The following is a 283,287-nucleotide window of genomic DNA, read 5'->3' as shown; positions in this document are numbered from 1 at the left end:
CTAGATACATGTTCAATAATTATCAAGATGTTATGGCTATTTGTAGAGAATATGGTCATCCAGATTTATTCATAACATTTACCTGCAATGTAAAGTGGCCAGAAATTATAAGAGAATTTGAAACAAAACCAGGTTACAAGCCTGAGGACAGACCTGATATAATTTCTAGAGTTTTTAAAATGAAACTCGATGATATGCTTGATTTTATCAAATCTGGAAAGCCTTTTGGAGAAGTTGATGCAAGTAAGTTCTAAAAAAACTCTCTTTATTTCTTATTTTACATTTTTTGTTCTTTGTTTTTTTTTTTTTTTCTTCATGCAACTAACCTCCTGTTTTTTGTGGTTGTTTTGTTTCATTTTTCTATTGATTGTTTTTCCAAATAGATGTTTGTACAATTGAATTTCAAAAAAGGGGTTTACCTCATTCTCATATGCTAATATGGTTGAAATCAAAATTTAAGTGCTACTCTGCAACAGATATAGATTCAATAATTTCAGCTGAGTTACCCGACAAATCTGCTAATCCTCGGCTTTATGAAATTGTCAATCAATTTATGATTAATGGTCCATGTGGTTATAGTAATAAAAATTCTTCTTGCATGCGAGAAAATAAATGTTCCAAAAGTTTTCCCAAGCCGTATAAAAATGAAACAGTTTTTGAACCAAGTGATTTTCCTATTTATAGGCGTCGTAATGATGAGACCAAATTTGTTATAAAAAATGGAATAAAAGTTGACAATAGTTTTGTTGTTCCTTATAATTTTGAATTACTTTTGAGATATAATGCTCATATAAATGTTGAACTTTGTTGTCAATCAACACTTATAAAATATTTGTTTAAATATATAAACAAAGGTCCAGATAGAGCACGCTTGATTCTTCAACAATATCCAAATCATGAGATATTAACATATTTAAATTGTAGATATATATCCCCTTATGAAGCTGTTTGGAGATTGTTTCAATATTCTATACATCATAGAGAACCTTCTGTTGAACGATTACCAGTCCATTTACCGTTGGAACAAAATATTGTTTTTAGTGCTGATCAATCATTGCAATCAATTGTTAATCAAAATGCTTCTGACCATACAATGTTGACAAGTTGGTTTGAAATTAACAAAATTTATAGTGATGCACGTTCTTTAACTTATGCTCAAATTCCCTCAAAATTCTTATATGATACACGCAGAAAAATTTGGAAGCCGAGAAAACGTGGAAGTTCAATAGGCAGAATAACATATGTACATCCTGCATCAGGTGAGTTATATTATTTAAGAATGCTTTTGAATTTGAAAAAAGGTGCATTAAGTTTTGATGATTTAAAAACTGTTAATGGCGTTGTCCATACTTCACATCAAGATGCATGTCAATCATTAGGATTGCTAGGTGATGATAAAGAATGGATTGAGGCTTTATCAAATGCTGTAAATATAGTGTCATCTACTCAATTAAGACAATTATTTGTTACAATTATTTTATTTTGTGATGTTGCAAATCCTCAAATTCTTTTTGATAATTATTGGTGTGACGACCCGTCCCGAAATAACATTTTCATATGTGTGAAGTGTGTTTAATTACCCTAAATCTTTATTAAAGTTGGATGGAAGAGACGTTTTCGGCCGTTTATGATGATTAAGAATGATTAAGTTTCACTGTGCACACACGGATTGCACAGGAAACCTTACCTTTTCTTTTTTTTCTTTTCCGTGATTTCCTCTCATTTGTCCCTCACTCTCTCTTTTTCCCTCAGCTCCCTCAAACTCACTCAACTCTCATCTCTCCCGTCAAGCTCAAGCTCTCATTCTCTTTCTCTCTCAAAAACCCACGGCCAAAACAACAAGTTCATCAAAACTTCACAGATCGACGAAACAAAAATCACCATCTTCTTCGTTTCGATGATACGAGTCCAACCATACCAATTTCAGGTAAGAACTATAACGTTTTCACGTCGAAAATACGAACTCCGGTTTGGGTACTATTCATCAACTTTTTATTGGTTGATTTTTAGGACTTTTCAAGCTTATAGGAAGCTTCTTGAGGTCCTAAGGAGCCTCGGAGTACTTCGTTGGAGAAGTTTGGACGTCGGGATCATCGTGGTCAAAGTTGGCCGGAGCTTTCGAGGTTTTTTCCGGTGAATCCACGACGAGTTAGGGGTCAAGGCAGGTATGGATGTGTTCGTCTCGTCAATACCTTCATTTTGATATATAGTACGTCGAAAATGGTTAAGAAATGAAGAAGTTATGACACTTTGAAGTTTACTCAGAAATTCCGGCAAAACACCCACCGCCGGCGAAACCAGTCCGGCGACGCGAGGAAGAAGACGCGCGCGTGGGCAGCGCGTGAACAGGGCGCGTGGGGGCGCGTGAGAGCTCCAAATTGAGTTCTGAAAATTGTCACGCGTTCGTGACGTCGTGTAGATCACCGTGGTATATTCATACACCCAAATTGAGCAACGTATGAGAAAGTTATGGACGAATGTTTGATGTATGTGCGTTAAATAACGTCAAGTTGGTTACTGTTTGTATAGGTGAAAATTATACAGAAGAAGAATGTAACCAATCTAGGGGAGGGACCTACGAGACGTCGATGTGATCAGTGAGTGGGCAGTTATTTTTCAGTATATATATACGTATACTTGACGTATTTCCCAGAAAACGTATTTTAAAAGAAATACGATTTAAGTAACTTATCATATATGCATCATATTTTAATATGTGCATTACCATAATTATGCATACTGTTGCATGGTGCTGAGGAGGCCCAGGTAAGCTACATTTGATATACGTATGAAATACCTTTGAAATACATTTGATATACGTACGAAATACTATTGAAATACATTTGATATACGTATGAAATACATTTGATATACGTATGAAATACCTTTGATATACGTATGAAATACCTTTGAAATACATTTGATATACGTATGAAATACCTTTGATATACGTATGAAATACCTTTGAAATACATTTGATATACGTACGAAATACATTTGATATACGTATGAAATACGTTTGGAATACGATTGAAATACTATGGAAATACAAATGAAATATGATTGAGATATGATTGGAATATGATTGAGATATGATTGAAATATGATGAATTATACGATTGTGATATGATTGAAATATGATTGAGATATAATTGAGATGCGATTGTGACATGATCGAGATATGTTTGTGATATGATTGAGATATAATTGAGATACGATTGAGATATTATGCTGATAACGATCATGAGATATGATTGAGATATGAAGAATGATATGATAGAGATGTGATTGAAAGCTCATTTACTTGCACACGTATATTAGTGCTCCCGCCTAGAGATAGAGGCACAGCCTTCACGTGGATGTTCACCTCCCGCACCGCATGCTCGCCTTGGATCCAAGTTAGGTGCACAGCCTGTCGTATACACCACTTATGTGGGTACGACTTGTAGGTGACCTGCGATTTATCGCACAGCTTCGCGTGATTGTAGCACTAGAGCATATTATGTTATATACAGTGATGAGTTGCAGACCACGCGAGGTGGTACTGAATGTGTGCAAGATATACATGATGTGATGAGATGATTATGAGCTATATATACAGCCGAGGGCTGAGTTGATTGTGATGAAATGATTATGAGCTATATATGCAGCCGAGGGCTGAGTTGATTATGATGAGTTGATTATGAGCTATATATGCAGTCGATGACTGAGTTGATTATGATGAGTTAATTATGAGTTATATATGCAGCCGAGGGCTGAGTTGATTAGAATGAAAGAGTATGAGCTATGTTTATAGCCGAATGTTGAATTGATTATATGTTATTCCATCATATTCACATAGAGATGATGAGCATTCTGTTATGATACTTGGCATGACATACATTCATATTGTCTAGCATAATTTGAGATATATTACGTATATGAGTATATACTTTATTTCTGGGAAACTATACTTGTTTTACGGCGAGGGGTTAGTATATTCAAAGAGAAAAGAAGGTTTTGAATAAGTTTGTTTTGCTGACCCACTCAACTTTGTTTTGCGCCCCTCCAGGTTTAAGATATCAGAGCTTGGTGGCTACGAGGAATCCAACGGTGTTCTGACAGAATGGACAAAAATTAGGACTCACCTTTGGGTGTTTCATCTTAGAAATTGTATTTTTAAAGCTTCCGTACTGTGTAAATGGTTACGTCACTCTCACGTGACGGCCAGCATGCCCTCCTTCGGGATGGGGTGTGTCAGTTGGTATCAGAGCTCTAGGTTGCAGTCCTGTATATCTTGAGAAACTCCTAGTGAATTCTGTCAGAACTACACCGCCTCGTAGCAAACCACGTAGTTAGAGGAATTTAGTCTCCCTGATTTAGCTGTTAGGGGAAACTATTATTTTGGTGATTCAGTATATTATCAAAAAGGGACATTTTAAGATGGGTTATGAGTTGAATGTGAATCACCTTATGAAATGATGAACCTGAGGGAGCAAAGTGATGGATTAACCAATTGGAAAAGATGTTTTAGATTATGCAAGTCAAAGGAATCTTCCTTTTGACAGAAGGGTTGAGACGACTACCTGGTTTGAGTTATGAACTTGTATCCTGGTGGAAACAGGAGTATAATTCGTTGTCACCAAAGGAAACAGCCGATTGAGAATTGTTTAAGGACTTGTTTAAAGAAAAGAATTATTCCTTCGGCATCTTATGATGGTAGAAAGCAAGAGTTTGCAAATGTGAGACAAGGAAAGCTGACGATCAATGAGTATTATAGAAAGTTCTCAGACTTGCCTCGTCCCATTCGAATATTGCTGCTATTTTGATTGAAGTGTTATATTGTTTTAGGCTGGGTGGCATAAGGCAGTGGTATTTTGGGTGACCACTATCCATTGTAATTCTTACCAGGAGTATACAAGATGTTGTTGAGCCTTGAGGACTCTGAGAACATGTTCAGCGAGAGTAAAGAAGAATGATAAAAGAATGGGAATCAAAAGAGGACGATAAAGTTAATGATTCGTCATATCAAGAATATAGAAAGATTTAGAGCTTCAAGAGAAGTGAAGCTAGAGCTAATTCTTCCAACTGAGGTTTTAATGCCATTGGTCAAAGTCAAAGTGATAGATTTACTGGAAATTCCAGATTCAGAGTCAAGGTGACTCGAGTAAGGGAAATGTACCTTGTGTAGCAGGTACAAGACTAAACACTTTGGAAAGTGTGGAATCAGTGAATGTGGTTGTATAGACAGAAGGGATATAGAGTTATGAATTGTCCCTAGAATTAGTTATTACCCGACAGTTTCCTTGATACCACCAATATCAGTCCAGCAGGTGTTTGGATCATTAGTTTGGGTTATATGAACTGTGGGTGCCAAGATGTTTGATAAGTTGAATGTTCAGCCGAACAGACCACAAAAGGTGGATCCGGCTGACACATGAGGAATTGATGAGTAAGTCGTACAGGTTACTATAGGTAACTCCGGCTAATATGCTAGCATAACTAGTTGAGCTAGAGAATCAGCCGTACAAGTCATTTTAGTTGACTCTGGCTGATGTATTTCGTATTATGAATGATGTTGCCAAAGAAAGTGATGATGGAGCATGATTGAGGTGTTTATATGTAATTATCCCTGTGTGGAGTAAGATGGAAATGTAACACCTTCAGGAATTGTTGCTTACTTATCGAGACAACAGTGATTTATCTATATTGTGGGCTGCAGACCGTAATATTTATAACTTATTGGTTGGATCTGTTAAGCAAGTAAACAAGTAGGTTACCTACATGAGTTGGTGTTATTCAAGGTGTTCAATAAAGGTGAAAGTTAAAGTTATACCAGTGAATTTTATTTTGTGGGATATTGAGGAACTGAAAGTGATTTTAGGCACAGTTTAATGGCGTTAAATCATGACAAGATGGATTACTACGGGAACTTAGTTACTTTCCATCGATTTGATTGATCAGAGATTACTTTGGTGGGCAGGCAAAGTGGATTGAGTTAGGTCGTTAACATTGCTGTGAGAGCAAAGAGATTGTTATCAGAAGGTTACAAGGGTACTCATCTTATGCGGTACTACATAATGTTGCTCCTACTAATATGAAAAATGAAAAAGGGATTGGACACTTTTTCAATGTTTTCCCTGAAAGTTTACCTGGATTGCCTTCAGGCAGAAATGTGAAGATCAATATCGATTTGTTTCCAGGTATAAAATTTTATGTTAAAGATTAGTTCATGATGAGTTAAGAGAATTGGAAATTTAGTTAAAAGAATTGGTTGATAAAAGTTTCATTCAACCTAATACAACACTTTTGAGGAGCCCAGTTCGTTGGTGAAAAAGAAAATGGACTTTAAAGACTATCCATTGATTATAGACCATGGAATCGGGTAACGATTGAGAACCGTTATCCATGATGGTGTACTGATGTTTAATGAATCAGCTCAGAGGTATTTGTGTAATTTCAAAGATCGACTTGAAGTCTGTCCATTACCAATTGAAGATTTTGAGCGACGTTGATCCTAAGATTGTTTTCTGGACTTGTTATAGTCTTTATAAATTTTGGTGATGCTATGCGGATACTCATGCTGTTTCTTAAGTTGATGAATGAAGTATTCCAGGAATGCCTTGATAAATTGTTATCATTTTCATGGACGATATTCTGGTACATTCTGAGCCAGAGAAGAGCATGTAAACATATTAAGTCGGTGAAGTAAAGATTGTTAGAACGTTGGTTGTATGCTAAGTTTAGCAAATGCTAAAGTTAAATGAATCAAGTGGCATTCTAAGATTTGCTATATCTGCTGAAGGTATTCAAGTGAATCCTTAAAAGGCAGCAGGAATTGAGAAATTGGAATAACCACGAGCCGTAATTGAGATTCGGAATTTCTTAGCTTACCAGACTATCTCGGATGGTTGTGAAAGATTTTTCAGTCATTGCTTTGTCATTGACGAGATTGTTGAGAAAAGAGGTTATGTATGAGTGGGAAGGAAATTGTGAGCAAGGGATTCAACAACTGAAGTATTTCCTCACTCATGCACGTAATTTAGTATTCCCAGAGAATAGTGGTAATCATAAATTTTTAGTGATGTTTCTTGAATGGTATTGGATGCATGTTGATGCAAATGTTAGGGTGATTACATACGTTTCACGACAAAAGGAACCTCATGAAATGAATTACCCTACTGGTGATTTGGAAGTCATGATTACCATTCTTGCTGTGAAGTTATGAAGACATTATATTTGGTAAGAATGCAAGATTTTTACGAATCCAAAAAGTCTCCAATATCCATTACTTGGAAGGATTTTGATATAAGGTAGCGAAGGTGGATTGAATTGTTTAATGAACACAATTGTACGACCAGGGTGATCGTAGAATTGTTCTAGCTGATGCACTTGGTGAAAAGACGGTGGTAAGAGTTGATGTCTGGCACGCTTGCCAAGATTTTCTTCTTGTGGATTGGAAATCAACTGAAGTAAAGTTGAGAATGGAAGATTGAGAAGAAGTTGTAATTGCTAATTTTCAAGTTAAGTCTTTTTAGTAAGGTCGTACTCAAGACTCAAATGGTTAACGAAGAAAATTAAGAATTAACCAAGGCAAAGAAAGAAGGGAAAAAGAAAGATTGCTGAGTTCGAGAATAGGATGGTTATGATTGAACTTGAAGTGATAGTTGATCAATGTACCTAGTTAGTACATTTACTCCAGTGTTGAGTAACAACCACAGTGCAACAGTACTTATATGTTTTATGGAGAAGAGATTTGGGTTACGGAACTGCTGAGTTTCTTAAGTATGTTAGTTGCGCAGTTTCCGATGTAACGCCATAAGGACCATGAAATGTGTCGATTTTTGCTGATTTGTGAAAGAAATGCTTCTGGATAGAGAAGATTCGATCACGAAAGAGTTTTGGTAGGCCCTGAAACTATGGATGAGTCTTCTCAAAGTATTCAGGTGATTAAGTTTAACCTGAGAGTAGCCAGGAATGGCAAAAGAGATTAATAGTTGAACATGTCACTAATCGAATGTTTAACGTAGATGATCTTATAATTTTGAAGTTTTCACTTTAGAAAAGTATGATTCGGCTGGGAAAGGAAAGCAAATTAAGTCCTAAGTACATCGGACTTTATGTGATCATCGAAGAGTAAGTGAAGTTGCTTGAATTACTTCCAGAGTTATTGTAAGAGCATGATGTGTTTCATGATTCAACATTTTTAGAAATTTCATCACGAAAAGAAATAGTGAGATTTGGAAAGGAGACAAAATAAGTCTTAAACACATCAGACCGTTTTTGACCACTAAAGGAATCGATGAAGTTGCATACAAGTGGTGATGTCTTCAAAATTGGCTAAGGTGCATAATGTATTATTTTTCGATGCATTGTCACTAGGTGGTAGATTCGTCACATGGAGTTCTGGTGCAACTATTGAGAATTAATCTAGATTTGACGTATAACGAGGAACCGTTGGCGATCTTAGATTGGAAAGAAAAGGTTCTGAGGAACAAGACGGTGAACTTAATGAAAGTTTTGTGGAGAAATCAGTCAGTCGAGGAATTACATGGGAGACAGAAGATTGGATAAGGGATTTGTATCCTAGATTGTTCTTCGATCACTAGGGGTTATATTTGGTTGTTTTGAATTTTGGGACGAAATTCTATTAAGGTGGAAGAGGCTACTTGGGAAACAGAGGATCGGATGAGAGAGATGTATCCGAGATTGTTTTATGACTATTAGTGTTGTATTTTGATTATGTAAATTTCGGGGACGAAATTTCTATAAGGAGGGTAGGTTGTGACGACCCGTCCCGAAATAACATTTTCATATGTGTGAAGTGTGTTTAATTACCCTAAATCTTTATTAAAGTTGGATGGAAGAGACGTTTTCGGCCGTTTATGATGATTAAGAATGATTAAGTTTCACTGTGCACACACGAATTGCACAGGAAACCTTACCTTTTCTTTTTTTTCTTTTCCGTGATTTCCTCTCATTTGTCCCTCACTCTCTCTTTTTCCCTCAGCTCCCTCAAACTCACTCAACTCTCATCTCTCCCGTCAAGCTCAAGCTCTCATTCTCTTTCTCTCTCAAAAACCCACGGCCAAAACAACAAGTTCATCAAAACTTCACAGATCGACGAAACAAAAATCACCATCTTCTTCGTTTCGATGATACGAGTCCAACCATACCAATTTCAGGTAAGAACTATAACGTTTTCACGTCGAAAATACGAACTCCGGTTTGGGTACTATTCATCAACTTTTTATTGGTTGATTTTTAGGACTTTTCAAGCTTATAGGAAGCTTCTTCAGGTCCTAAGGAGCCTCGGAGTACTTCGTTGGAGAAGTTTGGACGTCGGGATCATCGTGGTCAAAGTTGGCCGGAGCTTTCGAGGTTTTTTCCGGCGAATCCACGGCGAGTTAGGGGTCAAGGCAGGTATGGATGTGTTCGTCTCGTCAATACCTTCATTTTTGATATATAGTACGTCGAAAATGGTTAAGAAATGAAGAAGTTATGACACTTTGAAGTTTACCCAGAAATTCCGGCAAAACACCCACCGCCGGCGAAACCAGTCCGGTGACGCGAGGAAGAAGACGCGCGCGTGGGCAGCGCGTGAACAGGGCGCGTGGGGGCGCGTGAGAGCTCCAAATTGAGTTCTGAAAATTGTCACGCGTTCGTGACGTCGTGTAGATCACCGTGGTATATTCATACACCCAAATTGAGCAACGTATGAGAAAGTTATGGACGAATGTTTGATGTATGTGCGTTAAATAACGTCAAGTTGGTTACTGTTTGTATAGGTGAAAATTATACAGAAGAAGAATGTAACCAATCTAGGGGAGGGACCTACGAGACGTCGATGTGATCAGTGAGTGGGCAGTTATTTTTCAGTATATATATACGTATACTTGACGTATTTCCCAGAAAACGTATTTTAAAAGAAATACGATTTAAGTAACTTATCATATATGCATCATATTTTAATATGTGCATTACCATAATTATGCATACTGTTGCATGGTGCTGAGGAGGCCCAGGTAAGCTACATTTGATATACGTATGAAATACCTTTGAAATACATTTGATATACGTACGAAATACTATTGAAATACATTTGATATACGTATGAAATACATTTGATATACGTATGAAATACCTTTGATATACGTATGAAATACCTTTGAAATACATTTGATATACGTATGAAATACCTTTGATATACGTATGAAATACCTTTGAAATACATTTGATATACGTACGAAATACATTTGATATACGTATGAAATACGTTTGGAATACGATTGAAATACTATGGAAATACAAATGAAATATGATTGAGATATGATTGGAATATGATTGAGATATGATTGAAATATGATGAATTATACGATTGTGATATGATTGAAATATGATTGAGATATAATTGAGATACGATTGTGACATGATCGAGATATGTTTGTGATATGATTGAGATATAATTGAGATACGATTGAGATATTATGCTGATAACGATCATGAGATATGATTGAGATATGAAGAATGATATGATAGAGATGTGATTGAAAGCTCATTTACTTGCACACGTATATTAGTGCTCCCGCCTAGAGATAGAGGCACAGCCTTCACGTGGATGTTCACCTCCCGCACCGCATGCTCGCCTTGGATCCAAGTTAGGTGCACAGCCTGTCGTATACACCACTTATGTGGGTACGACTTGTAGGTGACCTGCGATTTATCGCACAGCTTCGCGTGATTGTAGCACTAGAGCATATTATGTTATATACAGTGATGAGTTGCAGACCACGCGAGGTGGTACTGAATGTGTGCAAGATATACATGATGTGATGAGATGATTATGAGCTATATATGCAGCCGAGGGCTGAGTTGATTGTGATGAAATGATTATGAGCTATATATGCAGCCGAGGGCTGAGTTGATTATGATGAGTTGATTATGAGCTATATATGCAGTCGATGACTGAGTTGATTATGATGAGTTAATTATGAGTTATATATGCAGCCGAGGGCTGAGTTGATTAGAATGAAAGAGTATGAGCTATGTTTATAGCCGAATGTTGAATTGATTATATGTTATTCCATCATATTCACATAGAGATGATGAGCATTCTGTTATGATACTTGGCATGACATACATTCATATTGTCTAGCATAATTTGAGATATATTACGTATATGAGTATATACTTTATTTCTGGGAAACTATACTTGTTTTACGGCGAGGGGTTAGTATATTCAAAGAGAAAAGAAGGTTTTGAATAAGTTTGTTTTGCTGACCCACTCAACTTTGTTTTGCGCCCCTCCAGGTTTAAGATATCAGAGCTTGGTGGCTACGAGGAATCCAACGGTGTTCTGACAGAATGGACAAAAATTAGGACTCACCTTTGGGTGTTTCATCTTAGAAATTGTATTTTTAAAGCTTCCGTACTGTGTAAATGATTACGTCACTCTCACGTGACGGCCAGCATGCCCTCCTTCGGGATGGGGTGTGTCAATTGGCATAATATGTATGATGACATTTTGTACAACTTAAGAAAAGCTTTTGCAATTCCTGATATGATTGTGCCAGAAAACGAATTAAAAAATTGTGTACTATTTGAACTAGAATTGCTCTTTAATAATGCATCAACTTCTTTAGAAAAACATTATCTACCAATGCCTGATGCAAATAGAATGGTAGAAATCAAAAATAGACTTTTAAGAGAAGAGTTAAATTATGATTGTGAAGAATTGTCCAAAAAACACACATTTTTAAAATCACAACTCAATCAAGATCAAAAATACATTTATGATTGTGTCATAGAAACTGTGAATGCAAAAAAACAAGGTCTATTCTTTGTCTATGGTCATGGAGGCACTGGAATTTTTTTTTATGGGATACTATCATAAGTAAGCTCAGATCTGAAAGAAAAATTGTTTTAGCAGTTGCATCATCAGGAATAGCATCATTATTATTACCAAATGGTAGAACTGCTCATTCTAGATTTAAAATACCTTTAGTTATTACTGAATCTTCCATTTGTGCAATTAAAAAGAAAACACATCTTGCTACATTAATTGAGAAAACTGATTTAATCATATGGGATGAAGCACCTATGAATCACAAACACTGTTTTGAAGCGTTGGATAAATCACTTTCTGATCTTTTGTCACATTTACATAGTTCAGAACATACTCTTCCATTTGGTGGTGAAACTCTTTTATTAGGTGGTGATTTTCGACAAATCTTACCAGTTATACCTGGAGGAACTAAAGAAGACATAATAAATGCTTCTTTAAATAGTTCTTATTTATGGTCCCATTTTAAAAATTTTCGATTAAAAGAAAATATGAGATTATCCAAAAGTGGAATTAGCATTGAAGAAAAACAAAAAATCAGTGATTTTGCAGATTGGATTTTACAAATAGGCGATGGAAAAATTAATGACATAAATGATGAAAATAATCTGAATGACAAAGACACATCTTTGGTTAAAATAGCTGAAGATTTAATAATTCATTCTTCTGGAAATCCTATTTCTTCCATTTTTTTCACAACATATCCCAATTTTGAAACTTCTTTTAGCAATTTTGATTACTTAAGAGAGCGTGCTATTATAACACCTCGAAATACAATTGTTACAGATATAAACAATTATATAATTGAATTGTTACCTGGAGAACAACATGTCTACCTAAGCTATGATTCATTGTGTTCTTCCAATGGAAACATTGAAAAATTAGAAGCATCATATCCTGTTGAGTTTTTGAATAAATTAGAATTCAATGGTTTACCCACGCATAACTTGACTTTAAAAATAGGAATGCCAATCATGTTATTACGAAATTTGAACCAATCTTTGGGTTTATGTAATGGAACACGATTAGTTATTACCCAGTTGCTTGATAGAATTATCCAAGCCAAAATACTTACTGGAAACAATACTGGTTACAAGGTTTTCATACCAAGGATTACTCTTACAGCAACAGAGAGCAAGTGGCCTTTTGTTTTTAAAAGACGTCAATTTCCAATTAGACCATGTTTTGCAATGACCATTAACAAAAGTCAAGGACAATCTTTGAAACAAGTTGGTTTATATCTTCCTGAACCGGTGTTTACCCATGGTCAACTATATGTTGCATTATCTAGAGTGACATCAAGAGAAGGCCTCAAAATTTTGATAGGTGATGGAGAAAATAATGTTACCAATTATACTGCAAATATAGTATTTAAAGATGTTCTCCAAAATTTACAATCAAATAGTTGATTTAATCATATATATATATATATACACACACACACATACAATGCAACTACAGCAATTAAAAAACAATGTTTACATTCAATCTTCAAATCATTATTAACTATTATATTTATCTATCTTTTACATGTACATGACAAATGATGTAAACAGATGAATTATTATATGTGCATCAACATTAAGCCTAGCTTTGTTTTAGTATGAATAGTTTTTCTACTTCACCCTTATCATAAATTCTTTTGTTTTATCACAATTTTATAACATGTTAGAATATTTCATGATAGATTGGATTCAAAAATATATACATGTGATTTTTCACGTAACTGTTTCTTTACATAATTACCAATTGAAGGTAATTTGAGATCATGTGACATTTCCATGCCGGAACCAAAGATCAGCATCACTCTGAGCTGCGTTTCATGAAACAAATTTATCTCCTGCCAATTTTGTGTATCCACATTTTATTCATGATGGTTCGTCCTTGGTTCCAACCCAATTTGGTGCCATAAAATTTGCATTTTACAATCTGTTCATGCTTTGAACCTCTTTCAAATTTTCAATTCTGTGTAAATCTTGCAGGTCACGACAGGATACCTATCTGGTCAATGTGGGGATGTCTAGGCTTAGATAGAGACGTGGACTTATGGAAGAGGTGAAGTAGCTTAGCTTTATCTCATTAGCTCTTATCTGTTCTGTTAATGTTAAGATTAATAGTAAAAAGTTATATTGTTTTCATAGTCAAAGATACATATATTATATAAACATACGATATATCATTAATTTCTGGATATAAACAATGCTACTTTGAAGAACCATTTAAAGTATTTTGTTACTTAAACTTAAATGTGATACATCCATTTAACATTTTTTTTATACAATGCTAATATTCAAGTATAATTTACATCATATATCTTTTGAAGTACATGAAACTACGAAGAAAAAACCCTAATTTATTTGATTATGGCAGTTTTGTTTTATATCAAAATATTGCAGCATATATTTTTGTATCAGTTTTGAGTATATTTTCGCTTCCATATTTGCTCTGTACATCTGTGGTATAAAGTGTTCAATATGTATTTGGTTTCTATATTGTTATCTGATCTATAAGTAAACCAACAATGCATTCCCCTGTCAACTTACACCACAATTTAACACCTATGAAAATTAAGCATTTCCATAATTAAACTTCTAAGATATCCTCATCCATTTCCCAAGTTGATATCCCACATTATATAACTTCTTTTTTCTTTCCAAATTTCAACAGCTTATTTGAATCCATTAGAAATCAAGGTTAATATTCTTAAAAGTACTGACGCTTCACCCATACTAATTATAAACAACAGCCTAGGTACTTTCCTTTCATTTTGATAAAAATGTCTCCAGTAATTTTTACCATCTATATTATAATCTATTAAACATGCATATACACGTGCTATTTTTGTTCAAACACATATTAACAATGATCTCTCTTTTTTTTTTTCTTTTTTTTTTTTGGTAAATTAAGTTATCAGTCTATTCGAGATGTTCATCACCCAGTCAACTACACGGTTTGTTGCTTGGTTTGTTCCTCATACAAAAACATTTCTACAGCAATCAAAGGTATGTTAAAAAAACTATAATTTATTCCCTTTTCCATAAATGCACTTTACTCAAATTTAAATTTTACTAACATTTCTCTTCAGGGAACTAATTGTTACCAATGTATATCCACAGTCTCCACTTTTCATCTAGCTTTAGTACATAATTAATTACTTGCCTGCCCATTAATGGATATAGTTGAACATCCAAAACTATTATCAAACATGTAACCAAAAATGTGTTCGCTCCATAACCCGTGGTTAAACAAAAAAACACCTCACCAATAAAAAAAATTGTTTAATCTACCTACACACCATTCTTATTATTGGTTAGATAGATTAAACAATTCTCCAATACATACTGTGTCCCTTTATTTAATCAACGGATAACCATAAAATATATATGTCCTTAAAACATCTAGATTCATGCTTCAGGATGTCCATCTTAAATTTCTCAATGAATAAGCAAGCAATTTATCATGTATTTGTAACACATGAAAAGTAGATACTGTTTGTTTATATATTGGTAACAATTAGTTCCTCTGAAGAGAAAAGATGGACATGATGATTATGCTGAAAAAAAAAAAAAAAACAAAGTCAAAACGATTCACCAAATTATATCTTTCTATGCCACAAACATACAAAATAAAGCATAACTGATCCATCTTCAACATCCTCTGTTCCTATTTTCACAATAGGAAAAGGACATAATTTACCCTAATTTTCCATTGGTTATTTCTAATGTTCTTTCGCTTTCGCATTTTTACCTCATTTCCCAGCTTAACCAACATCTTTACCTATTTTTCCATAGGTAATTCGTATTTTTCATTATTTTGCATTCTCACCTAATAAGCTTTTCTCACAACTTACTGTATACAGCTTTTTTTTCCATTCTTTGCACTCTATCAATTCATGTAATTTAATTAAGATAACATATGTTTACACCTCCTCCTACCACTTTTCAAATGTCTTACAACAATTTTACATCATTGTTCATATTCTACGTCACTTCCTTCCAAAAAATTACAAGGTATGCTGCTCATTTACTTTAACATCTCCACGTTTGTTCATTTCATTCAAATATTGTTCAATAACAGGTTTATAATAACATCTTCTATTGATCTTTTGTTTCTTGCCTGATTACACTTTTTTTTTTTTTTTTTTTGCCGAGAGGGAGAAGGAAAGTTGCAGAGACAGATGGAACAAGCAGAGAGTAGTGAGGGATGAAAGAAAGTGACAGTGTTGGGAGATGGGGGAGTTTGAGTTGGGTAGAGAAAAGTGAGGGTTAAGTGAATTAGGCGTGGGAAGGAGGAGGACATGAATTAATAAGTTTTCTTATGGGGAAAACAAACCCTTGCTTTCTCTTCGTGTTCTCCTCCCACAATTTGTGCCTTTACTTCTTTATTCGATTCACAATAAAAACCCAAAAACTTGAGGTACGAAAATTTCAAATTATTTTTTTCTCTTTTTAATTTATTTTCAGTGTTAATTTGTGAGCGAGACAAACCGTCGTTTTCGAGACAAAGAAAGTTAGGGTTCATAATAGCAAAAACCGTGGTGGAACCCAGCTGTTGAGAGGCAACCATAAGATAGAATCCACCGGATAGGGCAGTGCAAACCAATCAGGTACACATTTGTCTCCAGTTCTGCAAAGCTCTGTACATAGAGTTCACAATACATGCATAGTTTTTCATTGTTCTAAAAATTTTAAGTTCCTATAAATCTTTTCCTACATTTATGAATTCTAAATAAATGCAAATCATAAACATAATAACAGTGGATAAAATTATTGGCTTATATGCACTGCTCAAATATGGCAGCCTTTCAGCTGCCACCCAAGGGTTTTTTAAAGAATGATGTAATTAAAGCAATTACATGCTCTATTAAGTATGTTTTATAGTTGTGATAGTTGTAAGAGAATGAAATATTTATGCAGATAATTGGTAGTTTAAATATATAAAAATGGAGAATAATTACAAATGGAACACCAGGATATTTAACATTGTTTTGTTTTGCATGTTTTCTCATGTTAGCACAGCTTTTGTTTATGCATTTTATTCAAGTGCTATTTTTTTATTAGTGTTAATTTCGGGTTCTACATCTAAAAATTTAGTTTTTTTGTTGTCGTTGTACATCTAACAATTAATTATTCGTTTGGAATTTGGTTGTTTGTTAATTTCATTACTACCTATTCTCTCAACTTCATCTAAACTGTTCTCCATGTATAAGATTTGTGTTCGTGCAAGTGAATTCAGACAGATTTCAAGCTGGGGTGTAGAGATTTGATTCAAATTGGTGGATTTGGGTAACAAACTAAGAAACCCTGATATTTTCTTTTGGTTGTAAGATTTGAAATGGACATGCATCTGCTTTTCTTTGTGAGATATAAGAAATTGACAATTTTTTTGTTTATTGTTCTAGGGTGGGAGAGGTATTGATAGATATAAGAGAATTAGTAATTTTAATCAATTTGATAAATTAAGAATAGTGAGTTAGCGATCTACACAAAAAATTTGTTAATAAATTGGTTAATAGGTTTTCATTTCCATTTTATTATTAGCTCTAATGCTTTTGTTTGACTTATGTGTATGATACAATAGATATGTTCTGTGTATATGAGCTTGCTGGAAGTATAGCTAGCAAACATCTTTCCTTTTATTATTTGGGCAAACATTTATCTCCTACACTATTAAGTTTCTTTAATGCTTGCTGTGGATTTTACAGGTTTTTTTTTTAAGTTTGGCACTAAATTGCTTTTCTTTTTTTGCAGCTGGAATCTTTTGGTAAATACTTAAACCTTTTAATCAAAGCCTATGTATGGCAATTGGTTTTGTAAGTAGCATCAAATAATTAATTGCTTTTTTCTTGGTAAGTGCCTAAATGTTTACGCTTTCAGTTTAACAGAAAATCATAAATTGAGACAAAGTTGGAACCTAAATTACCAAATAAATCAATATTACCTATGTTTGCCCAGCTGCTATTTCAAAGCTGGAGGAGGCATTGTTGATTAATCCTAGGAAATATGATGTTCTGTGGTGCTGGGAAATGCTTAAATTGCTTGCGCATTATGCACTCCGGGCCAAAATGAGGCAAAGGTTCCAAAAGGTGTTGTACTGCTTCCTGAAGGCTTTCAATGAGGTACTTCCACTTACAAATTTGTTATTTTTGGAATTTGTAATCCCGCAGCAACGCGCGGGCATTACTAGCTAGTTTCTATACTAAAACCCAAACGCCAGTGTACTGTTCACAGACAGTGGAGTGGCGAAAGTGCCCTCCGTTTGGTTTTCCAACAAGCTTTTTTCTCTTTGTTGCACAGTTAAATGACGGCATTGCCCTTCTAGGCCACGCGTGACTCCAATTCATTTGCCCAGCCCACGTGTTGATCATCGTAGGCTGTTGCGTTTCCCCTATATTCTTCCCACTTTTACTTTTGCTTCCCATATTAGTCTCTGCTTTTCTATTACTTTTAGACCTCACTTTCTTTCCCTTTCAAACCCTTGCTTCCGTTGGTCGCGAACTTGTCGCTCTCAAATCCCGCTTTTTGTCGTTCTCGGCTCTTGGTTTGCTCAGAAAGCACCGAATCAGTTTAAGGTTGTTCAACTTTTCAGTTTTCTTTGGTTCAAAACTGCGGGTTTGATTTTGTTACATATAAAAATATCAAAAGTTAAATCTTTGTTTGTGTGAATTTTTTAACCCAGATCGTGTTATGGGTTTTGTTCATTGGCCTTTTTGAGATTTATGATTTGGTTTTTTTGGTTGATACGTTTGTTTTGCAGGTTTCGTTTATACAGAGACAAGGACAACTTGGCCACTGCACCATTTGTCGGCACTTGAGGGTAAGATTTAGCTGGTGAGGTGGTGGATTGCAAAGCTGTAATGAGATCTTAGCTTTATTTTTAATCAACGAATTTGGAAGCATCTTTATATGTTTAGTTTGCTATCTTCTGTTTCGGTTGGATTTTAGGCACTGGCAATTATGAGTTGTTTTGGGTATGGTTTCCTGCTTCTGCTGCTTCCTGATTCTGTCTCTGTTTGTTATTTGGTTTGCTAGAATTTGTGGTTTTGTCCGTAAATTTTGAAAAAAATTTGGGCTAAGCAGAGGAACCAATTCAGGTCTCAGTCATGCTCCCTTCAATCGTAGTTTTATACAATACAAAAGCATTATAATTTAGAAAAATGTTAGTCGTTGTTTGTTAGCAAACTCTATGAGTTGGACTGCTTCCTAAACAGATAGTGAACCATCTTAATTTTTCATTAAAATCACAAGCTTCGGTATCTGAGTCTGCCATATTAGTATCATTCATTAGTTTTTAATCCCATTAATTGTATTTTGAACATGTTTATTTTTCATACAACAATAGTTATAAACATGTGAATTCTTTTACATCTTAAAAAATAAGAAACTGATCAGGTTTCTGATTTTCCAAGCCTGGTTTATTCTGCATCAGGTACACTTCTGGGCATCATTACGGGTGTCAATTTCTTTACAACTCATGGATAAGTAGTTTCGCGATATCAGTTGATGGACTCGGTAAGTGAATTCAATTGTAGTTTTCTTAGCTGAGTTGATATCTTATCCACTGCACTGTCCACCTTCTTTTCTTTTGAGAAGATTTGTTTTCTATTGAATTAATAATAAAAATAACTGGAGAAGGAAATTGAGAAAGAAAAAAAAAAACAGCTTTTCTTGGATATGTTTGTGGAGATTTTCTTTAGTATTTACTCCTTTTGGTATGTTGTGATTACACGCAAATACAGATTATATGTCAATATTGTGGGGTTATAACACATCGGTTTTGGAAAGCATCATTTTGCGTTGTGAATTCTGAATTCTGAGTTTAATTTGCCTTTTATGTTTTGAATTTGAATTTGTAGTCTGATTATGATGTCAATGCAGATTGTCTACTATCAATCAGACACTAGACTATGCCTTCAATCAATTGAGAAAAGTCAGTTCATTTGCAGACTGCCTGGTTATGAGTTTACTTTTAACTATCTGGTAATTTGCAACCAAGTTTTCTTTTTCAACTTATGCTCGGTTTACTATTCTTCTGCAGCTTATTTTTTCACAGATTCAGTCTTCAGTAGATGGCTGAGGAATTTCCACATGCAGCACTGTATCAAATTATCATTGATCATAGGGTATGGCATTGTTAGATCATCTTCTGTTCACTTTGATCAAATTTTTATCGACTTTTTTTTTTGTTTTTTATTTTTATAATTATGATTTATTTCTTATTTTGCCTCAAGTTTGGTTGACTTAAGCTTTGTTTATTATCTCTGCAGTACGAAGAATGCCTTATTAGTGTAATGAGAGAGTCCAATATCAACTGGACGGTAAGTGATCCATTCTTTTTGTTTTTTGTTTTTAATGCAATGTCCATACATAGTGTAATTTTTACCATATGTTTGACCTTTGTTTTTAAATTAAAATCCACCAATTTGGTTGTGGTTTGTTCCATGATAATTGTATAAAGATGATCATGACATTACATAGTTTGGGAATTAGACTAAGCAATTTGATCAATCTGAGTAAATATATTTTAGCTTTTCTTATGTTTTGACTGTTAAGATAGAAAATTAATGGATCATTTACATAGAACTCACAAATTATGAGTGTGTTATTGCATATGCCCATATTGCTCCTAAATACTAATCAATCAGTATAATTTGTTTTTGGAAAACTAAGTTTAATCCTGGATGGGAGGTAGGTAGGGATTAATTTTGAGAATCGTTACCCTATGAGGAGGATATTCACAGTTAATGGTGAAAGTTATTTTATTTTTTAAATTATCTCATGAATAAAACTGTTGAGGGAGATGATAGTTTTCATAAAAATAGCATCAGAAGGGAAAATGGATATTGAAATTTTTGGGTGGTTATATTTATTTGTCAAAGTAATGATTTTGGTTTCATGGTCAAGGTTTTATGAGTATGACCATGATGGATCAAAAGCTAGGGATCTTGAATTGGCAATTGGAATTAAAGTCTTAATACATGGTAATTTTTTTTTTTATTTTTTTTTATATTTCTGCTGCAAAGTTTTTGATTCTCATTTTTTTTATACACAAAATTCCATTTGAAAAGAGTAGGTTGGTTAAATACAAGTTTTCCATACGAATTAGAGGACTTATGTAGTGCTGATGTGGGTATTTTGATCTTCCGTTATAGGAGTGAAGAAACCGGCTGGATTAATCATCATCTTATTTTGATCAAATTTTGCAGTATAGATGATATAAGAATCACAATTGCATATGGGAACTGAATCATCATGACATTGGAATTCAAGTTTCTGTTTCTATCAATGCAGGCTATTGCTAATCACCAAATTAATTATGTTTGTTGAAATTTTTGGAATAATATTTTTCTAAAGCCTGATTACTTAAACCTCGCTGCAAAACAGTTGCACATGAAATCATTCACTTTACATGCACAATTACACTCAACTCAGCCAATTACTTTAACAATCTTGCTGATTTTGACCATGCTATTTTACGGATCTGCCAATTGACTTTCTTCTTTACACTTCATCGTGGTTATCTCATACCGATTGTCTAACACTTGAATCTTTTGTTTGCAGAAAATTTTTGGGCATTTTGCACAAGTAATTGGAGCTGCTGCAAAATTTTAACACTAACATGGATGGAGTGTATAGAAATTTAACGGAGAGTGAGTAAATTGGCTAATTAAAATAATTTAAGTGACAGTGATCATAAAGTTCAGTAGCAAATTGACAGAATAGTCTTTTGAATTGATTAACCATCTACTTAGAGATGCATTAACAAACATCTGCACGCACATGCATTTAGGTTGAAGCAAACTATGTTATCACATGATTGAAATCATCTATTTACATCGATAAACTTTTAATTAGCACATGATTGATATGGGTATATAGACCCAACATCTTTAGCTATATGTTATAGTTTGACATAAAAATTGAATGTATCCGTTTTAAATCTTTCAACCATGTTATTTAACTGATACCATAAACTGCCATATTTTTTAAACTCTGTGGAAAGGAATTTACATGCAACATGATCAAAATGACTCTATAAACAGCTTATAAAATATCTTTTCAAATACATAAGCAAAAAGAGGGTTGGTTCTCACCACGTCTTTACCATTGTCCCATTTTTTAGCTATTATAAAGTCTATGAATTGCTAATGGGTTTACCTTTTTCATGGAATTTTCAGAATTTTGGGTCGTTGGAGGAAGAATTTGGCTGCTTGACATTTTGAGGTATATACTTTTGTTTTGATTTCTTCAGTTAGATAGTTAATTTACACCAATGCTTTTGTTTCTATTTGGGTTTTTGAAAGTTTAGGGATGTTGCTGAATCATGATAATATTTATCCAAATAGAGGTTAAGTCAATTTGATAATATCATGAGAATTGATGGTTATGAAACGTTAATATAATAAATTGATGCTTTGGTTGGTCTAGAATGGTGGTTCACCCAAGACACTCATGATAATACGTGGAAATCCTATTGCATAAAGATAGAAAATCATATGAACATTCAGATAGTTGCTTTACAGGCAATATGATTGCCCTTCATTTTCAAGTTTTTTGAAGTTAAAAAAAAAAAAAAAAAAAAAAACTACATTGACCAAGAAGAAGAATTTATATGACTATAATTGTTTGAAACCGATAAGTACGTAATTTATATTCTTATTTGAGCAATGGAGTTCTCAACTAAGTGATTCTTGACAGGGTCTTAGAAATATGATCAGTTTGTCAAGAGTTTCATAGAGAGCTCTTTTGTTTCTCTTTGCAACCACTGCAAGAGTGCAATTAAAATTTAATCAAAATACCTTCACATTCATAATCCCAAAAGTGACTTCATAAGATGAAATTAATTGACCTAATTATGTGCGAACCTCCAATTAAATGAATGAAATATTCAATGTGGATCAAAACCAAAACCGAAACCAAAACCAAAATGAAACAAACAACAGCAACTGCCGAAGTTTTTAAAAGTGTAATTTGGATTTATAAATAGATTTTCTGTTCAAATTTTGTTATTGTGATTTTGGAGAAACTCTTTCTTTAATCTACTTATGTTGTGGGATTTCAAAGTTGAAAACCATTTGCTTTCAATCTTTTGGAACAAATTAGCTTTGGTAGGTAACAGAACAGATAAATTTCTGGAGGATATAAAAATGTTTGCTTTGCTGAGATTGTTCTGTTTAAATTAATCAATTTTATAGTGCACTTTGAAACCTAAGTCATCGATCTGTTAGTTTCAATTTGAACACTTTTGGAAACTTAGAGATACATTTATTAGTTCAATTAGTTAATTCCTACTAAGATTCTTGCAAAACGCTTTTGTTATGCTGTAGTTAAAACACTTTTTAGGGTTGTAAATAGATTTTCACATGATGTAAATAAGATTGTTTTAATGATTTGGAGAATATGGAGAAAAGTCATTCCAAACTTAAAATTTAATGGTAGTTATTGGTGTAAATTATGTTACTCATTAATTTTTCTGTCATTTTTTGGAGTGCCTAAATTTTGACTGTTGTTTAGCTTGGATAAAGCTCAAGGCTTATAACTAAGTTTGCTATTTATTTTGTTTGATGCATTTCCAGTCTTTGTAGCTGACACAACGACATCACCTCCAAAGTTGCAGACAAGGATTGCAAGGTTTTTTCTATCCTTTGGTATTCATTGATTGAGTTTGTTTGCAGTTGCAAATGCTGTCTTAGTTAAGACTTAAGGAGAACATCATATTTACAAAATATACTCGAATGTGTTGTTCGTTGTTTCTGATGTTAATCGTTTTTTTTTTATCAAATTTAAAAACTCTGGTTTGGATTTTTAGGATTATTTTAGCATTTTGGCCTAATGGGCTTGGTTGCATCTAATTGCAAACCCTTCATTTTCTCATGATTTAGTAATTCACCAAGTAATTATGTTTATACATACTCTATTTTTTTTTTTTTTTTTTTGCCAACATGTGTTCATATAGCTGAAAATAAAAAATCAGCTGATTATATTAGATTAAACTTTGGTAGTCGTTCAAACATAATTATTCCTGCAATTTGTAATCCCGCAGCAACGCACGGGCATTATTATCTAGTTTACAATTATTTTTGGACCATATGATTGTCGTGAAATGTTTTATCAGCTCCATTAAAGGAAGCAAGTCACTTCTGTCTTCTCTATTTTGCAACCACTATTGTGAGACGATTTTCTTGTGCCCCAACTATAGGAGGAAATTAGTTGGTCAGCTCTGCAACCATAGATTGGTCAATTTGCTCGGTTGTTGTTGCGAAGGTGATGAGAGGTTGCTTGTGGCAGAATATATACCCAATGACACACTTGCAAAACTTCTTTTTCATTGTAAGGCTTACTCCTTATACGTATACGAGGTTTTTGGTTACTGTCTATCTTTACTCATATTTTAATTGTTGGATATAAGATCCATTTGGTCTTAAAATTGCCTCTGCTTAATAGTTTCACTTTGTCTCACTGATCATTTAACTTTGGCTTTTCTTTTGGAAAGGACATACTAGGATATTGGGCATCACATTTATTTTCAAACTTCCAAAATATAAATTACTTTCGTCTGGTATAATTTATCACTTCTTTTCCCTGAATTCCATCGTCACCTAATATTGCTCAAGAGGTGTTGGTGTGGGGATCTGCATTGAGACAATGGTTGCAGGGTTTTTACTGCATCCCCCCCCCTTTTGGGTGTTAGAAACATTTGCTGATAATCATTTTTGTTTATAGCACAGGTTCACGTTTGACAACTACGTGGTCTTATTTCAGTTATAGCATCTTCTCGAATTTTGCTAATTATCTTGTCAGTTGCATGGATGTTTCCGCTAATGAGTACTGTGCTAGTGTTATGTGGAATATAACTTTATTACCTTCTTGAATCTTCAACGAATGTGCAGCCTATGAAATGGGTAATTCGATTAAGGGCTGTGTTACATCTTGCACAGGCTCTAGAATACTGCACAAGTAAAGGGCGTGCACTTTATCAAGAACTTAATGCTTACAGAATTTTGTTCCATCTTTTTGGTATCCTTTTTCTAAGTACTTTCTTATTGTATTTGTTTATTTTATATATTATAATTTGCAGGTTGGCAAGCCTAGAATATACACCTTTGGCCTGATGAAAAATAGTAGGGATGGGGGAAGAGTTATGGTACAAATCTGGCATTTACTTCTCCTGTACATCATGGGGAAAAAAACGGCGGTTGAATTTATGATTTACTTGACGTCATACACTGCACATCCCTTGTATTGCAGGGAGAGTAACACCAGAAAGTGTAATACACAGCTTTGGGAGACTATTGATTGATCTTCTCATCATAAAGCATATTCCTCCTGGCCATGTAAGTGATTGTTCGAGTGGTGAGCAGGGGAAAAAGAAAAACCATTTGTGTGAAAAGATAAATGGGGAAACTCTTATAAGGATCTAACAATTATTTGTGAGGTAAGACGATGAGTCCTAAAACTGATTGAGTTGTAGCATTTGAAGTATTTGGACCTTTGGGATATTAGTTTCATTGGGAGCAAAATTCCATATGTGATTGCTTCTCTTAAGTTTAAGATATCTTAATCTCTCTTATGCTTCTTTTGGTGGTCAACTTCCAGGTCAAGTTGGAAAACTTAACACTGTTGTATATTATGATCTTACAGGTAATGACATTACGAATGCTGAAAATCACAATTCATGGCTTCCTCGTATTTCTTATTTAACATATTTGGACTTGAGTTGGAGCAATCTCATTAATGGTTATGAATGGCTGGAAGCAAATAATAAACTCCAGATCTTAGGAACTTGGCATTGGCTGAATGCAGTCTTCCTTCTCTGATTACCATAAATTCTTCTAAATCTCTTGTTCGTGTTGTCCTCTCTGACAACTAATTAACTGGCTTAATTCCCAATGTCATTGGAAACATGAGCTCTCTTGCTTATCTAGATCTCTCTTTTATTTAACTAACCAATTTGAAGAGGGATTTTAGAAAGTCGTTTCTGGCGACTCTCCAGATTAAGACTTCTGTTTTTCTCCTCCAACTCACTAGCCTTAAGCTTTGGTTCTAATTGGATTCCTCCTTTCTAATTGCTTTACATAAATTTGAGGAGATTTTGACACCCTTTTGGAAAATACATGTGAATTTGTTCTCTCCAGGGGTTGAAAGATGGTTTTCGTTTTTTTTAGCCTGATCCAAATAACGTGAATTATGAGTACAAGACAGGCTTCTAAAACATAAACGGATCAAACATTCAATACGGATTTGTGTTGATTGTTGCTACAGTCTTTGCAGATATTATCAATGTTTTGGAGAGATGAGTCATCGTCATATTACTAACCACTTGCAGAAAAGTAGCTGGTCCACTCACACATGTTCCATGCCTGACCATTTGAGTCAAGACAACCCAATGATGTTGATAATTGATCGAGAAAAAACCACTACTAACTGGTACCTCTGGTGTGAACTCTGTGTTTGCCTTGCCTACAAATGATCCTCCTTTCCCATTGCTTTATTATCTCGGCTGATTCAATTCACACGTTCATTTTTATCACTCACACGCTCCTCTTAATTTTCAGTAATTGGATCGAATAAATTAAAGAAGAACATAAGACATAAATTAACAAGAGATGTGGAAGATGTAAATTTGGTTGGGTGAATAGCAACATCCTTTTATCTTCTCACATACTTCTTTTTATTTTTATTTGTCTAATTGAATAAATAAAATAGAGATCAATGACAAAATTAAATAGGTGTGCTTGAAGCTTAGTTTTTTGTAGATTTGGATGCTCTTTAACTCGATTGTTGTGTGTTGAAATCCCGGGCCACTTGTGTGGTGGGAAGTCAAGTCACACGTAAGAATAATACATGTGTCGCTTTTACCTATTTCTTCCACACGTCTGGACTTGTGGAGTGTTCTAATTGCATTCCTCCTTTCCAGTTGGATTCCACCTCCTTTCCAGTTGGATTCCATGTATTTCTTCCACTTGTGGAGTTGTAATGATATTGACTGATTGAAACCCATTTCACCCGACTTTCTTTTTCATTACCCAACTTTCTTTTTCATACCTTGGCATTGGAGAAGCTAGAAGGTGCAGTAATACGTCAAAGTCAAGTGAACAAGTGGCCACTCGAGTTGTTTGTAAGAGGCAACTTTATATGTGTGTATATGTACACTTGTAGTGTTGCAATCTTCTTCCAAATTTCCAATAACATAGCCTAAATACTTTTTCTTCTTCATTGTTGTTGAGATGCGGGGCGAGGGCGAGGGCGAGGGAATTAGGTGCTTCAAACTATTTCATGCTTCAATATTTGCTGTGCTAATTTTGTTACAATGTTGCAACCATTCCCTATCCCTTGATTTCAATAATATTTCTTCTGGAGTAGTTGGCCACTGGGATATTGCTAAGGTGCCCAAGGTGATCCAGTGCATACAGAGAGAAAAGGAAGCACTCCTTGCTTTCAAACGAGACGTCGTGGATTATGACAGTATCCTCTCTTCCTGGGGAAGCGAAGCCCAAAAACAAGAGTGTTGCATATGGGAAGGAGTCTACTGCGACAAATATACCAGCCACGTTGTCAAACTTGATTTACTTGGATCTTCTCTTGGTGGTCGATTATCAAGTCAGGTTGGAAACCTTACCCACTTGCAATATCTCGATCTCAGCTTCAATGACTTTGCTAGTGTTGAAAATCTTAATTCATGGCTCCCTCGCCTTTCATCGTTAACCTATTTGGGTCTCAGTTCGAGCAATCTCAGTAATTCTTATGACTGGCTGGAAGCAATTAATATGCTCCCTAAACTTACAAACTTGTCATTGGCTGGATGTGGTCTTCCTTCTCCTCTTATTCATTCCAGTACTCTTTTTAACATAAATTCTTCAAAATCTCTTGCTCATGTTGACCTCATTTCCAACCAACTTACTTCTTCAATATTTTTATGGTTGTCAAACTACAATGCCAGCCTTGTTCATCTTGACCTCACTGACAACCAATTAGTTGGTTCAATTCCCCATGTTTTAGGAAACATGAGCTCTCTTGTTCATCTTGGCCTCTCTTACAACCAATTAGTTGGTTCAATTCCCCATGTTTTAGGAAACTTGAGCTCTCTTGCCATTCTTGATCTCTCTGGCAACCAAATTGAAGGAGGGATTCCGCAATCTTTTTCCAAGTTATGTAATCTGCAAGAATTGGACCTTTTTAACAACACTCTGAGTGGACAGCTTTCCTGGTTGCTTCAAATATCAATGTCTGCATGCCCTGATCAGAACTCATTAGAGACTTTGCACCTTGGAATGAATGCTCTAGAAGGGGTGGTTTCAGAAAGCCATTTCTCCAATCTCTCCAGATTAACAATTTTGGATTTGTCCTCCAACTCACTAGCTTTAAGCTTCAATTCTAATTGGGTTCCTCCCTTCCAATTGAAATTCATACTTTTGGGCTCTTGCAAGATGGGTCCACATTTTCCTAAATGGCTTCAAACTCAGAAAAATTATCGGATTCTTGATATTTCTAATACAGGAATTTCTGATATCCTTCCAAGTTGGCTATGGGAAATGATGTCTCATTATCCAGAGTATATACTTATAGATCTCTCCAACAACCAAATTAGAGGAATAATACCCAATTCAAGATTTGAATTTCCCTCATATTCCTTTACTAGAGTGAATTTGAGTAAGAATCAATTGGAAGGTCCAATCCCTTCATTCCTTTCCAAAGCGACATTGCTCGATCTCTCCAACAATAAGCTTTCAGGGTTAATTTCTTTCTTGTGCCCAGACAAAGTTAGTAATTTAACCTATCTTGATCTCTCAAGCAACAATTTACATGTACAAATTCCTAATTGCTGGACAAATTTTGCAAATCTAGCCATTCTTGATTTGAGTAACAATGCTCTTTTTGGGAAAATTCCTACCACAATAGGCTCTTTATTTTCAATTCAAACATTGAAGCTGAATAAGAATAGATTTGTGGGAGAATTGCCTTCATCTTTGAAGAATTGTACAAGCCTCGTAGTCTTTGATGTTGGAGAAAATAATTTATCAGGGTTAATACCTGAATGGTTAGGGGTTGAACTTCCAAAGTTGGCTATCCTTATCTTCCGTTCTAATCACTTTTATGGAAACATTCCCCTGCAGTTATGTAATCTAAAACAGATTCAAATTCTAGATCTCTCGATAAACCATATCTCTGGAAGTATACCCAAATGCTTCAACAATTTGACTAAATTGACAGAAATAGGAAAGGCAAATCTAACCGTCCATCATGAGTATGGCGGTACCCTCACTATGTTTTTCGGGAACAGGGTTTATGAAGATAAAGCATCCTTGATATGGAAAGGCGTAATGTCCGAATACAAAAGTACTCTGGGGCTTGTAAAGAGTATTCATCTATCGAGCAATCAGTTAACTGGGGAGATTCCTAATGAAATTGCTGATCTTGTTGGGTTAGTTTCTTTAAACCTATCGAGAAACAATTTAACAGGTCAAATAACTCCAGAGATCGGGAAGTTGCAGTCATTAGATTCGCTTGATTTGTCAAACAATCAAATACATGGTACAATTCCAACAAGTCTCTTTCAAATATCTGGCCTTGGTAAGTTGGACCTGTCAAACAACAACTAGTTTGGAAGAATTCCAATGGGGACTCGGCTCCAAAACTATGAACCCTCTGCTTTTGCTGGGAATCCTCTACTTTGTGGAATTCCACTTCAACAATTGTGCTCTCCCAAGGAAACAAGTCCAGAGGAGCCACCCGTGTTCAAGGATCAAGTTGAAGACAATGATGGGTTTATAACACCGGGATTTTTTGTGAGCTTGGCGCTTGGGTTTGTTGTTGGATTTTGGGGAGTTTGTGGGAGTTTAATGTTCATCAGGTCATGGAGATACACATACTTCAAGTTCTTGAACTGTGTATACGATTGGCTTTATGTGAGGGTGGCATTGATTAGGCGACGAAGAATTGTTTATGGGTAAATTGTAAGTACTCTTCCACATAACTATAGTGTGATGATATGGCATCATTGCTATCATGATTAATATGAATTTGGTCTGTCTAATTGTCTTTGAATTTGTAACTAATATATGCTGTGGTTTTTCTCAATATTTTCAGCTCGTGCATCTACCGTTCGTAAGCCATGCTCCCCTTCAGCCGGAGAAGGAGATAGAAGAGTGCAATCAGAAGTTATGATTTGGTGAAAGTGTTGTGCTTGATTTAGGGGCGTGTTTGTTTTTGCAATGATGTTAATCAGATTATCTTTGAGGGGTTAATTAGGTCCTTTTAATCCCCTTTTACTTATTGTTATCATTTTATTATTAAATTTTCTTGAGAAACTTGCAGAAACTTATTAATCAAGCAACAAAGAGAAAAGCAGACATATAGTTCAATCAAGATTTGATACATTAACCCTAAGAACATCCCAGCACCGGTCTTTCAATATCTTCGTTAAAAACCAAATCTTGACAAGATTAGATTCGGCCAGTGACCATCTAGTTTTTCTATATGTATAGCTGCGTTGTAATATCCGATCCTTTTTTTTTTTAGTTGCTTGCATTTATTATATAAAATCCTGCATCTTCAGTCGTTCATCAGTTATTTTGCTAGTTTGAAACCATGTTCGTTAGCGTCAAATTAAGACCAAGAAACACAATAACTTAGGGCAAATAAATCAAAAGAAGAACCACAACCAAACTAATAATCATGTACGTACAACAAAACAACTGTATTTATGCTTGTCTGGCCTCTCAAAATATAACCATTAGTTATATACACTCGTTATCATAGCCTATTAACCAAACATACAATAATTCCACTAGACAGCATATTTCATAAATTGACTTTGTGATGCACCAAGGTATTGAAATCCTAGTGGAGAGCCCATCTAAGCTAATAAAAATAAGGAACTTTAACGAAAAACTCTTCGTACTGTTCACTTTGACGGAAAAATCACATTTTTACCCTAAAAAGTCAATCTTGGTACTATTCACTTTACTTTTTATTTTGTCCGTATCGTTAAAACTCAAAGTTTTCAAGTCATTTTCATTAGTTTTCATTGTATATCAAAACCACAATTTTCAAAAGTAATGCAATGAACCTGGGATGAAAGTTAGTCCCTTTGAAAGCAAGACAGTCAATGCACGCTTCAGTAGGTGGAATGTTATGGTCAAAAAGATAAATATTATTTGAACAAGTGGTTGGTGCAAAATCGTGGGGCTTGAGTTTGGGGCTACATCTAGCATTTCTAATTCGTGCAATATTCTAATCTAATCTAAACGATGGGGAGGGGGATTCGAACTTTGGGGGCATGTTCAAGGGGAGCATACTGATTTAGCCAACTTGGCTACACCCAGGTATGTTGGGGCAACAAATGGCTTGAACTAGGGACATTTGTCAGATTTTGTATGAGACTGACTGTGTCTAGTTGCTTTTCTTACGAACAGGGTGATTCAATGGACACTCGAGAATTGTCTTAGGGCACCCAAGAATGGTTTATGAACAACTAAGAATTTGTCTTCATAGTCGGGGGTCCACAGAATCACCCTTGTGCAAAAGCATATGTTTAGAGAGAGGAATATCCAAATTTTGGGGCTCATTGTTGATTGCTAATAGACTCTTCTGCAACTGGAGCTGCAATGGAAAGAAACATGGCAGCAGATGGCTCACCTTGGTCTAGGTTTGCACCTGAGCCTGCATGCATGCTTGACACCCCGCAACTGTTTTGAGTTGATGTCCTTGCAGATGACTTGTCTGATGTCAAGATAATAGTATCGTATATCCAGCGAAGATACTTCTCAGACAGCCCGTCTTTCTGGAACAAAATAACTGACATAAATTTCATTGAGAAGGGGAATGCAATGAAAGGCATGCACCATCTGTCTTTTTTCCAATTTCTTCCAAAGCAATTCATTGAAAATATCACATGCTAAACCGATCACAATGTTACAATATGTCCACTGATCGCAATGTTATAACTCGAAAGGACTCCTTTGTTATTCCATAGTCTGAACTGTTTCTTTGCTGCCATTAGCTCGAAATGACTCCTTTGTTATTCCGTAGTAGACTGGTTCTTCGCCTACAAAGGTAATGAAATTCCAGCCGAAAGCAGACCCACCAACAATATATGTCCCTTGAGTCTGACCATCTTCAGCCCGCTGCTTTTCGCTGGATACACCTGTTGGAAACTTATTTTCTGATGGCTTTGCAAAAGCCCTTGTATCTTGGGGCTTTTCACGTGGCACATTCTTACTTCTTGTTGCCAAAACTGTTTCTGCCGTCATCTGTTTGCATAGTTCCATTAGAAGTTTAACATCTGAAATTTGCAACATAAGCGATAATTAGCACATCTCATGATCACTAAGCAACATCTCAAGCAATTGGCCCCATCATACAAAGCCTTGAACTCTAAAGTGTCCAAAGGAATCCAAAAACTGGAGAATAGGCAGATATGGTGCTCAAGAAACTCAGAACAAAACCATGCGTCAATATAAGAAGATGAGTGAGACAGATATCTCCTCGTAAAGAAAGGAAAAGGTCAACTGAACGCCACTAACAGTATTCTAGGATTAGGCTGCCACCAATAAAACTATCAGAGACTCAGTTTCAAGGGTGAAACTCGATATAATCATTTACACAAAGATTAATAAACCAAGCACATGAATGAAAGTCAGATGTCATCATAACCACCACATTAATAAACTGCTTATTTTAAGATTAACAAATCAGCTCAGCTTTAGCATACAACTCAAGGGATAACTATTTGTCTGTGAAAAGATGAAAACAAAATCTAAATGAGCTTACATTCTTGAATTTCTTCAGATGACTTGCACGTTCGAAAGTCAGGGGTCCTGAGAACCTTCAAGATGACAAAAAAATAAGTTACTCCATGCATACTTCATACAATGTAGCAAACAAACAAAGCAGTTCAAAACAGCAGGATTTAGAGAAATTGATTGAGAGTGATTACATTGACAACCTTGATAGATGAAATCTGCAAACCAAGTGATTACATTGACATACAGATTACATAACGATATAGCATGCATTCAACACATTACACTAGGTCTGCAGCCTCAGATAATCAAACACTATCCGAAATGTAGCACGTAAACACTAATTTTGACAGCTTCACTTGATACAAATTAGAAACACCTCAATTCACTTGAAAGCATAAATCATTTGCCTTCATTCTTCACCTTATCCCAAAAATGATTACTAATAGTTCAAATATTACAATTCTGCACCGAAAATATTAAACAACTCAATCATTAGATGCATGACCAACAGCCATTTCCATCAAAAACGTTATTTACACAATTTTTAAATGCATAGCTACTAAGGGCACCTAAAATGTAAGTACAAGGCAGCAGAGTTACAAAGATTATACATTTATTTAATATTTTAAGAAAAGTGAAATCTTTAGAAATGTTAAAGACATGCCAATTATGAATCCAAACAAACCCAAAATCCACAATTCAATACAAAGAAAACCCTCTGATATTAAAATTAAAAAAAAAATTAAAAAAAAAAAAAACAATAAAAGGAAAACCCAGATCACAAAAATCTTCAAAATTTAGAAGAAATTCACATCAAAATGAAAATTTTGGGAAATGGGTTTTCAACTGTACCTCGAGAAAATGAGGGCGGACCTCTTTGAGGACGGCGCGAATCTTGTAGAGGGTGGATGAGTTGGAGAAATGGGCATCGTTTTCAAGAGGTCTCTTCTTGGACTTGGGAGGGAGAGAAGACGGAGGAGGCTGTGGAGGGAGGACTTCGGCGGAGCTCGGATGGATTGGGAGGATTTCGGTGGCTGTGGACTCGGCTAGCTTTGGATCTTCTTCCATTAGTGCTGTTTGTCCGCGGAGTTCAGAGTACTATTGGGTTTTAAGTCGCATACAAAAGCGAGTGACAGACGCTGGTGGTGTGTTTGGAAGTGTTTGGCTGTCAGTGTAAGCTTATGCGCTTAAAGCAGGACTACATACAACCATTACATACATTACATTAGCATTGTGATTTTTGTACTTGTAACGTAAAGATATATGTAAATTTGTATCTACTTAGCGTTATACTAATTAGCACACCCCCTATACTCGTGCCATGTAAGTTTTTTTTAGGGAAAATTAGAATGCCTTACATTTTTTCTATAGTTGTTAAATTAAACATTCATCTCTTTTAAAGATTTGATTAAGATGTTTTGATCAATTGTCACCTCAATAATTTTTTATTTATTTAATTTCCATGTCATTAATTTAAATGCATTTATATAGAGGCATAAGGTAGTGTAGCAACTAATTACCTATAATAAGAATTTAATTTCGAATCCCCTTCTACACATTAAATGATATTTTTTAATAAAATAAAATAAAAAATTAATTAACTAATTCCTCATTTCCTTATTATCAATATTTAAAAAAGAAATTCTCTTTCTATTAAAAAGTCTCAATAAAAGGTCTTCAATACATATTTTTTTCATGTATAGATATATAAAAAATATACTTAAAACTTATGGTACATTTGAGAACAAAAGTATCGACTTTTGATACGTTTAGATTTCAAATGTACTGAAAAACCAAATGTACCAAAATTTCAAATGTTCCATAAAACCAAATGAAACAGTGAGCAAGTTCCAAGGTTTAGTTAGTAGTTTGGTTCCGCAGAAAGTGGGTTCAGTTGCTTCATCGAGTTCGAGGAGGCTATACATAACCAATGAAATACAGTCACAGATGGTTAAGTTATTATCCCCATATATTGATTTATCAATATCGAGGCTAAATCCATCAACTTCTGTTTCTGTGGTGGCGCCTAAAGAAATCCAGCTACAATCCAATTATGAGGCCCCACAGTTTGCTCAGTCGATTTATCCATTTCTTTTGGATCTACATAATATCTTTTCTGATCTCCCAGCAATGGGAAAGGCTTTAGCTTATGCGCAAAAGATGTTTTACGATGTGAACGGAGGTGAAGCTGTAGATACCAGTGTTATGTCTGAAGTCTATGCCTTTCGGATTGCAGTCGAGGGGCTGAGAATTTCTCTGAACAATGCTGGTCGGCTTCCCTTTAATAAAATAAGGGATTCGAATTTAAATAAGGTTGAGTTTTCTGATCTTCCAGTTGAGGACAAGTCACATGCTCTGCTGGTAGAGGCTCTTCGTGGCCAAACAAAGAAGTTCAAGACCATAGTGGCAGTAGTGGATGCTAGTGGCTTAGCAGGTCTTAGAAAACACTGGAACACTCCTGTCCCTTTAGAGGTCAAGGATATGGTCGGAGAGCTTGTTAATAATTGCAAAGGTGAGGGGGAAATGTCAAATGACACTGACAGGAAACGACTACTAACTGATAAACCATTGGTGGCAGTAGGGGCCGGGGCAACAGCAGTTTTAGGAGCATCTTCACTCTCTAAGGCCGCGACACTCAAAGTTCCTGCTTCAACCTTGATGAAAGTGGTGACGTTTAAAGTCCCAGCTTCACTCAAACTCTTTCTAAGTCAAACCCATAAGACATTGGGATTTGCTCTTAGTAAAACTCTTGGCCCCTCAAAAGTGGTGGCTCCAGGTGTCAAATCAACAACTATACTGAAAGCAACTGCTTCTGCTGAGAAGATCCGAGCCGCTGCCCATAGTGTTATAGCTGCTGCGGAGAAGACTAGCTTTTCAGCCATGAGAACAGCATTCTATCAAATAATGAGGAAACGGCATATCCAGAAAATTGGTGTCCTACCGTGGGCTACATTTGGATGTAGTATTGCAACTTGTGCCGGTCTGGTTGCATATGGAGATGGGATTGAATGTGCTGCTGAATCACTACCTGCAGCTCCATCAATTGCCAGTTTGGGTCGTGGGATTCAAAGTTTACACCTCGCATCTCAGGAAGTGGCACGGAGAGATGCCACAAGCTTACAAAATTCTATTGAGTCCCTCATGTACAGGTTGAAGAAAGTCAGAACTCAGTAGTAAGAATGCAATTCTTATCTGATTTGTATACTAGTCGTTGCCGTTTACAACAATCTTTATAGAAAACCGAAAGAAACTGTCTAGAGCAGGGGTTATTTGTATCATCATTTGTGTTTTTCCTTGTTTTGTATTGGGAATCTGTTTCTAGAAGTAGATTGCCTATACACAAATTTTACAGGAATTTTTTTGTGTTTTATGTTAAGTATTGAGAGTTCTTTGAGTGGAGTTAGCTAAAAAAAAGAATGACAATGAATACATTTATATGCAAACAATGATTTGTCTCTATCTAGATTTGAGTAATGTCTTACTATAACAGTATAAACATTTCACACATGGAAACTCCATATGCTTCTACAATATATCGCGCTCTTCTCTCCAATACAGGCACAAGATGAATTTAGCCATATGTTGCGTGAGGCAACTCCGGTAACCAATGGGCTTGCAAGCAACTTACATACGTAGAGTGTGCTTGCTTGTTTGTTTGTATTTTTAAGATCGTTTTAATGACTAGGATTCTGATTAAGTTTTGACAATTTCTTTTCAAACTTGCTGTCTTACCCTCACACAGTTTCCATTCCATTCTTCTCCCACCCTCACTTGTCATGGTTGTCAATGCTCACAAACCTAGCACTCACTTCTCTCTCACATGCATTCGTACTTAGCTTTGATGGCAACTTGTATGTATTGTCCTATATAACATATATTAACAAGTGTAAAAAAATTCTGAACATTTAATTTGGGGAAAAACAGTAGTAAGAGCTGGTCTTTGTGTCCCAAACTAAAAGTGGAATAACCTTAGAGGGAGTTTGAAAATGCGTCCAATCCGTCAAAGAATTAGTGGCTTTCACTCTGATGTTGATTGGGATCTCAGAGAGACCGAAATGGATCCTAATGACATTGACCGAAATTTCTCAATCAAGGTGAGCTTTACTCTGCCTTTGGCTTTATTATTCATTGTTTTGTGCCTGTTTCTGTTTGTTTCAGTGTTTTTAGCTCTGTTATCGTTTCTGTATAAATACATTTCTCAATTCTTATATAGTGTCTGGTCGTTGTTAGGGAAGCAGGTGCAGTTCATGTACAAACAAAGGTGAAGGCTGTGTACATGTTGGGATACTATCCCCAAAAAAGGTAGGTAAGGGATTTTTCGTTTTGCGTAGAACAAATCCATACAATGTAGTTCTTTTCTGTTTATGATTTAATTTGAGTATAAATGGTGCTTAACGAATACACTGTTGATATAGTTAGGTAAAATCACATTCATCATATACTTAGCTTGGGTCTGAACAAACTTTATTTTATTATTATTATTTTATAGTAAGGTCAAATCGAGATTAAATACTAAATTGTACCCCGGTGCACCTTATTAGTCGTAAAGTTAGCAAATGATTGAAAGTCTCGCCTTGTGTTGGCCGTTGGCCCCATTCCCATTCAATCCACACAACAAAATTCAATTCAAATCCCACCAATAAACTCCAACACCGTTGGCGGTGGGATTTAGAAAAATTGTGGAAAAATCTTCACAAGTAAATTAATACAAGAATGATTACTTAATTTAATATCCTTGACTCGTGGTATGTTTTTTTTATAGATTGATCAATTTACTCAGTTGTTGCGAAGGTGATGAGTGGTTGCTTGTGGCAGAATATATGCCCAATGAAACACTTGTAAAACATCTTTTTCATTGCAAGGCTTACTCCTTATACGTATACGAGGTTTTTGGTTACTATCTATCTTGTATTCATATTTTAATTGTTGGATATCGGATCCACTTGGTCTTATAATTGCCTCTGCTTAATAGTTTTACTTTGTCTCACAGATCATTTAACTTTGGGTTCTCATTCAGAAAGGACATATTAGGATATTAGGCATCACATTTATCTTAGAACTTCCAAGATATAAATGTCTCTCTTCTCAAGGTTCAGTACATCATCTGGCATTTACTTCTCCTGAATATTTTGAGGCCTGGTAAGTACATCATGGAAAAAAAAGTGGCGTGTTCGAATTTATGATTTACTTGACAAACATCCTTTAAGTATGCAGTTCAGCAAATATTATACACCGCATATCCCATGTATTGCAGGGAGAGTAACACCAGAAAGTGTAATACACAGCCTTGGGCGTGTTCGAATCTGTACTCATATTTTAATTGTTGGATATAAGATCCATTTGGTCTTAAAATGGCCTCTGCTTAATAGTTTCACTTTGTCTCACTGGTCATTTAACTTTGGCTTTTCTTTTGGAAAGGACATACTAGGATATTGGGCATCACATTTATTTTCGAACTTCCAAAATATAAATTACTCTCGTCTGGTATAATTTATCACTTCTTTTCCCTGAATTCCATCGTCACCTAATATTGCTTAAGAGGTGTTGGTGTGGGGATCTACATTGAGACAATGGTTGCAGGGTTTTTACTGCATCCCCCCTTTTGGGTGTTAGAAACATTTGCTGATAATCATTTTTGTTTATAGCACAGGTTCACGTTTGACAACTACGTGGTCTTATTTCAGTTATAGCATCTTCTCGAATTTTGCTAATTATCTTGTCAGTTGCATGGATGTTTCCGCTAATGAGTACTGTGCTAGTGTTATGTGGAATATAACTTTATTACCTTCTTGAATCTTCAAGGAATGTGCAGCCTATGAAATGGGTAATTCGATTAAGGGTTGTGTTACATCTTGCACAGGCTCTAGAATACTGCACAAGTAAAGGGCGTGCACTTTATCAAGACCTTAATGCTTACAGAATTTTGTTCCATCTTTTTGGTATCCTTTTTCTAAGTATATCCAGCGAAGATACTTCTCAGACAGCCCGTCTTTCTGGAACAAAATAACTGACATAAATTTCATTGAGAAGGGGAATGCAATGAAAGGCATGCACCATCTGTCTTTTTTCCAATTTCTTCCAAAGCAATTCATTGAAAATATCACATGCTAAACCGATCACAATGTTACAATATGTCCACTGATCGCAATGTTATAACTCGGAATGACTCCTTTGTTATTCCATAGTCTGAACTGTTTCTTTGCTACCATTAGCTCGAAATGACTCCTTTGTTATTCCGTAGTAGACTGGTTCTTCGCCTACAAAGGTAATGAAATTCCAGCCGAAAGCAGACCCACCAACAATATATGTCCCTTGAGTCTGACCATCTTCAGCCCGCTGCTTTTCGCTGGATACACCTGTTGGAAACTTATTTTCTGATGGCTTTGCAAAAGCCCTTGTATCTTGGGGCTTTTCACCTGGCACATTCTTACTTCTTGTTGCCGAAACTGTTTCTGCCGTCATCTGTTTGCATAGTTCCATTAGAAGTTTAACATCTGAAATTTGCAACATAAGCGATAATTAGCATATCTCATGATCACTAAGCAACATCTCAAGCAATTGGCCCCATCATACAAAGCCTTGAACTCTAAAGTGTCCAAAGGAATCCAAAAACTGGAGAATAGGCAGATATGGTGCTCAAGAAACTCAGAACAAAACCATGTGTCGATATAAGAAGATGAGTGAGACAGATATCTCCTCGTAAAGAAAGGAAAAGGTCAACTGAACGCCACTAACAGTATTCTAGGATTAGGCTGCCACCAATAAAACTATCAGAGACTCAGTTTCAAGGGTGAAACTCGATATAATCATTTGAAAGCATAAATCATAAATCAGCTTCACTTGATACAAATTAGAAACACCTCAATTCACTTGAAAGCATAAATCATTTGCCTTCATTCTTCACCTTATCCCAAAAATGATTACTAATAGTTCAAATATTACAATTCTGCACCGAAAATATTAAACAACTCAATCATTAGATTCATGACCAACAGCCATTTCCATCAAAAACGTTATTTACACAATTTTTAAATGCATAGCTACTAAGGGCACCTAAAATGTAAGTACAAGGCAGCAGAGTTACAAAGATTATACATTTATTTAATATTTTAAGAAAAGTGAAATCTTTAGAAATGTTAAAGACATGCCAATTATGAATCCAAACAAACCCAAAATCCACAATTCAATACAAAGAAAACCCTCTGATATTAAAATTTAAAAAAAAAATTAAAAAAAAAAAAGAACAATAAAAGGAAAACCCAGATCACAAAAATCTTCAAAATTTACAAGAAATTCACATCAAAATGAAAATTTTGGGAAATGGGTTTTCAACTGTACCTCGAGAAAATGAGGGCGGACCTCTTTGAGGACGGCGCGAATCTTGTAGAGGGTGGATGAGTTGGAGAAATGGGCATCGTTTTCAAGAGGTCTCTTCTTGGACTTGGGAGGAAGAGAAGACGGAGGAGGCTGGGGAGGGAGGACTTCGGCGGAGCTCGGAGTGATTGGGAGGATTTCGGTGGCTGTGGACTCGGCTAGCTTTGGATCTTCTTCCATTAGTGCTGTTTGTCCGCGGAGTTCAGAGTACTATTGGGTTTTAAGTTGCATACAAGCGCGAGTGACAAAGGCTTGTGGTGTGTTTGGAAGTGTTTGTATAAAGGCACAAGATAGCTTAGCAACTAATTACCTATAATATAGGAATTTAATTTCGAATCCCCTTCTACGCATTAAATGATATTTTTTAATAAAAGAAAATAAAAAATTAATTAACTAATTCATTTTATTACAAATTATCACGGGTAGGGACTAGGGGTGGGCAAATAGGTAGAGGACCAGCGGGTTGGGGCGGGTAATCATGGTTTCGAAGGGTACGGGGCGAGTCTAATTTTTTTTAATAGAAACGGGGCGGGGCATGTCTGAATCTTTAGACTCATAGGGCTTGGGACCGGTCCATTTCTATAATGCAATGGATGGGCACTGTTGGGGAATATAAACCCACCTATTTGAATGAATGGATGGGCCCATTCCTATAATAATAATACAATGAAATTGGGCCCGTGTCTACAACAATAATACAAAATGAAATTAAACGAAAGAAATTTAATTGGCAACTTCTTCTAGGCCCTCTTTCTCTCTCATTTTGAAACCTTCCCAGGCTTCTAGAGCCTTCTCCTTTCTTTGATTCCAAACCGAAACCCACCAAGTTCATACGTCTCTCTCATTACTCTCTCATTACTGTCTATCTTTACTCATATTTTAATTGTTGGATATAAGATCCATTTGGTCTTAAAATTGCCTCTGCTTAATAGTTTCACTTTGTCTCATTGATCATTTAACCTTGGCTTTTCTTTTGGAAAGGACATACTAGGATATTAGGCATCATATTTATTTTCGAACTTCCAAAATATAAATTACTCTCGTCTGGTGTAATTTATCACTTCTTTTCCCTGAATTCCATCGTCACCTAATATTGCTTAAGAGGTGTTGGTGTGGGGATCTACATTGAGACAATGGTTGCAGGGTTTTTACTGCATCCCCCCTTTTGGGTGTTAGAAACATTTGCTGATAATCATTTTTGTTTATAGCACAGGTTCACGTTTGACAACTACGCGGTCTTATTTCAGTTATAGCATCTTCTCGAATTTTGCTAATTATCTTGTCAGTTGCATGGATGTTTCCGCTAATGAGTACTATGCTAGTGTTATGTGGAATATAACTTTATTACCTTCTTGAATCTTCAAGGAATGTGCAGCCTATGAAATGGGTAATTCGATTAAGGGTTGTGTTACATCTTGCACAGGCTCTAGAATACTGCACAAGTAAAGGGCGTGCACTTTATCAAGACCTTAATGCTTACAGAATTTTGTTCCATCTTTTTGGTATCCTTTTTCTAAGTACTTTCTGATTGTATTTGTTTATTTTATATATTATAATTTGCAGGTTGGCAAGCCTTGAATATACACCTTTGGCCTGATGAAAAATAGTAGGGATGGGGGAAGAGTTATGGTACAAATCTGGCATTTACTTCTCTTGAATATTTTGAGGACTGGCAAGTACATCATGGGAAAAAAAAACGGCGGTTGAATTTATGATTTACTTGACAAACATCCTTTAAGTATGCAGATCAGCAAACGTCATACACTGCACATCCCTTGTATTGCAGGGAGAGTAACACCAGAAAGTGTAATACACAGCTTTGGGAGACTTGATTGATCTTCTCATCAGAAAGCATATTCCTCCTAGCCATGTAAGTGACTGTTCGAGTGGTGAGCAGGGGAAAAAGAAAAACCATTTGTGGGAAAAGATAAATGGGGAAACTCTTATAAGGATCTAACAATTATTTGTGAGGTAAGACGATGAGTCATTAAACTGATTGAATTGTAGCATTTGAAGTATTTGGACCTTTGGGATATTAACTTCATTGGGAGCAAAATTCCATATTTCATTGCTTCTCTTAAGTTTAAGATATCTTAATCTCTCTTATGCTTCTTTTGGTGGTCAACTTCCAAGTCAAGTTGGAAAACTTAACACTGTTGTATATTATGATCTTACAGGTAATGACATTACGAATGCTGAAAATCACAATTCATGGCTTCCTCGTATTTCTTATTTAACATACTTGAGTTGGAGCAATCTCATTAATGCTTATGAATGGCTGGAAGCAACTAATAAACTCCAGATCTTAGGAACTTGGCATTGGCTGAATGTAGTCTTCCTTCTCTGATTACCATAAATTCTTCTAAATCTCTTGTTCGTGTTGTCCTCTCTGACAACTAATTAACTGGCTTAATTCCCAATGTCATTGGAAACATGAGCTCTCTCACTTATCTAGATCTCTCTTTTATTTAACTAACCAATTTGAAGAGGGATTTCAGAAAGTCATTTCTGGCGACTCTCCAGATTAAGACGTCTGTTTTTCTACTCCAACTCACTAGCCTTAAGCTTTGGTTCTAATTGGATTCCTCCTTTCTAATTGCTTTACATAAATTTGAGGAGATTTTGACACCCTTTTGGAAAATACATGTGAATTTGTTCTCTCCAGGGTTCAAAGATGGTTTTCGTGTTTGTTAGCCTGATCCAAATAACGTGAATTACGAGTACAAAACAGGCTTCTAAAACATAAACGGGTCAAACACTCAATGCGGATTTGTGTTGATTGTTGCTGCAGTCTTTGTAGATATTATCAATGTTTTGGAGAGATGAGTCATTGTCATATTACTAACCACTTGCAGAAAAGTAGCTGGTCCACTCACACATATTCCATGCTTGACTATTTGAGTCAAGACAACCCAGTGATGTTGATAATTGATCGAGAAAAAGCCACTACTGACTGGTACCTCTGGTGTGAACTCTGTGTTTGCCTTGCCTAGAATTGATCCTCCTTTCCCATTGCTTTATTATCTCGGGTGATTCAATTCACACGTTCATTTTATCACTCACACGCTCCTCTTAATTTTCAGTAATTGGATCGAATAAATTAAAGAAAAACATAAGACATAAATTAACAAGAGGTGTGGAAGATGTAAATTTGGTCGGGTGAATAGCAACATCCTTTTATCTTCTCACACACTTTTTTTTTTTTATTCGTCTGATTGAATAAATAAAATAGAGATCAATGACAAAATTAAATATGTGTGCTTGAAGCTTAGTTTTTTGTAGACTTGGATGCTCTTTAACACGATTGTTGTGTGTTGAAATCCCGGGCCACTTGTGTGGTGGGAAGTCAAGTCACACGTAAGAATAATACATGTGTCGCTTTTACCTATTTCTTCCACACGTTTGGACTTGTGGAGTGTTCTGATTGCATTCCTCCTTTCCAGTTGGATTCCATGTATTTCTTCCACTTGTGGAGTTGTAATGATATTGACTGATTGAAACCCATTTCACCCGACTTTCTTTTTTATTACCCAACTTTCTTTTTCATACCTTGGCATTGGAGAAGCTAGAAGGTGCAGTAATACGTCAAAGTCAAGTGAACAAGTGGCCACTCGAGTTGTTTGTAAGAGGCAACTTTATATGTGTGTATATGTACACTTGTAGTGTTGCAATCTTCTTCCAAATTTCCAATAACATAGCCTAAATACTTTATCTTCTTCGTTGTTGTTGAGATGCGGGGCGAGGGCGAGAGAATTATGTGCTTCAAACTATTTCATGCTTCAATATTTGCTGTGCTAATTTTGTTACAATGTTGCAACCATTCCCTATCCCTTGATTTCAATAATATTTCTTCTGGAGTAGTTGGCCACTGGGATATTGCTAAGGTGCCCAAGGTGATCAGGTGCATACAGAGAGAAAAGGAAGCACTCCTTGCTTTCAAACGAGACGTCGTGGATAGCAAAAATCGCCTCTCTTCGTGGGGAAGCGAAGCCCAAAAACAAGATTGTTGTGCATCATGGGAAGGAGTCTACTGCGACAAATATACCGGCCACATTGTCAAACTTGATTTATTTGTAGGATTTTCTCTTGGTGGTAGATTATCAAGTCAGGTTGGAAACCTTACCCACTTGCAATATCTCGATCTCAGCGGTAATGAGTTTGCTAGTGTTGAAAATCTTAATTCATGGCTCCCTCGCCTTTCATCGTTAACCTATTTGGGTCTCAGTTTGAACAATCTCAGTAATTCTTATGACTGGCTGGAAGCAATTAATATGCTCCCTAAACTTACAAACTTGTCATTGATTGGCTGTGGTCTTCCTGCTCCTCTTATTCATTCCAGTACTCTTTTTAACATAAATTCTTCAAAATCTCTTGCTCATGTTGACCTCTTTTCCAACCAACTTACTTCTTCAATATTTTTATGGTTGTCAAACTACAATGCCAGCCTTGTTCATCTTGACCTCTCTTTCAACCAATTAGTTGGTTCAATTCCCCATGTTTTAGGAAACATGAGCTCTCTTGTTGTTCTACATCTCTTTGAGAATCAATTAGTTGGTTCAATTCCCTATGTTTTAGGAAACTTGAGCTCTCTTGCCATTCTTGATCTCTCTGGCAACCAAATTGAAGGAGGGATTCCGCAATCTTTTTCCAAGTTATGTAATCTGCAAACATTGGACCTTTCTTACAACACTCTGGAAGGGGTGGTTTCAGAAAGCCATTTCTCCAATCTCTCCAAATTAACATTCTTGCGTTTGTCCTCCAACTCACTAGCTTTAAGCTTCAATTCTAATTGGGTTCCTCCCTTCCAATTGGAACTCATACATTTGGGCTCTTGCAAGATGGGTCCACATTTTCCTAAATGGCTTCAAACTCAGAAAAATTATCGGTCTCTTGATATTTCTAATACAGGAATTTCTGATATCCTTCCAAGTTGGCTATGGGAAATGATGTCTCATTATCCAGAAAAAACAGATATCCTTCCAATTTGGCTATGGGAAATGATGTCTCATTATCCAGAAAAAACAGCGTCTGTATATATAAATCTCTCCAACAACCAAATTAGAGGAATAATACCCAATTCAAGATTTGAATTTCCCTCATCTTCCTTTACTGAAGTGAATTTGAGTAAGAATCAATTGGAAGGTCCAATCCCTTCATTCCTTTCCAAAGCGTCATTGCTCGATCTCTCCAACAATAAGCTTTCAGGGTTAATTTCTTTCTTGTGCCCAGACAAGGTTAGTAATTTAACCTATCTTGATCTCTCAAGCAACAATTTACACGTACAAATTCCTAATTGCTGGACAAATTTTGCAAATCTAGCCTTTCTTGATTTGAGTAACAATGCTCTTTTTGGGAAAATTCCTACCACAATGGGCTCTTTATTTTCAATTCATACATTGAAGCTGAATAAGAATAGATGTGTGGGAGAATTGCCTTCATCCTTGAAGAATTGTACAAGCCTCGTAGTCTTTGATGTTGGAGAAAATAATTTATCAGGGTTAATACCTGAATGGTTAGGGGTTGAACTTCCAAAGTTGGCTATCCTTATCCTCCGTTCTAATCACTTTTATGGAAACATTCCCCTGCAGTTATGTAATCTAAAACAGATTCAAATTCTAGATCTCTCGATAAACCATATCTCTGGAAGTATACCCAAATGCTTCAACAATTTGACTAAATTGACAGAAATAGGAAAGGCAAATCTAACCGTCCATCTTGAGATTGGCAGTACCTACATGGGGTTAACCTTGTACAGCGTTTATGAAGATAAAGCATCCTTGATATGGAAAGGCGTAATGTCCGAATACAAAAGTACTCTGGGGCTTGTAAAGAGTATTCATCTATCGAGCAATCAGTTAACTGGGGAGATTCCTAATGAAATCGCTGATCTTGTTGGGTTAGTTTCTTTAAACCTGTCGAGAAACAATTTAACCGGTCAAATAACTCCAGAGATCGGGAAGTTGCAGTCATTAGATTCGCTTGATTTGTCAAACAACCAAATACATGGTACAATTCCAACAAGTCTCTTTCAAATATCTGGCCTTGGTAAGTTGGACCTGTCAAACAACATCCTGTTTGGAAGAATTCCAATGGGGACTCAGCTCCAAAACTATGAACCCTCTGCTTTTGCTGGGAATCCTCTACTTTGTGGAATTCCACTTCAACAGTTGTGCTCTCCCAAGGAAACAAGTACAGAGGAGCCACCCGTGTTCAGGGATCAAGTTGAAGACAATGATGGGTTTATAACACCGGGATTTTTTGTGAGTTTGGCGCTTGGGTTTGTTGTTGGATTTTGGGGAGTTTGTGGGAGTTTAATGTTCATCAGGTCATGGAGATACACATACTTCAAGTTCTTGAACTGTGTATACGACTGGCTTTATGTGAGGGTGGCGTTGATTAGGCGACGAAGAATTGTTTATGGGTAAATTGTAAGTACTCTTCCACATAACTATAGTGTGATGATATGGCATCATTGCTATCATGATTAATATGAATTTGGTCTGTCTAATTGTCTTTGAATTTGTAACTAATATAAGCTGTGGTTTTTCTCAATATTTTCAGCTCGTGCATCTACCGTTCGCAAGCCATGCTCCCCTTCAGCCGGAGAAGGAGATAGAAGAGTGCAATTAGAAGTTATGATTTGGTGAAAGTGTTGTGATTGATTTAGGGGCGTGTTTGTTTTTGCAATGATGTTATTCAGATTATCTTTGAGGGGTTAATTAGGTCCTTTTAATCCCCTTTTACTTATTGTTATCATTTTATTATTAAATTTTCTTGAGAAACTTGCAGAAACTTATTAATCAAGCAACAAAGAGAAAAGCAGACATATAGTTCAATCAAGATTTGATACATTAACCCTAAGAACATCCCAGCACCGGTCTTTCAATATCTTCGTTAAAAACCAAATCTTGACAAGATTAGATTCGACCAGTGACCATCTAGTTTTTCTATATGTATAGCTGCGTTGTAATATCCGATCCCTTTTTTTTTTGGTTGCTTGCATTTATTATATAAAATCCTGCATCTTCAGTCGTTCATCAGTTATTTTGTTAGTTTGAAACCATGTTCGTTAGCGTCAAATTAAGACCAAGAAACACAATAACTTAGGGCAAATAAATCAAAAGAAGAACCACAACCAAACTAATAATCATGTACGTACAACAAAACAACTGTATTTATGCTTGTCTGGCCTCTCAAAATATAACCATTAGTTATATACACTCGTTATCATAGCCTATTAACCAAACATACAATAATTCCACTAGACAGCATATTTCATAAATTGACTTTGTGATGCACCAAGGTATTGAAATCCTAGTGGAGAGCCCATCTAAGCTAATAAAAATAAGGAACTTTAACGAAAAACTCTTCGTACTGTTCACTTTGACGGAAAAATCACATTTTTACCCTAAAAAGTCAATCTTGGTACTATTTACTTTACCTTTTATTTTGTCCGTATCGTTAAAACTCAAAGTTTTCAAGTCATTTTCATTAGTTTTCATTGTATATCAAAACCACAATTTTCAAAAGTAATGCAATGAACCTGGGATGAAAGTTAGTCCCTTTGAAAGCAAGACAGTCAATGCACGCTTCAGTAGGTGGAATGTTATGGTCAAAAAGATAAATATTATTTGAACAAGTGGTTGGTGCAAAATCGTGGGGCTTGAGTTTGGGGCTACATCTAGCGTTTCTAATTCGTGCAATATTCTAATCTAATCTAAACGATGGGGAGGGGGATTCGAACTTTGGGGGCATGTTCAAGGGGAGCATACTGATTTAGCCAACTTGGCTACACCCAGGTATGTTGGGGCAACAAATGGCTTGAACTAGGGACATTTGTCAGATTTTGTATGAGACTGACTGTGTCTTGTTGCTTTTCTTACGAACAGGGTGATTCAATGGACACTCAAGAATTGTCTTAGGGCACCCAAGAACGGTTTATGAACAACTAAGAATTTGTCTTCATAGTCGGGGGTCCACAGAATCACCCTTGTGCAAAAGCATATGTTTAGAGAGAGGAATATCCAAATTTTGGGGCTCATTGTTGATTGCTAATAGACTCTTCTGCAACTGGAGCTGCAATGGAAAGAAACATGGCAGCAGATGGCTCACCTTGGTCTAGGTTTGCACCTGAGCCTGCATGCATGCTTGACACCCCGCAACTGTTTGGAGTTGATGTCCTTGCAGATGACTTGTCTGATGTCAAGATAATAGTATCGTATATCCAGCGAAGATACTTCTCAGACAGCCCGTCTTTCTGGAACAAAATAACTGACATAAATTTCATTGAGAAGGGGAATGCAATGAAAGGCATGCACCATCTGTCTTTTTTCCAATTTCTTCCAAAGCAATTCATTGAAAATATCACATGCTAAACCGATCACAATTTTACAATATGTCCACTGATCGCAATGTTATAACTCGAAATGACTCCTTTGTTATTCCATAGTCTGAACTGTTTCTTTGCTGCCATTAGCTCGAAATGACTCCTTTGTTATTCCGTAGTAGACTGGTTCTTCGCCTACAAAGGTAATGAAATTCCAGCCGAAAGCAGACCCACCAACAATATATGTCCCTTGAGTCTGACCATCTTCAGCCCGCTGCTTTTCGCTGGATACACCTGTTGGAAACTTATTTTCTGATGGCTTTGCAAAAGCCCTTGTATCTTGGGGCTTTTCACCTGGCACATTCTTACTTCTTGTTGCCGAAACTGTTTCTGCCATCATCTGTTTGCATAGTTCCATTAGAAGTTTAACATCTGAAATTTGCAACATAAGCGATAATTAGCACATCTCATGATCACTAAGCAACATCTCAAGCAATTGGCCCCATCATACAAAGCCTTGAACTCTAAAGTGTCCAAAGGAATCCAAAAACTGGAGCATAGGCAGATATGGTGCTCAAGAAACTCAGAACAAAACCATGCGTCAATATAAGAAGATGAGTGAGACAGATATCTCCTCGTAAAGAAAGGAAAAGGTCAACTGAACGCCACTAACAGTATTCTAGGATTAGGCTGCCACCAATAAAACTATCAGAGACTCAGTTTCAAGGGTGAAACTCGATATAACCATTTACACAAAGATTAATAAACCAAGCACAAGAATGAAAGTCAGATGTCATCATAACCACCACATTAATAAACTGCTTATTTTAAGATTAACAAATCAGCTCAGCTTTAGCATACAACTCAAGGGATAACTATTTGTCTGTGAAAAGATGAAAACAAAATCTAAATGAGCTTACATTCTTGAATTTCTTCAGATGACTTGCACGTTCGAAAGTCAGGGGTCCTGAGAACCTTCAAGATGACAAAAAAATAAGTTACTCCATGCATACTTCATATAATGTAGCAAACAAACGAAGCAGTTCAAAACAGCAGGATTTAGAGAAATTGATTGAGAGTGATTACATTGACAACCTTGATAGATGAAATCTGCAAACCAAGTGATTACATTGACATACAGATTAACGATATAGCATGCATTCAACACATTACACTTGGTCTGCAGCCTCAGATAATCAAACACTATCAGAAATGTAGCACATGAACACTAATTTTGACAGCTTCACTTGATACAAATTAGAAACACCTCAATTCACTTGAAAGCATAAATCACTTGCCTTCATTCTTCACCTTATCCCAAAAATGATTACTAATAGTTCAAATATTACAATTCTGCACCGAAAATATTAAACAACTCAATCATTAGATTCATGACCAACAGCCATTTCCATCAAAAACGTTATTTACACATTTTTTAAATGCATAGCTACTAAGGGCACCTAAAATGTAAGTACAAGGCAGCAGAGTTACAAAGATTATACATTTATTTATATTTTAAGAAAAGTGAAATCTTTAGAAATGTTAAAGACATGCCAATTATGAATCCAAACAAACCCAAAATCCACAATTCAATACAAAGAAAACCCTCTGATATTAAAATTTTAAAAAAAAATTAAAAAAAAAAAAAAACAATAAAAGGAAAACCCAGATCACAAAAATCTTCAAAATTTACAAGAAATTCAAATCAAAATGCAAATTTTGGGACATGGGTTTTCAACTGTACCTCAAGAAAATGAGGGCGGACCTCTTTGAGGACGGCGCGAATCTTGTAGAGGGTGGATGAGTTGGAGAAATGGGCATCGTTTTCAAGAGGTCTCTTCTTGGACTTGGGAGGAAGAGAAGACGGAGGAGGCTGTGGAGGGAGGACTTCGGCGGAGCTCGGAGGAATTGGGAGGATTTCGGTGGCTGTGGACTCGGCTGGCTTTGGATCTTCTTCCATTAGTGCTGTTTGTTCACGGAGTTCAGAGTACTATTGGGTTTTAAGTTGCATACAAGAGCGAGTGACAGACGCTTGTGGTGTGTTTGGAAGTGTTTGGCTGTCAGTGTAAGCTTATGCGCTTAAAGCAGGACATACAACCGTTGCATTACATTAGCATTGTGATTTTTGTACTTGTAACGTAAAGATATATGTAAATTTGTATCTACGTAGCTTTATACTAATTAGCACACCCGCTATACTCGTTTCATGTAAGTTTTTTTTTTGTTTTTTTGTTTTTTGGGAAAATTAGAATACCTTACATCTTTTCTATAGTTGTTAGATTAAACATTCATCCCTTTTAAAAATTTGATTAAGGTACTTTGATCAATTGTCACCTCAATAATTTTTTATTTATTTAATTTCCATGTCATTAATTTAAATGCATTTATATAGAGGTATAAGGTAGCTTAGCAATTAATTACCTATAATATAAGAATTTAATTTCGAATCCCCTTCTACACATTAAATGATATTTTTTAATAAAATAAAATAAAAAATTAATTAACTAATTCCTCATTTCCTTATTATCAATATTTAAAAAAAAAATTCTCTTTCTATTAAAAATGTCTCAATAAAAGGTATTCAATACATATATTTTTTTTTCACATATAGATATATAAAAAATATACTTAAAACTTATGGTACATTTGAGAACAAAAGTATTGACTTTTGGTACGTTTAGATTTCAAATGTACCAAGAAACCAAATGTACCATAAAACAAAATGTACATATTGTTATGTAACTCTTTTGGTACATTTAGATTTCAAATATACAGAGAAACCAAATGTACCATAAAGCCAAATGTGCCCATTATCAGGTAACCATTTTGTTACGTTTAGATTCCAAATAAACAAAATATCCCAAATATATCCCAAATGTGCCCATTATCAGGTAACCCAAACCAGCCTGTTTCAATTAGGTCGAGTTATGTCCGGTTCCAACTTCAGAAATTTCAATACCCGACCCACCTTGCCCTGTTTCATTTTAAAGTAGATTCGGTCCAATCCCTTCAAATTTGAACCCAGCCCGTGCCCACCCTTAGTAGGGACAACAATTGAAATAAGCAAAAAAACAAAAAACAAAAACAGGAAAAAAGGAAAAGAAAAAGAGAGCAGTGAACAGACTGATTCGTGCTTCTCTCTTCTCCATCTTCCCACGTTCTTTCACATTGTACCAAACAACCGCTGCAATTTCCAAGTCTCATTGCTTCTCATAAGTTTAAGATATCTTAATCTCTCTCTTATGCTTGTTTTTGTGGTCAATTACCAAGTCAAGTTGGAAAACTTACACTATTGCATATCTTGATCTTACGGGTAATGACTTTCCCAATGCAGAAAATCTCAATTCATGGCCCCCTCGTATTTCTTGTTAAACATAATTGGACTTGAGTTGGAGCAATCTCATTAATGGTTATCAATGGCTGGAAGCAGAGGCAAATCCAGGAAGAAGTAGAGAGGTTCTTTACTGAATGATTGCGCGACTTCCAACTCATTGAAACCACTTACAAGGCGCTCTGACAAGATGTAACTAGCATGAGCAGACCACCTTTCATAGACAAAATTAAGCAGACGGAGCCCTCGCACAAGTTCAACATGACACATTTCACCCCTTTCAAGGGAGATGGAGACCCAGAGAGGCACCTGAAGCACTATCGCAATGTAATGATCCTTTATAGGAGCAATGATGCGCTCATGTGCAAGATATTCCCCACCACCTTGCAAGGCGAGGCGCAAGATTGGTGTCACACCCTGCCACCATGGTCAGTCTAGAGTTTCAATGAACTTTCTTTGGTCTCCACTAAGGAATATTCATCATACTTGATCAAGAAAAAGTCTGACCACCTGTTCAAAATCAAAGAGAATTCGAAGGAAATGCGTCGCGACTACGTGAAGAGGTTCAAAGCGGAGAAGGCTAAGATAGTCAACCACCTGTTCAACATCAAAAAGAATCCGAAGGAAATGCTTCGCGACTACGTAAAGTGGTTCAAAGCGAAGAAGGCTAAGATAGTCGGATGCAACGACTTGATAGAAAGTGCAGCCTTCTAGAAGGGCTCCCAGCAGACCACCCATTATTTGGAGAATTGATCATGGGAGAAGACTTGACACTGGCAGACTCATTCACTCTAGCAGAGAAGAATGCACTATGGGATGAAGCTTGGCGAGCCATCAAAGCACCCGAGCAGCCTCAGAAGGAGCTGGAAGTAGCCTAGAAGACGGTGGACGGGAAGTAATCCAATGACAAGAACAAGTCAAGGACTAAACGCAGGGACCGTTCTTGACAAAGTGTCCATTCGCGGCTTGACCTGTTATTCGATAGAAAGCAAATACTAATGCCCGATTTAATCATAATGTTTTCTTGATACTTCTATAGTTGAGTGTATTTCTCGGTATTATGTTTATTATTTCTCGGTATTATGTTTATAAAGAAATGAAATTCAGCAAATCATTGTTGTTTAGTTCAATTTTCAGGAGGTTTTGAAGTTTAGTCGACGTGAAGTCAGAGCAATCTAAATTTACTTGATGTTGGTTTTGTTTAGAGGTAGAGATTGAAAAAGGGATATGTGGTCTAATTTGATACCGTGATATTGAGATGGGGGATCAATGCTCCAAACTCATGCCATGTTGCTGGAATTCCCAAATGAAGGCAGCGGTACTCGAAGCTCCTGACATTGGCGGTTTAATATACATGTTTCTTTTGTTCTGGCGTTTTATGTTTTGATGGAGAAACCGATCATATCTGATGCTTGTGGATTGTTTACCTTTAATACGGATAATGAGGAGCAGCAAGGTTGATCGCTTGTCTGCATTTCCTGAATTCACGTTTGAGCAACTTAAAAATGCGACATCTGGTTTTTGTGTGGAGTACATTGTGTCTGAGCAAGGAGAGAAGGCTCCAAATGTCGTTTATAAAGGAAAACCTGAAAATCAGAAGAGAATTGCTGTTAAGCACTTGAATAGGATGGCCCGGCCCGATGATCGCAATTTTTGGTATGCATACTCTCTGTCTTATAAAACTCTAATTCAGATACTTTGGTGATGGAAACTGGTCCACATTTTCTGCAGAACTATTGTTTTTATCTTTATGTTTTACACTAATATAACTTTCTGTTGAGATCTTATGTGGTTTGAAATTTGGGTCATAGGGTGCTTTTGGCTTATAAAATTCATGAAATGCAGAGCTGTATTTCTCTACTAAAATTATTTCTATACTAAATCCCAAACGCCAGTGTACTGTTCACAGACAGTGGAGTGGCGAAAGTGCCCTCCGTTTGGTTTTCCAGCAAGCTTTTTTCTCTTTGTTGCACAGTTAAATGACGGAATTGCCCTTCTAGGCCACGCGTGACTCCCATTCATTTGCCCAGCCCACGTGTTGATCATCGTAGGCTGTTGCGTTTCCCCTATATTCTTCCCACTTTTACTTTTGCTTCCCATATTAGTCTCTGCTTTTCTATCACTTTTAGACCTCACTTTCTTTCCCTTTCAAACCTTGCTTCCGTTGGTCGCGAATTTGTCGCTCTCAAATCCCGCTTTTTGTCGTTCTCGGCTCTTGGTTTGCTCAGAAAGCACCGAATCAGTTTAAGGTTGTTCAACTTTTCAGTTTTCTTTGGTTCAAAACTGCGGGTTTGATTTTGTTACATATAAAAATATCAAAAGTTAAATCTTTGTTTGTGTGAATTTTTTAACCCAGATCGTGTTATGGGTTTTGTTCATTGGCCTTTTTGAGATTTATGATTTGGTTTTTTTGGTTGATACGTTTGTTTATACAGAGACAAGGACAACTTGGCCACTACACCATTTCTCGGCACTTGAGGGTAAGATTTAGCTGGTGAGGTGGTGGATTGCAAAGCTGTAACGAGATCTTAGCTTTATTTTTAATCAACGAATTTGGAAGCATCTTTATATGTTTAGTTTGCTATCTTCTGTTTCGGCTGGATTTTAGGCACTGGAAATTATGAGTTGTTTTGGGTATGGTTTCCTGCCTCTGCTGCTTCCTGATTCTGTCTCTGTTTGTTATTTGGTTTGCTAGAATTTGTGGTTTTGTCTGTAAATTTTGAAAAACATTTGGGCTAAGCAGAGGAACCAATTCAGGTCTCAGTCATGCTCCTTTCAATCGTAGTTTTATACAATACAAAAGCATTATAATTTAGAAAAATGTTAGTCGTTGTTTGTTAGCAAACTCTATGAGTTGGACTGCTTCCTAAACAGATAGTGAACCATCTTAATTTTTCATTAAAATCACAAGCTTCGGTATCTGAGTCTGCCATATTAGTATCATTCATTAGTTTTTAATCCCATTAATTGTATTTTGAACATGTTTATTTTTCATACAACAATAGTTATAAACATGTGAATTCTTTTACATCTTAAAAAATAAGAAACTGATCAGGTTTCTGATTTTCCAAGCCTGGTTTATTCTGCATCAGGTACACTTCTGGGCATCATTACGGGTGTCAATTTCTTTACAACTCATGGATAAGTAGTTTCGCGATATCAGTTGATGGACTCGGTAAGTGAATTCAATTGTAGTTTTCTTAGCTGAGTTGATATCTTATCCACTGCACTGTCCACCTTCTTTTCTTTTGAGAAGATTTGTTTTCTATTGAATTAATAATAAAAATAACTGGAGAAGGAAATTGAGAAAGAAAAAAAAAAACAGCTTTTCTTGGATATGTTTGTGGAGATTTTCTTTAGTATTTACTCCTTTTGGTATGTTGTGATTACACGCAAATACAGATTATATGTCAATATTGTGGGGTTATAACACATCGGTTTTGGAAAGCATCATTTTGCGTTGTGAATTCTGAATTCTGAGTTTAATTTGCCTTTTATGTTTTGAATTTGAATTTGTAGTCTGATTATGATGTCAATGCAGATTGTCTACTATCAATCAGACACTAGACTATGCCTTCAATCAATTGAGAAAAGTCAGTTCATTTGCAGACTGCCTGGTTATGAGTTTACTTTTAACTATCTGGTAATTTGCAACCAAGTTTTCTTTTTCAACTTATGCTCGGTTTACTATTCTTCTGCAGCTTATTTTTTCACAGATTCAGTCTTCAGTAGATGGCTGAGGAATTTCCACATGCAGCACTGTATCAAATTATCATTGATCATAGGGTATGGCATTGTTAGATCATCTTCTGTTCACTTTGATCAAATTTTTATCGACTTTTTTTTTGTTTTTTATTTTTATAATTATGATTTATTTCTTATTTTGCCTCAAGTTTGGTTGACTTAAGCTTTGTTTATTATCTCTGCAGTACGAAGAATGCCTTATTAGTGTAATGAGAGAGTCCAATATCAACTGGACGGTAAGTGATCCATTCTTTTTGTTTTTTGTTTTTAATGCAATGTCCATACATAGTGTAATTTTTACCATATGTTTGACCTTTGTTTTTAAATTAAAATCCACCAATTTGGTTGTGGTTTGTTCCATGATAATTGTATAAAGATGATCATGACATTACATAGTTTGGGAATTAGACTAAGCAATTTGATCAATCTGAGTAAATATATTTTAGCTTTTCTTATGTTTTGACTGTTAAGATAGAAAATTAATGGATCATTTACATAGAACTCACAAATTATGAGTGTGTTATTGCATATGCCCATATTGCTCCTAAATACTAATCAATCAGTATAATTTGTTTTTGGAAAACTAAGTTTAATCCTGGATGGGAGGTAGGTAGGGATTAATTTTGAGAATCGTTACCCTATGAGGATATTCACAGTTAATGGTGAAAGTTATTTTATTTTTTAAATTATCTCATGAATAAAACTGTTGAGGGAGATGATAGTTTTCATAAAAATAGCATCAGAAGGGAAAATGGATATTGAAATTTTTGGGTGGTTATATTTATTTGTCAAAGTAATGATTTTGGTTTCATGGTCAAGGTTTTATGAGTATGACCATGATGGATCAAAAGCTAGGGATCTTGAATTGGCAATTGGAATTAAAGTCTTAATACATGGTAATTTTTTTTTTTTTTTTTTTTTTATATTTCTGCTGCAAAGTTTTTGATTCTCATTTTTTTTATACACAAAATTCCATTTGAAAAGAGTAGGTTGGTTAAATACAAGTTTTCCATACGAATTAGAGGACTTATGTAGTGCTGATGTGGGTATTTTGATCTTCCGTTATAGGAGTGAAGAAACCGGCTGGATTAATCATCATCTTATTTTGATCAAATTTTGCAGTATAGATGATATAAGAATCACAATTGCATATGGGAACTGAATCATCATGACATTGGAATTCAAGTTTCTGTTTCTATCAATGCAGGCTATTGCTAATCACCAAATTAATTATGTTTGTTGAAATTTTTGGAATAATATTTTTCTAAAGCCTGATTACTTAAACCTCGCTGCAAAACAGTTGCACATGAAATCATTCACTTTACATGCACAATTACACTCAACTCAGCCAATTACTTTAACAATCTTGCTGATTTTGACCATGCTATTTTACGGATCTGCCAATTGACTTTCTTCTTTACACTTCATCGTGGTTATCTCATACCGATTGTCTAACACTTGAATCTTTTGTTTGCAGAAAATTTTTGGGCATTTTGCACAAGTAATTGGAGCTGCTGCAAAATTTTAACACTAACATGGATGGAGTGTATAGAAATTTAACGGAGAGTGAGTAAATTGGCTAATTAAAATAATTTAAGTGACAGTGATCATAAAGTTCAGTAGCAAATTGACAGAATAGTCTTTTGAATTGATTAACCATCTACTTAGAGATGCATTAACAAACATCTGCACGCACATGCATTTAGGTTGAAGCAAACTATGTTATCACATGATTGAAATCATCTATTTACATCGATAAACTTTTAATTAGCACATGATTGATATGGGTATATAGACCCAACATCTTTAGCTATATGTTATAGTTTGACATAAAAATTGAATGTATCCGTTTTAAATCTTTCAACCATGTTATTCAACTGATACCATAAACTGCCATATTTTTTAAACTCTGTGGAAAGGAATTTACATGCAACATGATCAAAATGACTCTATAAACAGCTTATAAAATATCTTTTCAAATACATAAGCAAAAAGAGGGTTGGTTCTCACCACGTCTTTACCATTGTCCCATTTTTTAGCTATTATAAAGTCTATGAATTGCTAATGGGTTTACCTTTTTCATGGAATTTTCAGAATTTTGGGTCGTTGGAGGAAGAATTTGGCTGCTTGACATTTTGAGGTATATACTTTTGTTTTGATTTCTTCAGTTAGATAGTTAATTTACACCAATGCTTTTGTTTCTATTTGGGTTTTTGAAAGTTTAGGGATGTTGCTGAATCATGATAATATTTATCCAAATAGAGGTTAAGTCAATTTGATAATATCATGAGAATTGATGGTTATGAAACGTTAATATAATAAATTGATGCTTTGGTTGGTCTAGAATGGTGGTTCACCCAAGACACTCATGATAATACGTGGAAATCCTATTGCATAAAGATAGAAAATCATATGAACATTCAGATAGTTGCTTTACAGGCAATATGATTGCCCTTCATTTTCAAGTTTTTTGAAGTTAAAAAAAAAAAAAAAAAAAAAAAAAAAAAACTACATTGACCAAGAAGAAGAATTTATATGACTATAATTGTTTGAAACCGATAAGTACGTAATTTATATTCTTATTTGAGCAATGGAGTTCTCAACTAAGTGATTCTTGACAGGGTCTTAGAAATATGATCAGTTTGTCAAGAGTTTCATAGAGAGCTCTTTTGTTTCTCTTTGCAACCACTGCAAGAGTGCAATTAAAATTTAATCAAAATACCTTCACATTCATAATCCCAAAAGTGACTTCATAAGATGAAATTAATTGACCTAATTATGTGCGAACCTCCAATTAAATGAATGAAATATTCAATGTGGATCAAAACCAAAACCGAAACCAAAACCAAAATGAAACAAACAACAGCAACTGCCGAAGTTTTTAAAAGTGTAATTTGGATTTATAAATAGATTTTCTGTTCAAATTTTGTTATTGTGATTTTGGAGAAACTCTTTCTTTAATCTACTTATGTTGTGGGATTTCAAAGTTGAAAACCATTTGCTTTCAATCTTTTGGAACAAATTAGCTTTGGTAGGTAACAGAACAGATAAATTTCTGGAGGATATAAAAATGTTTGCTTTGCTGAGATTGTTCTGTTTAAATTAATCAATTTTATAGTGCACTTTGAAACCTAAGTCATCGATCTGTTAGTTTCAATTTGAACACTTTTGGAAACTTAGAGATACATTTATTAGTTCAATTAGTTAATTCCTACTAAGATTCTTGCAAAACGCTTTTGTTATGCTGTAGTTAAAACACTTTTTAGGGTTGTAAATAGATTTTCACATGATGTAAATAAGATTGTTTTAATGATTTGGAGAATATGGAGAAAAGTCATTCCAAACTTAAAATTTAATGGTAGTTATTGGTGTAAATTATGTTACTCATTAATTTTTCTGTCATTTTTTGGAGTGCCTAAATTTTGACTGTTGTTTAGCTTGGATAAAGCTCAAGGCTTATAACTTTGGCCTAAATTGCCTCTGCTTAATAGTTTCACTTTGTCTCACTGATCATTTAACTTTGGCTTTTCTTTTGGAAAGGACATACTAGGATATTGGGCATCACATTTATTTTCGAACTTCCAAAATATAAATTACTTTCGTCTGGTATAATTTATCACTTCTTTTCCCTGAATTCCATCGTCACCTAATATTGCTCAAGAGGTGTTGGTGTGGGGATCTGCATTGAGACAATGGTTGCAGGGTTTTTACTGCATCCCCCCCCCTTTTGGGTGTTAGAAACATTTGCTGATAATCATTTTTGTTTATAGCACAGGTTCACGTTTGACAACTACGTGGTCTTATTTCAGTTATAGCATGTTCTCGAATTTTGCTAATTATCTTGTCAGTTGCATGGATGTTTCCGCTAATGAGTACTGTGCTAGTGTTATGTGGAATATAACTTTATTACCTTCTTGAATCTTCAACGAATGTGCAGCCTATGAAATGGGTAATTCGATTAAGGGCTGTGTTACATCTTGCACAGGCTCTAGAATACTGCACAAGTAAAGGGCGTGCACTTTATCAAGACCTTAATGCTTACAGAATTTTGTTCCATCTTTTTGGTATCCTTTTTCTAAGTACTTTCTTATTGTATTTGTTTATTTTATATATTATAATTTGCAGGTTGGCAAGCCTAGAATATACACCTTTGGCCTGATGAAAAATAGTAGGGATGGGGGAAGAGTTATGGTACAAATCTGGCATTTACTTCTCCTGTACATCATGGGGAAAAAAACGGCGGTTGAATTTATGAATTACTTGACGTCATACACTGCACATCCCTTGTATTGCAGGGAGAGTAACACCAGAAAGTGTAATACACAGCTTTGGGAGACTCTTGATTGATCTTCTCATCATAAAGCATATTCCTCCTGGCCATGTAAGTGATTGTTCGAGTGGTGAGCAGGGGAAAAAGAAAAACCATTTGTGTGAAAAGATAAATGGGGAAACTCTTATAAGGATCTAACAATTATTTGTGAGGTAAGACGATGAGTCCTAAAACTGATTGAGTTGTAGCATTTGAAGTATTTGGACCTTTGGGATATTAGTTTCATTGGGAGCAAAATTCCATATGTGATTGCTTCTCTTAAGTTTAAGATATCTTAATCTCTCTTATGCTTCTTTTGGTGGTCAACTTCCAGGTCAAGTTGGAAAACTTAACACTGTTGTATATTATGATCTTACAGGTAATGACATTACGAATGCTGAAAATCACAATTCATGGCTTCCTCGTATTTCTTATTTAACATATTTGGACTTGAGTTGGAGCAATCTCATTAATGGTTATGAATGGCTGGAAGCAAATAATAAACTCCAGATCTTAGGAACTTGGCATTGGCTGAATGCAGTCTTCCTTCTCTGATTACCATAAATTCTTCTAAATCTCTTGTTCGCGTTGTCCTCTCTGACAACTAATTAACTGGCTTAATTCCCAATGTCATTGGAAACATGAGCTCTCTTGCTTATCTAGATCTCTCTTTTATTTAACTAACCAATTTGAAGAGGGATTTTAGAAAGTCGTTTCTGGCGACTCTCCAGATTAAGACGTCTGTTTTTCTCCTCCAACTCACTAGCCTTAAGCTTTGGTTCTAATTGGATTCCTCCTTTCTAATTGCTTTACATAAATTTGAGGAGATTTTGACACCCTTTTGGAAAATACATGTGAATTTGTTCTCTCCAGGGTTGAAAGATGGTTTTCGTGTTTTTTAGCCTGATCCAAATAACGTGAATTACGAGTACAAAACAGGCTTCTAAAACATAAACGGGTCAAACACTCAATGCGGATTTGTGTTGATTGTTGCTGCAGTCTTTGCAGATATTATCAATGTTTTGGAGAGATGAGTCATGGTCATATTACTAACCACTTGCAGAAAAGTAGCTGGTCCACTCACACATGTTCCATGCTTGACCATTTGAGTCAAGACAACCCAGTGATGTTGATAATTGATCGAGAAAAAGCCACTACTGACTGGTACCTTTGGTGTGAACTCTGTGTTTGCCTTGCCTACAATTGATCCTCCTTTCCCATTGCTTTATTATCTCGGGTGATTCAATTCACACGTTCATTTTTATCACTCACACGCTTCTCTTAATTTTTAGTAATTGGATCGAATAAATTAAATAAGAACATAAGACATAAATTAACAAGAGATGTGGAAGATGTAAATTTGGTTGGGTGAATAGCAACATCCTTTTATCTTCTCACATACTTCTTTTTATTTTTATTTGTCTGATTGAATAAATAAAATAGAGATCAATGACAAAATTAAATAGGTGTGCTTGAAGCTTAGTTTTTTGTAGACTTGGATGCTCTTTAACTCGATTGTTGTGTGTTGAAATCCCGGGCCACTTGTGTGGTGGGAAGTCAAGTCACGCGTAAGAATAATACATGTGTCGCTTTTACCTGTTTCTTTCACACGTCTGGACTTTTGGAGTGTTCTGATTGCATTCCTCCTTTCCAGTTGGATTCCATGTATTTCTTCCACTTGTAGAGTTGTAATGATATTGACTGATTGAAACCCATTTCACCCGACTTTCCTTTTCATTACCTAACTTTCTTTTTCATTACTTTTTCATTACCTAACTTTCTTTTTCATACCTTGGCATTGGAGAAGCTAGAAGGTGCAGTAATACGTCAAAGTCAAGTGAACAAGTGGCCACTCGAGTTGTTTGTAAGAGGCAACTTTATATGTGTACATATGTACACTTGTAGTGTTGCAATCTTCTTCCAAATTTCCAATAACATAGCCTAAATACTTTTTCTTCTTCATTGTTGTTGAGATGCGGGGCGAGGGCGAGGGAATTAGGTGCTTCAAACTATTTCATACTTCAATATTTGCTGTGCTAATTTTGTTACAATGTTGCAACCGTTCCCTATCCCTTGATTTCAATAATATTTCTTCTGGAGTAGTTGGCCACTGGGATATTGCTAAGGTGCCCAAGGTGATCAGGTGCATACAGAGAGAAAAGGAAGCACTCCTTGCTTTGAAACGAGACGTCGTGGATTATGACAGTATCCTCTCTTCCTGGGGAAGCGAAGCCCAAAAACAAGAGTGTTGCATATGGGAACGAGTCTACTGCGACAAATATACCGGCCACGTTGTCAAACTTGATTTACGTGGAGGATTTTCTCTTGGTGGTCGATTATCAAGTCAGGTTGGAAACCTTACCCACTTGCAATATCTCGATCTCAGCCTCAATTACTTTGCTAGTGTTGAAAATCTTAATTCATGGCTCCCTCGCCTTTCATCGTTAACCCATTTGGGTCTCAGTTGGAGTAATCTCAGTAATTCTTATGACTGGCTGGAAGCAATTAATATGCTCCCTAAACTTACAAACTTGTCATTGTCTGAATGTGGTCTTCCTGCTCCTCTAATTCACTCCAGTACTCTTTTTAACATAAATTCTTCAAAATCTCTTGCTCATGTTGACCTCAGTTCCAACCAACTTACTTCTTCAATATTTGTATGGTTGTCAAACTACAATGCCAGCCTTGTTCATCTTGACCTCTCTTTCAACCAATTAGTTGGTTCAATTCCCCATGTTTTAGGAAACATGAGCTCTCTTGTTCATCTTGACCTCTCTGCAAACCAATTAGTTGGTTCAATTCCCCATGTTTTAGGAAACTTGAGCTCTCTTGTTCATCTTGACCTCTTTGCAAACCAATTAGTTGGTTCAATTCCCCATCTTTTAGGAAACTTGAGCTCTCTTGCCATTCTTGATCTCTCTGGCAACCAAATTGAAGGAGGGATTCCGCAATCTTTTTCCAAGTTATGTAATCTGCAAGAATTGGACCTTTCTAACAACACTCTGAGTGGACAGCTTTCCTGGTTGCTTCAAATATTAATGTCTGCATGCCCTGATCAGAACTCATTAGAGACTTTGAACCTTGAAATGAATGCTCTGCAAGGGGTGGTTTCAGAAAGCCATTTCTCCAATCTCTCCAGATTAACATATTTGGGTTTGTCCTCCAACTCACTAGCTTTAAGCTTCAATTCTAGTTGGGTTCCTCCCTTCCAATTGGAAGTCATACATTTGGGCTCTTGCAAGATGGGTCCACATTTTCCTATATGGCTTCAAACTCAGAAAAATTATCGGTTTCTTGATATTTCTAATACAGGAATTTCTGATATCCTTCCAAGTTGGCTATGGGAAATGATGTCTCATTATCCAGAAAAAAGAGAGTATGTATCTATAGATCTCTCCAACAACCAAATTAGAGGAATAATACCCAATTCAAGATTTGAGTTTCCCTCATCTTGCTTTAATCGAGTGAATTTGAGTAAGAATCAATTGGAAGGTCCAATCCCTTCATTCCTTTCCAAAGCGTCATCGCTCGATCTCTCCAACAATAAGCTTTCAGGGTTAATTTCTTTCTTGTGCCCAGACAAGGTTAGTAATTTAGCCTATCTTGATCTCTCAAGCAACAATTTACACGTACAACTTCCTAATTGTTGGACAAATTTTGCAAATCTAGTCATTCTTGATTTGAGTAACAATGCTCTTTTTGGGAAAATTCCTACCACAATAGGCTCTTTATTTTCAATTCAAACATTGAAGCTGAATAAGAATAGATTTGTGGGAGAATTGCCTTCATCTTTGAAGAATTGTACAAGGCTCGTAGTCTTTGATGTTGGACACAATAATTTATCAGGAATGTTACCTGAATGGTTAGGGGTTGGACTTCCAATGTTAGCTATCCTCATCCTCCGTTCTAATCACTTTTATGGAAACATTCCCCTACAGTTATGTAATCTAAAACAAATTCAAATTCTAGATCTCTCGATAAACAATATCTCTGGAAGTATACCCAAATGCTTCAACAATTTGACTAAATTGACTGAAATAGGAAATTCAAATCTAACCATCCATCATAAGTATGGCGGTGACGGTTTGCATTCCTGGGGCGGTATTTATGAAGATGAAGCATCCTTGATATGGAAAGGCGTAATGTCCGAATACAAAAGTACTCTGGGGCTTGTAAAGAGTATTCATCTATCGAGCAATCAGTTAACTGGGGAGATTCCTAATGAAATCGCTGATCTTGTTGGGTTGGTTTCTTTAAACCTATCGAGAAACAATTTAACAGGTCAAATAACTCCAAAGATCGGGAAGCTGCAGTCATTAGATTCGCTTGATTTGTCAAACAACCAAATACATGGTACAATTCCAACAAGTCTCTTTCAAATATCTGGCCTTGGTAAGTTGGACCTGTCAAACAACAACTTGTTTGGAAGAATTCCAATGGGGACTCGGCTCCAAAACTATGAACCCTCTGCTTTTGCTGGGAATCCTCTACTTTGTGGAATTCCACTTCAACAGTTGTGCTCTCCCAAGGAAACAAGTACAGAGGAGCCACCCGTGTTCAGGGATCAAGTTGAAGACAATGATGGGTTTATAACACCGGGATTTTTTGTGAGTTTGGCGCTTGGGTTTGTTGTTGGATTTTGGGGAGTTTGTGGGAGTTTAATGTTCATCAGGTCATAGAGATACACATACTTCAAGTTCTTGAACTGTGTATACGATTGGCTTTATGTGAGGGTGGCGTTGATTAGGCGACGAAGAATTGTTTATGGGTAAATTGTAAGTACTCTTCCACATAACTATAGTGTGATGATATGGCATCGTTGCTATCATGATTAATATGAATTTGGTCTGTCTAATTGTCTTTGAATTTGTAACTAATATATGCTGTGGTTTTTCTCAATATTTTCAGCTCGTGCATCTACCGTTCGCAAGCCATGCTCCCCTTCAGCCGGAGAAGGAGATAGAAGAGTGCAATTAGAAGTTATAATTTGGTGAAAGTGTTGTGCTTGATTTAGGGGCGTGTTCGTTTTTGCAATGATGTTATTCAGATTATCTTTGAGGGGTTAATTAGGTCCCTTTAATCCCCTTTTACTTATTGTTATCATTTTATTATTGAATTTTCTTGAGAAACTTGCAGAAACTTATTAATCAACAAAAAGAAAAGCAGACATATAGTTCAATCAAGATTTGATACATTAACCCTAAGAACATCCCAGCACCGGTCTTTCAATATCTTCGTTAAAAACCAAATCTTGACAAGATTAGATTCGGCCAGTGACCATCTAGTTTTTCTATATGTATAGCTGCGTTGTAATATCCGATCCTTTTTTTTTTTTGGTTGCTTGCATTTATTATATAAAATCCTGCATCTTCAGTCGTTCATCAGTTATTTTGTGAGTTTGAAACCATGTTCGTTAGCGTCAAATTAAGACCAAGAAACACAATAACTTAGGGCAAATAAATCAAAAGAAGAACCACAACCAAACTAATAATCATGTACGTACAACAAAACAACTGTATTTATGCTTCTCTGGCCTCTCAAAATATAACCATTAGTTATATACACTCGTTATCATAGCCTATTAACCAAACATACAATAATTCCACTAGACATCATATTTCATAAATTGACTTTGTGATGCACCAAGGTATTGAAATCCTAGTGGAGAGCCCATCTAAGCTAATAAAAATAAGGAACTTTAACGAAAAACTCTTCGTACTGTTCACTTTGACGGAAAAATCACATTTTTACACTAAAAAGTCAATCTTGTACTATTCACTTTACCTTTTATTTTGTCCGTATCGTTAAAACTCAAAGTTTTCAAGTCATTTTCATTAGTTTTCATTGTATATCAAAACCACAATTTTCAAAAGTAATGCAATGAACCTGGTATGAAAGTTAGTCCCTTTGAAAGCAAGACAGTCAATGCATGCTTCAGTGGGTGGAATGTTATGGTCAAAAAGATAAATATTATTTGAACAAGTGGTTGGTGCAAAATCGTGGGGCTTGAGTTTGGGGCTACATCTAGCGTTTCTAATTCGTGCAATATTCTAATCTAATCTAAACGATGGGGAGGGGGATTCGAACTTTGGGGGCATGTTCAAGGGGAGCATACTGCTTTAGCCAACTTGGCTACACCCAGGTATGTTGGGGCAACAAATGGCTTGAACTAGGGACATTTGTCAGATTTTGTATGAGACTGACTGTGTCTAGTTGCTTTTCTTACGAACAGGGTGATTCAATGGACACTCGAGAATTGTCTTAGGGCACCCTAGAACGGTTTATGAACAACTAAGAATTTGTCTTCATAGTCGGGGGTCCACAGAATCACCCTTGTGCAAAAGCATATGTTTAGAGAGAGGAATATCCAAATTTTGGGGCTCATTGTTGATTGCTAATAGACTCTTCTGCAACTGGAGCTGCAATGGAAAGAAACATGGCAGCAGATGGCTCACCTTGGTCTAGGTTTGCACCTGAGCCTGCATGCATGCTTGACACCCCGCAACTGTTTTAAGTTGATGTCCTTGCAGACTTGTCTGATGTCAAGATAATAGTATCGTATATCCAGCGAAGATACTTCTCAGACAGCCCGTCTTTCTGGAATAAAATAACTGACATAAATTTCATTGAGAAGGGGAATGCAATGAAAGGCATGCACCATCTGTCTTTTTTCCAATTTCTTCCAAAGCAATTCATTGAAAATATCACATGCTAAACCGATCACAATGTTACAATATGTCCACTGATCGCAATGTTATAAATCGAAATGACTCCTTTGTTATTCCATAGTCTGAACTGTTTCTTTGCTGCCATTAGCTCGAAATGACTCCTTTGTTATTCCGTAGTAGACTGGTTCTTCGCCTACAAAGGTAATGAAATTCCAGCCGAAAGCAGACCCACCAACAATATATGTCCCTTGAGTCTGACCATCTTCAGCCCGCTGCTTTTCGCTGGATACACCTGTTGGAAACTTATTTTCTGATGGCTTTGCAAAAGCCCTTGTATCTTGGGGCTTTTCACCTGGCACATTCTTACTTCTTGTTGCCGAAACTGTTTCTGCCGTCATCTGTTTGCATAGTTCCATTAGAAGTTAAACATCTGAAATTTGCAACATAAGCGATAATTAGCACATCTCATGATCACTAAGCAACATCTCAAGCAATTGGCCCCATCATACAAAGCCTTGAACTCTAAAGTGTCCAAAGGAATCCAAAAACTGGAGCATAGGCAGATATGGTGCTCAAGAAACTCAGAACAAAACCATGCGTCAATATAAGAAGATGAGTGAGACAGATATCTCCTCGTAAAGAAAGGAAAAGGTCAACTGAACGCCACTAACAGTATTCTAGGATTAGGCTGCCACCAATAAGACTATCAGAGACTCAGTTTCAAGGGTGAAACTCGATATAATCATTTACACAAAGATTAATAAACCAAGCACATGAATGAAAGTCAGATGTCATCATAACCACCACATTAATAAACTGCTTATTTTAAGATTAACAAATCAGCTCAGCTTTAGCATACAACTCAAGGGATAACTATTTGTCTGTGAAAAGATGAAAACAAAATCTAAATGAGCTTACATTCTTGAATTTCTTCAGATGACTTGCACGTTCGAAAGTCAGGGGTCCTGAGAACCTTCAAGATGACAAAAAATTAAGTTACTCCATGCATACTTCATATAATGTAGCAAACAAACGAAGCAGTTCAAAACAGCAGGATTTAGAGAAATTGATTGAGAGTGATTACATTGACAACCTTGATAGATGAAATCTGCAAACCAAGTGATTACATTGACATACAGATTAACGATATAGCATGCATTCAACACATTACACTTGGTCTGCAGCCTCAGATAATCAAACACTATCCGATATGTAGCACATAAACACTAATTTTGACAGCTTCACTTGATACAAATTAGAAACACCTCAATTCACTTGAAAGCATAAATCATTTGCCTTCATTCTTCACCTTATCCCAAAAATGATTACTAATAGTTCAAATATTACAATTCTGCACCGAAAATATTAAACAACTCAATCATTAGATTCATGACCAACAGCCATTTCCATCAGAAACGTTATTTACACAATTTTTAAATGCATAGCTACTAAGGGCACCTACAATGTAAGTACAAGGCAGCAGAGTTACAAAGATTATACATTTATTTAATATTTTAAGAAAAGTGAAATCTTTAGAAATGTTAAAGACATGCCAATTATGAATCCAAACAAACCCAAAATCCACAATTCAATACAAAGAAAACCCTCTGATATTAAATTTAAAAAAATAAATAAATAAATAAAAAAATAAAAAATAAAAAAACAATAAAAGGAAAACCCAGATCACGAAAATCTTCAAAATTTACAAGAAATTCACATCAAAATGAAAATTTTGGGAAATGGGTTTTCAACTGTACCTCGAGAAAATGAGGGCGGACCTCTTTGAGGACGGCGCGAATCTTGTAGAGGGTGGATGAGTTGGAGAAATGGGCATCGTTTTCAAGAGGTCTCTTCTTGGACTTGGGAGGAAGAGAAGACGGAGGAGGCTGTGGAGGGAGGACTACGGCGGAGCTCGGAGGGATTGGGAGGATTTCGGTGGCTGTGGACTCGGCTGGCTTTGGATCTTCTTCCATTAGTGCTGTTTGTCCGCGGAGTTCAGAGTACTATTGGGTTTTAAGTTGCATACAAGAGCGACAGACGCTTGTGCTGTGTTTGGATGTGTTTGGCTGTCAATGTAAGCTTATGCGCTTAAAGCAGGACTACATACAACCGTTACATTACATTAGCATTGTGATTTTTGTACTTGTAACGTAAAGATATATGTAAATTTGTATCTACGTTGCGTTATATTAATTAGCACATCCGCTACACTCGTGTCATGTAAGTGTTTTTTTTTTTTAGGGAAAATTAGAATGTCTTATATCTTTTCTATAATTGTTAGATTAAACATTCATTCCTTTTAAAGATTTGATTAAGGTGCTTTGATCAATTATCACCTCAATAATTTTTTATTTATTTAATTTCCATGTCATTAATTTAAATGCATTTATATATAGGCATAAGGTAGCTTAGCAACTAATTACCTATAATATAGGAATTTAATTTCGAATCCCCTTCTACACATTAAATGATATTTTTTTAATAAAATAAAATAAAAAATTAATTAACTAATTCCTCATTTCCTTATTATCAGTATTTAAAAAAGAAATTCTCTTTCTATTAAAAATGTCTCAATAAAAGGTCTTCAATACATATTTTTTTCACGTATAGATATATAAAAAATATACTTAAAACTTATGGTACATTTGAGAACAAAAGTATCGACTTTTGGTACGTTTAGATTTCAAATGTACCGAGAAACCAAATGTACCAAAATTTCAAATGTACCATAAAACCAAATGTACCTATTGTTATGTAACTCTTTTGGTACATTTAGATTTCAAATATATAGAGAAACCAAATGTACCAAAATTTCAAATGTACCATAAAACCAAATGTACCTATTGTTATGTAACTCTTTTGGTACATTTAGATTTCAAATATATAGAGAAACCAAATGTACCAAAATTTCAAATGTACCATAAAACCAAATGTGCCCATTGTCAGGTAACTTTTTTGGTACGTTTAGATTCCAAATGTACCAAAAGACCAAATGAACAAAAAATCTCAAATGTACCACAAAACCAAATGTCTTTATCAGATAACCCTTTTTGGTATATTTACATTCCAAATGTACCGAGAAATACAAAAAATTAAATCCACTATAAAACTAAATGTGTTCATATTATAGGTAACTAGACATAGCTATATTGTCACATCACGGCCCGGGGCCCACCACATCCCGGCCCCGCTCTACCACCGTAGCACGATATTGTCCGCTTTAGGTCTTACCATTCCCTCATGGTTTTGTTTTTGGGAACTCATGAGCAACTTCCCAGTGGGTCACCCATCATGGGATTGCTCTAGCCCCCTACTCGCTTAACTTCGGAGTTCCTACGGAACCTGAAGCCAGTGAGCTCCCAAAAAGCCTCGTACTAGGTAAGGATGAGAATATACATTTAAGGATCACTCCCATGGGCGATGTGGAATGTCACAATCCACCCCCTTAGGGGGCCAACATCCTCGTCGACACACTACGGCCAAAGTTAGGCTCTGATACCAAATTGTCACATCCCAGCCCAGGGCCCACCACATCCCGAACCCGCTCCACCACCGTAGCACGATATTGTCCCCTTTAGGCCTTACCATTCCCTCATGGTTTTTTTTTTTGGGAACTCACGAGCAACTTCCCAATGAGTCACCCATCATGGGATTGCTCTAGCCCCCTTCTTGTTTAACTTCGGAGTTCCTATGGAATCCGAAGTCAGTGAGCTCCCAAAAGACCTCATGCTAGGTAGGGATGAGAATATACATTTAAGGATCACTCCCCTGGACGATGTGGGATGTCACATATATAATCAAACAAATCTTTATTATGTGTTGGGTCTTCTAAATAATAAAATCTGACAATTTTTTTTTATAAATATTCTACTATATTCACAAAAAAAAAAGTAAAAATTATAACAAACAATAAAAAAATGCATAGAGATGGATAATAAATACATAAAAATAGGGATAATAGGAAAAGAAAAAAAAACGAAATGTCCAGGAGAAGTCGTGAAAAACTAAAATTCTAAACAAAATTGAACTTATGTGAAAAACTGAAATTAATAACCAAAATTTTAAGAAAATGTTTGATCAAATTTTCAAAATGAGTGTATGTTTAATCTAAAAAATTAAAAAACAAGGTGCCTATATCAAAACCCCCCTTTTTTTTATTTTCAGAAACAATTGTGATAAACAGCAAATCAAATGGTATTTTCTCATATTTTACTAAGACCAACTCCAATGGTTGAAGTTAAAACTTAAATCTTTAGCTTAAAAAATTTAGGTTTTAACTCAAAAATATATTTTTTTTCTCTAATGATTTTGGCTTAATATTTGAGCCCAAATTATTGAAGAATGAATTTAGACTAAATTTTGGTAACTTTTTTTATAAATAAAATTTATGTGTATTATTCTAATTTATTTTTATGAAAATTTTAACATAAAAATATTTTCATTCTGATAAGTAATGAAAAATCATTAAATATGCTTCAATTTTGGATGAATTTTGATTTAAATAATTTTTTTAATTTTTTTAGATGTTGGATTTAATCTTAGATCGCATATTTTATTTTATCGACAAATTTAATTATATTCGACCTCAGCGGTTGGATCTAATGTATTTATAAATTATATTGAATAAAAAAAGTTTGAATTTGTGTTGTTGGATCAACCAACAACCCAATCTTTACAAGCAACGGATTACAAAATAGTCGTTGGAATGGAATAGTATAAGGTGGCATACAAAGCTGTTAGCTTCATGAGAGCCCGCCACTAACTTGGCTTATTTTGTCATGTTTGAGCTAATTTTGCCCAAATTTTAGGTTTTATCACAAACACAAATTTTTGCCCAATTGTTTTGGGAAAAGATTGGGGGTGTTTAAAATCTAAAATTATAAGTTTAACCTAACCATTGGAGTTAGTCTAAATGGTAATTATAAATATTTTTTTCGATGAAAAAAATACTTATATTAAATAAAGTGACCACGATCACAACTAGTTCTCATAAAATAGGTCTTGAAGGCCACAAATGGTAACTGCCTATCCCAAACATGAAGAATATTAAAATGAATAATTGCATCTGCTAGAAAGTTTGCTTCTCTAAAAATGTGGGCTGTGGAGATGAAATCAAAAGAGGTCGTCAAACTTTTGATGTCTTCAACAATAATCTTTAAGCGCCAAGGAGCACTACATGATCCTAATTCCTAATCTAGCGTCAATCACAAATTTTTTTTTATTTTTTATATCTTCAGTTTCCACATTTTCTTCAAAAATCAAATTTCAAGTTATCATTATCTACATTATTTTGGATCCGAGTCACAAATTTAACAATAAATCTTTCACCGGCATTCAAGCCCCAACAAATATGGGTCCAAAATGTTTTGACCATTTATGACAACTCGTAGAATGATATTTCAGTCAAGTAGATGGATTACGCCCTTCCATTTCATTTCCTCCTTTTTCCAGTTCCCTATATTTCTGTCTCCTTTAAGTCATAATCTTAAGAAGAAGAAAAAAAAGAGCTCAATAACAATTCATGATTTTGCAATCAATTTACTTTAGAAGAGCTCAACACCAATTTATACAATTTGGTTGCTAATATGAGCAATTGATAGGTTGATGAAATGTGGAGTTTCCTCAAAATCCAAGCCAACTAGTATCTGGGATGGGAGAGCGGGTAAAGTCTCACACTAAGTTAGCCATAACAATGTGATTCAAATTCGCCATTAGTGAGAATCGAACCTAAGACCTCTCATTTACAAGTGAAAAAGAATATCACTAGACCATAATATTAAGTGGTCCAAGTATATCACTTTTAAACACACTTAACAACCTTTAATCGTGATTGTGCTCTCGTCATTTTGTCCTTATTAAACACATTTTTAAAAATTTGAGAACTAATAACTTGGAATGAAAATACATTAAGGATCAACTGAAGCAACCCAGAAAGGGGGATTTTCTTTAAATCCTTGACTAATATTTTTTAGCACAAAATCTAATATGGTTTGAGGAGGCACTTGATACAATTATTGATTTTTGTAGTAAAACTATGTAATATTTTAGTGAAAGAAAGTCCTTCTTCTTTGATTGAAATTTCCGACAAGATTTTATGCTTTATTTCATAAATATCAGACTTTTGCTATACATATAGAACAATATTTGGCTACTCAAACATGAGTAGGAACACCTATTCAAAATTTCTCAAAATTGTTCATTGTCAATTTATAGAACTTCATGTTTAATAATCAGAACCGTTCATATTATAAATCGTGTAACGACTCGTCCCCAAAAGTTACAATCTTAATAATTTTAATAAGTGAATTTACGAAAATGCCCTTCGAGACAAAGTGTTGACTTTTGTTGACTGCCATGTCGTGTCATGTAAGACTCGTTTTCTTGCCATATTCTTGTGGTATTCGTCGATACGGACACGTGGGCGCAAATGGAACACAATTTGGAGTTATGACGAAGGAGTTATTAATGAATGAAGTCGATGGTAAAATTGTAAATTTATTATTTTCTGGAATACTCCAGATTTTTGGAGTAAAATATGGTGGAGCCACGTGTGTGCCCCAAATTTAAAGAAGAAAACATGGGCGATGGAGATAGGCTATAAAGGAAAGAAAGGAGGGGGATGTGAAGCCAACCGAGATAAGAGAGAGATGGTGAGTGACCAATGGAGAAAGAAGAAAGGAGGGGAAAGGAGAAGGGTGAGAAGCACGGGATCATGGATCCCTTACCAGTTCTGCACGACCCGACCTGCGGAAATTGTGAAACCCGAAGGGTTTCAATGGTTTTCCGGCTAATTTCCAACGATTTACGCTGAGTTATCATCTGGGAACTTCTCACCAACCTTTCCTCTTCGATTTTCCACACAAATTAGATAAGATTTGGTCTTGGTTTCGTGAGAATGGCACCGGAGGCACCGTTGTGTTCTTGGTGGCAATTCGCCAATTTTTGAAGCAAAGTCCTTCGATCTTTACCACCATTAGACTCTCCTTGAATCCCAGAAACAAAGCCCAATCATCCTTGGAGGCGTCAGAGCTTGTTTTGAGTTGAATCAAGAACACCCATTTCAAGGGTTTCTGACAGATCGAGGTGGATTTTAGGTGTTTATTGGCCTTAGACACAGGTATGAAAGTTTCTCTATTCACTGAGATCTTCATTTATGTGAAGTTTGAGAATTTTTAGAAATAGTTGAATTTTCCTGCGAGTCAGGGCGGCGCGTGGGCCGAGACGTCCCCTAACCTTCCTAGGCTAAATTTGAATACCCTGATTCCATTGGTGAAGTTTAATTGATGAATTTCCATCATTTGAACGTAGTTCCATTAAGGTCCGCTGCTTGATTATTATAGCAATTGACAATCCGACTGTTGGATCGTCACCAAACTTTGATATGTTATAATACTTAATATTTGGGGATATTAGAAACTTACGGATCGGGAATCTGACTTACGGATCTTCCCGAATAGGATATGTAAGTTGCATGTTCTATTGATAAGAATTCTAAAACATGATTTGATAATTGTTCTAGGCACCGATCGTTCGTGACGCCTTGATGTTTGTGCTAGAGAGTTGTAGCGCGGACTCCAGGTGAGTAGGCTTTTGGTTTTCTATATATATGTTTTCCATTTTCCCAGAAATGGTTTTAAATGGATTTACATTTTTAAATGCCATGTCAAATGCATTACATTTTAGTGTATGCATTAGTATAGATATGCATATTATTGCATGACGCTGCGGACGCCTAGGTAAGCTTTAGGTAAGTGCATATTGATGTTAGTGATTGCAGTGTGTATGGTTATGTTTAGATGCATTTAGTGCTCATTATCCTGCACCCTGGTGTTAGTGCTCCCCCCGAGGCCAGGGCAAGCCTTCACGTGATCGTTCACCTTCCGTATTGTACGCTCACCTTGGATCCAAGGCAGGTGCCACCTTGTCGTACAGACCACATTAGGTGATTCCGACTCGTAGGTGACTTGCGATACTTCGCACAATCTTCACGTGATCGTAGCACTTGAGCGTATTTATTTACACCCAGCCTGTCGTATAGACCACATTAGGTGGTTTCGACTCATATGCAGGAATTGGTTAATGAGCTATAGGTTCAGCCGTACAGGTCATGTTAGGTGACTTCGGCTGGCATATCATTTTACATTGATTTATTTTACCTGGCTTACTTATTTTATTGCTAAGATACTTGACATGGCATATACTTGGTTTTCACTACTCTCGAGCATGATTTCTATATACATATGTATTATTATTTTTTGAGAAAGTATACGGGTTTTACGGCGAGGGGTTATAACGTTTTCAAAAAGTTTTTATTAAAAACTTTATTTTCAAGCTCACTCACCCTTATTTTGCGCCCCTCCAGGTTTTAGCTGCTGGAAGTTCGTATCGATGAGGATTTGTGGCGAATCTCAATATAGGTGGCTACCTTTGAGGGTATGATCCTTACCCATACTACTGTACTTTATTTATGCTCTGACGTTGCGTGTGAAATGGGCTCATTCCCGCTCATAGCGTACTTTTGTCTTTAGGCACTTTTAGGTTTAAATTTAATCACATTTTCCACATCACCATACTTTATGGCTTCGTTACCTTCCAGGTGTCGCCCAGCACAACTCGATTCGAAGTCCTAGTGGATATTTCGAGTCATGGTGTGTCAAATCGCCCTATAAAGATCGCCTTTACAACAAATCAATTTAAACTAAGATCGTTTAGTCATCAAACTGTTTAAAATCAAATGAACAAAATTGGTTTTACGAACAGTCTATGTATTTGCTACAATAGATTGACTAAACGACCTTAATTTTAATTTATTTTTTGCAGAGATGATCTTTACATTATGATTCATAGTATGAACAATTCTGATGATAAGCACAAAGCTCTATGATTAAACACTAAGAGTTTTGAGTAGGAGTTCCTACTCATTTTTAAGTAGCCAAACATTGTTCATAAGAGTAGGAACTCTTACTCAAAACTCTTCGTATTCGAATCACATAGTTTTGTACTTATGATCAGAATCGTTCATATTATGAATCACTTTGTAAATATCATCTTTGTAAAAATGAATTAAAACTAAGGTCGTTTAGTTCATCTATTATAGCAAATCCATGGACGGTTCATAATGCTCTTATCAATTCCGTTCATCTGTTTTTATACAATTCAATGACTAAACGACCTTAATTTTAATTGATTTTTTTTATAGAGATGATCTTTATGGAGTGATTTATAATATGAACAGTTTCGATCATATACACGAACTTATAGGAATCGACAACGAATACTTTTGAGTATGAATTCCTACTTATCCTTTGAGGAGCCAAATATTGTTCTATATTTGAAATATATAAAGGAAATTAAGAAAAAATTAAAAATAAATAAATAAATAAATAAAAACCCCCATTTTGCTTCCAATTCCTTGTACTTTCTTCCCTTCCGAAAAAAATGAAAAATCCTCACTTTCTCTAAAACCAACTCTCAAAAGCCTCCATCTTTAAACCAATCTTTCCAGAGAATCCGAGAGAAAGCGAAAGCAAAAGGATATGAACTCAAAAACCGAAAGGCTGGTGAGGAGGACGACCATGGTGGCCACTGTCACTGCTGCCTATTTCCTCTTGACTGCTGATTACGGCTCCGAGCCCAACGCTCTCGACCCTGTAAGTTCCTTTTTCTTCCCGCAATTTCATATTCTGTAATCAAACTTTGATATTGTTGCGAAAAGGGTAGGGAGAAAAGGAATAATTAGTCTTTGGGTTGTGATTTAACTTCTCAGATGTGTAATTTTAGTTCACAAATGTGGGGGTCTTTCGATTTCGGGTTCGATTTACAGTTGCTTGTTGTAGAATGAATTGTGGGTTATGGAATTGGACTAATTGGGTTTTTTGTTTTTTTGTTTTTTGGCTCTGCGTCGATTTTGTTCATATCCTTTTAGCAAAATGATAATGTGAGTGAGATTTTGGGTAGTTTTCTGCTTGTATAGTTACCACTCTTTCATTGCAAATTTTTTAGTATTTGATTGCTCAAGATACTAAGAGTGATTTTTCTGTCATTGAGATTCGATCGTTTATGATGAAAATGGTATCGTAAAAAGCTTCAGAAAATGCGACCTAGGAATGGTATTGGTCTGCTATGCCGTGTAGATTATCGAGCACTTCCTTTTTTCTTCCCTGAATGTAGAGAGGAGCGTTTTAATCAGTTAGGAACGACTTGTTTGGCGATTAGAAGAACTATAGGATGCTAAAACGGATAAGCGGTCGATTTTGTGGAGATAGAAACTGGTGGTGTCATGAAAAAGTCACCTCTTCTTATCCAAAGTGAGAGGATATAACGTGAAAGGTTTAAGCACAGAAAGATTGGGGGTTGCAGGGAGATCAAAAAGAGGTTAAAGTTAAAAGTAACAGCCAGAATATCTGATAAAGACCGTCAGTAATGTGTAAGCTTTCGGGGTTGCCAAAACTGTTTTTTATAGGCATACGAACTTTACTATGTCTTGCACATCAATGAAGGCATTTGCGCATGGAACTGTTACCCAACTCTAAAATACCATGCCTGCTAGACTTATGAATTGCTTAAAAACCTTGTTATTCCGTCATTAGTAATTAGTGATTGTCATTGGCTGTATATTTGAGGTCTAATTGCACCAATTTGTGATGGCAGATTAAGAAAGCTATACAGTCTGCAGAAGGTTCTGTGAAAGACTTCATTTTCAGATCAAAGAGTCCACCTCAGGAAAGCAAAATCGAGAAGCTGGGCGCTGCTGATGCAAAGGACCGTCCTTAGTTTAATAGGCAGTTGATTATGTATAGAAAGATCGTCGGTCTGAGAATGATGTTACAGTTCTGTTAAGTTTCTGTGGGGTGATATTTGGACCTTGTGTACCTTTTGCAGAAAGATAGTTCCATGCTTGGTTTTATGTATGATATTCTCCTTGCTGCTGATATAGAACTCAACTCAGTGCGGATATGATTATGATGTTCACTATATTACATGTTATAAGTCATGCGATCCCGGGTTGTAGGACTCAATTGTCCAACATCGGAGAAATAGATTATTGTGGAGTGGTTAAGAGCTCTTAGCACCCTTTCCTTACGAGCTGGTTTTAGGTGCAAATTTTACCCACACTCCTAAGAATTGGTATCAGAGCCAGGTTTCACTGTGCACTTGGCCTCAAACTCCGCAGGAAGGAGCAAAGGGCTACCTTAGGGAAAGTGCCAATAAAGTGGTGCAGCGAGGGCGTTGGGTACGAAGGCGAGTGGAATGTTAGGACTCAATTTGTCGCACCCCGGAACAATATGATATCTTGGAGTGATGGAAGAGTTCTTGGGCACCCTCCCATTACGTGCCGGTTTTCAGTTACAGATTTTAGCTTGTTAAAGAGTTAGTTTGGTATTGCTGCGTTTTTCAAAAGAACAATTATGTTGTGCTGTAATAATAAATATATGTAAAATAAAGTTGTAGAATGTTTGATGAACATTTTTTGTGAAAGAGTTTTTAACCAAAAAAAAAAAAAAAAGGTGTATAAATGTTTGGTAAATTTTTATATAAAATTCATGTGAATATGTCAAGTGACTAAAAAAGATATGATATTTAATAAGATATAATAATTACCAAAGAGAATATTGTAGGAGCAAAGATTGTCATTTTGTAAAATATGCGGAGCTATACTTGTCATTTGAAAATTTCATTAGATGGGCACTGTTCACCATGTCTTGAAAAAAAAAAACAATTTTGTTAGAAGCATGGTAAACCTTGCTTCTGTTTTCCGTACTTTTCTATTGTCATTAATAGTAATTTTTTATATAAGCACTTTTTTTTTTTACTAAACATATTTTTAACTTTTTTAATAAGCTAATATCTGTGGCAATTTGATAGACGGTGCAGATGAGCCTGTCACCCTTCTTGAGTCCCACCAGCATCCCCCCTTCCTAACTAAAGCATCAAATTTTTAGTCCAACTAAAATTTGAAAATGTGTAAAAACCTCCTTCACACATAACCGTTATTTAACTAACTCATCCACTCCCTCCCTCCCTCCCTCCCTCCCTCTCCAACTAAAACTCCCGCACTCTGTGAAACCATAACATGCCCCTTCCTTCTTCCCTCTCCCTCCAAACCCTAGCTCCTCCAAATGCTGACACAATCCAGAAACCCCATCAAACTCTCCCCCAAAATCTTACTCTCTTCCAACTTGTCCACCCCCAACACTTTTCCACATTACAATTTCAAAACCTTCCCTCCAGACCAAAAACCCTCAAGTTCAAGCTCCTCTGCTCACAATCCCCAACCCCAAACCCTTCGCCGCCATCATCTTCCTCTCCGGTCCAAACCCTAATCTCAATACTGCGAATCATACCCGACTGGGCAGACCGCACGCAAGAGCGTGGAATGAGACAGCACAGAACACTTTATGACCATGAGAAATGGATGCATCACAGAAACTCCTACCGCCATCTCCGGCACTTGTTCTCAAGCCTTTCGTCAAGAGTCATCTTGTCTTTGATACCGCCAGTGATTGCTTTTACTTTGGTAGCTGTGGTGATTGCTAGCTATAATACAGCAGTTGCGTTGGATTTGCTTCCGGGAATTTTCCCGTTGTTGAGGTCCTCATCTTTGCCATACCAGCTCACAGCGCCGGCATTGGCGTTGTTGCTGGTGTTCAGGACAGAGGCTTCGTATTCGAGGTTTGAAGAAGGGAGGAAGGCTTGGACTGAGGTGATTGCAGGGGCTAATGATTTCGCAAGGCAGATCATTTCTAGTGTTGAGACTTCGGGTGATGCACAACTCAAGAAGGCACTTTTGCAGTATATTGTGGCCTTCCCTGTTGCACTGAAGGTTTGTGGCTTTCGGGTTTGAAATGTAGTCTTGTTAGAAGTTTTGCATGCCGTATTCTATTCTATTTGGTTGTATTATACTTTTAACAGGTTGTAAATTACTGAGAAAAAGATGAGAGCACACGAAATTGATCATTGAAAAGTAATCCCAAAGTGAATGTGCAATCGGTAAAGAAATGCTCAGTTAACTATAACATGAGCTAGAGCCTTACCTTTTGTTTCGTTGATTTTTCCAAGCTGAAGAAAAACATGATTCTGTTTCTTGTTCATTCTTTGAAGCTGTTCTTTGTTAAGATTGATATTGGTAACGCAATCATTTGATAGAGGTTAACTTTTAAGTGCAGTGTCATGTCATTTATGGCTCAGATATTGGACGAGACCTCCAAAATTTGCTTGAAGTAGATGATCTGCTAGTAGTTTTGAACTCAAAACATCGACCTGGCTGCATTATTCAGTTCATCTCCCGGAGCCTTCAATTGCTAAAGTTGGAGGAATCAAGGAGAATTATGTTGGTAATCCCTTCCCTTCCTTGATTAATAGTAGTCTCAGATTACTATTTTACTTGATATTTTTTTTTTTCCTCATGATCTTTCTGGTGCATAAGTTCAATCAAAATTACTAGTGACATGGTTTCTTGAATAAAATATCAGTAAACAGTTGGCAGGTGTAAATCAGTATTATTTCATTCTTAAACAATCTGCAATCAAAGATCATGTCGACGAAGAAACTTAATCAGTATCTTACCTTATCATTATGCAGCAATCAAAGATCTCTTGTTTCCATGAAGGAATTGGCGTATGTGAACAGCTAATTGGTACTCCCATCCCTCTGTCTTATACGCGCTTGACCTCAAGGTTTCTAGTCCTCTGGCATCTCAGTCTCCCTATTATACTATGGGATGATTGCCACTGGATTGTGGTTCCCGCTACTTTCATCAGTGCAGCTTCACTGTTCTGCATCGAACAAGTGTGTTCCTTTCTGTCCCTGCTATGTTATGTTCCCTTTTTAGTGCTGCATATTTCATATTTCTTCCTTTGATATGATTAGAAAAGTCATTCTTTGTATAAACGGAATGGGACCAATGGTGTCCAACAACGGTTTTGATGAGACTGTAACTGAGGTCCCAAACGGATTTCCTGTGACCTTAGTCTTTTAATCTTGTATTAGACCAACAGAAAGACACATCCGGAATCGCACTTTCACTCTTAAACTATCAATCATTACTTCATATATGTTTCATTCTGGAACACCGGCTTTTACTGCTGTAATACATCTAGTCTTGTACTGTTTCATTCTCCAAAAGGGTTAATGAACTGGATTCTTGAATGCTGATGGCAGAAGATTCGAAAGAATCGTATCTGCTACTGTGATATAAGTTGCCTCTGCCTGATCACTTCTATGGGTATGCTACCCTAAACTTCCGACTGCATTTCCACCTGAAATGAAATATTAATGCCACTCGTGTTCTTTTTCCAAATTCTGCAGGTGGGTGTTCTGATTGAGGAGCCATTTCCAATGCTTGCCCTTGACGACCTTTGCAACTCAGTTCGAAACAATGTACAGGAGGCCCTTGCAAGCGAAAAACTAATCCGCGCACGGCTTGCTGCGAAAGGAAGGATCCAGTCTGAGCAGCAGTTTCAAAATGGGCAGCCTAGGCCTTAAGTCTTAGATGGATCAGAAAGTCAGCTGCAATTATCTTCACAAACGTTATACAGGCACCGAAACATAACTCCGCGAGTCTGCAGACCTACGAGTTTCTTGCACTTTACGCCATCTATACGATGATTGAGCCTCGAGGTTGAAATTTGTAAATATAGAAATTATGAGAACCAAGGAACCTTATTAGTTTTGTCTGTTCCAACACTAGATTCTGTTTCATGTGTGTATATATATCATCATGTCATACTTTGGCTCTTCTTCATTTTTGAAAACATGATACAAAACCGAGTGCAGTGATATTTTAGGATTCATAAGCCGACCACACTTAGTGATATTAGGCTTTGTTGTTGTTGTGGTTGTTGTATGTAGATAGTTGGCCTCCCAATTCCACTGTAAATGATGAAGGAAAGAAATAAGTTCTTTAACCTCGTTGCAAGTTTTGATGGATCACGTCACATGAAGAAATTGACATATAGGTTTTGTTTTATTTTTTTCTCTAAACTTTCAATTTGGTTATGAGCACCTTTAAATTTTCAAGTTGTGTCGACGTCTCTCAACTGCCAGCTTTATCAATTATTTTGTTAGACTGAGTCCATTTTGTCCAATAGAAGCCTATGAATTTCAATTCATCTTAAAACTTTATAATAAACAAAAAAAAAAATAATAGAAATGTCTGAGCCCGGGTTCGAACCGGGGACCTCTAGTGTGTGAGACTAGCGTGATAACCGACTACACCACCCAGACGTATTATTGATTGCCTTCAAACAGATATATATAATGTTTGATACTATTTGAAAGACAGAACACCTGGTTCCAACCAGTATTCACCGAAGCATTCAAAATGGTAGCTGCTAATCTTGTAAACAAGTTTATACAGAAAATACCACTTGCATACACATACACATACACACAAAAAAGAAGGATGAGCTTTCTTGACATGTCTAAGGGCTCGTTTGGATGTACTTTTAAAATAACTGAAAGCGTTTTTAAAGAAAATGTTTTTGGGTTTCAAAAGCACTTTAAGTGCTTTCTACAAGAAGCACTAGTTATGAGCTCCTTCCAGGAAGCACTTTAAGTGCTTTTCCAGGATTTACTAACATTTTAACTAAGGATTTTTTCCAAAAATATTTTCACTAGAAGCTCTTTCAATCATTTTAAAATCATATCCAAACGAGTCCTAAGACTTCCATAGATCCATCTTTAGGAAATGACACAAACACCGCTACACGTACCCATTTTCCTCTTGTTCTTTAACTGATCCTGAATTTCCTCCAGCTTCACAATAATCTCTTCAAACGTCGGCCGACAATCTGGATTCTGGTGCCAGCATTCTTTCAGAAGCCTACATTATACAATTAAAACGCTTAATTTTATAGTTGATTATCCTCACGTAATAGCAGAAGTAATTTTTTTTTTTTTTAAAAGGACGACAATACTGAAGGAGCCCTAAACTTACTAGGTTTAGTTGCTAAATCTTGCTTGCATTGGTGGATTGAGTTTAGTTTTAGATGCAAGTTTGGAAACAAATTCGAGAGCGATGAGTTCTTAAGCGAACAATTTGTACATGCAGACATACTTTTTAACTGCATTTTCTTAGCACCAGAAACTATACAAGTTTATATCTGTAAGGTTTATTCTAATGGTTGTTAAAGAATCTGCTATGGCGAAATATTCAACTAGTCCAAGAACACTCACGTCCTGATTGGCTCGGGGTACAAATAAGAGTAGAGAGGTGGTCGAGAATCCTCGTATGCGCGCTTGTCTGCAATTTTTTCTGGATCCTCTGCCAGATTAGGTGGTCCTCCAAGAAACATCTATAACAAAAAAAAACATAACTACGTATGACATTCTGAAAGGGCAACCTCGATATACCAGAAATAACGTTCATGTTTGTTAGAAAGGCTTACTTGAGACACAAGTTTACAAGCTCACCTCATGGACTATGAGAGCGAATGAGAATATATCAATACTGGTTCCATATGATTCTCGACGATAAACCTCAGGTGCCATATAACGATCTAGCAATTATGATAAGAGCATATCAGAACAAGTACCAAAATATCCAGGGATACTTGATTTTGAGCAAAAAGACTGTCTTACATGAACCTGTTCGTCCAGTCATTTTATAACCGGATACATCATTTTCCTGTGCAATTTTACTTAAGCCAAAATCCGTGACCTTGAGGCGCCCGGCTTCATCTTGTAAAACATTTCTATAGAACAAAGAAGAAGAATTAGCAGAGCAAATTCCGTAGAGCTGTAAGTCGTGTATTTTGACTAAAATGCATTTACAATTTTTTCGAGCTGTACCTTGGTGTCAAATCTCGATGAATTATAGGGCGCGGTTTATGCTGATGAAGATAATTCATGCCTCTGTAATGCAAAGTTACTCATCGTAAGTACGCATTATATGATCAATAGGTTTCCACAATCACTTATATTACACCAACACCGGTGAATCACAGTACAAGATGGAAAATTATATTACAGAAGCACATATCAGTAGTATATAAACGCGTACCTGGCGATATCTAGAGCAAAAGAAACTACAGTTTGTAGATCAAGTCTTCCTTTTCTCTTCAATATATCATGCAAACTTCCCTGGTGCATTCACATTGGTGTAAGAAACATGAACATGAATTTCGAAGGAAAGAAGTAAAAAGATTGAATTACTAACATTGCAAAGATACTCGGTAAGGAAGATCAAGCGGCTAGGGTGCTTCAAAACACCAAGGAATTGCACGATATTAGGGTGGCGCAACTTTTGCCACAAAGCGAGTTCCTTCATAAAGATATTCCTGAATTTAGAAAAGTTAGTTCAACTTTCTTGAATCAAAAAATAAAGATAAAGAGAAACTTACAACTCTCTGAAGCTTTATATCGAATTTATACTCATTATAAGCTTATGGATGACTTATTTTTACTTTAACTGATCTATTTATTTTGGCTTCTACAAGATGAAAACAAACAATCAGATCAAATATATGCATAAATAGAGAAACTCACTTCACTATCGGATTGGAAGCAATGGATGAGCGGATTGTTTTAGCAGCAACTTCTGTACCGCGCCACCTCACTAAATAAATCTCACCATATGATCCCTACATTGCTATGTAATTTAAGTAAATGCAGTATTGCGAACGGGATATAAAACCAAGAATGTGTAGGTCCAGAGGTTAGATATTTCACATATATGTCCCTATTGAACAAAGTTAGAACAGAAAATGCGCTGAAGTCGATTCACATTGATTACTGCCAGAAGAAATTGAATTAACAAAATTTACCTCTCCAATAAGTGCTGCTTCATCCATGTTCACCTCTCTGTGATCAAGTTCATAGCATGGAAGCTGGGAATCAAGCCCTACCTTTAACATATAAACATTTTCCAATAAGTTCGTACATTCAATACGTAAGAATGCCTATATATGAATAATTTCAAAAGAAATGCAGTTTGCAGACTACATGGAAAACAAAAAAGTTGGTCATCTCTTAATCTTGACAAGATAAGTGTATGAATTAGGAAAGTTAATTACTGGATCTATTCCACCCTTAGCCTCCAATATCTTGCAAATCGCCTCGTGACTGAAGCTACGAGCATCTGATAGTGGCTGCAAAAGATCACTCATATCAGCAAATGCCTCAAACCATTGGTATCAATTGGACAACAGAGAGATTCTGTTACAAGGGAAAAACCATAAAAAGATATTTGCAACATCCGCAAAGAGAAAATATAATTTTTCTTTTGATCATATTCTTTGTTCCTTTATTTTGATCATACAGTCTTAACCAAACAAATTATGACAATCTATATATATATATATATATATATATATATATATATATATATAGATGGTGATCCTATGTCTTAGAAAATGCTTCAGTACTTCTTATGAGCCAAATTGAAAAAATTCGCACATCAATGGCGAAAACACAGTTGAACTTACAGTGCGGCCCCAGCGATCTGTGGAGTTCACATCAGCACCTTTCTGAAGAAGCAGAACAACAATCTCAGTGCAGCCTTCACAGGATGCCAAGTGAAGAGCTGTTCTCTTATCATAGTCAGCTAAATCCGGCTCCACCCCTTTCTCTAGCTCGCGCATCACTCCTGCTTTGTCTCCCTTGCTCGAACAATATAGCAGCCGGTATGGACCTTCAAATCCAGCCACCTTTTGAGACTTCTGCATGTTGCAGCAGCAAGAAATGTTTTCAACATTTTTCTTACAATTGTTAGTATTTAAAATCCATGCACCAATAAAAATACTAAAATATGTTCACCAAAAAAAAAGTTCCCAAGTTCCTATCAGAAATCTGTTAAATTTCAGTTGGCTTTCAGATTTTAATCCATCCCTCTATATGTTTTCTTGGAAAATGAACGAGACTAAAACTAAAAACTAAAAACGAAATATTTTAAGAAACAATAAATTGAAAAAAAAACCTGTTAAGAGTGATGTGAAAAGATGAGAATCAGGATTACCTTAGATGATGACAAGCAATCTTCCATGGGATGAAGTTAGAAAACCCTGAAAGCAATTGGAAAATAGAGTGTGATTTTTTTTTTAATTTTCGTTTAAGGAAATTATAGGTTGGATTAGAGATAATGCAGCTGATTAATTAGTTCGTTTGAAATGCATGTCAACACTTATGATGTTTCGGAGTCCTCGAGGTCTGTTAAATGTCTGCTTATGAGGTTTTAGAACGAAAGGGCTGGAGAGCAACCTCGTACTCTTCGCTCAGTTAAAGTTTGGATTTGATTGACTTCTTGTTTGGTTACTGAGAAAGTTGAATAGGAAAACAGTGTACTTTCCTTGGCCGATTTTCCCATGGTTTCTGTCAGAAGACAATTGGATCAGTGAGGTCCAGAGTTGCCAAAATAAAATTGATACAATGTATTTTGTGTATAATATACATTTTCAAGGACGGCAAATACTAAGATGTCTACATTCTCTACAATTGTATCTTCTTCAACGTATTATATACGTTGTCTTTTTGGTTAGACTCAACCGTTGACATTGCCAATATAATTCATACATCAATTAAACCAAATCGATCCAGCCGTTCATTGGACAATGTATATACAACATGTTTACTTTATTTTTTGAATAACGATGTTATTTACACTAGGGGTTAGGGAATGGGTTAAGACTTACAATGGGCTAGCAATAATGTGGTTCAAATTCGTCTTTGGTGAGAATCAAACATAAGACCTCTCACTTACAAGTGAAGAGGAATAGGGGTGGGTTCAAAAAACCAAAAACCGAACCGAAACAAAAAAAAAAAAAAAAAAAAGGAACTGAATCAATATCCTTTGATGCATTTTTAGTTTATGAGGTTGAGAAACCGAATCGAACCGAATTATTATATATTTATTTATTTATTTATATTGTTTTAAGCCCAATTCCCACCACAATTCCAAGCCCAATTCCAACCCAATTATAAGCCCAATTATATACCCTAGCACCGTCCCTTTTTTTTTTTTATTTATTTATTTATTTTTACTCAAAGAGCAACATGCATTCCTTTCTCCTCCTCTCCATCTTTATTTCTATTTTTTTTGTCCATCTTTCTTCTTCTTTTCCTTCTCCCAGACCTCAGCCGCATCTTCTTCTCTCCCTCTTCTTCCTTTTTTTTCTTCCTCTTCTTTCACCATAGACCCCACAACTTCTTTCTTCTCACCCCAATTTCGAATCTCACCCTCCTCCCCAGAATTCCAGAGCTTTATTTGTACACGTCCTGCTTGATCTCCAGCAAATTAACTCTATATGTAGCTCCCGACGCCGCCGCCATAGCCGAGTTCACCAAGCCTGCCATAGCCCGAGTCTACCAAGCGGTGCCTCCCAAATTTATTCAGAGATTTATATGTGGAATTTGAATTTGGATTTCTCAAAATTTCATATGATTTTAGGTCTTGCTAATCGAAATTTATGCATGCATGCATGCTTAGATTTGTGGAAAATTAATGTAGCACCCCAGAAATTTTTATTTCCGAAACTAATTATGGTGATAGGCCAAATTAAACTCTTGTTTATTTACTATCATTAATCACAATTTCTTTAATAAATTCTTAATTCCTCACAAATTTTATAGCTAAATATATTTAACAAAAACATAAGGTTCATCTTTAAACTAAACACCCAATCTCTTTTCTTCTTTCTAATTTTCGATAAGGATTAATCTCAGTTATTTTATGGCTGCATCTAATCTTCTCCTTAGACTACCTACATACCCTACGAAGGAATCAAGCCAATCGTAGTTCACATTTCATTTTCAATCCATGTCCGATTATATTCAAATAGCCAAAATAATCAACATTAGCTTTAATAAACGAAACAAATCAAATGGATACCAAATTCGTATTTAGAATATTAAAATTTGCACAAAATGGCATTATCGGCACCCTAGCCACGCGCTGCCACACATGGCAATTTCAGGCGAATGAAAACCTAATTTTCCGATGAATTCTAAAAATTACCAAATTTTACAGGCAAGTAGAGTTCAAAGAAAGGAACAACTTTCATATTGGGCTGAAGTCCAATTCGGCCAGGAAACACCTCAAATCACCCTTGAACCGCTGAAAGCCCTTGAATTGGGTGTTCTTGATTTGACTCTAAAACAACTCTGACGCCCTAACCAATACATGGGCTTTGTTCCAGGCCTTAAGGAGAGTCCAAGGTTGGTGGTAATTGAAGGATTTAGCTTCAGGATTTGAGGAATCACCACCACGAACTCGTTACACCCACCGTTGGTTTTCACAATTTCAAGCCCAAATTTCATCAAATTTGGGGTGGAATGAGTAGAGGGAAGGTCGTGGGGTATTTCTCAGGTGGTTTCTTGGAGTAATTCTTCGGAATTTAGCCAGGAAAAGCATCAGAAACCCTTGTTTCAGTCAGCTTGGGTCGCCAAAGAAAAACAGGCCAAGGGGAGGGCTGGATTGTCGACCCCTCTCCCTCTCTTCTTTCTCCTCCTTTTCTCCTTTCCCATTGGTCATCTCCTTTTCTCCATTCCCCCTCCCCATTGGGTCGACTTCCTTACCCTATTTCTCATTTTCTTCTTCTCCTATCCGTCCATCTCTCTCCTTCCCCTTCTCATCCCACCATCCTGGCCACACATGTGGCACCATCTGATTGTTCCAGAAATCTGGAGTCTTCTAGATGAGGGCCAAAATTAAAAAAATGTCCCTAACTTTAAACATGAATAACTCTTTCGTTATAACTCTGTTTCATGAACGGGTTTTGCCTACTCGCTCATAGGATTGTCCTCTATCCAAATATATAAACAAATATAATGTAAGGATAAAATACGTCCTTGTATAATTACATTGGGCCAACTAGGGGCATTTTTCGTTATTTTCTACATAATGAAAAATTATACAACATAAATAATAATAAAATCAAGGAACAGGATTCCACATTTTCCCCATTCAAAATTCATAACCCTAATTCAATTTATTTTCAATTTCCTCCACATAACTAATTTATATTTATATTTTAATTTTTCAAGGTATTACAATTAATGTATGGGACTTGTGTTTTGGTTGATTAGATAGAGATACACTTCTTTATGAAAGATTTTCATGATATGAAAATTAGTATTCTAAAACTTGGATGAAATCCACAGTTTGTACCTTTTTGATGATTGAATTTGAAAATTTGTTTGCTAAACGATAGGGTCAGTTTATTGATTTTGTTATGCAATCTATGTATCTAGAAACAAATTGATTTATTCTGGTTGAAATTGTCACATCCCTGCCCGAGGTCCACCACATCCCGGGCCCGCTTCATCACCACAGCACGATATTGTCCACTTTGGGTCCCGACCACGCCTTCATGGTTTTGTTTCTAGGAACTCACACGAGAATTTCCCAGTGGGTCACCCATCATGGGATTGCTCTCGCGCGCTACTCGCTTAACTTCTGAGTTCCGATGGAACCCGAAGCCAGTGAGCTCCCAAAAGGCCTCGTGCTAGGTAGGGATGAGAATATACATATAAGGATCACTCACCTAGGCGATGTGGGATCTAACAATCCATCCCCCTTGGGGGCCCGACGTCCTCGTCGGCACATCACGAACAGGGTTAGACTCTGATACCAAATTGTCACATCCCCGCCCAGGGTCCATTGTATCCTGGGCCCGCTCCACCAAGTAGCACGATATTGTCCGCTTTGGGCCCCGACCACGCCCTTATGGTTTTGTTTCTGGGAACTCACATAAGAACTTCCCAGTGAGTCACCCATCATGGGATTGCTCTCGCGTGCTACTCGCATAACTTCGGAGTTCCAATGAAACCTAAAGCCAGTGAGTTTCCAAAAGGCCTCGTGCTATGTAGGGATGGGAATATACATATAAAGATCACTCCCCTGGGCAATGTGGGATCTAACAGAAATTCAACCTAAAAGAGTTGCAAAAAAAAAAAAAAAAAAAAAAAAAAAAAAAAAAACCAAACCGTAAAAAACTGAACCAAAGTTAAATTGAACCAAAAAAAACTGAAGGAAACCAAATCGAATAGTAATTTCGGTTTGATTTCCGGTTGTGGTAAAAAACCGAACCGAACCCATCCCTAAAGAGGAATACCACTATTGTATTGAAAACTTTCTTATACGCACTCAATGAGACTCTAATATTTAGCGCACTTTATGTATGAACCCACCCCTAAAGAGGAATACCACTTATGTGTTGAAAACTTTCTCATATGCACTCCATGAGACTCTCTAATATTTAATGCTTTCTATGTATGAGTATGAAAAACATTTTTAACGATTATAGGGGGCTAGGGGGCTTCCCTATTTATAGAATTTGAGATACCTTTTTGGAAAACATGCAACCATTCATGAAGAGTCAAAAGTTGCAATTCTTCATTAGGACAGACACATATTTCCACCAAGATGCATCACTTGTAATTTCTATTCAATTAATAAATTTAATATAATAATAATATTATTAAATTTTCCAACATTTTTAGTATTCTCACATTTATAAGAAGGTAACCAAGTCATTGATGCCCTTGCAAATCATGGTTTCTCTTATACTAGTCTGGTTTGGTGGGATTCTCCTAATTTCATATTGTCGTATCATCATTGTGATTATCCAGAGCTTTAGATAGCTTATATTTTGTTGGCCTTGTTATACCTTGTATTGGTTGTTGGAGGGTTAGTTTATTATGGCTACCATTTATGGTTAGAGTTAGGCTTTGTGTCCTCCTTAACTAATTTTATTTTCTTCATTTTTAATAAAGCTACCTTATTGTTTGTCACTTCCCATGATAACAATGCTAGAGTGGGATTGACTTTGAGATTTTACCCAAAAAAAAAGGGTTTGATTTTCATAGATGATAAGTCTGATACCAAATTATTATGACATGTTCACTATAACTTAGCCCAAATATTTTACCCTTAGTGTAAATTAGGGATAATGTTACTTACACACCCATTTTTATTTCCCACGCACACTTGTTAATTTTTTTTTTTTGACATTGATCTTTTTCAATTCATTTGATCTGATATCTGAAAATTAAGAGGCATCTGTGAGAAATAAAAACAGGTGTGCAGAGAGCACTACCGTAAATTAATGGTTGTATTTTTAGAATGCTAAATAACCACTTAAAAAAGGCTTATTAATTGATTTTTTCTCCTTAAACTGTTATTTAGTCCCACTTTACCTTTTAAAACTGGTTATGTCTCATTTTGCTCCATGAGATGGACATTTTCGTCTTCTTTCACCCCATTTTCGTTCATTGCATCAAACATTAAATTAAAAGGGTAGGGTGGACATTTCATTTTTGACACAAGTCTTTACCTCCAACTTGCCTGTTAAAACAATCTAAATTCCATTTTCAATAATTCTGATGTAAGCCCCTGCTTGTCTCTCTTGCTAATTGGTGTGGAGCTGTAACTGTAGCCGTTGGCAAAAAAAAATAAAGGGTTGTGTTTCAAAATCTAAGTCAAGCCAATCAATGAATTCAATGGTTGCAACTACAGTTCCGCATCAATCCGCAAGATAGATAAATGGGGGTTTAAATTAGAGTTATCAAAAATGAAATTGTGATTGTTTAAGCAGACATTTTGGAGGTAAAGAGTTGTGTCAAAAATAAAATGTCTATAGTACCTTTTAAGTTAGCTTATATTTGACGAAATAGACGAAAATAAGGTGAACTGAGACTATATGAGACAAAAATTATAGTTTTACGGGGCAATAAAGTAAGACTAAATAGCAGTCGAGGAGGAAAATCAATTAATAAGCCTTTTAAAATAGAAATGAAAAAAAAATTGTTTGACTTTCCAACGAGAGATTTTTCAGTATGTCACATGGATACTGTCATATGTTATTATATAAAGTAGAGAAACACTTAAAAAATAATGGCTTGAATGTTAAAATGATCTATGTGTTTTAGTCATTGGGTCAATTTAGTCTCTGTGTTTTTAATTTGACCAATTTGGTAATTGCGTTTATCTTTATTAGCCAATTAAGGACGTTTTCATCTAATTTATATAAAACAAAATTTAAAATTATTATAAATGATAATTTATTTGATTTAAAATATTTAAAATGAAATAAAATTAAAAATTAAAAGAAAATTTGTTTTCCTCTCAAGTCTCAATTCTCTGATCTCCTCCTTAACATTACCCCCTATTTTTTCTATGTCACAATCTTAATCATTTTTCAGATTGGAAGTTTTATTTCTTATATATGTTATTTCTCATTGATTTTCATTTTTTAGTTAGGAGAAGGGGTAATTATTTCTCATATGAATTTTCTTATGAATTTTTTAAAAGAGATTGAATGAAAATATTCTTATTTGGCTAACAAAGACAAACACAATGACTAAATTAGTCGAATTGAAAACACAAAGACTAAATTGATTATATGAATATAACACAGAAATAATACAAAATTGATCATACGGGAAGAAGCATTTCAAATTTCGAAAAAGCCCTGACCTTGTGATAATACAAAATTACCCTCCAAAACGAAACCTCAACCTGATTCCACGCTCTCACTCTCACCCCCCTGCAGTAGTGCATTTGGAGGAATGGCGCTGAATTTAAGCGGATCCGATCTGGAAGATGAGGAGCTGGAGCGCCAAGTGCAGGAAATGGCGAAGAAGATTCTCGAGTACAGAGCCATTTTACCAGACCAGCTCAAGAATACCTTCGCCTCCATTCTCGCTGCTCACCGGCCCGCTATTTCGGATAGGTCGGGTCCTGGGACGTCCGGAGCTTCGAGTTTAGGTACGTTTCTTTTAAGTGGTTGCTGGGTTTTTCATATTTTACTGAATTATTTTATAATGATTGCCGTGTGCTCAGATTGATATCGTTTGCAACTTTCTAAGGTTTGTTTGGTAGCTAAGAAAATTCTAGGTTTAAATAGAAAATGAAAAGTTGGGTCTTTTTAGAGATGATTTATTTGGGGTTCTTACAAATTTCAGAATCAAAATTGGGGTTTTTTTTTTTAAATGACATTATAATTTGTAGTGTATTTATTTTCATATTATTTTGTAGTGGAAAGAGCCCCTTTTGGGAGTTTTAAGTTAATTCCCAATTTAGGTGGCTGCAAAGAGATTTGGATGGATTGTTGTGTTTCTGGGACAATAATTATATGGATTGGAGTAATTGCATTGGCGTAGTGTTTGAGGCAATCCATCTTTTTATTTTTATTTTTTATGCTAGTGATCATACTAGCATATCGGCACTCACACACCAGAAATTGCTGATATTGATGTTGTGTGTCCCGGTTGTGGAAATGCTTAGTTGAGGGATAAAATTCCTCTCTCTTGTGTTGTTCTCAGTGACGAATGGAGTAATTGAATGTTGCTATCTATGTTGCATATAAATACTGATGGGTACATGTTATTAAAGGCAAGATTGGTGGCGTGTCTACTACTTGTATAATTTGTTCTTGATAGTGATTATATAGTTTACTTTCACTAAACCATTCTCCATTTTTATATAGATTTAGTTCCAAAAGTCTAGGGTATTCAAATAGAAGGAACTCTTTCATTTGATACAGCATTACATAACACCCAGAACACACAGATTTAGAAAACACAGAATTATACTTGCCAGAAATAAAAATTGAAGAATATAGGCAGCTAGAAGAGATTATAGAAGCTGAAGTAGAATTAACAGAAATTAATTTTGAATTCACCAATTAGTACAGAAAGACTTCATCAGAAAAGTAAGAAAAAGTAAGCTGAGTAGATATTGAGAGAGAGAAGTGGAGTTTACCAGAAGTGGGCGCAGCCATTACCAACTTTGTATTCAGCAGCTTTTGCTGAATGTTTCTTCAAGGGTGTTGCTTTGGGGGACATACTTCCATTCTTGAGCTTTTTGCGGAACAAGCTAAAGAACTAGTACCTCTATTCTTCTAATATTTCATCTTCGTATTGCTCTTCTATCCAATACTCCAGAATTGCATAATTATATGCGTCTGATTTTACAAGACAAACCTAAAGAGATAGAAGTTCATACGAGAGATTTGTTAAAAAGAGTTGAGAATCAAATAAATCAGTTACAAAATAGAATAGATAGTATTGAAGAAACTCAGAACAAATTACAAAAGACTATAATAGATTAGAGTTAGAATGAATAGAGTAAACAATTTTACCATTTATCTATCTTACATAGATTGGTCAGTAGAAATAGTTTATTAGTAATAAAAGAAAGACTCTTAGATCAGCTTTTGCAAATTGAATAAGTTAGAGCAATAATGAGAAGGCCGGAACTTGTAAATAGATTAGTAATTTGCCAATGAAGCACTCAGGTGTAGATGATGTCTCTGGTTATGTAGTTGAACATACAGCTATGTTGATAGAAAAAGTGATCACACGTTGACACAGGTCGCAGTGAACTTTTTTTTTAGAGATGGTAGCAATGTTGAGTCAAAGATTACAGTGGGTGGAAAATGATATGGAAGCGAATAGTTTGTTGTTTCAACTAGGTTTTCTCTCCTTTCACTGTTGGTGCTGCTAGATTAAAGTTTCAAAACAAACATGTCTAAGAAGTTGTTATATTGCCTTGTCCGGGAAGATTGGTGCTTTATGTGAACGTGGTGTAGGATTTCTTGCATCTGTCATCGGAACCTTTCTTCTTGCTTTCCAATATCACCTTGAATTGAGAATTCCTAAATGCTGTTTGTTTTCGGTGCTGTTTTATCCCCCCAAAATAAGAAAGAGTGAAGTAGCATGGAGTTTCGTTTTCTCAAGGACAAATTTCCAGTTCTAATTATGTGTATATTTTTCAGATGCAGGGCAAGTTACTTCTAAGAAGGCGGGATTACTGGCTGATGGAGATCAGACTTTCGAGAAGATGCGACTGCACAAAGATAAAGTTCCCAGCAATGTCGCTGCCTTGCATATTGTTTTGAAGAGGGCGGAAGAATGTTTCTTTAAGATTGACAAATTAGATCCTCAAAACCGAACGTCTCAGAACAAAGGGACTAGTTGACCGAGATTGCAACCCTTTAGTGGCTTCTATATCTGCTGTTGATGATGTAGAATGACACAGATGTTTTGAATTTGGTCATATTTGATTGGTACAATCAAGCAAGACGATGTTTAGCGTGAATGTAATTACCAAAGAAAGCGTGCTTTGAATTCGAAGTTATACCTTAATATGTTGCTAATTTACCAGAAAGCTCATCTTTCAGATATCCTGACCTTTACAGTTGACTGATTAACTGCATAATGCACATACTACGTTTTGAGGTCATGATCAGGGATGCATGCTGGAATCAGGGTTTAAAGGTTATCTGCCCAGCTTAAATACACTGGAATTTCATTGTTCAAATTCAAGAAGACTTCTCTTCTAGGGTTGGGGCTGTTGCCTTCAAGAATGATGAACAGGGTTTTTCGGTACTTGTTATCGAGGAGTAATGTTATTAAGGCACACAAAACTGATCTCATCCTTGATGCTTTTTTAATACATACAACAGTTAGGCATTACCTTTATCAAGGTGTAACCAACGAGGCCCTGTTCATAACTGAATAAAGTAGTGTCACACATAAAATTGAGAGATTAATGTTGTTTTGTTGCCACTCATAGTCGAATAAATTTGTCACACAAAAAATTGAGAGATTAATGTCTTTTAGTTAAGACTTGGGTCTAGTGGTATTTTATTTTACTTATAAATTAGAGGTTTTAGGTTTAGTTCTCGTCAAAGACAAATTCGGACCTAATTATTATGGCTAGTCCATTGTAAGGTTTAGCTCACTTTTTCACCCGTGTGGATAATATCAAATTTAAAAAAAAAAAAAAAAAAAGAAGCCAATTAGGTTATAAAAAATGAGATTAAAAAAAGTTAAAAATAAAGGACAACGCCCACCGTGGGGCTCGAACCCACGACCACAAGGTTAAGAGCCTTGCGCTCTACCAACTGAGCTAGACGGGCAGCTTGACAATTCCGCTTATACAAACATTATGGCTTGTGATATCGAGTTCCAGTACTTGCTAAATTCCCGGTGGTGGAAGCTGTAAAAGCATAGTGTTGACACAAATTCACAGCTTCAAATTTAAGAATTACAATCCAAAAGACCTTAAAAAATAATTGAATTAAATTCATCTTTATGAGACGTCCAAATACATCAAAGCATGTACTTGAATACAAGAATGGTAGTTTCCGAATATGCCTTCGGATACAAGAATTTCAAATCGATAAACATTTGCAGCCAATTACATTGTCATCTGAACTCAGTTCAGGTACTGAATTGACAAGCCCCTTTCTCACATCAGACATCACTCTGCCAATCCCCTTTCCCACAACATAACATTTCTTCCCAATAGCTACGAGCTGACAGGGCGGTCTAGTAAGCCGTGATGGCAGCAACCCGACAGGGATCCACTCCCTCTCCTTCTCCCACATCATCAGCCTGGTTCCTCAACTCTGATCCAACACAGAGGGTTCCGCCTATGACAACTGCTGGACCTCGCCAGCCCGAAACCATGTCATATTCTGCGTACTGCCATGTCCCATTGACGGTTCATAAACAACAGCGTGCACATGAGCAGTTACAGCACCAGTGCCACAACAAGCGTAAACCTTCCCGTCCATCACCACAGAATCCTCAATTTCAGGAACAATGTTTGTCATAAAATATTTCACAAGAAAAATAGCACCTGCATGCACAAATTAAATGAACCAAAGCTCCTTAAGATTTACCATAACAAACAAATGAGCAATCAATATGCTCAGAAAGTTCGAGCAGGTGAAATATATATGAAGTTTGAACCTGAATTCGAGCTTCACCCGTGCAAATACCTAGCAGTGGACAAGGGAGAAGCTTCACCCCAAGCGTTCAGGGAAGCATTATAACTGTAGACCTCATCAGTAGCATCTTCACACCAACCGCAACCACCCAGCAAGTAAACTTTCTTTCCCGGAACTTCAAAACCCATTCCCTTTCTCTTCAGGATGCGAGGCGGAAGCCCATGAACATAGTAAGTTTTCTGTTGCACTTCAGGTAAGATTATGAGATTCTACTGTGGTTGTTGTAATGAACCGGGATGATTTCTTACCTTGGACAACTGCCGCTTTGGATAACTTGTTCAAATCACTTTATCTGGTAAAACATAGTACGTTTTTTGTCGAACTTCTTGCATTTGATAATTCATTGCTATGTACTGATAGAATTCAGATTGTACCTGTATTTTTACCTTGAGATCAGGTAATGGTTGAGAAAGAATTATGGAAGTTCCGGCGAAGCAGAGGATGGAAACGAAAAGAGTCCCTCGTCCACAATCACAGCGAGGAGCACAAGGCAGGGCTTTCAGAACTCTGGAAGATCGAGCGTATGGACTCCTTGTAATACATCATTAAAGGAAAGGAGGGAAAGATGGGATGACTTCGCAGGGCGGCTTTTCGATGTAGATGAGCCCGGTGACATGGTGTTCAAGAAGTAAAACTTTGGCGAGTAGGACATACGGTCTGAAGAATGTCGATCGCAGTTCCATGAACAATCCTTTGGGGAATTTTTTTTTTTTTTTAAGTGCACCGATATATTTTACAATAAGAGGAGTGTGAAGTGCGTCTAAGCATAATACTGAGTGGCTCCTTTTGGGAATTCTTTGATTCTTGTCAAGCATTCTCCGTTGGGTGGCCCGCGGTCAGTAGCTGCTTATGGCGGTAAAAGAACACGTTAAGCAACTGCAATTTGGAGAAAAGTACTTCCGCAAGCAATGTTTTCTAAAAGCTACAAGGATTTTACATTTAAATTACTTTTACATATCAATCATGATCGCTGTTCGATTACAAAATAGTTGAATCTCGTCGTTAGCCACTGTCATATCGACTGGTATAGGTAACTGACTAATACTAATACTAATACCCGCATCTGGAAATTAATGAGCACAACAATTTTTGGGGCTATGAAAATTTTCCTCTTTTTCTCTAAGAAAAGAAGAAAATACACTAACCGAACAAACCTCTCCCTTCAAGAGGATAAATAAAACACTATCTGGCAAGACTTCGTTCTACTTGCTATATACTTGGTGATCAACAACAGCTTCCCCTGCAGTGAAATTGAAAGTTACAACTCATAACCGTCTTCAGAAAATTGACAGCGACAGCTATGTAAACTGGTTCTGATTCTTTTTCATTTTTTCTTTTATGTTCTCCAATATGGAGTAGCTTTTATACGAGCATATATCGTTATTTTACGTTCCCATATTCTAGTACTAGATCAAGAATGCATCAAACAAAATCAAGAATAATGCACTGATCAGATGTAATAAAACTAAAAGTGCCTTACCGTGCATTCTCCTAACGAATCGCTCAAATTCCATGAAGTTTTGTCTTTCCATTAGGAGTGTACTGAGCCTAAGGTAGGTAAAAGATGACAAATGCCTTCCATCTGGATCAGTCAAGGGCTTGGAATTATCCAATATCTTGTTGTAGCTGATACGATCATGACAAGCAAGAGTGTTCTCACTAGAAACTGGTACGCAAACATCCCACGCAGCATTCAGCACCTGAAATGGTAGATTATAGTATTAATTGCCAAAGACTTCCACCGCGAACATGCATATATTGTTCAATTTAGGGTATATCTTTCACAACAAATCCCAGTAGTTCCCAAAACAGACAGATTCTAATCAAGAAAAGTGCTGAAGCTTGGCACTCCATGACTTTTCAGATAAATTTGATGCTTACTTGCCAAAATAAACCCTCAGAATCTCCCAGTGCCTCTTGGAATTCTTCATGCTGGTCTAACACGTGCAATTCAGTACACGCTAATTTTACAGTAGCTTCATGCTTCTTTAGCATCGTCATGATTGGAGCATAACCATCACGATTGCATGAATTATAGATGCCCGCAGTCAATTCAGCTGCATGACTAGCTGTCTTGTACCACCAGTGAAGACCTGATAGCTGCTTAACAATTAAAATATAGCAAACTGACTGATCAATCCATAACTAGCCAAATTACTTCTAAGGTTGCAAAACTTTCAACACTCAACAATATTAGGCATGCATAACAGTCTTCATTCTAGATTAAAACTTGAAACTTAGAATCCAACATGGATAATTTTGTCTTCGGTATTATTTCAATGCTTTGGCCACATTTGCAAGGTAAGTTCCTAATTATTTTTTCTATGCTTTTAATCTTCTTTCAAATATCAGATCTAAACCATTCATCTTTCATTTATGTTCAAAATGATGGAAGCTGACTCACCTTTGCAGCAATGCAGGTTCCGTCGAAAGCTAACCTTGCTAGAGAAAGCACCCGATCACCATGATCAACTAAAACTCGAGAGTACCAGTTAAGGAAGAACCTGCCATAGTAGCCATCATAATCACCGCCTTCGGAAAAGAAACCGGTTTCATTTGGCCGGGAATTATAAGAACCTGCATTATCCGGACCTCTACCCCAGAAGGAGTGTCCCCTTGCTTCTGCTGCCTTCCTTAAACTTTTCAGCAAATACTGATCGTAACACTGCAATTTTTTAAATGCTCAGGCTGAGGAAATAGACAGACCCATTCACTTGTAAACAGATATAACATTATTCAACAAGTTACCTGAAATTCACCGACACCGGGATATCGCCAACCATGCTTTACAGGACAAGATGGGTATCGCAATTCCCCACACGGACCTAGTCCAATTTGAATCATGGAGATATTACCATCTTTGAAGTACTCGTCAAACTCTACACGGAAGCTTCTCATGCAGTCAAAGTATACCTATATCAGCAAAAATTAGCATTTTGACACTGAGTATATAGGACTACCATTCAAAAATGGTAGAATATTATAGAATAACTGCCATCTGTACAGGCCATTAATTGAGATTCTCCACACAAAAAAAAGTTTTTAGATCAATAGGTGTAAATGGTTTGACATACAAAGAATACAGTCACTACCCATTTTTATTGCAAGCAGAAAGACTAAGGTCTCATTCATCATATGTTACTGTAATACCTCAACAGCCGTCCGGCCTCTTAGAACTCGTTCCTTGTCAATTCCCCATGAAAGGCATTCAGGATTACGTCTTCCCTCTCTATCGGTGAAAAATATGTCAGGGTTGCTTCTACCAATTTCAGCCACCCAATGAGGCAGTGGAATACACACATCATCACCAACATTGCCTCCACATTCATGAAATGACATCACAACCTTAACATAGAAGTTGCCCATCAGACCCAAATAAATTTCGGAAGAACTAACAAAAGCAACTATGTCCAAATGATTATAATCTCCAGATTTTTTCAGCAATGGTTAATAGTGAGTGAATTCGGAGCATGAAAGGGAAGTGAGTTACTTGGTTCCCACATTGTAAGACAAAACAAAACTTTGCCAAGCATTACAGGAAAACCATGGAAAGGAATAGGATAAAAATGACCACAAAGATGGCAAAACAATTAACCACTTGTGTTGTTAAAGCTTCTGCAAGTGAAATAGCGTATTCATATAAAACAGACCTGTAGCTTCAGCTTAAGCTCGCGCACCATCTGAAAGAGCCTCCTGTATCCATTCCAGTTATACTCCTGTGGAGCATGTCCTTCTACTATTCCCCACCAGCAATCAACCATAACCCCATCTACATTCACTGATTTCAAAACCCTTAGCTGCTTTAATAGACCATCTGGATCAACCAGCTCACACTTCATATTAATGACACCTAGCTGCCACCAAAATAAAAGACATGATAAAGAGCATATAGATTAGAGACTAAGCTTAAAAACAACCGGTATCTGTCAAGCAAAACTCAAACTCCTTGACATGGCAACCTCTAACGCAGGATACAAAGTAGAAAAAGCAAACCTATTGAAAAGCAGAAAACCAACAATTTAACTTGCATAGTAAAAGAATATTAGGAAAGTTACAGAACTCACTGGTAGCATTATATAAACTGGAATGTTAGCGGTGCTGGAGAAATCACGTTCTTGTAACTTCAGGGGTATGTCAACAATCTACAAAAAAATAATTAATGTGCATTGAAGAATGTGACACTGCCCAACTTAGGAAGCTATAACTTAACTCAAGTATACATTAATAGAAATTAAATGAACTATATGAGAAATAGAATTTCACCACTTATGGAGTCCTAGTAAATTGCAATGCAGTTATAAGCATAAAGAAGACAGTATAATGCAGAGTCATGCCTCCATACATTTGCTAACATAGGCTACTGTTATTTGTGCTATTTAACGCCTGATGATATGTGATAACAAAATTAACCAAGATGGTACAAATAATGACCATATAAGAGAATTCAACAACTGCATACCAAGAGATATATCCAGAAACCCATACCACAGTTGAAGTCTCAACAAATACGTCACACATGATGCCATGACAGAATGCACAAAGCATGATGTTATGGGGTAAAATAATTTTTGATTTTTTATATTTTGGTAGGCATAGAGTCATAGACTGTAGGATTTCTCATTACAGTACCTGTTTGTCACCAATATTATCCATGGAGCCACCTACAAGAGGATGACTCTCTGTTTGACATGCTCCTTCCCCCACAAGGGATGAACTTTGGGACCGAGCACTTGAGGGGAGATCATAAGGTGATAAACTGGGCAAATAAACACCTTTGGTGTTACAAGCATTAAGCTCCCCAGGGCTCTGATAGCTAGAAGTACCTCCTTTAAGGCAAGCAGGAGTATGTGGGGATACCATTTGGGAGGATGATGTCACTGGCGCAGAATTGACACCAGCCAGCCTTGCACCCTGTAAAAGTTCAATAGAAAGATTCCCATTGGGGTTTTTCTGAAATTTGTTAGAAATGAGAATCACAATAAGATGCATTAAATGTCATACACAGGTTCATTAAGGAAGCCAAAACCAAACATGCACTCATGATCTAAGATCAGCCAATGCATGAACCACATGAAGATCAATTTTTTTTCTTTTATAGGAAGACGATCAATTTTTAAACATAATATGCAGTCATGGTCATAAATTAAAAAAAATAAAAAAAAAGGAAGCTAAATTCTTCAAAATAGGGAAAAAGAAAAAAGAAAAAAGCTTCTTGCTTGAGAGAGAAGTACCTGAGATTTTGAAGGAAACGTTGTTCCATCTGGAAGAACAACCCAGCCAGCTTCCCTAGCCAAAGCTGCAATTACATCATTGATATCAGCCCTAACTCTAAGATTATAATTTCCATGCCTCCGCAGCCCTGCTAAGATCCTTGCAGTGATGGCCCTGCGCTGCCGTTCTCTCAACTTAGTTCTCTCCTTCTCTTCTATCGGTCTACACCTCCTAGCTCCTCCCCCTCCTGGAGTCCCCACTTGTTCTTGAAATTGATGGTGCTGTTGAAAACGGTTATTATTATTACTTCTTGTTGGCATTTCCCCATCAACGCCCAACATCATTTGGGTGGCATCAACATGCTTCTCTCCATCTTCATCATCTTCTTCATCGCCATCGTCCTCTTCTTTCACGTCCATCTCCATTTCTTCGTCATCATCTTCTTCACTTGTGATTAACTTCTGAAGATCCGATGCCATAATCTCGTTATTCCGTTTATCCTACACTTTAAACCCCCTGATTATCCTAGATTCTTGATCCTTCTACCATGAATGTGGAAACATCACTGCTTAATTCGCCACATAACCACCTGAAGGATTAGATTTAGCCATAGCTCACGTTAATAAATCAACTATATTTTAAAATTACAGAGGCACAGAACCTACTAAATTGACTTGTTTACACCTATTTGGCTCTAATCAGTTGACTCAAATTTTCTCAGCCGCCAAACAAGGCGCTTATTCTCTATTACTTTCCACACAAGTCACAAACAAGAAAGCTTTTAAATTTTCTCATAAAAAACTTTCTCAGAATCAAAATATGACCAAAAAGCAAAACTTTTCCAAATTGTGAATTGAGTTACCTTCTAAAACTAGCTGGGACGACCGAATTATAGCAAAATTGATTCCACATTGGCCGGAATTCTCCATTTCCTACTCGAATTCGACCTCCTCGTCTTCACTCAGAGCCCCCAATCCAACTTTTCTACCCGATCCATCTTCTCTTCCGCCTTTCAGAAGCCCTAGCTGCTTCACCGGGTTCCGTGCTCGAATTTTCCGGCGACCGGAAATGTATAGTACGGCGTCATCTCACGAGGAGTAGGCCAGGGCTCCGAAGAGGAAGGCGGAGGGGGTCAGAGATGGGCGGGTCGGGTCGGGCGGGAGAGGGTTGGGAAGGGGGAAGCGTGCGAGCATGCGAGGATGGGGGCGCTCAGGGGATTCTCACGCGTGAGAGGTGCGAGCGTGTTTGGGGGATTTTCTGGCACGAACGAGGCGTGCGTGGGTGTAAGCATGCGGAGAACGGGTGCGTTTCACGGTTTGGGCGTGAGGCGTGACACGTGTCGCACGTGCCGAGAGCGTGGGCTGTGGGGACGTCAAGGACACGAGATTTGTGTGTGTCCTGATGTGTGGAAGAGGAATCACGTGAAGTTGCAACTTGCAGGACCGTTGTCAAAGTGAATGGTAATGACTCTGAGCTGTTTACGTGAATGATTGTTATCTGTTGATCATGATATTATTAGATGATTATGATGTTTAAGGATGGATGATGGTTACTTTTGAAAATAATTTAGAAAAGAGAGAAAAATGAATATTTTCAAGTGCTGATAACAATTATGTTTATCAATTGATATGACGTTCTAAAATAGAAGATATAATCACATAATAAGCCGTTGAACATTAAGTTTTAGGATTATTAGCATTTATCCTTCGTTATATGACATTTTAGGATGGATTATTAGTTGTAGATTATGATATGCTAGAATGATTATCATTATGAATCTTTCTTGACTTTTTCTTGTTTTTTTACATTTCGAAGTTTATTTATGTTTCATTTTCTGCAATGTAAATCCGCTTTTCAGCCCAAAAATCTCTTTTATGAATGTTTGTAGTCTTGACTCAATCATGAAGTGATTACACCCAATTTCTACTTTCATTTATATCTTATTTCTGTTTACAAACTTAGGCAAACACATGTTCACATTGGTTTCTAAGTCTTTGTTAATCCATTCTCTTTTTGCTTTCTATCAGTGCCTTATACCTTGCAATTGCTAGTGGAACAAGAAACAAAGAACCTAGGATTCCATTGTAGCCAATAATTTCCATATGTTGCCTATAAGATACAAAATCAGATTGTCATTAATTTTCCCATGATAATTGCTTAAAACCAGCAATAAAAGTATGTTATACTAGCTTTATACAAGTAAACACATTCGATTTCACTCTTGATCAGTATTTTAAAATAGTCGCTTTGAGGCGCGCCTATGTGGCCTTGGAGGTTGGGCAGGTGGCTTGCCGCCTTTGTTTTGTGGGAGTTGGCGAAAAACTCGCCTAGGATTGTCGGGGCACGCCTAGGCAGCTGAGGCATGCCCCAAGGCATGTTGAGGTAGCCGAAAACTTACCTGAAATTTGTTAGGGACCTCAAAGTCGAAGGCTGGTCTCATTGCAGCGACTGCCTTATATTTTTTCTTAAGTTTCAGCAGCGGCACCTTCACGAAGAAGACGGCCACGAAGAAGATAAAATGTTTATTTTTTTTCTTAAGACTTGGCTAAAAAATGACGTCGTTTTGGCTATCTTTTTTTTTTTGTTGCCCAGGACGACGTTGTTTTAATTTAATTTTTTTTTTTTTTTTGGCGAGACAAGTGACATATACTCTGTCTTAAAACATCCAAAAGAGTTACATAATTTAGACTCTCAACATGTTTTAATTAACTGGATAAAACCACAACAACTTTTCAACATGAAATGGAGACAAATTCTTGTAGGTTATATTTGGGTGAAGAACTTTCAAAAATGATTTAGGCATAGTGATGAAGAAATAAATCACAAAAAATTAGATATAAGAGATTAAAATGCAATACATGAGCATTACAAAAGATGCGCGAAAGGAATTTGCAAATTATTACTTGAAAGGATTGTCGTTACGTACATTGGTGTGTATACATATAGAAATATTTACACTAATTCAACAATTGCTTCTACGGTTCTACCATCTGAACCACTACTTTATGCAATGTCATAATTGCTTAATGCCTATTATTATTAAAAGGAATCTGATTCACTACTTTTTCTAAATTTTTGGCTTCTAATGAATGTCTCCCTTCAAGGTCGGTTTTTTTTTTTTTTTTTTTTTTTTTTTTTAAATTGTCAAACTGTAGATTTTGTTATATTAGATATTAGATTAATAATCAACATAATTTGAACCCATATCGTCAAGTAAGGACTCAATATCTTTCTTCCATTGTGGTAAATGGTCATTTGCTCTAAGGTCGTTGTTTGTTCCTATTATGCATCCATTGTTGATTTTTATAAGAAAATAAAACTGATTTTCGCATGTTCTTTTTCTCCTCTTTTAGCTTATATTTATTGTTATTTTTTTACTCTCTTGAATTTATTCAATTTAAATGACCAAAAATAAACACGAGTATATTAAAAAAAAGAAAAGAAAAATAATGTGAAAATCACAATCACTTTCCAGATAGTTGAAATTTCATTTGTAAAACTTTTACAAACCATTCTCATTTTCCTTAGAAATTTAATAAAAGAAGAATAATCATTCAGACAACACAAAATTCCAAAATTTTGGATGGCAACCGATATGAGAGTTTTCATTATTGGGCTGCTTTCCTACGAGTGTTGAGTACCCAACATCCACGTCCACTTCAATGATTCATCTCAGTATTACGCTTTGTTTTGATTTTTTTAGATGAAACGGTAGCAGTTTATTACAATATTAAAACTTGAAACAAATATCAAAGAGAGCATCTAGGATAATATTCAAGTGGTCCTCAATACAAAGAAAGTTTAACCAAAAATAAAAGGCCAACTTGGCCAAACTAGTTGCCATCATAACGGTGGATTTGAGGGCGAGATATGCCCGAGAATAAGCAAAGGAACACATTCAGATTTTGAAATCATCCACACCCAAACATGGAGGATTGAGATGGCACTCCAAACGAAAGAAACTCCTTTTCTAATGAAAAGGTTAATCACTCCGTGAATTGGCTTCTGAGAACTTCTACGCATGAAACCTTGAATATGAACAAGATGATACTCTTCGATAATGAGTAGTGCTGACTCCAAAGAGAAATTGACAACGAACCAACTAGCATCCATACCTGAATTTTGTGTACAACAACATCTACAAAGATACTGATTATAAAAAAGTAGACTCATAAAGAGTCGATAACGACCAATATAAAATTAAAGGACTAACTAAGAGAGATGCAAATAACCTCATGAATGAGGCACCTGTTGACAAAAATATTAAGAAAAAAATAGATATGTAGCAATCCATTAGAGAATGAAGGAGGAAGGGCAGAAAAATGGGGAAAGGGGCTGCTACCGGCCCCAAGCTAAAGCCAGTGTCAGCTACTATGGAGATCTTAGATTTAGGGTTTGGTAAGAGGAAGGAGAGAAGAGATAGCGGCTAGGGTTTCGTTTATCCTTGGTTTTTTTGCTTAGGAAAATACTTAATGTTTTGTTTTGCTTTACTTAAAATTCATATTTTCATCTAATTAAAATTCATGTAGTACTTAATGAAGTGATTGTAATTGTATTGATGAATCAAAAGGAACTTACAAAATTCGGATGTTTTTTTTCACAAGTTTAATGAAGAAAGATTAGATGAAATTAGCTCTTCAGTAATGACCGTGTGCGAAGGTACCTATCTCCCACGTAGGGATGAGGACTATTACACCTAGAAACCCCCCACCCCTCCCTCCTCCACCATTTTTATTAGGAAATATTAGGAATGTAAAAGAAAATATACAAGCGGGTGGACTAAGCCAAAACTTGCCATGACCAAATGATCAACGAAACAGATAATAAGGGCGCAAAATGAAATGTCATGAGAATGGGCTAAGGCAACAAAATCCAGAACCGTAGACCACTAGTGATAAGTATAACTAAATACCCTAAATAAAGCTAAAGAATTAGCAACCTGATTTCTTTCTCAATAAATATATGTATATATAAACCGCATTTGACAAAGTCACCATAGACAGTTCTTCTATTCCATCATAAGGAACCAAGGGACAACATAGAAGCCTTGAAAAGATAATGAATAACCAACATATAATTTGTTTCAATCCATATATGCTTCCATTCTATAACCCAAGCTATATGCACAACCTCAATAAAGGCAAGAATTTCTGCCGCAACTAAACTTATAAAATTCGTATTTGAAGCAAAAGCAGCTAGCACCCCACCCTTGGAAGAGCGAAAGGATCCCCCCAAAACCAGCATGTTCGTTGGCACAAGATCTACCAATACTAACCTTAAGCCTCCCATCCATCGACAACTTCCTAAGGATTGGAATAAAGGATGGAGCCGCAATAGAAAACGGTGAGATACCCCATAAAGGCAAAATAGGCAACATTGAAGATGATGAGTTACAACTTGGGAAAAACAAGGTAAAACAGGTTGAGTCGGGGTTCGGTTTGAAGTTTAAAATCCATTCAGATAATAAGTTTGACACGACACGATCTATTAAGATAACGAATTTGACACAAAAACAACAGGCAAACATGACCCCTTTGCGAGGTCTGATTAAAACTAACAATCATTAAGTAGTTAATCATGAGATTTCTACAATGTTATCCATCATGTTAACTATTAATTGCATTTAAAAACATTATTGATCATACAATACCAATACAATCAATTGTCGCCATCTCCAATTGAAAATTGTTCAAATTACACAAATCATTCGTGCGGTGCGAGTCATGTATCAATGTCACCCGTGGACACGAGTAACATTGACATATAACACGCTTCGCACACTAATGATTTGTGCAATTTAGCCCCCGTCAACGTTTGCAACCACACAAACAACTATCGTAGCTGAGCTGATCTGGAATCACTTGCAAGTGGGGTGTTGTTTGTTTCCTTTCTCGACTCTTTTAGTAACTTCATGCTAAAAACAGGGCTCATGACATAAGTATGCATTTGTGAGATTTCGAATGGAAATATCTTATAAATTACCATCATAGGTAACAAGTTTGTAACCACAGTTTTATCAGTTAATACACCAAACCTGTAGAATGCTATTATATTTTGTTTTACTCCTATAACACAGTATTAAATACCGTCGATTTGCACACACAGACGAATCTGAAGATTTTATTACTCTCTCTCCGAAGCAGCAAGGCCCGCGTCCGTCCCCTGAAACCGGTGTGCTGTCTATTTGAGTTGATCTAAACATCAGGAGTGGCTTCTCCTGCGTTTTCAAGTGTTAGATGTGAGACCAGGGCCTGGTCACCAGCCCAACAGAAAAAACAAGGAAAGAACTACACCATGTGAGACATATCATCGTCTCATAATAGCAAGTGTATGTACAGATCATAGCAGCAGGGATATGATACAGATTCTATATGCGGTAATGTATCCGACAAAAAAAAAAATGCAGTAACAATTGAGAGATGTGTAGGACAAAAGAATATGCTTTAATTTTCTTTCTACATGCTGTACACGGTGACTTGCAGAGTGAAAGTCTTGTTTAAAGAACACAGTATGGGGAATTAGGTACACTATTATATAGAAAGCAAAACTCAACTTCATCGTCTGCATGCTGAAAAAAGAATTTTAACGCAAATCTTCAAATTATTTTTCCTGACATGGCTATTCATGCGGTTTGTCATACACCGCTCACATGGTGTATATGTGAGATACATTGCGAAACTGTATAGCGGTGTTCCCCATGTCTTTGAGTGTAAGAAATTGAGTAAATATGAGTGTAGGGTCAGTTTGAAGCAGCTTTGATGAGAAGAAATGTGTAAATGAAGAGCTTCTACCAAATGACCCTTTGTATAATAAATGTTGATCCTGCGGCTAGAAGAAGTTACATGCTTGCACATACACACACACATATACATGAGTCTAAGAATGTACGTTCGACCCTCTACATTATTTCATTAACTGGATTTCAGCTTCTTGCATAAGCTCAAGTTTTAGAGAGAAGGCTTGAATTTAGAGCTTATCAGAGAACCCTGATTTTGGCTTATGCAGGGTTCTTATTCAAAGGGTGTAACCAAACAACACAACATAATCTGAGAAAAAACACTTCTGAGCGTGCAAGAGGACGTCCCATACAGTGCATTGTATAAATCATTCTTCTCGTTATAAAATGAAATATATGCAAGTCTGTGCATATGTGTGCTCATGCTTGAGTGTGTAGAAATGTAGGAGAAGAGAATCGTGTTGTCTTACAACTCTTACCATGCATTCTCTTGACAAACAGTTCGAACTCCATTAAGTTATGCCTCTCAATGAGAACTGGGCTTAATCTGAGGTAGGTAAATGCTGATAAATGTCTGCCATCTGGATCATTCCTGGGCTTAGTATTTTCTAATATCTTGTTGTAGCCTTCTCTATCAAAGCATGTAAGAGCATTCTCACTAGCGACTGGAATGTCAGCATCCCATGCAGCATTTAGCACCTGCAAGCCAATGTCAACTCCAAAATCATTATAAAAACGAAGAAAATGCTTTACAAATAACATTTTGATTAAGTATTCAACGCAGATTGACATGGAGGATTTATTAACATTTCACATGGTTGCTTGCCCATGTAGTTAGAAATTTTGAAACATTTGTGATGGAGAAAAATGAATTTGAGCAGATAAATTATTCACAAAATAACAACTAACTCAGATACTAAAGGTGTCCCCCTTCCCAAGTAAAAAAAAAAAGGCATATTCACTCCAAATTCAAAATGATGCTTTTCAAATTTCATCCCATCCAGCCACACGCTTTTTCAAATGTTGGTGGTTTGTATTTATTTCTTAATTTACGTACACTTATAATCCAGGAAGTAATTACATGGATTTCTGTGCTTGCTACCTGCCAAACCAATCCCTCGGGGTCTGCCAGTGCTTCCGGAAAGCCCTGATGCTGGTCTGACGTGCGCATTTCAACACATGTGAAATTCAGGGCAGCCTCATGCTTTTTTAACATTTCTGATATTGGCACGTACCCATCACGATTGCAGGAATTGTAAAATCCAGCAGTTAATTCAGCAGGATGGCTGGCAGTCTTGTACCACCAGTGGATACCTGATACCTGCTCATAAGTCATATAAAGAAACTCCACAAAACGAAAACCTGTGAAGAACTAATGTCCAAGAAGCAAGAACTGAAGAAAGCGACTCACCTTTGTAGCAATGTGTGTGCCTTCGAAAGCTAAATTGGCCAGAGCAAGTACACGATCACCATGATCAATCAAAACACGGGAGTACCAATTGAGGAAGAATCTGCCATAGTAGCTATCATAATCACCTCCGTCACGGAAAAACCCTGTCTCATGTGGTTGGGAACTATAAGAACCTGCATTATCTGGTGCTCTGGCCCAAAAGGAGTGGCCCCTTGCTTCTGCAGCCTGTGCCAGATCCTTCATCAAGTATCGGTCATAACACTGCACCGAACCAGGTTGAATCAAAGGATTTTTTCAAAGGTCAGAAAGAAGTAAAAAAATCAAATGAACTACTGGCTTAAGGTCATAACCATAGATGAATAAAGGGCTATTAACTTAACGTTCAGAAATAACTGTCAGTCCCTAGCTATCATGCATGCCGCCACCTTATTAATCGCCCAGTAATGAAAAGAATTATCACCAAGGTACCTGGAATTCACCAATACCAGGATATTTCCAACCATGCTGTTCAGGATAAGAAGGATACCGTAGCTCTCCACACGGACCTAATCCAACGTCAATTTCTGATATTATTCCTTCCTCAAAAAATTCATTAAATTCAACTCTGAAGCTCCTCATGTAGTCGAAGTAAACCTGCATTTGGTTTCATTATAAATAAACAGAATAGAAATTCTCAGCATCAAGCAGTATGTCTGAAGAATTCATAAGCTTTGATTCTTATAGCATACAAATATAGGAGCTGGAAAAGGTTTAACAATAGTTTCCTTCTAAAACATGAGTGGAACATGTAAAAGAAGACAAATATAGGAGGAATGGAGCAATGGCAAACCCTAGAAATAAAAGACCAGCATAACTAAGTAATTCCAGAATACTATACCTCAACAGCAGTACGGCCTCTTAAAACTCGCTCCTTATCAATTCCCCATGTGAGACATTCAGCATTGCGTTTCCCTTCTTTATTTGTAAAATATATATCAGGATTCTTTTGGCCAATTTCTGTCACCCAGTGAGGAAGTGGGATATGTACATCATCCCCGACATTGCCTCCACATTCATGGAATGACATCACGACCTACAGCAATATAGAGTATGACAAAACATATAGTAGAAAATCCATATCCTATTTGAAATGAGATTTTAATGATAGGCAGTCTCACAAACTAATATAACAACAGAAACGTTATCAGTATATTAGCTTTCAGAATCCACTCAAGACTATTATGCCACTTACCTAAGACAATAGTCCCATTTACTAATGACAACTCATTAAAAAAGGATAGCTTAGTACAAATCACCCTGATTGAATTATCTGTATAAATCAAAGCCTTTTCAACTGTTTCAAAATAAGTATCTCGACTGACAGATTTTATTAATAAGCAACTGTCTCTTGTACAGATTGTGTATAAATGACCTATTGTATACTTTCTTTTTTTATCAACTAAAGTATACTTTATTCTCGTGAATTACTGCATTTATCTGAGTGATCCACCACCGACGAAAGTGTCTATTTTGTTTACATCTATAACTCTAAATAAACCATATCTACAATTCTACATCATGTATCAACTAAAGTCAAAGAAGTTTCCAAGCCAAGGGAAGAAATTTTTTAACCATGTAAGGAATATATGTTTAGCGTTTACAGTGATTCATTTAAGTTAACTTCACAAACTCATACGGTATAACCTATTTAAATAACAGATTTATGTCCAAAAGCAACTAAAGTGCATCATGTCAGAGGCAAATATGATACTTCCAGAACCATCTCAGTGTATGAGGAAGCTTAAAAGTATCAGTTCTCTATGACATAACTAAATTCGGAGATTGGTGCAGGTTAACTTAGGTAAGAACTGCACTCTCATAATTTTATTTAAAGAGTGCACAAGATACTGAAGGGAAACAAGAAACAGAATACGAAAAGAAAAGAAATATTACAACACACACCCAAAGCGAAAAAAGAAATTCTAGTATAAGCATATACTACTCACCTGTAGCTTAAGGTTAAGATCACGCACAATCTGAAAAAGTCTCTTGTAGCCATTCCAATTATATTGCTGTGGATTGTGCGCCTCTACTATTCCCCACCAGCAATCAACCATAACACCATCAACACCAACCGACTTCAACACTTGTAGTTGATTTCGCAGAGCTTGTGGCTCAACTAGCTCAACATTCATATTGATCACACCCAACTGACAGTTTCCCCCAATGTGAAACACAGAACAACTACAATTAGCCTTGACTTGTACAAAAAGATAGCTTCAACATGAAGAAAAATAAAAACAAAAACTTGAACAGCAATTTTTGTTCACAAGTCTCATTGTGATTTGAACGGTTCAAACCCAACAAAGATATGTATAATTTCTAAATTGTTAATCTGGCACATTCACACATTGAAACATGATATCACTTAATTGACAATATCAATTAAAAATCTAACAATTTGACAAGACAATGATTAGAAACCAAATACAAACATACCATTTTATGTCGCTAGACAGTCTTTTATAGAGCAATATGTTTAATTAGGATCACATTTTCATATATGATTTCACTTGATCAATTTTATTGATTGAATATTTGCAACTTACAGTTCACAATAGCAAATTTCATCTATACACATAGTAGAAAGGAGTGCTTCAGAAACTCACCGGTAACATCACATACACAGGAACATACGGCGTGCCAGTAAAATCACGCTCCTCAAACTTTTCTGTTGAAGAATCTTCAGCCTATCATCAAAACCAGAAAAAGTTTCCAAATTTCACCTTAATCACTGCATCAACACAATTCTTCCAAACAAAGCACCCCAATTAAATTTGAAAAATGAAAGTTTAAACAGACTAATCATATCCTCACCTGATTGCGACCAGCATTTTCCACAGGATCACCCACCGCAGTCCCCTCAGCACTGTCTCTTGCCATGGCGAAACTCCGAGACCGATCACTCCCCAATACTCTCAAACGACAGGAATTGAGCTCCGGCAAGCCCCGAAACCCCGGAGTGAGCTTAAGGGATGCTACCGCAGTCTGTGTGCAGGACGACAACCAAGCCATTGTCGTCGCCTTGCAACAAGCAATTGGCCTGCGTGGCGCCCTCAGCGTACTGGATACTTGAGGAGCTGAGAATTGTGCCATTTTCGAATTGTGCGGAATCGGCAGCCACCACTGTTACTCTGTAGGGAACTTCTGAAGGGAAGTGGAGTGGCGGTGTAAGGCGATTTTCCTTTTCATTTTCCAGACAGTTTTCCCGGGAACCAAACAGGTGGAGTGGCGGGGAGAGAACCTGTGACGAGGTTTACGGATCCAAGATACGGTTATTTCAGCTCTAACACAAAAAGTTATTTTTCGCGGGTATGAGCGCTGACGGATGGACGGTCACAGACCATCATCCACCGCACACGTCATTAATTGGGCAGCAGCTCTTCACATCTAGACTTAAATTGACGTGCTCACGTGTCATATTAGCACACTAATAAAAAATTAAACGGAATTAAACGGTACAATATTGGTGTTCTCGATCAAATCTCAAGAACAACATTGATTGATTTTGAAAGTGAAAAACCAAAATGATGCATTGGATAAATGAAACGGAATTAAACGTGGGGTACAATATTGATGTTCTCGATCAAATCTCATAAACAACATTGATTGATTTTAAAAGTGATGAACCAAAATGATGCATTGGATCAATATCAAGGAAAACATAGATTGAATTTTAAAGTAAGAGACCATGATGCATTGGATCAATCTCAATACGCTACTTGCAATAAAAATCTCTTTTTTTTTTCTTTTTTTTTTTTCAAAAGCTCTATAAAGTCAACAACTTTCAAAACAAATATGATTGAAAATAAAAAAAACACAATTAATGCTTTTATTTTGATGTCAATGTTGAATAATGACTTTAAGTCATCTATCATTCTCAATAAATAGTGATAACATAAATATTATAAAACAAAAGCATTATTTTACTTGGGAGGTTTTATGTTCAAATCTCCTAATAAGCATTATTTTGTATTTTTTTGGTAGAATATTCTGGTGGTAAAAAACGAAAATACTTTGATGATTTGTGTTAAAGACCTTTTGATGAAGTTGGATTTGAGCACAGATGAAAACTCTCAGCTCCCTAGTTTGTTTTTGGCACCAAATCGTGAAATACATCAAAAGAATTAGCACATCTTAAGAAGTATTCCAGTTGAATCAATGGCTCCGATTTAACAATGAATGAATGATTACCATAAATTGTAACTTTCCTAAGTGAATGATGACATGGAAGCTAAAAGTTCACTGTTTGAGCATGAGAGATAGAATTTGTGCTTGCTTGCAGGGTTTAAGAATAACTATTCTAGGGTTCTTAATACTCTGGTAGTCTTTGCGGTGACTAAGGAAGCTTAAGTGAAGCTTAAGGAAATCCTCAGAACATAAGGAAAGCTTATCCTTCGAGAACTAGGGTTTCTTGCACTTTAGTGCTTGGTGCAATCTTGTCTTAGTTCCCCTCATTTCCCTCGTTATTGTCTCTTTTCATCACACTGATTTCTCCAATTTATAGAGATCCCTTCAAGTTCTAGCTTGGGAATCCATTGGTTTCCTTTCTTACTCCTCCTTTTGCCAAGTCTTTCTTTTCCTTTTATTGGTTGTAGTTATAGGTTCCTTTTTAGTATAACATTGAAGAGAGTTACTAACCTCGGGTGGAGCACACTGCTCATGACGTCTTTTTCGAGCACCAGGTTCCACAGTCTCCACTTTGGAAATGCTTCTCACTGTTTTCTTTCTCATTTTCTTGTATACGCTTAGAAGGGAAAGATTTTTTTCTCTCTATTAATGGGGCACGCGGCTTTAGGTTGAACTTGATCTTGTTTATCATTCAGGCAACTCAGTTTTAAGTTTTGGTTGATTCAATATCCTATCTGGGGCACGCGGCTTTATGTAGCATGATTAACATGATTTGCTAATAGCGTCAATATCATAATATGACTTGGCATGATAAATGTCCATAAATTGCATGGGCTTAGAACGATTATACAAATGTTCAATTTATTAAATTATTGTTTTATTAGCGTGCATGATTTTAAATTCACATACCCCTCGTTTCACACTTTTGTAGAAATTTAAGATTGGCTTGTGGCGCTTTACAATGATTGGCCCTTGAGTTACAATTGTGCCTTGTAGGTGAGATTTTTGGGCCTTAACAACTAGATTGAAGTTCTGGTAGTTGGACAAATTTTTGGGAGAATTCTTGTGAAATCTCATCCCTAGAATTTCATTATTTAATTTACGTATTTCATATCTATACGATTTTATTTAATTATATTTTAGATCATTTTAGAATATTAATTATTTAGTTACAAAGTTTGACTTTCATAATTAACCATTAAAATTCCGCAGGTGAAAGTTTGATTTTCATAATTATTTAGTTACAAAATTTAATTATCAGGGTCACACTTAGTGTTTTTGAATATAGTTGGATTCCTCGAATGCGTAGGCGAAAACCGTTTGCGAAACGGAGTTGAAACAAAGAAATTAGAGGCGTTTAAAATAAGGGTTATTATAAAAGGAAACCCCCACTTTTGGGAGCAAAACGAATCAGAAATAGAGGGAAGGCAGTGAACCAATGGGAAGGGAGAGAAATGAGAGAAAAGAGAGGGGAGAAAAGCATCACCCAAAACCCCTTGACCTGTGCAACCCAACCCGTCTGTGACTTTTCCGTCCATTTTTTCGGCGATCTGAGGCTCACCACCACCTAGAAACTAACCACCATTGTCCCCTCTTCCATTTCCACCCAAACCTCACTTGGTTTAACCCCAATTTCATGAAGAACTAAATTCGTCGGTTCCGAAGGTGCCACGGTGGAGATCCGTTGATTTTGAAAGCTACGCCGATCACCACCACCATCAATCCACTCTTCCTGAGCCGAAGAACAAAACCCAAACAAGTTTGGGGGTGGCAGAGCACCGAAAAGGACAAATCTAGGTTCACCCACTTTAGGGTTTTCAACAGTTTGTGGGAATTTCAGGAAACTTTCCGCAAAAATTAGGCTTCCTCATAGGTATAAAACTTACTCCACTCATCACGATCTTCATTTTGGTATAATTTGAAAAGTTTTGGAGTTAGGTGAATTTTTCGACGAATCAAGGTGACCGACCGCAGAATGCGGCGGCGCATGGCAGTGGAGCGTTGCCCAAGGACCCACTTTATTCTTTTAGACTACATTTGATACTCCAGTTCCATATTTGACACCTGATTTGTAAAATTCTGCCATATAAACCTAGTTTCTTTAAGGTCCGTCACTTGACCATTGCAGCAAACAACGATCCGATTGTTGGATCATCACCAAACTTTAGTATGTTGTTGTACGTAATATTTAAGTATCTTAGCAACTTATGGATCAAAAATCCAATGGACGAATCTTCCTAATTAAATTACTAGGGATTAACTTTGGTCAAAATGATTTGAATCATTCTTTAGTATTAAAATTAGCATTACTAGGGAGCCAGTAGAGCCCAGCGGGCCTATCTTGGTTAGTAAGCTATTGCAAGTGATGTGCACCTCAATTTACAAGCAAGTGGCACCTTATTGCGTTATACATGTTTATTGAACTTCTAGATAATACTAATGAGATGTACAATTACTAGTATAGAAATGCAAGCCTGGAATCTTATTAGAAGTATTATGTAGAACATATATGCTTGTATGACAAGATAGTTAGTCGCCATGAGAAGTTGATAGTGCAAGTGGCTACGTTGTAAATCATAGGGGTTGAGGTAGAGATAAGTTATGTGCTAAACTAACTACACCATGTAACAGTGGAACATGGATGGTCCTGTTTGGTATATCCGCGATAGGGGACCACATATTACAGGGGTGATCATACTTGGTATATCCGCGATGGGTGATCACTGCTTGGACGATTAGACTATGTTTATGGTTCTACTTGGTTTATCCGCAATGAGGGACCATACGCATTCTAAGAGTGATCGTACTTGGTACATCCGAGATAGGGGATCACTACCTAGAGCTATATGATACAGTCATGCTTGGTATATCCACAATGGGGGATTGTACATATGTTAGAGGTGATCATGCTTGGTATATCTGTGATGGGTGATCACTGCATACGTTATTAGACTATGCATATGGTTTTGCTTAGTATATCTGCAATGGAGAACCATACACATTATAGGAGTGATCATGCTTGGTATATCCGCAATGGGTGATCACTTCCTACCTAGGGTTAGGAGGATTAGTTATACTTGGTACATTTCAATAGGCGGTCATATTTTAGTTGGATTTCGTTGAGTAGTTAGGAATTCCCACTCTTGCTTATTTCCATAATGTTAGACCCTAACTTTGAGTGAATGAGAATTACTTATAGTACACATAGTGTTTATAAATTATTTACCATGTTATTATAAATTTTGTGAAATGATATGTGATATTGTTGATTGATTAATGTAGAGTTACTTTATTAAATTTTGTGAAATGATATGTAATCTTGTTGATTGATTAACAAAGTTAAATGTTAATATCGTGCATCTTTGATTCATGGAATTGTTTATTTGAAGTGATTGTTGAATGATGTTGGATATCATTGTTATTATTATGATCAGATTAGTTGATCAATGTGACTAGAGAATAATATTGTGCTTTGTTGGTTCTTTGAAATGTTACATGCTAGGGATTGTGATATTATGTTGAAAACTTAGTTATTTATATGATTGATGAAATGGAAATCTTGAATGTCATGTGGGTTCATTATGAAGCCCTGAATCTAGTAATTCATTCTTGTCAAGTCCCTATAATTGATTGAGGATTGTTATGCCTTTCTGTCAGATTATATTCTGATAAACGTCGAAGTTTAGTGAATGGTGAACTACAAATGGCTTGATCCTTATTTATGGTACGTAGGTAGTCTAACATAAAGGTTAGATGCAGCCATGAAATAAAAGAAACTTACGACGTGGTTGAATTATTGGTTGTGTTTTGGTCTTGTCTTGGAGGCGAGACATGATAGATAAACAAGGATGTGATGATGTCATGTGTCAATCTTAGTCGTATGTTGGGATTGGGGCATGACAATTCTGGTGGCCAAAAAATTTCTAGTGACCTTTTTGAGGGAATTAGCTATATGGGCTTTGAGATTGTAATATCCTTATAATTGTCTTGGCCCACAAAATGTGACTAAATCCAAATAAAATGGGTTGGACCCTAAACTTTTTCTTAAAGTTGGTATTTTCTTTAAAACCTATATCTTACTTGGCATTTAATCCTGATTTACCATATCTATATTACCTATTATGGATGCAAATTTTCGTCTTCTTCTTCTTAGACGAAAATGTACCTGCAAAACAATTAACACATTAGGTCAATGCCAAGAGCCTCACGCACACACGATGAATGGGGAGCTTTGGCCAAAGAACCTCCGATGCCAAAGTTAGAATTTGAGAGAGAAAGTGTTTAGAGAAATTTGGAGAATTTTAGAAGAGAATTGGCCTTAGGTTTTGGAGAAAGTAAGGGGCTATATATAGGGGTGTGGCCGGCCCTATTAGGAGAATTGGGACCAACCATATTTGGTTAATTTGTGGGATTGATTGCAAGATATTATGTAAAATAATATCTTGCAATTAGTTTGGCAATTAATCAATTAATTAGGAAATTAATCAAATTGATTTTAGCAATTAATCCTAATTTGAAAAGGATGATTGAGAGTTACCTTGTGGGTGAGGATTTGATAAGGAGTGATGAGAGGGTTTAAAAGAATACCATTTTGATCACCTTTGACCTCGATTGTGCCGTTATTGTCTGTTGCATGCGCGTGGGAATCCCGGTGTGCCTCGAGGGTAATTTTGTCTTCTTCACCCAAAAGTCCACGTGTTGCCTCTGTGATTTTCTTGATTATTTTTTGCTCCACAAATGCCCCCATACCTGTTGGGCTACTTGTAAGAAAGTGCAACAAGTGTACAGATCTTCAACTTTGATGCAGATTCCCACTTGGACTTGGAATTAGATTCTTCTAGGAAAAGGAAATAAATCGTCTCCAAAACCTATTTAAGCCTACCTCAAGTAGGGGATTAAATTAACTTCGGAGGGTAATTATTTATCCCTACAAGAAAGAGGAAAAGCTAGAGGATATTTGTTCCCCCTCCCCTAGCACTCATCTTTGCTTGCCCGTGCAAAAAACCGTCTTCCATTGATTTCTTTGTCTTTTCCGCGCCGCACCAATGTAAGAAAAACTTAATTTTCTTTGTCTTCTTCTTAGGTGGTGTTGCCACGAGGCAGCCGTTGGGGTGGTATGGCATGTCAGCTGGCATGAGCTAGAAGTCGGCTTGGCATGGGTTGAAGAAATGGTGTGGTAAAGGCCACAACTTGTGCTGCTCAGCTTGACTGAAGCCAAGGGTCGGCTCGGCATAGGCCGAGGAAGTGGCGTGGTGTGGGCTACGATTTGGGCTGCCACATATGGGTTGCTTGCCAAAAATGAGGAAACTGCTTTAGTTTGATTTCTCAGCTGCCATAGATGGAGCAATCCAAGATGAAGCTGCTAAAGATGAAGTTAGCGTAAAGTGGCTGCTACCCCCTGATCATTTGCTACTTAACTGGTCTTCAAGTATTCGATCTTTTGAGTTGTGTGGCTTTCTCGCCCTGAAGAGCTTACTCAAATGGATGTCGGGGAATTAGTTTACCTTCTCGCACTGGAGAGCAAATAGTTTAACCTCTCGCACTGGATAGGGTGTTGGGAAATTGGTTTACCCTTTTGCACTAGAGAGCAATTAGTTTAACCTTTCGTATTGGAGAGCACACCCATATAGGTGTCGGAGAATTGGTTTACCCTCTAACGCTGGAAAGCAATTAGTTTAACCTCTAGCACTGGAGAGTAGACCTATATGAGTGTCAGGGAAGTAGTTTACCCTCTCGCATTGGAGAATAATTAGTTTAACCTTTCGTACTAGAGAACAGACCCATATGGGTGTTGGGAAATTGGTTTACCCTCTCGCATTGGAGAGCAATTAGTTTAACTTCTCGCACTGAAAAGTAGACCTTTATGGGTGTTAGGGAATTGGTTTACCCTCTCACACTGGAGAGTAATTACTTTATCCTCTCGTACTGAAGAGTAGACCCATATAGGTGCCAGGGAATTAGTTTACCCTCTTGCACTGGAGAGCAATTAGTTTACCTTTTCTTACTGGAGAGCTTACCCAAATGGGTGTCGAGGGATTGGTTGACCCTTTTACACTTGAAAGCATGGAAGCGTTGTCGTGAGTGCTGCTGGGGAAAGTTGGACTGCTAGACAACTGAAATAATCCTCATCATGTGAAGTCTTGTTCGACGATCTGCTTGAGACTTCGAACTGTTTGTGGAACCTGTGTAAGGGTTTAAGTGGGAAGCACAGCGAGCTGCTCCCAAACTTTCTTCAAGTATTGCGCCATCCTTAGATGTTTCGTCATGTGCCCTTATGAGGCTTGGTTAGTGATTAGCTAAAAATCTGAATGGATTGCAAGCTTGTTCACCGCTAAGTCTTTCACTAATAGGGGCTGCTAATAAAGCCTTGTCTTCTATTTCGTCGTTAGATGCTTTGAAATTTGGAGTGCCATGGGCTTGGTCGACGTGATCAGGAGCCACATGGCAAGATCGGCAGGGCTGGGAGCTGTGGTACAAGATTGGCACGGTTAGGAGACATGGTGATAGATCAAGGGCTGCCGAGAGCCATGGAGCAAATAGGCATGACTGTCAGCGTAGAGCTGGGGTAGGCTTGGGCCAGGTTGTGCGTAATAGGAGAATTAGACCACTAGGTCTATAATGCTCGGCTACTAGTGATGTACTGCTTCAGTAGTGAATCGTCTAGAGTGTTGAGAACAAAGCCTGCTTTTGATTTTTGGTAGTTGGGCTGGTATGTCCTTTTGGTACTTGTCTGCCCCTGACGCACCGTTAGGCTGAGCTGCTGCGTTTGTTGGAACATAAGTAATCATTGTATCCGACAACCTATGTGGGATAGTTCCACCTGCTTGACCATGTCAATGAAAGGTGACCCGTTTATGTTGGTTATGTCTCGTATGAGCGCCTCGTTAATAGCTTTGTTGCGTTGGAAATCACCCAATCGCTCTTTAGTAGCTTTGTTTCTTTGGAAATCATGCAATCACTCAGATTATGTGACTACTTCTCTCCGTCCTTCATGTTGCCTACTCCGATTTGAGGTAAATGACGCTCATTGTGAGGCTAGCCACGAATGAACACTTTGCCTGAAAGGTTGCTCATGTCGATTATCGGAGTGTGGCCCCAACCATGAATGTATGCTCGTTCGTGGGCCTAGCTGAGAGTGCACGCTCTTCCGAATGCTAAGACGAGAGTATACGCGATCTTGGGGACCCAGTTGGGAGTGTACTCTGCTAGAATGCTCGGTTCATGACTGGTCGAGTGGCTGCTTATTGGGACGCTGTTGGAGAGGTTCATAATATGCCTTTGTCCTACTTCAGGACACCTTGGCTGGGGCACGCTGCATCTCGGTACGCTACAAGAGCTGATTCACTAAGGTTGTTTGCTACGCGAAGGCGCTTGTCAACTCTATGACTTGTCGAGATAAGTGTTGTTTGCCATTTAGGTTGGAAAAGCTTGGACGATATACGTCTCCTTGAGTAGTGGAAGTGTAATAGACTCCGACCGCGAGATTTAAGTTGGGAAATGTCAAATCTACAGAGAAATGGGGTGAAAATACCCCCGATTCAATTGTCGGTCCAGAAATCTAAAGCTGGGACGGTTAAACTGATCTTGGACCAGTTTGGGCTGTTAGAAGGGCCACGGGAATGCGCTGGACCTTGAATTGGACTGCGAAAGTAGGTCGGGTCGCAAGCACGGGTTGGGCCATAGGCGCGGGTTGAACCGTTAGAGCATATAAACGATAGGCCCCATTTGGTGTGGCTTGGGCCGTATGATGAGTGGAGGCGTGCATGGCTTGGGCATGCGCTGTTGGGGCATGGGTTTAGGCTGGCTCGCGCTGGGCCTTGCTCAGCTGCATATTGGGCCGTGCACCAAGTGGATGAGGCTTGGGCGTTCACTGCTAGGGCAGGGGCTTGGGTTGCTTCTAGCACATGGGCTTACTGCTGCAAAGTGGCGTGGGCCTGGGCTTGTGGTTGCCTCTTTGCTCCCTCCTCATTATGGGCTTGCTGCCATGGAGCTGGCCCACTCCCCACTGCCACGATGGTCTCTATGGCTACCATGGTGGTGGTGCTCCGTGGTGGCAAAGTTGATCCTTTTGCCATCGCTTTGAGCCTTGTGGATCATCGTGGTGGGGCTACATCTCGTCCTCCATAATTTGATCCTGATCTTTGAACACAAGAAGTTCAATTCGTCGTGGTTTTCAAATTTCTTCTTGTTGTATTTTTCCTCACCTATATTCAACAAATTAAAAAAAATCTAGGAATAAGAAAGTATGAAAAATTTAGGAACGAACGAGAAACGAGAAACTTTGAATGCGAGAGTCTTCTTCGAGTGTGTGAATCAAACTCTCAATGAAAGCACCAATTGGTAGATGCAAATTTCCGCATTCTTCTTCTTGGACGAAAATGTACCTGCAAAACAATTAACACCTTAGGTCAAGGCTAAGAACCTCAGGCGTCCACGATGAATGAGGGGGGCTTTGGTCGAAGAACCTCTGATGCCAAAGTTAGAATTTGAGAGATAAATTGTTTAGAGAAATTTGGAGAATTTTAGAAGAAAAGAATTGACCTTAGGTTTTGGAGAAAATGATCTCTATATATAGGGGTGTGGCCGGCCCATTTAGGTGAATTAGGACTGGCCACATTTGGTTGATTTGTTGGATTGATTGCAAGATATTATGTAAAATAATATCTTGCAATTAGTTTGGCAATTAATCAATTAATTAGGAAATTAATCAATTGATTTTGGCAATTAATCTTAATTTGAAAAGGATGATTGTGAGTTACCTTGTGGGTGAGGATTTGATGAGGAGTGATGAAAGGGTTTAAAAGAATACCATTTTGATCAGCTTTGACCTCGATTGAGCTATTATCATCCGTTGGATGCACGTGGGAATCCCGGTGTGTCTCGAGGGTAATTTTGTCTTTTTGTCCAAAAGTCCACGTGTCGTCTCTGTGATTTTCTTGATTAATTTTGGCTCCACACCTATTAATAGAACATTTTTTGTCAACCAAGAACGAAGAAAAAATTATACCCTTCCATGCATAATTGAAAGAAAATATCAGGAAAAAAAAATAAAAAATTCATGGGTGTAAAGTAATTTCAAACAAAAATAACTTTGTTGTTATTTTTTTTTCCTAACGCACCTGCCAGGCTACCATCCAAGAATAACTCTAACTTAAAAAAAAAAAATAATAATAATAAAAAAAGAAAAAAAAAAAGAGAATTATCCCTGTAGACATCAAAATTTCAGTAAAATAAATGTTGACCAATGCATTAAAATTACAACCTCCACGCATTTCACCAATATCATTCACTTACTTCACCTACAACCTCCACTCATTTCACCTACAAAATCCACTTCACCTACAACCTCTACTTACTTCACCTACAACCTCCTCCACTCACTTTACCTACATCATCCACTTACTTCACCAAGAAAATTTGTGGTGGTGATTCATTCTTAAAGCCTATAAATAGGCTTCTCCATCAAGGTATTAAATATCCTAAAATTAACCAATTCACAAATACATTTCTTTACTCCCAAAATGGAAGATAATACTCCCCACACATCCAAAATCCTTGAAGCTTTGAAACTCTAAAGCTCTCAAGCATCCAACCCCCAAATTCCTAAGAATCCCGAAGAATGGAGAAAGCACTCTTCGTTCTTCGTCAAATCCTTGAGGCAATCGTTCATCCAAGATCAAGCCCCGAATGCCCTTGAAGATCAATTCATCCAAGATCAAGCCCCGACGGCCCATGGATCAACAAACAAATCTGCACATCTATTCTTCAAGATCAAGCCCAAAAGCCCTTGAAGAAAACCAACTGTTCATTCAAGATCAAGCCCAAAAGCCCTTGAAGATCCGCTCATCCATCAACCTTCAAGATCAAGCCCAAAAACCCTTGAACAAATCCGCACAACCATTCTTCAAGATCAAGCCCCGACGGCCTTTGAAGAAAGTGTTCATCGTTCTTCATCCGTTCATCCTAAGATCAAGCCCCAACACCTCTTTGAATCAATAACACAAACAAATCCACACATCTATTCTTCAAGATCAAGCCCAAAAGCCCTTGAAGATCCACTCATCCATCAACCTTCAAGATCAAGCCCCGAAAACTCTTGAAGAAACTTCCATCAACCTTCAAGATCAAGCCAAACGGCGCTTGAAGAAACTTCCATCAACCTTCAAGATCAAAGCCTCGAAGGCCCTTGAAGAAACTTCCAACTGTTCATCCAAGATCAAGCCTCGACGGCCCTTAGATCAACACATCTACATCTTACGGAGATCGAATCAGAGGACCAAATTTGAGAGAGATCATAACTCAAAAATCATTAATACAAAATATTATTTTTGTACACGTGTTCTTGTTTCAAGAAATTTCCGTGTTTACAAATTTGGCACGCCTAGTGGGACAATCCCCACCTCTCATCTCTGTCTCTGTTCAAGATATTCACGCACACTCCATGCTTTCAAACAAAGAACAAGTCATGACTATCGGCGCTATCTTCATTGAAAAACAGCTGGTTTAGATGAAGGAAACAATTACAAGGCTGATAAAGACTGCGGAGGAGAAAAACTTGCAAACCACCGGACTCATCAACCGTCTGGAGGCGCAGCATGGCGTCAAAGTGAAACCAAGCTCTCTTCCAACTAAGAAGACCGAAGAAGGCTTTAACCCAAACACCTACGAACTCATGTCAAAGGCTGGGCATGACTTTGCTTTCTCTTCAAATCTTGGAAAGAAGGTTTCAAACACCGTCAACGACAAAGATCGTGACCTCACTAAGACTCAAAAGAAGTTGGAGGAGCATGATTACGGAGTTAAGAACAACAAAGCTAGACTTAGCTTCACACCAAATGCACTCGTGAAGATTTCAAGCAAAGTGAAGAACGCTAGCGCTCAACACATCAGCGTGAGCATTGAACAAAATCAAGAGGAGCCTAAACCTCTCATTCGAGTGTCAGTCTTCGATAGGCTGAATTATTCAAAACCTAGAATTTTAGCACTTGATCATATTGGTGGGCAAGACCGAACTTCCGTGTTCAAACAGCTTAACAGGCCAACACCCAAAGCTCTGTTTTTGAAAGGTTGTCAAAACCTAAGAAACAAAGCAACAAGGCTAGCTCTCCTCCGCAACGATCGGCTTTGGAAAAACTTGAAGAAACCAAGAAGCCTTCTAGAAAGAGGAAGGCAACGCGAAAGGAAGAAAAGCTCGACGGTCTAGTAGGAAAAGACGACGTTCGAAGCTCGATTCCTTCAAGGATGAAGCGCCAAGCAACCTTGGAGGTTGACACAAAAGGACCATTGAAGGTAAGGAGGCGCATCATCGTCCACCTGGCAAATCTTCATGTCAACAAACCCAAGAGGATGAAGATGAAATCCCTAAGAAAGACGTCACTTCTGGCTCTTTCGACTCAAAGTCTTCACCTCGACCGTTGGGGGCATGCTCCAAGTCAAGTGAAATTGAAGGATGGACTCATGTCACTCCGAAGAAACTGCACAACAAACATACGTCTTCTCCACAAGTGCACCAATCAGAAAGGGGGCAAAGCAGGTTTCGCCAACCTCCAGAGCAATGTGAAAATGTTGAAGATAAGAAAATTTCAACACAAAGATCGTTCATGCGCGATCTCTTCTTCCTCGAATACTTATTCAATTACTCGGTCAAGGTTCCTTACTATGAAGATTGTGAGGAGTGCCTCTCCAAAATCCTTTTGAAGAAATTGGACAAGCAGCAACCATCTTGTCCACAAGTTTATCACTCGAAAAGGGGGCAAAACAGCTCTTGTCAACCTCCAGAACAATGTGAAAGTGTTGGAGATAATGAAATTTCGACACAAAGATTGTCCATCACCATCACAATGTGTGACCTCTTCCCAGAAGACTTCTTCAATTACTCGGTCAAGGCTCATTCCTATGAAGATTGCGAGGAACGCCTCTCCCAGATCGCTTGACAAATCCACAACAACAACCAAAGCTCCTTGCTTGCATGAGCTGAAACTGCAAATGGCACCAAAAGCTCCTCGTTCGCAAGAGCCTAAAAGGTGACAACAAACGTTCCTTGCCTGCACGAGCTAAAACTGCAAATGACACCAAAAGCTCCTTGCTTGCACGAGTTAAAACTGCAAACGATACCAAAAGCTCTTCGTCCGCACGAGCCTAAAAGACAATAACCAAAAGCTCCTTGCTTGCACGAGCTGAAACTGCAAACAGCACTAAAAGCTCCTCGCTCGCACGAGCCTAAAAGCGACAACAAACACTCCTTGCCTGCACGAGCTGAAACTGCAAACGGCACCAAAAGCTCCTTGCCTGCACGAGCTGAAACTACAAACGGCACCGAAAACTCCTTGTCCGCACGAGCGTAAAAAGCGACAACAAACGCTTATGGCCTGTAAAAGCATAAACTGTGTACAGCAAAATTATCATCAAAACCATCACTCATTTGAACTATGTCATGACTTGATCTCTCCTCAACTGAGGGTACGTAGGCAACTTGAAATTTCAAAACTTCAAGTACAGTCACATCATCAACAAAAACACAAACACTTTGAAGAATAAAGAGCAGATGCAAAATATGAATGCTTTATTCTTTAAGGGAAAGATTTGGTTACAAAGCCTCATTTCAAAAAATAAAAAATAAAAAATGACGCATTGCAACAAGCACCAGGCAAAAGAGCACAGTTACACCCACATCCTGCTCACTCCGTCACTAATTGCAAATTCGCAAGAAGCTGCCACCAATTGTGAACATAGGTAATCCATCAAAACAGTAAGGAAATTCAGGAATGCAGAGAGCACCTATATAAAATAATAATAATAACAAAAAAAAAAAAGGGTAAGTGCCTTCTGGGGAAAATAAAAGCTCATTTATTGACTTTTCTGGAAAATTACAGAAATGTGGATGTACATGTACATGAGTTATAAATAAATAAATAAATAAATAAAAGAATAAAAGAAAAGAGCCTTCATTGATCAGGTGAAGCCTCATCACTCGGCCGAATTCCAGGAAGAAGAGGCGCCAGAGGTTGATTGTTTGAAACCTCAACACTCGGTAAAACTCCAAAGGTCGAAGGCAATAGGTGACTCTGGAGTAAAGCCACAAACATCTGATGGTCACTCTGAATCCGACTTTCGGATTCCTGAAACTGGTCAAGCTTTCTCTTCATGCTTGTTGAGTAACTATTGGCAAGCATGTGCAAGTCTCTATTTTCATGCTTAAGCCCTCTAATCTTTTGCTTAAGACTCGCCACCTCAGCCATAAGTGACTCAACTTGACGAGTTCGAGCAAGAAGGCGTTGACCCATGTTCGATACAGAGCTCGCACACTGAACATTGAAAGCCAAAGAGTCTTGAACAGCTAGTTTATCAGATTGCTTGGAAAGGATCCTGTTACCCTTGGGGGTGAGAAGATTTCTAGCAACCACCGAAGCGGTTATGTCATTCTTCATCACAGAGTCCCCAACTGTAAGAGGACCGTTGGGGGATACGAAGGATGGTTGTCATATGTTGTCTTAAGAATGCATGTCGGCATCTTCCCGAACATTCAAATCAAGACGACGATCAGACAGGCAAGCCATTTGCAGAAATGAGGAAGGAAGAAGAGGTTAGGTAAATCAAAATCTCATAAATACAAAGAGGGTAGCTTCTACAGACAGCAACTCTCAAGCGTGCTTTTGAAGCATAATTGTTGCCTTTATAAAAAAAAGAAAGGGGAACAGGGCTGTTCATTCAAAAATCGAAGAGGCGCTTGCTCAGAAATCAAAGAGGCGTTTGTTTAGAAATCGAAGAGATGCTTGCTCAGAAATCAAAGAGGCATTTGTTCAGAAATCAAAGAAGTATCACCCTCCAAACCTCAAAAGTCGGGCCGCTCATTCAAGGATCGAAGAGTCATCACTCTCTGAATTTCAAAAGCCGAGCTTTTCCATATTTGTCATCACTTTTCACACCTAACCTTAGCTTTGCAGAAATCACGGGTAACTTTGTCAAAGATTTCTGACAAAGTTGAAAACGCGTGAATCTTACTATTCAATTACCCAACGATTGCCGACAAGAGTAAAGGAATAGTGCCATTACTGGCTGTTGGGAAATTCCTATATATGCCTAACTCTTCCTTACCTCCGAGAGCGCACTCCCAGCAGAGCCTCTCGAAATGCTCAGTTTTCTTCCTCTCCAGGAATACCCTTGCAAACAAATGACACTAAAGCAAAAGTATCACATATCATCAGGGTTGAAAGCAAAAGTATCTCATATCATGCTTTTTCCATGTCTTTTCCTTTGCCCTTGCTCTTACCTGCAGGATAAGGGGAAAAAGAGTAATCAGTCGGAACCTGAAATCAAACTTCCGACCTGGAACTGATTGCCTGGAACCTTTGCCTGGTTTCTTACCTTGCATTGCTCTCGAGTACTCATCGTCACTGAGAAGTGGTGTTCTGAAATGCAAAGGTTGCATCCAACTCCTGCAGTAAGAACAAATACGACAAGAGATTGAAGCATAAGGATCAATGATGAGCTGGAACAGATCACTATAGCACGACGCCTTTCCCTGCAGAATGGCATAATCCAGATGGAGGAGTTTAAGTCAAAACCAAGCTCGGCATCGTTGCTCTAATCAAAGAGCTCGAAAAGCTTCAACAACTTTTCGCTGGCACCATCGCCGAAGAGCAAAGCCTTGTTGTGCAACGCTGTCAAATCACCACCACTTCTTCAAAAGCAAGAGTATCTTATATCATGCTTTTTCCCTGTCATTTTCTTTGTCCTTGTTCTTACCTGCAAGATAAAGAGAAAGAGAGCAATCATTCGGAACTTGAAGTCAAACTTCCAGTCAGGAACCGACTGCCTGGAACCCTTCCCTGATTGCTTACCTAGCATCGCTCTGCTGGGGAAATAGACAAGGCAACAGAAGATACCACATCTGCCTGGAGAACAAATAAGGCAAGCGAAAATGATACATTGAAGCATGTAGAGATAAGCATAACAAAACATGTGTCGATTCATCTCTTAACCCTCTTCAATATGAATTGGAAAGATTGAACAAAGAAACAGGCCATCACCTCCACCTCGCGTTTACCTGCTATGTGTCCGAATCGTGAGACCACTCGTGGTCTAATTCCATTCAAGAACAAGCCTCGACGGCCCTTGAAGAAATCACAAGGCTGATTCAAGATTAAGTGTCCACCACCCTTGAATCAAGTTCAGCTTCAGATAAAAGGAGTAAATTCAGACATTTGGTGCAACTCTAGCTAGAAGAAACCCCCCAGCCCAGTTCAAGAATAAGCCTGTGGAAAGTCAACGATTGGAGGAAATAAGAAAATCCTCCAACCTAGTTCAAGATCAAAGCTGTGGAAAGTCAACAAGCGCAACAAAATACGTGCCGATTCATCCATTACAAAAACCAAAGATCATCTACCACATGAAACTCCTTGTGGTCTAATTTCATTCAAGATCAAGCCTTGACGGCCCTTGAAGAAATTTCAAACAAAAGTCAAGATCAAGCCTCGACGGCCCTTGAAGACATTTCCAGCCCAATTCAAGATCAAGCCTCCCTTGGATCAACATCTACATCAAGAGACTTCAAAACGCATCTCCTACAAGTGACAAACGCATGTATACGACGCGCCTTGAAGTGGGGGCATTTGTAGACATCGAAATTTCGGTAAAATAAATGTTAACCAATGCATTAAAATTACAACATCCACTCATTTCACCAATATCATTCACTTACTTCACCTACAACCTCTACTCATTTCACCTGCAACATCCACTTACTTCACCTACAACCTCTACTCACTTCACCTACAACCTCCACTCACTTCACCAAGAAAATTTGTGGCGGTGATTCATTCTCAAAACCTATAAATAGGCTTCTCCATCAACGTATCAAAGATCCTAAAATCAACCAATTCACAAATACATTTCTTTACTCCCAAAATGGAAGAGAATACTCCTCACACATCCAAAATCCTTAAAGCTTTGAAACTATAAAGCTCTAAAGCATCCAACCCCAAAATTCCCAAGAATCCCGAAGAAGGGAGAAAGCACTATTTGCTCTTCATCAAATCCTTAAGGCAATCGTTCATTCAAGATCAAGCCCCGACGGCCCTTGGATTAATAAACAACTGTTCTTCAAGATTAAGCCTCAAAGGCCATTGAAGATCCGTTCAACAACTGTTCATCCAAGATCAAGCCCCGACAGCCCTTGGAATCCCGGTGTGTCTCGAGGGTAATTTTGTCTTTTTGTCCAAAAGTCCACGTGTCGTCTCTGTGATTTTCTTGATTAATTTTGGCTCCACACCTATTAATAGAACATTTTTTGTCAACCAAGAACGAAGAAAAAATTATACCCTTCCATGCATAATTGAAAGAAAATATCAGGAAAAAAAAATAAAAAATTCATGGGTGTAAAGTAATTTCAAACAAAAATAACTTTGTTGTTATTTTTTTTTCCTAACGCACCTGCCAGGCTACCATCCAAGAATAACTCTAACTTAAAAAAAAAAATAATAATAATAATAAAAAAAGAAGAAAAAAAAGAGAATTATCCCTGTAGACATCAAAATTTCAGTAAAATAAATGTTGACCAATGCATTAAAATTACAACCTCCACGCATTTCACCAATATCATTCACTTACTTCACCTACAACCTCCACTCATTTCACCTACAAAATCCACTTCACCTACAACCTCTACTTACTTCACCTACAACCTCCTCCACTCACTTTACCTACATCATCCACTTACTTCACCAAGAAAATTTGTGGTGGTGATTCATTCTTAAAGCTTATAAATAGGCTTCTCCATCAAGGTATTAAATATCCTAAAATTAACCAATTCACAAATACATTTCTTTACTCCCAAAATGGAAGATAATACTCCCCACACATCCAAAATCCTTGAAGCTTTGAAACTCTAAAGCTCTCAAGCATCCAACCCCCAAATTCCTAAGAATCCCGAAGAATGGAGAAAGCACTCTTCGTTCTTCGTCAAATCCTTGAGGCAATCGTTCATCCAAGATCAAGCCCCGAATGCCCTTGAAGATCAATTCATCCAAGATCAAGCCCCGACGGCCCTTGGATCAACAAACAAATCTGCACATCTATTCTTCAAGATCAAGCCCAAAAGCCCTTGAAGAAAACCAACTATTCATTCAAGATCAAGCCCAAAAGCCCTTGAAGATCCGTTCATCCATCAACCTTCAAGATCAAGCCCAAAAGCCCTTGAAAAAAATCCGCACAACCATTCTTCAAGATCAAGCCCCGACAGCCCTTGAAGAAAGTGTTCATCTTTCATCATTCGTTCATCCCAAGATCAAGCCCCAACGGCCCTTTGGATCAACAACACAAACAAATCCACACATCTATTCTTCAAGATCAAGCCCAAAAGCCCTTGAAGATCCGCTCATCCATCAACCTTCAAGATCAAGCCCAACGACCTTTGAAGAAACTTCCATCAACCTTCAAGATCAAAGCCCCGAAGGCCCTTGAAGAAACTTCCAACTGTTCATCCAAGATCAAGCCTCGACGACCCTTGGATCAACAAATCTACATCTTACGGAGATCGAATCAGAGGACCAAATTTGAAAGAGATCGTAACCCAAAAATCATTAATACAAAATATTATTTTTGTACACGTGTTCTTGTTTCAAGAAATTTCCGTGTTTGCAATCCCACTCTCATGTTCCTCTCTCACCTTCCCTCGCTTTCACATTTCTCCCCAACTTCCTTTTTTTCACATGCATTTTTCTTTTTAAATATTTTGTATTTACACACATAGTGTATGAGCTTCATCTAATTTTTAATAAAAAAAATGTATAACTAACTTTAACAAATAAGAAACGAAGTACAATCAAAATGAACAATGACATGATAAAAGTGTAAAACTTGCTACAAGATACTATTAGTGCACAATCGGAATTTTAGAAACAATAAGTTAAGAACATTTTAGAAAAACTTTGATTGGAAATTTGAAGCTCGAAACCATTGCAATTTTTGTAATGACCCGTCCCTAAAAATTATAATTTTTATAATTTTAATAAGTGAATTTACAAAAAATGCCCTTCCAGGCAAAGTGATGACTCTTGTTGACTGCTGTGTCATGTCACATAAGATTTATTTTCTTAGCATATCTTCGTAGGACTCGTCGCTACGGACACGTGGACGCAAACGGAACGCAATTTTGGACTTATTAACGTTTAAAGTTGGGGCCATTTTAGTAAATTGGTTAATATCTAGAAAATTCCATATTTTTGAAGCAAAATCTGGGATGCCACGTGTGTGGCCCAGATTAAAAGGTACAAAGGATGGTCGATGCAGATGGAGTATAAAGGAGAGAAAGGAAGGAGGAACGGGACTAATCAAAAAAGGAGAGATGAGAGGGTGACTAATCAGAGAAGTGGGAAATGAGGGAAATAAGGGAAGGGAGAAGGACCCGCTCATATCTCCTTCATACGAACTCCGTTTTGGGTGATCTTGGTGTCCATGGAAAACCCTTGACGAGCCCTACATCTCTGTAGTGTTAGATTTCCAAATTTCTTACCAAAATTCACAAATCGAAGCCACAAACCCACTGGGGCATCCGGCGGTTTTAACCTTTTTTCGGTGACTCCGACAAGTTTCACCGTCGATGATCACCACCAAAAGACTCCTCTCAACCCCAGGAGCAAGGCCCAAGCTTTGGCGAAGGCATCGGAGTTCGTTTTGGTGGCGAATCAACAACTACCAAATTTTAAAGGTTTCCGGCAGGTTTTCATGAAATTGAGTCTTTTCCCGGCCAAATTGGCCTTAGTCACAGGTATGAAAGGTGCTCCACTCACGGAGATCTTAATTTCTGTGAAGTTTGAGAATTTTTAAAATTAGTTGAATTTTCCGGCGAGTTGGGGCGGTCGATCGCTACCTGTAGCGGTGCGTGGGCCGAGACGTTCCCTGACCTTCCTAGGCTAAATTTGAGTACCCTAATTCCATTGGTGAAGTCCGATTGATGAATTTCCATCATTTGAATGCAATTCCATTAAGGTCCACCGCTTGATTATTGTAACAATCGACAATTCGACTGTTGGATCGTCACCAAATTTTGATATGTTATAATACATAATATTTGAGGATATTAGAAACTTACGGATCGGGAATCCGACATGCGGATCTTCCCAATTAGGACATGTAAGTTATGTGTTATATTGATAAGAATTCTAAGACATGATTTGATAACTATTCTAGGCGCTGATCGTTTGTGACGCCTTGATGTTTGTGCTAGGGAGTTGTAGCGCGAACTCCAGGTGAGTGGGCCTTTGGTTTTCTATATATATATATATATATATATATATATATATATATATATATATGTATGAATGTATACTTTACGTTTTTCCCAGAAATTGTTTTAAATGAAATGTGATTAAAATGCCATGTCATACTTGCGTTGTATTTTAGTATATGCATTGGTGTAGTCATGTATAATGTTGCATGATGCTGCGGAGCCCAGATAAGCTACATGTGAGTGATGTTAGTGGTTGTGATGTATATGGTTATGCCTGGATGCATTTGGTACTCATTATCCTGCACTCCGGTGTTAGTGCTCCGCCCGAGGTCAGGGCCAGCTTTCACGTGATCGTTCACCTCCCGCACCATATGCTCACCTTGGATCCAAGGTAGGTGCCAGCATGTCGTACAGACCACATTAGGTGGTTCTGACTCGTAGGTGACTTATGATACTTCGCACAATCTTCACGTGATCGTAACACTTGAGCGTATTTATTAAACCCAGCCTGTTGTACAGACCACATTTGGTGGTTTCGACTCGTGTGCAGGTTTAGAGCCGTACAGCCTCCCACACCATATGCTCACCTTGGATCCAAGGTAGGTGTCAGCTTGTCATACAGACCACATTAGATGGTTCTAACTCGTAGGTGACTTGCGATACTTCGCACAACCTTCACTTGATCGTAGCACTTGAGCGTATTTATTTACACCCAGCTTGTTGTACAGACCACATTTGGTGGTTCCGACTCGTGTGCAGGTTTAGAGTCGTACAGGTCACGTTAGGTGACTTCAGCTAGCATATCATTTTACATTGATTTATTTCACCTGTCTTACTTATTTCATTGCTGAGATACTTGAAATGGCATATACTTGGTTTTCATTACTCTCGAGCATGATTTCTATATATATATGTATTATTATTTTCTGAAAAATTATACGGGTTTTACGGCGAGGGGTTATAATGTTTTCAAAAGGTTTTTTTTTATTAAAAACTTATTTTCAAGCCCACTCACCCTTGTTTTTCCGCCCCTCCAGGTTTTAGCTGTTGGATGTTCGCACCGACGAGGATTTGTGGCGAATCTCAGTATACGTGGCTACCTCTGAGGGTATGATCCTTACCCACATTACTGTACTTTACTTATGCTCTGACATTGCGTGTGAAACGAGCTCATTCTCGCTTGCAGTGCACTCTGGTCCTTAGGCACTTTTAGGGTTAAATTTATTCACATTTTCCACATCACTATACTTCATGGCTTCGTCACCTTCCAGGTGTTGGTTGGCACAGCTCGAGTTGGAATCCTATGGGACATTCCGGGTCGGGGTGTGTCAATATTCATCTTTTTTTTTTCAAAATTTATTGATTTCAGAATTTTCAAATTTCGAATAAAATTTTTTAGTTAGAATTGAAATATTCAATCCAACTTGCATCCCACACTCTATTATATATTGCAGGAGACCAAATGGCTTATAAGTTTTTTAGGTGATAGTATTTGGATTAATGAGCAAGATCATTTGTCACAATGGGTACATTTTTTCAGTGACCGACGCATTGATCTAGAGATAAATTAAATAGACAAGCATAAAGAGTAATCTCTTAAATGGTTACCACAAGCTGCATTTGCACCAACAGGAGTACCAACGGTACAAATCTGTCACAAAAACAGTAGACATAACATACCTAAACCGAGGCAATGTTATCACTTAGACCGCATCAAATCATCATTGATATGTAAGGCCACATAAATCGCTAGGCAAGACATCACCCTAGTCACAGTACAAACAACAATCCTACAATAAACCTCCACTACTTTGAAAACAAAATCGACCAATGCCCATCTCTAGAGTGAGGATTAGAACACCCTAGCAAACACCATTGCGACCTTACTGCTTTTAGAGAGATCTGCGGCTACCGCTAGCCAAGCAAGTGGAGCCGCCACAAACTAGTCGAGAAAAGAGAACTCCACCTAGAAATCAAGTCATAGAAGGTGCATTATACCTGGTTCAAAAGGGTAAAATGTGTGAATTTCAAATTAGCGTGGGAATTTGAAATTCGATTTGATATTTCTTTCCAACATTTTTTAGAATGAAATTGAAAGAACACATTTTCATTAAATTGCAAGAACTTTTTTTTTTTTTTTTTTAGTAAACGATATTATCTACATTAAATAATAAAATTTGAAGTGTGCTATCATTTTAACAAAAAAAATTAAAATAAAATTTGGGTGTTGATATTCTGACTCAAAAACATTATTGTGCAACCTTTAAAATTTGGGGCTTTAGAAATTCAAATGCATTTGAGGCCCAATAGATATAACAAAAGGTTACTTTTATAGTCCACTCCCAATAACTCAAATTCAATGGGCCTTCTTCATTTGATGGTCAACCCGTAGAAAATAAAAAAAATAAAATAAACATTAAACATACAAACCTATAGAAGCAAAGAAGCGTGGACCTTTGCTCAACACAATATCAAAGTTCCATGTGGTATTGATGCAAAAAATCGACGTCACGGGCTTATTATATGCGCATTGAAGCCATGGATGGTTGGCCGGTGGCATCTTTAATTTTGTAACTCGTCCCACATTAATAATTTTGTCCTCTACCCCTCTTCATCTAACTAGTTAATTAGAACAGTACGCTTTTTTCATTTTCAATCAAGTATGAATTATTATTATTATTATTATTATTATTTTATAATTTAAATTAATCTAGTGTAAATAGTTGATAGCTAAAATTCAAAAGATAATTTAAATTTTCACGAAACTTAAGCTAAATTTGTTAGAAAAGCGCACTACAATAATTAGGTAAGAGAACTTTAAAATGTTGTGATGCAATATTTGAGGGAACTTTCAAGTGATTCTTTGAAATGTGTCATTTTGAGAGTCTTTACTTAGTGATTTTATAGTGCATTTGTAGCGTTTAAGTAGTTGATTTGCAGTGCTTGAATGGTTCGTTAGTATTATTCTTGTTAAGTTCTATTCTTTTTGCTTGAAATATTTATTAAATACCTAAATTAACAACTATGGTACCCGTTAATTTTCACATGGCGTAAAGCACCATAACGACCATTGAACAATTTTTGTTCACATACAATGATACTCTATAACTTACTGGCAATTTAGGTTAAATCACACAATTGGTTTACCTTAAATTGTATCGAGCTTGTCATCAAAATGAGTTGAACTTGAGACCTTATACTTACAAGTTAAGATTGATTTTTGTTTTTGTTTTTAAAGTGTAGTACTAACAACGTTCTAAAAGTTCCCACTTAAGTACCACCGCGATTAATCCTAGGCATAAGTCGAGACTCCCACTTAAACAGAGTTGAACTTAAGACCTTATACTTATAAGTTAAGATTGATTTTTGTTTTTGTTTTTAAAGTATAGTACTATCAACGTTCTAAAAGTTCCCACCTAAGTACCGCCGCGATTAATACTAGGCATAAATCGAGACTCCCACTTAAACAGAAAATATATAAACTAATTTGTAAGATACTTGAACGAACATTCATTATATGTTTGTTCCTCATGTTTTCAATATGACTTGGTATTTTATATTTTGCCATTTATGCATGAGCATGCAATTATTTATTTTAAGTGTGTGTAGACATTTATTTATTAAGTAAATGGATATTTTTACATTAAGGGGAGGGGAGTTCGGCAAAGTCACACAATGGGCAACCTAATTTGGTATCGAATTCACCATCCACGAAATTCGAACCTAAGACCTCTCACTTCCAAGTGTATGTAGACATTTATTTAGATGTTATATAATAAATTTAATTAAAATAAAATAAACTGCTTATGCCCCACCTATATGCCTAGGTGCTAGACCCCTGCATGCTACCCGACTAACACCTAGGGTCTTTTAGAACCTTGAGTATTACAATGTATACATTAATATGGTTGAGCTAGTGCCATTTAATACTATGGTTTAGGGGTATTCCTCTTCACTTGTAAGTAAGAAGTCTTATGTTCGATTCTTGCCAAAGACAATATTGAGCCACATTATTGCTAGCCTATTGTGAGGCGAAACCCACCCCTCTCCCTTAGTGTAACTAATATCGTTTGTTAAAAAAAATAAAAAATAAAAAAAAATGGTTGAGCTAGTGGTTGTCATTCATAACAGGAAAATATTACGGTAAAATATAAAAATTAAAAGATATTGGTTCCTTCCAATCAATAGAAAATATATTGGTACTTTTTATTTTAATAAAATGTAACTAACATTTGCCTACACACTTTGTATGTATGAGCACATTTTTTTAGAAAATGAAAATGAGAGAGGGAGAGGGAGAGAGAGAGAGAGCGAACGTGGGGGAGTGGGATGTTCTTTTTTTTTTTTTTTTTTTTTTTTGGAAGTATTTTAATATCACTTGTTGGTAAGGCTTCAATTAAAAACAGTAAAATTTGGACCTGTAAAATTACATTATTACCCATCATTTTTTTTTGTGTGATAAAAGACTAATTTGTCTTTTCATCCTCTTTTGATTGACAAAGAAGATTTTATTAATTAGTAGAGATAATATTAAATTTACCCTCCAACGGCAACTTTAATATTGCAATAACGAATCGCTCCACATTTTACTCTTTACATCTAATTTATTATTATTTGTTTGTAATTTTTACTTTTATTTAGTTTTGGTTTTTTAAAATTTTTTTATATTTTATTTTAGACTCTTAATTAAGAAGGAATATTTTTAAAATATTGAAAACTTCACCAGTATGCTCCGTTTATATAATATATATAAAAATTATATATGCAAGACCATTTCAAATTTCCTATAGTCCATAATTTAGTAAGCTTTCTTTAGGTACAGGGATGGACTACTTTTGCATGGAAGGAATCTGATTCCCTTGTCTGGAAGCAAATTGCTTACGGAACAACAAAATCTCTGCCAAAATCAAGGTTGGATTTATCCCAACATGTCCCCAACATCCTTTTTCTCTATAAAAACCAAAATTCCAAATATTCGTAGAATAAATAAGCAAATATTTCGAAATTCGCCTACTGTGTTTTATATTTCATTAATTTATTATTTATGTTGATCACAGATCGGTTCAGATTATGAATAATATGTGTCCCTGTTTGTAGTTTGTACCATACTTCACCAACTCTAAAATTATTGAGTACCCGTCAACTTTATATTATCATGACTTACTGAAAAGTTCATGTGGCGGCACACATGCAGTAGACATGAGTTTCTCTCCAACAAGAGACTAATCATGACGCAACACGTGTCAACATCATAATAATATCTCAAAGTTCCATATCGACCGCGGACGAAAACAAGGGACTCTAAGATCATTCTCCCATAATTAAGCTTCTTTTGATCTAAGATTCCTTAATTATTATTAGAACTCACTAATGATGATTAGGCCTAAACCATTGTATCATGTAAACTCTACTCTAGTAATAAGAACTCATCTACCCTCATGGACGTAGCCCAATTTAAGGCGAACCACATACATCGTGTGTTTGTTTTCTTATTCATAATCTCTCTACATATTATCCTCCCTTGGTGACCGAAACAACCCTAACAAAAGTCAATCCTCAACACTTAACACTGTTTTTAACCTTTTTTGGTGCATCAACAAATCCCGATCAGTTGTTAGCACCATATTCAAAATGCAGGACACAGGATCGTTATTAATATTATTATTATTTTGCTAATATAAGTAGCAAGACATAATGCTTCGTTACAAGTCCGTGAAGGGTTTTGATTTTCTTTTTTATTGTTGCTGTTGCCTTATATGTTTTTTTTCCTCTGAACAAGAAACTAAAAAACAAAGGGAACAAAAGTATATAGCAAATAAGAAGAAAAACACCAGAGGATAAAGACGAAGACGAAGAACCCCAAGAAAGGCACCATGCATGCAACTCTCCAAATGAAATGACCACACTTAAGGCAAAATTCCAAAACCACTTTCAGCTCGATCAGGAGTACTGATTGCATTTGAAGCTCATTTTTACCATCTTCCCATAATTTGGTCATAAAACACTCAAAACTTAAAGACAAAGACAGTTGTGGGGTGGGTTTGAAAAACAAGAAGAACTCAATTATATAGTACACTATTATTTGGATTATGTATTTATCATCATGTGATTACTGTCATTAACTACTAATGTTACTTAGAAATTACTGTTAATTAAATATTATTATTTTTTATTATAAGCGATATTATTAATCTAAGCTATACTAAAGGGTATGGGAGATTTTGAATCTAGGATGTAAAGTTGATGAGAAATGTCATATATACCAAGACAATCCATCACTTGCAACAATATTATGTTCTCCTTAACATGGGATGTATATTTTTTGACAAAAGGAAAAACAAGAGAAACGGGTAAAATTTTCATTTAAACTAGTAATTAATAAAAGGTGGAATATCAATATATACATAGAGAGAGAGGTTGAAGTTTCCTGTACATGAATATTAACACAATTTATTTTTAATTCAGTTATAATATAGGTGAGCAACATGTTGATACTTTAGAGTTTAGTACTATTAAGAAATTTGCATGTGTTATAATACATGAGTGAAGTATTGTACCACGTGGCGGTATTATCAGTAGTGGAGTCAAGATTTTCAAATAATGGGGTCATAATTTCGACAAAGAAAAACTTCATTCAACCATTTCGTCGAGCACATGGTGGCCAATTGCTGATTCTTGCAACATTTGCCAAAAGCTTATGCCAGCCACTAGTAGAAAAACAAACTTGTGCGACCATAATTAGCGCAACGAAGAAGATTTCGTCACATAAGTGAAACTTGTGCGACGGAAATACAATTACGTCGTGCAAACATTGGAAGAATTCAAAAAAAAAAAAAAACTTTGTGCCACGATTACTATTGTTCATCGCTCAACAAAAGGCGGGTAAATAAAATTTGGCGCCAAAATTTGCGCAACGAGTTATTTTTCGTGAGTACAAATCCTCTCCAGATCTAAAAAAAGGGAGCCTAAGGATCAAATGATCCAGGCCTTTGAAATTTGATCTAACGGCTACATTATAACTTTAGAGGGCTCCCTCTGTTTGTAGTCGTTGGATTAAATTTCAACGACCTGGATTATTTGATCCTTAGGCTTCAGTTTTTTAGATCCGGAGAGGATCTGTACTCATTTTTCATATTTGTCGCGCAAAGTGTTGTGAATACAGTCAATCACACATCAAACATTCCTATTTATAGCGCGCATTTATAACACACTTTGTGCGACCAAGGATATGTCGCCCAAAGTGTGTCGTGTTTTATATAAACACAGTTTCAGAACCCTATTTTGTAAAGGTTTTATTTCAAAAGATGGCCGATTCGGTTTTAGATTCAAAGAAAAGCTGCGAGGGAGAAGGCTCACGTACATTTGATATGGTTGAAATTATTGTTTTAATAGCCTATTTCGTTTAAAATTTTTGTGGTAGGAAAAAAAATGAAAAAAGTTGTGATTACAATAGAGAGGTATCGATGTAAGTGATTGCCCTCATTTGATGACAAAAGTTCAGCTGAAGCGTCCGCCAAACCAAGGTTCGATATAAGGGGATTGGTGTGGAACCAGTGTTCTACCGAGTTTAGTTCTTGGAAAAAGGTGCCGGTGGACTTGAAGAACTGCATGCTGCAATAGTTATAGGTAAGTTTGTATTAAAGAATGTGTAATTGTTTTTGTTTAAAAATAATACTTGAAGAACTCCAGTATTTTGAGATGTTTGATGATCCGCAGGTCGTTCTCGAGAAAGGTTGCCCGAAAGAGTTCGAGGACTGAGAAGATAGTTGGGTTTGGCTCTGCGGTCATTTTCAGAAGCCGGGCTATGTGGTGCGTTTGACTTCTTTCATTTTACTTTTTAAAATTTTTACTAATGTTTATTACTTTTTTTTTATTTTCTTTAAATATTACAACTAATACGTTTATTTTGTGTATAACAGAAGAAGGCTAAGGCGAACAAGATCAATTGGGAAAAGAAGACTCTTCTCCACCATTCGAGTTCGAGGCCTTTCTCATATAGGATGGAAGCGCGGCGGAAGGTATATATTAAAACTTTCATTTCCAATTTTAAAATGTCGCTAATAATTTTTATTTTTTTTTGTTTCCGTACTAACATTTGTCGTATCTTTTTCTATTTCAGGGGGTTCAAAATTTCCGGAGATCAACGTCTTTACCAACGTTTATGTTTGACCCAGGGATGAGTTGACCGAGTCTCTTCATGTAATTAATTTCTTATGCATTAAAGATTTATACTAATTATTTCAAATTGTTTTCTATTAATATTCCATATTTTATTTCACAAGTGACTATGGTAGAGAAGGGTCAGTCGGTCATTCGGAAGTCCGTCTCCCAACTTCCCCCGGACACGCTGATGGAGTCTATGGATCCCTCTGAGGATGTGGGGTTTCACATCCTTATAGAGACATTGGACCAGACTTTCGGTCGGAGGCCAGGGACATATTGTCGGGGGATGGGAAATGCCAGGTGGTGGGAGAGTGGAGCCTCTTCATCCTTGCAGTCGAAGGGCAAGGTTACAACTTTGACGTAGGAAGTCGCTAGCCTGAGAAGTGAGTTTGCATCGTACAAGACTCAGATGTCATTGATTGTACAAGCCCTCAGTTCCTCCGAGATCCGTCTCCCCGATTTTTCTGCACCATTGATGTCAGAACCCCTCCACCCAGAGCATACACAGCAATTAGACTCATCGACCTTCGACCCCATCCCCAACCCCACCCTATTCGAGCAGCAAGATTACCAAGCACCTCCGAACGACTTGCCCATAGATTATGCCTTATTTTTTTCGTAGTTTTTTTTTCCCACTTTCTTTTTAAACTTTGTATTTGTACTTACATTTTTATTTATATTATAAATAAATTGTTTTTCTATTCATTAAATTTTTTTTTGTCTATTGTATGAAATATAATTTTTTAATAACATTCTATTTATTAATTTTTTTAAAATTAAAAATTACACTAGTGCGACAAAGTTATGTCGTCGTGCAAAAAGACGCGCATCTTACAAGTTTCGTCACATAAACATTTTTGAGATGAACCACAGATGTCCCCAGAAATTTATTGTCACAAAGTAAACTTGTACCCTCTTATATCGCACGACGAAAACCTTTGTCCGTATACCTTTCTTCCAACGAGCAGTAAAGCGTCGCACAATCATTTTGCTGCACGACAAAACTGCACTCATCGTCGCGCAAGGTCTTTCTTCATGACCTTTGCATGACGAATTCTACGTTAGATTTCTACGTCGCCATAGGTTTTGTGCGACCTGGAAATGTTTTGTGCGACGAATACTCCCTCGTTGCGCAAAGTGTTTAATGTAGTAGTGAGCATATGTTGACAACTACTATGATCAGTAGAGGCTTGTCAAGCACAACTGTAGGAAATTGTCGAGTGATGTTGAGACTGCCAAGGCTTGTCAACTAAGGCATTTCATTAAGCACATGGTTCACGTAATAGAGTCATGCACAAGAAGAGAGAAAAAGAATACAGGGACGATAAAGAAAACATAATTAGAAGAAGGAAGTTATGATTTAGTTTGCCAACTATTTATAAGGTCAAATAGGGATTTTGAAGTTGTTGGGGGTCATGGGGAATCAATGACCCCATATTGGCCTCATCATTAGGTACTATGGTCTCACCAAAAGTTACTCCTCAATTTATATCTCATGCACATATATTGTGCTTATAAGTAAAAACAATGTTGTAAGTGTAAAGCTTTAGCTGTTTTTATCTGTATCTTCCAAACAATATATTATAATGTAACGTAAAATAAATTACAAGCAAAGAGATTCGAATTTGAGTATGTCCAGGTTTGCAAAGCTTTAGATTAGGTTTGGAAAATGTCTGTCGTGTTCGTGTAACACCTGTTATCTTAACGGGCATGTTGTGTCACACCCGTTATCTTATCGGGTTAAAGTGACCCGACCCGTTAAGAAAAATATATTTTTTTCCTTAAATTTTGCACACACCACACATTGCCACATAAATATTACTTCAAAACATTAAAACACATTTGTCGTTTAAGTACTACATCTACACTCGAAAATAAAAGCCTAATAAACAAACATCCATACACTACTAGTCTATTACAAAATATTAAATGTGCAAGGATATGCAAAATAAAAGAGTTTTTGTTTTCAAGGTTGTGAAGCCTTTCTCAAAAGAAGCTTGCATGTTATTCCTTTTACAAAATCCTCAATTTTCATCGATCATCATGACATAAGATTTTGTGGTATCCACTAGTGTAAATATTTTAAATTGAAGATCGAATTCGTTCATTGTATTCATATAGGGTCAAGGAGTGTAGCTGTAAAAAAAATCATCAAAATCGGAGTTAAAATAACCATTAAATCGTGATTTGTCGTTGACAACCGTCGAAAAGTTTTGCCCCGTTACATGATCTCTGAATGTTTGTTTTTTGCGATTTTTGGCGTATGCAATCTTAAAGCATATACAAACAAGTTTAACGCTTGGATCGTTGAAATTAGTTTTGTAGAATGCGTATCCCATCAAAACGATAGACTCATTAACAGTTAGAATTTATTTATACTTTCATTAAGTATAACATAAGATTTTGTGGTATCCACTAGTGTAAATATTTAAATTGAAGATCAAATTCGTTCATTGTATTCATATAGGGTCAAGGAGTGTAGCTGTAAAAAATCATCAAAATCAGAGTTAAAATAACTGTTAAATCGTAATTTTTCGTTGATAACCATAAAAAAGTTTTGTCATGTTACTTGATCTCTGAATGTTTTTTTTTTTTTCGATTTTTTGCATATGTGATCTTGAAGCAGATACAAACAAGTTTGACAATTGGATTATTGAAATTAGTTTCGTAGAATGCGTATCCCATCAAAACGATAGATTGACTAACACTTAGAGTTTATTATACTTTCATTAAGTATAACATAAGATTTTGTGGTATCCACTAGTGTGAATATTTTAAATTGAAGATTGAATTCATTCATTGTATTCATATAGGGTCAATGAGTGTAGCTGTAAAAAATAATCAAAATCTGAGTTAAAATAACCGTTAAATCATGATTTTTCGTTGATAACCGTCAAGTTTTGTCTCGTTACTTGATCTCTAAATGTTTGTTTTTTTGCAATTTTTGGCGTATGCGATCTCGAAGTATATACAAACATGTTTGACTGTTGGATCGTTGAAACAAGTTTCATAGAATGCGTATCCCATCACTTAAGAGTTTATTCATACTTTCATTAAGTATAACATAAGATTTTGTGGTATCCACTAGTGTAAATATTTTAAATTGAAGATCGAGTTCATTCATTGTATTCATATAGGGTCAAAGAGTTAAAATAACTGTTAAATCGTGATTTTTCATTGATAACCGTCGAAAATTTTTGTCCCGTTACTTGATCTTTGAATGTTTGTTTTTTGCGATTTTTTGCTAATGCAATCTTGAAGCATATATAAACAAGTTTGACGGATGGATTGTTGAAATTAGTTTCGTAGATTTCGTTTCCCATCAAGTTCAGTGGTATATATATATTTATTAAGTAGATTTAAATTTATTTATTTTGTACGTATTAAGAAATTGAACGGTATGTATATTTAAGCCGATCCAATGGTCACCAATGTTTAATATTTAATTTAATATATATATATATATATATAATTATTATAGTTTTTAGGGGTATAAAATTGTTAAATTAATATATATAATTATTATTTCAGGGTTATAAAATTATTAAATTAATATTTTGCTTATTGTGTATCGTGTTATCTACGTTTATATCCAAATCAACCCGTTATTTTAACAGGTGCTTATCGGGTTACCAGATAACGATCCGATTCGTTATCGTGTCGACCCGAACACCTGTTAATTTCGTGTCAGATTATCGGGTCGTGTCAGGAATTGCCAGACCTACTTTAGATTATAAAAGATTCAACTTACTTTTAATTTTTTTTTCTCTCTGCACTCAAATTTGAATCTCCTTAATTATAATTTTATAGTAATCAAATTTTGAGAAGAACTAGATAGCAACACATCATGCAATTGAATTAAATTTTTTCAAGAGAGAGAAACCCTAATGAAGCAAGACATATCAATTCCCTATGCCATTTCATTGATCATCATAATCTTCACATTGTACCCTTCTGGCAGCAAGAACTTATTACAACCAGAGCAACATTAATTTCAGAGATCTACAGCTTTCCCCTTTGTGGTTGAATTTCGTACCATGCATTGATACCAATCAAAACCTGAAAACCAAAAATGTGCCAACGACAACATTAATCACCAATCTATGTACTACTGGACAGTGAATTAATTATACATGTCCTCTAACTTCAGACTTCAGTATCATATTATATCATATCATACTAGTAGTGGACAATTATATACAAATTCAAGTGACCATTCACTAGTGGGTTTTAAATTGGGATATCTAATATGCCTATAAGTTTGGATTTGGATTGCCTAGCTTTTTTTGAGTTTCTGGTGAGTTTGATGGAACGATGGTGGTGGGCTCAGTCGAGATGGGTAGAAATTAATACAAGGAAAACAAAAAGCCAAGTTCTTTCCCATAGATAATGCATATGGTTTGGTGAGTCTGGTGACCACTAGCAAATATATTAAATATAAAGATGTGGGTTACCTAGTGTAGTATTGGCGGGAGATTCAATTCTTGGGTTAAAATCTAGAATTTTAATCCATAAAATTTAGGTTTTAACTCAGAAATAATTTTCTTTTCTAACCATTCAGAGTTTAATTTTTAGCATTAAATTATTAAAAAATAAATTTAGGATAATTTTTCTTTCTTAAAGTAACTTAAAAAAAAAAATATGTAGACTATCCTAATTTAATTTTATAAACATTTTAACCTAAAAATATTTAGATTCCAATAAATATTGAAAAATCACTAAACTAACACCAAGAAACTTGTAGAACATTATAAAAGAATATGTAACACATAACATAATTTAATTACTTTAACTATTGCTTGTTGGATTTAAATTTGGACCGTCAGATCTTTTTTTTTTACTGTTGGATTTGATCATATTAGATCTTAGCCGTTGGATTCAGTAAATTTATAAATATAAACTAAAAAAATACACATATTTGGTAGGTCTGCCCCACTAACTAGGGGGGAATTTTGGCCTTAATTTTCCCTAGAACTGAGTTTTGGGTTAAAACTCATACTTGCCCCAAGGGTTGGAGTAAGTTGGGGCAAGTTTAGAACCTAAAAAATGAATTTTACTCCAAGGGTTGGAGTAGTTCTAACTACGGCCACGTGATGTTCCTATTATGCTTGTATGGTGGTTGCTCTAGTGGTAAATAGGATATTCATCTTCAACCCATTAGCTCTTGGATTTAAACTCTTTGCACTTCACTTAGTAACTAAGAATAGTAATAATGCTTGTAATAATAATAAAAAAACAATATCTTAAAAATTGAACATATCAACTCTACCCTTACTTATAATACATGAAATAATACACTACATGACTTGTAGTCTCTATATCAATAAATTTTGTCACAGGTGACATATAATGCATTCTTAATGTGATTCTTATATAAAAAAAGGACAAAATTTGTTTGAACCCATATAACCACACTCTACACCCAATTTACATTTTAGATGTAAATTGTCTCTTTTATCCTATTGTATAAAAGAGAAATTAACAACAACAACAACAACAACAACAACAAAACCTAAAATCTATCAATAAACTTACACTCAATAACTTTTTAGTTTCGCTTGACCGCTCCAAGAAATACATTGAATACTTCGTTATATTATTCATCATCTAGCGTTTACAATATATAGGCACACACACCTTTTCTTCTTTCTTTTTTCTTTTTTCTTTTTTTTTTTTGTTTGAAATGGTACGTTATTCATTAAGCAAAGTAGAATACGAACAAACTGAGAATAATGTGCATGATGGGCCTAGATAAAAACCTTGTCAGAGATTTCAACTCAGTCGAAGGGAAAAAGAGTCCCGCACAACAGAGAAACCTATCCTCAAATGAACAATAATGCAACAATTAAAAACAATCCTCAAGTAATACATCCCTAATCACATCAAGAGGCTCCTCAACCCACAAAAATTCTTGGTCACTGCCGACTCCCATACGAGCCAGTCGATGGGTTGCTATGTTACCTTCATGATACATGTGTGTGATATGCACCTTTGTGAATAACTTGAGCAAATGGTGAAGGTCATTTATGATAGGTCCCAATAATGAATAATCACATCATTCCCTTTCATGGCTACCATCACCAAAGATGAAAAGTAATTAAAAAATGATAAGGAACCTAAATCCTACATATTACATATCATAATCTTACCTAAAATAGGAATCCAATGACATTTACTATTAAGACCCAAATCAACACTCCCCCACAAGTTGGTGCATAGATATCATACATGCCCAACTTGATGATTGAGTCTTGGAAAACCTTACTAGATATTTCAGGAGTAAGAATATTAGTCAACTGCTCTCTTGAATTCACAACGGTATAGAAACAATCTTCCTTTCAAGATTTCTTGATATAGTGTCAATCAACCTCTACATGCTTTATTCGATCATGTTGCATCGGATTATCAACTATTTCCCTTGAAGATTTATTGTCGCAATATAACTTCATCGCTTCATTTGGTTCAAAACCAAGACATCTCAAAAAATTATGTAACCAAAGAAGTTCACATATTCCGTGTGCCATACCTCTATACTTAGCTTCCACAAACGACCTTGACACCACTTTCTGCTTTTTACTATGCCACATAACCAAATGACCTCCAACATACGTAAAATACCCAGATGTAGATTGTCTATCAGTAACATTGCTAGCCCAATCTACATATGTAAACTCTTCAACGTTTAGATGTCCATATTTTCCATAAAGTATTCCTTTACCAGGTGCAGACTTCAAAAATGCCAAAATTCGCATTATCGCAGCCATGTGATCTTCACTAGGTGAGTGCATAAACTAACTTACAACACTCACAACATATGTAATATTAGGATGAGTATGAGATACATAAATTAACCTCCCCACAAGCCTTTGATATCTACCCCAGGAACCTGATCTGGGTAAATACCCAATTGATGCTTCTCTACCATAGGAGTATCCACATGTTTACACCTTAACGTACTAGTCTCTTTCAACAAATCTAACACATATTTTCACTACGATAAGAAAATACCATTAGGTGAACGAGTAACCTCAACTTCAATGAAGTACTTTAATTCTCCTAAATCTTTCATCACAAATTCAGATGCAGTATTTACCTGTAACTTCTGAATTTCTTCGGAATCATCCCTGTAATAATCATATCATTCACATAAATGATTAGAGTAGTTAACTTGCCAGGCGTACGCTTAAAAAATAGAGTGTGATCTGAATGGGTCTTTTGATACCTATATTTCTTCACTGCTTGAGTAAACCTATCAAACCAAGCATGAGGCGATTGCTTGAGCCCATAAAGATATTTACGCAATCTGCACACTCTTGTATTACCACTCGCATCATATCTTGGTGGAAAGACCATATACACTTCCTCTTCTAAGTTCCCATGAGGAAAATCATTCTTCACATCAAATTGTTTAAGAGACCAATCCATATTTGCAACTAAGGGAATCAAAACACACACCGTATTCATCTTTTGCTATTGGAGAAAAAGTTTCTTTGTAATCTACACCATACATTTGAGTATACCCCTTGGCCACTAACCTTGCTTTGTACCTATCCACTGATCCATCAGCCTTGTACTTAATTGTAAACACCTAACGACAACCAACAAGTTTATTTCCTTTTGGTAACTGCACTATCTCCCAGGTTTTATTCTTCTGCAATGGTGACATCTCTTCATCCATTGTTTATGTCCACTTATGGTCTTAGATGGCTTCTTCTACCTGAGTTGGAATTTTGATTGATTCCATATAATTTACCAATGCCCTACATTCTGGTGAACAACACTCACATGATACATAATTAGCAATTGGATACTTGATCTTCCCCTTTCAGGTGGTACACCACAATTTTGTCTTGCTGACAATTTATAAGTACTTACACTAATATCAAGATTAGTTGTGTTATCATTTAAAAAACTTACCTCTTGGATATACAGAGGAGATGGAACGTGCACTACAGAATCAGAGATACGGTCGATGTGGGATATTTCAACACGTCCCCTCACGTGGGATACAATTAGCGGTCACACGTGGGAGATCAACACATCGACAACCATGTGGAGCCAAGGGGACTCTCCTTCCATGCAGGGCTAAGGGACCTACCCATCACGTGGCAGTACGGGCCTGCTCTTTACCTTTGATACCATGTAGAATTATCAGAAAGACGGGTCAAGGGCCAACTTTCAACAACACTGATATTGTCCCCAACTTGGTAATTACCACTTGCACAATCCCTTAGGTGTGAGGTTTTATCATAAAAGACCTCGGTATTAGTTGGAGTGAGGTTAAGATATATTAAAGTTTTATTTTCTTAGAGATAGGGTCGATGTGGGATATTTCAACGCGTAGGTGGTGATTGTACTTTTCTAGGTTTGGTCACTAATCCTGCATAAATGAGGGATCTTCTTACATAAAGATTTGCTTACCTGATCAACATACATCTTCTTACAAATATTTTAAATAAAGCAAGATTCCGGTTTAATCAACACTATGTGAAGATTAAGAACTAACTTGTCAGGTGTGGTAAGATTCCAAAGAGGTGGGGAAAGATTATCTGGCATGGTCACATAAGGCAATTTGGGGTTTATCGAGAGTAACGTTGTAGAGGGTGATAGAGACTCCATTAAAAATAGTGTTTTTGGTGTTGGCAACATCATTCTGCCGTCCTCATGTAACTCAAATGATGAATTGGTTATCACCAATTCTTACTAATGTTGATCTCTATTAAATAAGGAAGAATTGAAATGAAAGACGATGTATATAGGTTCAAATATCCCAAAAAAAAAAGGGCCTACATTTTACACCCTTCAAGTTTGAGATGATTTTTAAAATGGACCACGCAGCTTCAATATGTACCTTTTGTTTTTTCAATGTATAACCCTCCTAATAAAAATGATATAGAGTGTACATCTCTCTTTTTTTGTCCTTTTTCTATTTTTTTCTAAGAAAATTACTGATGTGCAATGATTAAGTAATGCAACTAAAGCCACGATACTACGGTCTATTAGTATTATTCCCCATTTGTAAGTGGAAGGTCTTACTTAGATTTGACTCATGTAGATGGTAAGTTCAATACCAATTTCTTATGTATCTGCAAACACGAAATTTCCTGCAATAAATAAGACAAGAATATATGTACAAAATAATATTTGTATGAATGAATTTGTAGGGTTACAATCTTTGTGGGTATCCCTTTACAAGAAAAAGAATTTCCCCTAATTCTCTCCAATATTTGTATTAGTCAAAGGTGGTGAACACTTTATGGGGTTGAGGCTTCTTCAAGGACTGTTGAGTCTTATTTTGAAAGAAACCACACCGCGAGTAGTGTTACGTGGTGGATCGTCTTCGTTTTGGTGGTGGATGAACCGGCATGGGTGTTTATTGTGCTTGTTCATTCTCCACGAGCTTAATGAAGAACACGAGTGTTTGGTGTTTAATTTTGCCAGAGAGTTTTCTAGTTTTCTCCAAAGACTTGGACTTGCTTCGTTTTCTCTGCAATCCATCTCCTGAAAATGAGCCAAGATACAACAAGCTTCTATATAGTTTCTGAAGAGAAACTAAAATGAAGAACTCGCCGATCGAGTAATGAAAATAACGGGTTCTAGCAAAAATCATCCCCTACATGGCAAAGACCAAACCGAAACCCCTCTCACCTGAATGCGAAAGTGAGAGCGGTTTCTTAAACTATGGTTTTAGAGTGTTAATTCATTTTTCTTGCTTGATTAAAATGTATATACCTCTTTCTTACAAGTGCATTGTATTACTGGAACATAACATTTTATCTTTAAAAGTCATGGCATCTTGTCATGGCATCTTAGCTTTAATATTAGCCTACTTTATGCACCGAAAGAAGAAAAATTTTACCACACTTTGGCTGGTTAACAATTTCAGGAGCAGGACCACATGTAACATGTTGTGGCGGCTTTCTTGATTATTGAAGAGCCAAGCATCGGATTGTGATTCTAAATTTTACGAAAAGATTCAATAAAAAAGGTTATTTAATAAAGTTGCGGATTGTGTTTCTAAAGTTGAGAAATGCTAATGGGATTATCTCAAAAGTGAGGGGTTTTATGAACTCTTTACCACCTCATGTTTTTTACACAATATTTTTAGGGATGTGATATCCACACACCTTTGTTTACTTCTCACACACCCTTCTAATTTTTGGCCGTCGGATCGGATGAATTAAAAAAGATCAACGGACAGAAATTAACAAAGGGTGTGTGAAAAGTAAAATGGCGTATGTGGATAGCACACCCCTATTTTTAATATTTGGCACTAGAATTGACGTTAAATATGAAGTGGCAGAGAATCCATAAAGAGTCTTACTTTTAAGACAGTCCCCTTAACATTTCTCTCTAAAGTTTATGAAAGATAGATTGAATACAATTATTAGAATTTGATAATATGATATTATTTACAGTAAATATTACACCTACTCTATAAATTCATTTAAACTAGGAAAAAGGAGATGATTTAACCTTGGACGTGTTGGGTTAATTAAGAAAACCATATTTCAAACAATCTTGTGAGATAGTCCAATTAGAAAATTGGAGTATTAGTTTTCTAACTTTTGCCCAATTAACACTTTGGTTCCCGAATTAAAAATTCGTGAGTATTAATTCTCAAGCTTGTTACGATGTAAAACACTAGTGTTTTTGGGTTACACCGTTAAAAGTTTCACACAAATAAAAGGGTTTTAAATGGAAAATAATTGAAGGAGGTGTAGAAGTTCCTACTGGGCTACACGAGGAAAAGAGCAGGAGGTATAGAAGTCCCTAGTTGAGCAGGTCTGCCCAAATTGGCTTTTCGAATGCATTGGATTTTGAGCTTTAACTTGTAGTAAATGTCTTCTAAGAGATAAAGTCCAACTATCTATAGAATTTATTTAATTCTACCTTAAGTACGGGATTGAATAAACCTATAGAGCAATTTTTTTCCATACAAGAAAGAGAAAAAAATTAGAGCATATTGTTCCCCCACCTCCAATTTTCTTATTTGATTGCCCGGTGAACAGTTGATTGTCATCGTCTTCCCCCACCTCCAATTACACAAAACTACCTCAACTATTGGGCCAATCACAGTTTCATACCCCATCTTTAAAACATTTCAATGTCATACCTCATCTTACAAATTTGTTATAATATCAGACCTCCGTTAGGTTTTCTGTCAATCTCTTTGTTAAATGCTGACGTGGTTTGAGACGGGGCCCATTTTCAATTCCAACTAGATTAAAAAATTAACTAAATATTAAAAAATAAATAAATAAATAAAAAACCTAACCCATACCCAAATCCCCTTCTTTCCTCCTCACCTCTCTCTAACTTTCGTCCACCCACATCTTCTTTCTCACATCCCACCCTTCCTCTACCCCTCATCTCCCACGCCATCAACCGAACCATCAAAACCTTGTGCATATCTCCCCCTCTGTTCCCACCACCATCTCATTTTCCGTCAGCTCGCTGTCGCAGAAGTCACCATGGTCATCAATATCGGGAGCAGGGTCTCGTAGATCCGTTGCAAAAAAGCCCCAACTTCAACTCTGTTTTCAACCCACTCATATCCAAGTCATACTCCCAGACCCCAAACCCAATCGTCTCTGCCTCCTCTCCCAAACCCCAAACTAAAACCCAGCAAAACCCGATGGATTAGTGCTAAGAATTTGAAGTTTAGGGTTAGGGTTTGGATATAATTGGGGTATTTTGTTTGAAATTCGTTACATGGATTAATTTGGTCAGGGTGAGGGTGATGGGTGTGTAGGAGGGGGAGGGGGAAGGGAGGTGGAGATGCAGGAAGAGAAGGCGAGAGTTGTAGAGAGGTGAGGGGGAAGGAAGGGGATCTAGGTGTAGGTTTTTTATTTTTTATTATTTTTTAATATTTAGTTAATTTTTTAATCTAGTTGGAATAAAAAGTGTGCCCCATTTCAAGCCACATCAACATTTAACAGAGAGATTGACAAAAAACCTAACGAAGGTCTAATATTGTAACAAATTCGTAAGATGAGATATGACATTGAAATGTTTTAAAGATGGGGTATGAAACTGTGATTGGCCTAATAGTTGAGGTAGTTTTGTGTAATTTACCCTTTTTTTTTCTCTCAATATATTTTATTTATTATAATAAAAAAATTAAAAAAAAAAAAAACCCTTGAATTAAGTCTTAAAGTTGCACCTATTACTTCTTTAACCTTAAACATGCGTCGAATGTAATGAGTAATCAATCTAATATTATACACCAAATGAAGCCTTAGATTATTGTTCCATGAGTAATGCTAGAAAGATCAAATTTTATAAACCAATCTGGTTGTTGATGATTGAATTATTACTTAAGTATTGATTAACGTGTTTATGCTTTATTGATGACACGTCATAATATAGCTTGCAACTTTGATCTAAAAAATTGATTTACCTAGCATTACTCATTTTTCTATTTCACATAAGAATAATACACATATTAGGAGCATGTTTGAGAATGATTCTAAAATGCCTACGTGACAACTAAAAAATATTTTTGACGCTATTTGACAATAAGTAAGTTTAAAAGCTCTTCTGAGTTTGAAGAAATCCATATAAAATACTTAAATTTTTTTTGAAATAATTTCTAGGGTAAATTACACAAAACTACTTCAATTATGGGTCGTACCACATTCTCATACCTCATCTTTTACACATTGCAATGTCATATCTTGTCTTATGAATTAATTGCAATGTCAGATATCCATTAACTTTTGGGTAAATGTCAAAAAACTACCTCAACTATTGGTCTCACGACACTATCATATCTCATCTTTTAAAATTGACAATGTCATACCTCATCTTTAGAATTTGGTCCAATGTTATACCTTTTGTTAGCTTGGCCGTGTATTTCTCAATTAAATGTTGACATGGCTTGATTCGAGACCCACTTTCTATTAAAAAAATAATAATTTACCCTAAAAAAATAAAAAAAAATAAAAAAACCCCAAACACCCATCTTCCCCAACGACCCCAACCCCTTCCCTGCAACCCAAATCCAAAACCCGGATCCCTTCCCCTTCCTTGCAACCCCAGACTTTTTCCTCACCCACGCCAACATCTCCCCCCCCAGACCTACCTCCTCATTCTCTACCGCCCATCCTTTTGTAGTCATGAAGTTGAAGCCTTTATATTCATCATTGCCTTGATACAACAACAATGTTCTAACAAAAAGAAAATCCAAATCCAGAAGAAAAAAAAAAAAAAAACCAGAAATCCATCATAGTTTTTTAATTTTTGATCATCTAGGTAGTTTTAAAATCGAACCAGAACCATGAAAGAGTCAAAGAAAAGCATGGATCCTCAGCTGTGGCACGTCTACGCCAGCAGCATGGTCTATGTGCCTCTGGTGAACTCCAAAGTCTTTTACTTTCCGCAAGGGCACACCGAGCACGCCCAAGCTAGTGGTGGCGTCGATTTCTTCTCCGCCTCACCGAGGATCCCGTTGCTCGTTCTCTGCAGGGTGGCCGCAATCAAGTTCAAGGGGGACCCGAAAACCGATGAGGTGTTCGCCAAAATTAGGATGAACCCAATTAAGAACAACGAGGCCTTTGCTGCGGACGACAGGGGTACGGAGGCAGATGGGTCGGAAAATCAGGAAAATCCGGCGTCTTTCGCCAAGACGCTGACCCAATATGACACCAACAATGGTGGCGGATTCTCTATCCCAAGGTACTGCGTTGAGACCATTTTTCCAAGGTTGGATTACTTGGTGGACCCACCGGTGTAGACGGCGATTGTGAAGGCTGTTCATAGTGAGGTGTGGAAGTTTAGGCACATATACAGAAGGACGCCAAGGCGACATTTGTTAACAACGGGGTGGAGCACATTTGTGAACCAGAAGAAATTGGTGGCTAGAGACTCGATTGTGTTTCTGAGAGTCAAAAATGGTGATCTTTGTGTTGGGATTCGGAGGGCGTAAAAGGGATTAGATGGCGGTAGAGGAAATGAAATGACTTCTGGATGGAATAACAGCCACATCAGCAGCGGTGGCTCTAGAGGTTATAGGCGGCAGAGAATGAGGAGGTGGGTCTGGGGGGGGGGAAATGTTGCATGGGTGGGGAAGGGGTCGGGGGTTGCAGGGAAGGGGAATGAGAATGGATCTGGGTTTTGGAATTGGCATGGGTGGGGAAGGGGTCGGGGGTTGCAGGGAAGGGGAAGGAGAAGGGATCTGGGTTTTGGAATTGGGTTGCATGTAGGGGAAAGGGTCGGGGAAGATGAGTGTTTGGTGTGTTTTTTTTTTTTTTTTTTTTTTTTTTTTTTTTAAGGATAAATTATTATTTTTTAATAGAAAGTGGACACGAATCAAGCAATGTCAGCATTTAACTGAGAAATTCACGGCTAAGCTAACGGAAGGTATAACATTGGACCAAATTTTAAAGATAAGGTATGACATTGTCAATTTTAAAGATGAGATATGATAGTGTCGTGAGACCAATAGTTGAGGTAGTTTTTTGTAATTTACCCTTAAAATTTCTATTTTTTTTTAAATGCCAACGTGGCAGACAATAAGCCCACTCCTTGCCTAATTGAATTAAAAAATTAATTAAATATTAATAAACTAATAATTTTTTATCTAAACAATAAATGAATAAAAAAAAATATATCCCTCTTCTCTCTCTCCTCACTTCTCTTTTCCTAGAACTAAGAACGTGATTTTCCCTGAAACATCGAGTGGAATTCAACCAGCTCCGAGCCTGGGACCAAGTTAGGTACGCTTGGCTCTTGCAGAATGTGGTAGGCATTGTCGAATTTTTAGTCGAAGGCATCTCTAATGTCTGCAATGGCTCAACGAGATAGAGATGGGGGTCGAGCGGTCGAAGGAGAATCGTACGAAATGGGTGGAGGGGGCAAGGTGTGGTGCCGAAGGACGGGGGCGACCAGGAGGGTGGGGTGGGGGGGGGGGGAAGCGACGACGGAATCGGCCAGTTAAGCCATTGATGGTGAAGTGTGTGTGTGTGGGGGGGTGGGGGGGGATGTTGGTGCGGGTGGGATCTGGGTTTTGGGTTGTGAAGAAATGAGGGAGGTGGAGGGTGTGACGGAATGAGTGGGGGAAAGTCAAGGTGATGGGTCCCACAATTTAATAAAAATAAATAAATGTAGTCATTTAATTAATATTTTAATTTGAATAGGTAAGGATGTTGGGTCATCACTTGCCACTTTATCACTTAACAGTCAAATTTAACATAAAATTTAATGGATGTGTGACATTGCAATGAATTCATAAGACGAGATATGACATTGCAATGTTTAAATAATGAGGTATGAGATTATGGTTCAATCCATAGTTAATGTAGTTTAGTGTAATTTACCCTAATTTCTATTAAAACACTTCAAGTTGATCAATACCTTTTACAAAAGTAATCTCAAACGAAAAGTGGACAATTTCACACTTTCCTTTCTATGCATGGTCCTAATCGGAACCGGATCCCTTCCTGATCATTTCGAACCGAGCCTACTCATCAAATGATTCGAATTATTGAAATTTGATCCAACGGCTACAAACAGGGGGTCCCTATAAAAGTTATAATAATTGTAACCGTTGGATCAAATTTCATTAGTCCACATCATTTGATGAGTGAGCTCAATTCCAAATGATCCGGAGGGGATTCGGCTCCATCCTAATCCTCCTCTTGGCGACGATGCCCATTACCCTCTTGTTCTCAATCATGGTGTTCGTGGCTCAAATTGAGAAAGGTGGGGGAGGGGGTGACGGTGATACTGGAGTTTTTTTTTTTTTTTCGTCAAATCGTTTTTTCATGTTGAAATAGTGTATTTTTGTAAATGTTTAAATGATTTTTGAGTTTTATATAATTGCATACATTTTTAATTAGTCTTTAATTTATAGTGAATATTATAGCATTTTAAAATCTGAACTTAGCAAAAGTGATTTAGATTGTATGACACACCGCGACCGAGATCAGGGCGTGCTGGCCGTCACGCAGAGGTGACGTAACCATGTGCACAGTGCGGAAGCTAATAAAACAATCATGGAAATGGTAATACGAATAAATAAAAACTGGTTTACATGAAATGATAATAGGTGCAAACGTAAGTGTGACACAAGTTCAGAGCATAACGCCTAAAGCAGTCCAAAAGAAATTGACGCAACAACAGTACACCCGAAGGTGGCCCTACGCTGGTGATCGTCTGTCAGAAATGCCGGAAAAGCCCTCTGGGAAACCACCGAACCTGGTAGACAACTAGAACCTGGAGGGGTGCAAAACAAAAGCGTGAGTGGGCAAAAACAAAGCTTTTCGAAAACCATTTAACAAATAAGTTCTAACTCCTCGCCGTAAAACCTGTATACTTCCCAGAAAATAAACATATGTACGTATAGATATATATATATATATATATAAATCATGCTCCAGGATATGCCATGCCAAATCTCACAATGAAATGCAAGTGCTCAGGTAAAAATCATATCAATATCATATAGTCTGGCAGCCGGAGTCACCTAACGTGACCTGTACGGCTGAATCTAGAGCTCAAATCTCAATCTCACTAACTGAACCTGCCCACGAGTCGGAACCATCTAAAATGGTCTGTACGACAGGCCTGGGAGTCATACATATAAACGCAGGTCACCTACGAGTCGGAACCACCTAATGTGGTCTGTACGACAGGACTGTGCACCTAACTTGGATCCAAGCTGAGCGTGTGGTGCGGGAGGTGAACATCACGTGAAGGACTGTGTCCTACTCTGGGCGGGAGCACTAACACCGGGGGTGCAGGTTATGAGCTCTCTAAGCATCTCAATTCGCCACTGAATGTAAACATGAATAACACTTACCTGTGCGTCCGCAGCACCCAATATGCATATGTATATATATACAACTAATAATGCAACCAATGATGCATAAATAACGATAATCTAATGCATGGCATATGGCAAATGACAATTCAAATCAATTTCTGGGAAAATATAAGTATATAGGTATATACGGAAAACCAAAAGCCCACTCACAGATATGTGGAAGGGTCGTAGCCCCCCTGCCTCGAGTGACCACCCTCGTCCTCGGGATAGGTATCACCTATATGCAAAACAACTACAAAAACATTAATTTTAAAGCACATAACCAACCTTTTGAAATAACTTCTCATACAATGCTCAAATGGGGTGTATGAATACACCAACGTGATCTACTCAACCTCAGGAACATCCCCATATTTTTAAAATAATTTTTCACCACCGCACGCACCCTCACACGCCGGCCACGCGCAGGCACGTGCTTGGCACGCTGACGGCGTCAACTGACGCCGTAAGGGAATATTCCGTTATCCCTAACGGTTTCTGTCAACGGCGTCAGGAATATTCCGTCGCACTTGACGGAATATTCCGTCGTCTTCTCCGGCGTCGGAAAATCGGGAAAATTTCAAACTTCGATATCTTCTTCATTTTTCAAGCAAATTTCACAAAATTGGTACCAAAATGAAGCTTACAACGAGAGGAACACAATCATACCACTTTCAAGTGCTAAAAACCACGAAATCTCACCTGGAAAATCAGCCCAACTCCGTCCAACCTCGAAACTCGTGATCCCGACGTCCAAAACCTTCAAACGAACCACCCCGAGCCTCCTAGGGACCTCACCAAGCTCCCTACAAGCTTGAAATTTCCTAAAATGTGAGAAATCACGTGTGCATGAACAGTACCCGAAATCGGGCATCGTGGATTTGACGTGAAAACGAAGATGTTCTTACATGAAAAAGGTATGGTTGGAGTCCTACAAGCCTCACGAGCTCGAATATGTGCTTGGATTCCACGATCTGTGAAGGTTTGATAGGTTTGTGGGTGTGTCCGTACGTTTCAAAGGAAATGGGAAGGAATGGGGACTCGGGACAGTGTGCAGGAAACAGGAGGAAAGGTTGTGGTGTGTGGGAAAATGTGTGTGGCCTACAACATGCCAACCAAACTAAAAAACAACCAATAAACGTAAAGAAATCAAACTGGGGGCAATTTTGTCTTTTCACACGTACGTTGTAATATTTCTAGGACGGGCTGTCACAACCTACCAACCTTAATAGAATTTCGTCCCGAAATTCAAAACAACCAAACAACAACCCCTAGTAATCAAAGAACAACCGAGGATACAAATCCCTCATCCGATCTTCTGTTTCCCACGTAGCTTCCTCGACTGAATGATTCCTCCACAAAACTTTCACTAAGTTCACAGTCTTGTTCCTCAGAACTTTTTCCTTCCAATCTATGATCGTCACCGGTTCCTCGTCATAAGTCAAATCTGGATTAATTTCCAAGGGTTGAGGAGGTATCACGTGAGACGGATCAGCAACATAATGTCGAAGCATAGACACGTGAAAAACGTTATGTACTTTAGCCAACTCCGGAGGCAACTCCAACCTGTAAGCTACCTCACCAACTCGCTCTGTGAGAATGTATGGTCCAATGTACCTGGGACTCAATTTACCCTTCTTTCCAAACCGCACGACACCTCTCCATGGTGAAAGTTTCAGAAATACCCAATCTCCGACCTCATACGCTCTGTCCATAACATGCCGATCCGCTAGACTCTTCTGCCTGTCCTGGGCTGCCTTCAAGTTAGACTTAATTACTTGAACATTTTGAGTAGTCTCCTCAACAATCTCTGGACCTACTAAAACTCTTTCTCCGACCTCTGACCAACACAACGATGTGCAACAAGATCTCCCATACAATACCTCAAATGGCACCATGCCAATACTCGAATGAAAGCTGTTGTTGTAGGCAAATTCCATCAAATCCAACCGTTGGTGCCAAGCATCACCAAACTGTAGCACCGAAGCTCGCAACATATCCTCCAAAGTCTGAATGGTTCTCTCTGACTGTCCGTCCGTCTGAGGATGATACGCCGTACTATAAAGTAGTCTCGTACCCAAAGCTTCTTGAAAAGCCACCCAAAACTTAGATGTAAATCGTGGATCACGATCCAAGACAATACTCACAGGGACACCATGGTACTTCACAATCTTCGAGATAAACAACTCCGCTAATCGGCCCAAAGAATACTTCTCTCTCACTGGAATAAAATGTGCCGACTTAGTAAGCCGATCAACGATCACCTAAATGCCGTCAAAACCATTATGTGTACGCGGAAGCTTGTACAAAAAATCCATAATGATATTTTCCCATTTCCACTCTGGAACGGGAAGCGGCTGCAACAATCCAAACGGCTTCTTCCTTTCCGCTTTAACCTGTTGACAAACAGCACACCTACTTACATACTCAGCTATCTCCCTCTTCATACCCGACCAATAGTAAAATGGTCGAATGATATGATACATTTTAGTAGCTCCTGGATGCATGGCGTAAGCCGAAATATGCGCTTCATCGAGAATTGCTTTCTTTAACTCCAAATTATTAGGCACGAACATTCTACCCTCTTGCATCAACATGCCATCCGAATCACGAACTCTGAGGTCTCTCCTCCTTCCTCGATCTCGAGCTTGAATTAGTTCTTGAGTCTCCCTATCAGATACTTGAGCTTCAAGCACCCGATCAACTAAAATTGGTCTAACTTGAAAATTAGCAAGTAAAGCCACATCTCAATCTTCAGCTTCTAACCTCACTCCCGTAGACCGTAAGTCCGCCTAAAGGGGAATACGACTTGCATACAATGCATTAATACGGCCCTGAGACTTCATGCTAAGTGTATCAGCAACTACATTTGCACGACCAGGGTGATAATCAATTGTGCAGTCGTAATCGCTGAGCAACTCCATCCACCTCCGTTGACGAAGATTAAGTTCCTTCTGAGTAAAAAGATACTGAAGACTCTTATGATCTGTAAAGATCCTACATTTCTCCCCATAAAGGTAGTGTCTCCACAACTTCAATGCAAAGATAATAGCTGCTAACTCCAAATCATGTGTAGGGTAATTCAACTCATGAGGTTTCAACTGTCGTGAAGCATAAGCAATCACCCTACCATGCTGCATTAACACACATCCCAGACCATTCAAGGAAGCATCACTATAAACCTCGAAATCACCACTATCGTCCGGGAGTGCCAAAACAAGTGCATGAGTGAGACAATGCTTCAATTGCTGGAAACTCTGCTCACACTTATCATCCCACTCAAATTTAACGTCTTTCCTTGTCAATCTCGTTAATGGTAAAGCAATCACAGAAAAACCTTAACAAACCGTCAATAATACCCTGCTAAACCAAGGAAACTCCTCACCTCTATGACGGTTCGCGGTTGCTCCCAACTCTCCACAGCTGCGACCTTCTGAGGCTCCACCAAAATACCCTGAGCCGAAATGATGTGTCCCAAAAACGCAACTTGATCCAACCAAAACTGACACTTGCTAAACTTAGCATACAATTGGTGTTCCCTTAACCTTTTCAACACCAAAGTAAGATGTCGAACATGCTCCGCCTTGGACTTCGAATACACTAAAATGTCGTCGATGAAAACAATAACAAACCTATCCAAATATGGCTGGAACACCCAGTTCATTAAATCCATAAATGCAGCTGGTGCGTTCGTCAACCCAAATGGCATAACCAGAAACTCGTAATGACCGTAATGAGTCCTGAACGCCGTCTTAGGAACGTCATCCCTACTAATCTTCAGCTGGTAATATCCAGACCTCAAGTCAATCTTGGAGAATACACAAGCACCTCAAAGCTGATCAAACAAATCATTGATACGTGGCAACGGATAACGGTTTTTAATCGTCACCCGATTCAATTGCCTGTAATCAATACACAACCTCAAAGTTCCGTCTTTCTTTCTCACAAACAATACTGGAGCTTCCCACGGTGAAGTACTAGGCTGAATGAAACCCGTATCCACTAATTCCTGCAACTGAACTTTCAATTCCCTTAACTCAGCAGGAGCCATACGATAAGGAGTCAAGGAAATAGGATTAGTACCTGGAAGCAACTCAATAGTGAACTCCACGTCTCGATCTGGTGGTAAACCAGGTAATTCCTCGAGGTAAACATCGGGAAAGTGTCTGACTACCCTCACATCCTCAACTCTACTAGGAACGGCCTCATCCAACACCACATGAGCTAGGTATCCCTAGCAACCCTTAGACAACAACCTTTTTGCTCGCAAAGCCGAAATAACGCCATGTCTCACCCCACTCTGCTCACCCACAAATGTAACCACAGGTAGTCCAGGACGATGAAACGTAACTATTTTCCCGTAACAATCAATACTGGCACGATAGAAATGCAACCAATCCGTGCCCAAAATCACATCAAAGTCAACAATATCTAACGGGATAAGATCAGCTGGCATAACAACATCCTCAACTATCACTGGACATCCTGGGTACACGCGATCTACAATACATCTCTCCCCTCTAGGCATAGCGAACTCTAAATCATACCCTAGAGGTGTGGGGCGAGGTTGCGTCACTTGAGCAAATGTATGAGAAATCACAGAATGTGTAGCTCCACAATCGATTAATACTTTAGCAAAATAACCAAGGATATTTAACGTACCCATAATCAAATCTGGATTGTTCTGAGCATCCTGCAGAGAAATATTATGAATACGCCCCTAGGTCTGCTGTCGTCCACCGCGACCTCTACTCGTCTGACCACCACGACTCTGAGTACCACGCCCCTGACTGGGCTGACTAGACTGCCTCGACGACCCCGCACTACTCGTAGCAATCTCTCCCGGCTGAAACTGTCCTCCCTGAAACCATTGAGAACCGTCTGCTGAAGCTGGAGGATACGGCATATAGCTGCCAGGATACGGAGGATAACCACCCTGAGAATATGGGTCATGGGGATACTGATACTGTCCCGGGGCATAAGGAACATCATCACCCTGGTAGTGGTAGGCACCACCTCGACCTGTCTGTCCATAACTACCCGGACCCTGAATCTGCTGAATCGGCGCAGGTGGCGGCAAGAAAGTCTGCTGCGGCTTCTGCTACTGACTCTGGGGACAATTTGCAGCCCGATGTCCCATTTGCCCACACGTAAAGCAACCACTGCTGCCACGCATGCACTCACCAAAATGCCGATTATTACATCTGCGGCAAACTGGAGCTCTGCCTCTACCACCCTCACCCTATCTCTAGCCTCGAGCACCACCAGCAAACCTACCTCCTCGTCCCTGGCCAGTGGCACTGAAACCACCGCTAGAAGAACTCGAACTAGTGCCACCCCTCTTGAAGTTCTGAGTCCTACGAGGCCCGAGCGACGCTTGACCTTTACCCTTATCCTCTTTCTTCTGATTACCATCTTTTTCTTCTTCTTCACTCTCGTTCGGCATGTTCTTTGAATCCTCAATCCTCAACAATATCTCGTAAAAATCCTGGTAGGTATCACAGTGGGTAGTGGTCGCCATCGAGCGCCACTTCTTCCTTGTGCCTAAGCGGAAACGATGAAGCATCTCCGCTGGATTACCAGTAACGTCTGGATGGTAGCGAGACAAATCAGTGAACCTGCGGTAGTACTCATTCGCCGTCAACTTCCCCTGTCTCAACTCCGTGAACTCCTGCTTCTTACGATCAATGTACTCAGGAGGCACAAACCTTCTCCTGAACAACTCCTGGAAAACATCCCAATTAGTCCTCTCAGTTGGAGTCAAACGACGAGATTCCTGCTCCCACCAGGCTGCAGACTCCTTACCCAAAAACCATGATGTCGTCTCAACCCACCTCTCGACAGGAAGGTTCCCCTGATTGTGCAACACACGAAAAGTCTTCTCAATGTGCTCTAACCATCACTCTGCACCCTCGTGACCCTCGCTACCTTCGAACTTATCCAATTTCAAATTGTACATAGTTTCCAAAGGAGTCCTCTGGGGAGGGCGGATCGTCGACTGAATAGCGGTAGCAATAGCTTCCCCCAGCTGAGCAATATCGGGGAAACTAGGCTCATCAGAGCGACGTGGTTCCCGACGAGGCATAATTCTGACAGAAGACACCAAAACCATTAGAATACTCACAAAAGCACAGGACTACCAAACCTACGCTCTGATACCAAACTGACACACCCCGACCGAGATCAAGGCGTGCTGGCCGTCACGCAGAGGTGACGTAACCATGTGCACAGTGCGGAAGCAAATAAAACAATCATGGAAATGGTAATACGAATAAATAAAAACTGGTTTACATGAAATGATAATAGGTGCAAACATAAGTGTGACACAAGTTCAGAGCATAACGCCTAAAGCAGTCCAAACGAAAATGACGCAACAACAGTACACCCGAAGGTGGCCCTACGCTGGTGATCGTCTGTCAGAAATGCCGGGAAAGCCCTCTGGGAAACCACCGAACCTGCTAGACAACTAGAACCTGGAGGGGCGCAAAACAAAAGCATGAATGGGCAAAAACAAAGCTTTTCGAAAACCATTTAACAAATAAGTTCTAACCCCTCACCGTAAAACCTGTATACTTCCCAGAAAATAAACATATGTACGTATAGATATATATATATATATATATATATATATATATATCAATCATGCTCCAGGATATGCCATGCCAAATCTCACAATGTAATGCAAGTGCTCAGGTAAAAATCATATCAATATCATATAGTCTGGCAGCCGGAGTCACCTAACGTGACTTGTACGGCTGAATCTAGAGCTCAACTCTCAATCTCACTAACTGAACCTACCCACGAGTCGGAACCACCTAAAGTGGTCTGTACGACAGGCCTGGGTGTAATACATATAAATGCTCTAATGCTACGATCACGTGAAGGCTGTGCTAATAATCGCGGGTCACCTACGAGTCAGAACCACCTAATGTGGTCTGTACAACAGGACTGTGCACCTAACTTGGATCCAAGCTGAGCGTGTGGTGCAGGAGGTGAACATCACGTGAAAGACTGTGCCCTACTCTGGGCGGGAGCACTAACACCGGGGGTGCAGGTTATGAGCTCTCTAAGCATCTCAATTCGCCACTGAATGTAAACATGAATAACACTTACCTGTGCGTCCGCAGCACCCAATATGCATATGTATATATATACAACTAATAATGCAACCAATGATGCAAAAATAACGATAATCTAATGCATGGCATATGGCAAATGACAATTCAAATCAATTTCTGGGAAAATATAAGTATATAGGTATATATACGGAAAACCAAAAGCCCACTCACAGATATGTGGAAGGGTCGTAGCCCCCCTGCCTCGAGTGACCATGCTCGTCCTCGGGATAGGTATCACCTATATGTGAAACAACTACAAAAACGTTAATTTTAAAGCACATAACCAACCTTTTGAAATAACTTTTCATAGAATGCTCAAATGGGGTGTATGAATACACCAACGTGACCTACTCAACCTCAGGAACATCCTCATATTTTTAAAATAATTTTTCACCACCGCATGCGCCCTCACGCGCTGGCCAAGGCACGGCCACACGCGCCGGCCAAGGCAAGGCCACACGCGCCGGCCACGCGCAGGCATGTGCCTGGCGCGCTGACGGCGTCAACTGACGCTATAAGGGAATATTCCGTTATCCCTAACGGTTTCTGTCAACGGCGTCAGGAATATTCCGTCGCACTTGACAAAATATTCCGTCGTCTTCTCCGGTGAGCCTCAGGCGTCGGAAAATCGGGAAAATTTCAAACTTCGATATCTTCTTCGTTTTTCAACCAAATTTCACAAAATTGGTACCGAAATGAAGCTTACAACGAGAGGAACACAATCATACCACTTTCAAGTGCTAAAAACCACGAAATCTCACCTGGAAAATCACCCCAACTCCGGACAACCTCGAAACTCGTGATCCTGACGTCCAAAACCTTCAAACGAACCGCCCCGAGCCTTCTAGGGACCTCACCAAGCTTCCTACAAGCTTGAAATTTCCTAAAACGTGAGAAATCACGTGTGCATGAACAGTACCCGAAATCGGGCATCGTGGATTCGACGTGAAAACGAAGGTGTTCTTACCTGAAAAAGGTATGGTTGGACTCCTACAAGCCTCACAAGCTCGAATATGTGCTTGGATTCCACGATCTGTGAAGGTTTGATAGGTTTGTGGGTGTGTCCGTACATTTCAAAGGAAATGGGAAGGAATTGGGACTCGGGACAGTGTGCAGGAAACAGGAGGAAAGGTTGTGGTGTGTGGGAAAATGTGTGTGGCCTACAACATGCCAACCAAACTCAAAAACAACCAATAAACGTAAAGAAATCGAACTGGGGGCAATTTTGTCTTTTCACACATACGTTGTAATATTTCTGGGACGGGCTGTCACATTGTACACAAGAACTCCGCGACCAAAATGGTCAGATAAAAAACATAGTGATCAAAATAGATTTTGGGTACAAACACAGTGATTAAAATAGTTTTAAACCAAAAGAAATGGTAATTAGCTAAAGTGATCTACTTTTGACATTTTGTTGTTGAAGAATCTAAATCAAATATTCACTACATAACGATTATATATCGATAATTTTTTAACAATACAACGATGATATAATAACAACATGCTAAGAAAAAAAAAAGCATATATGTAACCAAATGTCAAAATGAATCATTCAGCCAAAAGTCCAAAAAAATGAAAATATATATATTTTTGGTAAATTTGAGTTTTGTTAGGTTCGTTAAAGTAGTGTACTTTCTCATATACCAAAATTCAATTATAGAATGTCAACTTGTATAAAGAACAAAGTATATTTTTGTAGCAGACTGGCTCCTTAAGATCAAGGAAGAGTTTCTCCCTAGGATACTTTGTAATCGATTGACGAAAGTTCATGCTTATACTTAGAACAGTTCAAATTATAAATCACTCTGTAAAGATCATCTATACAAATTGATTAAAAATAAGGTCGTTCAGTCATCATTCGTAATGCTTTTAATGTAGTCGTTCATTTGTTTTTATACAACTTGATGACTGAAGGATGTCATATTTTATTGATTTTTTTTTTAATAAAAGATCTTTAAAGTGATTTATAATATAAAAGGTTCTGATCATAAATACGAAATTTTATAAATTTATTACAAAGCATATTGAGGAGGAAAATTTAGTATAGTATTTGGATTGTATAAATAAAATATATTTTCAAAAAATAAAATAAAAATACCTCATTAAGAAGTGACGTTGGGTTTGTAATCAAGTAAATTACTCTTTTTGTTTCACAGAAATAAGAATTACTTAATTGAAAAAAAAACACAAGACGAAGATTCTTGTGCAAAATTCAAGCTTAAAAAGGCAGAACTCCAACACTGTGTACGTCTTTACCACCACCAAACAAAGTCGTACTTCACGGTTTGCTTCTAAAGTATAAGACCAAGATAAACTCCATAGCTCAACTTTGCAGCCTTCTGGTTTTCTGGTCTCCAAAGAACTGTAAAATATGTGCCTGCACTTCACTGAAATCCCTCTCAAAACTCTGATATAAATCATGGGTTTTCTGCAGAAATCACTAATAGCATTCAGCTGAAACCAAGATCCAAGAAAAAACCCAAATTTTCTTTTTTTCTTGGCTGATGAGCTTGGTGGGTTTTTTAATTGTGTAAGTTGAATTATATTTGTGAGGAAAATGGCTCAGAACCATGAGAGGGTGCCGGGGAATCTGAGAAAACAGTTTGCTGTTGCTGTGAGGAGTATTAAGTGGAGCTATGCAATTTTCTGGTCATTATCAACTGCACAACAAGGGTAATATGCTTTTTTCTTTTTCTTTTCAAGTATTTATTTTTATTTTATTTCCTAGGTGATGAACAATTTTCAATTTTGTCTTGCTTTTTTATAATTCTGTGCAAGTAAAATGAAGAAGTTCTGCAGTATAAAAATGGGTGAAATTAAGATGAATCTGACGTTGTTTATGAACTTACGCTCCGGTAAAGCGAGTTATTTGAGCTTAAATCCCTTTGAAAGTGAAAGAAAAAATTAATTTGGAAGGAAAACCGGAAAATTATAATTTGAAAAGTGAAAATGTCCTCTTTTAATTGGAAAGTAGGCTAAAATTTAACAAACTCTGCATCCCTAGATGCAGTTTTTCTTTTTTTGGTTTTCTTCGGTAGGTATCAGTTATTGTTGCTTAGGACAGTTCGTGTTTAGCTTTAAATTATGATCATTTTTTTGTAGGGTGCTGGAATGGGGTGAGGGGTACTACAATGGAGACATCAAAACCCGAAAAACAGTTGAAGGTGTGGAACTTAAAACCGATAAAATGGGTTTACAGAGGAATGTGCAACTCAGAGAGCTGTATAAGTCTCTTCTAGAAGGTGAGCCTGAGACTGAGCGGCAAGCTAAAGCGCCTTCTGGTGTATTGTGCCCGGAAGATCTCACAGATGCCGAGTGGTATTACTTGCTTTGCATGTCCTTCATATTCAATCCTGGCGAAGGGTACTATACTGATCTCTTCAACTGGTGTAAAAAATGTTCCCTTGTTTTATTGCTTAATGTTTCTGTTCGCGTGTATTTATGTGTTTTCCTTTCTTTTGCTTCTAGATTTCATGTCAGCTTATATGTTCCATATTATGATTTTGTAACTTTTTTTCCACTTTGTGTATAGTTTGCCAGGAAGAGCATTGGCAACTGGTCAAACCATTTGGTTGTGCAATGCTCAACATGCGGATAGTAAAGTTTTCTCGCGCTCTTTGCTGGCGAAGGTAGGTTTTTCTTGGTTGTGATTTGTTTAAAGTTACTGCTGATTTCAGCTCCTGTAAATTTTCTAATATTAAAGATGCAGATTGGACTGACTGCTTTTGTTTTCTCTGTTAACTTGTTCTTCTACGGATGGATATCAACGGTTGCTCACAGAGTGCATCTGTTCAGGTATAGTGATTCCTTCGTGGTATTCATCTTCTGGTTCATTCCACATTATGTTTTATTTGTTAGTTTACTTCACAACGCCATCAATGTCATATTTTTCAACGCTTTTGCTTTTCAGACTGTAGTCTGCTTTCCCTACCTGGGGGGTGTTGTTGAGCTAGGTGTGACTGATCTGGTAATTTCTCTTCTTGAGTTAAATTACTTTTGGTTTCCAGTTATTTTAACAGTTTTAATTTGTCTTCGTTTAAATAATTCTTCTCCTTCTGTGATATCTAAAGGTATCGGAGGACCTTAATCTCATTCAACACATCAAGGCTTCCTTACTAGATTTTTCAAAGCCTGATTGCTGTGAGAAATCTTCCTCTGCCCCTCACAAAGCGGACGATGATTCAGAGCAAATAGTTGCCAAGGTTGACCATGACGTAGTTGATACATTGCCTTTAGAGAACCTATATTCCCCTTCGGAAGAAATCAAATTTGATCAGAGGGGAATGAACGGTTTACACGGAATCCATGAAGAGGTCAACATGGACTCTTCTGATGAATGTTCTAATGGTTGTGATCACAATCATCAGACAGAAGACTCCATGATGCTTGAAGGTACCAATGCTGTGGCTTCTCAGGTTCAGAGTTGGCATTTCATGGATGAGGACTTCAGCAGCGGCGTTCAAGATTCCATGAATTCTAGTGACTCCATATCTGAAGCTTTTGTTAATCAAGGAAAGGCTCACTCTTTTGCTGAACGCGAGAATGTGAACCTTATCCATTTAAAGGAACTTCAAAACTTCAATGACACAAAACTAAGTTCTTTGTATCTTGGATCTGTTGATGAACATGTACACTACAAAAGAACTCTTTCTACTCTTCTAGGAAGCTCAATGAGGCTGATTGAAAATCCATGTTTTTGCGACGGAGAGAGCAAATCCAGTTTTGTGAAATGGAAGAAAGAAGTTGTTCGTAGTTGTAGGCCAACAGTACATCAGAAGACATTAAAGAAGATTTTGTTCACAGTTCCTTTAACGTATGGTGTTCGCTCTCGTATGGCAACCGGTAAAGAAAATACGGGAAAAGATTTGCTCCCAAATTTGCAAGGTGACGATATTAACAGGGAACATGATAAAATGAGAGAGAATGAAAAATTGTTGGTCCTCAGGTCGATGGTTCCTTCTATCAGTGAGGTAACTTTAGATGCCTGTGTTGAAAACCATCTTTACATTTATTTTGACTAAAAATTTCATGTTATGTCATGTACTATTTTGTAATAACATACTTTCCGTAATTTGAATTTACTGAATTTTCTTTTTAGGTTGATATCCTTGATGATACGATCAAGTACTTGAAAGAGCTTGAGGCACGAGCAGAAGAGATGGAATCCTGCATGGACACCGTGGAAGCTATTTCTAGAGGGAAATTCCTGAACAGGGTAGAGAAGACATCAGATAACTATGATAAAACAAAGATGAACAATGTGAAAAAGTCTTTAGTAAAGAAGAGAAAGGCCTGTGACATTGACAAAACTGACCCCTATCCCAATATGCTTGTTTCCGGAGAAAGCTTGCCACTAGATGTGAAAGTGTGTGTAAACGAGCAAGAGGTTCTGATAGAGATGAGATGCCTTTACCGGGAATATATCTTGCTTGATATAATGGATGCCATTAACAATCTGTACTTAGATGCACACTCGGTCCAATCATCCATCCTTGACGGTGTTCTCATGTTGAGCCTTAAATCAAAGGTTTGTACTTCTGAGCCTTCTGGTGTAATACAATACGATTGATGGAACTTGTAGTTGCATTCTAACTGGCTCTACAACATATCCGGTGACCTAAAATGCCCGTCCTGAATCATCCACATTATTAGTCAATCCAATGTCAATAAGTCCTCCATTCGATTTGAATTCTTTTGTTGGTTTGCTTTCATATTCAAACTTTCTGATGCTGCTACATTAACTGTTCTCTTTCTGAGTTGGTTTCAGTTTCGAGGAGCGGCGATTTCACCAGTGGGGATGATTAAGCAGGCGCTTTGGAAAATTGCTGGTAAGTGCTGAGAAGCCGGACAAAGCTAATGATGTAGTTGTAGGATTTCTATGCAGGAAGAGTAATGTAGCTGCTTGATGAAAAATCTGTAGCAGTAACTGGGGCAGTTTGATCTGGTTCGTAACATGCATTCCCCAGTTTTACCGTTTAACCTTATCATTGGATAATAAGCTTCAGTAGTAGTAACTTTGTTCATGTGAATGTGATGGACAAATGGAACATCCAAATTCCAATGTAACTTGTCTAGTATCATATGTGATTTTAATAAGGTAGTAAGTTTTTCTCTTTTGCTTCTGTTACTGCCACTGTAAATGTTGCAGACAAATCAACATCAAGTTTTTCTCTTCATTTCCGAAGAACCATGGAATTTTCGTGAATAATGTGTAGCATCATTCCAATTTGCATGTATTTATTGACATAAAAAAAAATTAGATGAAAGGAAGGCCATGTCCCATGAATTTCTAACACCTTCTGGGCACAACATATATAACAATTTTGGGATCTCTTTCAGTTTCCAGACATAGAATTCAAGATAAAGTGTTCGCCAATCAACAGTAGTTGCATCATTGAATTTGTAAGTTGGAGTTGGATTACTTTATTTGGAATGCATTGGCAAAGCAATGCCAAGTTGCCAATTGCCCACCATCTTCACGTTTTCAAAATTAAATAATTCTTTCAGCTAATTCTTCAAAGAAACAAAAAGTGATAGGCAGAAGAGACTACCACCTATGTCATTTATCACTTGAGGCGAAAAACAGAAAGAAATCGAGGAATGCAAATCGAGTGAAACATGACCAAACAAGTAGAATAGATAAGATGTCTATGACATGAAAATACATTTTTCCATAAATTTTCCAAGATGAAATGAATAATTGTTTGGAATTATAGAAAAATAAACATGCTTAGAATAAGGACAATAATGATAAAATACAAGGACTAGTGTGAAAATAATGCTAATAAGCACAAGCACACTGGTACATACAAATTTAATCACAACCATTACAATTTTAAAGCCAGATTATCATATAATACAATTCCTAATTTTAATAAATTCATTACAAGAGACTTTCAATTCGTTTTTAACTGTCACTTTTGGTAATTTGGTGATTAATCCCAGCAAAATCCCTTACAGTAAACCCAACTTTTTCAAACTTCCCTCTCTCATTGCTCTCTCTGAACTTCAAATAATCCAAGCAAACAAATGGCTTGTAGATCCTCTCATTACCTTCTCCCACCACATCTTCTGGTGCAAAAATCACCTTCTCATCCTCGAAACACCAAAAAAAGGCCATCGAAAAGCTATTTTTCGGCTGCTTTAAATTGACTCTATGTTCTGATGACCTCAAATTCTCATTTCTTCAAGCTTGAAACATGTCTCCTACGTTCACCACCAAGGTCCCCTCACATGGAGTTATGTCCATCCACTTTCCCTCCCTTGGTCTCACTTGAAGCCCTCCGATTTCGTCTTGGTACACAATCGTCACACAGCTCATGTCAGTGTGCATTCCAAGTCCAACTTCTTGATGTTGATCTTCCAAACTTTCTGGAGGGGTTGAGCAGTTGTTCACTCTCAAGTAACCATGGCACTTTTTGAATTCGGATTCGTAATGTTTCTTCTCCAATCCTTCCCCCAAGCTCATCAAAGCAATCTTTACGATTTTCTTTGATAGTTCTGCCATCTTGCTCCCATATTCCTGTAATATTTCACTAGTACAAAGAAATAAATAATCAAAAAAAAAAAAAAAAAAAAAATATAACCTCAAGCAAAATTTCTTTCGATACAAGCAACATTGCATCAAAGGGAAAATCAAACATAGGACCTCGGATGCAGGAGTGAGCGCTTTTTAACTTTGAATTACAACTCCCTTTCCGACCTCAAGATAATTAGGATGAAGAGAAATTACATAAAGAAAAGGTAAACAGAAACATCTTTATAGAATATATATATATATATGTATGTATATATATATATATGTGTGTGTATATATATATATATAGTTTTATATATATACACAAACACAGAGTACATAGATACAGTTATAATACCTGAATTCAGAGTTGTGTTGGTATAGAGAACGTGCGCAGAAGTTTGAGCAGAATCAAAGAACTTGGGACCAGAAACTCTGAGGCCTTCAAAGAAGGGAGAGGCTATGAAGTGAGGGGTATAAGTTTTGGCAGAAGACAAAGGGCCAAGTTTGAGTTTGGTATCAAAAGAGAGGCTGAAAAGGTCATTTGACAGAGAATATAGTTTTCTGAAAAGATCTTTAGAGATCCCGTGATTGGTGATGTGGAAGAAGCCCCATGTTTTGAAGGCTTCAGCTAGAGAGGATAGAGAAGTTGAGTCCAATATTGCCCGAGAAATGTCTAGCGTGGGGAGTTTCACAGACGTTTGAGATATTTCTCACATTCCACCTAGAGTGTCTAGAGCCTAGAATGTAGGTAAAAGGTTTACTTTGTCCATATGGGTTTAAGGTACTAAATAGATGGTTGGTTAAAGTCTAGTTCAAAGGGGTAGCACATAGATTAGCTTGATACGCGTTATTGTGTGCGGGTTTTATTTAGTAATTTTACAGTTTTGATATATTTAGGATGCTCTTTTAGATAAGGATAATATTAGAGAGATCAAAATTTTTAAAAAATTTGCAAACCAAATGATGTGTTAGTTGATGATTTGATTATTACTTAAACGTTGATTAATTACTTATTTCATATTGGTGACACATCATTTGGTTTGCAAATTTAGTTCAAAATTTTGATCTCCCTAACATTACCCTTTAGATAATAAATATTGTTGTGCATAAGGGAGATCAAATTTTATATTCCTGAATAATTTTATAGTCTTAATATTATTCAAGACGCTCTTTTAGATAATGAGTGGTGTCAAAGTCAGACTTTATGCTTTCTCTAATTTAAGCACCGAAAGTAATAAAGCTTCCCCGTACGGGCGAGGTTTCTCATATCTTGGTAACGCAGATAAAATGGGGTACAATGATGGGGCATTGATTGTATATTGACATTGGAAAATGGAAATTTAGTTGTTTCTTCACATAATTTTTTCCAAATATATTGACATTCGAAAGTGGAAATTTAGTTGTTTCTTCATATAATTTTTTTTTTCTTGGAAACTGTTTCTTCATATAATTAAAATCATTTTGACTAAAATAATATATCAGAACTTTAGTAAATTAGTTGTATGTAAGTCCAAAAATCAACCGTATACATCATGTTTGAGTATATAGACTTGAAATTTAAGTCTAAATTTTTTTTTTTATTTGAAGCAATCTTAAAGTCAGTCGGTTCAAGGAAGCTAATTAAATAATTTAATTTGCAGTCACAAATTAAGAGCCAAGAGTACAGGCTGTAGGTAGGTATCCAGGTCATATGTATGGACTTTCTTAAATTTTGTTAGCATGTTATGCATGGCTTCTGGGTTCTCTATATAATATAAAACCCTAATTATATATAGTTATTCCTGGAAAACGTTTTTGACCAGCAAAGCATATGTGGTAGTAGAAGATAGAACATCACGTGAAACCTATACATTGGTTTAGAAGAATTAATGGACATCATGTGTAACATTATGCATATAAAGTATCATTGCATGTCTGCCACTCTAGTTTTCCGCAGAGAAAAAAAACATCCAAAAAGGCATGTCACTTAAGGCTGGTTTGGTATTGTTGTGCTTTGAAAAAAAACTGCTTCTGCTGTGCTGTGAAAATAAGCAGCTGTGAAATAAAGCAGCAGAGTGTTTGGTAAATTTTTTTATAAAAGTGCTTTTGAAAAAAAAAAAAAAGCAGTATTATAGTGTTTGGTAAACTTTTATGTAAAATAGATGTGAAAAAAAGTCGGTTTTTCAAAGCTAAGTTTTTCAGCTTCTTGTTTTTGGTTTTTTTTTCATCCAAAACTGTGAAAAAAAGCTGAAGTTGAATGTTTACCAAACACAAAAACAGATCCCAGCTTTTTTTGATACCAGCTTTTTTCAGAATCACCTCAGTACCAAATCAGACCTTAGTTTATCTTTTTAGCCTTCTTGTTACGGGAAAAAACTTTATTTAGATAATGAAATTAGAAAACAACTGAAAGAAAGATATATATATATATATATATATATATATATATATATATATATATATATATTGGTTCTGATACCAAATGGGGCGGAACTAACAACAGGCGGCAAAGCCAGCCATAGAATATAAAGTGCGGAAGTAAATCATAAAATAGCAGCAGGAGGCATAGCCGTCCATATAATTTAAAGTGCAGAAATAAAACATATTAAGACAGAGTAGCATATCAAAATAATGAATTAAACGTAATGATGCAAGTATATTTGGAAAATAAGTTTTATTGAAAACTTACTGCAATGCAGATAACAAACAGGTATTGCCTAATGGCAGATGAAACAAGTAAACAAATAGATGGAGCTCGCAGGCATCCTGAATAATATATTTGTATTACAAGTGTTTGAATAATCTCAGAGAGATAATATTGAACTGAGCTTTTGAAGTTAAAAACTTATATGCTTCTTCTGAAGATGAGTTCCTCTTTTATAGAGGGAGGAGAATGGTTGAAGAATGCCAATTTGATCCGGGAATCTCGCTGGTCGAGAAGAGAAGGCTGGCAAAGCTGTCTGACTGATGGATCTCTACTGTGGAGTCACGATGATACTTTTACAAAAGGTGAATGAATAGTGAAGATGCTTTGATTCTTTTACAAAAGTTAAAAGAATAGTGACCTTTTTGTTTTTCACTATTGTGAATAGTGACATTTTTGTTTTCACTATTGTGAATAGTGACCTTTTTGTTATTGTGAATAGTGACATTTTTGTTTTCACTATTGTGAATAGTGACCTTTTTGTTTTTCACTATTTGAAGAATAATGCTTCGGTTTTTACGGAAGATATGAAAGCAGCTACTGCTGATGATGTTGCTGGGCTGACATAATCACATGGGCAAATATTGCTTTTCAGATATCAAATGGGTCCTGGGCATCTTGAAAATCTGCTTGATCAGCCCATTTGGCGGGAAGCTGAGACGAGGCATCAGAATTATCTGAATCTGAGTCTGAACCTTTTTTCTTTTGCAGCAATGCTGCTTCCGCCATTAGCAGATGAGCCATATCCAGCAGTTGGGTAGTTTTTTCTTTCTTTGAACTGGAGGACTTGGCTGACTTGGAAATTCCTTTGAGGGAGGAAGATGGACTAATGTCTGATAAGGACTGAACTGGTTCCTGAGCTTTTGGTAATTCAGGAAATTGCTGATGAACTGGCAAAGCTTGTGAGGACGAAGATGAAACTTTGATTGGCAGTGCCTGAAAAGATGCCTGGGGAAATTCCACTTTTACAAGATCAATAATTTTTTGGTGGTTGAATTTATCCCACCATTTTACCCATCTGGTTCTGTAAATACCACTGGTGTCCATTTCAAAGTTCCATTTGAGAATCCATGGAATCTTGTACTTGGCCATGAGCAGTGAAAAAATAGTAACTCTGTTGTCGAAACGACTTCTGTCAAAACTGGGCTGGAAGTTGTTTGTGAGAACATGACGAAGGTCATCTGGAATGATGGAAGAGCTTGGGCCATGGGAAGCCCACCAATCTGGAAACCATGCAGGAAACCGCAATCTGAAATTCTTATCAAAAGTTATGAACCATGAATGACTAAAGTCTTCTGTCTGGTGGAGAAAAATGTTGGTCCATGCTTGGATATAATCATAGTAATTGTAATGATTGTTTGGGATGAGAACATGCTGAGTATGAAGGGGTTTTGTGTGAAAAAGGGGAATTCCCCATTCGAGTTCGGTAAGGAATTTTCCAATATGGAGTGAATGATACAATATTTTGTTTTGGTGAGTGGTACTGTAAATTGGCTTAATAGCAATGCTTTCTGTTTCTGAAAGGATAGCCTGGTAATATTTTAGGCTTTTATAGGATTCAGTTGGTAAGAAATGAAAATTTGGTGGAAGGAGTAATTTGGCAATGCGCTCCGGGGGTTGGTTTTTGTTAATATGAAGAGGAATGTTAAAAAGCTTTTCAGAATGAGGGTTCTGGACATATGGTGATGTTTTAGCATAGCTAGGTGTTTTTGGTTGTGAGGGAGCTGGAGAACGAACTGATGAGTAAGGATCATAAGGGGTGGCTAAGGCCGTTTGGTAATTTGGTCGGATATTTCCTACTGTTGATCCTAAGGGAGTAAATCTGTTTGTAATGGCGAGGGCCGATGAAGAGTCGGGAATAGACTCTTGTTTTACTGGTGCTGGGGTTTGGGTAAGGGTGGCTGGGAGCCTTCGTTGCTGAGTAGGATTAGTACCCATTCTTCCCCTGCAAAAATTCTCTGGTTAGAAAATCTGGGATGCAATTCTGGCTGCCTTTAATGTATTCAATATCAAAATCAAAAATACTTAATATGGCTTGCCAGCGTGCAAAAATTTGTTTTGATGCAATATTTTGAACATCTTTTTGTAAAACATGTTTTGCAGATTTGCAATCAACACGAACTAAAAATTTTTGATTTAATAAATCATCTTGGAATTTGCTAATACATAATACAATAGATAAAATCTCTTTTTTAATAGTACTATAATTAGCTTGAGCAGAATTCCAAACTCCTGAATGGAAACGAACAATTTGTTCAGGAGCTTCGGAAGAAATTTTTTGTTTAAGGATACCTCCATAACCGATTTCAGATGCGTCGGTTTCGACTATTTTGAGAGAGCCGGGAGTTGGAATGCCAAGGCAAGGCAAAGTCTTGACATGATTTTTGATCTGTTTGACAATGGAAGTATGATTTTGTGACCATGATGGAGGATTTTCCTTGAGACGATCAAACAAGGGCTTACATTGTTGACGCAGATGAGGATAAAATTCTGAAACATAATTGAGAGATCCAAGGAATCTTTGAAGCTGGGTTTTATCAAGAATTTGATCTGGAAATTTATCAGCAAACTGGATGACTCGATCTATTGGTTGAATGGTAGACCTGTAAATATGGTAACCTAAAAATCTAACTCTGGTTTGAAATAACTTAATCTTAGATGCCGAAACAACTAACCCATTGGACCTAATGATCCTAACAAATGCATGCAAATGCTTCCAATGCTCTTCTATTGATTTTGAGAAAATTAATACATCATCAATATAAACAATCGAAAAATGGCTGTATTGATTAAAAATTTCATTCATGATATTTTGAAATTCACTTGGTGCATTTTTCAAGCCGAAAGGCATTACATTCCACTCATAATGTCCGAAAGGAGTTACAAAAGCAGTTTTGTATTTATCAGATTCATGAATTTGAATTTGCCAAAAGCCTGATTTCATATCAAATTTAGAAAAAACAGTTGCCTGAGAAAGTCTCTTTATCAAGTCTCTTTTGTTAGGAATTGGATATCGGATCCATTCTAAAACATCATTCAATGGTTTGTAGTTGATAACCAGTCGTGGAGCACCGCGTTCTAATTCTGCGTTTTTCTGGACATAAAAAGCAGGGCATGACCATGGAGATTTGCTTTTACGGATAATTCCTTTTTCTAAAAGTTGATTAATTTCAGTTTTACAAAACTCTAAAACTTCTTGATTCATTTGAATTGGTCGTGCTTTTGTGGGGATTTTTGACTCAATAAAATCTTTAATATAAGGTAGTTTAACAATATGTTGTTTTCTGTGCCAAAAAGCATTTGGAAGATCGGAACAAATTTCTTTAGTAAGCTTATCAGAAAACTGGCAAATAGAATCTAATAAAGATTTGTTTGTTAATTGTTCTTCAATTCTTTTGTGAAGAATTTCTTCCTGTAAAAAAGCAATTTGTTGGGATTTTGCAGTAATCTGGTTGAGAGTTTTTGAAACATTATCTTTTTGAAGTTGTTTTAACTTTTTAAGATCTGTTTCCATGCAAAATTCAAAAGTAATTTTTTGGCCAAAAACCTTGGTAGAAATACAGTTGTGATGAACTTTGAAAGGATAAATTAATGCAATGAAAGGGAGTCCCAAAATAACTGGATCAGAAATATTTTTGATTAAAACAAATGGAGTTTTAAAACAAATATTTTGTTGACAAACATGGGCTTTGGGAATTTCATATTTTAATTTCATCGGGGATTGATTTGCAGCGCTAAGTGTTTCCGTAGACTTGTGAAAATATTTAGTAGGTATTAATCCTTCTTGAATGCAATTTAAATCTGCACCTGAATCAATTAAAGCGATGGTTTCTAAATGAAAATCTCCGATTACTATCGTAACTTTAGAATACCATTTTCGAATTCTTATTTTGTCTAAAAGACTTAAAACAAGTTCTTTTGAAGAAGAAGATTTAGTCGAGTGAGCGTCGGAATCGGAATTTGAGGAAGAACCATTTTGTTCTTGGACGAGTTCTTGCGTACGTACTCTACTGAGTTGTGAACGAATGTCGGTATTTTCGGATTTTAAAAACTTAATTTCCGATTTGATTTGATTAACTTCTTTTTGCAAATCTTTGAGGGTGATCTCCTTTTTGGATTTATTAAAACGTTCCAAAGTGGTACTGAGAGAAATCTTTTGAGAAGAAATTTGACTAGTGCCAGGTTCATGAGAAGAAATCAAATTTTTGAGTTTTTTCAAATAAAAAGATTTTAAATCAGGATCATCGACTTTACTAATTAATTCTATTAAAAACTCTTCTTGTTCTTCTTGCTTATTAAGCACTGAAATTTTGTTACAACAAGTGTCCGTGCACCCAAACTTAATGTTTGGCGAGGAGACGTCGCTAGAACTGCTAGAATCGGAGACGGAAAAATCGGGATTTTTGTCAGATTGACTAGAGTCGGTATTTCTAATTTCTAAAGCCTGGATAAGTTGAACCTTCTCTTCTTCAGAGATTTTTAGTTGGTTAATAACCTTTTTAACCTTGCATTCATTTGCATAATGACCAAATTTACCACACTTATAACACTTTCCCTTTTTATTTTGAAAATCCTTTTTAGACTTTCTAAAAGGTTTTTTGTTTGAAGATGGTTTTTCATAAAATTTATTTGTCTGAAAAGGTTTGTTGGAAGATCTTTTGTTTTTATAAAATCTGGATTGATGTTTAGAAAACTTGCTGGTTTGTTGGGCTTTTTTCTTTTTACTCGAAGGAGCGATTGGAGGTAAACCGTATTGTTCACAAAATGTTCCAAGTTCGTATTTAGCAATAGATTTATCTTTATGAACTTGTTTTGAAATCTTCATGTCGATACACATTTTCAATCCTTCCTTTTGAATAACATTAACTATGTTACCATAAGTAAGGGTATGATAAGGTATGACACCTTCTTCATTTACTAAAACATTTCGAATTTTGTGAGCAAAAAGATTGGGTAAACCATTGATAAATTTTTCTTTCCAAAAAGGTTGATTACTATCTTCCCGAAGCATAACTCTGGATATGAAAACATCTTTATACCATCTGAAATCACTTAAGGTTGGACACCTTAAATTACTCAGTTGGTCGTGAATACGCGTAGTAACGTTGCTGGGTGTTCCTATAAAGTGTTCTATAATCGTATAAAGTAAAGTATTTACTCCGTCGGGTATTCCCTGTCCTATCGTTTCGTCAAAAATGGGAAATCCTTCCTCATCTTTTTTGACCGCAAAGCGTATTTCATCTCTGGACTGAGAAGTTAAGTGCTTCTCCCACCAAGAATGAAGCATTCCAGTGAAACCAGTGACGAGAAGATCAACGATTTGTGTTTGTGTAAAATTGTGATTTGAAATGTAGCTATTAGCAACCATGGACATGTGTTGAAGTTTGTTCAAAAGTTCTTGTTCGGATAAGCCATCTATGTTCCACTCATAAAGTTTGTCGGCTGAAACCGAAAATTGATTTTGAATATTTCGTTCTTCAAATTGAAGGTCAGGAGGAGTTGGCCTGGGATACCAGTTTTTTGTGAGAGAAGTAGGGTTGACCGGATGAGTACGAATACGTTTTAAATCAAAAGTTGGTTGAAGATCAATGTTTTGAAAAATATTTTCAATATTTTGGATAGCAGAACTAGTTTCCGTGTCCTGAGAAGAATCAGAAGTATTTTCTTCTTCGACAGAAACATCATTGTTTTGCAAAACATTAACAACTTTCTCTTTTTTGAGCTCAGTGAGCATATGATCAATTTTTTGTAAAGTAGTCATGGATTTTAAAGCAGTGGAACTTGAAGCAGTATCAGTAAAATTTACTAAAGGTTTTTCTTTTGGAGAAGAAATTGGTTGAGACAATTTGTCGATTTTGGTTTCGATTTTGTCTAACTGTTTTCCAATAGTATGAAGACTTTGGTTTGTAAAATTGTTCTGTTCAATGACAGGTTTAAAACCAGAATCTTCTTTTGGAATTTTGAAAGGGGTTGCGGGGATGTTGGTATTACCAGTGGAAATCAAAATAGTTTCTTTGGGAGGATGACTGGAGGAAATCAAAGTTTTGTCTTCCTTAACCCAATTTTCTTTGGTAACAACCGTAACTTTATTTTTTGTTTCAAAATGTTTTTCAATAAAATCAAAGAAAGATATTTCAAATTGGTATTGTTCTACAAAAGCTTTCCATTCGGCATATATGGCTAGCTTTTCTTCATCACAATACTTTTTTCTAAAAATATTTCTTCTGGGGATGTTTTCCTCAGAAGCGATGTCAGCTTTAAGCTTCCTCCATCGGATTTTATGTGGTTTATTCAAAACAAGTAATTGGTGATTCACCGATGTTGTTTCAAAATCAGAAGGAGTTGGAGAAGTGGGTTCTTCTTGGTTTGGAGGATGATAAACAGGATGTGCAACTTGTGAAGAAGTGTCGACAGACTTTAATTTGAGTAAATCATTGACTAGATCTTGTTGTGCAGCTTCCTGCTCTTTTAACTTTTTGTTTACTAAAGATTTGATCAAATCTTGATCTCGACCCAGTCTATCGGTTGACGTGGATCCAGAAAAAGACTGTCTGCTAGGAGTAAAAGATTTGTGTGACAAAACTGATTCACAAGATTTTCTTGCTGGACGATCAAAATTGATTTTAACTGTGCCATCAAAATATTGTTCAATGTTGTCAAGATTAACGAGGCTGTTTTGGACGGAAACCGGCTTACTTTCATTAATTAAACACCAATCTGAGGGGAGACTGATGTCTGACCACCTAATGGTTCTTGGTACTCTAATGTTTGCGCTTTCTTGGGTTGTTTGGATTAAAAGAGTGTGGTCGCGAGGACTTTTGTTCAAAGCTTGAAAATTCATGTTTGTGCCAGTGACTTTGTAATAAACTCTAAAAATAAGTGCCAAAGGTTGTGTTCCTTCCAGGACTTGGTACCCGGAGGTTTTGATATTAAGAGTAAGAGCTTTTAAAACATGTGGGTCTGAAAGACTTATTGTGAGATCTGGAAAACAATCAAAATGGATAGGTCCGTTATAAAGACTTGATTCAATCATTCCAAGAATACTATCGTTAAAATCAGTAAATCGGGCGTCACGAAGACATAAAAGAATAGACGTATTAAGACCTTTTCGTGTTAAAGGTTTAACAGCGATTTGAACTAAACCAATGTGAAGATAGTTATGACCGTTTTTGCGATGCGCTTTGATTTGTTCTGGAGAAAATAATTGACAAGTCTCATGTTCTTTGCTAAGAGCATAAGCCTTCTCAACTGTTTTGACGTGATGTTCGGATTTAAAAGAGGTCAAAGACCATTTTTTCTTGTAAATATTTTGGGTTGAAACTTTTGGAATGTTCCAGTCGGAAAAATCAATACTTTCGTCTGTTTGAAAATCCAATTTTTGTTCTTCATTGACAATGTCAGGTATAGTTCCTAAGGTGGATCTAGAGCTAGTGCTGGCCATTGAACTAGATCTAAATAATCTACTCATGAAATGCACAAAACAAGTATACTATATGCAAAACTTAAAAGATTCACCTTCCTCGTATGTCTAGACTCTTCCCCCGCTCATGCGCTCCGCTCATGCCTCTCCTGGGACTTATTGTTTGGACCACGTCTTACTGTTTGGCTGGAAGAAAGAAGAACTGAGGACCGACGATTAAGAAATGCAGATAAGATACAAGTATGTGAATAGCAATGAACAGATTAGATAGATGCTAATGCAATTACCAACCACTTGGCTCTGATACCAAATGGGGCGGAACTAACAACAGGCGGCAAAGCCAGCCATAGAATATAAAGTGCGGAAGTAAATCATAAAATAGCAGCAGGAGGCATAGCCGTCCATATAATTTAAAGTGCAGAAATAAAACATATTAAGACAGAGTAGCATATCAAAATAATGAATTAAACGTAATGATGCAAGTATATTTGGAAAATAAGTTTTATTGAAAACTTACTGCAATGCAGATAACAAACAGGTATTGCCTAATGGCAGATGAAACAAGTAAACAAATAGATGGAGCTCGCAGGCATCCTGAATAATATATTTGTATTACAAGTGTTTGAATAATCTCAGAGAGATAATATTGAACTGAGTTTTTGAAGTTAAAAACTTATATGCTTCTTCTGAAGATGAGTTCCTCTTTTATAGAGGGAGGAGAATGGTTGAAGAATGCCAATTTGATCCGGGAATCTCGCTGGTCGAGAAGAGAAGGCTGGCAAAGCTGTCTGACTGATGGATCTCTACTGTGGAGTCACGATGATACTTTTACAAAAGGTGAATGAATAGTGAAGATGCTTTGATTCTTTTACAAAAGTTAAAAGAATAGTGACCTTTTTGTTTTTCACTATTGTGAATAGTGACATTTTTGTTTTCACTATTGTGAATAGTGACCTTTTTGTTATTGTGAATAGTGACATTTTTGTTTTCACTATTGTGAATAGTGACCTTTTTGTTTTTCACTATTTGAAGAATAATGCTTCGGTTTTTACGGAAGATATGAAAGCAGCTACTGCTGATGATGTTGCTGGGCTGACATAATCACATGGGCAAATATTGCTTTTCAGATATCAAATGGGTCCTGGGCATCTTGAAAATCTGCTTGATCAGCCCATTTGGCGGGAAGCTGAGACGAGGCATCAGAATTATCTGAATCTGAGTCTGAACCTTTTTTCTTTTGCAGCAATGCTGCTTCCGCCATTAGCAGATGAGCCATATCCAGCAGTTGGGTAGTTTTTTCTTTCTTTGAACTGGAGGACTTGGCTGACTTGGAAATTCCTTTGAGGGAGGAAGATGGACTAATGTCTGATAAGGACTGAACTGGTTCCTGAGCTTTTGGTAATTCAGGAAATTGCTGATGAACTGGCAAAGCTTGTGAGGACGAAGATGAAACTTTGATTGGCAGTGCCTGAAAAGATGCCTGGGGAAATTCCACTTTTACAAGATCAATAATTTTTTGGTGGTTGAATTTATCCCACCATTTTACCCATCTGGTTCTGTAAATACCACTGGTGTCCATTTCAAAGTTCCATTTGAGAATCCATGGGATCTTGTACTTGGCCATGAGCAGTGAAAAAATAGTAACTCTGTTGTCGAAACGACTTCTGTCAAAACTGGGCTGGAAGTTGTTTGTGAGAACATGACGAAGGTCATCTGGAATGATGGAAGAGCTTGGGCCATGGGAAGCCCACCAATCTGGAAACCATGCAGGAAACCGCAATCTGAAATTCTTATCAAAAGTTATGAACCATGAATGACTAAAGTCTTCTGTCTGGTGGAGAAAAATGTTGGTCCATGCTTGGATATAATCATAGTAATTGTAATGATTGTTTGGGATGAGAACATGCTGAGTATGAAGGGGTTTTGTGTGAAAAAGGGGAATTCCCCATTCGAGTTCGGTAAGGAATTTTCCAATATGGAGTGAATGATACAATATTTTGTTTTGGTGAGTGGTACTGTAAATTGGCTTAATAGCAATGCTTTCTGTTTCTGAAAGGATAGCCTGGTAATATTTTAGGCTTTTATAGGATTCAGTTGGTAAGAAATGAAAATTTGGTGGAAGGAGTAATTTGGCAATGCGCTCTGGGGGTTGGTTTTTGTTAATATGAAGAGGAATGTTAAAAAGCTTTTCAGAATGAGGGTTCTGGACATATGGTGATGTTTTAGCATAGCTAGGTGTTTTTGGTTGTGAGGGAGCTGGAGAACGAACTGATGAGTAAGGATCATAAGGGGTGGCTAAGGCCGTTTGGTAATTTGGTCGGATATTTCCTACTGTTGATCCTAAGGGAGTAAATCTGTTTGTAATGGCGAGGGCCGATGAAGAGTCGGGAATAGACTCTTGTTTTACTGGTGCTGGGGTTTGGGTAAGGGTGGCTGGGAGCCTTCGTTGCTGAGTAGGATTAGTACCCATTCTTCCCCTGCAAAAATTCTCTGGTTAGAAAATCTGGGATGCAATTCTGGCTGCCTTTAATGTATTCAATATCAAAATCAAAAATACTTAATATGGCTTGCCAGCGTGCAAAAATTTGTTTTGATGCAATATTTTGAACATCTTTTTGTAAAACATGTTTTGCAGATTTGCAATCAACACGAACTAAAAATTTTTGATTTAATAAATCATCTTGGAATTTGCTAATACATAATACAATAGATAAAATCTCTTTTTTAATAGTACTATAATTAGCTTGAGCAGAATTCCAAACTCCTGAATGGAAACGAACAATTTGTTCAGGAGCTTCGGAAGAAATTTTTTGTTTAAGGATACCTCCATAACCGATTTCAGATGCGTCGGTTTCGACTATTTTGAGAGAGCCGGGAGTTGGAATGCCAAGGCAAGGCAAAGTCTTGACATGATTTTTGATCTGTTTGACAATGGAAGTATGATTTTGTGACCATGATGGAGGATTTTCCTTGAGACGATCAAACAAGGGCTTACATTGTTGACGCAGATGAGGATAAAATTCTGAAACATAATTGAGAGATCCAAGGAATCTTTGAAGCTGGGTTTTATCAAGAATTTGATCTGGAAATTTATCAGCAAACTGGATGACTCGATCTATTGGTTGAATGGTAGACCTGTAAATATGGTAACCTAAAAATCTAACTCTGGTTTGAAATAACTTAATCTTAGATGCCGAAACAACTAACCCATTGGACCTAATGATCCTAACAAATGCATGCAAATGCTTCCAATGCTCTTCTATTGATTTTGAGAAAATTAATACATCATCAATATAAACAATCGAAAAATGGCTGTATTGATTAAAAATTTCATTCATGATATTTTGAAATTCACTTGGTGCATTTTTCAAGCCGAAAGGCATTACATTCCACTCATAATGTCCGAAAGGAGTTACAAAAGCAGTTTTGTATTTATCAGATTCATGAATTTGAATTTGCCAAAAGCCTGATTTCATATCAAATTTAGAAAAAACAGTTGCCTGAGAAAGTCTCTTTATCAAGTCTCTTTTGTTAGGAATTGGATATCGGATCCATTCTAAAACATCATTCAATGGTTTGTAGTTGATAACCAGTCGTGGAGCACCGCGTTCTAATTCTGCGTTTTTCTGGACATAAAAAGCAGGGCATGACCATGGAGATTTGCTTTTACGGATAATTCCTTTTTCTAAAAGTTGATTAATTTCAGTTTTACAAAACTCTAAAACTTCTTGATTCATTTGAATTGGTCGTGCTTTTGTGGGGATTTTTGACTCAATAAAATCTTTAATATAAGGTAGTTTAACAATATGTTGTTTTCTGTGCCAAAAAGCATTTGGAAGATCGGAACAAATTTCTTTAGTAAGCTTATCAGAAAACTGGCAAATAGAATCTAATAAAGATTTGTTTGTTAATTGTTCTTCAATTCTTTTGTGAAGAATTTCTTCCTGTAAAAAAGCAATTTGTTGGGATTTTGCAGTAATCTGGTTGAGAGTTTTTGAAACATTATCTTTTTGAAGTTGTTTTAACTTTTTAAGATCTGTTTCCATGCAAAATTCAAAAGTAATTTTTTGGCCAAAAACCTTGGTAGAAATACAGTTGTGATGAACTTTGAAAGGATAAATTAATGCAATGAAAGGGAGTCCCAAAATAACTGGATCAGAAATATTTTTGATTAAAACAAATGGAGTTTTAAAACAAATATTTTGTTGACAAACATGGGCTTTGGGAATTTCATATTTTAATTTCATCGGGGATTGATTTGCAGCGCTAAGTGTTTCCGTAGACTTGTGAAAATATTTAGTAGGTATTAATCCTTCTTGAATGCAATTTAAATCTGCACCTGAATCAATTAAAGCGATGGTTTCTAAATGAAAATCTCCGATTACTATCGTAACTTTAGAATACCATTTTCGAATTCTTATTTTGTCTAAAAGACTTAAAACAAGTTCTTTTGAAGAAGAAGATTTAGTCGAGTGAGCGTCGGAATCGGAATTTGAGGAAGAACCATTTTGTTCTTGGACGAGTTCTTGCGTACGTACTCTACTGAGTTGTGAACGAATGTCGGTATTTTCGGATTTTAAAAACTTAATTTCCGATTTGATTTGATTAACTTCTTTTTGCAAATCTTTGAGGGTGATCTCCTTTTTGGATTTATTAAAACGTTCCAAAGTGGTACTGAGAGAAATCTTTTGAGAAGAAATTTGACTAGTGCCAGGTTCATGAGAAGAAATCAAATTTTTGAGTTTTTTCAAATAAAAAGATTTTAAATCAGGATCATCGACTTTACTAATTAATTCTATTAAAAACTCTTCTTGTTCTTCTTGCTTATTAAGCACTGAAATTTTGTTACAACAAGTGTCCGTGCACCCAAACTTAATGTTTGGCGAGGAGACGTCGCTAGAACTGCTAGAATCGGAGACGGAAAAATCGGGATTTTTGTCAGATTGACTAGAGTCGGTATTTCTAATTTCTAAAGCCTGGATAAGTTGAACCTTCTCTTCTTCAGAGATTTTTAGTTGGTTAATAACCTTTTTAACCTTGCATTCATTTGCATAATGACCAAATTTACCACACTTATAACACTTTCCCTTTTTATTTTGAAAATCCTTTTTAGACTTTCTAAAAGGTTTTTTGTTTGAAGATGGTTTTTCATAAAATTTATTTGTCTGAAAAGGTTTGTTGGAAGATCTTTTGTTTTTATAAAATCTGGATTGATGTTTAGAAAACTTGCTGGTTTGTTGGGCTTTTTTCTTTTTACTCGAAGGAGCGATTGGAGGTAAACCGTATTGTTCACAAAATGTTCCAAGTTCGTATTTAGCAATAGATTTATCTTTATGAACTTGTTTTGAAATCTTCATGTCGATACACATTTTCAATCCTTCCTTTTGAATAACATTAACTATGTTACCATAAGTAAGGGTATGATAAGGTATGACACCTTCTTCATTTACTAAAACATTTCGAATTTTGTGAGCAAAAAGATTGGGTAAACCATTGATAAATTTTTCTTTCCAAAAAGGTTGATTACTATCTTCCCGAAGCATAACTCTGGATATGAAAACATCTTTATACCATCTGAAATCACTTAAGGTTGGACACCTTAAATTACTCAGTTGGTCGTGAATACGCGTAGTAACGTTGCTGGGTGTTCCTATAAAGTGTTCTATAATCGTATAAAGTAAAGTATTTACTCCGTCGGGTATTCCCTGTCCTATCGTTTCGTCAAAAATGGGAAATCCTTCCTCATCTTTTTTGACCGCAAAGCGTATTTCATCTCTGGACTGAGAAGTTAAGTGCTTCTCCCACCAAGAATGAAGCATTCCAGTGAAACCAGTGACGAGAAGATCAACGATTTGTGTTTGTGTAAAATTGTGATTTGAAATGTAGCTATTAGCAACCATGGACATGTGTTGAAGTTTGTTCAAAAGTTCTTGTTCGGATAAGCCATCTATGTTCCACTCATAAAGTTTGTCGGCTGAAACCGAAAATTGATTTTGAATATTTCGTTCTTCAAATTGAAGGTCAGGAGGAGTTGGCCTGGGATACCAGTTTTTTGTGAGAGAAGTAGGGTTGACCGGATGAGTACGAATACGTTTTAAATCAAAAGTTGGTTGAAGATCAATGTTTTGAAAAATATTTTCAATATTTTGGATAGCAGAACTAGTTTCCGTGTCCTGAGAAGAATCAGAAGTATTTTCTTCTTCGACAGAAACATCATTGTTTTGCAAAACATTAACAACTTTCTCTTTTTTGAGCTCAGTGAGCATATGATCAATTTTTTGTAAAGTAGTCATGGATTTTAAAGCAATGGAACTTGAAGCAGTATCAGTAAAATTTACTAAAGGTTTTTCTTTTGGAGAAGAAATTGGTTGAGACAATTTGTCGATTTTGGTTTCGATTTTGTCTAACTGTTTTCCAATAGTATGAAGACTTTGGTTTGTAAAATTGTTCTGTTCAATGACAGGTTTAAAACCAGAATCTTCTTTTGGAATTTTGAAAGGGGTTGCGGGGATGTTGGTATTACCAGTGGAAATCAAAATAGTTTCTTTGGGAGGATGACTGGAGGAAATCAAAGTTTTGTCTTCCTTAACCCAATTTTCTTTGGTAACAACCGTAACTTTATTTTTTGTTTCAAAATGTTTTTCAATAAAATCAAAGAAAGATATTTCAAATTGGTATTGTTCTACAAAAGCTTTCCATTCGGCATATATGGCTAGCTTTTCTTCATCACAATACTTTTTTCTAAAAATATTTCTTCTGGGGATGTTTTCCTCAGAAGCGATGTCAGCTTTAAGCTTCCTCCATCGGATTTTATGTGGTTTATTCAAAACAAGTAATTGGTGATTCACCGATGTTGTTTCAAAATCAGAAGGAGTTGGAGAAAGTGGGTTCTTCTTGGTTTGGAGGATGATAAACAGGATGTGCAACTTGTGAAGAAGTGTCGACAGACTTTAATTTGAGTAAATCATTGACTAGATCTTGTTGTGCAGCTTCCTGCTCTTTTAACTTTTTGTTTACTAAAGATTTGATCAAATCTTGATCTCGACCCAGTCTATCGGTTGACGTGGATCCAGAAAAAGACTGTCTGCTAGGAGTAAAAGATTTGTGTGACAAAACTGATTCACAAGATTTTCTTGCTGGACGATCAAAATTGATTTTAACTGTGCCATCAAAATATTGTTCAATGTTGTCAAGATTAACGAGGCTGTTTTGGACGGAAACCGGCTTACTTTCATTAATTAAACACCAATCTGAGGGGAGACTGATGTCTGACCACCTAATGGTTCTTGGTACTCTAATGTTTGCGCTTTCTTGGGTTGTTTGGATTAAAAGAGTGTGGTCGCGAGGACTTTTGTTCAAAGCTTGAAAATTCATGTTTGTGCCAGTGACTTTGTAATAAACTCTAAAAATAAGTGCCAAAGGTTGTGTTCCTTCCAGGACTTGGTACCCGGAGGTTTTGATATTAAGAGTAAGAGCTTTTAAAACATGTGGGTCTGAAAGACTTATTGTGAGATCTGGAAAACAATCAAAATGGATAGGTCCGTTATAAAGACTTGATTCAATCATTCCAAGAATACTATCGTTAAAATCAGTAAATCGGGCGTCACGAAGACATAAAAGAATAGACGTATTAAGACCTTTTCGTGTTAAAGGTTTAACAGCGATTTGAACTAAACCAATGTGAAGATAGTTATGACCGTTTTTGCGATGCGCTTTGATTTGTTCTGGAGAAAATAATTGACAAGTCTCATGTTCTTTGCTAAGAGCATAAGCCTTCTCAACTGTTTTGACGTGATGTTCGGATTTAAAAGAGGTCAAAGACCATTTTTTCTTGTAAATATTTTGGGTTGAAACTTTTGGAATGTTCCAGTCGGAAAAATCAATACTTTCGTCTGTTTGAAAATCCAATTTTTGTTCTTCATTGACAATGTCAGGTATAGTTCCTAAGGTGGATCTAGAGCTAGTGCTGGCCATTGAACTAGATCTAAATAATCTACTCATGAAATGCACAAAACAAGTATACTATATGCAAAACTTAAAAGATTCACCTTCCTTGTATGTCTAGACTCTTCCCCCGCTCATGCGCTCCGCTCATGCCTCTCCTGGGACTTATTGTTTGGACCACGTCTTACTGTTTGGCTGGAAGAAAGAAGAACTGAGGACCGACGATTAAGAAATGCAGATAAGATACAAGTATGTGAATAGCAATGAACAGATTAGATAGATGCTAATGCAATTACCAACCACTTGGCTCTGATACCAAACAATAAGTCCCAGGAGAGGCATGAGCGGAGCGCATGAGCGGGGGAAGAGTCTAGACATACGAGGAAGGTGAATCTTTTAAGTTTTGCATATAGTATACTTGTTTTGTGCATTTCATGAGTAGATTATTTAGATCTAGTTCAATGGCCAGCACTAGCTCTAGATCCACCTTAGGAACTATACCTGACATTGTCAATGAAGAACAAAAATTGGATTTTCAAACAGACGAAAGTATTGATTTTTCCGACTGGAACATTCCAAAAGTTTCAACCCAAAATATTTACAAGAAAAAATGGTCTTTGACCTCTTTTAAATCCGAACATCACGTCAAAACAGTTGAGAAGGCTTATGCTCTTAGCAAAGAACATGAGACTTGTCAATTATTTTCTCCAGAACAAATCAAAGCGCATCGCAAAAACGGTCATAACTATCTTCACATTGGTTTAGTTCAAATCGCTGTTAAACCTTTAACACGAAAAGGTCTTAATACGTCTATTCTTTTATGTCTTCGTGACGCCCGATTTACTGATTTTAACGATAGTATTCTTGGAATGATTGAATCAAGTCTTTATAACGGACCTATCCATTTTGATTGTTTTCCAGATCTCACAATAAGTCTTTCAGACCCACATGTTTTAAAAGCTCTTACTCTTAATATCAAAACCTCCGGGTACCAAGTCCTGGAAGGAACACAACCTTTGGCACTTATTTTTAGAGTTTATTACAAAGTCACTGGCACAAACATGAATTTTCAAGCTTTGAACAAAAGTCCTCGCGACCACACTCTTTTAATCCAAACAACCCAAGAAAGCGCAAACATTAGAGTACCAAGAACCATTAGGTGGTCAGACATCAGTCTCCCCTCAGATTGGTGTTTAATTAATGAAAGTAAGCCGGTTTCCGTCCAAAACAGCCTCGTTAATCTTGACAACATTGAACAATATTTTGATGGCACAGTTAAAATCAATTTTGATCGTCCAGCAAGAAAATCTTGTGAATCAGTTTTGTCACACAAATCTTTTACTCCTAGCAGACAGTCTTTTTCTGGATCCACGTCAACCGATAGACTGGGTCGAGATCAAGATTTGATCAAATCTTTAGTAAACAAAAAGTTAAAAGAGCAGGAAGCTGCACAACAAGATCTAGTCAATGATTTACTCAAATTAAAGTCTGTCGACACTTCTTCACAAGTTGCACATCCTGTTTATCATCCTCCAAACCAAGAAGAACCCACTTCTCCAACTCCTTCTGATTTTGAAACAACATCGGTGAATCACCAATTACTTGTTTTGAATAAACCACATAAAATCCGATGGAGGAAGCTTAAAGCTGACATCGCTTCTGAGGAAAACATCCCCAGAAGAAATATTTTTAGAAAAAAGTATTGTGATGAAGAAAAGCTAGCCATATATGCCGAATGGAAAGCTTTTGTAGAACAATACCAATTTGAAATATCTTTCTTTGATTTTATTGAAAAACATTTTGAAACAAAAAATAAAGTTACGGTTGTTACCAAAGAAAATTGGGTTAAGGAAGACAAAACTTTGATTTCCTCCAGTCATCCTCCCAAAGAAACTATTTTGATTTCCACTGGTAATACCAACATCCCCGCAACCCCTTTCAAAATTCCAAAAGAAGATTCTGGTTTTAAACCTGTCATTGAACAGAACAATTTTACAAACCAAAGTCTTCATACTATTGGAAAACAGTTAGACAAAATCGAAACCAAAATCGACAAATTGTCTCAACCAATTTCTTCTCCAAAAGAAAAACCTTTAGTAAATTTTACTGATACTGCTTCAAGTTCCACTGCTTTAAAATCCATGACTACTTTACAAAAAATTGATCATATGCTCACTGAGCTCAAAAAAGAGAAAGTTGTTAATGTTTTGCAAAACAATGATGTTTCTGTCGAAGAAGAAAATACTTCTGATTCTTCTCAGGACACGGAAACTAGTTCTGCTATCCAAAATATTGAAAATATTTTTCAAAACATTGATCTTCAACCAACTTTTGATTTAAAACGTATTCGTACTCATCCGGTCAACCCTACTTCTCTCACAAAAAACTGGTATCCCAGGCCAACTCCTCCTGACCTTCAATTTGAAGAACGAAATATTCAAAATCAATTTTCGGTTTCAGCCGACAAACTTTATGAGTGGAACATAGATGGCTTATCCGAACAAGAACTTTTGAACAAACTTCAACACATGTCCATGGTTGCTAATAGCTACATTTCAAATCACAATTTTACACAAACACAAATCGTTGATCTTCTCGTCACTGGTTTCACTGGAATGCTTCATTCTTGGTGGGAGAAGCACTTAACTTCTCAGTCCAGAGATGAAATACGCTTTGCGGTCAAAAAAGATGAGGAAGGATTTCCCATTTTTGACGAAACGATAGGACAGGGAATACCCGACGGAGTAAATACTTTACTTTATACGATTATAGAACACTTTATAGGAACACCCAGCAACGTTACTACGCGTATTCACGACCAACTGAGTAATTTAAGGTGTCCAACCTTAAGTGATTTCAGATGGTATAAAGATGTTTTCATATCCAGAGTTATGCTTCGGGAAGATAGTAATCAACCTTTTTGGAAAGAAAAATTTATCAATGGTTTACCCAATCTTTTTGCTCACAAAATTCGAAATGTTTTAGTAAATGAAGAAGGTGTCATACCTTATCATACCCTTACTTATGGTAACATAGTTAATGTTATTCAAAAGGAAGGATTGAAAATGTGTATCGACATGAAGATTTCAAAACAAGTTCATAAAGATAAATCTATTGCTAAATACGAACTTGGAACATTTTGTGAACAATACGGTTTACCTCCAATCGCTCCTTCGAGTAAAAAGAAAAAAGCCCAACAAACCAGCAAGTTTTCTAAACATCAATCCAGATTTTATAAAAACAAAAGATCTTCCAACAAACCTTTTCAGACAAATAAATTTTATGAAAAACCATCTTCAAACAAAAAACCTTTTAGAAAGTCTAAAAAGGATTTTCAAAATAAAAAGGGAAAGTGTTATAAGTGTGGTAAATTTGGTCATTATGCAAATGAATGCAAGGTTAAAAAGGTTATTAACCAACTAAAAATCTCTGAAGAAGAGAAGGTTCAACTTATCCAGGCTTTAGAAATTAGAAATACCGACTCTAGTCAATCTGACAAAAATCCCGATTTTTCCGTCTCCGATTCTAGCAGTTCTAGCGACGTCTCCTCGCCAAACATTAAGTTTGGGTGCACGGACACTTGTTGTAACAAAATTTCAGTGCTTAATAAGCAAGAAGAACAAGAAGAGTTTTTAATAGAATTAATTAGTAAAGTCGATGATCCTGATTTAAAATCTTTTTATTTGAAAAAACTCAAAAATTTGATTTCTTCTCATGAACCTGGCACTAGTCAAATTTCTTCTCAAAAGATTTCTCTCAGTACCACTTTGGAACGTTTTAATAAATCCAAAAAGGAGATCACCCTCAAAGATTTGCAAAAAGAAGTTAATCAAATCAAATCGGAAATTAAGTTTTTAAAATCCGAAAATACCGACATTCGTTCACAACTCAGTAGAGTACGTACGCAAGAACTCGTCCAAGAACAAAATGGTTCTTCCTCAAATTCCGATTCCGACGCTCACTCGACTAAATCTTCTTCTTCAAAAGAACTTGTTTTAAGTCTTTTAGACAAAATAAGAATTCGAAAATGGTATTCTAAAGTTACGATAGTAATCGGAGATTTTCATTTAGAAACCATCGCTTTAATTGATTCAGGTGCAGATTTAAATTGCATTCAAGAAGGATTAATACCTACTAAATATTTTCACAAGTCTACGGAAACACTTAGCGCTGCAAATCAATCCCCGATGAAATTAAAATATGAAATTCCCAAAGCCCATGTTTGTCAACAAAATATTTGTTTTAAAACTCCATTTGTTTTAATCAAAAATATTTCTGATCCAGTTATTTTGGGACTCCCTTTCATTGCATTAATTTATCCTTTCAAAGTTCATCACAACTGTATTTCTACCAAGGTTTTTGGCCAAAAAATTACTTTTGAATTTTGCATGGAAACAGATCTTAAAAAGTTAAAACAACTTCAAAAAGATAATGTTTCAAAAACTCTCAACCAGATTACTGCAAAATCCCAACAAATTGCTTTTTTACAGGAAGAAATTCTTCACAAAAGAATTGAAGAACAATTAACAAACAAATCTTTATTAGATTCTATTTGCCAGTTTTCTGATAAGCTTACTAAAGAAATTTGTTCCGATCTTCCAAATGCTTTTTGGCACAGAAAACAACATATTGTTAAACTACCTTATATTAAAGATTTTATTGAGTCAAAAATCCCCACAAAAGCACGACCAATTCAAATGAATCAAGAAGTTTTAGAGTTTTGTAAAACTGAAATTAATCAACTTTTAGAAAAAGGAATTATCCGTAAAAGCAAATCTCCATGGTCATGCCCTGCTTTTTATGTCCAGAAAAACGCAGAATTAGAACGCGGTGCTCCACGACTGGTTATCAACTACAAACCATTGAATGATGTTTTAGAATGGATCCGATATCCAATTCCTAACAAAAGAGACTTGATAAAGAGACTTTCTCAGGCAACTGTTTTTTCTAAATTTGATATGAAATCAGGCTTTTGGCAAATTCAAATTCATGAATCTGATAAATACAAAACTGCTTTTGTAACTCCTTTCGGACATTATGAGTGGAATGTAATGCCTTTCGGCTTGAAAAATGCACCAAGTGAATTTCAAAATATCATGAATGAAATTTTTAATCAATACAGCCATTTTTCGATTGTTTATATTGATGATGTATTAATTTTCTCAAAATCAATAGAAGAGCATTGGAAGCATTTGCATGCATTTGTTAGGATCATTAGGTCCAATGGGTTAGTTGTTTCGGCATCTAAGATTAAGTTATTTCAAACCAGAGTTAGATTTTTAGGTTACCATATTTACAGGTCTACCATTCAACCAATAGATCGAGTCATCCAGTTTGCTGATAAATTTCCAGATCAAATTCTTGATAAAACCCAGCTTCAAAGATTCCTTGGATCTCTCAATTATGTTTCAGAATTTTATCCTCATCTGCGTCAACAATGTAAGCCCTTGTTTGATCGTCTCAAGGAAAATCCTCCATCATGGTCACAAAATCATACTTCCATTGTCAAACAGATCAAAAATCATGTCAAGACTTTGCCTTGCCTTGGCATTCCAACTCCCGGCTCTCTCAAAATAGTCGAAACCGACGCATCTGAAATCGGTTATGGAGGTATCCTTAAACAAAAAATTTCTTCCGAAGCTCCTGAACAAATTGTTCGTTTCCATTCAGGAGTTTGGAATTCTGCTCAAGCTAATTATAGTACTATTAAAAAAGAGATTTTATCTATTGTATTATGTATTAGCAAATTCCAAGATGATTTATTAAATCAAAAATTTTTAGTTCGTGTTGATTGCAAATCTGCAAAACATGTTTTACAAAAAGATGTTCAAAATATTGCATCAAAACAAATTTTTGCACGCTGGCAAGCCATATTAAGTATTTTTGATTTTTGATATTGAATACATTAAAGGCAGCCAGAATTGCATCCCAGATTTTCTAACCAGAGAATTTTTGCAGGGGAAGAATGGGTACTAATCCTACTCAGCAACGAAGGCTCCCAGCCACCCTTACCCAAACCCCAGCACCAGTAAAACAAGAGTCTATTCCCGACTCTTCATCGGCCCTCGCCATTACAAACAGATTTACTCCCTTAGGAATCAACAGTAGGAAATATCCGACCAAATTACCAAACGCCTTAGCCACCCCTTATGATCCTTACTCATCAGTTCGTTCTCCAGCTCCCTCACAACCAAAAACACCTAGCTTATGCTAAAACATCACCATATGTCCAGAACCCTCATTCTGAAAAGCTTTTTAACATTCCTCTTCATATTAACAAAAACCAACCCCCAGAGCGCATTGCCAAATTACTCCTTCCACCAAATTTTCATTTCTTACCAACTGAATCCTATAAAAGCCTAAAATATTACCAGGCTATCCTTTCAGAAACAGAAAGCATTGCTATTAAGCCAATTTACAGTACCACTCACCAAAACAAAATATTGTATCATTCACTCCATATTGGAAAATTCCTTACCGAACTCGAATGGGGAATTCCCCTTTTTCACACAAAACCCCTTCATACTCAGCATGTTCTCATCCCAAACAATCATTACAATTACTATGATTATATCCAAGCATGGACCAACATTTTTCTCCACCAGACAGGAAGACTTTAGTCATTCATGGTTCATAACTTTTGATAAGAATTTCAGATTGCGGTTTCCTGCATGGTTTCCAGATTGGTGGGCTTCCCATGGCCCATGCTCTTCCATCATTCCAGATGACCTTCGTCATGTTCTCACAAACAACTTCCAGCCCAGTTTTGACAGAAGTCGTTTCGACAACAGAGTTACTATTTTTTCACTGCTCATGGCCAAGTACAAGATCCCATGATTCTCAAATGGGAACTTTGAAATGGACACCAGTGGTATTTACAGAACCAGATGGGTAAAATGGTGGGATAAATTCAACCACCAAAAAATTATTGATCTGTAAAAGTGGAATTTCCCCAGGCATCTTTTCAGGCACTGCCAATCAAAGTTTCATCTTCGGTCCTCACAAGCTTTGCCATTCATCAGCAATTTCCTGAATTACCAAAAGCTCAGGAACCAGTTCAGTCCTTATCAGACATTAGTCCATCTTCCTCCCTCAAAGGAATTTCCAAGTCAGCCAAGTCCTCCAGTTCAAAGAAAGAAAAAACTACCCAACTGCTGGATATGGCTCATCTGCTAATGGCGGAAGCAGCATTGCTGCAAAAGAAAAAAGGTTCAGACTCAGATTCAGATAATTCTGATGCCTCGTCTCAGCTTCCCGCCAAATGGGCTGATCAAGCAGATTTTCAAGATGCCCAGGACCCATTTGATATCTGAAAAGCAATATTTGCCCATGTGATTATGTCAGCCCAGCAACATCATCAGCAGTAGCTGCTTTCATATCTTCCGTAAAAACCGAAGCATTATTCTTCAAATAGTGAAAAACAAAAAGGTCACTATTCACAATAGTGAAAACAAAAATGTCACTATTCACAATAACAAAAAGGTCACTATTCACAATAGTGAAAACAAAAATGTCACTATTCACAATAGTGAAAAACAAAAAGGTCACTATTCTTTTAACTTTTGTAAAAGAATCAAAGCATCTTCACTATTCATTCACCTTTTGTAAAAGTATCATCGTGACTCCACAGTAGAGATCCATCAGTCAGACAGCTTTGCCAGCCTTCTCTTCTCGACCAGCGAGATTCCCGGATCAAATTGGCATTCTTCAACCATTCTCCTCCCTCTATAAAAGAGGAACTCATCTTCAGAAGAAGCATATAAGTTTTTAACTTCAAAAGCTCAGTTCAATATTATCTCTCTGAGATTATTCAAACACTTGTAATACAAATATATTATTCAGGATGCCTGCGAGCTCCATCTATTTGTTTACTTGTTTCATCTGCCATTAGGCAATACCTGTTTGTTATCTGCATTGCAGTAAGTTTTCAATAAAACTTATTTTCCAAATATACTTGCATCATTACGTTTAATTCATTATTTTGATATGCTACTCTGTCTTAATATGTTTTATTTCTGCACTTTAAATTATATGGACGGCTATGCCTCCTGCTGCTATTTTATGATTTACTTCCGCACTTTATATTCTATGGCTGGCTTTGCCGCCTGTTGTTAGTTCCGCCCCATTTGGTATCAGAGCCAAGTGGTTGGTAATTGCATTAGCATCTATCTAATCTGTTCATTGCTATTCACATACTTGTATCTTATCTGCATTTCTTAATCGTCGGTCCTCAGTTCTTCTTTCTTCCAGCCAAACAGTAAGACGTGGTCCAAACAATAAGTCCCAGGAGAGGCATGAGCGGAGCGCATGAGCGGGGGAAGAGTCTAGACATACGAGGAAGGTGAATCTTTTAAGTTTTGCATATAGTATACTTGTTTTGTGCATTTCATGAGTAGATTATTTAGATCTAGTTCAATGGCCAGCACTAGCTCTAGATCCACCTTAGGAACTATACCTGACATTGTCAATGAAGAACAAAAATTGGATTTTCAAACAGACGAAAGTATTGATTTTTCCGACTGGAACATTCCAAAAGTTTCAACCCAAAATATTTACAAGAAAAAATGGTCTTTGACCTCTTTTAAATCCGAACATCACGTCAAAACAGTTGAGAAGGCTTATGCTCTTAGCAAAGAACATGAGACTTGTCAATTATTTTCTCCAGAACAAATCAAAGCGCATCGCAAAAACGGTCATAACTATCTTCACATTGGTTTAGTTCAAATCGCTGTTAAACCTTTAACACGAAAAGGTCTTAATACGTCTATTCTTTTATGTCTTCGTGACGCCCGATTTACTGATTTTAACGATAGTATTCTTGGAATGATTGAATCAAGTCTTTATAACGGACCTATCCATTTTGATTGTTTTCCAGATCTCACAATAAGTCTTTCAGACCCACATGTTTTAAAAGCTCTTACTCTTAATATCAAAACCTCCGGGTACCAAGTCCTGGAAGGAACACAACCTTTGGCACTTATTTTTAGAGTTTATTACAAAGTCACTGGCACAAACATGAATTTTCAAGCTTTGAACAAAAGTCCTCGCGACCACACTCTTTTAATCCAAACAACCCAAGAAAGCGCAAACATTAGAGTACCAAGAACCATTAGGTGGTCAGACATCAGTCTCCCCTCAGATTGGTGTTTAATTAATGAAAGTAAGCCGGTTTCCGTCCAAAACAGCCTCGTTAATCTTGACAACATTGAACAATATTTTGATGGCACAGTTAAAATCAATTTTGATCGTCCAGCAAGAAAATCTTGTGAATCAGTTTTGTCACACAAATCTTTTACTCCTAGCAGACAGTCTTTTTCTGGATCCACGTCAACCGATAGACTGGGTCGAGATCAAGATTTGATCAAATCTTTAGTAAACAAAAAGTTAAAAGAGCAGGAAGCTGCACAACAAGATCTAGTCAATGATTTACTCAAATTAAAGTCTGTCGACACTTCTTCACAAGTTGCACATCCTGTTTATCATCCTCCAAACCAAGAAGAACCCACTTCTCCAACTCCTTCTGATTTTGAAACAACATCGGTGAATCACCAATTACTTGTTTTGAATAAACCACATAAAATCCGATGGAGGAAGCTTAAAGCTGACATCGCTTCTGAGGAAAACATCCCCAGAAGAAATATTTTTAGAAAAAAGTATTGTGATGAAGAAAAGCTAGCCATATATGCCGAATGGAAAGCTTTTGTAGAACAATACCAATTTGAAATATCTTTCTTTGATTTTATTGAAAAACATTTTGAAACAAAAAATAAAGTTACGGTTGTTACCAAAGAAAATTGGGTTAAGGAAGACAAAACTTTGATTTCCTCCAGTCATCCTCCCAAAGAAACTATTTTGATTTCCACTGGTAATACCAACATCCCCGCAACCCCTTTCAAAATTCCAAAAGAAGATTCTGGTTTTAAACCTGTCATTGAACAGAACAATTTTACAAACCAAAGTCTTCATACTATTGGAAAACAGTTAGACAAAATCGAAACCAAAATCGACAAATTGTCTCAACCAATTTCTTCTCCAAAAGAAAAACCTTTAGTAAATTTTACTGATACTGCTTCAAGTTCCACTGCTTTAAAATCCATGACTACTTTACAAAAAATTGATCATATGCTCACTGAGCTCAAAAAAGAGAAAGTTGTTAATGTTTTGCAAAACAATGATGTTTCTGTCGAAGAAGAAAATACTTCTGATTCTTCTCAGGACACGGAAACTAGTTCTGCTATCCAAAATATTGAAAATATTTTTCAAAACATTGATCTTCAACCAACTTTTGATTTAAAACGTATTCGTACTCATCCGGTCAACCCTACTTCTCTCACAAAAAACTGGTATCCCAGGCCAACTCCTCCTGACCTTCAATTTGAAGAACGAAATATTCAAAATCAATTTTCGGTTTCAGCCGACAAACTTTATGAGTGGAACATAGATGGCTTATCCGAACAAGAACTTTTGAACAAACTTCAACACATGTCCATGGTTGCTAATAGCTACATTTCAAATCACAATTTTACACAAACACAAATCGTTGATCTTCTCGTCACTGGTTTCACTGGAATGCTTCATTCTTGGTGGGAGAAGCACTTAACTTCTCAGTCCAGAGATGAAATACGCTTTGCGGTCAAAAAAGATGAGGAAGGATTTCCCATTTTTGACGAAACGATAGGACAGGGAATACCCGACGGAGTAAATACTTTACTTTATACGATTATAGAACACTTTATAGGAACACCCAGCAACGTTACTACGCGTATTCACGACCAACTGAGTAATTTAAGGTGTCCAACCTTAAGTGATTTCAGATGGTATAAAGATGTTTTCATATCCAGAGTTATGCTTCGGGAAGATAGTAATCAACCTTTTTGGAAAGAAAAATTTATCAATGGTTTACCCAATCTTTTTGCTCACAAAATTCGAAATGTTTTAGTAAATGAAGAAGGTGTCATACCTTATCATACCCTTACTTATGGTAACATAGTTAATGTTATTCAAAAGGAAGGATTGAAAATGTGTATCGACATGAAGATTTCAAAACAAGTTCATAAAGATAAATCTATTGCTAAATACGAACTTGGAACATTTTGTGAACAATACGGTTTACCTCCAATCGCTCCTTCGAGTAAAAAGAAAAAAGCCCAACAAACCAGCAAGTTTTCTAAACATCAATCCAGATTTTATAAAAACAAAAGATCTTCCAACAAACCTTTTCAGACAAATAAATTTTATGAAAAACCATCTTCAAACAAAAAACCTTTTAGAAAGTCTAAAAAGGATTTTCAAAATAAAAAGGGAAAGTGTTATAAGTGTGGTAAATTTGGTCATTATGCAAATGAATGCAAGGTTAAAAAGGTTATTAACCAACTAAAAATCTCTGAAGAAGAGAAGGTTCAACTTATCCAGGCTTTAGAAATTAGAAATACCGACTCTAGTCAATCTGACAAAAATCCCGATTTTTCCGTCTCCGATTCTAGCAGTTCTAGCGACGTCTCCTCGCCAAACATTAAGTTTGGGTGCACGGACACTTGTTGTAACAAAATTTCAGTGCTTAATAAGCAAGAAGAACAAGAAGAGTTTTTAATAGAATTAATTAGTAAAGTCGATGATCCTGATTTAAAATCTTTTTATTTGAAAAAACTCAAAAATTTGATTTCTTCTCATGAACCTGGCACTAGTCAAATTTCTTCTCAAAAGATTTCTCTCAGTACCACTTTGGAACGTTTTAATAAATCCAAAAAGGAGATCACCCTCAAAGATTTGCAAAAAGAAGTTAATCAAATCAAATCGGAAATTAAGTTTTTAAAATCCGAAAATACCGACATTCGTTCACAACTCAGTAGAGTACGTACGCAAGAACTCGTCCAAGAACAAAATGGTTCTTCCTCAAATTCCGATTCCGACGCTCACTCGACTAAATCTTCTTCTTCAAAAGAACTTGTTTTAAGTCTTTTAGACAAAATAAGAATTCGAAAATGGTATTCTAAAGTTACGATAGTAATCGGAGATTTTCATTTAGAAACCATCGCTTTAATTGATTCAGGTGCAGATTTAAATTGCATTCAAGAAGGATTAATACCTACTAAATATTTTCACAAGTCTACGGAAACACTTAGCGCTGCAAATCAATCCCCGATGAAATTAAAATATGAAATTCCCAAAGCCCATGTTTGTCAACAAAATATTTGTTTTAAAACTCCATTTGTTTTAATCAAAAATATTTCTGATCCAGTTATTTTGGGACTCCCTTTCATTGCATTAATTTATCCTTTCAAAGTTCATCACAACTGTATTTCTACCAAGGTTTTTGGCCAAAAAATTACTTTTGAATTTTGCATGGAAACAGATCTTAAAAAGTTAAAACAACTTCAAAAAGATAATGTTTCAAAAACTCTCAACCAGATTACTGCAAAATCCCAACAAATTGCTTTTTTACAGGAAGAAATTCTTCACAAAAGAATTGAAGAACAATTAACAAACAAATCTTTATTAGATTCTATTTGCCAGTTTTCTGATAAGCTTACTAAAGAAATTTGTTCCGATCTTCCAAATGCTTTTTGGCACAGAAAACAACATATTGTTAAACTACCTTATATTAAAGATTTTATTGAGTCAAAAATCCCCACAAAAGCACGACCAATTCAAATGAATCAAGAAGTTTTAGAGTTTTGTAAAACTGAAATTAATCAACTTTTAGAAAAAGGAATTATCCGTAAAAGCAAATCTCCATGGTCATGCCCTGCTTTTTATGTCCAGAAAAACGCAGAATTAGAACGCGGTGCTCCACGACTGGTTATCAACTACAAACCATTGAATGATGTTTTAGAATGGATCCGATATCCAATTCCTAACAAAAGAGACTTGATAAAGAGACTTTCTCAGGCAACTGTTTTTTCTAAATTTGATATGAAATCAGGCTTTTGGCAAATTCAAATTCATGAATCTGATAAATACAAAACTGCTTTTGTAACTCCTTTCGGACATTATGAGTGGAATGTAATGCCTTTCGGCTTGAAAAATGCACCAAGTGAATTTCAAAATATCATGAATGAAATTTTTAATCAATACAGCCATTTTTCGATTGTTTATATTGATGATGTATTAATTTTCTCAAAATCAATAGAAGAGCATTGGAAGCATTTGCATGCATTTGTTAGGATCATTAGGTCCAATGGGTTAGTTGTTTCGGCATCTAAGATTAAGTTATTTCAAACCAGAGTTAGATTTTTAGGTTACCATATTTACAGGTCTACCATTCAACCAATAGATCGAGTCATCCAGTTTGCTGATAAATTTCCAGATCAAATTCTTGATAAAACCCAGCTTCAAAGATTCCTTGGATCTCTCAATTATGTTTCAGAATTTTATCCTCATCTGCGTCAACAATGTAAGCCCTTGTTTGATCGTCTCAAGGAAAATCCTCCATCATGGTCACAAAATCATACTTCCATTGTCAAACAGATCAAAAATCATGTCAAGACTTTGCCTTGCCTTGGCATTCCAACTCCCGGCTCTCTCAAAATAGTCGAAACCGACGCATCTGAAATCGGTTATGGAGGTATCCTTAAACAAAAAATTTCTTCCGAAGCTCCTGAACAAATTGTTCGTTTCCATTCAGGAGTTTGGAATTCTGCTCAAGCTAATTATAGTACTATTAAAAAAGAGATTTTATCTATTGTATTATGTATTAGCAAATTCCAAGATGATTTATTAAATCAAAAATTTTTAGTTCGTGTTGATTGCAAATCTGCAAAACATGTTTTACAAAAAGATGTTCAAAATATTGCATCAAAACAAATTTTTGCACGCTGGCAAGCCATATTAAGTATTTTTGATTTTGATATTGAATACATTAAAGGCAGCCAGAATTGCATCCCAGATTTTCTAACCAGAGAATTTTTGCAGGGGAAGAATGGGTACTAATCCTACTCAGCAACGAAGGCTCCCAGCCACCCTTACCCAAACCCCAGCACCAGTAAAACAAGAGTCTATTCCCGACTCTTCATCGGCCCTCGCCATTACAAACAGATTTACTCCCTTAGGATCAACAGTAGGAAATATCCGACCAAATTACCAAACGGCCTTAGCCACCCCTTATGATCCTTACTCATCAGTTCGTTCTCCAGCTCCCTCACAACCAAAAACACCTAGCTATGCTAAAACATCACCATATGTCCAGAACCCTCATTCTGAAAAGCTTTTTAACATTCCTCTTCATATTAACAAAAACCAACCCCCGGAGCGCATTGCCAAATTACTCCTTCCACCAAATTTTCATTTCTTACCAACTGAATCCTATAAAAGCCTAAAATATTACCAGGCTATCCTTTCAGAAACAGAAAGCATTGCTATTAAGCCAATTTACAGTACCACTCACCAAAACAAAATATTGTATCATTCACTCCATATTGGAAAATTCCTTACCGAACTCGAATGGGGAATTCCCCTTTTTCACACAAAACCCCTTCATACTCAGCATGTTCTCATCCCAAACAATCATTACAATTACTATGATTATATCCAAGCATGGACCAACATTTTTCTCCACCAGACAGAAGACTTTAGTCATTCATGGTTCATAACTTTTGATAAGAATTTCAGATTGCGGTTTCCTGCATGGTTTCCAGATTGGTGGGCTTCCCATGGCCCAAGCTCTTCCATCATTCCAGATGACCTTCGTCATGTTCTCACAAACAACTTCCAGCCCAGTTTTGACAGAAGTCGTTTCGACAACAGAGTTACTATTTTTTCACTGCTCATGGCCAAGTACAAGATCCCATGGATTCTCAAATGGAACTTTGAAATGGACACCAGTGGTATTTACAGAACCAGATGGGTAAAATGGTGGGATAAATTCAACCACCAAAAAATTATTGATCTTGTAAAAGTGGAATTTCCCCAGGCATCTTTTCAGGCACTGCCAATCAAAGTTTCATCTTCGTCCTCACAAGCTTTGCCAGTTCATCAGCAATTTCCTGAATTACCAAAAGCTCAGGAACCAGTTCAGTCCTTATCAGACATTAGTCCATCTTCCTCCCTCAAAGGAATTTCCAAGTCAGCCAAGTCCTCCAGTTCAAAGAAAGAAAAAACTACCCAACTGCTGGATATGGCTCATCTGCTAATGGCGGAAGCAGCATTGCTGCAAAAGAAAAAAGGTTCAGACTCAGATTCAGATAATTCTGATGCCTCGTCTCAGCTTCCCGCCAAATGGGCTGATCAAGCAGATTTTCAAGATGCCCAGGACCCATTTGATATCTGAAAAGCAATATTTGCCCATGTGATTATGTCAGCCCAGCAACATCATCAGCAGTAGCTGCTTTCATATCTTCCGTAAAAACCGAAGCATTATTCTTCAAATAGTGAAAAACAAAAAGGTCACTATTCACAATAGTGAAAACAAAAATGTCACTATTCACAATAACAAAAAGGTCACTATTCACAATAGTGAAAACAAAAATGTCACTATTCACAATAGTGAAAAACAAAAAGGTCACTATTCTTTTAACTTTTGTAAAAGAATCAAAGCATCTTCACTATTCATTCACCTTTTGTAAAAGTATCATCGTGACTCCACAGTAGAGATCCATCAGTCAGACAGCTTTGCCAGCCTTCTCTTCTCGACCAGCGAGATTCCCGGATCAAATTGGCATTCTTCAACCATTCTCCTCCCTCTATAAAAGAGGAACTCATCTTCAGAAGAAGCATATAAGTTTTTAACTTCAAAAGCTCAGTTCAATATTATCTCTCTGAGATTATTCAAACACTTGTAATACAAATATATTATTCAGGATGCCTGCGAGCTCCATCTATTTGTTTACTTGTTTCATCTGCCATTAGGCAATACCTGTTTGTTATCTGCATTGCAGTAAGTTTTCAATAAAACTTATTTTCCAAATATACTTGCATCATTACGTTTAATTCATTATTTTGATATGCTACTCTGTCTTAATATGTTTTATTTCTGCACTTTAAATTATATGGACGGCTATGCCTCCTGCTGCTATTTTATGATTTACTTCCGCACTTTATATTCTATGGCTGGCTTTGCCGCCTGTTGTTAGTTCCGCCCCATTTGGTATCAGAGCCAGCCATTTGGCCCCATGGAAGAGCTTTGGCTCTGATACCAAATGGGGCGGAACTAACAACAGGCGGCAAAGCCAGCCATAGAATATAAAGTGCGGAAGTAAATCATAAAATAGCAGCAGGAGGCATAGCCGTCCATATAATTTAAAGTGCAGAAATAAAACATATTAAGACAGAGTAGCATATCAAAATAATGAATTAAACGTAATGATGCAAGTATATTTGGAAAATAAGTTTTATTGAAAACTTACTGCAATGCAGATAACAAACAGGTATTGCCTAATGGCAGATGAAACAAGTAAACAAATAGATGGAGCTCGCAGGCATCCTGAATAATATATTTGTATTACAAGTGTTTGAATAATCTCAGAGAGATAATATTGAACTGAGCTTTTGAAGTTAAAAACTTATATGCTTCTTCTGAAGATGAGTTCCTCTTTTATAGAGGGAGGAGAATGGTTGAAGAATGCCAATTTGATCCGGGAATCTCGCTGGTCGAGAAGAGAAGGCTGGCAAAGCTGTCTGACTGATGGATCTCTACTGTGGAGTCACGATGATACTTTTACAAAAGGTGAATGAATAGTGAAGATGCTTTGATTCTTTTACAAAAGTTAAAAGAATAGTGACCTTTTTGTTTTTCACTATTGTGAATAGTGACATTTTTGTTTTCACTATTGTGAATAGTGACCTTTTTGTTATTGTGAATAGTGACATTTTTGTTTTCACTATTGTGAATAGTGACCTTTTTGTTTTTCACTATTTGAAGAATAATGCTTCGGTTTTTACGGAAGATATGAAAGCAGCTACTGCTGATGATGTTGCTGGGCTGACATAATCACATGGGCAAATATTGCTTTTCAGATATCAAATGGGTCCTGGGCATCTTGAAAATCTGCTTGATCAGCCCATTTGGCGGGAAGCTGAGACGAGGCATCAGAATTATCTGAATCTGAGTCTGAACCTTTTTTCTTTTGCAGCAATGCTGCTTCCGCCATTAGCAGATGAGCCATATCCAGCAGTTGGGTAGTTTTTTCTTTCTTTGAACTGGAGGACTTGGCTGACTTGGAAATTCCTTTGAGGGAGGAAGATGGACTAATGTCTGATAAGGACTGAACTGGTTCCTGAGCTTTTGGTAATTCAGGAAATTGCTGATGAACTGGCAAAGCTTGTGAGGACGAAGATGAAACTTTGATTGGCAGTGCCTGAAAAGATGCCTGGGGAAATTCCACTTTTACAAGATCAATAATTTTTTGGTGGTTGAATTTATCCCACCATTTTACCCATCTGGTTCTGTAAATACCACTGGTGTCCATTTCAAAGTTCCATTTGAGAATCCATGGGATCTTGTACTTGGCCATGAGCAGTGAAAAAATAGTAACTCTGTTGTCGAAACGACTTCTGTCAAAACTGGGCTGGAAGTTGTTTGTGAGAACATGACGAAGGTCATCTGGAATGATGGAAGAGCTTGGGCCATGGGAAGCCCACCAATCTGGAAACCATGCAGGAAACCGCAATCTGAAATTCTTATCAAAAGTTATGAACCATGAATGACTAAAGTCTTCTGTCTGGTGGAGAAAAATGTTGGTCCATGCTTGGATATAATCATAGTAATTGTAATGATTGTTTGGGATGAGAACATGCTGAGTATGAAGGGGTTTTGTGTGAAAAAGGGGAATTCCCCATTCGAGTTCGGTAAGGAATTTTCCAATATGGAGTGAATGATACAATATTTTGTTTTGGTGAGTGGTACTGTAAATTGGCTTAATAGCAATGCTTTCTGTTTCTGAAAGGATAGCCTGGTAATATTTTAGGCTTTTATAGGATTCAGTTGGTAAGAAATGAAAATTTGGTGGAAGGAGTAATTTGGCAATGCGCTCTGGGGGTTGGTTTTTGTTAATATGAAGAGGAATGTTAAAAAGCTTTTCAGAATGAGGGTTCTGGACATATGGTGATGTTTTAGCATAGCTAGGTGTTTTTGGTTGTGAGGGAGCTGGAGAACGAACTGATGAGTAAGGATCATAAGGGGTGGCTAAGGCCGTTTGGTAATTTGGTCGGATATTTCCTACTGTTGATCCTAAGGGAGTAAATCTGTTTGTAATGGCGAGGGCCGATGAAGAGTCGGGAATAGACTCTTGTTTTACTGGTGCTGGGGTTTGGGTAAGGGTGGCTGGGAGCCTTCGTTGCTGAGTAGGATTAGTACCCATTCTTCCCCTGCAAAAATTCTCTGGTTAGAAAATCTGGGATGCAATTCTGGCTGCCTTTAATGTATTCAATATCAAAATCAAAAATACTTAATATGGCTTGCCAGCGTGCAAAAATTTGTTTTGATGCAATATTTTGAACATCTTTTTGTAAAACATGTTTTGCAGATTTGCAATCAACACGAACTAAAAATTTTTGATTTAATAAATCATCTTGGAATTTGCTAATACATAATACAATAGATAAAATCTCTTTTTTAATAGTACTACAATTAGCTTGAGCAGAATTCCAAACTCCTGAATGGAAACGAACAATTTGTTCAGGAGCTTCGGAAGAAATTTTTTGTTTAAGGATACCTCCATAACCGATTTCAGATGCGTCGGTTTCGACTATTTTGAGAGAGCCGGGAGTTGGAATGCCAAGGCAAGGCAAAGTCTTGACATGATTTTTGATCTGTTTGACAATGGAAGTATGATTTTGTGACCATGATGGAGGATTTTCCTTGAGACGATCAAACAAGGGCTTACATTGTTGACGCAGATGAGGATAAAATTCTGAAACATAATTGAGAGATCCAAGGAATCTTTGAAGCTGGGTTTTATCAAGAATTTGATCTGGAAATTTATCAGCAAACTGGATGACTCGATCTATTGGTTGAATGGTAGACCTGTAAATATGGTAACCTAAAAATCTAACTCTGGTTTGAAATAACTTAATCTTAGATGCCGAAACAACTAACCCATTGGACCTAATGATCCTAACAAATGCATGCAAATGCTTCCAATGCTCTTCTATTGATTTTGAGAAAATTAATACATCATCAATATAAAGAATCGAAAAATGGCTGTATTGATTAAAAATTTCATTCATGATATTTTGAAATTCACTTGGTGCATTTTTCAAGCCGAAAGGCATTACATTCCACTCATAATGTCCGAAAGGAGTTACAAAAGCAGTTTTGTATTTATCAGATTCATGAATTTGAATTTGCCAAAAGCCTGATTTCATATCAAATTTAGAAAAAACAGTTGCCTGAGAAAGTCTCTTTATCAAGTCTCTTTTGTTAGGAATTGGATATCGGATCCATTCTAAAACATCATTCAATGGTTTGTAGTTGATAACCAGTCGTGGAGCACCGCGTTCTAATTCTGCGTTTTTCTGGACATAAAAAGCAGGGCATGACCATGGAGATTTGCTTTTACGGATAATTCCTTTTTCTAAAAGTTGATTAATTTCAGTTTTACAAAACTCTAAAACTTCTTGATTCATTTGAATTGGTCGTGCTTTTGTGGGGATTTTTGACTCAATAAAATCTTTAATATAAGGTAGTTTAACAATATGTTGTTTTCTGTGCCAAAAAGCATTTGGAAGATCGGAACAAATTTCTTTAGTAAGCTTATCAGAAAACTGGCAAATAGAATCTAATAAAGATTTGTTTGTTAATTGTTCTTCAATTCTTTTGTGAAGAATTTCTTCCTGTAAAAAAGCAATTTGTTGGGATTTTGCAGTAATCTGGTTGAGAGTTTTTGAAACATTATCTTTTTGAAGTTGTTTTAACTTTTTAAGATCTGTTTCCATGCAAAATTCAAAAGTAATTTTTTGGCCAAAAACCTTGGTAGAAATACAGTTGTGATGAACTTTGAAAGGATAAATTAATGCAATGAAAGGGAGTCCCAAAATAACTGGATCAGAAATATTTTTGATTAAAACAAATGGAGTTTTAAAACAAATATTTTGTTGACAAACATGGGCTTTGGGAATTTCATATTTTAATTTCATCGGGGATTGATTTGCAGCGCTAAGTGTTTCCGTAGACTTGTGAAAATATTTAGTAGGTATTAATCCTTCTTGAATGCAATTTAAATCTGCACCTGAATCAATTAAAGCGATGGTTTCTAAATGAAAATCTCCGATTACTATCGTAACTTTAGAATACCATTTTCGAATTCTTATTTTGTCTAAAAGACTTAAAACAAGTTCTTTTGAAGAAGAAGATTTAGTCGAGTGAGCGTCGGAATCGGAATTTGAGGAAGAACCATTTTGTTCTTGGACGAGTTCTTGCGTACGTACTCTACTGAGTTGTGAACGAATGTCGGTATTTTCGGATTTTAAAAACTTAATTTCCGATTTGATTTGATTAACTTCTTTTTGCAAATCTTTGAGGGTGATCTCCTTTTTGGATTTATTAAAACGTTCCAAAGTGGTACTGAGAGAAATCTTTTGAGAAGAAATTTGACTAGTGCCAGGTTCATGAGAAGAAATCAAATTTTTGAGTTTTTTCAAATAAAAAGATTTTAAATCAGGATCATCGACTTTACTAATTAATTCTATTAAAAACTCTTCTTGTTCTTCTTGCTTATTAAGCACTGAAATTTTGTTACAACAAGTGTCCGTGCACCCAAACTTAATGTTTGGCGAGGAGACGTCGCTAGAACTGCTAGAATCGGAGACGGAAAAATCGGGATTTTTGTCAGATTGACTAGAGTCGGTATTTCTAATTTCTAAAGCCTGGATAAGTTGAACCTTCTCTTCTTCAGAGATTTTTAGTTGGTTAATAACCTTTTTAACCTTGCATTCATTTGCATAATGACCAAATTTACCACACTTATAACACTTTCCCTTTTTATTTTGAAAATCCTTTTTAGACTTTCTAAAAGGTTTTTTGTTTGAAGATGGTTTTTCATAAAATTTATTTGTCTGAAAAGGTTTGTTGGAAGATCTTTTGTTTTTATAAAATCTGGATTGATGTTTAGAAAACTTGCTGGTTTGTTGGGCTTTTTTCTTTTTACTCGAAGGAGCGATTGGAGGTAAACCGTATTGTTCACAAAATGTTCCAAGTTCGTATTTAGCAATAGATTTATCTTTATGAACTTGTTTTGAAATCTTCATGTCGATACACATTTTCAATCCTTCCTTTTGAATAACATTAACTATGTTACCATAAGTAAGGGTATGATAAGGTATGACACCTTCTTCATTTACTAAAACATTTCGAATTTTGTGAGCAAAAAGATTGGGTAAACCATTGATAAATTTTTCTTTCCAAAAAGGTTGATTACTATCTTCCCGAAGCATAACTCTGGATATGAAAACATCTTTATACCATCTGAAATCACTTAAGGTTGGACACCTTAAATTACTCAGTTGGTCGTGAATACGCGTAGTAACGTTGCTGGGTGTTCCTATAAAGTGTTCTATAATCGTATAAAGTAAAGTATTTACTCCGTCGGGTATTCCCTGTCCTATCGTTTCGTCAAAAATGGGAAATCCTTCCTCATCTTTTTTGACCGCAAAGCGTATTTCATCTCTGGACTGAGAAGTTAAGTGCTTCTCCCACCAAGAATGAAGCATTCCAGTGAAACCAGTGACGAGAAGATCAACGATTTGTGTTTGTGTAAAATTGTGATTTGAAATGTAGCTATTAGCAACCATGGACATGTGTTGAAGTTTGTTCAAAAGTTCTTGTTCGGATAAGCCATCTATGTTCCACTCATAAAGTTTGTCGGCTGAAACCGAAAATTGATTTTGAATATTTCGTTCTTCAAATTGAAGGTCAGGAGGAGTTGGCCTGGGATACCAGTTTTTTGTGAGAGAAGTAGGGTTGACCGGATGAGTACGAATACGTTTTAAATCAAAAGTTGGTTGAAGATCAATGTTTTGAAAAATATTTTCAATATTTTGGATAGCAGAACTAGTTTCCGTGTCCTGAGAAGAATCAGAAGTATTTTCTTCTTCGACAGAAACATCATTGTTTTGCAAAACATTAACAACTTTCTCTTTTTTGAGCTCAGTGAGCATATGATCAATTTTTTGTAAAGTAGTCATGGATTTTAAAGCAGTGGAACTTGAAGCAGTATCAGTAAAATTTACTAAAGGTTTTTCTTTTGGAGAAGAAATTGGTTGAGACAATTTGTCGATTTTGGTTTCGATTTTGTCTAACTGTTTTCCAATAGTATGAAGACTTTGGTTTGTAAAATTGTTCTGTTCAATGATAGGTTTAAAACCAGAATCTTCTTTTGGAATTTTGAAAGGGGTTGCGGGGATGTTGGTATTACCAGTGGAAATCAAAATAGTTTCTTTGGGAGGATGACTGGAGGAAATCAAAGTTTTGTCTTCCTTAACCCAATTTTCTTTGGTAACAACCGTAACTTTATTTTTTGTTTCAAAATGTTTTTCAATAAAATCAAAGAAAGATATTTCAAATTGGTATTGTTCTACAAAAGCTTTCCATTCGGCATATATGGCTAGCTTTTCTTCATCACAATACTTTTTTCTAAAAATATTTCTTCTGGGGATGTTTTCCTCAGAAGCGATGTCAGCTTTAAGCTTCCTCCATCGGATTTTATGTGGTTTATTCAAAACAAGTAATTGGTGATTCACCGATGTTGTTTCAAAATCAGAAGGAGTTGGAGAAGTGGGTTCTTCTTGGTTTGGAGGATGATAAACAGGATGTGCAACTTGTGAAGAAGTGTCGACAGACTTTAATTTGAGTAAATCATTGACTAGATCTTGTTGTGCAGCTTCCTGCTCTTTTAACTTTTTGTTTACTAAAGATTTGATCAAATCTTGATCTCGACCCAGTCTATCGGTTGACGTGGATCCAGAAAAAGACTGTCTGCTAGGAGTAAAAGATTTGTGTGACAAAACTGATTCACAAGATTTTCTTGCTGGACGATCAAAATTGATTTTAACTGTGCCATCAAAATATTGTTCAATGTTGTCAAGATTAACGAGGCTGTTTTGGACGGAAACCGGCTTACTTTCATTAATTAAACACCAATCTGAGGGGAGACTGATGTCTGACCACCTAATGGTTCTTGGTACTCTAATGTTTGCGCTTTCTTGGGTTGTTTGGATTAAAAGAGTGTGGTCGCGAGGACTTTTGTTCAAAGCTTGAAAATTCATGTTTGTGCCAGTGACTTTGTAATAAACTCTAAAAATAAGTGCCAAAGGTTGTGTTCCTTCCAGGACTTGGTACCCGGAGGTTTTGATATTAAGAGTAAGAGCTTTTAAAACATGTGGGTCTGAAAGACTTATTGTGAGATCTGGAAAACAATCAAAATGGATAGGTCCGTTATAAAGACTTGATTCAATCATTCCAAGAATACTATCGTTAAAATCAGTAAATCGGGCGTCACGAAGACATAAAAGAATAGACGTATTAAGACCTTTTCGTGTTAAAGGTTTAACAGCGATTTGAACTAAACCAATGTGAAGATAGTTATGACCGTTTTTGCGATGCGCTTTGATTTGTTCTGGAGAAAATAATTGACAAGTCTCATGTTCTTTGCTAAGAGCATAAGCCTTCTCAACTGTTTTGACGTGATGTTCGGATTTAAAAGAGGTCAAAGACCATTTTTTCTTGTAAATATTTTGGGTTGAAACTTTTGGAATGTTCCAGTCGGAAAAATCAATACTTTCGTCTGTTTGAAAATCCAATTTTTGTTCTTCATTGACAATGTCAGGTATAGTTCCTAAGGTGGATCTAGAGCTAGTGCTGGCCATTGAACTAGATCTAAATAATCTACTCATGAAATGCACAAAACAAGTATACTATATGCAAAACTTAAAAGATTCACCTTCCTCGTATGTCTAGACTCTTCCCCCGCTCATGCGCTCCGCTCATGCCTCTCCTGGGACTTATTGTTTGGACCACGTCTTACTGTTTGGCTGGAAGAAAGAAGAACTGAGGACCGACGATTAAGAAATGCAGATAAGATACAAGTATGTGAATAGCAATGAACAGATTAGATAGATGCTAATGCAATTACCAACCACTTGGCTCTGATACCAAATGGGGCGGAACTAACAACAGGCGGCAAAGCCAGCCATAGAATATAAAGTGCGGAAGTAAATCATAAAATAGCAGCAGGAGGCATAGCCGTCCATATAATTTAAAGTGCAGAAATAAAACATATTAAGACAGAGTAGCATATCAAAATAATGAATTAAACGTAATGATGCAAGTATATTTGGAAAATAAGTTTTATTGAAAACTTACTGCAATGCAGATAACAAACAGGTATTGCCTAATGGCAGATGAAACAAGTAAACAAATAGATGGAGCTCGCAGGCATCCTGAATAATATATTTGTATTACAAGTGTTTGAATAATCTCAGAGAGATAATATTGAACTGAGCTTTTGAAGTTAAAAACTTATATGCTTCTTCTGAAGATGAGTTCCTCTTTTATAGAGGGAGGAGAATGGTTGAAGAATGCCAATTTGATCCGGGAATCTCGCTGGTCGAGAAGAGAAGGCTGGCAAAGCTGTCTGACTGATGGATCTCTACTGTGGAGTCACGATGATACTTTTACAAAAGGTGAATGAATAGTGAAGATGCTTTGATTCTTTTACAAAAGTTAAAAGAATAGTGACCTTTTTGTTTTTCACTATTGTGAATAGTGACATTTTTGTTTTCACTATTGTGAATAGTGACCTTTTTGTTATTGTGAATAGTGACATTTTTGTTTTCACTATTGTGAATAGTGACCTTTTTGTTTTTCACTATTTGAAGAATAATGCTTCGGTTTTTACGGAAGATATGAAAGCAGCTACTGCTGATGATGTTGCTGGGCTGACATAATCACATGGGCAAATATTGCTTTTCAGATATCAAATGGGTCCTGGGCATCTTGAAAATCTGCTTGATCAGCCCATTTGGCGGGAAGCTGAGACGAGGCATCAGAATTATCTGAATCTGAGTCTGAACCTTTTTTCTTTTGCAGCAATGCTGCTTCCGCCATTAGCAGATGAGCCATATCCAGCAGTTGGGTAGTTTTTTCTTTCTTTGAACTGGAGGACTTGGCTGACTTGGAAATTCCTTTGAGGGAGGAAGATGGACTAATGTCTGATAAGGACTGAACTGGTTCCTGAGCTTTTGGTAATTCAGGAAATTGCTGATGAACTGGCAAAGCTTGTGAGGACGAAGATGAAACTTTGATTGGCAGTGCCTGAAAAGATGCCTGGGGAAATTCCACTTTTACAAGATCAATAATTTTTTGGTGGTTGAATTTATCCCACCATTTTACCCATCTGGTTCTGTAAATACCACTGGTGTCCATTTCAAAGTTCCATTTGAGAATCCATGGGATCTTGTACTTGGCCATGAGCAGTGAAAAAATAGTAACTCTGTTGTCGAAACGACTTCTGTCAAAACTGGGCTGGAAGTTGTTTGTGAGAACATGACGAAGGTCATCTGGAATGATGGAAGAGCTTGGGCCATGGGAAGCCCACCAATCTGGAAACCATGCAGGAAACCGCAATCTGAAATTCTTATCAAAAGTTATGAACCATGAATGACTAAAGTCTTCTGTCTGGTGGAGAAAAATGTTGGTCCATGCTTGGATATAATCATAGTAATTGTAATGATTGTTTGGGATGAGAACATGCTGAGTATGAAGGGGTTTTGTGTGAAAAAGGGGAATTCCCCATTCGAGTTCGGTAAGGAATTTTCCAATATGGAGTGAATGATACAATATTTTGTTTTGGTGAGTGGTACTGTAAATTGGCTTAATAGCAATGCTTTCTGTTTCTGAAAGGATAGCCTGGTAATATTTTAGGCTTTTATAGGATTCAGTTGGTAAGAAATGAAAATTTGGTGGAAGGAGTAATTTGGCAATGCGCTCCGGGGGTTGGTTTTTGTTAATATGAAGAGGAATGTTAAAAAGCTTTTCAGAATGAGGGTTCTGGACATATGGTGATGTTTTAGCATAGCTAGGTGTTTTTGGTTGTGAGGGAGCTGGAGAACGAACTGATGAGTAAGGATCATAAGGGGTGGCTAAGGCCGTTTGGTAATTTGGTCGGATATTTCCTACTGTTGATCCTAAGGGAGTAAATCTGTTTGTAATGGCGAGGGCCGATGAAGAGTCGGGAATAGACTCTTGTTTTACTGGTGCTGGGGTTTGGGTAAGGGTGGCTGGGAGCCTTCGTTGCTGAGTAGGATTAGTACCCATTCTTCCCCTGCAAAAATTCTCTGGTTAGAAAATCTGGGATGCAATTCTGGCTGCCTTTAATGTATTCAATATCAAAATCAAAAATACTTAATATGGCTTGCCAGCGTGCAAAAATTTGTTTTGATGCAATATTTTGAACATCTTTTTGTAAAACATGTTTTGCAGATTTGCAATCAACACGAACTAAAAATTTTTGATTTAATAAATCATCTTGGAATTTGCTAATACATAATACAATAGATAAAATCTCTTTTTTAATAGTACTATAATTAGCTTGAGCAGAATTCCAAACTCCTGAATGGAAACGAACAATTTGTTCAGGAGCTTCGGAAGAAATTTTTTGTTTAAGGATACCTCCATAACCGATTTCAGATGCGTCGGTTTCGACTATTTTGAGAGAGCCGGGAGTTGGAATGCCAAGGCAAGGCAAAGTCTTGACATGATTTTTGATCTGTTTGACAATGGAAGTATGATTTTGTGACCATGATGGAGGATTTTCCTTGAGACGATCAAACAAGGGCTTACATTGTTGACGCAGATGAGGATAAAATTCTGAAACATAATTGAGAGATCCAAGGAATCTTTGAAGCTGGGTTTTATCAAGAATTTGATCTGGAAATTTATCAGCAAACTGGATGACTCGATCTATTGGTTGAATGGTAGACCTGTAAATATGGTAACCTAAAAATCTAACTCTGGTTTGAAATAACTTAATCTTAGATGCCGAAACAACTAACCCATTGGACCTAATGATCCTAACAAATGCATGCAAATGCTTCCAATGCTCTTCTATTGATTTTGAGAAAATTAATACATCATCAATATAAACAATCGAAAAATGGCTGTATTGATTAAAAATTTCATTCATGATATTTTGAAATTCACTTGGTGCATTTTTCAAGCCGAAAGGCATTACATTCCACTCATAATGTCCGAAAGGAGTTACAAAAGCAGTTTTGTATTTATCAGATTCATGAATTTGAATTTGCCAAAAGCCTGATTTCATATCAAATTTAGAAAAAACAGTTGCCTGAGAAAGTCTCTTTATCAAGTCTCTTTTGTTAGGAATTGGATATCGGATCCATTCTAAAACATCATTCAATGGTTTGTAGTTGATAACCAGTCGTGGAGCACCGCGTTCTAATTCTGCGTTTTTCTGGACATAAAAAGCAGGGCATGACCATGGAGATTTGCTTTTACGGATAATTCCTTTTTCTAAAAGTTGATTAATTTCAGTTTTACAAAACTCTAAAACTTCTTGATTCATTTGAATTGGTCGTGCTTTTGTGGGGATTTTTGACTCAATAAAATCTTTAATATAAGGTAGTTTAACAATATGTTGTTTTCTGTGCCAAAAAGCATTTGGAAGATCGGAACAAATTTCTTTAGTAAGCTTATCAGAAAACTGGCAAATAGAATCTAATAAAGATTTGTTTGTTAATTGTTCTTCAATTCTTTTGTGAAGAATTTCTTCCTGTAAAAAAGCAATTTGTTGGGATTTTGCAGTAATCTGGTTGAGAGTTTTTGAAACATTATCTTTTTGAAGTTGTTTTAACTTTTTAAGATCTGTTTCCATGCAAAATTCAAAAGTAATTTTTTGGCCAAAAACCTTGGTAGAAATACAGTTGTGATGAACTTTGAAAGGATAAATTAATGCAATGAAAGGGAGTCCCAAAATAACTGGATCAGAAATATTTTTGATTAAAACAAATGGAGTTTTAAAACAAATATTTTGTTGACAAACATGGGCTTTGGGAATTTCATATTTTAATTTCATCGGGGATTGATTTGCAGCGCTAAGTGTTTCCGTAGACTTGTGAAAATATTTAGTAGGTATTAATCCTTCTTGAATGCAATTTAAATCTGCACCTGAATCAATTAAAGCGATGGTTTCTAAATGAAAATCTCCGATTACTATCGTAACTTTAGAATACCATTTTCGAATTCTTATTTTGTCTAAAAGACTTAAAACAAGTTCTTTTGAAGAAGAAGATTTAGTCGAGTGAGCGTCGGAATCGGAATTTGAGGAAGAACCATTTTGTTCTTGGACGAGTTCTTGCGTACGTACTCTACTGAGTTGTGAACGAATGTCGGTATTTTCGGATTTTAAAAACTTAATTTCCGATTTGATTTGATTAACTTCTTTTTGCAAATCTTTGAGGGTGATCTCCTTTTTGGATTTATTAAAACGTTCCAAAGTGGTACTGAGAGAAATCTTTTGAGAAGAAATTTGACTAGTGCCAGGTTCATGAGAAGAAATCAAATTTTTGAGTTTTTTCAAATAAAAAGATTTTAAATCAGGATCATCGACTTTACTAATTAATTCTATTAAAAACTCTTCTTGTTCTTCTTGCTTATTAAGCACTGAAATTTTGTTACAACAAGTGTCCGTGCACCCAAACTTAATGTTTGGCGAGGAGACGTCGCTAGAACTGCTAGAATCGGAGACGGAAAAATCGGGATTTTTGTCAGATTGACTAGAGTCGGTATTTCTAATTTCTAAAGCCTGGATAAGTTGAACCTTCTCTTCTTCAGAGATTTTTAGTTGGTTAATAACCTTTTTAACCTTGCATTCATTTGCATAATGACCAAATTTACCACACTTATAACACTTTCCCTTTTTATTTTGAAAATCCTTTTTAGACTTTCTAAAAGGTTTTTTGTTTGAAGATGGTTTTTCATAAAATTTATTTGTCTGAAAAGGTTTGTTGGAAGATCTTTTGTTTTTATAAAATCTGGATTGATGTTTAGAAAACTTGCTGGTTTGTTGGGCTTTTTTCTTTTTACTCGAAGGAGCGATTGGAGGTAAACCGTATTGTTCACAAAATGTTCCAAGTTCGTATTTAGCAATAGATTTATCTTTATGAACTTGTTTTGAAATCTTCATGTCGATACACATTTTCAATCCTTCCTTTTGAATAACATTAACTATGTTACCATAAGTAAGGGTATGATAAGGTATGACACCTTCTTCATTTACTAAAACATTTCGAATTTTGTGAGCAAAAAGATTGGGTAAACCATTGATAAATTTTTCTTTCCAAAAAGGTTGATTACTATCTTCCCGAAGCATAACTCTGGATATGAAAACATCTTTATACCATCTGAAATCACTTAAGGTTGGACACCTTAAATTACTCAGTTGGTCGTGAATACGCGTAGTAACGTTGCTGGGTGTTCCTATAAAGTGTTCTATAATCGTATAAAGTAAAGTATTTACTCCGTCGGGTATTCCCTGTCCTATCGTTTCGTCAAAAATGGGAAATCCTTCCTCATCTTTTTTGACCGCAAAGCGTATTTCATCTCTGGACTGAGAAGTTAAGTGCTTCTCCCACCAAGAATGAAGCATTCCAGTGAAACCAGTGACGAGAAGATCAACGATTTGTGTTTGTGTAAAATTGTGATTTGAAATGTAGCTATTAGCAACCATGGACATGTGTTGAAGTTTGTTCAAAAGTTCTTGTTCGGATAAGCCATCTATGTTCCACTCATAAAGTTTGTCGGCTGAAACCGAAAATTGATTTTGAATATTTCGTTCTTCAAATTGAAGGTCAGGAGGAGTTGGCCTGGGATACCAGTTTTTTGTGAGAGAAGTAGGGTTGACCGGATGAGTACGAATACGTTTTAAATCAAAAGTTGGTTGAAGATCAATGTTTTGAAAAATATTTTCAATATTTTGGATAGCAGAACTAGTTTCCGTGTCCTGAGAAGAATCAGAAGTATTTTCTTCTTCGACAGAAACATCATTGTTTTGCAAAACATTAACAACTTTCTCTTTTTTGAGCTCAGTGAGCATATGATCAATTTTTTGTAAAGTAGTCATGGATTTTAAAGCAGTGGAACTTGAAGCAGTATCAGTAAAATTTACTAAAGGTTTTTCTTTTGGAGAAGAAATTGGTTGAGACAATTTGTCGATTTTGGTTTCGATTTTGTCTAACTGTTTTCCAATAGTATGAAGACTTTGGTTTGTAAAATTGTTCTGTTCAATGACAGGTTTAAAACCAGAATCTTCTTTTGGAATTTTGAAAGGGGTTGCGGGGATGTTGGTATTACCAGTGGAAATCAAAATAGTTTCTTTGGGAGGATGACTGGAGGAAATCAAAGTTTTGTCTTCCTTAACCCAATTTTCTTTGGTAACAACCGTAACTTTATTTTTTGTTTCAAAATGTTTTTCAATAAAATCAAAGAAAGATATTTCAAATTGGTATTGTTCTACAAAAGCTTTCCATTCGGCATATATGGCTAGCTTTTCTTCATCACAATACTTTTTTCTAAAAATATTTCTTCTGGGGATGTTTTCCTCAGAAGCGATGTCAGCTTTAAGCTTCCTCCATCGGATTTTATGTGGTTTATTCAAAACAAGTAATTGGTGATTCACCGATGTTGTTTCAAAATCAGAAGGAGTTGGAGAAGTGGGTTCTTCTTGGTTTGGAGGATGATAAACAGGATGTGCAACTTGTGAAGAAGTGTCGACAGACTTTAATTTGAGTAAATCATTGACTAGATCTTGTTGTGCAGCTTCCTGCTCTTTTAACTTTTTGTTTACTAAAGATTTGATCAAATCTTGATCTCGACCCAGTCTATCGGTTGACGTGGATCCAGAAAAAGACTGTCTGCTAGGAGTAAAAGATTTGTGTGACAAAACTGATTCACAAGATTTTCTTGCTGGACGATCAAAATTGATTTTAACTGTGCCATCAAAATATTGTTCAATGTTGTCAAGATTAACGAGGCTGTTTTGGACGGAAACCGGCTTACTTTCATTAATTAAACACCAATCTGAGGGGAGACTGATGTCTGACCACCTAATGGTTCTTGGTACTCTAATGTTTGCGCTTTCTTGGGTTGTTTGGATTAAAAGAGTGTGGTCGCGAGGACTTTTGTTCAAAGCTTGAAAATTCATGTTTGTGCCAGTGACTTTGTAATAAACTCTAAAAATAAGTGCCAAAGGTTGTGTTCCTTCCAGGACTTGGTACCCGGAGGTTTTGATATTAAGAGTAAGAGCTTTTAAAACATGTGGGTCTGAAAGACTTATTGTGAGATCTGGAAAACAATCAAAATGGATAGGTCCGTTATAAAGACTTGATTCAATCATTCCAAGAATACTATCGTTAAAATCAGTAAATCGGGCGTCACGAAGACATAAAAGAATAGACGTATTAAGACCTTTTCGTGTTAAAGGTTTAACAGCGATTTGAACTAAACCAATGTGAAGATAGTTATGACCGTTTTTGCGATGCGCTTTGATTTGTTCTGGAGAAAATAATTGACAAGTCTCATGTTCTTTGCTAAGAGCATAAGCCTTCTCAACTGTTTTGACGTGATGTTCGGATTTAAAAGAGGTCAAAGACCATTTTTTCTTGTAAATATTTTGGGTTGAAACTTTTGGAATGTTCCAGTCGGAAAAATCAATACTTTCGTCTGTTTGAAAATCCAATTTTTGTTCTTCATTGACAATGTCAGGTATAGTTCCTAAGGTGGATCTAGAGCTAGTGCTGGCCATTGAACTAGATCTAAATAATCTACTCATGAAATGCACAAAACAAGTATACTATATGCAAAACTTAAAAGATTCACCTTCCTCGTATGTCTAGACTCTTCCCCCGCTCATGCGCTCCGCTCATGCCTCTCCTGGGACTTATTGTTTGGACCACGTCTTACTGTTTGGCTGGAAGAAAGAAGAACTGAGGACCGACGATTAAGAAATGCAGATAAGATACAAGTATGTGAATAGCAATGAACAGATTATATAAATCATTATATGGACGGCTATGCCTCCTGCTGCTATTTTATGATTTACTTCCGCACTTTATATTCTATGGCTGGCTTTGCCGCCTGTTGTTAGTTCCGCCCCATTTGGTATCAGAGCCTAGTGGTTGGTAATTGCATTAGCATCTATCTATATATATATATATATATTGGCTGGAAGCATTCGCTAATAAGAACGTCCTAATAAAATCAGAAGGCACTTCAAACTAAACAAATTAAAATATTAGACAAAACAAAACGAGCAAGCCGATGAGTCATACATTGGGCACAAAATTAGGGCAATCCATGATGACTAGTTTTTACTTTTTAGTAATTAATCTAGACATCTACAATGGCCAAATATCAAAATAAAAGATAAAGTAGAATAGTTACTAGCTAAGTGCCAATATCTTTTATAGTTTTTTTTCTTTCTATGAATACATGATGAACAATTCATGCAAATGAGGACAATTTGAAAATCTAGCAGACCTTTTTTTCTTTAGGCAGATTGGCTATTTTAACGATTCTATAAATCAAAGTGCTGAACTTTTAACTTAAAAAAAAATGATGGGTGGTGAGTCTATGAAGGTGATATAAATTGTGTATAAAGACACCTAACCATTTTGACAATTAAAATTTAATTTTTCATCATCTTAGCCAATTGCCTTTTTTTAATTGTTATTTTCCAGAAAAAGTAAGCAACTTTGAGCTACTAGTGGCCTTTGTTTTGCATTTAGGAAATTGCACCATCATTCCCATTTAATTGTCAAAGAAGTATTCAGTGTGACCATTAATTTAATTATACCCAAAGTTTAAAATATCGATATGCAAATTTATGGAAATATAGATGGATATATCGAATATCGAATATCGAATATCGATATTAATATCAGTGAATATATCAATATGCAAATTTATAGAAATATCGATAGATATAGCGAACATCGACATCAATATCAGTTACTTTCGATGGAAATAATGGAAAGTTAAAATGAAACTTTAGGGATTGTCAAAGATTGGTTTGGACGAAATATAAGAGTTTCTCTGATATTTAACAGATGTGTCAGAGATATCAACAATATATGTCGATTTTAGCCTAAACTTAAGAATTTATCCGATATAAGGTGACGTTTAGACTTCACCCACATTCTATATCTTTCTTTGATTTTTTGAATAATTTCATGTAAAGGATCATATCAAAGAAATTTTAAACACTGCTTATACCACGTAGGCAAATCCCACTAGGCTATAATGTTGTAGATTTTGTGCTCATAAATTTTTTTTTTTTTTTATTTAGTCAAACGATAGATTTTGTTAGATTAGTCATCGATAAAATTCAAACCCAAATCATCATACAAATACTCAACTCCATTTCATCGTTATGATAAATGGCCACTTGCGATTTTGTGCTCATAATTAAACTGAGGAAGTATTTGAGCATCTTCTTCTTTTTTTTCAAGGGCAAAAACTACACTTTATTTTCTTGGGACTTGTTAGGCTTAGGCCCATAATGAGCCCAAGTCAGGCACAACCCATCAGATTTGACATGGAAACCATAGTGGTGATGTAGAAATCAAACCATCTTCAGGTGTAGGAATAAATATTTATAATTACTTGAGTTACAAGTCTTTTTTACAAATTACATGATTCGAAGCTTTTTTTTGTTGTTACATTGGAGGAAATAAACTCATAACTGTCTAATCGTAGTCAAAATTAAACTCATCAAAAATATATATCGTCTTCATCATTTATATGAATGAAACATAAGACCTCCTCCAACTAAGTGAAAACAAAATTCACTCCATATTTTTTTCCATTAATACCAGAAAAAACATATATGGTTTTATTAAATGACATGAAACGTGTATAAGCCTTTCATTAAACCAAAACACGCTCAGATTTACTCCTTTAAACGTCCAGTTTAGTCAACCTGACATGCACCATTGGTTTCATTTTCTAATTAATATTATAGCATTATATATATTATGCATATACAGGTACTTTCTGTGAAATGTGAGAGAATGCCAACATGCAGCCATACATGAAAGGAGGAACCCTTGACGTGCTTCTTGTTGATGCTAAAGGCAAATCTTCTTGGTAAGCCATGGTTATATGATTAAATCCAAATTTAACCCCTCCTCCCTTCTCGAAAGGAGCAATTTCCCTTTATGTTTAGTACGCGCTAAGACCTAGTAAAATTCAGAAGGGACTTATCACATAACAATGGATCTCACTTATTTTTATTATAGATCAACACAATGTGTACCTGAAAATCCATGTCAAAATTTAAAAATCCTCAATATTTATACAATGATGTCCTATTTTTCGTACCTTTTTTTTTTTTTCGAATTAATTTCTTGAACATTTTTTATCTCATTAGTCACATTGCACTCAATTACCGTTACAGGTAGACCATCCTACTACGTGATCATAAAGTGTGGAAATCAAGAATATAGAAGCAAACAGTCATCAGGTATGTCTTAAATTTGTTTCCTCTCCAGATCTGGACTCCCATTTGGAGACATATGCATGTATATATAGCATATATATGCGCGCGCGCGCGCGCTCACACACACACACACACACATATATATATATATATATATATATATATATATCATCCTTTCGCTAATTGATTAAATGGGTTGTGTGATGCATGCAGGTGAAGATGAAAAGGTTAGCTGGAATGGAAAAGTCACGTTTAAATTTCCCTCGTCAAATTGGAAAAAGCTGACTTATCTCAAACTCAGAATTATGGATACTGAATTATTCGCAGATGCTGGATTTGTTGGTGAAGCCATGTACTTAATTGCCTAATTATCTCTCTTTTTTTACCTAAATTATGTACATGCTTTTCATAAATCTAATTTTCTGATAAACATTAATATTTCTCTTCGTCCCAATAATTAGCTTTAATTTCTGCTATGGAGGACTCATCTTGGTGGTATAGTTACTGAGGGAAAGCACAGAGGTTTCATTGAATTAAAACCACTTCCATACAATGTGGTGCTTGAAGATGACACCTATAATAAGGATTGGATTCCGGTTTACCACAAATATACGTATATACTTACATTTTGTGGTTAATGAATTCAATATAATCGCGCATTGAAACAAGATTTAACAACTTAGGATTCTGTTTCAGTCTAGCAACGTAACATGTTAGACTGTACCAGCAAGCGAACATTTCTCAAGTTTATAAGTCAAATTTTTTATTTTTCAATGCCAAACATGTTGCATGATGACTGTATACTATATATGCAGAAAGAAAGGCAGGTGGTAGAGACAAGGGAATTCTCCGCTGAGGATACAATTAAACCAAGAGGATCAATCTGTAGGAGCATTGCCAACTTATGGAGAATTTTATGGTGGAGGTTTTTGTTTTGTCATAGAACGGATTCTAAAAGTGAATAGAAACATAATTAGGGAATCACAGGGTCTTAATCATGAGTATAATGCTTTTTTTTTAGTCTGGTAAAGGTGAACTACGTATGGAAATCAGTATTCTTTTTCTTTATATTGGCACGTTATCACTTCAAAAAAAAAAAAATTCATTGTTTGATTTTTTAATAAGAAAAGAAAATGATGAAACAATGTGATCTTAATACTTAAAACAATTCCGCCAATACAAAGTTTAAGTAATTTATTACTAGATGTAACTTATGTGATAATTTTTAGTTTGACAACTTAACATATAATACATCTTCAAGATTAAGAAACTATACATAGAGATTTACATACACTTGAAACCTAAATAAAAAAAAATGGCAAAAAGATGCATGTTAGATTTGGGTGAATTTTTACCAAAAAGAGTACATTTTTTTATTGGTAAAACAATAGCGGCTTAAATATAAAGTTAATAAAATGTACAAACTTAAAAGAAGGCATTATGGATTAAATTTGAGGAGTCTTCAAATCAGAAGGACTCAAAAGCCAAAAATAAGGTCAATTTGGTGAATGTAATAGTCACCATATTGGTGGATATGTGTGCTTGACAAACAGTAGAAGTAGTTTAGGAACATAAATCACACTTCAAAATCAAAAGAACTTCAATTTTGACAACTAAAAATTCAGCCAATTAATAAAGCGTAGCACGACAGATTTTGCACATAAAACCATCAAATAAAACTAGTAAAGCAACATTTTTTAATACAAGCAGTAGATAAAAGAAACCGTAAAAGAAGTCAATGGTAACCACTATTATGGAGGCTCTGCACATAAAATGATCAACAAAAGTACGAGTTGTATCGGAATAGACCATCCAGCTCAACCGTATATCACACTCAGAAAAAAAAGATACACGCGCATGGGCAAATCTAACCACACAAAAGGCCGAACCAACAAATAAAAAACCCACATCATGAAAAGTAAGCCCAATCTTTTGCCAAACCCACACTACCTAAAAACACCTACTAAACAAACTAGCAGTCTGTTGACTAATCCGTAATCAGAATGAGAAAAATTGAATTAAAGAAAAATTGAATTGATGATGAGTTGGAATGAGGAGGAGTTAGAATTAGATTCCTGTTGAAATTGATTACTTAAATTTTCAGGAATTAGAGTAAAAAAAGTATTGATTCCATATATGTGTTTCCTAATTCACCAAAATCGAAATATAATTCAATATGATAATAAAAATACCCTTATTCAATATCTATATAATAAAATTTTGTATAATAATTCATAAAAAAAGCGAATATACCCCAAACCAATCTTAGGGGGTGTAGTCAAATTAGGATTTGATAGTATTTGAATAGAATTTAAAATCAGAGTGTAGTCAATTTGGAGTTTCAATGTGGATTTTAAAAGATTTTAAAATAATAGGGTAGTCAAATTAGGATTTTGGAGGATTTAAAGAATACATCCAAAGTCATTGGTAGTCAATCAAAAGTTTAAAAAGTCCATACAAATCTAGGTGTAGTGGAAATGTCAAAGATTTGCTAGGATTTTTGTGAATGAAGGATTTTGATGGATTTGAAAGTGGGTAATGTAAATACCAAATGCTATCAACAATCCAACCCTCGCCCCTCAAATTTCTTTTCACACCAAACCATAGAAGATGAACAGTCTTACCATGAGTTCAGAGAATTTCCCGGTAGACTCCCCCGTTTTGCGTGTTTTTGTATTTTTTTGAATTCATGCTCTTGGTTTGTTCATCTAGGAAGATGAGTAACAATCGGACCATGATTTTTTTGAATTGGGATTATCCTGTAAAACTTTGATGTGTTCATGTGTTTGTGCGACATTTGAATACTCAAAGAAATTTTGTTTAAACTGTTCAAGTTGACTTTAATTTTCACTGGCTGAGTCCTCCTTTCTGATAATAATTTGATAGCTATTCATGTAGATTGCACCCAAACTGATTCCTTGGTATTTGGACTCCATATGTTTATCAAAGATTCAAAACTGATATAGCCTTTTGCTGTTTCACCTTCAATTTCATGCCAAAATGATTATTCACTTATTCTTCAGGCAGGATAATCTTTGAAATAAATGTAAACGGCCAGGGCATTTTGCAAGAGATTGCCCGAATATGAGAGTCTGCCGAACCTTTCATTTTCCGTTTAAGGTTTTGAGCTATAGAAAACAGGTTTAATGGAGGACCGCAAATCCTGATTTTCTCCGGTGAAAGTATTTTTAATATTCAAATGCTATATATGTTTTATCAGCCACATTGCTGCTGAATGCAACTCAACAACTATGTGTTGGAACTGCAAGGAGCCTGGACATCTTGCAAACTAATGTCCCAGTGATCCAGTCTGCCATATGTGTGGTAAGAAAGGCCATCTAGCTCGTGATTGCTTGAACCCTAGTCTTTCATCCCGCGATGCAAGGCTCTGCAACAATTGCTACATGCTGGGTCATACTGCAGTCGATTGCACAAATGAGAAGGCCTGCAACAACTGTCGGAAACCCAGTCACCTTGCTCGTGACTGCCCCAACGAACCTGTTTGCCACACTTGCAACATTTCCCATTTGCACTTTTGAATAATTAGTGTCCATATTTTTGAGTTAAAATGTTTTTTTTGCCATAGTTAAAATGTTTTTATCCCAGGATTTTGCTGCCCATATATGTTCCTACTCAATTTCGATTGCCATTTGGTATTCCTTCACATATATTTTTATTCATGATTGGATATGCTATTCTTGAACTTGAAATCATCATTCTTGAATGGATATGATGTTCTAAAGCAGAAGCTATCCTTAACAATTATTCAAACTCTTGGATCAATATTCTCAATGACCCATTCTATTTACATATTTCATTGGTTTGTATTTCTATATCAATAGATATATGTTTATGTTCCTTTCAGATTGTGAACTAGGAAAGAAATTTTATTTTATGTTGTAGAAGTCAACTAAAATCCTAAGAAATCTATACAAATCTATAAAAATTTATAATAAAAATCCATATAAAGCTGTTAAAATCCACATAATTGTGAATCTATTAAAATCTTTTCAAATTTGTCACTTAAAAAAAGTCTGTTAAAATCCTGTGAAATCCAAGTTGACTACACCCCCTTATCTTTCTCTTCATAAAGAACCCACACAGCCACCTCTCGCTATCTCAATCCATTCCATTATGATTTCAAGTCTTGGCCATCTGATGGCAAATACACTCCACTGCAACTCCCTCATTCCCTCTCTCTTCTTCTTTTTTTCTCTCTCTAACCCAGTGCATTTGATTTCAAAATTTTTCCTGGGGAAACATGGAGATATGGCAGGGAGTGGAAGTAGTGGGTTTGGGTTGCGTCACTAGGCATGGGCGATTGCAGTGTTGGGGGAGGGAGTGGCACTGGACATTAGCGTTGGACAGCAGCAGTTGGATCTTCTCTGTTAATGCAAAGGGTAGTGCTAGAATTTTAAAAATAAAGTGAGGATATAAGTGGTAGAAAATTTGTATTCCGGATTCTCCATAGCAGGCAGAATTGAAATACCTCATATATCTTAGGAGTCCAATTCCTCCAAAAGAAGGAATTGAATTCCAAAATTTTTGTGGGTCCCACCACATTTTCAATTCCTCAAGATTGGGTAAATGTTGGAGTATTCCATAATTCCACATTTTGATTCCAATTACGGGTACGTAAACACGCCATAAAAATTCTAAATCATGAGTGACACACTCCAACCTCACTAACACAAGTTACGAGACCGTGATGTGCTGATCGCCACTAAATTGACCACATAATCCCATCATGAGATGACGTCACAAGCCAGCTTAATAATGAAAGCCATAGTAAGATAATTATGCTGTCAAAGAATTTGAACTAAACAGTTCATTTTTCATTAGTAAAAAGCAACTACAAAGCGTTCCTAATCAACCTTCCCACTTGGGGACATATGTTCAGGCATACAATCCCATTGTTGATTATCATACCAGAGCTGATAGTAGTTTCATTGTTATAAACACAAAGTAGTGCAGTGCCATGCATAATCGAAGTATGATCATGCAATTATTACAAATTAAGATAAACTGCAGTAAATGAATCATCACCAAAATCTAAAGGCGAAGGCCTCACTGCCACGCCCACTCCTTACCTTCGGGGTTCCCCTTATTCTTGCTATGTCTTGAGGGATCGAAAAATAGAGTGTGAGTGGATCAAGTATATCTAGTTAACTTTAAATCATTCGAAAGCAATAACTCCCGTTTTAAAAATCACATATATAGTAAAAAGCTACATACATATGATACTACCATGATAGTGATCACGTTCATATCATTATCACATCACTCGTTATATCAAAGAATGTAAGTCCATTCACACAATCAAAGTAAATCAAATGTATATCAAGCAGGTGAAATGGCCTCTACCTAGTCGATAACGAGCGTCTATTGGAATTTAGACTCTACTAGAAATATAACTAAGTACACGATATGTATGATGACCATGTGGTGAAAATAAATCACCAATAATCTCTAGATATCATTTAAGTTTAACAAGATCTCGGTTGACCTCCACACCGTAGCTGGAGTACAGCCCGAACTGTAGAATATGTAGATACGGTTAAGGCTTCCCCCCAGCTGGATTTCAACACATTTTTGCTCCAAAATTACATAAAACGTAGTTAAAATGCCTAGGAGCTCACCTAATACAGTTTTAGGACAATGAGAGGCCGAATCCACCGGATTCGACAACTTCCCTTCGAACTAGCTCGCCGGGAACTGGGCAACACATGGAGAACACATATAGGAATTTACAGAGCCTCTCTGACTCGATTTTCATCACTACACACACATTGTACGTTTATAAATATCATAGGTTGTTGTATCCTGAAGAGTAGGGCACTATAACCTGTTACACCGAGATATTGTCTTAGAGGGGCGAAAAGGCGTGTAGTCACTGTTCTTAAGAGTAGATTTCGAGACCCCTTTTGGGCTTGGAGGACCATTTTTTGGCCCACCAACCAACCCAACTCAGGACCCCTTCAATTTGAATCCAATTATTTGCTAGATTTTGGGATCTCCGTCGAAGAACTTTTAGTGAAAATGTTTTTGGGTCCAAAAGCACTTTAAGTGATTTTTCAAGATTTACGTGCATTTTTAGTAAAGATTGATTCTAAAAAAAACATTTTATGTAGAAGCGTTTTCAGACATTTTAAAAGCACATCAAACCTTAACCAGGTGAAATTGGCAATCGTCGAATGTTGCAGAGGGCAACCAACAAGATATCAGCCCCCGGCAATTTGCCTCCTTAACTCTTCGAACTGGTGATAAATGAAGTGGCGATTCTTTGGAGGTTGATGGCTTGGTGCGTCACAACCGTTCCCGGATCTTGCCATCTCCTCCCCGCGACATATCTCCGTCGGCGAGGGCTACGGTTGTGCAGCTCCGTCAAGAAAAATATTGAACCCTGACTCACTTGCATCTCGGCTCCTCAAAGCAAAATATTTTCCTCATAATTCATTTTGGGATGCGACTTTATGCACTTCCCCATCGGCGTGTTGGAGAGGAATTTTTGAAGCCGGGTCACTTCTAGAAAGAGGGACATGCTGGAGGGTGGGTAATGGTCTGTCCATTCGCATTTGGCATGGTTGTTGGTTGAAATCCTTGCTGCTCGAGAGGGTATTTGCTGGGCTTTACAACAGAACCGGACACATGTTATTTTGGAGAGTGACGCTCTCCAGGTGGTTCAAGCACATGGTAGCCTACAGGGGGGCTCCTCGCCTACTTGCTGATTGAAGATATTCAAGTTAGTTTGAGAGGCCTTGACTCCTCCAAGGACTGCCACATCCGTCAATCCGCCAATATTGCGGCATACCAAATGGCCAAGCTGGCCTTAGTCTTAGATTTAAATTTTTGTTGGTTTGAAACCCTTCCGGACTTGATCAAGGATGTCCTCTTGAAGGATTGTATGCTTTCTTGAATTATTGAACAAAACCACTAAAGTTTATCTCTATAAAAAAAAAAAAAAAAAAAGACATAGGGAGTCAGATTTATGCATTGGTTAATTAATTTTGACCTCCTTAAGTATAATTATTGTCAGCCTTATCACGCATCCAAAGCACGAAGAATGAATGAAGACCAAGTTGTAACAACGTTCTGTCACAAATGGATGTATGGGAGGCACGTAGCTGAATTTTGCTTTAAATATATATATATATATATATATATATATATTTTTTTTTTTTTTTTTTTTTTTTTCAACGAAGCTTTAAATATTCAAGTCTTAGTTTTTCGGGTGGTCCAATAATACGAAGTTAGGAAGGGCTTACTATAAAGTTCCACACATGCTTTCTAATCTAACCTCCGACCGGGCTAACTAATATATTTCATATTAAATTCACAAACATGCAACTGAGACCCCATGTTGTATTTTAGTTTCTATTTTATTTTTTTGATCCTAAGTCATAACTAGTGGTTTTTTTATTTTCACACAAGCGATAATGGGAGGAGGAATCGAAACTAAAGTGTAATGGAAAATACTATGAAAGTCACCGAGTCACAAGCAAGTGATGAATTGTTTAGATAAATAGGACTTTCCTCTCCATCGCCTTAATGTATATTAATTTAATATGGCTTGTATTTTAAAAAAAATTCAAATAAATCACAAACCTCTTGCGAAAAATAAGTACTTTACACCAGATAAATCACCAATTTATACAAATGTCACTAAAGTGGAAATTACAAGAATAAAAATCAAATAACTAAAAACAAGGCAGATGGAGGTGATTTGATTAAAGTTGATGGGGAGTTGATGGAGATAATTGAGCAGGCTACGTGTGATTCATAAACGCATCATAACCACACATCATATGAATATTTTTTTTTTTTTTTTTTTTTTGGTTCTATATCACAAGGGAATATTGATTAGTCAATACAAATGTTAACATACATAAATATTTCCTTATTAATATTACAATTTAGTTTTAAACTTAATCTGCCAAACTGTTTCCAAATTATTATTTTTCCCTTCTAAAGTTTGTATTATATTTCACATATTCAGATTCATATATATAACCCTGCCCTGCAGAACCATATATACATTATGTTCATGTCCAACTAAGATACAGTCCACCTGTCTGAACTTCAACCATTTTTTCCTTCTGGGTTTGTGCTGTTTAATCCATCACTCAAGAACTCGACGATCGGACCGCTAACATGTTGCATTTTCCATGATCATGTTCACTTCTGGGAAATCTTTTCTTTTAGAAAGAGAAAACATTAAGTGTTTGAAGATCAAGGGCAAATGCTATAAGGAGGGAGCTATTTCAAACGGTCGTCGGCCAACTTCAACAGTTCAAATTCAAATCCTTACATTAAAAGGTAAAAATAGACTGTTACAGTATACCATTTGCTTTTTTCAATCGACCGTTTGCTTTTAAATAATTTTCAGTTTTCACGCCTAAAAAATCCCTCCAAGATTGCTTTTTTGCTTTTAGATTTAGCTGCATATCAGTCAATAATTTATTTTTGGTCCTCTGATGAAAACAACGCATGACAAACCTCTTTTGCTTTTCCTTCAAAGCATAAAAAAAATCATACTTTTTCTTCTTTTTGTTTGTTTCTGTTTATAGATTTGTCTTTCTGAATCTAAATTGTAGAATATAAACCAATTCCCAGGTTTCTTTTTTGGATTTTGAATCCTACCACAAACCCAAATTGTAACTTTTGTTAAATGACTAAAGTATTTGCAGGTTTTTGAGATTTTAGACTTAGGCCACAAGTTTTAGAGCTGAAATGGACAATTCACAAAGTTATGATGAACACTATGATCTGGGTTACCAGCCTTCACCTTCTTCTGTGGACCAAACTGATCATTCGCTCGCAGAAACTTCAACAAGTGGCGATTCTTTTATGTACCGCCGGACAAATTCAGAGACCTCGGCTTTCTCTGAGTCTCTGGATGACAGCAGCTACTCTGGTGAAGCTTCTCCCTGGTTCTACCCAAATGTAAAATCCAACCGGGCGTCTCTTACCAGACTTGGAATGAAGCAGCATAACAAGAATGCCTCTGATGAAACGCTTCAAGATGACGACGCAGTTGATTCAGGTAGGTTTCAATAGTTTTGTTTATAAATAAGGAAATGATTTCCGCGCACCTTCCTTTTTCATGGCCTTTGGATTGAATAAATCGGAGGAGACGGAAATAAAGAGAGGTCTGCAGAAGGAGTAAAAACGTGTGCGGAAATCACTTCCCTCTCGAAATAACAATTTAAAAGCAGTAATAAGTAACTGTTTAACTGTTTATGAAATTGGCAGAGCTTGAGATGATGAAAGAACGATTTGCAAAGCTCTTGTTGGGTGAAGACATGTCAGGAAGTGGGAAAGGTGTATGCACCGCGGTCACAATATCAAATTCGATAACCAACCTCTACGGTAAATTTCTCTATCTTCAAAATTTGAAGATGCATATGATTATGAAGTAAACATGTTGATTTGTCGATTTCAATTTCAATTGGTCAACTTTTCGGATATTCTGCAGCCACTGTGTTTGGACAAAACTTGAGGCTGGAGCCACTGAATCCTGAGAAGAAAGCCATGTGGAAGAGGGAGATGAACTGTCTTCTGTCGGTCTGTGATTACATCGTAGAACTTATCCCCATATCACAAAACTTACAAGATGGGACAGAAGTGGAGGTGGTTGTCAAAAACCCGTCTTTTGTTCGATTAGATTCTGCCATCTTTGCCTGTTTTTAACATAAAGTTCATTGGTTTTCAGTTCATGAAAAGCAGGCCAAGATCTGATCTTTATATCAACCTTCCAGCTTTGCAAAAGCTTGACGCAATGCTTATTGTAAGACTTTCCTTCTGCGCTAAAATATCGCATATTATTAACCCTTGGTTATTCAATCAAGCTCTGAAAGTTCGTGAATTTTTTCTTTGGGCAGGAAGTACTTGATAGTTTCCAGGATACAGAATTCTGGTATGCAGAAAAAGGGAGCATTTCATCAAATTCAACGCGTACAGGATCATTTCGAAGGGTGGTTGTTCAGCGGAATGAGGAGAAATGGTGGTTGCCGGTTCCATGTGTTCCTCCGGAAGGCCTCTCTGAGAAGGCAAGGAAACATTTGAAACACAAACGTGACAGTTCTAATCAAATCCACAAAGCAGCCATGGCAATCAATAGCAGTATTCTTGCTGAGATGGAAATCCCAGACTCATACATGTCAACTCTTCCAAAGGTAAGTCCTCAATCAACTAACATAAATATTGTTATGGTTTCGAAAACCCCTAGACTCCTCAGATACAAGGACGCGCCTGAGATTTTTGGGGTCTGAAACGAACAATTAAAATGGGGCGTGCATGTTCACACGAAAAATAAAATGCAAGTACCACAAATTTCGGGTGACGGGTTTAGTCCGAAAATCAAATTACATTGTCAAAACAGAAGAAGGTATTTCGATTTTTTGTTGATCAGGCGACACCCCAAATTTGAACATGAAACCTTGTGACTTGAAGTTGGTGTGTCAATATTTAATCCTGTAGGAGTAATATTGGAAGAATATCAACCAATTAACGCCAAAAAGCTAGGGAAATGATTTCCGCACTCTTTTATCCTTTTGCACACCCCTCTTTATTTTTTATCTCCTAATTTTCCTTTGATTCATTCAATTTAAAGGTCAGAAATCAATACGCATGTGAGAAAACAAGTGTGCTGAAATCACTTCTTCTACCCTAGTTCGTTTTGTTACGTGTAAAGTAGTAGGCTTTATCTAACTTGGCTTTTCTCCTCTTCTGCAAAACAATTTGTTTGTCAGAGTGGAAGAGCTTGTCTTGGAGACTCCATATACCGCTACATGTGCACCACAGACAAGTTCTCTCCAGACCACCTTCTGGACTGCCTTAACATAGCAACTGAACACGAAGCACTTGATCTTGCAGACAGGGTCGAAGCTTCGATGTACACGTGGAGACGTAAAGCGTGCATGAGCAACTCAAAATCTTCATGGATCATGGTAAAAGATCTAATGTTGGAAACAGACCGGAACGACAAGAATCATGTTTTGGCGGAGAGAGCCGAGTGTTTGCTGTTGTGTTTGAAGCAGAGATATCCTGAGCTCTCTCAGACATCCTTGGATACTTGCAAAATCCAATGCAATAAGGTAAGCACTCACACTGTCAATATATCCATCTAAATCACACGAAACATACTCGACGGACTCTAAATTAGTTCACAAAACAACGTGACAGATAACATGACAATATCTTGTCAGAAAACGAGTGAAACGCGATCACTTGGAGCACGGGTAAAATTTTGACTAATTGATCAAAGTGTTTGTTATCGGCGGTTTTTGCAGGATGTGGGGCAATCAGTACTGGAGAGCTACTCAAGAGTGTTGGAGAGTTTGGCATTCAACATTGTTGCTTGGATTGACGATGTAATTTGTGTCGAGAGATCCGCGAGAAACCAAGACAAATAGAGAGACTACGATGCAACCGAGTTCAACCATTCTTGTCAAATCTACCGCTTGATTACACGAATTTTGAAACAATTTAACTTGGGCCACTTATTTACTTGTATTTTAAGCTAATTTTTAGTACTCGGCCATGAATCTGTACATTGGCATCCAGTAAAACAAATCAAACAAATTTTAAGTTTGTTGTAGAACTCCTATTCTGATATGAAATCCTCTATTCCATGAAGCTTGCATGAAACACAAAAATGAAACGAACCGGAGTCCCGGCTGTTGCCCCGGTCACGAGGACTTGTACATTATTCCTGCCGGGAGAAAACTCGGCAGCGGACACGAACCGTGGATGTGGAGACTCTTTCCCTTAAGATTATCGGACACAGAGCAAGAGCACGAAACCATTTCTACCGTATCAAGAAAAGAAATCCGATGACATTTCATTCCATGATCATAACATTTTGTTCACAAGATTGACAGCAGCATCGCACAATTAACGCTTTATACTTGCAATTGTAACATATTCAACCACGAAAGTAATTTTCGTTGGGAAGTAGTAAAGATCATGTCAAAATAGCATACACAAAAAATACTACACACCATTGCAACCTTGAACTTCCAAGCAGAGATCTCTGTAGGAAATCACCATTACATATACGAATCGAATACACGACACAGACTAAGCGTTCATCACAAACAAGTTTCGTTGAAATGCATAACATCCATCCAACAATACCAACGATAATGCTGGAAAAATACAACGCTATAAAATACGTCACACCTTTTGGGATGACTGACTAAATGAAGTAGAAAGAGAACCGTGAATTCAATGCATCTACCAGCATCTACCAGTATTCCTTGTTTCCTACAAGACCGATAAACTACAGCAGGTGAGGTTTGTGTTTTTCTGACACTGCGGTGCTCTCCATTCCACTCCTAGCATCTACCAGTATTCCTTGTTTCCTTGATTATATTTAACAAATCATATCCATCTTCATCGACAACACACAGGGAAAGGACCATTTTCAGACAATAGAATAGATGTAAATGTGTATAATAATCATTAGACAACATAAATATGGAAATATGTAATATGCATGTGAGTTGTTTTGTTTGTGCAGGCACACGTTTGTGTGTACATGAGAGAGAGAGAGAGAGAGAGAGAGAGAGAACGTAGAGATTGATTATAAGGGGAAAAAAGAACAGCTACATATCATTCTGCAGATATCTTACTCAGATCAATTGGTAAAGTGAACAAATCATCTATATATACAACAGACCTCTGAACAGCATGCGGAGATGCACGGTTGGATGGGGGGTGATCGAAGGGTTAGTAGTCAAGCAGCCAAAAGACCTGGTTGTATGGGCTGAATAAGAACATCTCCAAGTTTCTTCCAAAAGGACCCCGTGCGTCCTTCCAAAAAAATTCCCTCTCAACAGATTCTCCATCATCAAAGAAATGGACCCGCACAACACGGTGATACTGATGCCAATTATGCACAGTGAATGTAAACATTAAGTTACCCGCTGAGGGGGTTCTCATTCCGGACAAAATCAACAACAAAATTTTCTTTTGAACTCAGCTGTCATCATCCACAGCACCAATGTATGTGAGATCCTTTCGTCTCACCCTCACGGCCCCCTTGAGCCAGCTAGATGCTCGAAGATTGCCATGGTCCACACTGCCTATCAAAGCACTAGTACTTGAAGATGGGCCTGAACCTGCACCATCTTCCAGCAGTGTCCATGGGTCAATATCCATATCATAATCCTGTGATGGCAACGGTTTAAATTTCCCTGGTACGTTAGTTACTGTCCGAGCCAGAGGAGCCTGATTTTTTTGAGGTGGGTTTGAGCTTCCAGCATGCAACCCAGAAACCAATATGCTGGGTTGAAGAATGGCCAAAGCAGTATCTGGAACAGGTGGTGGTTGGCAAGAGACAAGGCGCTGAACAGAAGGGATAACCACTGGCATTGCAGTTTGGATACGCCAGCGAATCATTTCAGGAAGTTGCATACGATCTAAGTCTTTCTGCATTCACAAGTACACATAAGACAGGTAGAAAACCAATTACCTAAACTGAGATTCTTAAATCATTATTAACTAATGAAAAGACAATGGCAAAAGTGTACTAACACTCAACAAGACACGGAATATATAAACAGATATTTTTTAATTTAATTAATTTTGTCGAAAATCCCATCACAGCTATATTCATGCAGTAAGGTTCATGGAATGCAAACTTATAATGCCATATACATCATTTGACATAACTTCAAAAGAGGGGAGTGGCGGAGGACTTTGAAACAATGAAATTATTTTTTTTCATGGTTAACTAAAATTGAAAATGACGGTGCCCACTCTATATAGTGGTAGAACTTTGGCACTTTCTTTTTCCTTTCTTGGAGCGCAGGGTATGTTCTATAAAGCTTACAAGAAGTTTGTAACGTAACTTATAACATACCACTACTACTTCCAAGAGAAGCACTTTAAAACTTTGCCTTCCCTCCTTTCTTTTCTTTCCCATTTTTATTTTTTGTAGGACACGGTGGGGGTGAGGATATGAAGAAGGTTACAGAAGACCAAACCTGCAAATTGTCTGCCAGTTCACGATCAAATGCAGCTAAATCTTTTCCCCCCTCATTCGTTGACTTAGTAGACCTCAACCAACTTGGCTGGCAACTGCTTAACAGCCCATGCAGAACGAACAATAATTGGTCAAAGAGACTTTCATTTGACAATTCTGCAAAAGCTGCAGAGGCAGCTTCTGTTGAAGACTCTGCATCCCTCTTAGAGAAAGTACTCTGCATGATATTGAAGCATAGGTCTGCACCCTCGTGCACAACTCGGTTTCCTAGAAGACGTAGAACTACAGAGGCAAGCCCATGCCTCATGTTCCGGCCAGATGGCTCCCTGACAGATCCAACATGTTTAAATTAGTCTATCTGGTGAACATATTCAGCATTTATCTATAATCATAAGCAAACCATCACAACACATACTGCATACAAATGTTGAAAAGGTAACACTAAACCAAGCAAGAACTTCATCTTACAAAAGGCATGTATATCTAGGCTAAAATAACCAAAATTACAACAGTCAGTGCAACTGAAGAGCCTGAGAATACACCAAATATTTTTAGTGATAGAAAATTATAAATGGCATAAGAAAGGAAATTTCTTGCTTTTAACCATATAGAACAACAAATGTATTTTTTCATTTCAGATCTTTCTTACTTAGTTTTGGTTGGATTCTTGAAGGATAAAGTACTAACTGAAATCATTAACGAATGTCAAGAGGGTATTGCATCACAAGCAAACTCTTAGTTAACTTGGTACCAAGTTTTATGGGGTTAAAGTGTCTTTTACCCTACAACATTTCTATACATAGAGAACATAAAGAGAAAAGATATCAAATTATCCTCCTGATAATAATCCTTACAGAAATTTCAGTTTCTTTACTACCTGATGCACCCTATATATGAGCATCAATATACTCATAATTCACATCTGTTTACATCCTTGCACAATTACAAGAGAGAAAATTATCAAAAAACAGGTTATTAAATACGCAGTCGAACTAGATTGTTTAAAAAAAGAGATCGAGACTGCATAAGCAAGAAAAAGGAAACGAATAGATATTCAAGAAGCAAGTCTTGCAACATCATAGCTGCCCCTCAAAGCACAATTGGATGAACAAGGTAAACAAATGATCACGCTTCAGTGACCCTAATATGGAAACAATCAGCAGCCTGGGAGATACATGCAACTGCTAACCAAGACAAATAGGCACATGCTCATGCAAACAAAATTACAATTCAAGACCACCATAAAAAAATGTACAATTACCTGTCTGCGCAAATGACAGGAAGCAATCTTAAGAGCAACTGCAACCGAAGCGACACAGAAGCTCGCAAAGCTGCAGGGGATGGTGGACCAGAATCAGCTGCTCCTGCTACACGCCTAGCTAATCCAGGACTGCCACCCCTTATACCTTTGCGGCTATTTCCCTTGCTTGTGGGACCTTCAACTCCAGAAGGAGTTGGTCCGGCTTGCTTATTTGTCCCACGAGTAACTGGACTAACTTGTTGCTCAATATTACCCAACTGCTTGATCAAATCATTTGCAAATGTATTGCGCGACTCATCAGAACTTTGATCTATACATGGAAGAAGTAATTCAATGAGAGCCCTCTCTGTCACATGCTGCTGAGTGACATTGTAGCTTTCAATGTCCAATGTTTGAGTGGCCCCTTTCCCATACTTTTTCGAGTCTGTTCCCTCTTCAACCATCTCACCCTCTTCAAGGGAGGCGACTTCAAACTTTCTCTTATCTCCCCTGTTTGTCATGGGATCAGCATCATAACTACACCATCCCCACGGCTTCCAAAATTGGGTCTTGATTGAGAGACCCTTACTCTCAGCAATATTAAGAAGACGTTGTCTAATGGTTTTTCGTCCATAAAGAACATCTGAACCACCCAGGAACCATTTGACCTGCAACAACATAGAATCTGCTAGTGATCTCCCAAAAAGATGAACCACATCCGAGAAAAGGGGGGCAGCATCAGGTCTAACTAATAACCTTGTAAGGATGATCTCAATGAAATATTTCTCATTCTCGGAGGCAGCAGCCTTTTCAGGACTAGGCAATGACGACCGAATGGCATCCACTAAAGACACATCTTGATTCTCAAGTTTTTCAATGAGGGCTTGTTCATTCAAAAGGAGCCTCAGCTCTACCCACTGCCAATGAAATTTTGCAGGTTGCAGGGTATCTAAAATATGTACAAGCTTCTCTACAAGCTTTGTTTCATGCTCTGCAAATTGGACTTTAGACTCACCATGTCCAGAGACCTGATTTGCTTCAACCTGTGTAAATGAAGAGTGCGGCATCTTACAATCCATTATGGCATTTAGAAAAAGCCTTGCACGTAATGGAATAAAAGCCTTGGATTTTATATGCATGTCTGAACCATTTAGCTCTAGCATGGCTGCAAATTCAGCATCACTACCATCTGCAGCTACAAGATCATAGAAACCCTGACTATCTCTCAAACACACATCACGAAAAGGAGAGTGCTTTATAGCATCACCTATAGCTGTTGTTAAAGATTGATATGATTGGTTAAAATCATCCCGGGCTGCAAAGCTAGTGCTAAGAAGGAATGGCCGCCACATAACAAAAGCAAATATTGAATACGCAGGTGGAAAAACCAAATCAAGAGGGAGTATACGCTGCATCCTCGAAAGAGCTATTACAGAGGGTTCACCCAAGAGTTCCACGACCAATCCATCAGAGACTGTTCTGCAGTTTCCAATGAGAAGTCTAAACCAATGCACATAAACTTCAAGTGAGTTATCACCCTTAAATGCCCCAGCAGAACGAGCATTGCCATTAGAGTTGGATCTACTACTCCTTACAAATTGAATTACATCCAACCTTTCCTTTAACCTGAATACAGTCACCAATCTCTCCAAGCTAGTAACACCTTGAACAACCGCCCCGACGATTAGTGCAGAAACAGCAGCTGCAACTTTTGTTGTCCTCCCAAGAACTACTCTACTATTCAAAATGTCATTAGACATATTAGTGTTGGAATCATGGGATTCAGGGGAGGAGTGATATTGATTTCGAGGGGCCTTTCCAGGAGCAAAAACCCCAGCAAGAGCAGAATAAGCTTCTGTCGCAAGAGCTACCTCAAACACACGGGTTTGGCGCTCTCCAAGAGCTTCCTTAAGGAGGCATAGGCAACTTATATGGATACGCAAAATACGCCTAGCAAAGTTCAAGGAATCAGTGGTGGATGGAAAGGTTGAATAGCTACCCCCCACTCTAAAATCTGGAACCTTTGCTATAGTTAGCCCTACATTACCCACAATAGCAGCAATGGCAGAAGACACCAAAGATGGATCCCCTTCTTGAGCAGCACCACCAGTTTGCCTAATGCAGTCCATCAGTTCTGTAATTATTTTTTGAGATATCTGATATCCATCGTCCCATTTATCAACAGGAGGGCCTTTAGGAGCACCAGCAGCAAAGAGCTTTCTCTCTTTCCCAAAAAAATACTGAAAGGCGTCATCAACATTCACATTTCGTTGCACTATTTCTTTCATGTTTAAACCCACCCTGGATAACCGAACCCCACTAATCTTTTGGCGGAAAAAATCATCAAGATCTTCGACTCCGGCTGGAACACCAAGCGGAAACCCCAACTCTCCATCCACTGACTGTCCAGACTCAAGTTCAGAAAGAAGTCTCTTATCGCATGTTGGCTTGAAACTCTTTTCCCATTCAATGACACTAGCTACATTGCTGTATCGCTTCAATAAATACCGACTGTATGCTAAGGCAGCTGAACCTGAAACTCTTCCATTAGATGCCACTACGGCTGAAGCACGATGCATTGTAACAGACAAGACTTCTGGAATAAGATCTGTAGCAATAATTATGTTCTCATACCTGAACCAAATCCATTGTTAGGAGACAACAGAATCTAAAGTAGAATGCTTAAGGAAAGTGTTTATGTCAAGTGACAAGCAGATAAGAGGAGAAATTTGATGGGGCACATACTACTAAAAAGTATTAGACAAGGATGTTGATGATGATGTAAGTACACGTAATTTTTTTAAAATTTGAACAAACAGCTTCCAAAGATGGAGTATTTGCTGTCATGAAAACTATTTCATACAGGATTGATAAGAGTGTGTTTCTAAACAACTTCACTTCAGGTGCAAGGTTGCAAATACGAAGAACAAGTGTATTAAAAAAAATGAAAAGAAAAGGGGGCTAAACTAATTTGAATGTGGTTTGTACAATAAGCTCTCAAGTGCAAGGTTGCAAGGTTGTAAATACTAAGAACAAGTGTATTAAAAAAAATGAAAAGAAAAGGGGGCTAAACTAATTTGAATGTGGTTTGTACAATAAGCTCTCAAGATTTTAACTTCATTTCGCTTATTCTATCTACTTCCAAAAGAATCAAAAAGTGAACCTCATGCCTGCACAATAAGTGTCATTTTTTAAAGCGAAAAATGACAAGAGGGAAGGATAAGTAAATCTGCAATCATATAAGAGAAACAGACTTATCTCAACATTGAGTATAAAATTTACAGGATATAAAGATTGAGAATGCACCTTCGGAGTGATGATACCATAAATGCCTCCCCCAATTCACACACTTGATTTTCAGCATTTCTGGGCAACAGCATAATGTTCCTCCCACTATGGATTGGAGAACTAGGGCCACTAACCTTTGGCAGCAACCAAAGGAGAAACTTGACTGCTGAAACTAAATCATTTGAAACATCCATCAAATACAGTGCAGCAGAAAGTTCATCTTCACCAAGCTTCCACCGCATGGAGCTCCTATCATCAACAGATGCGAAAGTCCTACCAAATTGGCCAACCTTCGCAATGGTCTTTTCAGTCTCTTCAACAAGCTGCCTGATAACAGTCATCAGCCAAACCGTAATTGTCCTCTTCTCTACAAATCGGAGCTGCTTTAAAGCTTTTCCAATTGAAACAATATCCCCACCATAGTTCATTTTGGTTGGATCTATAGACTTCGGGGTTTCCCCCTCAACTCCACTTTTATGATGTGGACAGCTTACTTTATTATTGCAGACATGACTCGTAGATGCTCCCTGGCTACCTTCAATCCTAGCAGCTGCAAGTTGGGCAAGACTTTGAGTTTTACGAACTATCTTCTGCCGGTTCCTAGAGACCTGTTTGGTTGATTTAACAGGTGGATCAACCTTCAATGGCTCCAAGGACTTAGGTCTCTTCCTCATCCACCAGGTATCTTCATCATCAGAAGGAATTGAAAATTTTCCTTGGATGCATGAGCTCCTTTCGCCACTCACTTTTTGCCTCTTTGCTCTTCTGCATTCTTCACACCCAGGAGTGCCTTCTCCCAGATCCATCTTGTTATAGATTGACCCAAAAGGCCTCTTAACACTCCCTTGGGATTCATCAAGCCCCATATCTGTTGTTGGGGATGAACTATTTGGGAGTTGCAACAGAACTGATATTGCTTCCTTTAGTTCTTCGACATCAGCATCAGTCTTGCCACTTTTACCGGGCAGTACGTTGGGTGATGGCTGAACAGCCTTCCACTGATCCACAGAAACAGGCAAACCACCATCTTTTCCAGGAATGGGATAATGCTTTTGCTTCAGAACAGACACATTTTTATTTTGATCGGAGAGAAGCCCACGAAGTATTAGACGGCGCTCAGTTGAGTAGAAGTTCATGACCTCTGAAAGTTGTGGCCCTTCAGCAATCCCTGCTTCTTCCAAAGCATCATGCATTAAAAGCCCAGGCAACAGCTTCAAGATACGAAAATGCCTCTTCCGCCGGTCTACTTCAACCACCGGTCCATTCATATCCATAATCCCACTAACTATCAGCTGCCTAACATAAGCATGAGGATTAAAAATACCAGACCGGATAAGTTCAATTAGAAGTAGTTGAAGGCGCTTCAAACCTTCTCCTTTGCCTGCTTCATGTTGATCAATCCAACACACTATGATATCGTGTAAAGGACCAGGGCTCTCAAATATATTTGACGATTTCATACTTCTTTGATCAACATTTTTTGGTTTAACCTCACAGGAATTTCCCAAGGAAACTCTGACAGGAAAATTGTTCTGCTGGGTAGAACCTTTTGCAACACTACTGACTCCAAGGACACTGTCATTCTTTCGTTGAGTTGAACTTTGCAAATCTCTTATCTTTAGCTTCAAAAGCCTAGTAACAACAAATACCTGAGAGAAATCCTTTCTGCCAGTAAATTTCAACTCACAAGGTGGGGCAGTCCTAAAATCCCTGAAATCACATGTTGCCCACTCACAGAGGAAAAATACAGAGCAAACAAATGACAACTTTGCGTTCCCAATCCACTTCAATGAAGTTCGTAAACATGGACTAACTCCTGCAATCCAACTTTCACTTGCAACTCCATCACAAGGATCTTCAAACAGAAATCTATAAGCCCCTCGAACATCTCCCTGCACAAGAGATCTATCTAGGGCCTGTACAGCTTTAGCTATACTATGGCCTGGATAGCTAGGCCTTGCAGCCTTTGCAAGATTTTCAGCACATTTCTGAATAGATGAAACAATACGATCAAAAGCCAGGGACTGATATTGAGTATCGAAAACTCTGCTTCTTAATGCAGAAGCAACTTCTGCTGAAACATTTTTAATCTTTCTTTCATCCTCGGACATCTTTGGTAATCCATCGTTTGAAACATAGGAAACTACAGAGGATGGTAGAGGAAAACAATCCAAAGCTACAAACGTATCAGGCACAGCAAGTATTAAATAGCGAAGCATCTCAACCATAGAAGACACTATGTACCCCCTACGGGAGTTATCTACAAGATCTGATCCACCTTGAGAAGGTTCAGCAATGAAACGAACAGCTACTCTCACAAGATTGCGCACATATGTTTGAGATAAAACAACAGTTTCCAGAACACCATATATAATAGGCAAAAACAACTGCATAATCTCAAACAATTCTTTATCCTGCAAGAGAACAAATATGAATATAAGAGGCATACTAAGATACTTTAAACCTCAGTAAACAGTGTTTAAAAAAAATAAACACATAAAAAAGTAATACCTGTAGTTGACTTAGAACCCACTCAATGATGAGTGTAGGAAGAAGCAGCCCCTCGGCATGATGCCATTGCAGAAGCCGCACCACATACCACCACTTGAAATGTACGGAAGGCTCCTCACCATCAAGAACTGCTGATGCTGGATCATTCCTTTGTGACGCAGCATATAAAGTTTGTGGTGATCTATCTCTGTTGTTTGAACTGGAATGAGATTTATTTCTCGAGAATAACTCATCTAGAAGGTACTGCAGATACTCAATAATATCTTTTGTCCAAAGCTCTGTGCGGGACAACTGAGCTTTATCAGATGTCCCAGATGATAAACTGGTAGAACCTGGCCTGACCTGCAGAAAATACAGAAATAATATGGTGCAGTGTCAGCTACTTTCCAATATGAGAAGTATTGGAAAACAGGTTATGATCAAAACCCAGTTCTGTTATGATTGTGCGGGAATACCTACCTGATTAAGATAAGTTACTTTAATAAACCAAGTTGCTCTCAGCAATGGAACATTATTCCTTGTAAGAACTTCAAACAAAGATCTTTTCCTATACCCATGAGGGACATGATCAGCCAATGAACGCAAGCGCTTGTGTTGTTGTGATAGACCCTGGAAGCGAATGAGAAATATATTATAATCAGATTATAAACAAGAATAAATAGAAAGACTTATCGAGTCATGGAATTCAACAACAAAACCAACTTAGTATTTCATGGGAGACCCTCCACCAGTTTTTGGGGGATACCTCTTCATCCTTATCAAATTCTCACCACTATGTGGCCATACTGGGTTGTCATCATTTTGATGAAGCCTTGTGTCTAAAAACATTTGACAAGTTGATTGGGTATAGATAATAAAAACTGTGGCCCTCATTTTGCTGCCCTCAGTAAGACATTAAGATGTTTGGCAAGAACCAAGTCACCATATCACAAAGCTTCTTGTTTACATAAGTTGACAGTGTAACCAAATGGGTAATAGCTACTAGCTATTTCTATATTTCAAAGTTTCTCAAGCAAAAGTGCGCAATTAGAAAGGAGTGCACGGTCTATGCCTTTAATCTTTCTATACAAAAATAAGGTTAACATTTATTAGAAGCAACTATGTATTCAAGAAACGAAAAGGCATACCTCAATCCATTTTTTTCGCAACTCTTCACCACAGGGCTTTTGTTCAGGAAAAACACCTGGCTTTGACAACAGTGAATCAACAAGAGGAACACCATACACTTGACCAGCCTGCCATGTGAAAAAAAAATAAACATACAGCAGTCCATAATGTGGCATCAGTCATATAGCGCGGCAGAATAAATTTCCTAAACTTAAAATAAATAAATAAAAAAAAAACAGCTGAGCCAGGATAAACTACCTTCCTCTTTTGAGCACGGGATTCATTGATAGCCCTAAAACGTTTTTTGATGGCCTGGAAATTAAGACAACCCAAAATATCATATAATCTACTAGTATTGAAAAATATATGAAACCAAAGAAAGTGGTAGACTACTTCACTATCAAAATAGATATGGCCCACACAACTTTCCAAACTAAGTGAGTACCTCTTTGAACCTGAAGACAAGAAGAGGCTTGCTAAAAGCTTGAGCCTGACTCAGAGAAAGCTCTCTAGATTCCTGCAAAATTTGGCAAGCGAAGTCATCGTAAACACCCATGTGTTTGGACCCACAAAAATTTGAATCACAAAATACCGTAATAAGATTAATAGTAATAATAATTATTGTTATCCAATACGAGCAGACCATATAAAAATGGCCTTCAGCATTAAAATATGCAGCATAAATGCTTATAAATTGAAAAGACATAAAAAGACTCTTCAAAAAAGTGTAGAAGGATGCTCACAAATGGTTATAAGGAATAAACTTCGGTGGGTTTTTGTGAAGAGACAACTATATTGGGTTTTCAGATAGGTAGTCTTTCTCAAGAATTAAGAGCACCTTGATATATTTCAACTAATTAGTAGAACATAAAATTTTACCTCAATTCCTTCAACAGTCTCTCTGTATCCAGCTTGCACATATTCCTTGGTAAGAGTCTCCTCTGGGCAATTTGGCGTTTGAGGGTGAAAGTCAGGTGGCCCAAGTCTAACATTAAATAAAATGGAAATGACTTATAATTGAGAACCACAATCAGCAGACATAAATTTATGAACAAAAAATATAAAAATAAAATAAACATAACATTTTGAAAATAACATAGAAGTTAGCACATCCAGCAGTAAAAAACTCCTGCAATATGTTTCATTTAAGTAAGTATTATAATAAAATAAAAAAAGAACTCGAGACTGTAACAGCACATAAATTCTCGTCTTTACAGATATTTCAAGAAAAGGGCAATAATATTTGTGAACATTACCGAGAATTCAAAGGGTCTTTATCACACTTCAATTTGTAAGGGTTTAACTGTGATGTGCGCCTGCATAGTTGAAAACAGGTCACCAAATTTTATAACAAGGAAACAGTCAACTTATCAATAATCAAAAGACTGAGTAACTCCGTATAAGAAAAACCTAAGTTATACAACCATTATAGAGAAAATATAATATTGGAAATGTTAGAAGTTGCAAAATTTTGAGCCAAACTAGACTATAAATGATGACATAATAAATTTCATTTAAATTTTTATGAAAAACACACTACTCATTAAAAAAATAGAAAAACTAGACAATAAATACCATTGAAATTAAATTTACAGTATGACCTAAAACAAAAGACTTTTTTCCATGAAAGAGAATGCAATGCAACATATTTGTGTAGCACATTTACCTAGAAGCTAGAGGTAAGTTAGGCAATGCGGCCGATTCAGCTCGGGTAGAATCCCTCCCTGATGTCCCACCTATGGTTGTGTTGTTAACTGCACTAGTGCAGCCAGGGGCATGATACCTGTGCATTTCTCCCAACTATCATCGGCATACTGTGCCCAGCATCGAACTGCTACAAGAAGCTGCCAAACTAGACTGCTAAAATCTTGGTTCCCCCGTTAATTCTGATGAAAACCATCACCAGAAGAAAGTACAGTTACATTAGTTTAATGCAGAAATACAAATTTGAGATGATAATGGATGCAACCCGCAAGGATTCACTTCATGAGTGTAACGTATGCAAATATTATCAGTCATAAGCTACATAAGGATTCACCTCATGAGTATAATGTATGCATATATTATCAGTCATAAGCTACATAATGCAAGTTGACATTCCTTCAAGGCAAAACTCTTTTCTACTAAACATGACATACTCTTTCAGACCCTATGATGAATCGCATGGTATGAATAATGTATGAACTTCAAGCCACAATTCTAGAATTATATATGTATAATATATATATATAGACGAGACAGATGGAGTATGGAGCAAAAGATGTTTAGTTCTTAGAAACAAATTACAACGAAGATGGATGATTCAAAAAGTGTGATTCAAGTACAGAATCTATTTGTTGCTGATTAGTTATTAGTCTATTACCTAATCCTACAAATAATGTTGAAAATTTGACTTTTAAAGCTTCTGGCACTAAAATTTCTTTGCTCCCTCCAATATACATCATGAAATAGTTTGGAGTCCCAATATGAAGGAAAAAAAACACCACCTCTACTAAAACAACTAACATATAGAATTTTACACAGGCATGTTCAGGCATAACATATCTAAGAAATGCCTAAAGTTTTGATTTTCTCTCGGCGAATATTAAGTTCACTTGGGAGCATTCAAACCTAAAATGAGACGTGCGCATTTGCTTAAAGTTGCCAAACTTGATATAATGAACAAAACGTTAAATTCCTAGAGCACCTAATAAAATCTTTGGCCTCGTAATTCGCAACCCAGTTTCGTAAAGTTCATATCATTCACATTACACATATACGTAAATAATAAGTCCCAAATTTCAAACCACATGGCAAAAAAAAGCAACAGAACTTAACCCAAACATTTCGATCTGCAATTCTTTATCCAAAATACATTAGAAATTCCAAATATTTAAACTGCAAGCTCAATCGGTTATGTGCCCAGAATAGAAACACAACAATTTTCAAAACAAAGTAATATTAACAATACCAAACCTAAGCACTAATACAACCCTAAATCTGCTATTGAGCCAAAGAATTTCAAAGAACCCTAAATCCGAGCTAAGTTCCAAACGGTACTGAAACAAATTCGCATTCCGAATCATCGAATCTAACACCAAAAGCACCATAAATTGCAGGTAGGGTTTTGAACAAAATACCAATTTCCACACGGGAGAGCTATTGCGGGAGCTTCCCTAATTGGGTTTTCCAGCAGCAAGTGAGGCTAGGGTTTTTATGGCAATGGGTGTAAAAAAGGCGAAGACTTGGGGACCAAACTGTATAATAAAATAATGAAAAAGATTTGGGATTGCAGAGGCTTGGCTCTGAAAGGTTTGCGATTCCAAGAGGAAGGAGATGGGTTTTAGAGAGGGAAAGTTGTAGAGAGAGAAAATTGGGAAGAACTGAAGAAGGGTTGAGGAGTTTGACTCTTTAATCTTGTTGCTGATGATGACGATGATACGTCTGTTGCTTCCTGGGTTAGAATAAAGAGGAAAGGATGGGCAATCTGGAGCTAGTTAAGTCATTATAAAATTATTTTCTGCATTTTTTACCCTTTGTTCCAATTTTGCCCTTGTCTTTCTTCTTTGATTTTGCTAGATTTCTGCAGAATGGCAACTTTGAGGGGGTATAATGGGGATAAAGTTGGGATACCCTAACTAAGCTGAATAGAAAATTGATGTGTGTTTTTCTGTGATTTTAATAGAAAATTGGTGATCCGCATCCTCATGTTTAGGATTTGGTAAGAAATATACAAAATTTAAACGAATTTATGGTTTGATTTGATCCACATCCACGCCAAGATTAACATGATGCTCATAATTAATGCTTCATCTTTACATGGTAGATTTCTTTCTTTTATGGTGGGTTGATGGACAGATGGTCGAAAAGTGAAATAATTAAGTCGGTAACTGAGTTAGTTGATTCGACAAGTGAGTTGTTACACACTTAAGAATTGGTTCGATTTTAAGGAAAGAAAGTAACAATTTTCAAACATTTTGTTTGGTATTCTTTAATTTAATTACGCCTAATGTTGAAGAAATTTGCAAGACAAATTAATTGAAGGATTAGTATTATCATCTGTTATGCATCTGAATATTCTACTAAAGTTTTCACCAACAAATTTTGTTACTTTTCAAGGTCAAAGTATGGAAAGTATATACTATTTTGGATTTAGTTATTCTCCTTGGTCCCTAGGATAATATTAGAGCTTCCACAATGAGTGACTCTATATGGAGTTGAAAAAATTGTGAATATAACCTAATTTATAGCTTCAAGGACTTTTTGGGGGTCTAAAAAAATCTTTCTCAATGAGAGGCTAATACCTTTCTAACTCTATATGAAGCTACATATGTATTTGTATAGTAATTTGATTATGCCAGTAACTTTATTTTTGTCTTAACATTTTTTAGATTGATTTTGGACATGTTATCTTAAATTTTTGGCTTATTTTTAGCTACACCCACTAGAACTCCATTTTAATCTCACTTTGGTCCTTATAACTCAAAAGTCATCACTATACTTCCTAAAACTCAAAATTCACTTCACATTGCGTCTTGCCCCCTAGAACTCAATTTTGATCTCAGTTTGCTCCCTGAAACTTGAAAGTTGTCTCTATAAAACTCAAAATTCACTCCACATTACCTTAAGATCTATTAGTTTCTTAAGTGGATTTGATTTCAATGAGTCAGGCTATTCAATTTCTTTTTTATTTTTTCGCATCTCTTCAATTTCTTTATACTTAATATTCTCTGATTGTTGAATGTTGACGCATAATGGATACTTACAATCAAATTTATTCCACATGTGGCATATTGGGTGTTGGGTCCCTCATATGTTTTAGGAGACGACCTATAAGTTTCAGGTAGAAGAAAAAGTCCACAAGTCAAAGTAGAACGAATTTTGAGTTTCAAGGAATAAAGTGATGACTTTTAAATTACAGGGGCAAAGTAAGATTAAAATGAAGTTCCAAGGCCGTAGCTAAAATAAGCCTAAATTTTTCTTATGAACTTTTCAACCTAAAAAAACTCAAATTCTGGCGAAGTTAGATTGTATGACTTATGCACCGTTGGATTAGATTCTCTTATCTCAAACTCAATTGTTGGTTTGTTTCTATGAAATCAGACAAGATAAGATTTTATTTCATAACAACCATTGGATTTGTTTGTTTACGCTTTCAAATAACAAAATTGTAATGCCCTTACAATTTAGGTATGTTGTTTATTTATGTTTTCAGTTTAGGTCTCTAAACTACCAATATTAATTGCATCATATTTCAATCTAGAAAATTAAACACAAAGCACAATATCTTTTTATTGATCAATATCACAAAAAAAATAGCCTTTTGTTTATGTTTTCTTAATAAAAAAAATGGTTAAAAAATAAATCCTTGAGATTATTTTTGGAATTAGAAATCAAGCCTACCCATTTCTAAACTAAAAAAAAAACAAAGACTGGGTCCTCAATTGTTATGAGTCCCTTGATTTTTGGGGTTAAATATAGCCTAATTTTTTGCTACCTAATGAATGAAGTTGTTAGCTCATATGGTGGATGTAACCCCATTTTTTTGCCCATTGAATATGAATTTTTTTCACTAAAGCTACAAAATGTAGCAGCCTCAAAGAAGATAAAGCCTCCATCAAGGATGCTCTTAGGACACCATCCTAAATGGAGGGTAGTGATGTAGCTTTCCATTATATGCCCTAAAAGCAAGTCCACCTGTTATCCAAAAGGCAAGGTAAGAGCTGTCAAATTGCCCTTTAGTCCAAAAAACCACTTTCAGCAGTTCATTTATGTGGAGGGCAATTGGTGGGCCATGTAAAGCCCACCAACTGCCTTTGCAATTCAAGTCCGGCCTTGCACCAACGGGCAAGCTGACGTCGATATGACATTGTGCCAGTGGAACTAGGTGTGTTCTAACCACAGGTGTGCGTTCTCCAGCTTGAGCAGGTGCTTGATCTTGTATAGTAGATGTCCAGAGCTTGGACGTTGTGGAGCATCTCTAACATCAGCTTCTTGCAGAGGTGGGAACCAATGAACCTTTTGGCTCTAATATCGTTATCGGCGGATTGTCATCTAGAAGAAGAAGAAGAGATAGAGTTTGGGTGGTAAGAGGAAATTGGGTGGTGGAAGGGATAGGGAGAGAGTTTGGGTGTTGGAGTAGAGAAAGTTTCTTGGGCTTTATGGATTTGGTGAGAAAATTAGGTGGTGGGAAGAGTAAAGGGAGAGAGTTTCGTCGAAGAAAAAGAATATGGAAGAAGTAAATGGGAGGTCAATATGTATTTAAAATTATTGGAGTAAACACCCTTGCACATATAAAATATTTAAAAAATATATATTTGTGAATAACAATTGCCTTTGTTCTTGCCTTGCTCTTACTGAACCGATGGACTAGCAAAAAAGCAATTATCTTTTAAGAGAGCTATTTACATATCATTTCCCTTGCTTTGCTCTTGCCCTTTCCAAACAGTTAGACTTCCCTTAGATGACTGTATATGTCTCATCCTTGGAGATGTGCATGCATTTGGTTAATATCATACCTTTTTTATAACATACTTCCACAAATGGCAATGAACTTTTAGGCTTCCTTTCTCCATTTGTAGCATGAGAGCTTACTTTCAAAGCGCAAAAATGCAAAATTCTGCATGCGTGCAAATAAACACACACACACACAGACATATATATATATATATATATATATATATATTGGGGCATTGCATATTGATTGTCTAATGCACAAGTTGACGTGTTTTTCATAATAATTGATCAAATAATCAAGATCAACATGCAAAAGTGTGGATGTGAATAATAATTGATTAAATTATCAAGACTAGCAAGAGAAATAGTAAATATAAAAAGAACTTTGTATATGGAAGATTAATCTAAAAACAACATTTGTATGGAAGAATTTCTCCAATTATAGTAGAATATTTGAATTCCCTAAAACTAAAATTAATTATCCGAAGTATCACTACAGTCGTAGCCAAAGATTCACCCTTACCTAATAAAACTCCTTTTGACACTGATAAGTTTTTAAAACCCCTTCTGATGTGTGATTTATACGCACACAAATTAAACCCTCTTTTTATCAATTGTAGTAAGTATGTAAGTAGGGATCGTTCTGGACCGGGGATTAGGAGGGATTGTTAATCACTTGGATTTGACTCAAAAACGTAAAAACACAATATAAAACACTAAACTAGACTCAAAGAATGTAAAACTAAACACTTAAAACACTAAAACAAACCAAAAGACTCAAAACATCACCAAAACACTCAAAACTACCTTAAAAACACAATCTGGGCAGTTTTGAGCACTTTGACTACTTTGGACGAAAATTGGGTAATAAATTGATTCAAGACACTTAGAAACACAAACTAAGACACTTTCTAACTACATTGGACACTAAAGTAAAGGGGGATTGAGGTTTTGACGAATTTGAAAACAAAACTTAAAACTTTGTAAAATTAGAACAGATTGTAAAAATGAATTTGATGGAATGGAATGGATGGGAAGCTAGCTAAGGGGTTCATCTCCACACATGTTATACTTGCATATAAAACGATTTCCAATTGCTTTTCAATAAACCATGAATTCTCAACGCCCCAGATTAACCGTGAATTGCACTAATTAACCCTCAGATTTTCCTAACGTTATTGGATTGGATGATTGCATATGACAACCCAAAACATTCCCCACAAGTTCCCTATATGAATTGCATAATAGAGATACAAGCAAGAATCATTAAGTTCTTTGAAAACCATAAGCATTGACGAAGCACTCGTTACTATGAATTGCATGAAACTTATGCCAAGAATTTACTTAACGCAATTGAGATCATCAACTTTTACTACTTGTGAATATAATTCCATAACGATTAGGTGAAATTTCCTTATATCCTAGCATCCAATTTATGCATGATAATTAAGCGTGCACTCTCAACCAACACACACAAATCAATGTAATTCACATAGATAAGTAAATTGAATTCACAACTTATGAAACGCAATTAGAAGTAATCAAATCATATCGCAAGCATAAACGTGTATTTCGAATCCCCCCCTAGCCAAGGGGGGTTTAGTTCTTCATACGTACAAAACAAAGAGAATTTAAATTAAACATTGAAATCAAAGGAAAAGAAACACCTAAACATTCCAACAACTCAAACTTGAATTGTATGAACGTTTAGGCCCTCTTCTCTTCCTCTTTGTTGCGGCATAAGGTCTAAGGATAGGTTTTGGGGTGGTATTTGTATGGAGGAATGGATGTGTGATGGTAGGGTGTGTGTATGAATGGATGGGGAGTGGTTGAAATGGCTGAATTTCTGGAATGGTGGAATGGCACGGCACAAAGGGTGTTGTTGGTGTGAATTTGTGTATGAATCAATCCCCCCTTGTGGCTGCAATGGATGTTTATTTATAGGTGGATGAATGATTAAAAGAGGGAATATGACAGCTAGGAGGTTGGTGGAAAGCTGGAAATGGGATAGGAGTGCATGTGGGTGAATATGTGGCTGCAATGATGAAGTGGACAACCTGGAAAGCTGCAGCAAAGTGTGTGGAGGTGCTGGAATTGAATGGTTATGCACGGCAAAGGGATGTTTGGTGCTGGAAATGAATGTGAAAGCATGTGAATTAAAGCTAGGGTGAATGATGATGAATGCATGTGGATTAAAGAGTGAATGGTGGCTGCAATAATGAAATGGAATGCTGGAAAAGGTATGAAATGCACGGCAAGGGAGAATGAATATATGGCTGCATGGTTGAATGATTAAAGGGTGCATGTGGGTTGGAAATGCATGTGGAGTGGCTTGTATGAAGGGGGAATAATGCACGGCAGAGAAGTGGAATGACAGCTAGGTTATGATGATGAATGCATGTGGATTAGGTTGGAAAGGTGTGTGGAATGGCTGGAATGTGTGGTGATGAATGTGGAGTGGCTTGTGCAGCTAGGTTATGATGATGAATGCATGTGGATTAGGTTGGAAAGTGGTGGGTTATGCACGGCAAAGTGTGGAGAAAGAATGTGTGGCTGCATGGTTGTGTTGGTGATGAATGTGAACTCTTTGTTCTTCATTTTCATTTCTTCATCTCTTTATTTATTCCTAGCCTCCTTTGGTCTTCAATTTCATCCATCTACTTGGCTTTAAGCATATGCAATCCATTTAATGCCCCAAACTACTCCAAAATGCACCAAAATGCACTTTCTTGCTCCTTTAGCCCTTTGGACCTACAAACACACGAAAATAGCTTAAAGTACTAAAATTACTAAGTACTAGCAACATAAATGCAAGAAAACAAGCAAACTAAGGCGCATAAATATGCTTCTATCACCTTCGTGACCTGCCATAGGATTAAAATGGTGCTTTTCAGAAAACCGTTATCTAAGTGATAATTGGATATAGCTGAATCCACACTTGAAACTTGATCCTGCAAAACTCTTTTCACTTTACTTGCCATTTGTGAAATCCATAGATCTTGTTCTAGACTCATCTTGAGCTTATCCAACCACCCAAAGTATGGATGTGAAATGGCTTTGCACAATTGGCCTTGAATTTCATCTTCCAAATGTCTTTTAGGTAAGATAGAAGATCCTAGAACCCTAGACAATGCATCAGCCACATTGTTATCAACTCCATACTTATATTGGATCTCATAATCAAATCCCAGCAACTTTGCCACCCATTTTTTTTATGAAAGAGAGTATTTGCTCTCTGATTTAGGAAGTAATTCAAACTATTATGGTCAGTTTTGATCACAAAGTGGCGCCCTTGGAGATAGTTTTGCCACTTCTAGATGGCATAGACAATGGCAATCAATTCTCTCATATGCAAAGAGTGCTTGGTTTCTAGTCCTAGGGTCTGACTTGTAAAAGCAATTGGTTTACCTGTTTATTGCAAGACAGCACCAATGCCATTTCCTAAAGCATCGCTCCAGTTAAAAGGGAGTAGAGAAATCAGGTAAAGCTAGGACCTGATGAGATGTCATGACATACTTGAGGTGTTGAAAAGTCTCATGAGCTTCTTGAGTCCACTGAAATCCATCATTCTTTGTCAATTGATAAAGAGGTTGACATATTTTACCATAACCAGACACAAAATTTCTATAGTATCATGTGAGTCCCAAAAACCCCCTGAGCTCTTTTACATTTACTGGAATTGGCCACTCCATTATAGTTTGAATTTTTGTAGGGTTAACTACCACAACATTCCTAGATACAGTGTCCCATATATTCTCTTACTTTGCCCATAAGAACAGTTTGCTTCTTCACATACAACCGATGCTTCCTTAATAGCTCAAATGTCAACTACAAGTGAAACAATTGGTCCTCCCAATTCTTGATGTACACCTATTCATCATCAAAGAACACTGATACAAACTATCTGAGGAATGGTTTGAAGATGTCATTCATTAGACTCTAGAATGTGGTTGTGGCATTGGTTAATCCAAGAGCATCATAAAAAATTCATATTGTCGCTCATTTGTCTAGAAATGCAGTTTTTTAATGTCTGAGGGGTGCATTCCAATTTAGTGGTATCATACTCTCAAATACAACAAAATCCCTAGATTAGAATTATAGAACTCTTTGTCTAATTGTTGAAGAGAAACTTTTTGCACATAAGGTTGTGGTAATAAATTGTTTTCTAATTTGTACTTCTTCTCTATCACCTCAAACTTCATAGTAAGAGGTTAAAAGTCCCACAACATTGGACTCACTAAAGATAACCATTGCACCCCCTATACTATGTCACACTCTCCCAAGGGTACAAAATAAAAGATCAGTAGCACAATGATAATCACCCACTTCCATAGGAACTTGTTTGCAATAACCCCTAGCTTCTCACCTTACCTCCATCAATAATCATCACTTCAAATGGTTTAATGCTTTGTATTTACCACCCCATTTTGTTAGCTAGCCTAGCATTCACAAAATTATGGATACTACTAGAATCTGGAAGTTGTCACTGATTGACAATTGACCACACCATTTATTTTCATGATTTATGAAGTTTAGTTGGAGGATGTGCTATAAAAAACACTCACTCAACTCCATATGTTGCAATTCAAGCTTTTTAGTATGCAATGGTTCTCCCATTTCCTCTAATTTTATCTCATTAGCCAATACATCAAGCATTAAGAGTTGGTTATGTGCACACTTGATTATGTGCACATTTGTGCCCAATAACCCATTTTCTTCACATAACCAAACATTCCACCTATCATTCTTTATTCGTACTTCTTGTTGGGGCAAGTTTCTTAAATGGCAAGGCATGAGGTTTTGGTTTTAGTACAGGTGCAATAGGTACTGGAGTATGCATAGATTTATGGCTCTGCAAAGGCTTAAGAGCTAGTGGTATTGAGTCAGTTAATTTGGCATAATGGAGGGTTTTAATAGTTTAACATAAAATTTCAGCTCATGTTTCAACCTCCTGAAGAATAACTTTTCAACAAGATAAATCATATATCAGTTGTACGATTAGCCAATCTACGAAACTCAGTGATATATTCTTTGAGAGTACCTATTTGCCAGAGTTTTAACAAGGCCTTTGTGCAATCTTCGAACTTCGATGACCTAAACTTCTGACAAAGAGCCCTTGTGAATTCTCCCCAGTCGATGTAAAGTTCAAGCAATCTCTTTAGTGAAACCATTGTAGTGCCTCATTCTCCAAATGAAAGAAGACAGTGAACACCTTCTAAGATTCAGGAACATTATAGAAGGTGAAATATTGTTAAGCTTTATAGATAAAAGCTAAGGGATCATCACCATCTGCAAATATGGGGAAATCGATGCTTTATTGACACAGAGATCTGGGCATAATGCCTCTTCTTTCAAGATGTTCATGACGAGGGTTACATGGAGTTATTATGCTGCAAAAATCTATGTCAGCCACAATATGGGTGGTGGAACACCTAGATCTGGTGTTGGAGTAACTAGATTTGAAACAAAAATACCACCCCCACCATAAAAGAGCTCACAACGAAATTGTTCAAATCCAGCCGCGAGCTTAGTATTGACGTCATGTGAGTGGGCAAACAGAGCAGCTACGATGGAAAAATGATCATCTAAAGAAGAGATTCCATATATGACTCAAACGCAGCTAAATGAGTGTTCATGGCAGGAGTTATTAGATTGGTGGGGCTTACAAGAGGGACACTAAGAAAAAGAGGCTAATACCAATGATAGGATTAACTTTCAAACCCTATCTTAGACATGCAGGTAAAACTAGTACCAGCAATGGAAAATGGATGAAGGAAGGAGATGACAGAGAAAACTATATTTTTGCAATATTGTATTTTTATTAAAACAATTATCGTCATCACAACATTGGTACTTATACAACATCCCAAAACACTACTTGTCAGGTTGCAATTACAACCACTTAATTATTAAACTATTAATTCCTTTAACTCTATTGTGATTAAGACAATCACAAGGTTTAAACCAATTAACCAATTCATAACATGCACCTCGCCAGACTCCATCCACTCTAGTTGAACTCGCCACCACTCAAGCATAATGGTAAGTCAATCTCTTCAACTTTTTCTATGTTTTATAAAATTGGGATTTTGATTTTTTTTTTTTTTTTTTTAGGTTCAAATCAACTGTTTGGCTAATTAAATTTCATAAATTGCCAAAAATGACCAATTTTCTTAATCTTAGGACTGAAATAGGACAAACCAGCCATGCACAACAATAGGACATAAATAGGATTTTCCTAAACCTTACAATTACCAAATTGCCCTCCCATATAAATGGGTTACCCAGAAATTGGAATCCTCATTTCTCGTTTTTTTAGAGAGAAAAACAAATAGGAGAGAAAGAAAAAACCTCTCTTGCCTTCCCCACCGTTCGTACTCCATTAGATCTGTCGACGACCTGCACAATGCCACAAGTAGATTCCATCTTCCATTTTCCCTGGTTTTTGGTTCTCAGCATTTTTATCACTCTTTCTTTCTTCATCTTCCTTTCATTTTTGGCTTAAATTTTGCAAATTGTTGTATTTTTATAATGAAATTTGATGTTTCGAATTGTAGAAATGGGGTTGAGTTTATGGTGATTTCTTGTTTGGTTGCACTTTTCAAGAAGTGATTTCCTTAGAGGGAAGTTGATTTTCATTCATATGCGGAATTGAATTATGGGTCATTAGAATTAGGGAAGAATTTTGGTATCTTTGCTTTAGTATTGTGTGAATTGGAACTTGTTTATATGGGTTGTTATGATTTGGAACTTGTTTTAGGGTTATGTGAATTACATCTTGGTTTGTTATGCTTTTATCAACTGTAGCATCCTCTCTCTTGTCGATTTGATAGTGTTTCTTCTTATTCCATTTAATGCACCAAAACTAGGTAAGCTAGCTGGTTTATGTGAATTTTCCAGATTGGTTTCGACATTTCAAATGAATTTAGGTACACATGACACCAAGTGAAAATGTTGTTGTCAGATACTAGGACTCTATGTGCAAATTGTGCTTATGGATTACTACTTTCTTGTGAGTTGACATGTAATGTTTCATATGGAAGGGGCTTTCTTGATACGACTATGCTAGCTACAAAAGACTAGCTAAAGTTTTTTCATTTTTCTCGAAAACAATGTGAATTGTGAAATGATCGTAATCACTTTAGTCAAGTTTATCTTGCACGTTGAGTATGCGTGAGGTGCATTGAATCACTAGTCCGTAAATCCAATCATGTGCCTTGGTTGATAGTATGATTCTACAATATTATTTCTTTTGTTTTCATTGTACAAATGGTAAATATGTGTTTATGGATAAGGAACTGAGGAGATCTATATTCATGAAGCTGGTTTTTGGGAAGTGGGTGGTGTCCTGATTTGGTTACCTACATTGCTTTACTTGCTACTCAGGGAAGACAAATTTCTATTGGTGACCCAAAAGGGATGATATGTTCTTGGACTCAATGTTCTTATTGTTGGACTTTGTAAGTCTTCTGAGCTTAAGGAAGCATATTTATTATTGTACAAGAGGTATCTGTTATTTAGAATTAAAAGGACAATTTTTGAGAATTTTATGGAAACATTGTTGACATTTTGAATGTTCTAGCCTCTGTTGAAGGCTCTTGTAAAAGCCAAACTGAAGAAACTTTGAAAAATTTATATTCAAATGAATGTTTTCATTTATATTCTCATATCTTTTGTAATTTCGCTACTTCGTTCTTTTATGGGATGTTCCTGTCTATTTCAGTTTGTTCTATCTCTTCTATAGCCACCATAATTGATTTACCAATGATGAATGGTGGCAGGTTAGTGAGATTTGAAAGTGTTATTTTCTGTACAGTTCAAATGCACATACTGTGTGCATAATGTGAGCATGGTATGTACATGCTATGGGCATGTTATGTGCATGGCTTGATCATGCTCTGCGCATTAAAAGAGGTCAAATTTGGGTTTATGCTCAATTATTTTAGTCTACTTTTGAACTAACGTGATTAACAACACAGAATCACATGCTACAGGATTCAAACCGTTTCAAGAACTGGAGACATCTTCCTTATTGGTCCATGAAGTAAAGGGTTAAAACCTTTAAATTTCCTAATGTTGGTGTGTTCAAATATATGATGATCGTCTTGGCTAATTTGGTTGAACTTCTTGCACACCATCTTTGCTGAAAACATGTTTTTAAAAAATAGGGAAGCAACCTTCGTCAATTTTTGGAGAAGAAGTTCGTTAGGAAGAGATTGTATGGCCATTGAGGTGGTTTTGGCTTTCTTCATCTTTTGGACAAGAACTTGTGCTTTTGGTTTTGGTTTTAGCTTGAAGAACTTATGGTTTTGACTTTGTATGGGCATAGAGGTGGTTTTCGTTTCAAGAAGTTGTGGTTTTCAAATAAAACACAAACTCTTAAGAAGACAACTGAAATAGATGGTTTGTATCTTTTGGACAATAAGGGAAAAAGATATGGCGGTTTGCGACAATTTCACCTTGAAAATGAATGGTTCTGACACGAACCTTCTTTTGGTGAAGTTACACATTATTCTGTTCAAATACCCAACAATCATATCTTTTACAATTAATTAATTAATTAAATAAAACATACTGTGAAAACCATGTTTTCATAATCATATTCCAACACAAATACATGAATTATAGGGTCAGTAATTCTAGAATAATGGTCAATTATTAGGTATGTATACAAATCCATGTTAGTTATACATATAAAACCATGTTATCATAATCATATTCAAACACAAATACATGAGTACATTATATGCACATGGCATACACAATATATGCACGTAGTATGCACACTACGTTCACATGTTATGCACAGTATATGCACATGATATGCACGCTACATGCATATGCTATGTAAAACAACTCCTTGGCCAAGGAGTTGTTTATGGGATTTCTAAGACACATTAAGATGGTAAATTTAACTCAAACACGAGAGATGGAGTTTTAAAGTATATATGAAAAATTAGTAGTGAGTCGATTATATCATAAGAACAAAACTTTTAACGAGCTTTAATAAAAAAAATTTATCGCATTAAATTTGAACAAAAAATTAAAGTCATGGCTTAAAACTTTATTACTACGACATTTTCTTTGAACATAATTAGATCTAGGGATCCATTAGATCTTCTTCTAAATTGTATAGAATAAAAAAGGAATTGAATTTTGTATGGTAAAACAGAACGCTAGGTTTAGGAGGAAAAAAAAAAAAAAAACAGATGTAAAAACCATCAAGTTTTGAACCCATGCCTTGTTGAAACTAACAAACTATGCTCACCAACTAACATGACGCTTAATATTGTTTGTACTTGCACACAATTGATATATAGTACAAACATTGTAAGATAGGCTTGGACCAACCCTCTCATCCATGTGGCTCCGCCACTGATCAATTTCTGTAACCTATATTATTATATTATATGTTGGAAATGAAGTAGCAGGAGTTGATAGTTATATGTTGAAAATGAAGCAAGGGGTGTCAGATTTAACAACACACTAACCTATACGTTGGAAATAAAGTAATAGAAGGGACAAAAAATGAGTGATGGGATTCCTACAACTTTTGTCGATCCCAAGCAACAAATCCTTACCACATAAACACTTTCAACATAATCCCTCTTTTACCCAATGAGCTTTCTTCCACATCAATGATACACTTGTATAAATAAGCTCCTCACACTTATTTGCCATAACTAGTATTCTCATACCGAAAAAGCCATTCCAATTCTCAGATAGCCAAAATAATTCACAACACCAACATGTCCAAGTTCAGACATGAAAATGAGGGTTTTGACACCAAGTTCCATAAGTGGTATAACATGGAACCTTTTCCACTTCCAGGTTACCCAAGACAAATCATACATCATCGTTTAGCTGTGTTAACTTGGAGATGCCGTTGAAAAATATAGATTAGGTCCATGGAAGACTCGATTATGAGACAGGCATCACCAAGTATTGGAACCACAAGCTAATGAAAGCACAAAAACAGCTTGTGGACCTCAATGGTAAAGCCAACGAAGCGCTCTATTATGCAAGCAACAAGAAAACGAAGGTTGACACATCTTGAGAAATTATCCCATCCATAAATTTTGAATTGTAGAAGAAGCGTCGCAACCATATTGAGTCGTATGAGTGTTCCCGAGAGTGAAATATCGAAATGGAGGAGGAACGCAACAAGGGGTTTGAGGATTTTCATCAGGTAGTGAAGGGAAATGAACCCCATGAACTAGAATATGACTCTTTGACAGTGGAGGAGGTCGAATCATTTAATAAAATTTGGTATCGGTGATCGTTCAATAGCTATGGTAGACTTAATTTGAAGGCTTAGATTTTAAGCAATGTAATGCAGTTGTGCAATGTATTTGCTAACTATTATATGATAATAAACATTAGGACTATGTATCATTGTTATCTTCAACACCTACCATGTCCTAAACTAAGTTAATGTGAAGATTATCAAATATGTAAATACGCACTATATCCATTATATGCACACGACATGCACATCATACGTACATTTCATACACATGGTATGCATAGAACTTGAAATCGAGCAACGACCTACTTTTCGCATTAATAAGAAACTTTAATGGCAACCTATTGGTATAATGGATACAATTAAAACATAACTGTTATGTATATAAGGATTCAATGACAGTTTGCAAAGTCTTGTTACGTATATTGACCATCGTTTAACCGTGCACGTGGAAAACATAATCCTCGCTGGCATTATTTCATGGACAAGCTTGACCTGTAATGTCCTCTAAGTTTTTTCTTAATCTTGTTTTTCGCTGAGACACACTAGGTTGTGATTATACTCGCTAAATTTCGGGGCACAATATATGTGCATTATAACTAGTGAACATTCTCGTTTCTCATATTAAGTTGTAGCCGTGCATACTGTATGCACACCACATGCACATTATAGAAAAAAAATTACACAAATTTCTACAATCCAACACTTGAACCATAAATTGTTTCATTCAGTTTTGTAGCATCTCAAAAAGTAAAGTTTATTCCACAACTCATATGCCTCAAAATGACACAAACTCTAATTTTACTAAGTATTAATTCACCTTACAAACAACCCATTTATTCCATAAATTATTGATGTAAAAACTTGGAACTAAACACCCTACCTTACTACGTCTGCCAAAACTTCAGTCGCCTAAAAGAATGGAACTTTCCGGAAAACAAAAAATACGGTACAAACCTCCTATCTTTAAGGATGAAACAATTTATTGTATGGAACTATAACACACATAGCTCATAGATCTGAGCTCAAACTTGAAAATCTGGACCTCATTCTTCTCACCTCTATCTCAACATCCTGTGATTGAAGTCAAAGGCATGGGGCAACCCAAAACCCAGCTCACTCTTCTAACCCCTTTATGCACTTCCCTCTCCTCAAAATCAAGGCTCGCACATTTGAGCTCAACCAAAAAACTCAGAGCTTACAGCTCTCTCTCGACATCACTTTCTTCTAACCCAGAAAAATGACATCATCACCTGTGAGTTTTTACAATTTATATGGTATTTTCATCATTTCAGTTTTGTGCATGGTGTGCATGGCTGGTTTGTCCTATTTCAATTCTAAGATTAAGAAAATGGGTCATTTTTGGCAATTTCCCTTAAATTTTTATGCGTTTTATATCAAGAACTTCCTTTTCAATGAATTCTAGTTGTGGGCACTTAAAAGCCCCTGCTTTCACATTTCTTCTTATGTTGTGTAACCATTTGTTGGGTTTTTCTGCAATTCAAATTCATTGTATTATTTGTTGTGTTTTAACTTTTATGCAATTCAATTTTTATACTTTCCAAATTCGTTGATTGAATAATTTGTTGGGTTTTTTGTTCTTAGTTTTTTTATAATCATGATACTTGTTTGTGAAAGAAGGCATGAGAGATGAAATAAATTTTTCGATATCTGTTTTAAGTTAGTTACTTTATGAGCTCTTGAACTCCTGTTTTAAGTTGGTTGAGAGTAGTAGCCTACCAGGTGAAGGAAATATATATTATTACAACTATTGATAGTCGGAGATATTACCATTAAACCAAATAGAGCTGCTACCATTTCTAATGATTATAATTTTCAACAAATGTAAAATTTCATGTTAGCATTTGTAGTCTAATGGTAGCACCATTATTTCATTGTAACTCTAATATGTAAATGTCTAAGTTCTCTTTTTCTTTTCTTTCTATTGTACTCAAATGTCTGAACTTGAATGTATAATAATATAGAAGTTCAACATGTTTGTACAAGTTTTTGGTTGTTTGTCATTCCTTTCATTGGGATTGTGTTCTCTGTGTTCAATGTTCATTGTATGCTTAGAGTTTTTCTTTTTCTTTCTATTAAACTAGCCTTTGGTGTTACATCCCGGCCCAGGCCCCCACCACATCCCGAGCTCGACTCCACCGTAGCACGATATTGTCCGTTTTGGGCCCCGACCACACCCTTACGGTTTTGTTTTTGGGAACTCACACGAGAACTTCCCAGTGGGTCACCCATCTTGCGATTGTTCTCGCGCGAACTCGCTTAACTTCGAAGTTCCTACAGAACCCGAAGCCAGTGAGCTCCCAAAAGGCTTCGTGCTAGGTAGAGATGAGAATATACATATAAGGCTTACATGATCCACTCCCCTGGGCGATGTGGGATGTTACAATCCACCCCCTTAGACTAACTCTAATGGTGGGCTAAATGCCAAATTTTCCCCCAAATTTCACCCCCCCAAGCTAAAACATTGGACTAAAAGCCAAATGCTAAAGCTAGGCCAAATACCCCCCCCCCCCCAAATTCCCCCCTGTGTGAGTGGACTCGTTGGCACTTGGGCCAGTCTCGGCCCGTCCACGCTCCAAATCGCCCCACGCGTGCGCCTGCAAGGGTTTCCCGACAAGGTGGGCCCCTTTGTCAAGCTGTGTGTCGGCCACCCACCTGGGCTCCCAATGGCTATAATTACATCCAAGGGATGTGATTTAAGGACATTGAATCCAGCGGCTGAGATCAAATATAATCAAATCTAACGGTAAAAAAAAAAAAATCTAACGGCCCAAATTTAAATCTAACGGCTAAATTAATTAAAAAAAAATATTTAACTCAAAATTCACCCAAAAACTCTATAAATACCTATGTATTTGTTCAAACATCCACACAAAACTCAATTTTCTCCTACAATTCTTCCAATTTATCTTTCTACCATTTCTTTCAATTTCCAAATTGTTCAACATGGCAAGTGAGCATATTAGAGGTCGTAATTGGACCTGTGAGGAAGATGTTACTTTATGATTGGCATGGGTTTCTGTTAGCCAAGATGGTGCAATTGGCACAAATCAAAATAAAAAAGTTTTGTGAGATAAAATCATTGCAAAGTTTCAAGAAAACTGCAACGGCGGAAAACGGGACGGTGGTGGTGTTTATGATCGGTGGAAGACTATCAATAAAGCATGCACTTTATGGACGGGAAGCTTGGAGAGAGCCGTGTTGGCATGCCTAGTGGAAGGAGCGTCATAGAAATTGTGAGTTTTGTTCTTGATATTTTATTTGTCATGTACATAATATTAGTTTGCAACTAATTATTTTTATGTATTTTTTGCATAAGGTGACAAAGCAATGGAAATTTACAAGACAAGAGAAACACCAAAAAATCAAGTTTTTAAGTTGCAACATGCTTGGGACATCCTCAAGGATTGTCCAAGGTGGGGAATCGATGTGGACCAACAATGGGGAAGATTATTTCAACGTGAAGTCGCACAGACAAATGCCGGAGATGAAGGTGTCGATGAAATGACCCCATCTCCTTCTTTTGCAAGGCCCCAGCGAAGAGAAAAGAAAAAGGAAGCAAAGAGAAAAGGGAAGTCCCAAGATCCGATGAGTGGACACTTCGCTACTGGAATTGCAAAATTGAATGAAACCCATAGCGCTCACCAAGAAGAAACGACCCGAATGCGTTTGCAAATGAAGGAAATCTCAGATAGGGAGCAAAAGAGGTTTGAAGTTAATTTGATGATAGAGGACCTCAGCAAATACACTCCAGAGAGAAAGAAGTTCTTACGTGGTAAGCAAAAGGAAATTTTGCGAAAGTCTGCCTTAAGGAGTATGTTTCAAGATGATGAATCCTCTGAACCCTATATCCTAATTCAATCACAAAGTCCATCACAAGTGAAGATGGTGGATATGATTATTAAGTTTATGTAGTGTATGAATTATGTGCTTTATTAATTAAGTTTATTAATTGTCGTTTGTATTAAGTTTATGTAGTTTATTAATTATGCGGTTTATGAATTATCAGTTGTATTAAGTTGAAGGCTTGCTTTGTGAAAAATTTAGTGATTTTTCAATATTTATCAGAATTTAAATATTTTTAGATTAAAATGTTCATAAAATTAATTTACGATAGTCTATATATTTATTTTTTTTTTAAATTTAATTTAAGAAAAAAAAATAGCCTAAGTTCATTCTTTAATAATCCCGGGCTAAAATTTTAGGCCAGAAGGGTTGCAGCAGAAAACCTGTTTCTGGCCTAAAACTAAATTTTCTGGGCTAAAAAATTTGGCTTTTAGCCCAACCATTGGAGTTGGTCTTAGGTGCCCGATGTCCTCGGCAGCATACTTCCGGCCAGGGATTGGCTCTGATACCAAATTGTCACATCTCGGCTTGGGCCCCCACCACATCCCTAGCTTGACTCCACCATTGCACGATATCCGCTTTGGGCCCCAACCATGCCCTCACAGTTTTGTTTCTGAGAACTCACACGAGAACTTCCCAGTAGGTCACCCATCCTGGGATTGCTTTCGTGCAAACTCGCTTAACTTCGGAGTTCCTACAGAACCCAAAGCTAGTGAGCTTCCAAAAGGCCTCATGCTAGGTAGAGATGAGAATATACATATAAGGCTTACAAGATCCACTCCCCTGGACGATGTGGGATGTTACATCTGGCAATTGGCTCTTTTTTATTTTATTATTTATTTTTAAAAATATATATTTTTGAAAAATAATAAACTTACTAACCACGCACAATCTATTCTGTAGTACTTTTTTGTGAATGTTTATTTATTTAAACTCTTAATGCAATAAGAGAAATTTAGATATTATGAAAGTTTCACCATTTTTGTCTTCTCCCTTTAAATTCACTAGCCTCTCCGCACAAGTGAGAGGCGTTTTTGTATCACGGGTCTTGTGTGTCCCAAAGATGTGTTTCTTTAGATATTTTTATATTTCTTAAGTGATTATTTTATAAATTGTCTGTTTGCACACATCATAACAATAGTATCTACATACTTTTATTGATGCAATCATCAAACAATACGAGATTCTGCTATTCATGCAATCGTCAAACAATAAGAGATTCTGGATGCAAGTTTATGCTTGAAGTTCATGAACAATAGTATGTAGATGTAAATAATAATAAAAAGTAGACAAAAAATATTAAGGTCTATCAAGATATGCATATCTCGAGAAGCCTTATCATGTACATATCTCCCTGTGTACAGTCCATCGCTTACAAGCATGCGAGAGGCCTTTCAATTTCAGTGTGAGATAAGGTTAAGGTGCATTCATATCCTTTAAAATCAAATTCTAATTGAATACACATAGTATGTTATAAACTTATTTAAAATCATGATTGAATACACCTAGACTTTCAAAGAATAATTTAAAATCCTAATTGAATACCCCTAGATTTGTAAAAGGAATTGAAATTAAATCCAATTGAATACACCCCCTAAACTTTCATGTGTGCACTTCCAGTATCAACCACCACCCACATTAAAGCTCTGAAAGTATAAGTGTATTCAATCAGGATTTTATTTAATTCCATAATTTTAGTTATTTAATTTGCATTGCTTTTCATATTTTTTTAAATTCTCGTTTTATAGATTGTTGGAACTTGAATTGGCTCTAAAGTTCGACACCAAGCAAACTTTTTCTTTTTGTTGGTTTTATTTATGTTTCAAACTTTCAAATGCTCACTACTGAATTGCTTAATTATGAACTCCAAGACCACGCTGACTTTTCGTTTCAATGTTTTTCCCCTTTTATTTAGTAAGTCCAATCCATGACATCTTCCATAGCCAATGCATCTCACAAACATTGAGGAAGCAAAAAAGAAAAAGAAAAAAGATGAAAAGGAAAAAGAAAGAAAAATTTACAAAGAGGAAACTTTTTATAACACATAACATGAAAACCAAAAAAACTTATGATATGATTAGAAGATAAATTTGTAGTTTCCAACGTTAAGAATTTCATAAAAGACCCATCTTGATTTAGAGACACACAATATTACAAATTACAAACATAAACTCTTCTTCCAATATCAACGTCATGGTTGCCACCTATTTGTTTCCAATTTTCATTGTGAATTTACAAACAATATCATAAAATTAGAAGTTTAACTATATAGAAGCTTCATTGTGATAAGTAGAGAATAATAGTAATAATATAAGTACCTTCAAATTAGATAGTTTTCCAATAGCAACACTTTTACTCCAATTGCTCGAAGAAGACTGTAAGTTCAAGTATTTTTTTTCAAGTTCGAGTTAACTATTTGTGACCATGTTTATGAAATACACAAAATTGTGATATTGTACCTTAATCCTATGCTTTAACTTTTTCAGTTTGAGCGAGGTATGATGCTTGTAAAACTATTGACAAAATTAAGTTTTAGATCATTTGAAACTAATGTAATGGAATGTACTACATACTTAACTATGAAAAAAACATTCATTATTATACCTTGTTTAGAAAAAATTGTATAGTTGCGATTAATCTTCTTTTTGCACACACATTGTGACAACCTGTCCCTAATTTTACGATTTTATTAATTTTAAAAGAGAGAATTTACGAAATGCCCCTAGATGTAAGGATTTTGACTTCCGTTGACCATCATTTAGAGAAACGTATGACTCATTCTTTTAGCGTATTTGCGTAGTACGCAACGATATGAACGCGTGGGCACAAGCAGAATCGAATTTGGAGCTACTATAGAGATTTTACAAATTTACAAACGTGAAGGGCAAATTGGTAATTTCATATTTAGAGATATTTTGTATTGTTTTGTGAGACATGTGGGGCCCACACCTTACTCCTGCCCTGTCCTGTATCCTCACCTTCCAGAGATCTCAGTTTCTCTCTCATTATTTTTCTTGTTTCAAACTCTCTCTCCATTTCTCTCTCATATTTTTACTCCTCATTTCTCCCTCATTCCTCTGTTTTACAGAGACTAGCAAAACTCAGCCTCCGGGGAGGTCCTTTGTCATAGTGCTACCACTCACCACGACGGCGAGATGACACCCTCACCGTGTCTCCTTCTCTACCACTTGCTCCACCTCCCCTTACCTATTCTCGGCCCCACTTTGGTATGGTTTTGTTCCCCACATTTCTAGCTTCAAATTGGCTTTTGTATCATTGATTTTTGTGGTGAATTGAGCTAGATATGAGCTTTGGAAATCAGCCCCAAAACCAGGCCGAACCTATGCTTCGCGAAGACGGCGAGTACGTTTGTACTCGCATGAGTGTAGACGTGTGAGAGTGGTCAGCGCATGCGGCATATGGCTGCCTGTGTAGCCACTTGTGGCGGCGCATCGAGGAACACAAGGTCCTTCATTAGGTTTCTCGATGTGCCGGAACCAAATTTGCCCTCCGTTTTTCAAAATTCGATCATTTTAAAATAGTTCATTTATTAGCCTACTTTTGTATGAAAACGTGTTTATACGTTAATACATTACGTATTTACATAAATGGTTTCGTTTCTAGGTGAAACGCATCGCAAGGATCTTCGATGCTCGCAAGGCGGGTTCGACTCAATGACATGATCTGTGAGTGGGTCTTTTCTTTGATATATACATATAATTGTTTAGTTTCCATATATACTTCTAATAATGAATTTTCTTTATGACTGCCGTAAGTAAAGTAACAATTATAAGAAATGACATAACGATGAGGATTAGAAAATCATTATAAATCTTACAAAATGCCTTAGCTAAATTTATAGCTATGAATAATGTTATGTTGACTAGAATGATTGAATCACTGTGGCATGACTATATGTATGTTATTTGCTCATCGTTGCTGCACCGGTGTTAGTACTCACCCGGGCTAGGGCTAGCCTTTCACGTGTATGTGCACATCGCACCGTACGCTCACTTTGATTCCATTGTAGGTGTCAATCTTGTCCTAGATTGCTAAGGCAATTAGGACTCGCATATGCTGCACATAGTGCCAATCTTCATGTGATTGTAGTACAAGAGCGTATATCATTGTTACACCCAGTTTTGTTCATGTTGGAATATCTCTGCATGAACTCATTTTTCAGAATGTGTCGATGAGCACTCGATATGATATGTTTGCGTTGCGAGATTATGTGATTACGGATGTCGTGTACTTATTTACGAAATATTGTGCCTTATTGAATTCTTGAGATTTTGTAGGCTATGGTAGGTATTTTCTTACTATACATAGTATGTATATTTTAGAAACTATACTTGTTTTACGGCGAGAGGACATTATGTTTTCGAAAAGGTTTTTACAAAGATTTGTTTTTAGGCCCACTTATCCTTATTTTTCGCCCCTCCAGTTTTAGTGCTGAGCTTTCATGTCGACGAGGATTCTTGGCAAATATTGATATTGGAGATTACGTTCGATGGTATAATTCTCATCCTACTTTACTGTACTTTACTTATGCTCTGACATCATGTGTGAAATTGGTTCATTCCCGCTCACAAGCGCACTCTTATATTTAGGCACCCTTTGGTTTAAATTTATTCACATTTTCCACATCACTACACTTTATGGCTTCGTCACCCTTCTGGTGTCGACCAGCACAACTCGATTCAGAGTCCAGGTGGACAATCTGGGTCGGGGTGTGTCACATATATTTGTATAACTGTAAATAATTAATTGGCAAACATATCATAAAGAAATAATACTGTCAAAGATAGATATGCATGACAATCAGGATTGTACCTAATTCGTTGAACCTCTTTGTAGGTTCGTATGAAGTGAGGAGTAGTAGCAGTTTTCATTTTTCATGCACCACCTATATGAATAATCTATGTATAAGGTATGTTTCCTACCTAATTTTAATTCATTAAAATAAAAAAGATAGCTAAGGAATACATATTGTTCGTGCTTCTTCTTTTTGAACTCTTTGAGAATTAGTTTGCTAAGATCAACAGTTTTTACCCTAACAGAGATGCCCCAAGTAGGCGAAAAAATAGAAACACGTCTGCTAGGTGGCTCTTCTTTAGGTGGTGTCATCTTCATTTTTTGTCGCATTTCTTGTGGAATTCTATAAATAAACAAAATCAATAAATTTTGACACAACCAACATTGAAGAGCTAAAAGGTTAAACACGTGAAGGATGTCTTTGGTTGTTCAAACTATGAGTTCCGATGAGCATAAGTATATTGGTGTAAACTCCTTGTCATATCTGAGTGAGCATATGAAATCATTTTTTTTTTTTTTCAAATAAAAATACAGCTGAAACATAATAATGGCAACCTTCATTAGTGAAAAATGACTAAGAACTTAGCCATGTCTTTAAATATAAAAAGATGCAAAACTACCATACACTGTTTGGTGGGATACTGATTTTAAAATCTATGCATCTCTTAGTGCCATTATCTAACAAAAAGTATGAACATATAATTAAAAATTACAACATATTTTATCAACTTTACAGGTCACAAATGTTTTATAGAATTTATAGTCAGCCATAATCCATCCCCCTATAACAATTCTAATTTTCATGGTGAATCATATAATCCGACAATAGCAAATAAGCAAATATCTAAAAATTGTATTTCAGGCTCTTACTGGTGTCTATTCCCAGGACTCAGGTGTCCGGGGAGTTTTTGCGGATTAACCAATAATTATCTTCACTGAGTGGATGGAAATGAAACTCATATTTTAGTTATTTGTACGGTACCTCTCTTTCGAATAATGATCATGAGTTGTATTGTTCATACAGTAGTAGTCTTCTCCTCCACCAACTACCTTAATGAATACATTGAAACTGTGAAATGAAATAAAATTTCTTAAAAGAAGAAAAAAAAACGCAGAGATGAATACCTAATGGTTCGCTTGGCCACATCAAACCTTTCCACCATAAACTCAATGGAAGTGTGTGAAGTCAATTCTGTATGTAGATTCACACTAACATTTAATATAACAACTTCTAAATGTTGAACCTGCAGAGTACTGGAATGATTTTAGTGAATTCGTCTACACTAATTAAAAGAATATCAAGCTTGGATCAGTTTAGTAAATAAAACAATTAGTCGATTTGTTCAAACAAATTAAAATGAAAAACACACCCGTGATTAAAAAAAGTCATCTCACTTGCACATGAATGTGTGCAGAGAGGCTAGTATATTTAATTTGAGTAGTGACCTTTTGTATAATAAAAAGACTTTTGTAATAAATTTGTATAGTAAATCTGAAAGCCAATCATGGGCGCTACTTTCATACGCATGAGAAAAGAATTCCTTTTTGAAACTAATCAGTTAGTACATCAACTGTATTACATGAATAATTAAAACCAAACTACTTTGGAAGTGAACATGTACAAAGAGTGCCATCGTGAGATCTCCATTGATTTAGATGACGTATGTGTAAATAGATAGATTTATACTCAATAAGAAATTAAATACACTTTTTAAACAAATCGACTAAAATAGTATTGTTCAATACCAATTTAATTGAATTCGACTTGTGAAAAGACATATTTGATAAAATGTGCTAAATACATAACAGTTAACACCTAATATCAAAACAAAATTCAATCTACATCCAATAATAATGTTTTGTGGTCTTCAGTTTAATTGAGTCGCAAGGAAGTAGTATAAAGTCGAAACTGAGTAAGGTCAAACTCATGGGTTTTCTTACTAAGCTACAATTTTATGCTGCTAAAGAAAAGTACTTAGCATAAGTTTGTTCGAATATTTGGAAATTGCATTAAATTTCAGAAGCTTACGTTTTCTATGAAACCAAGCAACTGTTTGTGACTGCAAAGGAAGCTTCTTGTGATGAATTGTAAATGATGATAGGATCCAACACAATAAACTGTAAACAAACAATTGAACTTTGCTTATTAGTTTGTTACAAGTTACAACCATCACGGATATTTAGCACCAAAATTACGATGCCAAAAAATATCCTTCGTAAACAAAGAGAAACAAATGACGCCAAATTTTATACTCAATGCATGCAACTGATAACCACCGATTAAAATCATCCAAATGAAAAAAATTGAATCCAAAAAAGAAAAAACCATATGGCAAATTGCAGCAATTACTTAAGTAACCAAGAAATTGAAGTGTTCATGCAATTTGCGAACTCTAAACAGACCCAAAAAAGTAAATAATCCATAACCAAATCAAAATAAATGAAGCAAATAATCAATATTCTTCAATGTTCTAAGAAAGGTAATCGATTGTAAAGCAAAAAAAGCGAAGGAAATAGGAAAAAAAATCACCTGAAATCTTGTCTAAATCGAGTGTGGATGCAGAGGAGATTTTGAAAAAAACCACGCGGAAGAAAGGGGATTTGTGCAGAAGACAAAAGTGGGTTCGTTTCCTCTTTTGTATGCATAGGTGATGGAGTAACCCATTGTTCCTCTAGAACGTGTAGTTGATGGCGGTTCCATCTCCGGTCTTTGCAATTGTTGCAGTGCTCAGTGTGCCAACGTGATAGAGAATTCACTCTTATCTAGAGTGTTTGTCAAATTTTATTATTTTTTAATTGTGATTTTCATTTTTGGTGGAAATGTAAAGTGTGATTTATTGTGACCCTTATTTGTGGGATGACTAATCTAAGGGTCACGATGAATTTCAAATGTGGGTATTTAAATCTGGTGGTTGACAATGTCGGTGTTAAGGTGGGTGCATATGTTGTTCGCAGCGGAGCAATCCGCTTTTTGTATTTTGTTTTTTAAATTCCAAATAATTTTTTAATAGTATAAAATTACAACTTTGACCCTACTTTTTAGGCAATTATCCATCGTTTTTTGTATGAAGTGGGGATATTTTAGGGATTTTATAATGTTTCGCCTATTTGGGCTTTCCCTTTATATATATAGATAGATTACTAAAATTCTATTGTTCAGTTACATCGGTTTCGGTTCGGTTCATACCTGTTTATGGTTCCAAATACTAAATCATTTGAATACCACATCAAAATGGTATTCAAGTTCTACTTTTTTTCCCCTTGTTTTCTGCATGCTTGCATTCAAATACAACTTCTAATATGGTTATACAAAGTTACATATAAAGCATATCATTTCCACATAGTAAATCAAAATGCAATTGTCCTTGACACCAAGTGATGAGTCGATTTCATATTATATATAACCCTATTCTTGGTATGTTTTGGTATTTGGTGAAACTTTGATACTTTGAATTATATTTTCCATGTAGGACATGCGACTTCTTCTTGAGCAAAAAGTGATCAAACGGTTGAATTTTGGAGTAATTCCAATTGGTGGACGTTCGTGAGTCTCTTAGCTTGATCGTATCAAAGTTTCATACTTTTCTACCAAATAGTAATTTTTTGGCAATGAAATAAAGGCCTAGTAAGCAGTGCAGCTAAAGTGATGTTTTTGGGCTTTATTAGGATTTTTGGTGTCCAAGAATGTCCTTTGATGAAGAGCCCTTCTGGGAATGTTTGGGACAACTTTCAAGAAGAGTTATCTTGGGACTAATTTGGAGCCCTGAAGCTCCAGAAACGTGAGATTCCTTATGGTGAATGTATTTCCTAGTTATCTTATTATATTTTGTTTTCTAGTTTTTAAAGGACCTTTTTTAGGAAGAATTTTATTTTGTAGTATTATAAATAAGACTATTTAGCCATTAGGGTTCTTTACGCATCAATTTGGAGAACTTGGTTAGGCTTTGAAGATTTTTATTCTGCTTTCAAGGTGTTTTCTATCTTTTTTCTATTTAAATAAAATTACTTTTGTTTTTTATGATTATTCGTAACTAATTTCCTTTTACTATGGCAACATCATGAGCCTTAGCATGAATATATAGTCTTTTATTTAATTACTTATGATATTATTCATGCATACGTTGAATTATAAATCACTGTGTTTAAACTATCTCTATATCTTAAAGTTTAGCTACCATTAGGATGTTCAGATAAGTAATCGAATACAATTCGATCGGAATATCACCAGAGGATTGAGTATGGCTTCTAGTTATTGATAATTGTAAATTCACTTAAGGCGAATATCACTCCTAATGGTAGCATGGTTTTCCAAAGGGTTTTCACAGAACTTAATGAGTCTTGCATATTCATATTTGATCTAAATATCACAGACGGATTGCATGTTATATATACGTTCGTACTTGAATATCACGAGGAGAATATCCATTAGGAAAACCTAACCTTCAAAGTGCATGTGTAATTCATAAATAATTGGTAAAACTGCAAAGGATTGTTAAGGTGATAGTGGAACCCTAATGCTTTTACAATTTAGTTTTCAAACCGTTTTCTTTAGTTTTTCTTACTTTGCCGATTTCTCTAATCTTTTTAATTAAATCTATTTTTAATACTTTAGGTTATAAAATCAACATTTTTCAAACTTTGTTTTTAAATAATTAATTAAGATTTGATTTTTACATAAATTATTCATTCAATCTCTGTGAAAAACGACTTTGCTAGAGTCAACTATATTATGATTACCTTGTACTTGTACAAGTATTTTTAAGTGTTTTTATTCCTACTTTTGCAGATGGTAAAAATCCTATTATCAAACATACAAATAAAGAAACACAATTCATAAGTACATATACATTCATAATACAAATATACATTCACGCAGACAAATACATCCATTATGCAGTCAGAATGTCAGTAGGAATACAATAATTTAAGCCGAGAAGTAACTAACCAACGCTCTTGTTCGGTTGAAGCCCGACAAAAGAAAACCTGTAAAAGCATCAATCTCTGTCTCTTTTTCAAATTCAGAAAACCCATTTATTTCTCTTTGAATCTCATACCCTCCTCGCCGTTGCAATCTCCTTTTTTTTACTTTTATTTTCGCAGTTCTTTCTCCCAAAGTCTTGGCCTTTTGCGCGCCATTGCCATAAAAAAAACCCTAAAATCCTCACTCCTGCTCAGAACCCAATTCAAACCTTCCCAATACCTCGCCTTTGCTGGGAATTGGTACGTTGCTCAAAACCGTAGCTTTGTATCCGCTTCAGTTATGGTGTTTTCGTTGTTAGATTTTCTGATTTGATTTGGGTTTGCCAATATTTCAGTACCGTTAGGGTAGCTTTGATTTTAAAGTGCTTTGAAATTGTAGACTCGGTACAGACTTTAGGTTTCAATCCACATTGTTGGTTCCATGCTTCAAACTGAAACGAATGATTGTAGCTTTCGGCCAAAACCCTTTTGGCTATTTAGCGGTTACTTGATGAATTGGGTTTTATCTTCCGCAGGCTGTGCAAGGAGTTGCAATGAGCATCGACTAGACGCCGCAGAAAAAGGAACGTCCCGGAATAGTTAAATTGGATAGAGCTTTGGATTTGGTGAGATGATTTTTCCCCATAGTGCTATGAACAATGTACTAATTTCTGGTTAATCCTAGCATCTCTGGTCTATATGGTCTAGAGCAACCCGAACCTGACATAGAATGTACATCGGTTAGAATTTGAGACTTGATGATATGAAATGGTAGCTTTCTTGGGAGCTGTGTATCTTTTTGTGTGTGTGTGTGTGATCACTCAGAGGAGAAACGCTGTTCTAGAAGATTGTTTTGTCATTTGTAATTGGGTTGTGAATATATGTAGCAGGCTATCAGACAAGAAAATAATGGCGTTCCGAGTTTGTACTAATTTTGAAACCTCCCCAGGATGTTTCAAATGGGATTTTTTATTTTTTTTATATTTTTTTTTTTGGTACATGATAACGCTGAGGGTTGTGCGACTTTTATATGGTTATGCTTATGGGCATTGTTTTTTCCATTGATGCCATGGCAATCTGGTTGACAATCCTTATGAATGGGGTGTCGTGAATCGTGTTGTTTTAAGTACTATAGAGTTCTTTGCAACGTTGTTGGGTTCAAAAAGCTAACCTTGTTTGTGCATGAAAATTGACTGATGTGCAGGCTAAAAAATGGCTTAATACCGTGAATGAACCTGCAGAAGATGAGCCATTTGAAATACATGCTCGACCTGCTAGGCAAGTTGATTCATTTATTTATTTGGGTGGTTAAGAGAGTATAATTATCTTTAGTTTGTATACATCGGCTGTTAAGTATCGTTGTTGACTTTCTGCAGAACTCGTTATTGGATTTTGCAGGCTTGGACTAGGTGATGTAGTTCCCCGGCCATCCAAATTTGTACCTTCAAATGATCCCCTTGAAAGGAAATTACATTACAATTTGGATGCCGCAAGAAGAAATGCTGCCAAAGTGGCGGAGGAGTCTGCACTAGCTGCTAGAGATTATGACGACGATGATGATGAAGAAGACAGCAGAACCAGTGCGTTTGTAAAGAAAAGACCGGCAGCTCCAGTAACCCCATCTCTACGGGCGAAGAAAAGGCAAAAGTAACCATTTCAACTTATATTAGGAAAAGAAAATTAGCCATCTCAGATTGTCGAAAGTGAATCTCTAGAGCTTTGGTTCTCTTTCACTCAACCTCATACAATTTTCGTGCATAGAGTTAATGTTCAACTACAATATTTATGAGAATGATAATTTGTGTAGTATCTGTAAATTGTGTTATGGGAGGCAAATGAGCTGCTCTGCACAACATTCTTGTATTAATTTATTTGTCACTTTCTTAAGAAATAATTGCTTTGTTATTATTAAAGAGGCTTGTGTGGTAATAGTTATTACAGTTATTCAGTTCACAAGGAAAGATAAGAAGAATGGACAAAAGATTTATCTAAATTAGCAATATGAATTTCGTAGGATCCTTAAGAGCTAGTGAAATCCAACTTCGAAATTTCAAGGTATTCAGGCAACTTGAAGAAATAGATCACAAAAAGTTAGATAAGAGGAAAGTAGTCATTTGCAAATTCCTGTATATGCCTTTTTGAATGCTCATGTGGTGCATTTTTAAACCCTCCTACTCCTATCAAAATCATTTTCTTCATCACCATGCTTAAATCCCTTAAAATTTGAAGGTTCCTCGCCCAAACATACCCGATATGGGCAAAAACATCAAAGTATTGAATTCAATGTTTGTTCATTTCCGCAAATTTGGGCTTAACCAAGTTGGCTAGAGCAATATGCGCCCACCACTACATCAAGTTCGAACCTCCTCCTTCTAATTTAGATGAATTTTGTCCACGTTATACCATCGTTTGTAAAAATAAAATAAAAAATTTGCTAATTTCTTAATTTAAATTTAAGATAGAAAAAAACTTGCATCAATTGGAGTAAATAACAGAATCTCCACTTCATATGTAATATAATTTTTTCAGAAATGCAAATTTACAATCCAACTTGTTAAATCCAATTCCACATAACAAACTTAGCATGAGCTTTTTATTTTCTTTGTAATTGCTAATTACAACACCAGTAATAGTCGGTCACAAAACAACCCTTTCAGGTTTCAAATGAAACAGTAAAATACAAAGAACACAGTTGACAATGAATGAAATCAACAACACCCTCTACTAAACACTCCAACCCTCTATAAATCTACACTTATTAAGAACAACTCTCAAAATTACTTATCTGTCTTGTATAATCGACTTGCAGAGAAGTTTCCGAGTTCTTGCAGACCGAATATTGGTTCCCAAGCTATCAAGGACTTTCAGGTGATGACTGCTGCTCCGGGCGCCCCATGAGCCTTAGTTTTGACATGTGACAGATTATGTACTATCTACATGATTTCAGTTAACAAAGTTGCAAAGCCAATTCCTACCAGATCAATGGTGCTCCAAGAAAGCTAAAATGTTGCTTCTCACCCTTTGGATGCACATATATGACTTGCTTTCCAACTGCCACAGCGAGAAGGTGGCTTGGTATTCAGTATGGGCAAATCGAAGTCAGACTGAGTTTTATAAGATGAGAATGCTCTCTGTTTCATTTGACTCAGCCATAACTGAAGTATCTTCACTTCTGAGACTTCCTTCTACATAGCTTAATATGGCATCTTCCATCAATTCTTGGAGAATGGCTTCACCCATGTCGACACCAATGATCTCAGCATCAAATCGAAGGTCCATCCACGTTCCAGTTCTTGACATGTCTTTTGTGACAATCTGGTCCAATGTTCGAGGCAATGGAAGTGGATGGAGATGCCAATAAACTTCTATCCAGACCTCATGTATAGCAGTTTTCAAATCTGGTATTGACCTTATACTAGGTTTCGCAGATGACACCCGAGGGAAGCAACCATAATAACACCCACAGAACTCCAGCAGAACTTCATTAATACAGTCAAAAAGGAGCTTCGGCTCATAGCAAAGCTGGTTAGGAAAAAATTCTACCTCATCACACAATGATGGCTCAATAAGTTGGTCAGAGGAAAGCCACTTCATACAGAAGTCATCCCAATTGAAGCTGGAGGCTTGCATGACTGCTTTTACAAAATCAAACATTAGTTCCTTGCCTTCTGTACAGGTTTTTGCATTGTTAGCTTGCTCAGCGGCTGAAGGCTCATAATCTTCAAATTCGATCTTTAGTGGTTGTAGCTCTCCTGCAGATCAGTGAATGAATTAATATTAATGGAGAAATGCAAAAAGCATACAAGGATTTGAAGTCAATCAATTGTCCTAGTATGAAGCATACCAAATCGAGAAATCGTTTTCCCAGGGCTGATATCATCCTCTGTGAATAGTGGCTCAAGAACTGAAACAGGACTTGGACGCTCTTGTATATCAATAGCACTTTCTAAATCTTCAACATGCTTGGTGGTTGAAGAGCTGGAAGGGGATGCTAATGAAGAAGATTGCACTGGGTTTTCGTCATATGAATCCTAGAAGATAGGTAAAAATGATTGTCAGGATAGAGATAACGGATATAACCAGCAAGTTTACCAAAGAAAATGCACATGTAGATAAGACTAATACTTGGGTCTTGCCCAGTAATGCCCCTCTCATCCCGTCATCCTTATATGTTGACATAGACGAAAATCCAATAATACATCATTACAGGTGACATTTTTTTCATAAGAGCTTGGTGTTTGGTTAGGGAGAGCAAAAGAACGCATGTGTTTGGTCATTTGTTTAAAGATTTAGATATATGCATTACATGAAATAGCTTTAGTAGATCTTGAAAGACCTTTAAATGTGTTTCAGAGCTTTAGAGAGAATAATATATTGATTTACCCAATAAAAATGTTGATTTCAAACTGAAACTCATCTTAACACAGTTTTTCTTCACATGTGAAAATTTGAAAATAAAAGAAGAAAAAATCACATGCACAATAAAGTAAGATAGTATTACCTGTTGTGAGCATTCCGAAGATCTTCTATCATTAAAAATCTCAGACATGTCCTCATTTTGGTCATTTATGGCAACTGAAGAACCAGTGCGTTCAGAGAGAGCTTCTTCCCGAACAACAATTTCATTTTCTTTTTCAATCTTGACATCACCTACAAAAAATTTATAAAACGCTAAAATACCAAAGAATTTAAAAGCAAGCAGAGACACTAATCAAAGATTCAAAATGTTTGTCATTGTAAATTCAACAGCTGAGAGAATCAATACCTTCAGAGTTCTTCTCATCCATGATGAAAGGATGGATTTCTTCAACTTCATTATCATGAATCAGATTATCTGAGGTACTTGGTATTGAGTTAGTAGGCCGTACTTTACAATCAACGTTGTTGTCTGAAACAGATGGCAGACTCTCTAAGTTGTGTGCTACTGCTACCTCACCAAGAGGGCTGACATTCTTCTCTTGCTTAGGAGACCTTTTATTCTCATTGGCCTTCAAAAGTTTGTCATAGACCGATAATCTCATCTGTGCAGTAACAAAGCCGTGCTCCAAGTCCCTTCCAGGACTGCCAAAAGGAGAAACATTGTACTCCGGAAGAGAGAGAATCCTCCCCAAGGTTTTAGGAAACTGCTGTCTTGAGATATCTACACCTTCATCTCCATTACTCAGCATCTCACAGAGATGCTTCCTGGCCTCAATGTAGAGTTTAGATAGCCTTTCATCCGCAAGGCCATGATTTTCATGTTTCAAACTTATTTCAGATTCTTTCACTTTCCCAGTCTTTTCTGCCCTCTTGACACCACTGGAAGGTTTAGCAATTCTTTCAATGTAGAAATGTTCTTTACCAGAGGAACTTCCAAGTTTTTCCCTACCAGTTCCTTTGTCTCTACCTCCCGAATTTTGACGCCCATAAGGCAGTCTGTTTGAACTTCCAACAGTAGATGCCCCATGCTGCTGCTTTCCCATTGCATTCTTCAGTTTCCTTTTTATTTCCGAGAGAAAAAAGTGGGAACCAACTCTTTCACTTGGCCCTCTATTTCTTACAATGTTATGGGATTCTGGGGTTGTACTATCTTCAATTTCAGAATTTTGTAATGCTGGAGGCCCAGGCTTCAAAATGACGATCATCTTTGAAGCTTCAGAGTCCTCATTTTCCTTGCTTGGGTTTCTTTCCTGAGGCTTGACCTTTCTCCTGAAAAAGTACCGCCGTTTACGGTTGACAAGCTCCTCAGATTGTTTAACATCACCAAGCTTCTGTTCCGACAACTTGGACTCTGCAAAGGAAACGCATTCTTCATCCTTCTCTATCTGAGCATCCTTTAACTTTTGGACTTGTTTTGCCAGCAGCGAGTTTGGATCCTGCAAAAGTTTCAGACGCAATTCCTCATCTGAACTTAAGACCTCGAGCGAATCAAGTAGTTCTT

At 36.6% G+C, this 283,287-nt stretch overlaps 27 protein-coding genes, 5 long non-coding RNA genes, 3 other non-coding genes and 4 pseudogenes across 65 annotated transcripts in view; 21 read left to right on the top strand and 18 right to left on the bottom strand.

Annotated features, from left to right (window-relative positions):
• Window positions 1–254, top strand: part of LOC148695838 (uncharacterized) — a 5,697-nt pseudogene extending 5,443 nt beyond the window's left edge. Inside the window, exon 7 of the transcript XR_015964437.1 lies at window positions 1–254. This exon is cut by the window's left edge and continues 1,140 nt beyond it. The product of XR_015964437.1 is annotated as an uncharacterized LOC148695838 (transcript).
• A 2,007-nt stretch (window positions 255–2,261) lies between these two features.
• On the top strand, window positions 2,262–4,235 carry LOC148695837 (uncharacterized). Its single transcript, XR_015963986.1, has 3 exons — window positions 2,262–2,428; window positions 2,530–2,597; window positions 4,052–4,235. It is a non-coding gene; the product is annotated as an uncharacterized LOC148695837 (long non-coding RNA).
• Window positions 4,236–9,269: 5,034 nt separating this feature from the next.
• LOC148695836 (uncharacterized) lies at window positions 9,270–11,474 on the top strand. Its single transcript, XR_015963987.1, has 4 exons — window positions 9,270–9,402; window positions 9,504–9,666; window positions 9,768–9,835; window positions 11,290–11,474. It is a non-coding gene; the product is annotated as an uncharacterized LOC148695836 (long non-coding RNA).
• Window positions 11,475–12,312: 838 nt separating this feature from the next.
• LOC148695835 (uncharacterized) lies at window positions 12,313–13,568 on the top strand. The gene has a single exon (XM_088697408.1). The coding sequence runs from the start codon at window positions 12,313–12,315 to the stop codon at window positions 13,228–13,230; it is 918 nt and encodes a 305-aa protein (XP_088553534.1). The 3' UTR covers window positions 13,231–13,568.
• Window positions 13,569–16,290: 2,722 nt separating this feature from the next.
• LOC148695834 (uncharacterized) lies at window positions 16,291–25,195 on the top strand. Of its 7 annotated transcripts, none has more exons than XM_088696409.1 (14): window positions 16,291–16,427; window positions 17,031–17,106; window positions 17,572–17,584; window positions 17,776–17,939; window positions 18,578–18,651; window positions 19,250–19,332; window positions 19,859–19,943; window positions 20,088–20,138; window positions 20,725–20,801; window positions 21,382–21,470; window positions 21,999–22,044; window positions 23,397–23,451; window positions 24,020–24,150; window positions 24,899–25,195. In XM_088696409.1, the coding sequence occupies exons 4-8, from the start codon at window positions 17,847–17,849 to the stop codon at window positions 20,110–20,112; spliced, it is 360 nt and encodes a 119-aa protein (XP_088552535.1). In that variant the 5' UTR covers window positions 16,291–16,427; window positions 17,031–17,106; window positions 17,572–17,584; window positions 17,776–17,846; the 3' UTR covers window positions 20,113–20,138; window positions 20,725–20,801; window positions 21,382–21,470; window positions 21,999–22,044; window positions 23,397–23,451; window positions 24,020–24,150; window positions 24,899–25,195. The 7 variants fall into 7 exon arrangements, 1 of the variants encoding a protein (XP_088552535.1); XR_015963977.1 differs by adding an exon at window positions 19,699–19,750 and having other exon boundaries at window positions 16,301–17,106; window positions 18,578–18,637; XR_015963979.1 differs by lacking the exons at window positions 16,291–16,427; window positions 17,031–17,106; window positions 17,572–17,584; window positions 17,776–17,939 and adding exons at window positions 18,214–18,432; window positions 19,699–19,750 and having other exon boundaries at window positions 18,578–18,637.
• A 1,429-nt stretch (window positions 25,196–26,624) lies between these two features.
• LOC137734157 (receptor-like protein EIX2) lies at window positions 26,625–30,207 on the top strand. Its single transcript, XM_068473464.2, has 2 exons — window positions 26,625–29,774; window positions 29,908–30,207. Exon 1 carries the CDS (start codon window positions 27,048–27,050, stop codon window positions 29,418–29,420), a length of 2,373 nt encoding a protein of 790 aa, XP_068329565.2. The 5' UTR covers window positions 26,625–27,047; the 3' UTR covers window positions 29,421–29,774; window positions 29,908–30,207.
• Window positions 29,436–29,985, top strand: LOC148695833 (receptor-like protein EIX2). The gene is made up of 2 exons (XM_088697407.1): window positions 29,436–29,708; window positions 29,908–29,985. Exons 1-2 carry the CDS (start codon window positions 29,436–29,438, stop codon window positions 29,983–29,985), a joined length of 351 nt encoding a protein of 116 aa, XP_088553533.1.
• Window positions 30,208–31,600: 1,393 nt separating the features above from the next.
• On the bottom strand, window positions 31,601–33,781 carry LOC148695832 (uncharacterized). Its single transcript, XM_088696408.1, has 3 exons — window positions 33,420–33,781; window positions 32,593–32,647; window positions 31,601–32,104 (listed from the first exon to the last, which is right to left on the bottom strand). The coding sequence occupies exons 1-3, from the start codon at window positions 33,633–33,635 to the stop codon at window positions 31,785–31,787; spliced, it is 591 nt and encodes a 196-aa protein (XP_088552534.1). The 5' UTR covers window positions 33,636–33,781; the 3' UTR covers window positions 31,601–31,784.
• Window positions 33,782–34,364: 583 nt separating this feature from the next.
• Window positions 34,365–35,911, top strand: LOC148695831 (uncharacterized). Its single transcript, XM_088697406.1, has one exon. The coding sequence runs from the start codon at window positions 34,365–34,367 to the stop codon at window positions 35,739–35,741; it is 1,377 nt and encodes a 458-aa protein (XP_088553532.1). The 3' UTR covers window positions 35,742–35,911.
• Window positions 35,912–36,015: 104 nt separating this feature from the next.
• Window positions 36,016–38,517, top strand: LOC137734331 (putative serine/threonine-protein kinase BSK3). The gene is made up of 4 exons (XM_088696410.1): window positions 36,016–36,661; window positions 36,798–36,869; window positions 37,330–37,453; window positions 37,558–38,517. The coding sequence occupies exons 1-4, from the start codon at window positions 36,594–36,596 to the stop codon at window positions 37,564–37,566; spliced, it is 273 nt and encodes a 90-aa protein (XP_088552536.1). The 5' UTR covers window positions 36,016–36,593; the 3' UTR covers window positions 37,567–38,517.
• Window positions 38,518–38,557: 40 nt separating this feature from the next.
• On the bottom strand, window positions 38,558–40,211 carry LOC148695830 (uncharacterized). The gene is made up of 2 exons (XR_015963984.1): window positions 39,906–40,211; window positions 38,558–39,061 (listed from the first exon to the last, which is right to left on the bottom strand). It is a non-coding gene; the product is annotated as an uncharacterized LOC148695830 (long non-coding RNA).
• Window positions 40,212–43,597: 3,386 nt separating this feature from the next.
• Window positions 43,598–46,723, top strand: LOC148695829 (receptor-like protein EIX2). The gene is made up of 2 exons (XM_088696405.1): window positions 43,598–46,369; window positions 46,503–46,723. The coding sequence occupies exon 1, from the start codon at window positions 43,673–43,675 to the stop codon at window positions 46,364–46,366; it is 2,694 nt and encodes an 897-aa protein (XP_088552531.1). The 5' UTR covers window positions 43,598–43,672; the 3' UTR covers window positions 46,367–46,369; window positions 46,503–46,723.
• A 1,472-nt stretch (window positions 46,724–48,195) lies between these two features.
• On the bottom strand, window positions 48,196–50,344 carry LOC137734158 (uncharacterized). Its single transcript, XM_068473465.2, has 3 exons — window positions 50,012–50,344; window positions 49,188–49,242; window positions 48,196–48,699 (listed from the first exon to the last, which is right to left on the bottom strand). The coding sequence occupies exons 1-3, from the start codon at window positions 50,225–50,227 to the stop codon at window positions 48,380–48,382; spliced, it is 591 nt and encodes a 196-aa protein (XP_068329566.2). The 5' UTR covers window positions 50,228–50,344; the 3' UTR covers window positions 48,196–48,379.
• Window positions 50,345–53,676: 3,332 nt separating this feature from the next.
• Window positions 53,677–60,102, top strand: LOC148695828 (uncharacterized). 9 transcript variants are annotated; one of them, XR_015963974.1, is made up of 10 exons: window positions 53,679–53,847; window positions 54,034–54,078; window positions 54,691–54,773; window positions 55,140–55,191; window positions 55,300–55,384; window positions 55,528–55,578; window positions 56,820–56,908; window positions 57,437–57,482; window positions 59,280–59,533; window positions 59,638–59,964. It is a non-coding gene; the product is annotated as an uncharacterized LOC148695828 (long non-coding RNA). The 9 variants fall into 9 exon arrangements; XR_015963969.1 differs by adding an exon at window positions 60,031–60,102 and having other exon boundaries at window positions 53,683–53,847; window positions 59,468–59,824; XR_015963970.1 differs by adding an exon at window positions 59,986–60,102 and having other exon boundaries at window positions 53,683–53,847; window positions 59,468–59,824.
• Window positions 60,103–61,153: 1,051 nt separating this feature from the next.
• Window positions 61,154–64,834, top strand: LOC148695827 (receptor-like protein EIX2). The gene is made up of 2 exons (XM_088696401.1): window positions 61,154–64,426; window positions 64,560–64,834. Exon 1 carries the CDS (start codon window positions 61,625–61,627, stop codon window positions 64,328–64,330), a length of 2,706 nt encoding a protein of 901 aa, XP_088552527.1. The 5' UTR covers window positions 61,154–61,624; the 3' UTR covers window positions 64,331–64,426; window positions 64,560–64,834.
• Window positions 64,835–66,290: 1,456 nt separating this feature from the next.
• On the bottom strand, window positions 66,291–68,391 carry LOC148695826 (uncharacterized). Of its 2 annotated transcripts, none has more exons than XM_088696402.1 (3): window positions 68,077–68,391; window positions 67,238–67,292; window positions 66,291–66,717 (listed from the first exon to the last, which is right to left on the bottom strand). In XM_088696402.1, exons 1-3 carry the CDS (start codon window positions 68,290–68,292, stop codon window positions 66,683–66,685), a joined length of 306 nt encoding a protein of 101 aa, XP_088552528.1. In that variant the 5' UTR covers window positions 68,293–68,391; the 3' UTR covers window positions 66,291–66,682. The 2 variants fall into 2 exon arrangements, with proteins under 2 accessions (XP_088552528.1, XP_088552529.1); XM_088696403.1 differs by having other exon boundaries at window positions 66,291–66,749; window positions 68,077–68,388.
• A 7,341-nt stretch (window positions 68,392–75,732) lies between these two features.
• Window positions 75,733–77,293, top strand: LOC137735086 (uncharacterized). Its single transcript, XM_068474459.2, has 2 exons — window positions 75,733–75,969; window positions 76,970–77,293. The coding sequence occupies exons 1-2, from the start codon at window positions 75,856–75,858 to the stop codon at window positions 77,090–77,092; spliced, it is 237 nt and encodes a 78-aa protein (XP_068330560.1). The 5' UTR covers window positions 75,733–75,855; the 3' UTR covers window positions 77,093–77,293.
• A 1,038-nt stretch (window positions 77,294–78,331) lies between these two features.
• On the top strand, window positions 78,332–81,113 carry LOC137733142 (voltage-dependent chloride channel 1, chloroplastic-like). Its single transcript, XM_068472301.2, has 4 exons — window positions 78,332–79,142; window positions 79,486–79,653; window positions 79,901–80,107; window positions 80,627–81,113. Exons 1-4 carry the CDS (start codon window positions 78,393–78,395, stop codon window positions 80,801–80,803), a joined length of 1,302 nt encoding a protein of 433 aa, XP_068328402.2. The 5' UTR covers window positions 78,332–78,392; the 3' UTR covers window positions 80,804–81,113.
• Window positions 81,114–81,470: 357 nt separating this feature from the next.
• On the bottom strand, window positions 81,471–81,544 carry TRNAV-CAC (transfer RNA valine (anticodon CAC)). The gene has a single exon. It is a non-coding gene; the product is annotated as a tRNA-Val (tRNA).
• Window positions 81,545–81,550: 6 nt separating this feature from the next.
• LOC137734330 (serine/threonine-protein kinase 12) lies at window positions 81,551–85,460 on the bottom strand. Its single transcript, XM_068473616.2, has 12 exons — window positions 85,275–85,460; window positions 84,745–84,978; window positions 84,334–84,408; window positions 84,085–84,165; window positions 83,807–83,901; window positions 83,478–83,598; window positions 83,322–83,401; window positions 83,111–83,173; window positions 82,901–83,013; window positions 82,733–82,818; window positions 82,496–82,614; window positions 81,551–82,142 (listed from the first exon to the last, which is right to left on the bottom strand). Exons 1-12 carry the CDS (start codon window positions 85,299–85,301, stop codon window positions 82,001–82,003), a joined length of 1,236 nt encoding a protein of 411 aa, XP_068329717.2. The 5' UTR covers window positions 85,302–85,460; the 3' UTR covers window positions 81,551–82,000.
• Window positions 85,461–91,512: 6,052 nt separating this feature from the next.
• LOC137735278 (uncharacterized) lies at window positions 91,513–94,424 on the top strand. The gene is made up of 2 exons (XM_068474692.2): window positions 91,513–92,021; window positions 94,033–94,424. Exons 1-2 carry the CDS (start codon window positions 91,823–91,825, stop codon window positions 94,233–94,235), a joined length of 402 nt encoding a protein of 133 aa, XP_068330793.2. The 5' UTR covers window positions 91,513–91,822; the 3' UTR covers window positions 94,236–94,424.
• A 681-nt stretch (window positions 94,425–95,105) lies between these two features.
• On the bottom strand, window positions 95,106–95,178 carry TRNAK-CUU (transfer RNA lysine (anticodon CUU)). The gene has a single exon. It is a non-coding gene; the product is annotated as a tRNA-Lys (tRNA).
• A 141-nt stretch (window positions 95,179–95,319) lies between these two features.
• LOC137734329 (F-box/kelch-repeat protein SKIP4-like) lies at window positions 95,320–97,070 on the bottom strand (annotated as a pseudogene). The gene is made up of 4 exons (XR_015964436.1): window positions 97,009–97,070; window positions 96,441–96,585; window positions 96,046–96,263; window positions 95,320–95,903 (listed from the first exon to the last, which is right to left on the bottom strand). The product of XR_015964436.1 is annotated as an F-box/kelch-repeat protein SKIP4-like (transcript).
• On the bottom strand, window positions 96,966–102,673 carry BAM7 (beta-amylase 7). Its single transcript, XM_068473259.2, has 11 exons — window positions 102,128–102,673; window positions 101,286–101,854; window positions 100,684–100,965; window positions 100,119–100,196; window positions 99,705–99,908; window positions 99,205–99,399; window positions 98,803–98,967; window positions 98,459–98,719; window positions 97,936–98,154; window positions 97,535–97,754; window positions 96,966–97,294 (listed from the first exon to the last, which is right to left on the bottom strand). The coding sequence occupies exons 2-11, from the start codon at window positions 101,742–101,744 to the stop codon at window positions 97,257–97,259; spliced, it is 2,121 nt and encodes a 706-aa protein (XP_068329360.2). The 5' UTR covers window positions 101,745–101,854; window positions 102,128–102,673; the 3' UTR covers window positions 96,966–97,256.
• Window positions 102,674–107,219: 4,546 nt separating this feature from the next.
• LOC137734705 (beta-amylase 2, chloroplastic) lies at window positions 107,220–112,789 on the bottom strand. Of its 2 annotated transcripts, none has more exons than XM_068473968.2 (9): window positions 112,269–112,789; window positions 112,061–112,141; window positions 111,398–111,601; window positions 110,290–110,484; window positions 109,881–110,045; window positions 109,413–109,673; window positions 109,104–109,322; window positions 108,481–108,700; window positions 107,220–107,482 (listed from the first exon to the last, which is right to left on the bottom strand). In XM_068473968.2, exons 1-9 carry the CDS (start codon window positions 112,545–112,547, stop codon window positions 107,460–107,462), a joined length of 1,647 nt encoding a protein of 548 aa, XP_068330069.2. In that variant the 5' UTR covers window positions 112,548–112,789; the 3' UTR covers window positions 107,220–107,459. The 2 variants fall into 2 exon arrangements, with proteins under 2 accessions (XP_068330069.2, XP_068330068.2); XM_068473967.2 differs by having other exon boundaries at window positions 109,083–109,322; window positions 112,269–112,739.
• A 41,451-nt stretch (window positions 112,790–154,240) lies between these two features.
• On the top strand, window positions 154,241–155,781 carry LOC137734328 (auxin response factor 18 pseudogene; annotated as a pseudogene).
• Window positions 155,782–167,155: 11,374 nt separating this feature from the next.
• On the top strand, window positions 167,156–171,015 carry LOC137733707 (transcription factor EGL1). Its single transcript, XM_068472865.2, has 8 exons — window positions 167,156–167,574; window positions 168,004–168,264; window positions 168,434–168,530; window positions 168,682–168,696; window positions 168,812–168,868; window positions 168,972–169,871; window positions 170,000–170,428; window positions 170,669–171,015. Exons 1-8 carry the CDS (start codon window positions 167,459–167,461, stop codon window positions 170,738–170,740), a joined length of 1,947 nt encoding a protein of 648 aa, XP_068328966.2. The 5' UTR covers window positions 167,156–167,458; the 3' UTR covers window positions 170,741–171,015.
• A 574-nt stretch (window positions 171,016–171,589) lies between these two features.
• LOC137733345 (gibberellin 20-oxidase-like protein) lies at window positions 171,590–173,136 on the bottom strand (annotated as a pseudogene). Its single transcript, XR_015964264.1, has 2 exons — window positions 172,776–173,136; window positions 171,590–172,436 (listed from the first exon to the last, which is right to left on the bottom strand). The product of XR_015964264.1 is annotated as a gibberellin 20-oxidase-like protein (transcript).
• Window positions 173,137–175,448: 2,312 nt separating this feature from the next.
• On the bottom strand, window positions 175,449–183,173 carry LOC148695825 (uncharacterized). Of its 2 annotated transcripts, XR_015964322.1 has the most exons (3): window positions 182,619–183,173; window positions 175,580–177,048; window positions 175,449–175,525 (listed from the first exon to the last, which is right to left on the bottom strand). XR_015964322.1 is itself a non-coding variant. In XM_088697174.1 (2 exons), the coding sequence occupies exons 1-2, from the start codon at window positions 182,663–182,665 to the stop codon at window positions 175,695–175,697; spliced, it is 1,401 nt and encodes a 466-aa protein (XP_088553300.1). In that variant the 5' UTR covers window positions 182,666–183,173; the 3' UTR covers window positions 175,449–175,694. The 2 variants fall into 2 exon arrangements, 1 of the variants encoding a protein (XP_088553300.1); XM_088697174.1 differs by having other exon boundaries at window positions 175,449–177,048.
• Window positions 183,174–183,400: 227 nt separating this feature from the next.
• Window positions 183,401–185,070, bottom strand: LOC148695824 (uncharacterized). The gene is made up of 2 exons (XM_088697816.1): window positions 183,532–185,070; window positions 183,401–183,477 (listed from the first exon to the last, which is right to left on the bottom strand). The coding sequence occupies exon 1, from the start codon at window positions 184,991–184,993 to the stop codon at window positions 183,647–183,649; it is 1,347 nt and encodes a 448-aa protein (XP_088553942.1). The 5' UTR covers window positions 184,994–185,070; the 3' UTR covers window positions 183,401–183,477; window positions 183,532–183,646.
• A 5,733-nt stretch (window positions 185,071–190,803) lies between these two features.
• LOC148695823 (uncharacterized) lies at window positions 190,804–205,978 on the top strand. 4 transcript variants are annotated; one of them, XR_015963998.1, is made up of 4 exons: window positions 190,804–190,854; window positions 198,718–198,808; window positions 204,379–205,847; window positions 205,902–205,978. XR_015963998.1 is itself a non-coding variant. In XM_088696455.1 (2 exons), exons 1-2 carry the CDS (start codon window positions 198,762–198,764, stop codon window positions 205,730–205,732), a joined length of 1,401 nt encoding a protein of 466 aa, XP_088552581.1. In that variant the 5' UTR covers window positions 198,245–198,761; the 3' UTR covers window positions 205,733–205,978. The 4 variants fall into 4 exon arrangements, 1 of the variants encoding a protein (XP_088552581.1); XR_015963997.1 differs by having other exon boundaries at window positions 190,808–190,854; window positions 198,702–198,808; XR_015963996.1 differs by lacking the exon at window positions 190,804–190,854 and having other exon boundaries at window positions 198,245–198,808.
• Window positions 205,979–207,167: 1,189 nt separating this feature from the next.
• Window positions 207,168–214,901, bottom strand: LOC148695822 (uncharacterized). Of its 2 annotated transcripts, XR_015964545.1 has the most exons (3): window positions 214,338–214,901; window positions 207,299–208,767; window positions 207,168–207,244 (listed from the first exon to the last, which is right to left on the bottom strand). XR_015964545.1 is itself a non-coding variant. In XM_088697652.1 (2 exons), exons 1-2 carry the CDS (start codon window positions 214,382–214,384, stop codon window positions 207,414–207,416), a joined length of 1,401 nt encoding a protein of 466 aa, XP_088553778.1. In that variant the 5' UTR covers window positions 214,385–214,901; the 3' UTR covers window positions 207,168–207,413. The 2 variants fall into 2 exon arrangements, 1 of the variants encoding a protein (XP_088553778.1); XM_088697652.1 differs by having other exon boundaries at window positions 207,168–208,767.
• A 218-nt stretch (window positions 214,902–215,119) lies between these two features.
• LOC148695821 (uncharacterized) lies at window positions 215,120–222,431 on the bottom strand. 2 transcript variants are annotated; one of them, XR_015964675.1, is made up of 3 exons: window positions 222,290–222,431; window positions 215,251–216,719; window positions 215,120–215,196 (listed from the first exon to the last, which is right to left on the bottom strand). XR_015964675.1 is itself a non-coding variant. In XM_088697826.1 (2 exons), exons 1-2 carry the CDS (start codon window positions 222,334–222,336, stop codon window positions 215,366–215,368), a joined length of 1,401 nt encoding a protein of 466 aa, XP_088553952.1. In that variant the 5' UTR covers window positions 222,337–222,431; the 3' UTR covers window positions 215,120–215,365. The 2 variants fall into 2 exon arrangements, 1 of the variants encoding a protein (XP_088553952.1); XM_088697826.1 differs by having other exon boundaries at window positions 215,120–216,719.
• A 10,509-nt stretch (window positions 222,432–232,940) lies between these two features.
• Window positions 232,941–236,546, top strand: LOC137735747 (rop guanine nucleotide exchange factor 2-like). Its single transcript, XM_088696400.1, has 8 exons — window positions 232,941–233,225; window positions 233,597–233,952; window positions 234,162–234,278; window positions 234,385–234,539; window positions 234,622–234,696; window positions 234,791–235,084; window positions 235,661–236,005; window positions 236,201–236,546. Exons 2-8 carry the CDS (start codon window positions 233,640–233,642, stop codon window positions 236,321–236,323), a joined length of 1,422 nt encoding a protein of 473 aa, XP_088552526.1. The 5' UTR covers window positions 232,941–233,225; window positions 233,597–233,639; the 3' UTR covers window positions 236,324–236,546.
• A 288-nt stretch (window positions 236,547–236,834) lies between these two features.
• LOC137735746 (mediator of RNA polymerase II transcription subunit 12) lies at window positions 236,835–250,504 on the bottom strand. Of its 3 annotated transcripts, none has more exons than XR_015963966.1 (14): window positions 250,165–250,504; window positions 248,712–248,931; window positions 248,302–248,361; window positions 247,925–248,030; window positions 247,491–247,562; window positions 247,304–247,357; window positions 247,066–247,173; window positions 246,398–246,547; window positions 245,939–246,280; window positions 243,446–245,841; window positions 240,161–242,773; window positions 238,901–239,225; window positions 237,592–238,343; window positions 236,835–237,303 (listed from the first exon to the last, which is right to left on the bottom strand). XR_015963966.1 is itself a non-coding variant. In XM_068475185.2 (13 exons), exons 2-13 carry the CDS (start codon window positions 248,834–248,836, stop codon window positions 237,891–237,893), a joined length of 6,804 nt encoding a protein of 2,267 aa, XP_068331286.2. In that variant the 5' UTR covers window positions 248,837–248,931; window positions 250,165–250,504; the 3' UTR covers window positions 237,475–237,890. The 3 variants fall into 3 exon arrangements, 1 of the variants encoding a protein (XP_068331286.2); XR_015963967.1 differs by having other exon boundaries at window positions 236,835–237,176; XM_068475185.2 differs by lacking the exon at window positions 236,835–237,303 and having other exon boundaries at window positions 237,475–238,343.
• Window positions 250,505–266,911: 16,407 nt separating this feature from the next.
• LOC148695820 (uncharacterized) lies at window positions 266,912–267,662 on the top strand. Its single transcript, XM_088697405.1, has 2 exons — window positions 266,912–266,951; window positions 267,067–267,662. Exons 1-2 carry the CDS (start codon window positions 266,912–266,914, stop codon window positions 267,660–267,662), a joined length of 636 nt encoding a protein of 211 aa, XP_088553531.1.
• Window positions 267,663–272,084: 4,422 nt separating this feature from the next.
• Window positions 272,085–275,197, bottom strand: LOC148695819 (uncharacterized). 3 transcript variants are annotated; one of them, XR_015963964.1, is made up of 4 exons: window positions 274,939–275,197; window positions 274,438–274,526; window positions 273,391–273,662; window positions 272,085–272,751 (listed from the first exon to the last, which is right to left on the bottom strand). It is a non-coding gene; the product is annotated as an uncharacterized LOC148695819 (long non-coding RNA). The 3 variants fall into 3 exon arrangements; XR_015963963.1 differs by lacking the exon at window positions 272,085–272,751 and having other exon boundaries at window positions 272,969–273,662; XR_015963965.1 differs by lacking the exon at window positions 272,085–272,751 and having other exon boundaries at window positions 272,969–273,652.
• Window positions 275,198–277,921: 2,724 nt separating this feature from the next.
• LOC137735719 (uncharacterized) lies at window positions 277,922–279,220 on the top strand. The gene is made up of 3 exons (XR_015963962.1): window positions 277,922–277,993; window positions 278,572–278,645; window positions 278,766–279,220. It is a non-coding gene; the product is annotated as an uncharacterized LOC137735719 (transcript).
• Window positions 279,221–279,938: 718 nt separating this feature from the next.
• LOC137734046 (uncharacterized) overlaps window positions 279,939–283,287 on the bottom strand; it is a 5,846-nt gene continuing 2,497 nt past the window's right edge. For both annotated transcript variants that reach the window (XM_068473302.2, XM_068473303.2), the window contains exons 4-7: window positions 282,133–283,287; window positions 281,869–282,017; window positions 281,212–281,398; window positions 279,939–281,119 (exon numbers count right to left, since the gene is read on the bottom strand). The exon at window positions 282,133–283,287 is cut by the window's right edge and continues 508 nt beyond it. In XM_068473302.2, the coding sequence (XP_068329403.2) occupies window positions 280,479–281,119; window positions 281,212–281,398; window positions 281,869–282,017; window positions 282,133–283,287 (2,132 nt within the window). In that variant the 3' untranslated portion in view covers window positions 279,939–280,478. The remainder of the gene's footprint in view (window positions 281,120–281,211; window positions 281,399–281,868; window positions 282,018–282,132) is intronic.

Source organism: Pyrus communis, chromosome 7 (genome assembly GCF_041283825.1).
Source record: "Pyrus communis isolate YQ-2024b chromosome 7, ASM4128382v1, whole genome shotgun sequence".
Lineage (NCBI taxonomy): Eukaryota > Viridiplantae > Streptophyta > Magnoliopsida > Rosales > Rosaceae > Pyrus > Pyrus communis.
The sequence above is the reverse complement of the archived record's forward strand: the minus strand, read 5'-3'. Positions and strand labels throughout refer to the sequence as shown.

Excerpts from the sequence above, each read along its gene's own strand:
- LOC148695835 (XM_088697408.1), top strand. The coding sequence starts at position 12,313 with ATGAGATTATCCAAAAGTGGAATTAGCATTGAAGAAAAACAAAAAATC.
- LOC148695834 (XM_088696409.1), top strand. The coding sequence starts at position 17,847 with ATGCTTAAATTGCTTGCGCATTATGCACTCCGGGCCAAAATGAGGCAA. Across the intron at positions 17,940-18,577 it reads TCCTGAAGGCTTTCAATGAG|GTTTCGTTTATACAGAGACA; the intron begins GTACTTCCACTT and ends TTTGTTTTGCAG. Across the intron at positions 19,944-20,087 it reads AAATTATCATTGATCATAGG|TACGAAGAATGCCTTATTAG; the intron begins GTATGGCATTGT and ends TTATCTCTGCAG.
- LOC137734157 (XM_068473464.2), top strand. The coding sequence starts at position 27,048 with ATGCGGGGCGAGGGCGAGGGCGAGGGAATTAGGTGCTTCAAACTATTT.
- LOC148695833 (XM_088697407.1), top strand. The coding sequence starts at position 29,436 with ATGGGGACTCGGCTCCAAAACTATGAACCCTCTGCTTTTGCTGGGAAT. Across the intron at positions 29,709-29,907 it reads ACTTCAAGTTCTTGAACTGT|CTCGTGCATCTACCGTTCGT; the intron begins GTATACGATTGG and ends CAATATTTTCAG.
- LOC148695832 (XM_088696408.1), bottom strand. The coding sequence starts at position 33,635 with ATGGAAGAAGATCCAAAGCTAGCCGAGTCCACAGCCACCGAAATCCTC. Across the intron at positions 32,648-33,419 it reads TCCGCCCTCATTTTCTCGAG|GTTCTCAGGACCCCTGACTT; the intron begins GTACAGTTGAAA and ends GTCATCTTGAAG. Across the intron at positions 32,105-32,592 it reads ATCTGAAGAAATTCAAGAAT|ATGTTAAACTTCTAATGGAA; the intron begins GTAAGCTCATTT and ends TGCAAATTTCAG.
- LOC148695831 (XM_088697406.1), top strand. The coding sequence starts at position 34,365 with ATGTACCAAAATTTCAAATGTTCCATAAAACCAAATGAAACAGTGAGC.
- LOC137734331 (XM_088696410.1), top strand. The coding sequence starts at position 36,594 with ATGTTGATTGGGATCTCAGAGAGACCGAAATGGATCCTAATGACATTG. Across the intron at positions 36,662-36,797 it reads ACCGAAATTTCTCAATCAAG|GGAAGCAGGTGCAGTTCATG; the intron begins GTGAGCTTTACT and ends GGTCGTTGTTAG. Across the intron at positions 36,870-37,329 it reads GGATACTATCCCCAAAAAAG|ATTGATCAATTTACTCAGTT; the intron begins GTAGGTAAGGGA and ends TTTTTTTTATAG.
- LOC148695829 (XM_088696405.1), top strand. The coding sequence starts at position 43,673 with ATGCGGGGCGAGGGCGAGAGAATTATGTGCTTCAAACTATTTCATGCT.
- LOC137734158 (XM_068473465.2), bottom strand. The coding sequence starts at position 50,227 with ATGGAAGAAGATCCAAAGCCAGCCGAGTCCACAGCCACCGAAATCCTC. Across the intron at positions 49,243-50,011 it reads TCCGCCCTCATTTTCTTGAG|GTTCTCAGGACCCCTGACTT; the intron begins GTACAGTTGAAA and ends GTCATCTTGAAG. Across the intron at positions 48,700-49,187 it reads ATCTGAAGAAATTCAAGAAT|ATGTTAAACTTCTAATGGAA; the intron begins GTAAGCTCATTT and ends TGCAAATTTCAG.
- LOC148695827 (XM_088696401.1), top strand. The coding sequence starts at position 61,625 with ATGCGGGGCGAGGGCGAGGGAATTAGGTGCTTCAAACTATTTCATACT.
- LOC148695826 (XM_088696402.1), bottom strand. The coding sequence starts at position 68,292 with ATGGAAGAAGATCCAAAGCCAGCCGAGTCCACAGCCACCGAAATCCTC. Across the intron at positions 67,293-68,076 it reads TCCGCCCTCATTTTCTCGAG|GTTCTCAGGACCCCTGACTT; the intron begins GTACAGTTGAAA and ends GTCATCTTGAAG. Across the intron at positions 66,718-67,237 it reads ATCTGAAGAAATTCAAGAAT|ATGACGGCAGAAACAGTTTC; the intron begins GTAAGCTCATTT and ends CTATGCAAACAG.
- LOC137735086 (XM_068474459.2), top strand. The coding sequence starts at position 75,856 with ATGAACTCAAAAACCGAAAGGCTGGTGAGGAGGACGACCATGGTGGCC. Across the intron at positions 75,970-76,969 it reads AGCCCAACGCTCTCGACCCT|ATTAAGAAAGCTATACAGTC; the intron begins GTAAGTTCCTTT and ends TTGTGATGGCAG.
- LOC137733142 (XM_068472301.2), top strand. The coding sequence starts at position 78,393 with ATGCCCCTTCCTTCTTCCCTCTCCCTCCAAACCCTAGCTCCTCCAAAT. Across the intron at positions 79,143-79,485 it reads CCTTCCCTGTTGCACTGAAG|TGTCATGTCATTTATGGCTC; the intron begins GTTTGTGGCTTT and ends TTTTAAGTGCAG. Across the intron at positions 79,654-79,900 it reads AATCAAGGAGAATTATGTTG|CAATCAAAGATCTCTTGTTT; the intron begins GTAATCCCTTCC and ends ATCATTATGCAG.
- LOC137734330 (XM_068473616.2), bottom strand. The coding sequence starts at position 85,301 with ATGGAAGATTGCTTGTCATCATCTAAG. Across the intron at positions 83,014-83,110 it reads CATCGAGATTTGACACCAAG|AAATGTTTTACAAGATGAAG; the intron begins GTACAGCTCGAA and ends TTTGTTCTATAG. Across the intron at positions 82,819-82,900 it reads GACTGGACGAACAGGTTCAT|ATCGTTATATGGCACCTGAG; the intron begins GTAAGACAGTCT and ends CATAATTGCTAG.
- LOC137735278 (XM_068474692.2), top strand. The coding sequence starts at position 91,823 with ATGGCGCTGAATTTAAGCGGATCCGATCTGGAAGATGAGGAGCTGGAG. Across the intron at positions 92,022-94,032 it reads GTCCGGAGCTTCGAGTTTAG|ATGCAGGGCAAGTTACTTCT; the intron begins GTACGTTTCTTT and ends TATATTTTTCAG.
- BAM7 (XM_068473259.2), bottom strand. The coding sequence starts at position 101,744 with ATGGCATCGGATCTTCAGAAGTTAATCACAAGTGAAGAAGATGATGAC. Across the intron at positions 98,720-98,802 it reads CCGGTGTCGGTGAATTTCAG|TGTTACGATCAGTATTTGCT; the intron begins GTAACTTGTTGA and ends AAAAAATTGCAG. Across the intron at positions 98,155-98,458 it reads GAACCTGCATTGCTGCAAAG|CTATCAGGTCTTCACTGGTG; the intron begins GTGAGTCAGCTT and ends ATTGTTAAGCAG.
- LOC137734705 (XM_068473967.2), bottom strand. The coding sequence starts at position 112,547 with ATGGCACAATTCTCAGCTCCTCAAGTATCCAGTACGCTGAGGGCGCCA. Across the intron at positions 112,142-112,268 it reads AAAATGCTGGTCGCAATCAG|GCTGAAGATTCTTCAACAGA; the intron begins GTGAGGATATGA and ends TTTTGATGATAG. Across the intron at positions 107,483-108,480 it reads GTTTGTCAAGAGAATGCATG|GAGAAGCCACTCCTGATGTT; the intron begins GTAAGAGTTGTA and ends TTGAAAACGCAG.
- LOC137733707 (XM_068472865.2), top strand. The coding sequence starts at position 167,459 with ATGGCTCAGAACCATGAGAGGGTGCCGGGGAATCTGAGAAAACAGTTT. Across the intron at positions 167,575-168,003 it reads TTATCAACTGCACAACAAGG|GGTGCTGGAATGGGGTGAGG; the intron begins GTAATATGCTTT and ends ATTTTTTTGTAG. Across the intron at positions 170,429-170,668 it reads TGTTGAGCCTTAAATCAAAG|TTTCGAGGAGCGGCGATTTC; the intron begins GTTTGTACTTCT and ends AGTTGGTTTCAG.
- LOC148695825 (XM_088697174.1), bottom strand. The coding sequence starts at position 182,665 with ATGAGCGGAGCGCATGAGCGGGGGAAGAGTCTAGACATACGAGGAAG. Across the intron at positions 177,049-182,618 it reads AGTCTAGACATACGAGGAAG|GGGAAGAATGGGTACTAATC; the intron begins GTGAATCTTTTA and ends GAATTTTTGCAG.
- LOC148695824 (XM_088697816.1), bottom strand. The coding sequence starts at position 184,993 with ATGGGTACTAATCCTACTCAGCAACGAAGGCTCCCAGCCACCCTTACC.
- LOC148695823 (XM_088696455.1), top strand. The coding sequence starts at position 198,762 with ATGAGCGGAGCGCATGAGCGGGGGAAGAGTCTAGACATACGAGGAAG. Across the intron at positions 198,809-204,378 it reads AGTCTAGACATACGAGGAAG|GGGAAGAATGGGTACTAATC; the intron begins GTGAATCTTTTA and ends GAATTTTTGCAG.
- LOC148695822 (XM_088697652.1), bottom strand. The coding sequence starts at position 214,384 with ATGAGCGGAGCGCATGAGCGGGGGAAGAGTCTAGACATACGAGGAAG. Across the intron at positions 208,768-214,337 it reads AGTCTAGACATACGAGGAAG|GGGAAGAATGGGTACTAATC; the intron begins GTGAATCTTTTA and ends GAATTTTTGCAG.
- LOC148695821 (XM_088697826.1), bottom strand. The coding sequence starts at position 222,336 with ATGAGCGGAGCGCATGAGCGGGGGAAGAGTCTAGACATACGAGGAAG. Across the intron at positions 216,720-222,289 it reads AGTCTAGACATACGAGGAAG|GGGAAGAATGGGTACTAATC; the intron begins GTGAATCTTTTA and ends GAATTTTTGCAG.
- LOC137735747 (XM_088696400.1), top strand. The coding sequence starts at position 233,640 with ATGGACAATTCACAAAGTTATGATGAACACTATGATCTGGGTTACCAG. Across the intron at positions 234,279-234,384 it reads TTCGATAACCAACCTCTACG|CCACTGTGTTTGGACAAAAC; the intron begins GTAAATTTCTCT and ends GATATTCTGCAG. Across the intron at positions 236,006-236,200 it reads GCAAAATCCAATGCAATAAG|GATGTGGGGCAATCAGTACT; the intron begins GTAAGCACTCAC and ends CGGTTTTTGCAG.
- LOC137735746 (XM_068475185.2), bottom strand. The coding sequence starts at position 248,836 with ATGCACAGGTATCATGCCCCTGGCTGCACTAGTGCAGTTAACAACACA. Across the intron at positions 247,174-247,303 it reads CCCGTGCTCAAAAGAGGAAG|GCTGGTCAAGTGTATGGTGT; the intron begins GTAGTTTATCCT and ends TTCACATGGCAG. Across the intron at positions 246,548-247,065 it reads TGCGAAAAAAATGGATTGAG|GGTCTATCACAACAACACAA; the intron begins GTATGCCTTTTC and ends ATTCGCTTCCAG.
- LOC148695820 (XM_088697405.1), top strand. The coding sequence starts at position 266,912 with ATGCACTTTATGGACGGGAAGCTTGGAGAGAGCCGTGTTG. Across the intron at positions 266,952-267,066 it reads GCTTGGAGAGAGCCGTGTTG|GTGACAAAGCAATGGAAATT; the intron begins GCATGCCTAGTG and ends TTTTTGCATAAG.